This window comes from Corvus cornix, chromosome 4 (genome assembly GCF_000738735.6).
Source record: "Corvus cornix cornix isolate S_Up_H32 chromosome 4, ASM73873v5, whole genome shotgun sequence".
Taxonomy (NCBI): Eukaryota; Metazoa; Chordata; class Aves; order Passeriformes; family Corvidae; genus Corvus; species Corvus cornix.
In genome coordinates this window covers 49,199,045-49,402,418 of record NC_046334.1, presented here as the reverse complement: position 1 = coordinate 49,402,418, position 203,374 = coordinate 49,199,045, and the positions used below count along the sequence as shown (strand labels likewise).

General features: G+C 40.8%; 2 protein-coding genes across 8 annotated transcripts in view; one reads left to right on the top strand and one right to left on the bottom strand.

Annotated features, from left to right (window-relative positions):
• The first annotated feature begins 6,453 nt into the window (after positions 1-6,453).
• Positions 6,454-180,957, top strand: LIMCH1 (LIM and calponin homology domains 1). Of its 7 annotated transcripts, none has more exons than XM_039550350.1 (35): positions 6,454-6,940; positions 72,433-72,503; positions 83,650-83,719; positions 109,124-109,230; positions 112,258-112,288; positions 115,315-115,425; positions 119,965-120,160; positions 124,479-124,728; positions 125,388-125,660; positions 129,437-129,727; positions 130,978-131,232; positions 132,541-132,882; positions 133,563-133,889; positions 134,435-134,668; positions 135,654-135,902; positions 136,919-136,954; positions 141,557-141,683; positions 144,441-144,595; positions 144,785-145,184; positions 148,466-148,687; positions 158,104-158,197; positions 160,527-160,699; positions 161,367-161,481; positions 162,996-163,070; positions 163,778-163,806; positions 164,813-164,896; positions 166,512-166,604; positions 167,576-167,680; positions 169,038-169,174; positions 169,965-170,089; positions 171,910-172,033; positions 173,375-173,452; positions 175,982-176,090; positions 176,946-177,048; positions 179,548-180,957. In XM_039550350.1, the coding sequence occupies exons 1-35, from the start codon at positions 6,845-6,847 to the stop codon at positions 179,571-179,573; spliced, it is 5,313 nt and encodes a 1,770-aa protein (XP_039406284.1). In that variant the 5' UTR covers positions 6,454-6,844; the 3' UTR covers positions 179,574-180,957. The 7 variants fall into 7 exon arrangements, with proteins under 7 accessions (XP_039406284.1, XP_039406285.1, XP_039406287.1 ...); XM_039550351.1 differs by having other exon boundaries at positions 6,455-6,940; positions 161,376-161,481; XM_039550353.1 differs by lacking the exon at positions 162,996-163,070 and having other exon boundaries at positions 6,455-6,940; positions 161,376-161,481.
• A 21,752-nt stretch (positions 180,958-202,709) lies between these two features.
• The window catches only part of PHOX2B (paired like homeobox 2B), a 2,145-nt gene continuing 1,480 nt past the window's right edge, over positions 202,710-203,374 (bottom strand). The window contains 2 exon segments of the mRNA XM_039551384.1: positions 202,710-202,988; positions 202,990-203,246. Of these exon segments, the coding sequence (XP_039407318.1) occupies positions 202,793-202,988; positions 202,990-203,246 (453 nt within the window). The 3' untranslated portion in view covers positions 202,710-202,792.

Sequence of the window (203,374 nt, the reverse complement as noted above, 5' to 3'; positions counted from 1 at the left end):
GTTTGACAAAAGTTTCTAACTGCCTTCTTTGCATGCTGCCTCATACATGACACCCCCTCTATTCCCCCAAATACCACAACTCTGTAGCACTTGTTTGAAAGCCGCAGCTTGCTGCAACTGCTCTGGCTCCTTGTCTTTCCTTTTCTGACTGAGCCTAGTCAGACTCAGCTGCACTTATGGAACTTGAAGCTGGCATGTGCTCTCTGAGCATGTTAGCTGACTTAAAAGACCCCCTTCCTTGGTGGTGGCACTATGAAGGAAGTGTTGACCAACATCTCTCTGAGGGTACTAAAACCCATCTAACCATGTTCCTCACTGAGAAAAATTTGAGTAACTCCATGTACTTGCCAATTTACTCTGGATGGTAAAAGGGAATAGGTAATAGGTATACTGGGTGTGTGGCAGCAGGGGAAGACACTGCATTTAAATGAGCAGAGTGTGAAATCAGCTGGAAGGTTATTGCAGATACACATTAGAAGTGGACCACACTGTGTTTGGAAGAACACCCCACTTCCACTTCCAGTCTTGAATGAAGTAGATTTTAAGAAAGTAGCTGAAAAGCAGTCACACTTGAAAGAACGCTGGAGGAAAAATACTGTTTTGAGCTTCTGTGCCACTTCCAGTTCAGCAGAGGAGTGAAGGCTGTTTGTTGTCTTTACATTAAAGAAACAGGATGTCATATTGGCAGGTACACAAACCTACGAGCATCCGCTCCCCATCAATGCACTTTTGTTTTAATGGGCTAAAAAGATCCTTGATAACAGCTGGTGAAAGACCCATTGTCCTGCCACATCCTTTTCCAGGTTTGACCTGTCAAGAGGGTAGTTATGCAGCTCTGGGAGCAGAGAGGAAGAGCCAAACATTCCTTCAGAGTACCCTTTCAGTTGCTGGTCTGGGCATGTGGACATTTTCCTCTTGTAATCTGGCATATATTTTATGAGAGGATCTGGAAAGAACATATACGGACCTGGACCTTGTGATGCTTGGTAGCCATGAATGCAGAATAGAGGGATACTCTGGCCTGACAAGTTCACTGGTTCTGTACTCAGATTTATTCTTTTCTTTACTTTGGTACCTATTTATTTCTGATTTCTTCACTTCCCTTTCACCACTCCTCCACTTCTTTTTTATATTACTGCTCACTTGTCAATCCAATTTATGTCTTTTTAACCTTGTGTAACTTATCACTTATTTGTGATCTTTCTCCTTTCACTGGCCTTCTCTCTGCTTTTCTTCCCCAGTGGTTTCCATGGTTTATATGTGTTGGGTTTTCCATCCACATACTACATATGAACAAGAGGAAGTGAGAAGTACCAGAGGTACATACTGGAGGTGAAAGACACGAGATTATGGCAATCTGAGACAAAATAAAGCAGGCTGGTGGAGAAAAAAAAAAAGATGCTTGTTAAAGAGGAGGCTGGATACAGGAATTTCCTATACCAGAGGAAAGGCAGGTCTTGATGAGAACAATAAAAAGAAGGAAGGAAATGGTTGTTTGGGTGACTAGGAGAATTGACCATGGTCATGGATGAAAGGAGAAGCTAAGCCAGGCTCTGTGCCATTAGCAGAGCTATCAGCCTGGGATCTGGAGGCCTCCAGGAGAGGCAGAAGCGAGTCTCAAAGCAAGAAAGGAAGGCCAGGCAGGAAAACCTCACAACTAAAGGCACAGCAGCATTTAAAACAGAGATATTGATCAGATATTTGTTAGGCAGGGAACAGAGAGGATGGTGAACCCTCTCAAAATTATGCCTTGTAAATGACATTGAACATTTACATGCATTTATGGATGTGAGCGCTCATTTTGAATCACCTCCACTCTAACTCATTAGGCTTATAGCTCATTAAATAGCAACATGTGGTATATCCAACCCTGGATAGTCAACAGCTTTTAAAATCTAAAAATTTAATTAAATGCAAAGACAGAAAAATAGGAAAATATGCTACGGTGCTCAGCTACCACGTGACAATTGGCCATGCTCGCTTTCAAAAATCAACAAAAAAGTCAAAATAGAGAAAAACTGCTTCACAAAAGGGCTTCACACTCTTCCAGGACAGTGTGAGAAGGGATAATCCTGTTTTTCTCCCAGCAAGGAGCAAATTCAGATGATCCATCTACTCCTGTAATTCCCAGAATGACACAGAACATCAATGCCAAGCCTGACAATATGTTGCTGAATGAGTGGTACCAGAGAGAAAGTGACTGTGATAGAAGACAGCATGGCCGGGATAAACAAACAGATGCTGTCAGCCAAATGCTGAACACTGCAAATATACCACAGCAGATGCCCTGATTAAATGAAATGTGAAGTCACAACATTTGTCTGAGTGATTGAAAAAAATCAACATGCTCTCATGGTCACAGATTCATTGATTTTTCATGAGAATTAAAAATAACTAAAGTTCATTTAAAGAGAAATTTTCCAAAAGTAGGGATTTTCTATGTCTTGCTTTCAAGTGGATATTGTTACCAGCCTTCTCTCCAAGACAGCTTGCATGTCATTGAGAGTAGAAGTGTCTTTAAATCTAGTTTAATCAAGGAAGAGAATTCTAAACTCCTGGTAACCATCTCCTCCACCACCCTCTCCTGCCTTGGTATATGCTGCTTTAAGGGCTCTTCTCATCTGCCCACTCAGCTCACCTCTCAACTCACCCTTCCACACAGGACAGGCTGTGAAAATGCACAACCTGCCTTTGTCAGTAAAGGCAGTAAAGTCAGTAAAAAAATCTCCAAATACTCTCTGGTAGGACTAATACCTGTTGAGAAGTATTAATACCAATATCTTTATGCCAGAGCTGTCCAACTCCCGCAGCATCACCAGGCAGCTGTGCTGCTCTTTGCAACAGTGTGAGGCCTGTAGCACTTCACATGCTGCAGCTCTGAAATGATCTGGGGGTTAAACAGAGCTGTGCTGGGTGTGCCTACCCTTGGCTTATGCTTTGGAAAATGAAGGAATTCCAAGCAGATTTTTACAATAAATATCATACAACCTCAAGTTCTCTACGTGATATTCAGTGATTTGTTAAAGGCACAAAAAAAGACAAGCAAACCAAAGAAATGTGTAGAAGTCCTTGAGCAAACAACAGGGAAGATACTTAGCCAGAACAGTATGATCATGGTTCAGCTCAAATTTCTCTGAGATCTGGCCCAGGACTGGGAAGCATCCTGACATATCACCATTATGGTCTGGAGAAAAAAGAAGTGCTGTTCAGAGAATTTCAGCCGGAGTGGCAGATTGTGAAGGAGACAAGGAGGCAGAAAAGCCCTGATGCCAGCAGGACAACTTCCCTTCTTAAAAGCCTTGATGGTTTAAGGCACATTTGTAAAAGGTCACAAAAAAAGATTAATGAGCAAGGTAAAATAGAATAGAAATATATGATCTTTGCATGTTTCACTCATTTGTTCTCTGTGCCATGCTTTTCAGTCAAAGAAATGTTTTTCAAATGGAGGTTATGCATGCTACTTGGAAGCATTTGTAACAGATTGGCTTTGAAGAAAAAGGTTTATTGCCAGGCTAATACAACCAGAAAAAATAGCAAGAGCAAAAAGATGCCATCTAGGAGTAGTTTTGCTGAGAACTTGGTCTTGAACACCAGACCTCTTCATTCTGGGAGACAGATCATAGTAGCAGAAGCTGTTAAGGACACAGTTTCCTTGAAGCAAGCTGTTAATTGCTGCCAAGGGATAAGATCAGGCCTGCCACAACAGCAGTCAGGACTTATTAAACCTCTGCTCCTGCTACTCAAGAGGCTTAACAATTTTAGATGTTAGGTTGAAGACAAAAAGAAACAGGAGAATTCCTCTTCTCAGTAGAGAAAACCAAACAAGGTAGAAGACCAAACCAACTAATACAAGCTGAACCCTTCCTAAAAGCCTCTATTTTTCCATTTGTGCATAGTAGCAGAAAGATCCCTGCAAACCAGAGAAGACCCTGCTTCTGCTTTCTCCTATAACCACTATATTATGCATTTTTCCACAGTTACTTTACTTATGCATAGGCACAGTCTGCATTTGGGAAGGGCAACTGCACCTGGACAAAGATATGCAGCTTGGCACTGATACTTGCACCTCCATAGGTTTTCCCCTGTCTAATAAACACAGATACAAGTGTGTTGATAAGGATTGCTGAAGTGCTGGCTTCATTTTTTTCTGGAAAGAAAAAAGAAGAAATTAAACGCAAGCACTTGCTTTTAAACAAGAGAGTTTTGGAAAGAACTTCAAGAAAAAAAATATCTCCTATTCTGTTGCTGCTACAAATTCCACCACTAAGTTTCTAGCAATGTTTCTGGTTAGGAGCAACTGAGTGACCTTGGGAAAACCTTGCTGGAGTTTCTAACATGCTAGTTTTCACATTTTGTCTCCTGCAGTTGCCAGGGTGGTTGTAATATGGAAAAGAAAATCATTGAAAAATCTATGACTGGTATTCAAGGGGCTTAGAGCAAGCCCTGCAACTCCCCAGGCAGATGGAGATTTAAAAAAAAAAAAGCAAGCTGGGCTGATGCTAGAAGTGTGTTTCCATGGGAACAGGGAGGTAGGGATGCTGCCTCGTACTTGACCAAATGCGAAGCTGGCTCAGGATTAGGATTAAAAAAGAAGTGGCCAGATTCCTACTGCCAGTCAGAGTGTTTTTTACATTCCTAAATACTTAACAGGGCTCTTTAAAGTCTGCACTAACTCTACATCCATGTGCTGTTGTGAGGATTTAATAAATTTAAAAAGTTGTGTATGTTTGACTGTAAGCTTATAAATAGAAGTGTATATCAGAGCACATTTTCTTTAATGATCCATGAAAACTGACTGCATTAATGGGAAATGAATGTCCATCCCTCACTTCTAGACAAGGTCTAGGGTGGTGGTCTTTGTCTTGAATGCTGCTCTGTGTGGTATGATGCTTACCCCAGCCCAATCCAGCTCTTCTAGTTCTCCAAGAGGCAATGTTGAGATCACCAGACAGGAAAATCATGCATTTGCTATTGCGCAGCAATGAAAAAAAGAGGCAGGATAATTATTTTAAATTGTTAGTCTTCCACTGCCCCAGGAGAATGAATCTAATTGTTGTCTGATAAACATCAATGTTATTTAAATATTACAAGAATCAGAAAATAGTTTGTGTTAGCATAAGTATTTCAAAATACACTTATTATTTATCTTTGAATGTTTGAGATTAGATTACCCATTCATCTAGTTGTCTAGCTGCAGTTCTCAGAAAAATCCCTATAAAACTTATATCCTGTTTTTAGGCCCTTCATTACTCCAGCAAATTTGAAGCAATAAACAAAGACCAAAACAAAAGTAGAGAACAATAAAGACAAATTCCTAGAATGGAAGTAGAGTTAAATATACGCACTCCTGTGATATATTTATATTTTAAGAGTTAGTAATTTTTCATTGACTAAAACAATAAACAAGATTCAAAATCCCAGCTATTGAACAGAGGGGAATTGAGGCCCAAACTAAGGGCATGTTGAAAAGTAGATCCTACAGTTTGCTTCTTGTCATAGTTTGTTGACAAATGTCACAAGCTGAAGAAGTGGCCAGTTACGACCCCTTTCAAAAAAACCTTAGTAGTAGGGGTTAAGGTTCGCACACCTGCATTTCCAGCACACAGATACCTTCCTATGCTTGCATAAATATAAGCAAGTAACTTTGGCTCATCTTCTGAACACTTGTGAGAGGAGATTTTTAGAATTTGTCTTTTTAAAGGCCTGGTGAAAAAACATTTCCTTCTGTTTCTAGAAACTTCTATGCTTAACCTTAAGCTAAAAAGCATCTGCTTGAGCTAGGACTACTCACACCATGTAAGTTAGGCATGCAAGTCTCTGCAGGACAGAGTTGGATTTCTTCCTCTGCATAAAGAGAAAAATAAGAAGTATTCACCCATGATATATATATTTTTAAGCACACCTTGATGCCTGTTCTGCTTTTCAAGGAAGACTAACACAGTCCGGCCCTATGCCGACGTTCACACGTTTTTGCAAGGCCAGTCTCGCCCCCCAGCAGCCCGAGGAGATGTTCCGCAGTGCCGTCAGAGGCACCTGCCGTGCTCCACTGCTGGTGCAGAAGCCCCCGGCCCTCGGGCAGGTGGGCGAGGGTCGGGTGATGAGCAGCGCGCTTTCCCGCCGCGGGGACTGGACATTCTTGGGTGCTCCGCGTAGCAACATCGATGAATGAGGTGTTTAAGGCAGCGGCCGCAAACAGCAATTCACCGTGTGCGGCTCGGAGCCCTCCGGGAGCTGAGGGTGGGGGACTGGCTGCCCCCCAAAGCAGGGGGTGCCTTGCCATCGAGTGCCCCCCTCCCGAGAGCTGCGGGGTGAGGAGAGCCGCTCTTCCCCAAGCAGGGAGTGCCTTGCCATCACCGTCCCTGTCCCCCGCGCGGGTGCCCGAGTCCCCCGCCCACCCTCCCCCGCGGTCGCAGCGCCGCCCGCGATGCGATGCTCGCGGCGGGGAGGCGGCGGCGCGGGCATTTGCATGGGCTGAAGGCAAAGCGGCTTCGCCCGTCTGTTTTATTTTTAGCTGGCAGCTCAGGACAGCACAGCGCAGCTCCGCTCCGCCGGCGGGGCGGGCGGGGCGGCAGGCGAGGGAGGACCGAGCCGGCAGGGCGGGCGGACGGACGGGGCACCGGCGGAGAGAGGTTACCGCAGGCGAGCTGCAGCCAGCCGGGCTGCGGAGCGCCGCCGCCCCCGGCTCCCGCCCCGGCGGCTGCGAGCAGGGAGAGGCAGGGAGAGGCAGGGAGAGACAGGCAGCGGCCTCCGGTGTCCCCTCGCTGCGGCCGCGGTTCACCCCGGGCTGGCGACTTGGTGCCTGGCTTCTCCCCCACCGCAGCCGCGGCGCACTCGGGCCCTGCAGATGGCCAGTCCTGGACTGGAGCTGGGAGAGGTTCAGCCTCCTCCCGAGCCCCCCCAGCCTGAGCTGGCCTTCACCGAGGCTCAGAAGTGGATTGAGGTAAGCCCGCGGGATGGCAGGGATGCGGGCGTCCGACCCCATCGGGGACACCCCGCGGGACGACCCGGTGTCCTTCCCTCCCCCCACCCAGCCGCTGTCCCCCCGGGGATTGTAGGCGTTTTATTCCACGCTGAGCTCTGTCCCGGCCTCCCCGCCGCTCTCCCCAGCTTTCCTCGCTGCGGGGAAAGCAACCGGGGCCGACCGAGCCGCCACTCAGCCCCCGCGCAGAGTGCGCGCCTCTGGATGGGCCCCCGCCCCCCTTCCGTCTCTTCCAAACTTAATCTGTTAATCGCATCTCCCCTCCCCGCCCCCGGCGTTGGGATGAACGGGACGGCTGTAAACACGAGCGGGGCAGGTGCGCGGAGCTACGGAGCGGACGCGGATGCTTCCCCGTTCCCGCGGGGCTCCCGGGGGCGGCGAGGGGCCCCCGCCCTGCCGGGAAACGCGCGGCCCCGCGCCCCGCCGGCTCCCCGGGCCGCGGCTGGCGGCCGCGCAGGTAGCGCTCCGCAGTGCGCGGAGGGGCGGGCCGTCACGGCTGCGAGGCCGGGGACAGCCCTGCTGCCCCTGTTCCCATCCCTCGGCCGACCAAGGAGAGATACTTAGTCTCGCTGTTCAAGCAGGGCAGAAAAAATAGATGTGCTTGCTGTTTGCTCGCGCCGTAAAACGGAAAGATGGGCAGGTGGTGGGTCAAATTTAATAGTTAAATATTTTGGCATGTGCCAATAGAGACGCTTAAAATAGCTCTCTATCTGATTTCCGGCACAGAACGTGCGTGAAGGTGGCATAAACCCAGATACCAGGGTAGCTGCTCCCTTCAGCTGTGGGCTTTGAATTTAATCTGCAGCTTTTAGAAAGCCTCAGTGGATTCTGTTTTCTGAAAGTGATTAGGCAAAAGGTTGTAAAAATTGTTGTGACTTTAAGATTCTGTGAAGCCCTGGGAATTTTGGACTGTGATGTTTCACTGTATCAACTGGAAAAGTAATGCTGTGTCAGTCTTCAGGGAATTGGCCCTGACATGATGTGACTCTGGCTGGTGTAGGACCAGAGGCAGAGGAACAACGATGAATGTGAAAAGAAGGGCTTTTGTGCCAAGAAAAGGTGAGCATGCAGCTTGGAGAAGTGAAGTGCACATAAACACCGTTTGTTTTGGGAAGATGAATACAGCAGTTTCTATATAGCCTTCTTTATGACAGAGGACTGAGAGAGAGGCACATGACTCCATCATACATATGGTATAAAAATATCTTGTGACCGTCAGTCCTGCTGACTGCTAATGAAGCCAAGAACTCAATGGTGGAGCAGTTCTCTGTAGATAACGAAGCTGTCATCAGCAACTCCAGGCACAACAATAATTAAGGGGCTGTAAGTCTTCCTGTATTAGAACAGAGCCTTGGGGGTCAGGCAGAAACTTCTCTCTTGGGCAGTTTATTCCACAGTTCACTGTGGCAGGAAGTCTCATGCCTGTCTCTTGTGCTGTGCAGGACCTGGTGAGCAGAGCAGGAGGGCTGTTTAGCTTCTGTGTTCTCCATGCAAGCCCAAGAGTTCCATGTGTACCGAGGAAGCTGTCAATAACTTCTTGTGCGTCCTCCACTTTTTAAATCTGCTTGATGCATGAATGACAGAACTGTAATGTACTGCTAATTTTGCAGCCGTCCCCTTGCCTGAGGAGAGTGTGTCAGGAGCCTGGAGCATTGCCATGGCTGTGGTGTGAGAGGGAAGCATCTGCCTTTCCAGCAATGCCCAGAGCTGATGCTCCCACTAAGAGAAAGAAGGAAGAAGCTGCCAGTGAAGCAAATGTGGTTTAATTTGCCTAACACATTGTATTTCCTTTTAATCCCAGTTTGGCTTAAGCTCTGGAGCATGAGGGTTATTACCTCTTCCAAAAATCTGGTCAACATCCACTGTTCTAAATCTGGATGGTTTGAACTGATTGAATTATGGAGAATTTGATATGTTAGCGCAAAGTTATTGAAAAGCAATATCACTCTTAAAAAGAAATAAAATAAAAAAATAAGAAATTATCCAGGTATCAACATTCAGTGTGCCAAGCCCTATTGATTTGCATGAAAACCTGAAATGGGGGTCATGCTGTGTCTGGCTACTAGGTCCGTATGCTTCAGCTGGCTCTGTTCTTGTCTCTCACCAGTTTATTCTCGGGCCTAGAGATATTAGCAAATGTCCAGTGCATTGTATCTTCCAGCTGCCTTCTGACCATTTAAAATTACACCTCTCTCAAATGAAAATAAAAGAAATTGTTATGGTTGCGAGCAGGGCTGTTGAACCTGTAGTATGGAGCAGACAAGCTAGTGAGAATATTAGCAGTGTAAGCTTAAAACCTGTCTTAGGCTGTAAAATAGTGCCATGCAAGGAAATTAAAGTAGAAATGTACAGTCTGAAAACTCTCTGAGCTTATTGTGCATTTTTACTTCAAACGATTAAGTTGTGCGACTTGCTTGTTGGATTCTTGTCTGGTTTAAATCCTTGTGTGAGTGCTGTCACTATTGTTGTAGGGTTGACAGAAATCCACCCTGTGGTCTGCAGTACATTTCTCCTCTGATGGGACTGGAACGGGAGGCTTCTCCTCTGCTTGTGGATGGGCAGCCAAGACATTAAGTGATGAATGTTTAGATCTGCAAGGATCAAGGAACTTCCGTTCCATTGCTGCAGAGGTTTTAGGGGTCTTGTCTTCGCCCCTTTTACCAGAGCTGGTCTTTTGGGTGCCAGAAGCCTTCCTTTTTCTCTGCCAGCCTTACTTTAATCTGCATGCTGCAGTGTAGTTGTGGTCTAAATTGCACTGAATTTGGTGGATTCTTGTACTAATCCTTTTGTCTCTCTCTGGAGCTCTGACCCAGTAGCACTGAGGTGTTCACCTGAGCAGGGAAAAAGGCCAGAGCTCTGACTCTTACTGCCAAGGCTGCTTATATATTTAACAATCTGTGTTTTGTAAGAGAGTATTTTGCGTGGTGATAGATCTGGTTTCTTCTCTGTATTGCAGAAGGTGGGATTTTGGAATTCTGTGGGATTTTGGAATTCTGTGGAATTTTGACTGTGGTAGGAATCCAGAGTTCAGGCTTGCTTAATTTTGCATAAATATCATCTGTATCCATCTTGTACCAACAAAGCTATAAACTGTTAGTTTAGTTTAGCTTGGCATGTACTACTTAAGTGAAGAATGCCCTCTTAATGATAAAATGTACCTTGTTAGTAGCACTCAGAGGACTTAAAATAAAGCCACTGAATGAAAAACCCATGTGAGACAGCTACATCAGTCTGCATTATTAAAGGTGTGGTATCTCATTTCAATTAATGCATCTCAGTTTCACTGAAAGAATATATCTGTCTTGTAAAGCCTAGTGGCATACTACAGCAAAATAACACATCTAATTGAATCTACTGATCTGTAATCTTAAAATATCAAGGTTCTCTGTATGTGTTTAATCTAGAATAGCTGATGGTGGAAAGAACATCTGTATAAACAAGAGTTATTCTTACTGTAAAGACTCATAGGAGAATAATATGGTAATAAAGTCACATTTAATACCGGTGTAACTCCTAAGGGTATTGTTATCTCCTCATCGTGCCTCCTAGCCTTGCCTCATTAATATGCTCTCTCCTCATTGCTGAGACTTGGTTCAATTAGGGATGGCTTTTCCATAGATTTATATTCCTCAGAAACTTTGCCAGCTGGTAAGAATACTTCCTTTATAGTGGTATGGCAATAATAAACAGTGTTTTTCTGTCCCCTGTAACCAGTGCTTGACTTCATCATTCCCACTAGATGTGTGTAGGCTAAACCCCATCAACTTCTAATGAATCTGCTGCTTTTGTCCTATGTACATTCCCTGTGAGAATTCTCATGTTAAGGAGAAATTTTCCAGCCAGAGGAGTTTGTTGGGTGTTTTGTGGCTTCTTTTTGCCTTCTAGCAAAACACCTCTTAGATTTTTGTATTTAAGGTGATGTTTTCAGTTGGTAGCAGTGGTGCTGCTTCTAGGAGAAGCTGTAGGACCACGTGCATTCCCTAATGCTTCTGGATGTGTCACATCATACAGCAGAATAGGCAGGCCACTTCTGCACTACCTTCTCTATGGAATAGTTTGAGAGGCATAAATTGAGGGAAGTGACTCAGGCAAATAAACTTAATGTGATTTGCTTGAGCGGGGAGTCTGGAAACAAGGTTTCTATAGGGTGTCTCTCTCAGCCAGAGAGCTGAGGTTTCCACTGCAAAAATTTAGGAGTTAAAAGGAGTTGAAGGTAGTTCATTGACCAAATCTTTCCTGATGGTGAAGGACTTGTTTGGATTATCTGCAGTGGGGGCCTGAACTTGCGTAATATGCAAGTTTGTTTACATGGCCTTCAGAATGTGGTATGACCTTTGAGGGACATCAGAGATAAAGCTCTTTTGGTGAAATGTGTTGGGGAAGCTAACTGATTTCCAAATATGTGTAGACATCTACTCTTTCTTTGCTGCAAAGCTGATTCTAAGATCCTTGAACAGGGACTTCAGTCCCTTTGAATATTGATACAGTTTCTAGAATGGTGATGCCTATAGCCAAACTGGGACCTTTGGGTACCACTGCAGTCATGCCATTATTTGGATAGGAATGGATTAAGTCCAACAGACATCCTCTCCAGCAAGCATTTCTGGAGAATTCAGTTTAACTACTTTATGAGAATATGTCAGTACAACCACTTAAGTGTAGAATGTTGCACCAAGCTCTAAAACTGAATGGTTTTATTAATCAAATATTGTAGAATAGTTGCTGAATGAGCCTCCAAGCAGTGTTTGCCATTCAAATTTCTCAGACTTTAGCCTTTCTTTTTAGTTCTTTTTCTTCTGCTGGAAGAGTGTCTTACCTGTATACTTTATGTAATGTATTGGGAATGAATTTATTAATGTGAGAAAGTGTATTCTCAGACTAGAAGAAACCTATGCAAATTGTGTTTCAGACAAGTTGCCTGATACGTGGACAAGCTAAGATATAAGTCAGAAGAATCCTTCCCACAGTGTTGGTAAGGTAACCATGAAGAGTCAAAAGGTGTGTGGCTGGTGCCTGGCCCTAGATGTATGTGAATGCAGGATAACTTTACTGTGGTTACAGTGACTGGACTTGGAGAGGAATTCTTCATTGCTATCTCTACATCTCCTCCTGGGCAGCATTTAGGGACTGCAGGCAGGACAGATGGGATCTTCTTCATTCTGGCTCAGTTAGTAATTTGGTGGAATGAGAGCTAAATTGATTTAACGGGGGTGGAAGAACTCACCCAAACTCTCTGACCCTGTCAGACTACCACCTTCTAGAAATTTTTTCCTCTCCAGTTGCCTGACAGCCAACCTCCTGTGCTGTACACATGAACCCAGTTCCCTTGTCATGAGATCTGTTTAAGCCATGTTACAAGTAGCGCTTGGCACAGGGGTGAAAATAATCAGAACAACAATACTATTGATGAAGGGATAATGTCAGGAAATGCAGGACTGAGCTCTTAATTGTCTTAAACCTGAATTAATTTCTACTTTCAGTATTGAAATTTTAAAATAGGTAAAAGACCTGACTGTAGCACCAGTCTGAGATGCCATTATGCAGTTGGTGGTGGAGACCAGTTAGCACCTGGTAACCTCAAGTGTGTATGTTCTGCTAGTAACTACAGCAGAAAATGTAACCTCATTATGCTCGTTCTGCTAGTAACTACATTTTAAAATTATTTCTTTTTAAGGCAAACATTGGTCCTCTAGAAAGGAAGGTGAAATCTTTTCCAGGTATGGAGCTTAAATAGTAGGTTGATACGGCAGAATTTTCCAGCTTCTAAAATGTTTCGGCTTACCTGGGAAGTGGCGTTTCATGACAGGTTATAAAAACTGCATTATCTTTTGTTTGGAAAATCTACCAGTCTAGGAGCTTTTCATCCATGGATGAAAAATTCTGTGCATTCATTCTCTGCAAACATTCCAAGAAAACAGTTTTTTAATGAAAAAGCCATTTATGGGGTGAAAGTGTCACTTAAAAGGGCAGCTGCATGGGGAAGGTATGAACATTTTGGCATGTACTCCATGAAGATCTAGGCTTTCCTTCCTCCTTCTCCTCCTCCTTCTCCTCCTCCTTCTCCTCCTCCTTCTCCTCCTCCTCCTTCTCCTCCTCCTTCTCCTCCTCCTTCTCCTCCTCCTTCTCCTCCTCCTTCTCCTCCTCCTTCTCCTCTTCCTCCTCCTTCTCCTCCTCCTTCTCCTCCTCCACTAGTCTCACTTGGGCCCTTAGATCACAATGAGTACAACAGAAACTATGGCATCAGTAACATGAATTGAAAATTGATAGCTGAAACTTCTCCCAGCTATGTTAATTGCTGTCTTGGGCAGATGGGCTGTGGCTGTCCTTGAGACAGCCTTGTCAGAATGTAATGTACCATAGCTTGAAATGAAGAAATCCCTGCCTATTACTGCCTTTTATTTTATAAATGGCATAAATATACTTCCTGTACCTGGGACAGGGTGGGGACTGACTGCTGAGGCAGCAGCTCTGCTGGAGAGGACCGGGGGAACCTGTGGGAAAACAGGCTGGGACAGCCTGCGGTGTCCTGGCAGCAGGAGAGGCTACCCCTTCATGATCTTCTGGAGCTGGTAGTGATTGAAGTGGCTATTTGCTCCTGTTTGGCACTTGCTAGGCCCCTCTTGGAATACTGCATCCAGTTTTGGAGCCCAGAGTGTGGGAGGGACATTGATAAGGTGGAAGAAACTGAGAAGGAGCCCCCAGGCTGAATAGGGCTGGGATACTTGCCATGAGAGAAAAGGTGATGGAGCTGGGCTTCTTCGGGAGAGGTGGTTTTGTGTGGACATGGCACAGCATCCCTGTACCTCTGAGCAGGTTTTTGAGAAGACAGATTCAGGCACTTCACAGAGGTGTGTGGCAGGAAAATTACATACTTGTCATAAATTAAAATAGGAAAGGTTATGGCTTGATAATAGGGAGAAGTTTCTTCACCATGAACCAGTTGAATATGGGTGCAGGTTGCCCAGAGACGGTAGAAGAACACCATCCCTGGAATGTTTCATTCCTGTCTGGACAAAGCTGGGAATGGCTTGGTCAGACCCAAGAGCTGCACTTGAACACAGCAGGAGGACTAGAGGCCTTCTGAGGTCCCTACCAACCTGGTTATTCTGTGCATCTATGACTCCTTGACAGTGGGTGAGTGAATATCACTTAATTTTTTTTTTTTTTTTGATGCTACTTTATAGGTCACTTGTATTATTGTAGTGAAGAGCCTGTTTATATAAGCAAGATCCTTCTTTAGACAAAAGCAAAACTCCTATGGCTTATGGCAGGCATCTTCAGGGTATGCTACTGAGTTTCCTTTGCAGAAACTCCTCAAGGTAGTGTAAAATATGTTTGGTTTCCAATCTAACTATTTTTGCTAAACCTGTTTTATTATAGGAAACTGTAAAAATGACCAATTTCCTTGGCTTGGTTTGAATTTTTTTTGTTATTGCTATTTAATTCATTGTGCACCACTATAATTGACCATTAAGGAATTTAAATTATTTCCCTTCCTTTCCAGATCTTGAGAGGATGACATGCAGGCTTAATTCTTGAGAATTTAGATGCTAAATCCTTAAGAGGCTTTTTGTTTGTGGTAGTAGTTGTTTATAAGAATCCTTTACCTTGATAGTCACTCTGCTCAGTTCCAGTATAACTTGCTACTGTTAACTAGGGTTTTTCTTTAGTTGTATGCATATACGATGATTATTGCCAGCAATCCTTACTCTAGAAAAATGTGTAGCTTAACAATAGAATTAATAATAGAGCTTGCATCTGATGTTAAAATTGACTTAAAGTAGTCTAGTAAATTCTTGATTGATGAGGAAAAGAAGAAAATCCTCTTCATTTGCTCATTTGAAGAGAAACCCTATTTTGCTGGTTTCAGAGGTCTCATGCCTAGTATCAAAGACAGCTTGATTTTGAAATCAACTTTGACAAGCTAAGATTCTGAAAAATAATCCTGCTGTGGCTTCTTGGCTTTAGCATCATTGTCAGTGATTCACAGAGCACTTCACAGGCAAAGGAGCAGCATGGTGGAGGCAGGGGAAGCAATTCTTTAATTCTGCTCTGAACGGATGGATGAGTACAGAAAGAGAGAAATGCTCTTCATTAATTGCTCCTTCAGAGAGTATTCATGATCCCTGGTTCATGATGGAAATAAGACAGGGATTTTTGCAGTGTGTGATCCCACTGTGAGTTTAAGGAAGAACCTGAAAGGAAAAGTTCTCTGTGGTGGCTTTTCCTTATGCTGTTCCAACATCCAAATTCTCCTTACCTCCACTGGGCTTTTCCACAGTCTTTAGAAGAATCCCAGCCCTTCAGTTATTTACAAGATAGATGGAAAGTGGCTGCACATACTCTATGTAATGCACAAAGTCCAGGAGACCTCATCGTAATACTGTAAATACATTCCCTCTGGTTTCCTTTCCTGTAGGTGTTGGTAGATCTCTGTGGAGTGTTGCAATCGGAAGCAGTCAAATGTCTGGGTGGATTACAGTCTCATTTAAAAGATAAATTAAATTGTTACCTGCAGTTCCTCAAACATACATTGCTGTGTTTCAAGTTTTTCTCACCAAGAATGAGGAAGCAGAATCTATGGAAAGATTAATACACAAGAGTCTAAAAATTTATTTTTAGATAAATAAATCTTGATACATACATTCAGTAAAAAATTCAGGCCAAGTGCTTTACATCGGGTATTGATAATGCCTGATAGCTCTGCATCATCTGAGTTGCTTTACATGGGATGGGACTCTTGGAAGGAGAAGCTGTGAACTGAAGATGAAGAAAAGTATGGTCTTTCACTTTGGGATCTTTGCATTTCCAGAGTGGCAGGAAAAAGCTCCAAATGATCTTTCCACTAAAACCGGAAGGCCAAGAAACTCAAAGGAATTTGTAGTTCAGCATCTTGTCCAGGACTGGCACAAAGAGTTGTAACTGTTGCTCTCATTTTGGAAGCACAACCTTGCAAAAGCAGAGGCTGATGCCCATAAATAACTGATTTCAAGTGGGAGCAGAATGCTTGCATGGCTACAGAGGACAGGGGCTTGAGGTTAAAAGTTTCTTTGTGGGGCTTTGCCAGCACTGTTCTCCGTGAAATGCACAAGGTTGTGTTATGCTGTCATATCACAGCAGATTGTGGCTCTCGTGGAGTTTAGACATCTTGCTACGTGTACAAATGTAACTCCCAAATCCAAACCTCACACTTTAGTCTTCATCTGCCTGTAAATATTCAATGAAATTATGGAACTCATAATGATTTAATTTCTTGTGTAAATTTTGTATCTGATATGGCTGTATTGGACCCTCCCTTTCAACTCCATTTCCAACAAATACTGAAAGTCCGAATATCAACTTTACTAATCTAGAAAATTCTTAAGAGATTTTTTTTAAGTCTGCTGTCAGAGAAGGGAATCTTCTGTGTCTGAGGAAAAGCACTGAAGTCTTCCTCCCCTTTTTTTTCCCCTGAATTCCTGGTTTCGAATATTAACTTCATGCCTTTGATGGCAATTTTGCTTGTATTTTCCAGTTTCTTTTTTTCCAATTTAAGAAGAGTCATGGTGTGTTAGCTGAAGTCTGCTATTTGTCAGTGAGCATTTTCTGACTGTGTTTGGGAAAGGGGGAGGAATGAGAAGAGGCAGAAGTGACTGCCTTGTCTCTGTCAGACTGGTGCAGGCAGGGATGCCCAGTGTGCCAGGATGTTCAGCACTGAATCCCTTGGCTTTGTTGATGTGCTATTGTTGTGATTCATTTCAGTGGGCTAACTCACATATATTATTGCAACAGAAACAACTCTGGAAATTTTTTCAGTCCAGAGGCTTAAATGTAACTATGTACTCTAAACAGAAAAAAAAAAAAAAAAGAATAACCATGTAAGTATTTTTTTTCTGTTTGTCCTTTTCCTGATTCTGATGAGTTGTTTTTTAAAGTTGTGATTTGGAAACTGTCTTCTGTCAGTGTTTGAATCAATTAAAGATAGACAAGAAAATAATTTGTTTTCAAAAAAAAATTATGCTTGCAAGGAAAAGAAGGTGTCATAATCAGTGAGTCACAAAGGTGAGTCTTGCCTGAGTTCAGAGAAATGATATAAAACCGTAGCCTAATATCCTGCCTCTCCCAAAACCAATTTTTATTTCAACAAGGGGGCCTTCAGTTTTGGAATAACATGTTAAAAAACCAAAAATCAACAAAGTTTAAGCAACTCAAATGATCCTTTATTAGAAACAGCTTGCCTCTTCTAAAGGGAAGCAAAAATACCCTCTAAACATTTTAATTATGAACACGCAGATCTTCAGTCTTGCTGGGACTTTTGTTTTCTCCTTCCCTCAGGTCAGAGCCACTCTGCCCATGTCACTCCTCTGCTGAGGGTGCTGGGCTGAAGGGCACTTTCTGTCAAGGCAGGTACTTCTGCCTGCTGGTGGTGTGGGCTGTAGGCAGCATTACACTGATGTCTCAGGATGGCCCAGGTGTGTGGCCACTGCTCAAAGTGGAGGTGGTGGCTCTTGTGTGGTGGTTCCAGCTGGTGGTTCCAGCACAGGCAGCTGTTGCATTGCGGCTCCTGACATCCAGAGACTCTTGGACTGGCGCAGCACAGCTAAGGGTGAGATATGTCCTGTGAAGAGATGAGCATGCAGGGAGCATAGGGTGTTAAAAATAAAGCTGGTGAAGTTGCAAAGTAATTTTACCTCCCTTGCTTATCTTTCAATAATTATTTTCTCCCAGGAAGCAGTCCTCAGTTAGATTTGCAGATATTCATTTGCTGTGGGTGCCCTCCAAAGATAAACATCAAACTGCATCTATGAAGGATATGTGGTTTATGAAGAATGCACTGCACTTGGTGGGAGAACCTTCTTGAGTATCCTAAACAGGAAAAGATACCTATTTTTATTTAAAAACACATCTCAGTAATAAATGCTTCGTAACTTCATTCCTTTTGCTCATTTTTCTTCTTGTTAGTAGCTTCAGGGGAGAAAGGAAGCAAAGCTGTTATAGATAGCTATGGGGCAATTTAATGAAAATTCACAGGGGTAGCTCTGAGATGACATTCCAGTAAGATATAACAAAAAACTTGTCTACCAGTGCTTGTGGGATTTTATCCAATAATTTCCATTCATTGTAGTTCACTAGTGTCTCTGATGTTGCACTGCTGAACAATAGCTTTGATTCTGTACTTTTTATTTTTGGATTTCAACCAAGACTCTTGAGTGCATATTCTGGTTATAGGCAGATCTGCTATTTGTGGTTTTTACATCCACCCTCAATATTTGTTAGTTTTTCAGTGCAGTGCTTAGTTCTCCATTGCCATACTGGGTTTTCTTTTTTTTCTTTCTTTTCTCCTTTTCTCCTTTTCTCCTTTTTTCTTTTTTTCTTTTTCTTTTTTTTTCTTTCTCTTTCTCTTTTTCCTTTCTCTTTTTCTTTTCCTTTCTTTTTTTGGTAATAAATTGTGCGGAAAAAACTTGCATTTCAGCTTCCCTCATTAAGGGCCTTGAAATCAATAGATCAAAGCCAGAGCAGACTTGTTGGAAGTTGTGCAATCTCAAACTGTGTTGAAAGCTTTTGTTTTCTGCCTTTTTCCTGTCTCTTGGTGTCTCCCAAGAGGAGGAAGACCATAAGGGGGGGTCTCTGTGTAGGGAAAGGGAAGTATCCCATCATTGCATGCTTGGGGTACAGGGCTGTGTGATTAGAAGGTGCTGATTTTCAGAAGCAGCAGTGGGGGCAGGCTTTGCACCGGATGAGAAACTCTGATATGAAGCATCAAAGCAACAGCTTCCCGTGGCTGGACTTAGGCTCCAGTACACCCAGGAAATAGGTGCTGTTGGAAAAAGTGCTCGTGGAGATAGGACTGTCAGTGTTAACTATGAGCAGTGAACATTTTCCAGTGCATGCAACTTCAACCAGGTTGAAGTTTTCTTTTAAGACTCTTTTAAGAGAGGGAAAACATAAGCATCCTGTACACAAAAACATACGAAGAGGGCAAAACACAAGCTCCTATTTTTGTGTTTGGTGGGGAGGGAGAGTGCTTTGAACTTAGAACTGCAACAGCATGAGAACTGTAAATGGTTGGTGAAGCAGATGTGATAGAGTCAACAAAGTTGAGATGCTTCCACATGTCAAAAACTCTTGCTGGTACTCTATTGAGGATAAGCTTTTATTTCTTCAACAAAAAGTAAGGTTAGAGAAATGGCCCTTCTACAATGCAGCAAGCTGCTGGCAAGGGCAGAAGGTCACTTCAAATGTGCACACTTGTGTCCTTTGTTGTCCAGAGGTGTATCTTAGCAGAATTCCTCAGGACAATGGCATGAGATGAAAAGAGCTGCTATCTGACAATTCTTCCACAACTGCATTTATGGGTTGCCATGAAAATGTCTTGTGAACAACTGAGCTTGAAGCCACGCGTGTTGACCTGTGCACTTGTCCTACTCCTCCGAACCATGATTTCTTCCTGCCAGAGAAGTCTAATGAGGCTGTTGGAGGAAAAGAGCACACTTGGGAATTTCTAGAGTGTGGTAATTATAGCTCTTTTAACTCCCGGTGCAGTGACAGAATATTTGAACTAATACAAGTTAGGAGAACTACAACTTGGTTGTTACTATTAAAGCAAAATGCCTTTTTCTTGCTCATCAACAGCCCATCTAACTTAAATATGGCTTTTGACTGAAGGGCTTTGGACCATTTTACTTGGTGCTTGTGTGGGCAACATTGGGGGATTTTTTGTCTGTAAATGACTGCCCAGTAATCCATCTGTTAATGCACAGAAATATGGGTGCCAACTCACTTGATGCATTTTTGCATGGATTCTGCCAGCTTTTTGCATCCTATGTGCCTTAAGGGTTTAAAATATCTTTATATAGAATAGTGGTTACTGCGACCTTACTTGAGTAATTTATGTGCAGTTGGTCATCCATGCCTCTTGTATCTTCGTATCCTGGTGCATATAATTTCTAAACTTGCACAGAAATAAAGAAATTTAAGAAATTTAGTTGAGAAAACAGAAGAAGTGAGTAGTAGCAGAGTCCGGATAAAGAGCTTCAAGAGAACACACCCTGTAACAGGCACTTCAGAAAATATAAGCTAGATCAGTCATGTCTAATCCACTGTAAAATCTCCATTTCCCCTGGGAAGTCCTGGTTGGAGTGGGGATCTCAGGCCCTGGTCATGTTGCAGGCAAGATGTAGCTCTTTCTACTGGAAATATTTGATAGCAATTCTGACTTGAGTGAGTTGCTCAGCAGGGCTTAATAGAGATTCTCTGGTACATTGTTTCTGTGAAGCTGTTTCTTCAGTAGTTCTGTGCTAGCATTTAGTATTCCCTTCTATCACAGTAGAAAGTGAGAAGCATGAGTACAGACAGATACCAATTTGTCAGATCATCTCTTCAGAAGACACTTGGACTCTCAAATTAATTCCAAATTTACCCTGCTGTGTTTCTGAAGAGAATAGTTGCTTCTTTCCTTTACTGCTTCTGTCCTTATCCTGCATAAAACCCATTTTTAAGATAGAAGGTGGTGGAGGCAGATTTTAGCTAAACTGTGGTGTGAGCTCCTGCTTTTGCTTTGAGGTTGGGCTGAACATACCACTTTCCAGCTCTAGGCAGTTGTTCCTCTAGTCGACTTGAACAGAATTTCATCCTGACAGCTGTTTTGCTGACATTATTCCCAGTTAGTTATTCATTGGGATTAAGGGCTCTCTGCAGCCAGAACCCTTTGCTGGTAGTGTGCTGTCATTTGGCAGACCAAAATCAATAATTCTACAGTGCTTAAAAATTGTAATTTGCCCTACATCCTTCATAGTTGGAGTTCCAGCTTAATTGCCATGTGGGCAAAGAGTAAAAATTTACTATAAATACCCTAATTTTTCTACCTGTTCCCCTTCCCAGCAATATTTTTAAGCTAAAACCTTAAGAGCCAGATTTGGGTAAGAGTTGCTTTTTCCTGAGGTAGCACAGGTACCATATGTGGGCTTGAGACTCTGTATACGACTGTTCCTTCAACGCTGGGTGAAGTCCATAAGCAACAAGAAGGTCACTCAGAATTCATTTCCAGAGTTGGTCCCATGAATAGCGTGATCCTGGGAAGAGAGTACTTGTAGTGGTGGTGATGAGGACACTGATGCTATCTCCTTCTGCCAGTGCTGGTGGTGCAGGTGGTTTCCCTCCAACCTGACATCCTCATCTCTCAAGGAGGTGGTTCTTGCCAGCACAGTTGGGCTGGGTGTGGCTAGAGGAGAGGGCTTTGTGTTTTGGGGGTTACTTGGTGCTTGAATGGCATTGTTTTCACTTCTCTGCTGCTCGGCAGTCACCTGATAGTAACTTGTCCTGTGCTTTGGGAGTCACAGTTTTAAGTGAATGTGTAAGCATTCCTCCTGTAATTAAAATCAAGGATCAGTTCTCTTTTGGATCTGTAGCTCAGTTTATCCTGGCACTGGTCCAGGCTGGATGGAGAAGCTGTTTCCCTCTGCAGGCTGCTTTACTGCTGCTAAGCAGGTACAAGGAAGAACTCTGATTGGGTTGCATGCTCTCAGAACATCTGTTTCTTTACCAGTATGTTTCTTACTGGCCTTGGATCTATTGCAAAATGAAGAAATGTTGAGCTTATGTGTTACTCTCTCATGGTCTGCATCCAATTTCAGCTCTAGTGCCACCTACTCACACATTGTATCTATAATGTTTGGTGTAATTCTAGAAAGAATAGCGATAACCCCTTAGTTTTTATCATGTCAATACCTTTTCTCTTGGCTCATCTTATTTACCCTGCTGTCAGAGGACATTGAATGAATTTGGTATGCTTCCGGTGAGAGCACCCTTGTGGGCTAACCATGGGCATGAAAGAAGAAAAAAGAAGGTGGTTTTCATTATTAAAAAGAACAGTTTTGAATAAAAGGGCAAAAGGAGTAATGTCCCTTTCAACTGGAGATAAAGTTCCAGCACTCTGTTCAGCTGATGTGTGTTATATTTTTAGACTTAACTGACTTTGGTTTAAGGCACTACTAATTTCAAATACCAGCCCAATTTATATTTGAAAATATTTGGAAAAGCAGGGGTTTTCATGAGTATGAACTGGCACAGCAGAATTCTTTCTCTGGAAAGACACAGTAGTGTTAAATAGTATTGAAAAAGTATAAAATTCCTTATATCATGTCTGTAATCAGAGGGTTCATCTTCTTAAAACTCAAGACTGTGAAAAATGACCTGCTTACTTGAATATCATCAGCAGAAAGATTTACTACATAAGTACTGAGAAATACTTTTTTTTCTGAAATAATAGAATCAATGTATATATCCATCTTTCTCTCAAAGACCAAATAATTTAAATCCCATTCCTTCTTTATGTACTGTCTTGTACTTTGCCATCCCAAGGATAGGTTTAGGGCCACATTGCAGACCAAGCAGATGATCCAGCTAAGCTTGTTGGAAGTGGGAATGGAACAGAACTTTCTGGGCCTTTGTTGTTTTTGCGATTAAAAACTGGATAAAAACTGCCAGTCCTGCCCTACAAAGCCAAAGCCCGTTGGTGCCCAAAAGCCCATCAGCTGGCTTTCATTTTCATTTTTATTTTTATAAAGCAGCCTACAGAGATTCCTATGTAATACTTGTACTACAAATACTGCTTGGAATTTGATAGCCTTTGAAAGTGGCCCAGTCGAGTTGAGATTGTAGCTCAAGATGATCTTGTTATTTAGTTCCTGGTTGGGAGATCTCATAATTGTGTGTCTTGAAAGACCATATTTTGTATATTTTCACCCTTGGTGATAGTGTCTCATTTCCTTATTGAGTCCAGATGTTTACTAGTTCTGTTCTCTAGCACTCTGATTTTAGGGTAAGTTTTGCAACTTTAGATAGTGTGAGTCCTTCTGGCTTTTTGGTAGTTGTTGTTACTGGGAGATTATATACCTAAATTTTTACAGGAGACTTACAATTTTGCATTAGAAATTTAATGTGCTAAGAGTAGCTTGGCATTAGTCAGTTTGCTGTCTTTTGCTGTGGCTTCAAGTTAGGGTAGCAGAAGTAAATTTCATCATCCAAATGGGAAACAAAATTATTTGCATTTTAAGTACGCTGATGATTTTTTAAAAATCCATTATGATAGCTTCTGATACCACAGAGGTCAGTTGGTATCATATTGCAAAGAGCTGAGGAAGGCTCTGTGCATTCCTCCAAGAATACCTTACTTTCTACCACCAGTACAGCTTTCATGTACAAAGTACCAGAAAATCTAGCTTCACACCTCTATGAACAGCAGAGCTTGTAAGAAGACAAGTGAATACTAATGCAAATTATGGTTTCCTGTATATGTAGGATATTTCTGGGCTAATGCTGGAGCTTTAGCCTCCACTAAAGCATAGGCAAACTGTTTGACTTCAGGAGAGCTCAACAAACCTTCTTCCACTGGGCTTTTAAAATTTTTTCTTACTGCTACTTTTCATTTGAATGTGTACTTTGTCTGACTGTTGACTCTTTTGGCACTTCATCTCCTGACCTGTGCTTGCTGCATTTGTTAGACTGAACTGCATGTACAAACTTAAAAATGTTAAATTATCAAGAGGTGTGCTGTATTCTCCTTGGGAAAATAGACAGGCAGGTGTTTACTCTCCTCATACAGTACCCAGCATCTCAGAGCCTGATTTTGCTGAAGACTGCTAAATGCAAGTGAAATAAGAATTATCTGAGTAATATGTTTCTGTCTTCAGTCTTGGAGAACGTGATGAAATTTGCAAGGTCAGGCCTGCTAAAATAACACAATAGTGTTGTCTCTGCAAGCTCAGTTCTCCTTCATGGGCATGCATATTAAATACGTGGTCACTGCTGTGTTTCTTCTGAGTATCTCTTTAGTGCACAGAATGAATAGCGCAGCTCTCAATGAACAGCTATTCAGTGTTTCATTCTCTCCTCACTGTTCAACATGCAGTCCTATGCCACGTTCTTTGTGTGCAGTTCAAACCAAATTCCGAGGAGGGAATTATTTTCTCAGACTTTTGTGGTGCTCATCACTAAAGTATCTTTGCAAAAAAGTTCTATGCAAACATGAACCTTATTTCATGCCTTCACTGTGAGTACCGGAATTGTGGTACAGAGAAATTGATTCAAGGCTGTATGCTAATTTGAGACTCTTAAGACCTTGTATTCTTTGCCATGTACTTAGCATTCCATAGCATTGTGGAGGCACAGTTATGGCTCTCTTCCGTGTGCTGGGACGCCAGGCACTCACAGCAAATGAGCAGTGTGTGACTAGTAGTCAGCTGTCAAATCCTGGTATCACTGATTGGACTGGTGACTCCACTGAGTACAGTGGCATAAGCCAGGACACTATTCAGATCTCAGATCAAGCATGTAGCTGGCTGAAATATGAGATAATCTCTTCAGCTCCCTGCAATTCTTTCCTGCTTTTGCTGCCTACATACAAATTACACAGGCAAGGAAATATCATTGTCCTTGCCTGAAATGTTGGTCTCTAAGGCTTTCAGTCTCAGTCTTCTGTGATATGAGTGATATAATAAATTTGTCTTGTTTTAATACCAGTTCTTTACTCTTAATCATTCTCAGAAAGTCTCCTTTCTCCTGTCTTCTCACTTCCCTCACTCTCATACCTCACTGGACTGCGTGCTTTAAAGTTAGCACCAGCCTAAGTGAGGGGACAGTGTGGTGGGTGTTGGAGAATTCCAAAGTTTGGGACTGTTCTAAAGGGAAAGTGTGGCTGAAATGCCCCTAGCTAGGAAACCTTTTTTTATTCTATCAGGATACAGTTGTAGTGACTTATTTCCCTCGCTAAAAATGATAAACTGCTGTTATTATAAGTACTTTTCTGACTAGCATTGCAGATCTTCTGTCTTCACATCCCTTGATAATGACAATTAAAGACCTTGTCCACAAATTTTTGGGCTTGCTATATACATTTCAACTGGAATATAACATTTTTCATGCTTATGATCACTTTTTGGAAATAAGAAGTCATGATGAATTAGTAGTTCATATATTAGGAGTTTTGAAATGACATGTGGTAGGAGAGAGGGCTGGGGAGGCCAGCCCATAACATCTGTCCTACTGTGTAGCGTCATCTGTTCCTTGGTATTCAGGTTATCTGAATTTCTGGCTGAAATGCAACATGTGAGGGTTATTAGATCAAAATTTTTCTGTCACAAAGGCTGGGGAAGCTTATTTTTCCAGTTTGTCTTGGTAGTGAATCTGCTTGCTATCGCTGTGCTTTTCTAAATCTGCTTTATCTCAGTAAAAGCATAGGTAATTAGAACGAAAAGTCAAACTGAAATGATTAATTTAATACCCACTATGCCCATTATTATCATATAATAGTATTAATTTGGAACTCTCTGGCATCTGAAATGTGTGTCTTATGGCAGATTTAAAGTAGGGATCTTTACTTTTAAATTTTAAAATCAAAACATTTCATTTTCCTATTTTGATCAAGCTATGAGGTGTAAAAACTGCCTAAGGCTGTTTTGTGCTTTTATAAGTAGATGCATGTAATTTTTTATAGTGGTAAAGGGGAAATTAATGAATTTCTCTGTAATAATGGGGACTGCACTATAATAAGGATCCATAATAAATTTGACTAGGAGCCATAATAAATTTGACTTAATCTTGGTAATCAATAAATCAATTAGGTGGCATAGAAGTAGGATGATTTAGAGTCTAAGTGGTATGTCTGGTATAAGCCACAATACAATAATGTTTTGAGCTTAATGTGTTAAATGTTCATAGGTAGTGGGTACTTGGCAAAATAAAGGATCCCTAAAGGAATATAGTGCAAAATAATCCGAACAACTCTAGTTGGCTGTTTTGCTTTTCTGACCCCATAGGACTTCTTTGGGCATGTACGAGTCCTGTTACAACCCAGAAGGGTCAGTGCAGTTGTAGGGACAGCACTGTCTCAACATACAACCCTTCAGTTGTAAAATATGCCAACTGTTTTTGAGGCCAGCTGTCAATAAGCTCAGGTCCTACTAGCTGGTGATTCTTCATGAAACTGAGAGACTTAAAGAGAAAGTGTGTGCACACAGGCACACCAACCATGCAGTTAAAGTGATGTCACATTTCTCTGTAGCTTGGAAGGCTCTAGGGACAGCAAAGTGATAGTACCACACTCAGGTAGAAGGGAAATTTCTGTCTCATCTTGGTGAATCATTCATGCCCTGGAGACCCTTCAGATTAAAAAAAAAAATTGTCTATTTGCAAAGGATGCGGTGACCCTTTAAATGTTGAGATAAAAGCTTGGAGTTTGCATCTGGTTTTGTGCTGTCACTGTAACATGAGCTGGTTTATCTCATATAAAAGCTCCAGGGAATCAGAAAGCTATATATTTAAGTTAAGTTTTAGGATGCCATTTGTAAGGCTCCTATTATCATTTATACAAGATAAGTGTTGATCAGAAAGGAAACCTTATCTGTCTGTCTTCGAAGCACAGGGTCTACATCATACAAGTCTCTTTTGGTGTGTTGGCATGAAATCATCTCTCAGAACAATAGTTGCACTATGACAGTGGGTAGAAGTGGAGGATAGGCTCCCAAATGGGGACACAGGTAAGCAGAATAAAAGTTTTGGCTGGAACCCTGGGAAAATGCTTGCAGGTAGTGTCTTTTGTGGAAAAAGAGAAGAAACTTGAGATTTTAGCACAAGGTAGCTTTGTGCAGGTTTCTGTTGATGGCAAAGAGAACGTGGAAAGTTGCATGGCAGACACTTGATAACCAGGCACCAAGAAAAATGCCTTTTGATGTTAAATCCTGTAGGTCCAGGTGGCTTCTGAAAAACTGAAAATATACCCTTTTCCCCAAAGTAGCTGACCTTGAAGTAAGGGTAGAAGTTGGCAGAATGGATCCAAAAGAGGATTTTTGAAGCGTGAGTGTGCCCGTTGCACTAATTTGATCCAGACATTATCTTGTGGTTCTCTAGATAAAGCCCCCAAAAAAGTAAAGAAGGTACTTATATCCTACTGGCAAGAGCATGATCATCATATCTGGAGCTTGTTTTCTCTTCCTATTCCTTAATTATGTGTGGGCACCATCAGTTTGCCATCTTTGAAAATCAGGCTGTGTATTCTGCAAAGGGTGGAAGTGGACAGCTGGCTAACTCCCCAAGTGCTTTCTTGGGTGCCCTTGCAGAAAGCCTTATGGAAGACAGCCACAATTTACCATTTATCTAAAACCTGAGGGCTGAGGTTTTGGGCAGTGGGATATGTTTTTGCAGACTCATTCATAGCTTTTTTCCTTTGATTTCTCTGAATAGGGTCTTTCAGCATTTGCCTGAGAGTCTTATGACTCTTATAAGTCCTGTTGTGGTTTGGTTTAATGTGGTATTAGGACAACATCAAGCATTTTGAGTTAAAATCTGTATTTTGTTGATACTCAGTTCACTCATTAGATGCTACTGAGAATCCAAATTCTGAAAACAAACATAAATTGGGGTGGAAATAAACAAGCAGACCTATACACATGAAAAAAAAAGATTTTCTGGGGGGAAAGAAAACAAAGAAAGCTTGTAATAAGAGAATAATGACTTTCTAGTTATAAAAGAAAAGTCTATTCCATCAAGGCAGGAGAGAAATAACAAAGTTTCTAAAATGTAATAAATAGTAGGAGCACAGTAGTTGTGCAGAAGAAATTGTTAAACAAACACTTGTCTTAGGGAAAAAAACTTGATGTTACTATGAAAGATTTGATCATGTATATTATTAATTAACAGACATCTGAACATTTATACTATTGACTATCCAGGTTCATGTTATTCTAATCTGACAGTGAAAATATTATAAAAACTATATACACTTTTAATAAATGTTTTCAATTATACCACAACTAGAAACCGTGCATCATTCATTCGTTACAATTTGCTAAGAAACTCTTAGTGGTAGATTTGAGTAAACAAAGTTGATTCAGAACTTCGTCATATCTTACCACCTCATAAAGAACTTGATGGGTTTTTTTCCAGTACTTAAGTAAAGGCAATGAATGAAAATTCTAAAGCTAGAACTTTTCTTAATTGGCTTTGTCAAAAACTAGAATGTTGTCTCATATGAAATGAATATCTGAGCTTTATGTAAACTATTCTCTTGGCATATTAACTTTTGACTGGGCAAGATGGTGTTGAAGTTTAAATTTATTCCGTAAATTCAGTTCCGGTGGAGATTATTGTGACTGCCACCACAAGGAGCATCACCATCTCTATTTCAGGGGAAAATGAATTTCAACGTAACAATGTTACGACAAACTGAGTTGAAGTTCGTTTTACAGCTGTTGACATGCATTTATGAGTCAAAGCAGGATGACACACAGGGACTGACGTAGGATTTTGCTTGTCAGTCTTCAGCTGGGTTTTATTCCATCTAGCCATGGATACAGTGTTGAACATATGTAGGTGCAGGACAGCTGCCCATCTCATCCCTCCCCGTTAGATTCGGTTAAGGGCTTGCAGTTAGAGGAATGAAGAGGGTGACCAGCTTCACACAGCTGGAGGCAGCTCGTGTCACCTGATGTAGGCTGGCCCTCAGCTCTAGCCAAAAGACCACCTGTCTCTCTGAGGGCTGACCTCAGAGATGGCCTTTGCTATGAGGTGAGGCTGGCTGAGCACAGCCAGCATCCTTTTCCATTGTACTTGGCTGGCATCCTGGAAAATAGCCTGTTTGTGGATTTTCTTTTTTAACTCTCTGTAGCAGAGATCTCCTCATCACTGCTGAACCAGGGAACATGCTTAGCTTCTAACAGGGGCATCTGCCAGATTTCTGACCTAACTTGCCTTTCAAAAGGCCCCCAGGTGCTGTTGTTGCATAGCACATTTAAGAGCCTTGATGCTTCAGTAAGGCTAAGGATATCTGTTGCATGCAGCTCTTCCAGCCAAGCCACTGAGCCCCGGCAGCAGTATTTCCCTGCTTCCACGCTGTCAGTTTTGTGGGCTTGCAACCGTGACCCCTAAGAGTGTTATCAGGCAGGTTCCTCTGGGAGGTAACTTTCTCTGGTATGAGAATCACACCTCTTTCCCACCCTTTCCTTATCTCTTGCTTTGCAGATTTTAGCTCATATTAGAGTGGAAACAGGACCTAGTGTACAGCTGAGTCCTTTAATTCTTGGTAACTGTTACCCCATGGTGTATGTAAACAGAATCTAACCAGATAATCAAGATGAATCACTTGTACCTAGTTGATACTGTAAACAGCACTAATAGTATGGAAACAGCTGTACTTCTCCAGCATTCTGTGTAAAATCTGCCTCTAGGGCAGGCACACAGGTAAATGGGTATTGTCTCCAGCTGGACCTAGGAATGTGCCTTTTGAGCTAGGGCATCTGAGGTGAGACAGGGTATTGCTAGCCAGCTATGGTGCCCATAAAATGTTCTGTAATAAATGGGGACATTTGCGTGCCTGCAGAGAAGAGCCTGGCTTGTCAGTTTGGTGACAAGACTCATCCAGCTGTATCACTGATACAGCTGCTCAATGGGGAATACTCTGGAACGGGAAGGCTATATCAAGAGCACAGCTTGAGTGACGCCTGTGGCCATCTTCAAGCGTGCCATTCCTTTTCTAAAACATACACTGAAACCAAATATCCTGTCATGTCCAACTGTTCCTGGAATTCCCTCCTCCTCCTCCCTCTCCACCCAGATCCTGATTCTCTCCCTCCTCTTCTGTTTCATCCAAATGGTTTGCGGGCCTCAAAAAAGACTTGGTGTCATCCACTGTTCCTGGCTGTCGCGTTCCACTGTGGGGAACTGCGGAGAGTTCTTTTAAAAATGGATGATTGGGAACGAAATTAAGCCAAACGAGGCAAACATTGTATCTGAAAAACCATTTATTGATAATGAAAAGGAGAAGGAAAAGGAGTTGCCCAAATGAAAAAGGGCTAGAAGAGACAGAAAAGAAGAAATGAAAATGGAAAAGGAATGGGGGAGAGGGGAGAGAGAGAGAGAGAGAGGGGACAGAGAGAAAAAGAGGGCATTACCACCAGCGAGTCAGGGCAGTGAGGACAGGCCGGGCCTCAGCGAGCCTGCATGGCGCCCAGACGGGCGCGGGTCCCGCGGCGACGGCACCAGACACACGGTGAGTGGGAGCTCCGACAGGAGCACCGGGACTCTGAGCAGGGTTGTGGCAAAGGTCACGGCGACCGGCTGGATTGGGGCGGCAGAGAAGGAAGCAGGCAGCCCAGGCAAGGACGCGGGGCGAAGTGGCAGGGCAGTGGTCAGGGGCACAGGGAGGCTGGACAGGTGTGAGCGCAAACCAGCGAGGGCAGGAGAGCCAGAAGGCAGTCTGGGGCCAGGGCAGAGGAGGGAGCGAGCAGGAGTAGCGAACCCCAGTGGGCACCAACGCTGGCCCCTCCCAAAGTCTGCCCGCTGACAGGGAACCATTGGCCCAGTCCAACCTTTCTTTGCTGTCCACTGGTGGAGACCTTTTCGCAACGTGATGGGAGAAGCCCCTCCATGGTGTCTCCTACTGCCTGCCTCATGGGAGGTGTTGCCAGGCAAAGTCCTCCCAGGGACAAGGCTTCTTCTAGTTGCCTCCTGCACGTGGCACATGTGCACCCCTCCTCCACATGCCTCTGACAACCATTGTAGAGGCATAACAAAACTGAATTGGCTCCTCACAAGGCCATGAGACTTGCAGTGTTTCCCCTCTGTTTTTAAGTGCTGACCACATTCTGCCATCAGAATTGATACCATGGAGATGGCTTGCTCTCTTATGTACCTTTTTAGCCCAGCCAAAACCCATCCTAGACATGGGCTGATCCACTCAAATGCTAAGCAGGCCCTGCAACACCCTCTAGGCAGGGCTTTATCCTTGAAAGAATGTCAACTGGAAATGTAATAGGTCAGAATACACCAAAGTATGTATTTAATGCCTCATTCCATTGCAGCTGATACTTGGTTTGATTGTTTCCACTGCTGCAATGTCATCTATCAAGGAGGGAACACGGTGGACAGGATTATTGACCAAACCTCTGGGTTTCCCAGGAGCAGTGGGCTCAAATAAAGGGCACATAAATTTATATTTTTTGAGTGTTGTTGTGTTTAAGTTAAGCCAGAAAAATGTTGTGTTCTTGCTGTTCTCAGAGCTATGAGGTGAAGGCTGTGCTGCAGTGGCAGTCTAGTTAAAAGGAGAGTGGCTGCTCTCAAATGAGCTGTCAGGTGCTGCTTCAGCCCTGCCTCTCAGTGCCTGAGGTTCACCTCAGACCACTGCTGTGGTGCTCAGCTCTGTGCAGGGCTCCTGGGGCCACAAGTGGGCTCTCAGGATTTTTCTGTTTAGTTCAAAGATGAGAAAAAATTAGTTGTGTGAGAAAAATAAAACCCAAACCCAGAACTTAAAGGACTGTGGGATGATGATTGAGATACACAGATTTTAAGGAAAACATAGTTTGAAAACTACAGCTTTGTCTTCACAAAACAGCCCATGTTCTTTCAGGGAAGGTAGAGATGTCTCCATCCTTTTCTGCTGCACATCAGTAACTTAGAGGTAATGTATGTTCAGGGAATCAAATTTTGCAATGAAGTAAGCTCCTGTAAAGGGCTCAAGAGACGCTCTACTGGGTCAGCACATTTTGGAATTCTTGGGTTTGGTCTTGTATTTTTCTGCATTTTCTTAATCAACACCCTCCCCTCCCCATCCCTTCTGGAAGCTGTATTGTATGTGGCTTTTTCAAGTTGCGTTTGCATGTGGCTTTCTTTTTTTTATTTTCTTCTTCTCGTTTCATTTTCCCCCCTTCAAGGGGCAGTTATGAAATTCTTGACATTTCTGGGCATTCTTATTTGCAGTTGATGTGTGTGATTCATTTTCATCACTGAATTGCAAAGAGGAAGGATAGGTTAGTGTTCCTGTAGCAGTCTGCCTAAATTTACTGAAAAAACCCCAAGCTTTGCTTGTCTTTGAATTTCTCTGGGTAAAATAAAGGTATCTCAAATCTCTGATGCTTGTTGGCATACGTATATATGTTCATTAAACTATTTTGTCAGTGGCAGAGATGGCAGCTGAGGTAGTCCTGCCTTGCGCCAAGTCCAGTGGTGCACTCTTGTGACATTGCTTACAGTGGCTGGGCTGAACTGTCTCAATTAGTTGTGGAATTAATCTGGTAGCAAAGGGTGCTGTTTATGTTTTACCAGGGACGTCTTCAAAATAGTTCAGGTCTCAACTCTACTGTTTTGAGGGGTTTTTTCTGTCTTTTATCCTTAAGCTTTTCCAACAAGTCCAAATGGCTTCTTCTTTTCGGACAAATTTAGCAACTGCTATCATGTTGCTTGTAGCTTGCGGCATGCAGTAGAACTGGGAACAAATGGCTGCACAATGAAATATTTGATACCATTTGATCTACGGAATGCTACACTCCACCCCCATCCCCCAAGTTTTTTCTCTATTTTTCAACCCCCTCACTCCTATGGACCTGTCTAATGGTTTAATATTCTGCCAGTTCCTGAAACAACAAAATCATGCACGGACTGTACTGGAAGACTGAGATAGCAAAAGTTTCCTATTTGCAGAACATGATGCTAAAGTCTTTGTTACCAAAAAAAGAAAAAATCAAGCCCTTCAGAAATTCAAAAAGTCTGGCAGTAAATCAGGCTTTTGGAGCTAAGTGGCATTCTTAGTGAGCATGTGTATTGAGCCTGTGATGTGAAAAAGCACTCTTAAACTGCAGTTACTTAAACCTTCCTGCACTCTCCTGGCTTGCTTTCTTGTGGGATGTTGAAAGCTTTCATTGCTATGCAGTTTTTCTCTCTTGGCTGATGCTGTGATCCTTTTGCTTTCTAACTCCTGTTACTTAAGCAAGAGGGAAATAAAAGCTCTTGTTCACAGACTACTGACCCAAAGAATTATTTTGGGTTTTTTCTTTACTGTTCAGTGTTAGCAATTTATTGGAAGAGTGCTTCTAACTTTTAGCCATAGGAAATACAGGTGCCAGCTATCTCACACAAGGGTTGTCACTGATTAATTTAGAAATTGGTAATAGACTCATTTCAAAAGTGCAGGTTTTACTCAGCTTTACTCATCAATTAAGGGGTATTCCTAACAACCAAATTTTACTGTATTTTTTCAAACCATACTGTTAAAGCATTTGCATTATTAATGAAGGTTGGATGGGCTTTGGGACAGCCCTGTTGCTGATGAATTTTCTCCTTGTTTTAAAGCTGAAGGTTGCTGTATTTATTAAACAGAGTCTACCTAGCAACCTTGCTCTTGGCATTGAGTCCCACTGTACAGATGAGTGTTGCAGCATTCTCAGTGGTGAGCAGGCGATCCAGGTCACATGTGGCACCCCCAGGCACGGCTGAGCCCTGGCATTGCCGGTTGCCTCACGCAGATCATGGTGACTTCTATTCTGTATTACAGTAACCAAAGACAGAGCAGTAAGCCAGCAGCAGGTAGAGGGCGGTTGATTTGAGAAGCAGGTGTGTGCTAACACAAGGGCAGGCTTTGAGTGGCTTTTCAAAGTATTGTCCACAAAAATCAGATTTGTTACCTGGTGTGCAACAAGCCAGTAGTTACACACTTGAGAGAGGTATTGGTTATTTCTTTCAGAGTTGTGCAAGTCTGGGTATTCCACGAATCAAGAACACCAACTATCTAAACTTTATATTATTTATACATTTTAGCAAACAAAGGAATTAGTGTTCATTGGCTACTCGCTTCTCATGATATTTAGTTCCCATGCTCAGTCTTTCTCTTCTTTTGAGTCAGTGAGTTTCTTGGGTTGGTGGTCACATCTGTGGTGACAATCTCCCCCTGCCAGAATTATCTTTTACCGAGTCAGAGTTGATTTCAGCACAGTTGCTGAGTTGGCTTTATTAGTTTCTTCCTTATCTTGGGAGTTCTGCCAAATATCCTTGTGGCCTGTAAATTCTTTGTATTCACTATCTGTGGGCATCCTTCCCAAGCTTTGTTAACCTCCCACTAGGTCTGAAATCACTGAAACATCAAGGCTTAAACCTTAACAAGGCAATTCTACCAACAAGTAATTTTTCTTTTTAACACCTAGGCATCACTTAAGAGTTTGCTTGTTACCTGCTCTCTGTTTCAAGGGTTAAATCTCCCTTCCAGCTGATCAGACCCGAAAGCACACAAAGATCTAACATCAAAGAACATCATTTCCCAAGAAAATTTTACATATTCCAAATTTTGCAACAAAGTCACTAGACTTTAAGGGAAGGAGACATTGGAAATTCAATGGAAAGTAACCATTCTCTTTCAGAGCCATCTGCCCTGCCAAGAGCAAGGAGAAGACACAGTTTGAGAATGGATGTTCTGAAAAAAGTTCTTGCAAAATCTTATGGATCTGTCTCTCTTTTTCATTTTTAAAAATTTTTTTTGAAAATGCTCTGTTGCTCTTCATGGCCCTGCCATGAATGATCTCTAGCAGTGCACTGCACAATCTCCTGCTGGGGAAGGGGCGGCCAAATAATAAATGATAGATTTATGTTTGGCCTCTGACTATAAATTAAAACAAATTTTTTAATTTGGAGTAGTGCTGATGTTTGACTTTCCATAAATCTTATCTCATCAGTATCTTACCAGCATTTCTGATCAGCTGTAACACAATGGTTTAAATCCTCTGAAAAAGAATTTGGAGGCTTTATGTACTTGGATACTCCATCTTTTAATGACTGCTATGAAATGCCATCAGCAAATTTATGCTGGTGTATTAGTTTTGCTCAGCTCTGCAGGCCAGAGTACATGTTGGCAGGAAGGGTCCCAGGTTTACGGGAGAGACAGGAAATTACACTGGACAGGAAAAATAGCACTGCTGATAAAACTGTGATTTTGGCGTAAGTTGTGGTTGACAAGTGTCAGGATTGGAAAGGTAGCCTTTGTTTTGTGTTGAATGGTGTTATGGTGGAAGACCTGGACAAGAATATCCCATTTAGAGTAGTCAAACAAAATTACTTCCCTGTAGAGTTGAGTTATTTTGTGGGAGAACTTTTCAAGTGGTAGGTTAAAACTGCCCACTTATTTTTCTTTACTATAAAAATCGCTCTTATTTGCACACTTCTAAAATATCTGTAATACAGTAGATACATACACATGTATAGATATTTTTTCTCTCTTCCCTGTTTGTAATATTGATTAGCATCTTCAAAGAATAAATGGAAATAATGGTCAAAGGCATTTTTTTAATGATGCTAAACAAAACACGGTGATATGAAAAAATGTGACAGCTTCTTATTATCAGGATAACATTTTTTAGATGACATTATCTCTGTCTGTAACTACTAACAGTGTGTAACGAGGATATTAGGAAGTATCCAGTTTTTAGCAGCTTTACTATGTTTCTTCTTCAGTATTTTAAGTGTTTGAAAATGTGTCTCTGAATGACATGGAAAAGTGTTTGGAAAAATACAAAAGAAACCACAGTGGCAAATAACTAGAATAGTCACCTGACTCTTCGAATTTAATATACACTAATTATTTATAGTTGTTGTAGTTATTGTCCTGAAAGACTTGTATGAGACAGGAAAACATCTAGAGGAGGAGTGTTGTTCTGCCAGGAAAATTTTAATAATTAAAGCTATTTCACAAGAGCAAATGACTGAGAAGATGTTTGTATGAATATTGTTCTGTGCCTGTAGAATTCTAGTAGCTTTGAACATGTCTACTGTTTCTTACTTGGTTTCATTTAAAAAATCCCTCCCAAGTAGTTTATGATGTTAATCTTCAGACTGAATTGGCATAGAAGCCCTCCAAAAAGAACTGCAAATGTGAAATTTGGCAGTGCTAAATACACAGTTAACATAAGAAACAACCAGTAGAGACATGTGGATATCTATAGATACAAGCTACTATTTTGTAGAATCTTATTTTTCTTTTAAAACTTTTTTTTTCTCAATAAAATTATCTACAGTACCACTTGCATATGTTGTATTCTTCTTCAGACCCATGCGTGTTGCTTCAAAACCAGAACTGGGGCAGAAGTGCGAAAGTTTCTTAAGTGTACACAGAGCTAGAACAGCTCTCTGACCTTCTACTAACTACAAAATTAGAATTGTGGAGACTTAACAGCTAAGGAGGAGTCCCCCCTTTTATTTGACTTATAAAGAGATGGAAGTGGCTGTCTTTCAGTTTATCTACCCAAACTCTTCTGTAAGAACTGAAGGTGGGATGCTCTTGCCACCAAGGTTGGGACTGAAGTTAAAGACTGTCTCAGACCTGCAGGTTGCTTGTGATCAAAGTAGTTATTTCTTTTGCAGTGTGGTGTGAAAGACAACATTCGTAGGCACTGTTAGGGCCTTCTTCATTTAACAATTCTTTGAATTAGAATGACTTCGTGCCTCTGATGGGGCATCATGTAGAGCAGAGAGTCCTGCCAGGTGGATTGGAGCTGGAAACTACTGTCTTCATTAGGTCCTTGGGGTACCTGCCACTTGAAATTGAATTGGCCCATTACATGGCACAAGATTCACCAAATGGAGAGTGTAGAGAGTCCTTTGGAGCTTTTTCTAGGTCTTAACATTTTGAGCTATGTATTTGGCTTCTCCCACTCCCTTACACCTTCTGTTTGCTTGTTATAGTCATAGCTGAATATAGCAAATAGAATCTTCTTGCTTACTGCAATGGAACATAGCGTCACGTGTCACACTTTTCTTCACTGGAGACTTGTTTAACAGAACTGAGCTTCCTTTGCATTGTTTCTCAAGAAGCTGGTATGATAATAGTTACTAATTCCTACCAAAAAACCACTTATCTTTTGTATGCCTCATCCTAACATACTGCTTTCAATCCCTAAACCAAAATTTTACTGACACTTTAGTAGAAATGTGAAACAATCTTGGTATGCAGTGACTCATTTTTGCAGCTCAGTCCTCCTTTTGGGAGAAAAAAGTTCTCCCTCTCTTACATTCTTTCTGTCTCTTTCACACTTTGGTACAGGTTGTAAAGACATTTCATGTGTCTACTGTGTAGGATTTCCTCAGTGGAACGATTGAAAGCAGATGTGTGAATATGCACACGCACACTCTCCCATACTCACATATGGTCATATGGAGCTAATGAATTTTGACTGAGCCACAGATGATGCAATAAATCTATATGGCAGATTTGGGAGTGTTGCCACTTGTAGATATATGCATATGGTATGTCCACTTTCCTTTCTGCTCTCTCCTTCTCCAGTATTACTTGTATTTAAACAAAAGACATTTCAGGACGACCCTTGGGAATGCTAGAAGGAACATACTTTTTAAATTTTGTGACTCCTAAGAAAGTTTAGAGCAATTCTGTCTGGATTTTTAATATGTTTTCCCTCCAAAAATTTGAAAGATGCTGACTGATTTTCACCCCATTAGCATTGCCTCTCCACAGCATTTCATTGTGGTCTAGAATTAGACCAATGCCTAAGTTCTGGTGGGTGGCATTGTTTTGTTTCTAACATGGAAGACTTAACTAGAGAAATGCTTGGAATCAATGCTCTGAAAGAGTGGAGTGATTGAGGTTCTGTATGGAGACGAAATCAGGCTCCCTAGCAGTAAAGCTTAAAAATTACTTAATCTTCTGTATCATTTATTTCTATCAGATTCATCTTTTATGTAATGCTCTTCCTCTTGACAAAATAACTGAGGGCTGTGTTGGGATAGCAAATTGTGCTCTCCTGTTCAGCAGAGAGAGGAAAACCAAGCTTCTTTCTTGACTTTTAAGACATTTGATTTCTAACCTGCTCCTATAGTTCTTCATGAGTTCTCAAGTCCATGTCAGTTTTATGGTGAAGGCTTTGTTAGAAATGCACACCTGCACCTCCTGAAGAACCTTTATCCTTTAGAAAGCAAGTAGGCTTTGCCCTGCATTCCCACCTGCAGTACCTGTGCTACTCTCATGCTGTGTGGGTTGTGCTCTTTGCCATTATCAGTGCTTCTTTGAAGCAGAGGAAGAAAACTACAAGCCAAGAAAATACTGATTGAAAATCAACTTGGGACTTTGGTGTGGGTAATGACCATGATAAATGGTTTGGGTATTTGGACACCTTTGAATTTAATTAGTCATATCACGTAAGGTCTCCTTGCTAGCTCCCACCTACGAGATGACAGGAGAAAACCACTGCAATTAGGTATGACAAATCCAGCCATATTTAGCGCAAAGCTGCTGCCCATTCCCAGTCACCACTGACAGGGAGATATCAAGGGATAGAGGTGTCAGTAAATGCATTTATTGCTGCTGCTTCTATATTAATCCATGAACCCTGAGCTTTTGTTTTAACCCATTAGCTCCAGAGAGTTGTTTATTCTTGATTTTTAATAATCTTAGAATACAGTTCAATTTGTACCTTAAGGGAGACAAAGTACAATTAAGAGCATGAAAAAGTGTCATAGGTTTTACTCGAGTTTTTTGATCCTTACTGAAGCTGTTCCCTTAAAGATTACTGAACTCTTCAAACAAGCAAACAACAGACAAGAAATTTAAAGTGGATGTTTGCGCATTACAGACTACTCTATGTTCTCCAGCTGCACCTTACAAGCTGCAAAATTCTGGGAATTGCTTCTCTTGTTTTGAAGACAGCACTGCTGTAGTACTGGAGTTTGGTGCTACCTGAAAAATGGTTTGTATGTAGGGGTGAATAATCTGTAGCTGTTGGAATGTGACTTAGAGAGTACTTGAAATTTATTTTTCTGATAAATTTGAGGGTTTTTTCCTGTTGTTGTCGAATCCAGACTGCTTCAAGTTTAGAATAAACAGTTTTTCAGGGTTTATTTTTTAATGGTTGTCTCAAACTAAGCCATTTTCATAACTACTGTTTGTTGGACTTGGGTCATATCACATAAAATAGAGTATTCTTTTAGCCTTTAATAAAACACGGTTGGTGATGTTTAGTGTTATGAACACGGTTGAGAGGTTTTGTAATAAAATAAGACTATAAAGATCACCCTCCAGTGCAAATTTGGTCTCGAGCTGACTGAGCAAAAAAATGGTCAAAGGAACAATTTAGTCACAGAGCCAATAATGTCATAACATAACCTTTAGTATCTAAAATTGTTTCACCTTTTCCATTTCCTACATCATGACTGTGTATGTACATTTTTGGTGACTTCTAGAAACGGTGTTTGTGGTACAAGACTCAAATAAGTAACTAAGTATGTGGTTTCAAGTCTTACAATACACAAGTAGGCTAATATGAACAAATTAATATGCTTTTTGTCAAATTAATGTAAATGAATTAAGAAAGACTTGAAGAACTCCATCCAGATTTGCTCTCAGTGGTAGATGGCAGGAAAAATATGTCTGGCAAACTTTCTGTTGGAGGAGATTAAAGACAAGTATGCTGAAAAATGGTGCAAGAATTGCTACAGCTGTAGGTGAGAACACCTCTTTTCATTTTAAAGCCAAGTTTTTTAACTGAGAAAGCTGTGTAGGTCTTATGAATTATCTTGAGGTTGGTGGAGTGTCTGCTTCATGTCTAGTGCTAACTGGTGAAGCTTACAAAGAACAAAACCTTCAGTAGGAATTATTCTTGGGGCTGTTCCAGCCAGTGTTTGCTGATTACAGCGTGTGTAATACTGTAATCATGCTTTGAACAAATGCCTTTTCTAGTGATATAGCAAGGTAGCCCTCTGCCCTCGAGAACCCTGCCCTCACAATGCATGGTCTAGTTTTCCTGTTTCCCTACTGACCTGCAGTACTAAAACACTAAGCTTAATACAACAGGACAAGTCAGTAGTGAGAACAGTGCAAAAAGTCTTGCTAAACTGTCTCAACTCTAAATCTCATTAATAGTGTTGGCTGTACCATGTGAGCAGCAAATCCATGTCCATTGCTGAAGCTTTGTTGCTGATCACTGTGCCTTCTGCAGTGGGTGGCTTTGTACTTGGAGAAAGGAGGAAACCTGAATCTCGCTGAATTTCAGAAAGACTTAACATATGCATCCCTGGCTTGGAGCCTGCACCTGTGGTTTTGGAGCCTGTCTGGACTTTTAGATATGGCCAAGTTTTCTCCAGAACAGCTGTTCTTATAAGATTTAGAACAAGAAGAGGAAATCTCCCAAGAACTGCTGATTGTTGTGAAACTCCTTGCCATTTTGGCAGAAAACTTGCTTTAAAAACTGAGGACAGATCCTAAAGTGCTTAAGTGCATAAGAAACTTTACACACCCGAGTAGTTCTGCTGCACTCAGAGGACTTCTGTCTCTATGTGGAAAACTGCTGTTGCTCTTTAGTGCTTGCAGATTCAGGCTTGAGTAGTACTTTGCTGATGAGCCTCATGTTCTTTAAACTCGGATCCACAGATGGAAGACATGTAGGCAGGAGTTTTGAATCCATGGGAAAGGCAGAGGCTTAAATACAAATAACGTAAAACTAGATTATGAGCGTATTTATGCATGTAGAAATATGGACATCAGTAGTGTCAGGTCTTAAAACTGGGGAGAGAGGAATGAGAGCTAAGTAGTATTAGGTGCCTTAGGTTATATGGTGCATCAAGAAAAGGTAGTAATTAGTTTTCTTAGGAGCCTGCAAGTCAGTGGAGTTGGGCTCCTTAGGTTGATCTCCTGATGGAAAACCCTTTAAAGTTAGGTGGCAAAGTTAGTTGGTCAGAATCACCTCCCTTGCCAAGTGTCAAAACACAGCCAGTGTAGTCAACACTAAGAGGATGCAACTCCCAGGGATGGCAGAACCCAAGTTCCATAATTATTTTAAATGGCTTTATGAGAAAGTAACCAGTAATTGTTCATAAGCATGAGTAAAAATGGGGAAGTGACTTCTTGTGACAGATGATCATACTCAAATAAGTGTAAAAGGTAGAAGTTTTTGACAGTAGATAAAATGCAGTAGGAAAGGCTGCTAGGGTCAGGTATGTATGGCAGTGCTGAGAAAGGGACTTTCTTGTGTTGCTTTTGAAAATGGAAAAGCTAGCTAGCTTTATTCTTTGTGATGTATCCATAGCTGTGTGCAAGGAAAGCTGTCCATACTTGTGACAGGCTAAATAAAGACCCCAAAGGAAAGCAAAGAAATTAACAATATGCCAAAGATGTGTAATACACACTCTTTTCTTCAGGAGATATACCACATATGATCAAGTTGTAACTGTGCTACCAGTTACTCTGATGCCCAAGATCATATGTTTTGTGTAAAAGCTCATAAGGGGAAGTTCTATGATAATTTTTGGTGGTGCTGAGATGTTGGGATAGACCAGCTTGGGGCAATTTTTCTCTGTCTCTCTCTTTTTAAAAAAAAATGAAAGATCCTTCCTCCTCCCCACACAATGTATAGGCACATTTCCAAAACACTACTAATGAATGCACTAATTTAACAGCATGCAGTCTGTAGTGCTGGATTTGAGAACTTTCTATGCACAGATGGAATTTTCCCCCCTACAATGAACAGATGAAGTGAGAGACAAAACAGGCTTCTTGGATTTCCCAAGGGATTTCTTTGGTAAGACACTGAAGCCCTTCTTTTGTAGGGATAGACTGCGCTTTCCTGTCAAACTTCCATGTTTTGGTTCAGAGTAGTCTGTGGTCAAGTCTGTGACTTGCTTTCAGAGTTCAATTTCTGAATATGTGTGGCTTCCTATTGCAGGCTTGTGTTAAAAAAACCCAACACTTCTTAAAATGTGGAATGCTTGGAGCTAGAGCCAGCTTGTGGAATTGCTTTGAAATGAGACAGCTTAACTGCTCGGAGCTGGGAGATGGAGTCAGTTACACTTTTGTGCAACTCCTTGAAGTCATTGTGGAACTGCTTTAGTCCAAGATATTTAATTTTCCAAGCCAGTGAAATTTACTGCAAGAGTTACAGGTTATTCGTGATTCATTTGCCTGCCCAGTCTCATATGAGTTACTAAATTTTTTAGAGGTGTCAACAGAGAATCTCATGGGATATAGACTCTGGTGTGGTGGATGCAGTGGGAACGTTTAACCAGTTTCAGTAGGGTGTGGAGTAAACTAATTAGATGGTATCCAAGGCAGGAAGAGCCTTTTTCAGAGACAGTGCTGTGTTAAAACAAAGGGATAAACTTTTACATTAGTACAGAGGAACTATGAACGAGTGGGAATCACTTAATACCATTGCTGCAGTTATTCTGCAGATGTGGTTCATTGGGTTTTGCAAGCTTCGTTCCAAAATGAATCTGGCTGCTTTGGCCTTTAAAGAATTTTTTTCTTTTGTCTGTGAAAACATGTGGTATCAACTCACAAAAAAAAAAAAAGAAAAGAAAAAGGAAAACCTCAACAAAAAACCCTTTACTGCATATTGCCTTTAGCAGTAAATGGTTACCAACTGTATAAACAATGAAAAACTTTATGGAAGTCTCCGTTCACATATGTCTTGGTGTGTAGCATGTCTTCAAGTCTCTCAGCTTTGAGCTAGCATGAACTGAGACTGTTATATGGGCATCAGGAAGTCTTGGTCAAATTGAAACATTTTCATTTTGTTGTCTGAGTTAATTTTGTAAAGGTTACAACATCACTGAGGCAAACCTATTTTCTCTGCAGCTTGCTCATTGTTTCTGCATCGTAATAGGGGTAAGCCTTTGTCCACACTTGAATCCTGTGTTTTGGTGTCAGATGTTTTTTGAAAGGCATGGTTTGTTAATCCTAAATCAAGTTTTAAGATTGAGATAGCAGACATTCCTAGTACTTGTTTTAAATTGAGTAGGGCATCCCATTTTTGGGGCAATAAGGATATTGGAGGTTCATTAAAACCCCTTTCTTGAGTTTTTTAATCTGCAATGCACACTTGATGATTCTTGGGTATTTTACCTTAAACAACATGGAAGAAAAGCATGGAACACCTGTTTTGTCATCTGAGTACAGCTTGGGTAGCCAGATCAGTGAGACTGATTGTAGTGTTGGATCTGCTGGATGGAGCAAAAAACACAGGTGTTCTCTGGAGTCGTGTGCCAAGCAAGAGTTTTTGTTGGGTAGGGAGTGCTTGTCAGGAAAAGGAAATGATCACTAGCATGCCAAAAACTTTTCCTGGAAAAACTTTTTGAAGAGGTTAGTTTTCTGGGATCCATCAGGCTGCATGAATGATGTCGTGAAAGACTTTGCGCCTTGGGCATAGCAGGAGCAGAAAGGACGTGGGAGCAAAGACCTCATTGACAGCACTTTTAGTTTTGGGGTTTTTTTAGAGCCACCTTACATTTTCACAGTGGGTAAAAATAAGGAACTGTGTTTCACTGTAAAGTGGATATTTTAGTCTTGTCCTACTAAATCCAAATAAATATGTTCTATTTTGAGTTTCCATTGATTTGAACTTAGGCTGTTTGAAGTTGGGCAGATGTTGGCATAGCTTGTTTCTGCCATTTTATAGAAGTTGTGTCTATGAGACAGATACATTATTTATATTGCTAACTAGACATCAAAGTATTTTTAACAACATTTTCTTATATAGTTTACATAATTTAATGAGTAGAGCTCAGATAGTTCTCAGGTGCTGCATTCAAACTGTGTTTGAGCTTTGGTGTTTTATTTTTGTGCCCTGTACTAATGGCTTAGTAACTAGGAGATTTAGACTTTTCATTTCTGAATGGTATTGCATGAATTTTTAAACTACTAATTATTTTAATTTTCTTGCAGTCTTAATGCAGACACATGAAGCCTTCTCCTGTGCCATGTGTGCATTTTGGTAATGTGACAACCTCAAGACATTTTGGTTGGTTTTAACTAAATGAAAATAAACAGGCAGCTGGCTGTGTAATGACATCAGAACGCCTCTATAAGCCAGGAAAATGTTACAATCATAACTAAGTTGAAAAGATGCTCTCAGAAATTCTATTCTTTTTCCTAGTGAAGGAAACTGCAACATTATTGTTTCTTGTTTTTAAAATCTCAAGTCCTAGTAGGCTTTCCACAATAGTGGAAGGCGTTTTCAATATTGCGTAGTTTAAATAGAACTGGTTCTCTTTCTCAGGTTTGTGAAGACTTACTTTGACACAAACATACAATTGGTTTAATACTACAGGGCAAATTCAGATGAAGTTGAGTGGATAGAACATTTATAAGATGAAATACCATTAAATATGTTATTTATCTGACTTTCAGTAAGTCGTGATAACAGCTGTTGCAAAATCCTCCCTGTTTTTGCATGAAAGGATACTTTTTCCTTTATATTTGGTAGCCTTTCATCTTGTTTTGATGTCTTTGTTTCAATCCCTTCATACCATATTCTCTGTGAGTTTTATGACCACACATTTGTAACTATTTATTAAGAATATTTGTGCTTGTAAATGGATCTGGAAAGTTTCAAAAACTGTTTGCTAATACTGCATGCTAGAGGTGGTTGTGTGAGATAAGGGATGAAGGACAGTCACTGGACAGAAGCAAGCCCATGTCTTTCTGTCCCTCCTTGTGAAGGGATGCTACTGAGGAAAAATGTATGAGGGGTGTTGCATATTCTTGAACAGAATTGTGTCCTCATGATTATAGATGGATCTTCATAAATGTACAGAGCTTTATCTCTTATCATCTATGACTTTAATGGCCAAATGTGTGCAGTATAGGAGGGGAAAGGGGAAGAATAAATTGCAAACTTACTCTGTCCTTAAGGAAAGTGTTATTTGTTTCACAGAGCGAAGACCAAGGGCATGTGGAACTGTTATCACATGCTGGGGGCCAGGTAAGGTGTCTGTATGAAAAATATTGCCGGCTCTGCTCACTAATTATGGTGACGCAGAGCTCTGCTACAACCTAGCTGAATTATTGGGCATTATCATTAAGCTTTCCCATCCTTCCTTCTGTTCATTCAGTTTTTTCCTTCTTATACTTCTTTTCCTGAGCTGCACCCAAACTGTAGTGATTCCATGGGCCCAATACAGCTCTTACAATGCTGTAGTATGCATTGTGAGGACAGAACACAGGGACAACCCTGTTATTTCCACAGCAATTTTGCAAGTGCATGTCAGATGACTGAAGTTCCTTATTTATTTATTTTTAAGCCTCTTTGGCAAGGATTTCTAGGTCTTAGCATTAGCAACTATTTTGCCAGGTATCAGTAAAGATTATGCATTCTTGAAATTCTCAGTAATTGTCACTGATATCTGTGCAGTCTGCTTTGAACTTCCAACTTGGACCTTAAGTGTGGAGTGACTTTTAGCAGCAGGAAGGTAGCTTTGGAAATACTAAAGAGTATTTCTGTGCATAGCTGCTCAAGAAGTCCTCTTGGAGATTTGCATGTCTCTGTTGGGGCTACTTCTTCAAACTGGATGATTCAGTGTTTTCATATGATGTTTCATACTGAGTATGGTGTGAAGTTTCATTTCTCACCTTAGACTCTCATACAACTCTCTGGCTTTGGAAAGTAAGCTCAAAGTATGGTTAGGGTTGCCAGCATTTAGTTGGGAAAGGTATTGACTGAAAAATAATACTGGCAAACTTCTCTCTTCAGCTGAATGGTCTGTACTGTAGACTATCAAAAGAGCAGACATGAAGCCACTTTGGAAAAGGGGTGTGCATGTCTTCTGACAGTCTGCTCCTAGCTAATGATAAGACAGCTTTGAAGGGAGTAGAAGCCCTAAGAAGCTGAAACGTGTTGTCCACAAAGGCCAAAACCAGCTAACTGTGTAAAATGCTGCAGCCTTCTGTAGGATCTTTAAACATGATCCTGTGACCCATGGCAGCATGAGTGTCTGTCCAAGCAGAGAAGGCGGCCTACTAAGTGATTTCAGAACTCTGCCACTTGAAAAGCTTGAGGAAAGGATTCCTGATGAAGATCTTCCTATGGAAGATGACCTCCATATTTTATCCTTCCTTGATCTACACTTGACCTTAAAAAAAAAAGTACTTGAACATTAGTCTAGACAAAGTGTAGTTTTTAGCGGTCTCCAGTTTTTCAGAGTCCTTTCTGTTGTCAAAATCCAGACATTCATTGAGCTTTCTCATTAGACAATCATATTTTAGTGCTCAAACAGAACATAAATATACCAGACTTCTTTCACTGTGTCTCCCCAACAACTCTACACTGGCTCTGTTATTTGAGTAGTGGACATCTGGACCCTGTTTTCCTTTGTGAGAGTCAAATCCTTCTGGAAATTCTGTGTGTGCCAGAGACTGAGTTCTTCAAAAACATGAACAAAGACGGTGTTGTCAAATTGCATGATTGCCTCTTTCATTTCTTCTCTTTCCATTTTCTTAAGAATACTGAAAAGCTAGACTGACATAAGTGTGTGTTCCTGGTGCACTTAAATTAAGGTCTTCAGCCTCCAAAGAATTCAGATGGTTGCTAAAGGTATATTGGACCCTTATGGAAGTCATGCCTGAAGTTGTGTCCGGGAAATATTCTGTGTTGGATCCTCTGTATTCCACATAACTGGTTTCTCTGTGCATCATGAGAGAAGAGCAAAGCCAGAGCGCTGTGCTTTCTGACTGTCAGCTCACCAGATCTTACACAAAGCAAATGTAATCCTATGGTTTTCCATATGATGAAACTGTTGGCTGGAAGCTGCAGCCCATGCCCCTGGTGATTGTCCCTGAGTCTTTTGACACTGGTGCTGAACAAGCTGACTAGCAGAGCTGTTTCATCAGACCCACTACTCCTGAATAATTAAGAATGGATTTTGGGTTGATGACAGATTTGGCAGCTGCAGCTGTGAAATGATGACATTTAAAATTGTCGAAAGAAAGATAATAATAGAACCAATTGGACTTCAGGAGAGCAGACTTCAACTTGCTCAGGAAACTGGTAGGACTGATCCTGTAAGAGCCTGATCTGAGGGAGAGTGACACAGGAGGACTGACCTAACCTTTGTCTGCAGGAAGATTATGGCAGAAACAAATTATCTTGGAAGCTGTTTGAGGCTATATGAAGAACAAGGAGGTGATTAGGAATAGTCAGCTTGAATTTTCAAAGGTAAATTTTGGCTGACCAACTTGCTTGCCTTATGTGGTGAGATAACTGGCTCAGTGGCTGAGGGCAGTGCAGTGAATGTTCTTGTCCCTGATTTTTGATGTTGTCTTCCATAGTGTTCTTTATATAAGATAGAAAGCAATGGGCTGAAGTCTGCTGGATAGGTAGAAAACAGACTGGACAGAAAAGACCACTACTTAGTAACTGCTAAGTTCAGTTGGTGGCCATTTACTACTGGTGTTCTTCAGCAGATCCATATTGTGACCAAGTCTAGTCCTTCCATTCTTTGTGTCTTTCTGTAGGCATCTGCCTAGATTTATGGCTATGTAGCTCTCTGTTGGGAAGTTTGCGGACTTCCTGGCTGGTGCATCAGTATCCATCCAGCCTCGTGCAGATACACTTAACACTGGTTCTTCTGAGATCCCATGCTTGCTCCTCTTTCCTTACTACTGTTGGCAATCACCCAGCTTCTACATGAGCCATTCTAGTGCTTTGAATTTTGCTTTGTGCTTCAACTGTACATCTTGCAAGTGTCCATAGCCCTTTGCTTTGCAGTGGCATTTTAGTCCTTATACACAGTGACAGGACCTAGTGTGGTTTTCTGGGCTCAGTTTGGTTGTGTGGTATGATTTAAAAATTTTTTTTTGTTTAAATGCAGAGGAAGATGTACATAATGCATCTGATTGATTGTGCCGTGCTATGCAGAAAGCCAAAAGGAGTTGCATCCTGACTCACTTTCTTGATTCACTTTATGTAGTTGTCATTAGCTGGGCTTGTAGAGGTACACAGCTACTTTACACATCTTGGTTCTGTTAGGGACACCTGTTTTGTGAGGCAGAAAGAGATGATAAGAAAGACCATAAAGACTAGAACATGGTTTCTCTGGCTTCTGTCCACAAGCAGCCTTTAAGGAGGAATTGAGAATGAGGTGGCTGAAGATGCCAAGTGCCCATACCTGTCCATTAGGTATTTAATAAAACCCCAGGAAAAAGGAAATGGGAAGAGAATGCATTCCTTTTAAGGAGGATTATTGCTGCCTCATTGAAAAACCCAAATCAAACAAATAAACAAAAAAAATTCCCTAACTCTTTGTTTAGGGCTAGTATTGTTTTTGGATCTTGTTTTAGTCAGGACTGCAACACAGGTATGAGAAGTCTTACATGTGCAAAAGTGGGAAGTATTTCTCTGTTGAATATGTCTCTTAAGAGGCATAAATGCCAGAACTCAGGCTGGATTCTGTGCTTAGACTCCTTTGATGCCTGACATTTAAAACTATTATTGGTTCCATATCAGGTGAGCTGTGATGGCCAGTAATGGTTTTCATTGCACATCAAAAGAAATCTTTATGTTCAGTGCAAACCTCTGTTTATCCAGCTGCTGCACACGTTGGATGATGACTAGTGCAAAAGAATGAACTAGTGAAAGATGCAAGATTTTTTTAGCAGTCTTCAAGCAGCAGAGCAGGGCATTCAGTCTGTGAGCTTCAGAATCTGAGAGATAAGGCCAAGCATCCTTGTGTGAGCTGGATTGTAGAGTTTTGCAACAAAGACTTTGGACTGTCCAACTACATTGGCCTGCTTGGTCATTTTTACCATTTTTTGGTAATGTAACCATCTTCATGTAAAAATTTTCTAGAGGTTGTGATTCTCCACTCCTCTCTAATGTGAATCAGCACCAAAACATACGAAATCAGAGGGAATGTGGTGCCTACTATAATCTGTTTTGATAAAACATAAAAGTGATTTCACACTTTCGTGTGTAAACTAATCCACAACTGATCATTTATGATTTCATATACAACTGATCCACAGTGATGTCATATACTGATTTTTGTTTGCTACAGAATGGGACATAAACTGCATTGAAGGTATGTACTTTGTCAGCTGTTCTACTGCCATTTGCCTGAAGGACAGCTTTGTTTTGTGACTAGTAAAGCATTTGAAGTTCATTATTTGTGCACACCATTTCTTTTACCTAAAGCCTAAAATCAACTCTTAGAGTTGCCTGTAGCAGAATTTGTCTGAAACGCCTGTTCTAAGAAACATAGATATCTAAGATCTGGCAATCCAGCTTGTGTTTTCACATCATCTTTCAAGTAACACTTTTGTCCTTCAAGGAGCAAAACAGCTGTAGAATTGAGAATTTCTTTAGTAGCTCATACTTACTTTTCTAAATATCTAAACTACCTGTTCTAGACATGGGCTGTCCACTTGGCATTTCGGAGCAAGTCTTGGAAATGTGTGCTTATTTCAGACATTTTTTCTTATAATTACAAGCACTTCATACAGAAGTAATTTGGGAGGCCATGTGTTTGTATGTAGGAGCTGCTCTCAAAGGCCGTACAAAGAATTAATCATTTGCCTAATTTAGCTTGTGGGTTTTAGAGCTTATCAAATTTCTTGCAGTTGTTAGGGCTTATTGAATACTTCAGATTTCTGTGTGCAAATTCTGCCATGGTTCAAACAAGATCTACCAATATTAACTTCTAATGAACATTCTAATATGGGTGTTACATTCATAAGAGGCCTTTAAATTTAAATTTAATATTTCTACATAACTTGCATTGCAGTAGTAAAAAAATAGAGTGAATTTGAAGGTAAGCACTCATAAATTGGTGTTAGTATTTAGTCTGCCTCTCTGAACTCACTTCTAAGATGCAGCATAAGTTGTGATCTTTACCTATATAATCATAGGCTCTCTTTATCCAGCAGTCTTTTTCAATGTATAAGGTGCATAGAGCTAGGGCAGCTGGTCAGTACTGATCTTTATTTGGTGCGTGTATTCACTTCAGGATTATTGCATAATATCTAAACACGTTGCTGAAAACAGCTTTGTTAATTTATTGTTTTGAGTTTTCATCCTTGTCTTTTTTATTATATTTCAGTACCCCTGAGCAGTTATGTGAGTTCAGATAGGAGAAAAATAACTACTTACCTTGTATTGGTCCTATTCTTAGCTCATCTAACCTGTTAGACCTTCCTCTGCAGTGGGGTTGACTGTGCTTCACAACCTAAAGCCCGTGTCTTGTCTTCATTCACTTCTGGAGAACCTAATCCCAGCACAAGTGTATTCAGCCTTGAGATACTACCAACAAAAACCAGTGTGTTCCAGTTCAGAGTTTGCATAGGTGTACAGAAAGGCACTGCACAAATTCATGGGTCTACAGTGGTTGTGAAAGGAAACTTGCTATATATGGATGTGGCCAAAATATTGGCTGCTGTCAGCACTAGGATAGTTTTTGTGAAGAGACCTCATTATGCAGGACTAGAGAGGATGAAACACTCAACACATATTTTAAACACATATCAGTCACTGCATCTACAACTGTGCCTATTCCTGTGTCGGTGTCGTCCTTTGATTTAAAATAACACTCCTGGTTCCAAATGCACCTTGTTGTTTAAAAATCATGTAACTGGATTGTCTCAAGAGCAGGAGGTTGAATGAGTTAAGAGTGGAAACAATTTCTCTGGGTGAGGTGGTAGTTAGTCCTGCCTTGGGAATCTTTTGATAAGGAATGAGGGGGAAAAAAAAAAAAAGAGTACAAAACAGAACTCATGAGTGTATGTATAATTATTACAGTATAATGTATTCCATGGAGGAAGAGGTGGTGTCTCGGCCTCAGGCTCACTGAAGCATTATTAACACAGGTTGTAATGGGAAACCAGAAATGGGCCATCTCTGAAATATAATTGAAAATAGACTGCTATCAAAGACTTCATGTATATGTAAAAAATTGATTACATACCCAATTCCAATTCAGAATATATTTTCATTTCTTCTGAAGTTATCCTTCAAGAGTATTTGCTTTTCAGTTTATCTTGCTCATGGATACCAACCCCTTCCTTTCCTGGCTCTTCATACAGCAAGACTTTTCAACAGCCAGTGAACTGGCTTTTGAATTGTTGGGGGGTGAAGTTATCTTTGTCTTTATGTTTACTTGTAATCAGCATGAATTGTAAAGAACAGTATTTATTGCCTTGCAACTGTGCTTTTGTCTATTAATAGGCTGAAGCTCATATGTGTAGTTGGCAACTCGTTTCCCTAGTAGGCAGGCTGCTTCCTGAGGTGATGAGCCAATTTACTGTTAGTGTGGATAAGAAACACCTGTCTGAAGTTCTGTCCAGGGGAGCTGTGTGGAAGACCTGCTTCTTAAGAGGTTAATGATCTGGAATTTCACACATAATGCAAATTTCTTATGCTGTATGCATTCTCTGTGCATCTTCTCACTGATCACAAAAAATTTTTGTTTGGCGTGCTAGAATGGTCATAAATTAACATACCCCGTTCTTTTAATTGGATGGATAATAACGCTGCTAATTGGAGAAAAATGAATGAAGTAGTTGGTGCTACATGCAGAATTTATACAGGAAGTAATAATTTGTCCTTTATATGCATCAACAGAGTTGTAGTGTAAACATGTGATACAAAATGAGGCTGATAATACTCAGAATCAATTCCATTATTTTACAGAGACTACAAGTTTTAGATTACATCCTTACCTGAGATATGTTCAGTGTTTATCTTGCAAGCTAAAGCAGGTGTAGACAATTGACTTTGCCTGACAGAAAGATGGGACTGAGAGCTCGATGAGAATGATAGTGTTTCTTTAGCATTCTTCCAGCAGAACAGCCTGAATGCAGAAGAAAAGAGCAACACATTCCACCCTCCACCCCCAGTCTGTGTGGTGAAGGGAAGAGTTAGTCATTAGTAAAAGGGCATCCTCTTAGTGTGAAGTACCACAGATTTTTAAGATCAAGACACTAGTCTTTCCCATGTTGACAAGACCAGCTTACATTCACTAGTAAGTTATTATTAGGGGCAATTAATTTCATAAATAAAGGAAGCTCAGAAGGATGAAAACACACACAGACATACAAAGCATAGCTTTAGTCATTTTATACTGCTATTGCTGATTCCTAGGTAAACATCTCTGCATCCTGGTAAAATCCTCTAATCCTTTTACTGTTGCTCTGTAGTGTGAAAAGTAGGTTGAAGGTTCCAGAGTACATTTTACTACATTGCCTTCTAAATAAAACACTTTGGAGAATCCAGCCTAGGCAGGCTGAGGTACTGCCAGACAATATGAAATTCAGAAATCTTTTGTACTGACCCTCAAGTAACAGAACAAAAGGATGCTGGTGACATACCAGTTACGTAAAATTGTTCACAAAATATACAATCTACTAACCTGATAGTATGACAAGAGGGTGCAAAGATATTTCTTTTTGGCTTGGCATTGGAAATCTCCCTGTGACTTCCATGGTCTGCAGCTGAATACTCGGTGGGCCTTTGTTAAGGATCCCTGTCTGTTTAATCAGACAGCCACCTTCATGAATCTGGGAAAGCTAGCACTAAATGAATGGGAGTGAAGTAAATGCTGGTTTGGCTTCAGGTAATATTTAGGGTATCATAAGTAAGTGGAAAATATTGGTGAGAAAAAAAAATTAAATAAAAACCCTAAAACTCACCATTTAAGATGGAGAGAATAGGACTGAGAACACTTGAATGAATATGAATTATTTTGTCTTTAGGGCGGAGGAATTAGTTATCTATTTGGGATGAACAAAATAATAAGATTTTCATGAACAAAGGCAATGAAAACGTAGATATTTGTCTTTATGTGCTTGGATTTTGTCTGACCTGGAATAAACAGAATGCATTAGTGAACATGTTCTGAAGGATAAGTAAAAGAGAAAAGTGCATAGGTTTGCTTGTTGCGTTGTTGGGTTTTTGTTAATAATCTACTTTGGACCAAGGTTGTCATGTGAAAAACATGGATCTCTGATGTATTTGACAGCTAAACAGATATTCTTCCATTTTCATTTGTACTACATGGAGCAATTCTGCTATCTTACTATTCTTCCACTGGGACAAATAGCGAGTCATTCAGATATACATGGTAAACACTTCATATCTCCCAAAACTAAATATATCTGCTTTAGTAAATTGAAAGTTATGGGCTTGAATAGAGGGGTAAAGTAGCACCAGAACTTTTTGCAGAGTTCATTGGTCATATAAGACGTTGAGGGAGAGATAAGAATTGCATGAGATACAAAAAGAGTAACTTGGCCTTTTTTTCTTTTTTTTTTTTTTTAACCTATTTTTGTGTATCTTTTACAAGTAAACTGGCAAGAGTATATACAGCTGTAAGAACTGTTCTCCCTTACCATGGGAGTTTGCAGCACAAGGTTTTTGACTCCAGCTGGAAGCACAGACTAGCTAAGTTCAACTTCTAAAGGTGTATAAGGGATAGGTAGGAAGCTACAGCAATTTGTATGTACCTCGGTTTTTAAAATCTGCTTTCAGAAGGACCATTTTAGATGCCGTTCCTGAACAGGTAGGTCTCAAAGCTAAACTTCAGTTAACTCCAGTCCAGAGTTTTAGAGGAAGACACCCCTCCATGCTCCTGTGTGTGGTTCTGGATGGCTGGTGAGCTGGTCCTTTGTCCTTGGGGTGGCAGGGCTGGCAGGGGGAGAAGGGGTGGGGGAGCTTCTCTGAGTGCACAGGTGCGGAGGCAGGTCCTTGGGGCTGGTGGGAAAGCAGGAACTGGTGCCCAGCTCCAGCACTCCCATGACAACTCCTTCATGTCAGTCCCCTGCTTGCTGTGGAGATCTTGTCCTTTCATTAGATGTGGAGCCTGGAGATGGGTTTTGTCCTTTGGCCTGCAGACCCTGGCCTGTGTACTGTGTGATGTGGATGATGTTTCTTTCCTAGGCTGGATCAAGTGCCTTTTACTGTTCCTTGTCTTGCTGTCAGCTTAAAGTACTCTCTTCCAGGCTCTCAAGGTTGTTTTTCTTCATTGACCAACAACTGACCATCAGTAAATTGTGAACAGTCCTGGGGTGTCTGTGGTCAACCTGTGCCCACATTTCAGGGCTTCTGCTGTTTCCCTGTTGGTAACCAACCCAACAGGCCAGAACCGGGGTGCTGCAAAGGCAGCACAAGGCACGGTTAGCATCAGGCATGTGGCCTCTTATTAGTGATGGCAGCATGATTTTATGGCACCACTAGGAAATTCAAGGGTGTGCTGATCCTCTGGACCTCCTAAATTTTCATAGCATACTGTTTGGGGGTTTTTTGGTGGTTGGTTGGTTGGTGTTTTGTTGTTTTTTTTTTTTTAAACCTGTAAAGTCCTGTGTTATGCAAATGGACTTCCATAGATGATGCATTCTGCTGTATCATCTATTCATTTGTAGTGTTTCAAAGCTCAAGGAGTTTTGGGGGTGTTTTTTCATGCTATAGTAGAAATGTGAGAGTTTTGATCCCGTGGCTTAGTGGCCTTGGCATTTTGCTGATAGCTGTCTTTGCATGTAGCACTTGGTTTAGATGGCTGCTGGTTTTTCATTCACACATATAGCAGACTATATTACTGCATAACAGGAATTTTTTATAAAAAAGGTCATTTCATTCAGGGTGAGATTTTCAAGTAGAATAGAAGCCAGTTCTTAACAGAGTCCATAATAAATCCATATCTAATGTTCATACAGAAAGAGGCTGTTTATTGGTTTCCATTTCATTGAACAAGCAAGGAATCATGGTCTTCAGTGTGCTTGTGCTTGCAGTGCATCCTTCTGTGGTCTCCTTCAAAGACAGCATAAAGTGATTTCAGGCTATTCTGCATCAGTGTGGGGTTTTTAGGTTGATAAAACAAAGCATCGATATATGTCAGAGCTAGTTCCCTGAGAGTACAGAAGCTTAGAGCAGAATTACAGAAAAAGTTGCTTAACTTATTTCTTTATGTTTATTATTTTTGGAGTGCTTTTCTTTGGATTTACTAAGGGAAGAATGACCACTGCTGTTGAGGGGTGTTCTTGGCAATGGTTAATGTCAAAATATTTGAATATTATGGAATTTGATTTTAAATAAACTTCAAATATTTTGAATTTCAGATGTTTGATTCAGCTTTGAGAGAGAAATTATTTGGCCTCTAAGAGCCTTTCCAAACATCAGGGATTTTTTTCCTCTAAATGACACAAGTGGCCATCTGGGAATAATGCAAGATAAAGCAATATTGCCATGATAGTGGAGGAGGAAACGCTTATATTAATCTTCTTTTTAATCCTTGGAATAGAATTTACTTCAAAAGGTAATGTGCAGATTGCCATTATATCTCTTGGTTCCAGCTTAGTGCATCTTGAGTAACAGTTTAACCAGAATATTCTCTGTTTTCAGACACAGTAGGATAAATAAGATGCTGTAGTCAGCTGTGACTTGGTCTAAGAATCTACTGAATTGAATTCTGTATAGTTTTCTGAAGGAAAAGATGTATTGCAGAAGGTGAGAATTGTTCTGAGAGGAGAGAGGAAGAAAAATGTGAGGAAAAAAGCTGGTTAGTGGTGTCTCTGGTTTGAGAAGTAGAGAACAGCTCATCTCTAGAGAGAGTAACTGAGGTGGCAAATACAAATTGGTACATGACATGTTTTTCATGCTGTTTGCATGCCTGATTTTTAGCTGCACAACTAGTGGGAGCTCCAGGAACTGAGAGTAGTTTGTTTTAAACCATAGTTTGATTTCTTAAAACAAAATGATCACTGTAGTCTATGTACGGAAAGAAATTTTAGCTTTTAACTGTAGAGAAAGCTTTCTATTTGTTTCTGTAGTTTTAGGGAACTTCCAAATAAATACTCAATTTTCAGAAGTGACTTTATTTTTAATTAATAACACATTTGAGGAGATTTGGCATTTGTTTTTACAGAACTATTAGTCCAAGGTTCCTACATTCCTTTCTTTGTGTTTTCTGCTTAGTCTGACAGATTTGACAGGTTATTTTGTTGTCAAGAGTGCCTCCATCTCTATAACAAGTGCTTATACCTGCAGATTGGGTGGCCTGATTTGTGTAAAGTAACTGTACTACATGAGAGACTGGTCCAGAAAAAGAATTAGATTTTAAAAACTGGTGAGAGGTGAGTTGTTTTGTTAAACAATATGCTGATTAAATAGCTAACCTCAAATACAATAGTTAAAAAAAAAAACCAACAAAAAAAACCAACAAAAAGATGTCCCCATGCAAAGAGATTGAAACTCCTGGCCAAGCTGGGTTTGTGTAATGCAATAGATATATTGAGATTTTTGTCTAACCAAACCACTTGTGGCTGAGATGCTAACTGGACCTGGATACCCGTGTCTTAGGCATTGTAACTCCAGGGGAACTTGCTTGGCTGTAATGTTTGCCCTCCTCCTGCTGAATTCCAATTGTCTCTAGGATTCCTTGATTACCTCACAGTCAGGCTGGGAGTGGCTGCAAAGTTCCTTTTAGCATTTGGTGGTGGCATTGGGAAGGGGAGCACTGACAGGAGCTGATGGTGTGGGAGGTGGCGTAACAGGGGCTTAGGGAGATGTCCAGCAGAGCTCTGGGTGGTGCTGGGCTGACCTGGCAGTGGCTGAGGGAGCTGCTGGAATGTGGGTTTGGGCTTAGAGTGTCACAGGGAATTGCATTTCTGGACTTTTGGATCAGATAACTGTTTTTATCTCATGCCTTGGTCCTATGAGTAACAAGGGTATGGGAGGGGGGATGACCTCTCCAGAGCACACGTATATTTGGTGTGGCTTTGTGTAGTTCAGAAGTTGCACAGCTGGATGTTTCTAAACTTTTAGTTTTAGCAAAGAGTTCATTTTTGCTCTCTGTCCCAATAGCAAAAGGACTGAATTTTGAGCCCAGTAGGAAATGTGGCAAATGTTTTAATTGCTGGAAGCAGTGTTTTGATCTGAATTTCATAGATACATGTGTTCAACAAGCCTGACCTTTGGCTGAGTTTCGTTTTGGGGTTTTTTCTGAAGAAGAGTTAGATATTTAAAACCTATTAGCTCCTTTACAAAAATAAATTAAACTCTTACAGAGAATTTTGAGATGAAGCTTCGGCATCTGTTCATTGAATCAAATGAATATTAAAAAATTCCTAGGTAAACCACAAATAGTTACATGTGAAATACTAGAAAGAAAAGCAGCTGAAATGTTTCCAAACGCATTTTTAAAATTTAAATTTGTTTTTATTTTGCAGCTTCCTTCAAAAATCTTCAGTACAGGTTATGTTCAATGTTCAAAACCAGTTAAGTTCTTCAGACTTTTTAAATTTGTTATGTGGTTTTTAAAGATTTAGTGAATATAACAGTAGAATTAAACGTTTGTAATTTACTTAGCACAGCTTAGATGTGGCAACCACTGGTAGTGGTGAGACTGAAGTTTCTGATTCAAGTCAGCTGCCCACCGTGGTGCATCAGGGCCTGTTTAGTCACACATATGGCACACGTGGACACGAGCCGCACACGGTTGGTTTGTTAGCAGCATAACCTCGGGCTTTGCTAACACGTACAGATACTCTGCAGACAAAAATCTTGGAATGGGCTGGGAAACTGTCACCCTTTCGCTTTCCACTTCCTCTCCTTTCTCAAACCCTCAGCCTTCATGCTGGGAGGCTCTGCCAGTATTTCTCAGCTCTCTCTTAGTCTCTGGGGTTGCAGTCAGCCTAAGATCTGGCAGGTTTATTGCTGATGTTTCTTTTTTCCAAGCTAATTGCAAACAGCCTCATTAATATCTTGTTTGGTGAGTATGTCAAATTGCTGGTTTTTTTATTCTGAAAGGTACTGGTTCAGAGTCCTTTTTTAGGGGCTGATCTCCCAGCATTAAGGTGACTTTGAGCAGAGATTCAGGTTGTGGGGTGTTCCTGGGAATCTGGAAATAGTTCTGACTTCTAAAGTATGAGAAAAAAATGTTTTAGTGGTATTTGTTTGTGCTAATGCTGCAGTCAGCACACACCTTGTTTTGTTTACTAAGTATCTTCTGATGACTGCAGATGTTGTTTGTTTTGATTGTGAGACATGTAAGTGTTGGTCCCTGGGAGGTTGCTCTGTGAATTTGCAAACTGATAAAACCTGTAAAATGTGGTAGTTGTAGAGATCATCTTGTCTGCTGAATTGTTAGTTGTATTTAGCTGATGAATGAATGCAAATCAGCAATATGAAGACTTAAAAGCCTTTTATATACATAGATATAAAAATGATTGTTGATAGACTTTTGTTCATAAGACCATCGAGAAATTGTGTAAGATCTAACAATACTTGGAGAAAAACAGCTGTTTATAATAAAGTGGATATAATCAGGAAAGCCTTTGTTTGATTTTTCCCATCTGGTCACTTCTGTTACTACAAGGGGAAGGAACAAAGGGGTTTGTTTATTTTAGGGCATTTGAAAGAAGCAGCAAATCTCAACCTTCTTGCCCTGCGTGGGAGTTATTAGCTGCAGAAGTAGCACCTTCTCTAACAATGGGACAGAAATGGTCTGCAAATAGCTGAACTGGTCAAGGCACAGTTGAGAACAGAATGGCTTCGTTTTCACTAATCTTAATGGAAGTTGGGATAGTTGTTATTACCTTGGGATCAAATACCACATGCCTAACTCAAAATTAATGAGAAACCAAACTGGAAGCTCGAGGGATATTTATCTAGACATTAGTTTTCTCTCCTGAGTGGAAATACTTCTTTTCTATTCTTGGAGTAGAAAACTGGATAAAGTAGAGGAAATGCATTACTATGACTATAATAACAAGTGAAATGATTAAAAATGGTACATGAGTGGCAAAGCAAACTGGAGGGGTTTGAAGAGGGTCACAGCAATGTTGGTAAAGGGATCATGAGTTAGCATTAGGAATAGATTGAAATAAGCTTTGCATTTTCAGTTTTGGTTTTATCTCCTCCACACAGTGTTGTGACAGCTCATCTAAATGCATCAGTTTGGATTTCTGGTCTTTCTGTTTTCTGGGTCTTTCCTCATTATCCACATGGGGTTTATTTCATAAGAATAAATCACAAGAGTAATGGGTGCTACACAGCACCCATGATCATGTGGCTCACTGACTTTCCCTGGACAAGTCTGGAAAAAGACCTTGCCTTTCACCTTAGTAAGCACCTCTGCTCAGCTTTGCAAAGGTTATCTTGTCAAATGTTATAGAAGACACAAATGGCAGGTCTGTGCATCTAGACACAGTGGCCTGCTTCTACATACAAGGTCTGCAAAAGACATCACTGTCTGTTGATGATGTAGCAAGGGATAGTATATTTGTTATTTAATTTGCCTGTTTAATTTTACAGTGGCATTCCATCTTCCCCTGCTATCTGAAGCAGAAAAGCCACTAAACTGTGAAAATACAGGATCATTTAATCTGAAGTTTGTGTCTAGAGAATCCTGCTTCAATTGCTGTAACAAGTGGCCAAAATGGGTCTTGTTGGACGGAGTTAAACTGGAGAGGAAGTGGGACAAAATGGCATAACTGAATCATGGAGAGACTGTGCTTCTGTGAAATGGCTCAAGAGACAGCTCAGACCTAGGTAGAGGGGTGCTGAACAGTGTTCAAAACCCGCTTCAGATGTCTAAATGTTCATTTACATTTGCTGTCTGGTTTAAATTGTAAACCCAGCTACGTAAATACAGAGTTTTAAAGCAGCATATCTGGTTTTAACCCAGTAACCAAAGACCACAAAGTAATTTAACTTTTATTAGTCTTGGAAAAAATTCGAATACTTGCTGGCTTGTGGTTTGGATGTGAAACATACAAAAATAGTGTTATTTTTTCTGATGTCAAATCTGTTTTTTTCATATTAGTAGACATCCAATTTTGTTCCATTATATAATGATTCTTCAGACAGACAGTAAGAGACAATTAGCTCTCGAGACATAAGTTTATTTAACTTGAAAATTTTGTACTAACGCAAATGCCTTTGCATTGTGTGGTGTCAGCTCATCAAGATAAAAATGAAATCACTTGAATTGAGGCCTCTTCTTATGTTGCTAGAGTTTGTATGAACGTGGGATTTCTAACTTTTGGAGACAGCAGCTGTGCTTTTCTGTAGGAGTTAACCCGCATCAAGTGGACTTATGTGTAGCTCCTAATGCATAAAGTACTTTCTGTCTGCAGCTTTATTTTTATCCTCATGTGTCTTTTATTTTTGCCCAAGTTAAAGCTTTGAGAAACCAGAGAAATTCATCAGACTTAATCTGAAAGTGATATGTGCAAAATGTATGGGATGCAAAGCTATGCAATTAAGGCATCTAGCACTGGTTGCCCTTCTCTTCCTTCTGCTCCCTTGCCTCTGTCTTCCACCAAGTTTTGAGGCAGCAGGAAAATTAACTTTCTCTCTTTTAACATAAAAATATCTTGTTTTCTTGCAGAGCAGTAAAAATCAGTGGTGTTCTGGAAGGTATAGAATGACCAGTATAAACAAGTATCACTTCAAGGTAGTTGGGAGAAATTTTCTATCAGTTTTTTAAAATGTGGAGTCAGAGTGCAGAGTATGCAAAACACTACAAAAGCACTGGACTTAAAATTATTTGGCCAACTTTGCAGGGTATGGTAAAAACAGATGGTTGGAGAATGTGCTGATATTCCTGTGTTGGCTAAAATGAGCCAGCTCATACTCAGATACCTGGTACCTATCATCATGTACAAAACCAGCAATGGTAGGCTTGATACCAGAATACAAATTAGCTTTAAGACAGACTAACTGGCATAGTTAAATCATGTGGTGGTCGCAAATGTCTCAGCAGATCAGTCTTGGCAAAATAACACTGAGTTTCCAGCAGCGTCTCCAACTCCATATAAACCTTTTTATATTCTGCTGAGCCCCTAGTCATGGAGTGAAAAATGAGTAAACATTCAGAAATTGGATTGACTATTAAGGTGAAACTGTCCACATTTCAGGGAGGTGTCAATGATGCTTTCATAGCAAATAAACCTGTGTCAGTTTCTTTTTTGTGTTTTTCCTTTCCTTTTTCCCCCCTCTCATGGGAAGTCTTAAACGCTTGCCCTTAATTCCAGATGACAGGTTGTTATCAAACAGCTGTTCCTGGTAGCTTGCTGTAGGTGACTGCTTCTTTCAGCCTAAGCTGGGCAATATTTAGCACAAGAGGTTTAGAATTTGGACCTAATAAAGTCAGCTGATTGCAAGAGACACTTTTAATTTTAGCCAGAGAAAGAAGCTTTGGGTTCTTCCTGAGCTTTCCCTTTTAAAACATCACAGGGGTTATCTTAGGTTTTAATATGGCCTTGGTGCACTTGCAGACAGACAGTATGAGCATGTGAACTCAACAACAGAGCTCATGCTGTCATGCAGGTATGTCATCACATTAAAAAACAACAGGAGAGAAATACAATTCCTGTAAGTGAATGCCCTTTCAAAAGAGTGTTGTGGTTGATACACAGAATATCTGGATTATTTAAGTAAATTGTAGGGTTTGTTTGATTTTTCTGTTTCCCTTTGTGTGTAATTTTGTGTATAATTTTGCTTGTAGATTAGGCGGGTATTCTTGTTCTGACAGTTCTGGTTCATTTTCCAGTATGTATGACAGCAGTGTTCTTCCATGGTTGCCTGTACAATATTAGTGATGAGTGCTACATAACATTGTCAGTACTATATGCTTTTACAAAGGAACAGAGAAAGTTGATGATACATATTTGCCTTTAATTTAATCTATTTGCATAATGTGGGAAATTTGAAAACAACCTATTTAGGAAAGTAACTTAAAGAAAATATTTCCCTTTCTTATATAGTTGTATCATTAATTAATGATGAGTTTCAAGATCTGTGGATTTTTTTTATTTATTTCAAATCAGAAGGAGCTTTCTGAGTGTACACGAGTGTCAGCAGGTACATGGAAAACCAATGTGCTGATAAAGGACTTCGCTCAATCATACTTTTTCCTCTCATTTTGACATCTGAAAATTGTAAATTAACTAATTCTTAAAAGTGTTTTACAATCCAACACTGATGATATTTAAATATGCTTTTCAATGTTGATTCCTGCCAGTGCTCCATGTTTAATGTGGCATTTGAGTTGTCCTCTTGACATTAGTAGGGTAGTCTGGATTTGGTAAGGAAGAGTGAATATGTCCTTTGGACAGGTCTGATTCTGTCAGGGAAGTGGCTGACTGAAAAGATTTCTTGGAATTGTAGAAATGTAGCAAATGTTTTGAAACTTGCAGTTCTTATTGTTTAGATTGGAAATGTTAAGCATATTTTTAATAGTCTCCTTTTCTACTATTAAAGCATTATGGTGAAATAATTACTTTCCATCCATTTTAGACCTTATGTGATTTCCACTATGAGTAAAAATAAAAGTAACAGTAGTTAAAATAATTGTCAGCGTTTTTTTTCTTTTCAGGAATTTATTTTCTACAAGGCTAAATTGCTAAATTTTGTAGAAGGCAAATATCTTTTATTGCTCTGACTGTATTTGAACAAGATACTTAATCTAATTGTTCCTAGTATTTGTTTCACCCAGCAATAAACAGGGCAGAGAATGAGTGCCAGTGCAGCTCATTGATCTGATAATGAGAGGTGTTCATTCTGTGTCTTGTGTCCTGGTCAGGTCTGTCATGTCTTCAGAGCTGCTGCTTCTGGAACTGTCGGGGCTGGTGTGCTGCATAATGGATGAGCCTGAACTGATGGAGGCAGCAGGTGCTCTAGTAATAGAAAAGAGCAGTGTTTATTATTGTTGTATGCATCATCAATCCTCCTCCCTTTCTCCCTCTGCTTTCTGTGTCCTCCAAACAAAGGCTCCCTGTATCTGCAGCAGCAGGGGAGAAAAGAGCAACAACTTACCCCGAGTAACATTACTGGTTTTTGTCTCGGGGACAGCCTTGTAAATAGGTCTTGATATGATGCTCTGGATCTGTGAGTGGCATGTTTATCATTGCAGGGGACAACAGTATTGATTTATGGATTCTGTTTAGCAGAAAACTCTTACTGGTTACTATGAGTAACTGCCCTATTCCAGCTAAATCAGATGAATGAAAAATGGCTTTCAATCTAGAGCTCACAATGCATTGCAAGATCCCTAGCTCCTATGGGAGCAATCTGTTGAAAGATATGTCTAAACATTGTTTAATTGGGGAAAATTGTGATTTTTGGGAGAAGGAGAGAGAAGTAAACAGAGGTTCTTATTTCTGTTTAAGATGCTGACTGCTCTTGGAAGTGTCTTTTCAAGAGTAAGCTGTGGTTTGAAATCTTACAGAAGTACTTCCTTTTCTATTTATAGGCAGTGAAATCTATGAACATCTCATGTCCACTTGCTCTAAGACATCAGTTGATTCTTGATATTCTGCAGTGTTTCCCGTGTCTGCAGTATTAATGGCAGTCAGTATTCCCTTTTGCAGGGCTGTTGGTCATCCTTCAGGATCTGGGTCAAAGGAGTCATGGAGAAGAGTTGGGGAGAACAGAAAACCAGTTTAATCCAGTAGAGGCTGCAGTGGCCTTTCTATCTGCTTGTAATGTCATCATAATTTAGAGAGAAGTAGTTGTTCTCTTTCACCATACCTTCTTCTTTAGTTTCTGGTGGTTTTATTGCTTATGGCAGCGTTCTTTTTGTGGCTGTGTTGTGTTTTAATACCAGCTGGCAGCTAAGCACCGCACAGCTGCTCACTCACTCCTCCTCTCCAGGAGGATGAGGGGAAGAGAATTGGAAAGGTAAAAGTGAGAAAACTCATGGGCTGAGAAAAGAATACTTTAATAATGGAAATAAAATAATCCTGCATTGTAATGAATAGGAAAATAACAAAGAGTGATAAATAAAATCCAAGAAAGGCAAGTGTTGCAGTAGAAAACAATTTCTCACCAATGACTGACCAATGCCCAGCCAGTCCCCCAGCAGCAGCTCCCCCACCAGTTTTCCCTCTGGTTCTGTTGCTGAGCATGATCCATATGGTATGGGATATCCCTTGGGTCTGTTTGGATCAGCTGTCCTGACTGTGTGCCCTCCTAAATTCCCGTGAGTCTGGTTTTATCCATGCTTGGTAGCCAAATGTTGTTTAAAAACTGGCTTAGCTGGAAAAGCACTCAGAGTGTGAATGCTTTTCCTTAACTCTGTCTTTACAGAGGCAGGGACAAAGTAGATCTACTTCCAAAGAGTTATTAGTAAAGGTCTCAAAAGCATATGACTGAATTAAGGTTAGCCTCCTTTCTGCAGGAAAGTGGATCATTTTTCTTCAATCTGTGACTTTTGAAATGCACATTTTTTCCTGTTTAGAGCTACCTGCTGGTAGTTCTGTGGCGTGTTTGCAAGTGACTGCAAAACCATGGCATGCAGCCCTGTTCCTGCTGGAGAATGTGCCAGGGGAGCACCCAGAGTACAGAAGGAACATCCAAGAAGCTCAGATATTACTCTCAAAAGTGTTGTGGTTTACCTCTTTCCCTTTTATTTGAAAGGAGCAAAGTTTTACCGAGTTGTATTGATAGCAGATAGAATTATGCTTTTCAGCAGTGTTTGTATGACGTGTCTTTATTCCGCATGGAGAGTTTCCTGCTTTGCTTGCTCTGGGCTTCCAGGCCTTATTGTCTGGAAAATCAAGTCTTAAATGCCTTGCTGAGCTATACTTTTTATATATATATATATATATATATATGTATATATATATTTAAATTGCACAGACTGTAAATGGGACACTTTACATGTGGACTTGCCTCGAAATGACTTGATGATATTAAATTTAAAAGCTTCAAGGTAGACTGGTGCCTACTGATGCTCATCATTGGCATTTCAGAGGCTTCACAGAGACCTAAGACACTGAGTGTCATCTTTAAATGGCTGGTTAAATGTATCAATGTTTTGCTCAAGTGAACACTTAATTTCTTCAAAAAAGGAAGCTGGTGTCTCCTACCAGACGTTTTTCATTGCAAAATCTCAGTAATAGTACTGAGCTGTGGTAGTCTCTCTGACAGTGGTTAATGACAGGCTGAAGTGCTTCTAGTGCTGGGCCTCTCTAACTTGGAGCATCTCGTATTTTTGTATTCCTGTCTCTGTGCAGCTTTAAATGCGTGGAGTTTTAAAGTTGTCTGCCAAGATGCACATTCCTGGCAGAAAGCAACACACTGGTGTCAAAAACTGCTTGTCCAAGAAGTAGTGCAGTGGTCTTGTAAAACATAAATGCAGTGATTAACGTAAAGTAGGTTAAAGCAGTGTAAAGTGGGGATTAGCAAATCTAGATACTGCAGCGATCCTATCATCTCCTACAGAGCTGTTGATCTCTTCATTGCTTTGAGCGTGAGACAAGATGTTGAGTTCAACGAGGAGTCTGCTGCCTGTGTTGTGTTTTGCTCTGCCTCTGCAGCTGTAATTGACAGAGCTTTAAACACTTCTGGTTCAGGACTGTCTAAACTTTCTAAAGCTGGAGGAGAGAAAATAGAGGGTTTTGTTAGCAGATGCTTCAGTTTTAACATGTAGATGATACCACATAGCATAAATTTTGGAGGAGCAGATTTTCAAGAGTATGGGATACTAAAGCTAGAAAAGGAGTCAAAGGATAAAAAATAGTCTGTTTTAATTCTTTGTTCTTTTAGAGATGGCCAGAAACCCAGTTTCCTGTTCTGCTGGACAGTTGCTAATGTAATCAACCTGAGACAAAGGAAAAAATTTCTCCCGGCCTTTGCTAAAAAACATCTTTGACTTGGTGATAAAATGTGAGGCAAATAGGTATTGGTGGGACAGCTACTCTGTGTTCAGTAGCCAGAGCTTGAGTAATCTCCCTCCATCAGTACTGATTCCAGCTTCAAGAAGGATTAGTTAGGGAAAAAATAAGGGCTGAATCAACAGCTTCTGCTTTTGAGACTAGTTTCCTGTATACACTTTTCTTTCTGTATGTAACTGAAGAGGCACAGTCAAAGGCAGTATGAATGCTTGTCTGTCCATGGAAAGCCCCAGGGAATCACACAAAAAGAGGATGAAAAATTCATAATAACTTTAATCATCCTTTCATTTTTCTGTGAGCAGGCTGCTTGTTTAGCCTGGTTGGGTAGGAAAGTAAGACCTTGGGAAAGGGTGTTCATGATAGTTAGTAATTGCTAGTCCTCTGGTCCTCTTCCCTTCAAAGGTGCAGGAACTGCCACAGTGTAGTGGTTCACCCTGAAGTGGGATAGGTTATGCAGTAGTAAAAGGGACAACTGAACAGGGAATGTTCTCCAGGCAGTGTGGGGAGTAAGGCCAGACTCTCCACACAGACAGGACTAGATTAAATGAGGGCCTTGGACTGAGGAGGTGTCTTCTGCTCTGTTGTACCTGTTGACTTCACATCATCTATACTGATCCTGATCTCTGCTCCTCTGACCATCTGCATGGAGCCTTGTTTTTACAGAAAAGAGTACACAGCTAAAGAATGTGTCGTTATGGTAAGACATACCTTCCACCAAATACAACTTATTTTCCTGAAACAGTGCTTCATCCTCCTTATCCCCACTCAAGAAGAGGGATGGATACTTTACTGATAAATCTGTGGCTAAATCCCACAATTCCCCCCTTCTTTAATTCCTATTAAAACTAAGAAAGGGATGATGTATCCCACAGTATAGGAAATACGGGATTTAAAATTTTTTTTGCATTATTTTAGGGTTTTTTTAGCAATAAAAAGAACCCTAAATTGAACATGTGATTAAAAACACCCTAGGGTGGTCTGTCATGTCTGTTATGTGGTACCTCATTTCAATAACACCAGAGATAAGAATCTGGTTGTCCATAAGACAACAGTGCAATGCCAATCTACTGACTGTCAAATACAAATTGGATGTAACAGATGACCTGATGCTAGGTGAGGCTTTCAGGGCATGTGCTATAGCCAAGAGAAATCTGACAGAAGTCACTTTGAAGTTGCCTTCCTGCTCTTTGCTCTCTTTCTTCACAAAATGTTCAACCTTGAATAAAATGTTTTCTGCCCCACCCCACCCCAGAGGAAAGGCTGCAATGTCTGGCATTGCACCTGGAAATGTATACAAACAGCATTAGGGAGGGGAGATGGAAAGGAAGCTGATTTTACTCTATCGTGAAATTTTAACACTCTTTAGCAGCTTGCCAGCCAAACGGGATTATACTACCAGATGTCCTGGCAGAAATGTGCATGGCTCTGCAAGATCACAAATCCAAGCAACGTATGGCAACCCTGCATATTCAATACTACTGTTAGCAATGCAGAATTTCAGTGTGGAAAGCTCTGGTGGTGGGCAGGATTTAGCAAGGACAGAATCTTCCCAGACTTAGCTTTAAAGCCTTAGGTAGGGTAATAGCTGCTGCTGCTGCTGGTATGTACTACTCTTTCAATATTTCTTGTGCTGTGTTTCCTAAACAGAGTACTAACCGAGGCAGTTTAACCATATAGGTGTCCATTCATAGGATCATGTCCTCATTAATCTGTGCAAAGGATCAGGAAAAAACCCCAGCTGTTGCGGTTTTTTTTTAGTTGTTGCTTCCTTCATGGAAAACAAAAGGCAGTGACTAGCATCCCTTAGTAAATAAATTATTTCTTTAGTGAGGACTTAGAACTGGGCCCACCAAAGGGGTTGGGAGTGTGTTTGTATCAGTGGGTATGGTTTCCCGTGCTGTATGTTGACACCAAACAGTCAGCTGACCCAATCAGCAGTGTGGCAGAAGGGAATTTAAAGTAAATGGGGGAGAATATATTGTTTTATTCTATTGCTGCTAGGAAAAGTGAAGATTCTATGAAGTATAAAAAGAGTGAGTCAGCTTTCTGTCTCATTAAAGAATAATATGAGGGTGAATAGTCAGAGGAAAAGAACGAAGGGGACATCAGCACATGTAGTTAACTTTGCAAATTACAGTTAAATTTAAGTGACCAGCAAGTGGAAGACCTAAAAATAATGTTAAGTGCTTTCTTTGCAGATTAATCTTGGTATCCAAGCGTGAAATCTCCCCTCATCCTCCCATATATTCTTTAATTTTTCAAGTTCCGTACCACAGAATTTCAGGTGATTATTGCTGGCCACATTAGGCATTCTGAGCTCATGCTGGTTTTGTCCTTGAGAGTAGAATTACACACTACAGATATTTAAGTTGTTTGCTCTTTTATTGATTTCAGTAGTAAATTACCTCAGTACTGTAAAGCCTTGGAAGGCTTTGAGCAGAGTGCTTGTCACCATTCAGCTTTTCTGGAAGACAGGTGTGTTAGACCAGTGGTTGTTGCCCCTGGAAAAATCCATTCATGCAGTCTTCAAGTTTCTCTTTACTAAATGAGCTAGCTTCCTAATATTTGTAATAAAACTGTTAAAGGAGTGGTTTACATTGCTATGATTTTAGCAATTTAAATCCCTCTGTGACATAAGAGAGAGGGAACTCATACGTAAATGGTGTGTTGTGTCCGCTTTTGCAGACAGAGACATCTCATGATCCACACGTGGCTAAACCAGGAGCCAGTGAAGGGTGGCCAGGTTCCATTGCACTGTCATAGCAATGTGGTGCAATTCTGGGCTGCAAAGGTGAAGCTGGCTTTAACTGGTTAGGGTTGTTTAGTTCAGAAATCTCTTGCCTATGCTATAGGAAAATGGAATTTAACTTGCATATTCATCTTATTAGCTCAGATTACAACTCAGAAACAGGGAAGTAGGAATTCATTACTTTAGAGGAGCCAAATCCTGATGCCTTAAAACCTGTCATGCTTCTTTTGGTGGTTTGTGTTCCCTGTACAACCCTGTTTGTGTTGCTTGTACAATCCAATGCTTTCTATACACATACCTGATTATTGCAGTTTAAGCTGTACTTTTATAACTCCCTAGTTAAGTAACAGGGCATGATTTTTTCATTTAAGTAAAAAAATTATTTAGGGAAAAATAATAGTTGCACAAAATGGAGAGGCAGCATACTCACATACAAAGAAATGAACAGCTTATGAAACTCTTTGAAAATCTTTCTCTCTTTATTGTCATGCTTCATAAGCTCTCAAAAATGTGTAATGAGAAACAAAGACCTCTCTTTGCTGTGTCTCTAATTTTTTTCACTGCATAACATGGCATTTTCAGATGTGCACATAGAAAATGAAACTAAGTATTTTCATTGTGTTATCCCTGATGACCAAGTGTTTATTCAACTACTTATATCTTGTTGGCCTAGATAAATTTCACCTGAGGCCAGCATCTGTTCACTAATTTGTCACCTTTTCCTTTTCATGCCCTAAGCTGTTTTGACATGAGAGGCTTTGCAAGCTCCATCTCAGGAAGCACCAGCAGCAATATAAAATGCAAGGAAAACAATGTAAACTGAAGCTTTGTGAAAATAAAGTTGTATAATATGGCACTGGTTAGTGGCTGGATGGCAGCCATCCTTGATGACATAAATTTAGTAGCATGTGTAACTGCAAAGAAAAGAAGAGTTAATCAGCAACAATACCATATATACTAAGTGTTACTGTATGCAAATATGTATTAAAGTTGTTGCCATGAGGAAGTTTTATAACTCATTTTAGATTCATTTTCTGTTGTTAAGTGACAGGGAAACTGAGAAATGCACCCGGCACTCAAATAATTGCCCTGGTTGCGACGCTTGTAGCTTTTTACAGAGAAGAAAATATCATCCAGATGATGAATAAAAACAATGCCTCCTCACATAAATGAAGCACACAATAATAAATGATACTGTTTTGCTTCTGTTCTCTATTTTTAATTTAAAGTATGACAGGGAAATACAGCTTTTTTCCACTCAGCTTTATAGAACTTAAGAAAGACGTGGGAGGCTTTTCTACTAATCGTTAACAGGATACAGCTTGTGTTTTGTCTTTAAGGCACTTTGTTCTAACTTTGGCACTCTAGCACTGCAAGAATTACAGTGAATAGGGAGCTCTTCCATCTATCCTGCTTCCTCTTGCACTAAGTGTGCTGGTCTGTACCAGTGAGGCAGGGAGAGTGCAAGGCAGAAGACGGAGTTGTGTCTCCAAAGCATGTAAGATGTGGCACGTCTGGAAACCTGGCCTTGCAAAGAAAAGCTCTCTCAGTTAACATCTTGGGGTTTGGTATTACTTCTCTTTTCTCCTTTCCTGAAGACAGCAGTCCAGGCTGCAGACTGCCTTGCATCTGTTCATGACTGGTTTTGTGCAGATTCAGTTCTGAACACCATTTTTCTGTAATATGAAAGCTGATGGGCTAAAGATTTGTTCTTCCATTTTTCAGTTTTCTTTACCTGGTTGCAGATGAACAATTTTCTTTTTTCCAGTAAAGCCCAGCAGAAGCACTGCAAACAGTACCCTTTAGTCCTTGTGTGTCAGTGTTTTCAGAGATTCATCCAGCAAACTGGAGGCTTTTGTTTCCAGAGATGGAAGATAAGCTAGAAAGAACAGACCACTGCTTATATCAATAACATGAACACAGTCCTGTGATGCGTGCAGCATTTTTGTGATACCATGGCAAATGCACCTGCTTTCATTTTTACTGGGGTTTGGGTAAAGTATGCACTTTGCTGTGTGGGGTTCTGTGTTTGCAAATATGAGAGCTCCAATCCTTTTGCTTGAAGTTCCTTTGTATCCTCCCACTGTAGGTGTGCTGAGCAGAGGTTATCTCAGCAATGTGCACCGGGTTGGCCTGTGGGCCTGCAGTATTTGTTCATGAGGGTATGGCCCAAAGTGGCCCCTGCAGAGAGGGAGATGTAGGTGTGTGCGTACGCCAAGCAACTGAGCTCTTGTTTCCTCTGGAAAAGGTGGATCCAGCTTCTTGCTTGTCTCAGTCCCTTTTTGGGTTTATCTTTGTCATTTATAATGTCATCTTCAAGCTTATTTTTAGTTTCTAGCCTTTCTCTGTTGAACTGTTTTTACATTTTAATGGACTAAATCAGGAGACTTGTAGGTGATTAATGTTTTCCCTCTGCAGCTGCATCATCTAGAGTAGGCATAAACCTTGCCATGCCTCATTTACTTCCAGTTCCTTTTTAAACAGACATGCACTGTTCCTGGACCATCCTGTCTTTCCTCACCTCCTGTCAGTGTGTTGTACCTCTCACTGGACAAATTCATGTGCCAGCTGTGCATCTGTATTTCATGATTTTATTTGTGCAGTCAGAAGTTATGTATGAAACCTTCCTACATCATCAGTAATGACAGCAATACTCATGTGACAGCTTTTGGCAGGTAGATTCCTACCTGAATTGTGGTAGCAGTTTCAGTACTGCTCCCTGCTAAATAAGGGTCTTCAGCAAATGCATAAGAAGTCTGATTTCCATATCTGGGACATTTGGTGTTGAGGGGTGAAATAAGATGATTATAATTTTTCTTTAGTTTTTTCACAGAAAAAACCACTTGGAGTCAGGCTGCTATGAAGTAGCTCTTCCTATTCCTTTCTGTACTGTATTCTGTGGATGAAAAAAGTCGGTTTTGATATGCTCTGCCTATAATTCATCCTAAAAGCTAATGGTTTTATTGTCATGGTTTCCCCCTGTCCCAGCAGATCAAGATTAGAGATGATTTACTATGACTAGATATAGTTTAAATAGTTAAAGGTCATTTACTACTGGCAAATTACATGTGGTTTGTTCAGAGATAGGAGTGCAACCCAGTGCCTTGTGCTACTTTATGCGTTTACATAAATATGATTGTCCACTGATGCCCTTATGATACATTTTGCAGAGTATGGGACAACTTCCTTCACATTGAACAAAAAAATATGTTCATAATTTAGTGAAGGATTAGATTTTAAGCTTTGCATTTGCATTTCAATTTTTTAAAAAGTGGTTGCTCTCTGTCTAAGATTGCATAGCTACAACTAGCATTTCTGGAACTGATGCATTCACTAATCCTGTGGGAAATTTGTCAGTTTTTATAAATTGCTGTCTTTATGACAGGAAACTGGGAGGGGAAGGGTCTTACATCTGAATATAACAGCAAAGAGAAAGCAGGGACATAATGACAGATGTGTCCCCAAGTCCCTGTTCCCTATGGTTCCCTATGGTGGAAGCAACACCCAGAGCAAGGGTCTTGCTGAAGGTTTGGATGCAAGCCATGAGAGCTCTATAAGCATCCGGTAAATGTTTTGCCTGGGTAAGGAGAAGACCTCCTGCAGGACAATTAAAACCTTTTTTTGCTTTGTATTGTTTCTGTTCAGCGCTTTCTAAACATAGAAACTATCTCTTTTGTGATGATACTAAAAAGTATTCTTTACTTTTAACTGAACATGTCATCTGTTGAGAATGATATGAAGATGAATGGCAAGACATTGTCAACACAGTAGTAAGTCATAAATGGGGGTTCAGTCATGCTTGTAGCAGCTAGGAATCCCAATCAGGCAAGATTGGGATTCCTAGAAGGTTTCCAGATGGTCCATCCCTAAGCAGCACAGACTGGCTTAAGAGCTTGTGGGACAAAGTGTACCTCCTGGTTCAAGTGTAGTTGGGGGGACTGTGAGAAGGGGCCTAATCCTTAGCTTCCACTGAGTTTGTATTCTCTCAACACTCACGGTTGAACTGCTGATGTGAAGTATCTTTTAATATGACCAGGAGTGTTGAGGCATGTGTCTGAAGGGCTATAACTCATGCCAGTGCTTTCAAATGCCTTTGCTTATTCTGTAAAGATCATAAGTTAAGCACTAAAGCTCAAGTCCGGTACAAAATTTTTAATGTGGTGCAAAAAAAGCAATAAAAAATCATAGTTTGTCTGAATGCAATAGTTTTAAATTTCAAAGCACTATTAAGAAAACCTTTTAAAATATTCTGAAGATTACATTGTAGGTTTTGTTTTATCATTTTTTGTTTTTACTTTCAGAAAACAGTTCTTTTATAATCTGCAAATGCACTGGCAAGAGCAAATACTTTGTCCTATATGTTAAATAGCTTGATGAAATGGAAAGGAGAAATGGACATGACTTAGTCCTTTGCAAGCCTTTAAAGCTCAAGTGTTCCTTATGCAGCAGATGCTCTAACTGTATAATATTAATTGTTCTTGTAAAGCTCACTTTCTAATAGATGTCACTCTTTTGTTTCCCCCTACTCTTTTGCAGCAAGTGACAGGCAGAAGTTTTGGTGAGAAAGATTTTCGTTCCGGATTAGAAAACGGCATTCTTCTGTGTGAGTAAGTAATGCTTACAGTTTTGAGCCTTGAATACAATCTTGACTAAAGTAGAAAACAACTTTAGTTAGTATGTCAAATTTTTGATTTCCTTTTGAGAGTTTTGACATTGCACAATGGTATTTCACTGCACTATCATTTCAGTGCCAAAACTATTGTTATGGTGAGGGTTGAAATGTGGCTTAAAAAAAACAGGTTTTGCGAAGTGCTTCCCTTACTCCACCCCAGCTCCTTAGGTAAGTTATGTAAAAAAAAAATAAATTATGTTTGTTTTTTGGTTTCCTTTTATTTAATGTTGTTAACCACAGATTGGCAAACAGTGTTCCACACCTGCCTGTGGACGTCTCTTCTACAATGAGGCGTTTTGGACCAACTCCAAGACTGAATGCTGTCAGGAGTTAGCCATCTGAATACCATCAATACACAGCTGCTTTAATAGTTTCTGGAAAGGTTAGACATCCTCTAAATTTGCCCAAAGGTGTGTTTCAATGATGTGTTTTGTAATTTTTGGACGAGAGACACAAGTTAGCTTTTGCGCATTTCTCTCTGTGGTTCTAATAGCTAGTTTTTAGGAAGAGCCTTCCAAAACCTTGTTACAGGGTTACATGCCAAAGGTGGTGACTTCTAAGAGCAATATGGAAATGGGTCCTAATGCCCTTAGTCCTTTGAAAAACAGGTTGTCAGGCATTTGGGAGAACCTGCTGATCTGAATTGACTGTATGGACCAATTTTTTTCCCTGGATGTGCAGGGTTGTCTCTGAAGTTGATAAAATCTGTCTTTGCACACCAGAATGATGAAGCTTGTGCAGAACTGAATCCATTTTTTTAAAGGAGATCTCCTGAATGTGTAGCTGGACAATTGCAGCTATTGGTAAAGTTTTATACTATTCCAGGTACTGGAACTTGGAAGCTGTTTTCAGCAGTAGAGTTGAGCTAATATCCTGTAACTCAGCTCTAGGTAGTTTACCATAGATCCGAAACCTACTTGTCTAAATACTGTTATATGTCTCACTGGTGTCATTAATCAGACAGCTTGAACTTTAGCTTTTAAAGGTGAAAAATCACAAAGGAAATGATGTGATCTATTTTGATTGTAGTTGCGTGTCTTTGCTGAGGAGTGGCTTTGGGAGGAGGGAAGTAGTTGTTATTGTTGATCAAAAATTGTGTAACTCAGAAGGAGCATACCCTCTTTGTATTTAAGGGTTGCTTCTTGCACAGGATCTCTCTCCTCTGTGTGTTGAAGGGAAGTGCTGTGTGCTGAATCACTTCACAGTGCTCTTTAAATGTTAAGGTTGAATTGTGTTGCATGAAAAGCAAGGGCTGTGTATTTCAAGATTAGATTGTAATCTTATCTGCAAGTAAGCAGAGGTAGTCTGATTTAAATGTTGTAAATCTTTAAGATGGAAGGCTTAACTAACTAATGTTTTGCTATTGAGACTAATAAATATGTATTTCCTAGAAGTTTGCAAGCTCCAGTAATAACCACGTCAAGGGACAACACTTGGTTATCCTATGAAATTGTTCTGTGATACTGGGCAAATTGTGTGTCCTCATTTACCACCTATGGAGTAGTGCAAATCAGCCTGAGGGAACCCGTCTCCTCAGCCTGGAATCTTAGAAGCCATGATGTTTCTATTGCGTCCTGCTCTTGGCTGGTGTGTAAAACTCTATTGGGCTACAGAGCATTAATGAGAAAGCCACCAATTTGGCCTTCAAGTTTGGTTTCTTCATGATGAACAAACTATAGCATCAGCAGTAGAACTGTACTCCTCACTGGTTCCAAGTCCCCTGTAAAACAGAGAGCTCAAACAAAATTTTTGGGTCTAACACTGAGAACTCTTAGAGTATCTTCAAAAAGTACTTTGGGAAGTGAAGCACTGATAGTTAATTTTTTATCTGTTGCTCAGTGAAAAAGCACTGTAAAGCTGCCGCAAGCAATATTGTCTTTCTAGACAGGAGTTTTGTGATTCATCAGAAACCTACCAGAGTACCTAATGAAAAAAATGTAGTGGTACACAAGCTTTCTCTTAACTTCCTTCCTTCAATGTGCTTTCATTGCAGCTGACCTCAACAAGTAGATGAAAACCTGATCTAAGTATCTGACAACTTCAGAAGACAAGAAAGAAGTTATAGCTATCTTCATTTCTGAAGATGGAAGAACTCATTGCTTTTGGTCAGGTTTTATCTGATTTGTTGAAGTTTTAGGGAAAAGGAAACCTCTGTTTATATCCACAGCACAGTACTCACTGCAAGTGGCATTAACTGATAACTCATAGCCAGACACTTGTGTGGGTGATGTCCACGTGAGTGTGGAATGGTTGTGCTTAACTTCCACATGTGTCAGGGGTTTGCTTGCCTGTTGTATTTTGTGAGGAAGACTGAAAGTGAGCTTGGGTTCTGAGCGATCCCAGCAGCTAGAGGACTGGAAAATGCTGTCAGGAGTGCGGACACAATCAGCATGCCTTGAATGTCCCAAACATATCTCAAGCTACCTTCTGACTTTGCAGGTGTTTTGCAGAAGGGAGCAGGGAAGTTACCATGCTAGAGTCCATTCCCCAAAGGGACTGGTCTTGTGCAAAAGAATGCAGGGGGAATCTCTTTCTCTGTCTGTAGGAGAATTGTTTCACCCTTATACACAGTAATGCCAGGCCTGCCTCCACTTGATCCCTGTCTCTACGTCCTACACAGCCTACAGACACAAGCAGACATCACTACACTGGTTATAAATGTTTCATTCACATCTAGCAGCAATCCACATATTTTAATAAAGGAAAACGAATGCAACTGTGCAATGCCAAAAGCTCAGACTTTTGGGATGAATGCGTTGTGGAGCACCATCCTGACTAGCAGAGCAGTCCAGACACGTATGCTTGCCACAGGAACCCAAGAGCCTTGCATCTGCCTCTCTGATAGTGTTTGTGCTGTGGCTGGTGTCTTGATCTGGCCTCAGTACGAACTTTATAGCTTGACACACTTAGCTGAGGAGCTGAGGGGCGTATTTAAACAATGCAGGATGCCATAAAGCAACAAGTCGACAGATGAGAGCAACACAAACCCTTTCTTCTTTCTGGTTGTTCGAAAGCCCATTTGTGCAGTTGCCCAGACAGTGGTGGCTCTAATTGTTCACCCAGCTGTGCTGAGAAACCAGTGACTACGACTTCTGTTTGTCTGAAATGAGTTCATGTTTTTTTTAGCATAGCTGTGTGACATCAGTGCAGATGGTGATTTCAGCAAGGGATATAATAGCTATATAGGCAGAGGCAGTTCTTGATCTGTTCTTGCTTTGTGAATTAAATTATTGTGTGAAAAGACTGAGGAGTTCTGCATGGGTGGGCAAATGTGCCTTCTTGGGGTCATGGTTGAAAGCTATATGATGCAGGAATACAACACCAGTAGCAGGAAATATTGCTGGAAATCCCCTATTGGTGCTCCAGCACATGTTCAGGTTTTTTTTTCTCCCTTGTTACATAGCTTTGATGTTTAGGTTTGACCCAGATATCATAAGAAGCTAGAGGATTAATCAGAAATAAATTAGATCTGGTTGCTGCAATGCTTAGGTGTTCCTATTCTATGGATTCAGGCATCTGAATGAAGGTTGACTGCCAAAAAAAGTGCATATCCTGTCTCTCTGTCTGCCCTGCTGGTTTGGGTGGTTCTGTTGGGATTTTTGAAACAGCAGGTAAGGAAGTAAAGGTTGCTTTTATTTCTAATCATGCAACAATTGCTATTAATAATTTTTAAAATTATTACAGGGAAAAAAAATGCATACGTCCTGCTGCAACCTTGCCCAGTTGTTACTGCTCTAATATCCTTGCAAATGTGTTTTCAATTTTTTTCTTCTTCCCCTTGCTGCCCACCTCCCCTTGTCCAGCTCTGCTACTGCAGGATTCCTTCTTTCATGCTGGGCATTCGGTAGTTAGAGAGGTCTCTGTAGGGACGTGAGACTTCAAAAATCTGAGTTAATTACTTGTTCTGATATGATTATCCAAACAGGATATATATCCAATATATCTGTAAGAACTTCTGACGTGCAATTGGCATTGTATTTTCTCTCAAGCTTTCTCTGAAATCAAGCAATCCAGTTGCCCTGAAAGTTTGTATTCGTAGTAGTGAGACTCTAAGGTCAGGAACAGGACCAGACCATAAAGAAGAGTAACAACAATTGGGATATGAATCCTGGGCAAAAAACCTTAAACAATGAGCTAAAACTGAATCCAGTTTGGATATTAACAGAAGTTACTTGGCTTTACAGTAGAGTCCAACAACATCATGATTGTGTGTAATACCTTGAGTTCTGTATGTAGAACAGTTTAGCTGCATGTCTGGTTTATGTATGCATTAGAATCAGTTTATAGCAGTACATGAAGGCATAATAAATCTTTGATTTTCCTCAAGCATGAAAGTTCTAACAAATATTTAACTGCATACCCTGAAAAGCAATGGCATACACATATAAAAGTGAAAGAGGACTAACTGTATGTGGTTAGTGATGGATGTCACTTGCCTGTGCAGTTCTGGATACCAACTTACAAGCACTTTCCCAAGGTCTTCTTTGATTTTTAGAGACTGTTATTTTGTATTTGGTGTTACGTAGCTTAGTAAAATGTGCAGAAACAACGCTTATTCTTTGAAACCGGGGCTCTTCGACTCTGTAGCTTTTTTGTTGTTTTTTGAAAGAGGAGATACAAAGATGTTTCACTGCTTTTAAGTAGTCTTGGTAAAATTGTATATGTACAGTGAACTAAAAAAAAAGTTTTACACTTTTTCTCTTGCAGGACAATATATAGGAAAGACAGTTCTTTTCTGCTGTGCACACTTGGAATATATGCTCTTTAAAAGTAAAAGAAAGTTTTTAGGTTTTATAAAAAAGGTGAGAAGTTAGTCATGCACATAGATTATTTTAATAGTATTTAAAGAAAATGTAAAGTGTGGCTATAAATCTAGCAAACTGAAAGTGATTATGACCAAGAATTACTTGATGGAATTTATCATTTATTCTGTCATGAGAATGATTTTCTTCTGCAAATAAGAAATCTCCTTAGTTTGTGTTCGTCATGTCGCTAGTGATGAATAAGCTGCGTTTTCTCAGAGAGCAGTTTCTTTGGTTGTGCATCCTGGTTCTAGTGCATCTGACCAAGCTTTGGGCTGACATGAATGCAGTTTTCAACAAGGGCTGGCAATGTGCCAGATCAGTACAAGTGTAATGCTACGGAATAATAAAACTTTTGTGCTCCAAGTCAGTGATACTGGGAGGTATGAAGAACAGCCTTCGCTGTATATATGGCGTTTCAATCGTTCTTCTTGCAAGTTAATGTCACTTATGTTATCCTGTAGGGGAAAACAAATACTCTTTGTATACTATAGGATTTTTCAGATATGTCATTCTAATTGTCTGTCAGTTGTACGGGCCGGGCATCAGTTCAGCACTTGGCTGTGTAGTGAACAGTGGAGAAGTCAGTGGATGCCCAGCCCTTATGCTTAATTAGTATTTTGCTTGACTTTCCTATTCTTGGAAACTAAGAAGGTATTTGAGTTTCGTAGGCATATTTGAAGTCTTGAATGTGACCCATGCTTTGAGGTGAGAAGGAACTGGTGTTCTGCAGTTTTCAGGCTCTGTGCTGTAAAGCCAAAACATTATCAGCGTAGTGAATTTGGCATGTCTCCAGGTTTGAGAGATGGGCCCCAAGGCTCATTAGGCATTAGGATTAAGGTTCATGTGAGGACATTTGAAACAATTTTATATGAATACAGAGTTTTTAATCTTCAAGTTTTATTGCTGTTTTATAATGAAGAGCTATTTATTAATATGGTTTAGATCAGGGGTCAAAGGCAACATAAACCCTAATGCTAAGTCCATGATGAAAAGAGGGGAATAGCCAGTAAGGGGCGTGCTTGAGTACAGACAGAATGACCTGTCTTTGTATTTATGCTTTTTAAAAAAGTGAATTTCAGCAGACAAATAGAGCTTTTTCACTGATGCTTGGTTATTGACAGGGCAGGAGGCTGTGGAACGCTGACCCACTCAAAAGGAGTGTTGCTCAAGTGCAAGGCAAGGTAATCCTGTGAGAAGTTTCAGCTTTTCAAGAGTGTATGTTTAAGAAAACATATTTAGTATGGGAAATTATCCATGGCCATTGCTACTCAGTGTAAAAACTATGCATGAATTGTAAATTTATAGGTGCATGAGATGCTCTTTACATCACCAGTCCTTGTGATTGTAGGCTCTGGTTAAATAGCTTGTGAAGTTACTTACTCACACTCTTCCCTGTTGCCTTTCTTGAGTTGTTTGCAAGGCCTCTGTTTTGTTCACATTTTCAGTCTTTGGCGGAGCAAGACTCATGCAGTCCTGTGTTTGGAATATTGTTTTCTCAATTCTGCATATTTGCATAGGTCTTTATTCACTTTGTACATCTTAGACTGGACCGTGAGCCCTTTATGGGACAAAGTCAGTTCTGTCCTGCTTGTTAAAAAAGCACCTTGTTCATCTGATTCTAAATAAATGAGGTCAGGGGCATCATTAGCAATCACTCAAGAATGTTTTCCCAAAAATATTTTTGTGACCTCAGGAACATGTTTATATTTTGAAACTTCTTAACCGTGTCTTTTGCAACTAAATATTTTGACTTTTCATTGTTCACTGTTTCAATGTGATTTGTTCATCTTTAAGGCTAGTAGTGGATTTTTCTATCCTTTTCAAATATTTGGGGGCATTTTGGAGCTGCCACTAGAGCATGAGTTAAAAATATGTGGATACTGAAGCTGTCTAGGCTAATAATTATCAAGTGCTGAAAGGCTGCTTGTTTGAATCTAAGTCTGTAAAACTTAATTTGAAGAGAGAAATGTCTCTGTGAAGGTCTACTGTGGATAGAATTTCCTGAACTCTCAAATATGAAGTGCCCTTTTACTTTTAGATCAGATCATTAGTAAGCTTTTCTTTTTAAGAATATGATCTGTTACTTGAGCAAAGAACTCTGTTGGATACCTCTCCTCCAGCCTGGATTGATCTGTGGACACACATCACTTCAACCTTTCTTTTCTCCATTTCTGAAGTTTATTCTCTGAAAATGCTTCTCTTCCATTTCCTCCTAGAAACAAGGTCTTTTTGGAGGCTGGGTTGTGGCAGTCATCCTCTGAATATTTTTTTAACTGACGCTTTCTTGCAAGAATTTCACAGGCAGTTTATTGGTGCTTTTCGTTAGATCTTTTATCAACTGTTGCCTGAAACGCCTTCTCTTCCTGGCAGAAGTTTTTCAAATTCTTAACTAATGATAAAATCCCCAGGATGGTCTAATAGGTTAGTCACTCCGTGGCTAGTACTGATTTCAGCTTGTCTGTCCAGCTGTGGAGATACCTTATCTCCTGGAATGCCAAGCCTTGGGGACAGCACGAATAGAGCAATTGATTCTTCCCATACCTAAGAGAGCTGTTTTTTATCGGGGGAAGGAAGTGACCTAGCTTCTCCCTGTGAGTGGGGATAGAGGAGCTTTCCACTTCCACCGTGCTCTTTTGTTTCTATAAGGTAAGACAGGTCTAAGGTTTTAGCTTCTATGCAGTGTCTTACTGTGCTTCATTTAACAGGTAGCTACTGGAGAGTCCAAGCCAGCACCTGGCACAGGGGAGAGGGAGGATGAGTGTCTGGTTGCACTGGGGGAGATCACTGAAAGGGTTGTAAGGCATGGGAACAGGCTGCCCAGGAAAGTGGTCGAGTTGCCATCCCTGGACATATTTAAAAGATGTGTAGGTGTTTGTAGGGACATGGTTTAGTGGTGGACTTGGCAGTGCTGGATTAATGGTTGGACTTGGTGATCTTTGAGGTCTTTTCTGACCTTCATGATTCTATGCTGGACTGAAAGTGACAAGAGAACTTTGAGAAGTACAGCGGATTGTTCTGACTCAGGACAGGTACATAAATGCTAGGGGAAATCCCCACAGAGAGCTTGAAGGGTCTGAAAGTAGGTCACATGTGCATGTAGAGACTCAGGTTTTGTGGATGGAGCCTGAAAATTCTTAGTTGTATCCTGGTTTGGGTTATTGTCTTTTGGGTGTTTGGTGGGATTGTTGGGATCACTCAGAATGAGCCAAGGATTAGGATTAGAACTGGGGAAGGGGGCACAGGCTGGAGCTGCAGATGCAGTTGGGGCTGCCAGAGGAAGATATGTGCTGCAGGTTTTCTCTCCTGCAAACTCTTTAGACCAGAACATGGCTGGGGACAGGAGGCCCAGGGCAGCCAAGTCCTTTGGTTAGGATTGGTGGGGCAAGAAAGCGTGGGACTGCAGTTGTCAGGGGCTGCTAGGAGAAGGTGTGGGTTAGTGTTTTTTCTCACCTGCAGAGTCTTTCCCTTGGGCCACAGCCGAGGGTCTTGTGCCAGGTCGCCAATGCAAAATGGTGAAGGGTCTTGTTTGCCCCATGTTTCAACAGAAACCTACCAGAGCTGATAAAACTTTACATATCAAGACGTGCTCTATGCGAGTCTAAATTGGCACACAAAATTTAATTTGTATATACGGGCCTGTGTAAGAAGAGGTGTAGTTAGTGGATTTTTGAGAGGCAGGGATGGACAGTAACTGTGTGAGTGAAGGCGACCATTGGGACACTGCACAAACAGCACGACTTTTCAGCTGGGTTGGTAGCAGACCAAGCTTAAACCACTCAGTGTTTTGGCATCTGGATTGTTGCTCTAGATGAGGCAATAATTCAGAAGCAGACAGTCTGCTCTGGAAGAAACCTCCCTTTGACATGTTCTGCAGCAAGCAAGTCCTGGGGGGTTTGGTGCCAGACTGCTTAGAAATGTTTCCAACAGGAGACAAACATTTTAATAATCATTTTAATTTCTTCCTCAGGGTTTTCCATCTTGCCCCCATCCCATTTCCTCTCTCCTCAGCCTCCAAACGGTGACCTAAAATGTTGTTTGTTTCCTACTCCTTTCCTTCCTCTCAATTTATCCTGCTCCCATATTTCACAGGGAAGTCTGTACAAGCCATTTTGAAGATTTGTTTAGAATAGGTTTTGGCATTTGAGGTTTCCATTAAGAACTCTTTATTTTGCCTTCTATTATTGCCTGTGATTTTTAATCTGCACCTGCAATATTGGTTATGGTGCCTGATGTATTCACATTTGAGTAATAAAGAAAATGAGATGCTTTAGCTAATATATTCTCTTTTTTCCTGAGACAGAATAGGCCGACTGAGGATTGAAGTCACAAGAGAGCTCCAGTATTTGGAAAGAAGTCCTCGGGGGGGGGGGGGGGGGGGTGGTGGTGGAATCTTAACTTGCCTGGTGTAGCAGCTAAATGGAAAATAGTAGTTTTACAAGGTTGCTGCTGTGTGAGGTTAAAAAGTACCATAGTATCTTTTGGGGGGGGAAAAAAGTAATTTTTTTTTTCCATCTGTGAAGTAAAATAATGGTTCTAGAAGATACACAGTTCTTGTCTTGGCATTCTCTTCATCTAATGGGGAAAAGTGATTTTTTTGTAAATAAAAGTATATTAATTCATTTGTTTTTAGGACATTACTGTTAGATTCTACCTTAAGCAGAAGGGAGGAATAGTACAGCAGTCTGTATGAGCTTGGGTTACAGAGTTTTTAACTTCAAGAATATTTAAAAAATACCCCCAACTCCCAGAAGTATCATTCATACTGGTTTTGTCGCTACTCCCAATACATGATGGTGTTGGAGATGTGGGAACTTCAAGAACGTGATAGCATGAGTACAGTTTAGGACAAGTGGAACAGAAGCCTTACTAACTATGGTCATAGAAAACTGAGAATAGCATCTCCCAGTCTGCGCCGCTGCTCTCCAAGTGATCACAGAGACCCTACCTATATACTGTTTCAGGGAGACACAAAGGGAAAGAGGTGAGGAAAAGTGATCATTTCAATGTTCATAAAGCCAGGTGTTCACTCCAGGAGGGATGAACTCCGTCGTGCAAACTGCCACAGTCGTAAAGAATCAAGCAGCAAATAATGTGCCACTATGGTTCTTGGTGGAGCTTTGAGCAGTGGCACACCACCTGTTATCCTAGCTCAGAAGCAGGGAGGTAGAAACCATCCCAGACTGTTAGCTTTTAGTTGAAAGGAGTATTCTTTTAGTTTGGTAAACTTCTCAGCTAGCCCTCTCAAATATTAAATATGTAAGTGTACACACCATAGTAAGCTGCCAGAGGAGTCTGCTCTTGAATGGAGACCCTGTCAGCCCAAAATGAGGTTTCTGTCTTCCATAGTGGCTATTCTAATTTTCAGAGTTCTAAATTTAAGCAGACATCGTTGTTTCTCTTCAAAGATGTTGAATTTTAAGTCCATGTCTCGACCTGATGATTTTCTTCCAAATGAATGGAACTGGTTGAATTTTTCTTTGGATGAAAGGCATGATGCTTTTCTCTTGGGGGAAGGGTGGTGAAGACACAGTGTTTGTTGCAACAGGATTTTATAATTAAAATTCCCCACTTTTAGAGGCTTGGTCATTTTTTTGTGTATTCTAACAATGAGCCATGTCAGCACATCTCATAGCATGCTCATGGGTGGTGAGGAACTTGGATTTGGGGGGTTGCTAATCCTTGGACACTGAACAGTGTTCAACTGTGGTATCACTGACTTAATGGTGTTTTTTCATGATGAGATGGGGTTTTTTTTAAATCCCTTTTTATTTGTCTTCTCTCATTTATGATTTATGGGGCCCTCCATTCTACACAATATATGCAAGGATGGCATTTAATTTCAAGTCAAGATGAAGAAAAATAGACAGGCCACCCATAAAATGTACATCCTTTCTCACTTTCCTGCAGTGCAGAAACTGCCAGACCAGATGCCTTCTGGGTTTCTGCTCTCAGGCTCTTCCAGGCATGATCTACCTGGACACAGGGAAGGCAGACTAATGTGACAAAATTCACCCAGAATCTGTCTGGGTCACTGATGTGGTCTAGCTGAATTTAGAATATAAAATAAATATTGTTGAGTTACTGTGCCGTCGATATTCATCCTAGTCTTTCTTCATTTCAGTGATGAAATGTGGGTGTCCATGTGTGTTTTCAGAAGGGAGAAAGGGGAGATTCTTCTTTTCCAGCCACACTGAAATCCTTATGTGCTGGGGAAAAGGGTTTCATCATTCAGGTTTTGTGACTTACAACTCATAAAATACTCCTTTCTCCTAACAGGTTGCTGAATGCAATAAAGCCGGGATTGGTAAAAAAGATCAATAGACTACCGACCCCCATTGCAGGTTTGGTGAGTATATCAAATGGAGGAAAATATTTCAGTGCTGCTCTTTGCACCTTGATATTGACTATGTGATTGAGATAGCAATTATTTTTGTAATTTGAACTCTTCTGGCCTGGTGAACTCAGACAGTGCCTCTGAAATCTGAATGCTCTGTGTAGTCACCTTAAGACCTTTCAGTCTTTTTTTTCCAGAAGTAGGCAGTATTCAAGTGGCAGGGTGTATTTTTAGAGGAAGATGATCTTCTTGGTTATATATCACCTTCCAGTTGTGGCACTAGCTTTAGAAAAACTGGAATGCATGCATTAGAAGCCATCACCACAAGAAAACAGTTTTTGGAAAGGAAGAAAACTGTACTTGTATATTTTGTCTCAATTTCCCTTTCCCCAAAATACCACAGTCTGCAGATAACATTCATTGTGGGACTGTCTAGGGAACTGTTTCATGTTGACTTTAAGGACAGAGCAAAAGTTGGCCATACTCTGTTGTAAGCAAGGAAGACCGCAGAGGATGTGTTGACAGCTCATGGGCTGTCAAGAGCCCTGGGTGCTCAGGGGGTCACCTCAAGTGGTGGCACAGTCCTGTGCTTGCTGTTGGGGCAGAAGGTGGGGGTGTGAGTGGATGTTGGCTCTAACAGGATTAGCCCCATACAAATATGGCTGTATTGATTTTACCTGCAGTTGTAATTTGGAATAAAAAGGTCCTTGATCATGTGGAAGGTGGCCATCCTTGATTTAGACTCACCATATATACATGACTCCTTTGTGTTCTGGCACTGGTCACATTTTAGCTTAGTTATGCAAGATTCAGAACATATTACTTATTATGTTGATAGCTGAAGTTAACATTCCTTTGTATAAACAGCATTAAGATGTTTCAGTGTATCAGAAACCATGTTACATTTGCTGTTAAATTGGTTCTGTAATGTTGTTACATAGCCTTTGAGGCTGGGTCTTTCGACCTGTAGATATTTCTTCATGAATACTGCCTGCGTTTAGAATCAAATTTTTGATCCCCACAACCCTTTCTTTAAACATTCCTTGTGTGCCTTTCTTTTGCCTCTAAAATCCATCTAGTTTTATTCCTTTGCACTCCTTCTTGAAAGGAATATTTGATATAAACAACTGCAAAAAGTACCAGTAGTGCAGTTTTCTTTTCCTTGGCTTGCTTTCAGGAAAGACTCAATTTTTGTTATGACTGTTTTAAGAAGATGATATTGAATTACATTGGTTTCTTTCCTTATTCATATGTAAAATCCCAATGGTAAGGTGGTTGTAGTGGGAAGGACATAGAAAAAAGTCATTATGTGTGTGTATTTTTCTCATTCCTTGAGATAAATCTCTCTTGCAAGATGTGTGTCTTCAAAGCATTATGAAAAGCAGTTTTCAGGCTACTAATGATACAGCAGATCTTTTTTGTGTTGTAAAGTCTTTTTATTACCTGTACCTGTGTCCTCTGATTAACTTTAGTAACTACTTCTTTAAATCTTTTCCTAATAAATAATTAGGCTATTTTAAAAGTTCACTGTTTCTGAGTTCTTGTACATTACTAATGGATGTTTTAATCTACTCTTCTGTGAATAAATTGCTCCAAACAAAACAATCTATCAAAATTTCCCCTTGCTTTCCAAGATGTTTGGTTCCATACCTGCTGACTTTTGTTGCCATTTTTAGTTACAGTGGTGTGTAAGTGGCTGTTTTAAGGATTGCATGTGAATTTAAATGATCAAGTGTTCTATCTAGTCTGTTATGTTTATTTATGGTGTATTATTTAAAAGTACAGCCATCAGGGGTATGTTTGAGCAGAGGGTGTATCCTTTCCTTTTCAGTTGTACCATGCCTATGTGTCTGAAAAAAAAATTAAAATATTGACACTATGGTCCAGATGTAGTTATACCTCCTAGGTAGTTGACCATATGTGAGAGACATTCCTTTATTAATTGCCAGTTTTTCTTTATTATCTTAGTTTTGGTTGGCTTGACATACTAAATAGTTACTTCTTTCCAATTACTTCACCCCAGTGAGTGTGATTTCCTCAAGTACAAGTAGAAATACTGTGAAAGCTTCAGTACCTTTTCTGCCTTGCATGAGATATGTGCTTTTAACTCCTAGATACTGCTTGTGCCTAAAAAGGGTAACCTAATTATTGTAACAGAATTAATTTCTTTCCTGTAGCTGATAGAATAAGCATTTATTTCACTGGGAGAGACAATAGGTATGTTTTCTTTTTTACACAGTAGGAGCTAAAACTTATGAGTAATTGGAGAGTATTCAAAGTGCCATTTGTTTCATCTTTAACCTCCGGAGACACAAACAGTCATATACTATGTAGCTCTACAAAATGTCGACTTGAGTCTAATTCTCCAGATGATAGTCTGTTTTTCTTCTTTATTATGGTCAGAACTAAGAAGTGTCCTTTATTGAAGGAAAATAACAGTGAACTTGAAGCCCATATCAGCCACATGCTGAGGTATTCACTTGGGAGTATCATCAGGTGTAAAAATTTTGCCTATATTTCATGTTTGAGTGCCTTCTCACAACATTTCTGTGAAGTATTATGTATAACTTGTCTGTTGACAGACTGAATTCTTCAAACTTTTCCTGGCATTTAAAACTAGATGACTCTGCAGTTACTCTGAAATTCTCACCAATGACTTGCTCATATAGTTTAAGAGGGAATAGTTTATTTGCAGATCTTGTATACCAGAACACCAAACATTTAAATAAAATTTATTGGTTATAGTGCTGTGGTGTTAAGTAAGAACTCAAGGATCTGAACACCACCATACTAAGCACAGGCCATATAAATACACAAAGATGATCTTTGTCTAGTTGCAAGTCTAAGTCAGGATGTGGATTGTATGCAGCATTACATATAGAATTACATATGTTCAGCTTGGCAGGCTTGTTTGTAATTTGCTTTGATCTCCAGAAGTGCCGACTGCTTCTGTTATCACAGCAGAAATGATACATTGCTTTAATGAAAGAAAATGTAGGACCACTGGTTTGGTATTCATGCTTAGAGTATTAAATTTGATGAAATGTTTTCTCATTCTTGTTCAGTATTCATTAATCCTGAAAGCTAATGCTCCCACCAAAAAGCAAATTCACAAAACATTCAAAGAACATGTTAGGCCTAGGTAGGAGTAACAGGCTTTATTAAAATCGTTGTTGCTAGAAGAAATTTTCTCATGTGAGAAATTGATACTGAGCATCTTTTTTTTAAGACTGTCAGCTTTCCAGCATCATCATTTTGTGTATTTAATTGTAGAAGGCTGGAGAAGTATTTTGCCTGAGTTATTAATTAAAAAACCATCTGGAGCTGCAGAAGACTTACAAAGATGTATTAAAGTACAATGAATATAATTAAGTGATTTTTACAAAACCAGCAATTTTTTCAGTAAGTTACTGTTGGTTTCTTTCATTTTGTATGACATTCATAGTGAATACAACTAATTTTTGAGGTTTCTACTATTTGCAATACCTTATTATCTATTCTATAAAGATTTACCAGCATCACCACAGATAAGCTTTGCTCTATAATGCTAACCACTGTATATTGACTTTCTTTTTCCCTTAAAAAAATTCCAGCTTTTGCTTCCTGTCCCTGAATAATGTCACTCTGGGAGAAAAGGAAAGGTTTCTGCCTTATCTTTTGTTTGACAGGGTTTAGGGGAGTTTATAGCATTACTTCAGTTCCTAGAACAATCCCCACAGGAGCTGAGACACTTACTTCAGAGGCTGTGTGAACGATTCTCACATATAATACTAGGAAGTAGTCAAGACAAAGATGGAGAGATGAACTTTAGCTTGGATCTTGGCTCATGTTTCAGCACTACTGAATAAAAATCTGTTTACTGTGGCATCCAGTTTTAAGTTTGTTTATGGTCCTTAACTTTGTGACATATGTATGATTTAGCACTGGAAAAAATAGCTCTGCAGAAGTCACCTGGTTGCATGGTTATTGTACCAAGATGAGCAGAACCGTAATGGGCTGCTTGAGAAAGCTTGGTAAGAAAGCAAGGCTGGGGTTTTTACTCTCATTATTTTCCCAGGAAGTTTCTTTTGGCAAAGGACTCTCTGAGAACTTGCTATTACCCTTATTAAGAACAGCTACTGTCTGTTCCAGCTGGTGCTGGTAGTTTGTTCTTATGCTGTAATATTGCACAAATTGTAGATTTGGGGTTTTTCTATCTTATATGTTATTTCAAGGAAAAGTCGTCATTATGTTAGCTTTCAGGGGTTTGTGCTACTAACTAAATTCATCAAACGAGATCTCGTTTCTTCATGCAGGTATGAACCTCAAAATTACAAGACTCAAATAAAGTATAGTGTGTTTCACACAGTTAAAAATAATTAGCAAAGATAGAGAAATACACAGAAATTTAACAGATGCGCATTATTTTTATCACTCTTTTCATTCATACCTCCTTGTTGCTATTTTTTTTCTTAAAAGTTTATCTTCTTGTTTTTTCTTTTAAATTTGTCACTCTCCCTTTAATTCTAGTACTTTCTGGAAAGAGCCTGCTGCTATTGTAATATGTAGATTCATAATATAATTTCTGTTTCCTTGTTTTGCACTACTATTCTCTGCTGAACATACTCGTTTCCCAGCACAATTGTATTCATAAAAAAGTCTTGCTGGGTAAGTTGTGGTACATGTGAAGTAAACAGAAGCAAAATTTCCTGCCTGTCTAAAAACAGTAAGTTCTTGGCACTCACATTCGAAAAGCATTTTTGTGAATGTTGACGGAAAACAAAGTGTCAACAGCATAGCAAAATACAGTGCAAACATTCTGCCATGTTTTCTGTGGATCTTCCTTGCTAAATAGTAATTGGTTTCTCTACATCTCTTGTGCCTGCTTTCAGTTCCGAAATCTGAATGTTTGACTAGTGCAATATTTAGGGTCTGGCCAGTGGTTCAGAGCAGCACTGTGTGCTTTGGCTCATCACATACTGTAATATATAAGGAATCTCTTCACTAAAGCAAGAGTATCCTTAAAAAAAAAATTAATGGTTATTATTGTAACCTTGTGTGCTTTGTGTTGTTTGGGTTTTTTACTCCCCTAGCTTTCTAGACTGCCTTCAAATTGATTTTTCATTTAGGTTTTCCTGCCTATTTGTTTGGGTGTCACCCGAACTGGACAGAGTTACCTTATAAAATTCCTGTTTAATGAATTTAGTGGTATGTTGTATTAATAAACATTTCTAAGTTGCACAAAGAATATAAAAGCAAACTCACAGGTGTTTCTTAACCACACTGTTTGTAAACAGTCTGTCTGGAACAATCTGCAGTGAAGCTGTAGTTAATTCATTGCAGAAGAGGAAAACAGCCATCAGTTCAAATTTGGCAGGAAGCACAGAGAAAGCGGTATTGGGGGCAAAATGAGATGCAAACAAATAAAACCTAAAACTTTATATGGAAATTCAGCTGTTTTTCTTTTTTAAACTGAATTGAAGGTTTTTGTTGCTTCTAATTAACCATAGAAATGCTGTCCAGAAAGCACTGCTTTCCTGCCATTTAAACTAGTAATACAAATGCAAAATACAATGCTGGCATCTCATTTAGTATTTTAGTGATTGAAATGGGTGTGCTTACTCTGGTGTGTTAGGTTTGGTTCCAAAACTGTCAAACATTTGATGCTGGAAACTAATCATTGATCTGACAGCAAATGTGCTGGAGACGTATTCCACTGCTGCACTTGGGTTTAGCCTGTGTTGCCTTCCAAGCCTGTAAGGCTTCCAAGTTGTACTATAATCTGATGTATGCATGCAAGAGGGGCTGAAATAATAGGAAATTAATAAAAGGCATGAACTATAGAAAAATGAACCAACAAAACAAGGGGATGTAAATGACCCCACCTTATTTATTTGCTTGTGATGGTCTGAGCTTCATTTAGCTGTAATACACACTCTCAGAGATGTGAGTTCAGCCAACTCCTATTAGTCTTCATGTTTACCATCTGTATGGCTCATAAGTTGTCCCTAACATCCATGAGCAATCACTTCTTTCCTCAGCTACCAGCTGCATTGTTGTGTTTATGATGGCTGGAGGTGAAACCTGAAGGGAAGAACCATGTTTGTTTCCAAACTGCCCGTTTGATCCCTCAGCGATTTTTGTGTGCTTCCTGCACCATTGGCCCCAGCCAGAACTCAGCGAGGACTTTGGCAGACCAACCTCACTGCTGGCCCTAAAGTCCCTTCTTCTTGATGCTTCCTTGGCTGGAATGCTTACAGCGCACTCAATAAGCTAAACTGTTTGTTGGCTGGGACCACTCCTTGTCATGCTAAGGATACTGTCCTTTTCTGCCAGTGTCCAGGAGTTTGTCCCTTGTTGTAAGCTGAAGTCTCTCATTTAGTGCCCCGCGTGCCCTGAACAATTTCCTTGTTGGGTCAGAACAGCCCCAGCCAAGATGGGTAAATGTTTGCAGGGCACATGTGAAGGATAGCTGTGATCCATGGCTCCTGTGCATGTATGCAAACTTTGTCATGTTGTTGAGACCTCTTCCCAAACTAGACTGGTTAGGATTCAAAGGTGTGCAGCATTTTCACAGTCAGCTTAAGCTGTGCCCTGAGCCTGCTGACATGTGCTGCTGAGAATGTCAGGACTCGGTTTGGCCAAATGCTAATAATATATGTAAGCTCTTTGTGGCAAGGATCATCTGCTAGTCTGTTTTTGTCTAACACCTCACCCCATGAGTCCTGCTCCATGGCCAGGACTCCTAAACAGTATTTTAATACAAATAATAAATAACAGTTACAAAAATATCACAAGCATTCCTGTGTCATTCACAGTCTCATTTTAGACTGGCCTCCCAACAACTGTGAATTTAATCAGTCGGTTTATAATTAGCTTTATTCATATTGAATAATTTAGAATGTTAATATGCAAATTTGGAGGCAAGGGGAACCTTTTCTGTGTTAAAACCAATAGAGGATGGTCAATGCAGAGGATATCTGTTTCTGAATGTTTTTTTGCTGTATGATGACCCATTTTTCTTGCCCAGCCTTAGCATACTTTAGAAAAAAGTGTTTGATTAAAAACAAAGAGTCTACCTGTTTAGGGCTGTCAAGTGACTTCTCAAAGATGTTATTTATAAAATATTGTAATGATTGTTTGCTTTTTATTTTTTTGCATACAAAGTTTAATAAACTGAAGGGTTCCAGGGATAACATTTGAAAACAGCAAAAAGAAAAGCATTGCTACTGCTGAAGCAATAATGCTAGGCAGCTGAAGTGTAAACTTGCCCTTATCATGGCATTAACCTTTAATATAAATGACAGAGTCTTTCCTTGGGTTGTGGAGGGCAGCTGGCTTCCAGGAGGAGCTCATTTTTTACCCATGAAAAATGTAGGTTGCCCACTGGAATAATTGTTAGATTTGCTTTCAGATGCTAGAGTCCTTCTGCAAGGTCAGCCGTAACTTGCATTACATTGGTTTAATGACACTGAGTTGAGTGAGTATTTCAGAAATTGCAAACTTTTGAAGAATAATCTCTAAGTATCTGTAAGTATAAAAAAATAATAGTTTAAGAAACAAAATGCCATTTGCCACATAGCTTAAATTTGCACTTAATGAAGGATCAGTGTCTTCCTTCAGCTGCTGTGCTAGAAACAAAGAGCCTCCTGAGCAATGATTTATACTCTTCAAAACAAATCCCACTGTTGAAGCTTGTGACTTCTCTTAATAGTTGGGCAAATACCACGTGCTCTGGAGACGTGTACCATCTTCAGGAGTTTTCAGTGAAGGAGTTGGATGCCCTGAGTCTGTGAATGTGTCGCCTGTGTCCCGTGGGATGTGGCACTGTTGCAGTTGTATCCAGGCATCTGCAATTTTTGTGTATCTTCTGTTGCAAAATTGATTAGTTTGCAATGAGGATATAAAAAGAAGCACTGAGCTGGTATACTGCCAGCGTTTAGGCCAACACAAATAAAATATGCAGAGCTACAACTATCCATGTCTTGAAGCTAAGTATCAGCTTTTGTCCTTAGCAAACCTGATGTTACAGTTGCTTTCAGCTAGCCTGAATTTGGCTTTCCCACAAATGACAGCACTGGCCCTCATACTAGCTGGAGTGGGCAACTGATCTGGCTAAAAAGTTCCCTTCATCTTACAGCATGAACAGAAATGCAGGCAGGAGGGAAGGAGGAGGCTCACCAAAAAGAGGCGTCGTTCCATCAGTTTAAAATAGTTCTGAAACTGCAGCTACAGAGTTTAAACTTAGATGCACTCCTTAAGGTATTGGCGAAAAGCAAGGGACACAGGAACCCGGGAAAGTCTCAACCTTAAAGCCTTGGTTTAAAGGTTGTCTGTGTTTAAAATTATACTTAGTAGTATTCTCACTCCCTAATTCTGGAAAGCTTCTCACAGGTTGGAGTCTGTAGGTCTGCACTATAAATACCATCTCTGATCCTCAACTGTCTTTTTCAGTGACATGTAGCCTCTGCTGCAGGGAACAGCTAGATCAATGTTGATAACCAGGTAACCGCAGCACTGGAAGTGTGAAAAGGGAGCTTCCCAAAAGCTCTTAACACGAGAAGTCCTTGGGTGGCAAGCAGGAAGAGTTTTCACAGTGTGGTCAGACCAACAGATTGGCCACCTCAAAATGGTCCAGGGAAGCTCAAGCTTCCTTGACCTTCTCTTGTGAAAAGAGAGCAAGCAACAATCTGTTGTGACCCCGGCCCTTGGGCTGAAGATGGTGGCAGAAGAATGCTGTCTCTAATCCCCTCCCTGGCTGCAAATCAACTCAGTGAAGTCTGTTGCAGTTAATGTCTGCTAGCAACTGTTCACACTGTTTCTATGCTGAAAACCTTTCCGGGCACTCTTAAATGGATTTATTTTAGATGATGTGCATGTTGCTAGCAGGAGCCTACGTGCTGAATGCAGATGATGGAACATGTCTCGCTCCAAAGATCACATTGCAGTTGTTTCCCTGACTTAAAGCAAACAAGCAAAAAGGCAAACTAATGGAAAACTGGTGCCTTAAAGATCCGTGTACAGTGATTTCTTTAGTTTAAAAGCACAGTAAAATTCTGTAGTCTGGTGCTGTGGTCAAGAGTTCATAGAGGCTGAAATACCTGACACTGAATTCTCCTTGTCTCTGCATTCCTCAGTGCTCCTGGATTAAAGCCACTTGCTTCCTGTTTGGCATGGTACTTTCCAATTGTAATGCATTTCCTCTTAAATGTCCAGAGGTCTAATGATACTATTGTAAACCTGTTAAAATTAATGCTGCAGAGGAAACAGCTTAGTTAATTCCTTGTGGAAAATACAGTGATAGGCTGAACTATCTGACTGAGGGACATCAAAACCATTAACTATTAACGTTTTGAAGGCTGAAAAACCTTGTGCTATCATGTGAAAATCTGCTCCACAGCTTAGTAGGAGAATTGCACATTCATTTGTGGACAAGCAATATAACTAATGGTCTAGAAAATTAATATTGCAATACAGAGGCAACCCTCAGCTCTTCGGAGTGGTGTCCTTCTGTTAAAGTCCTCACTATTGCCATGTATTTGTTTGTGTCTGCCTCCTCATCTTCATGTGGGAAGCACCATTACTTAGATGGCGAATGTCTGTTTTTCTTTGGGGCAATAGTGCACACTGATTTATTACTGCATGATGTGTGAAAGGGAGTTTTCTTTTCAGCCTTTTCAATAAGGGGAGAGCATTGAACTTGCTAAATGTGTGTATGCATCCAAGTGTGTACTGAGTTCAGCTCAGCTTTTTTCAGTCCATTCTGTTGTGCTATTCCATTACCTCGGCTTTTGTGCTTTGAATTGTAGTAGTTCTCATGCACAATTTAGAACCAAACGTGTTACCCCATAAGGCCAATGGTAAACATGATGCTTTCCCCCCTTCCCCTTTCTTTTCATTTTAGTCATAGTGTTGGTATTATTTGGTCTCCTTTTACTGCTAGAGAGATATTACTTGACTTAATATGTTGCAAAGTTGTATTGGTGTGTTGGGAGGCATGTTGGACTGAGTGCCAGATTGCGACTCTCACCCTTGCACCTGTTGTAGAGCAACAAATTTCAGGCCTTAAACTGATAGGCTGGGCTGCTGATGCTCTTGCTGCTTGCCTTTTATAACTGTTGGGTTGGTTGGGTGCTGCGTAGCTTGGTTGCACAGCCAACAAATCCTATGGGTGTTACCACGTGTTCCTGGATATTTCTCATACCTTTTCTTAATGAAAGCTGCCTCGTTGCTGTTGTCCTTTAATACCATTTCTAGTTTGGTTGGAAAGAGGCTTGCTGGTTTTTCCAAAACCAATCCTAACTTTACCACTCCTGCCTAGCAACAGCATTAGGTAATGCCTGCTGTTGGCTAAATTACCTGAGTTGTCAGTAGGTCCTTGCACTGTCCTCTCTGCAGTCAAGCCCTGATATAATGCAATTATAGAGGTTCCTGTGAAACTGCTTGGTGAGTGCCTTCAGGGGGAAGCTGCAGGCCTGACTTGCTGGTGATGGGCACAAGAAGATGCAGCACAATAGCCACAACTGTAAAAGCTGAGGTGTCAGTGGGACATAGGCTTACCGTGCAGGCAGCACCCAGTCTTTGGCTAACTACAGGAGGGATCCAAGGTCATTTTGGCAACTAAGAGAGCTGAACTGTGAAGCAGATCTGTTTCCTTGGCCAGCAGTGCATGGATCAGGAATGCTGGTCAGTGGTTTTTTGGTTTTAACCTTCCTGTCCTTCCTATCTCCTCCTGTCCCTCAGCCCACAGCAGTGACTAGGACCATGCTATAAGTGCTCTCTGCCTCTCAAGCCTGGTTTTCAGACCAAAGCTGGCAGACCTGCTAGATAAGAAGTGTGACGTTTATGTATTAATTCCTGGAGTTACAGGGATCAGCCACAAAGTATTAGCACCACTATACAGTATGTCCTCTGTTATTTAAAAGGGAGGACAGTGGATAGCTTCAGTTATTTGAGGTTTCAAGTAATCCAGGGCAATTTTCAGTGTAATTAATACATGTCAGGAATTTGACCCTTGTGGGGATAACACGAAGTTCTAGATAACTGAGGTGATACTGTAAACAAGTTGTGAAAATTGTGCCAGAAGACTGTCTGCACAGGTGAGTAGCACCAGCTAATAAAATCTCCCAGCTTTTGATCTAGAAAAATATTTCATGCAACTTTCACTTGACATATGCAGAAGCAGAAAAAACCCCTTTATTTTTGTACAATTCCTGGATGTTTTCTTTCATTAAGTTTCTCCTGTTACCCCTAAGGAGGTCAGATAGTAGTTGCTTCTCAAACTATAGCAACTGCATGAGAAGGAAAACTTGAAATGTTCTGAGAGTGCCACATGGACCAAACACATATACACTGTTCTACTGTACTGCTTGTTTCTCTTAAAAAAAAATACAAGCAGATTTTAAAAAATTAATTTTTAAAATTAAAATTATTACTACTACAGGCTTGATACTATATATTGGAAACAATGTATTTTCTGATATTTCAGGAAACAAATTATGAACAAATGCAGGAATCGCATCAGTCATTGGCAAAACTAGTTGCAAACTGATAAATAAAACAGAATGGTTCCCATGGAGTGCTGTCAGAGCTCTTCCAAAAGCCTCTAAAGAAGTAAAGAGAAATAAGTACATAAATAAATGTTGTGGGCCAAAAGAACACATAAAATTTGTAACTATAGTCAGTGTTTAGTGACAGACTTACATAAAAACGTAACATGGCATAAAGATTGTCTCAGGAGGCTTGGTTTTGTTTTGCTCTGTATTTTTTGAGAAGTCAGGCTAGATTGATCTTCCCCCTTAGTGTACATGCCTGTATTTTATTTTTACACTGCTGAATAGTGACTGGATGGAATCTGATATGTCAGTGGGCTAGAATTTTAGACAAGGAAGAAGCAAATAATTACATCCTCTTGGATAACTGCTGCAGTCCTGCAACAGTTTGAGTAAGCAAGGTATTAGCAGAATTGTTTTAGAATGGGTGATGCTTTATCTTCAGCAATATTGCACCAGTTTTTCCTTATTCTTCATTCTGTCTGAAACAACCCAAAGGGCAAAATTCAATCCAATAGTATGATTAGTTTGAAGGGAGTTTAGGAGCTGGATCTTCAGACATGCCTGGGCTCCATTTTTGTGCATCTCAGATCTTTGAATGATACAGTCAGCACTGACCAAAATCCGTTTTCCTGCCAAGTATCAACTTGCTGATATGAATCTCCTCTTCCGTGTTATGCTATATGGACCCTCAAGTCTCTGCCTTCAGGAGTTTGTAATTAAGAAACAACACATAGATGCAGTTAAAGGGACAGAGAGAAACAAGGTATTTGTCAGCACGTGTTATCAGCAAACTCAGTACCTATCTGCCGTTGGCATTTCAAAGGCACAACTAACACAGAATTTTGGGGAGGATGATGGAATAGTTCTAATGAAATTTAGAGGAGGCTACTCATAAGCATGAGGACTGTGCGTGAGAAAATCCAAAATCTGCTGAGAGTCAGCACCCACAGTATTAGACTAAGTTGGCTAGTTCCCAGGGGCGTTTGAGACCTTAAATGCTCTTTAGTCCTTACCCTCTGGTTGATCAGAGATTTATCTCTTGCTTTTTAAATACTATTACCCAATCTCTTGAGCCACCCAATCCTGATTAAAATTTACTTTCTAAAATATGATCCTGGAGAACTGAAACTTCTTGAATTCCAGACCTTTACATATTTTCTTAAGAACTAAGAGTTCTTGGTGATCTCACACTTGCATCAAAAATTCTTGCAGATAGTTTATCTTCCCAAGAGTAGTTCAGCTTGCTTATTCTTTTTCATTTGGCTGAAATTTGATGAGCAATACTAGAAATCCAGCACTTAAACCTTAATACAAACTGTTATGTAAGCAAATTACACACCAAGAACTTCAAAGATTGTGGTCAGTATTCTCCATCACAGCTTCCAATATAATTTATTCTCTTTTTAAAGCAGCATAGAAATATTCTTGTCTTGTATAACTTTGCAAGTTAGAGAAAAAAAAAAAGCCAGACTGAGGATGGGAAGTAAATAAGAGGAAAAACAGTCAACTACTCTATTCAGGATAATGGAAGGTGGAGTTTAGGATATGCCAGAGAATGCAGAACCCTGGATAACCTCTGTGGTGTGGGTGTGGCAACTGACTGAACAGCCTACTTGGGTTTGACATCTCTCACCCTTGCTCAGGACAGCCACATCCGCTCTTGCAGAAGAGCGGCTTTATGCCAGTGCCTTTCCCATTTGGGGGCAAATGGCCCAAAGGCATGAGATCAGCTTAGCAGTCCAGCACAGCACGGTCTCTGCAGTCACAGGCATGCTGAAGCCCCTGTGCAGCTCTGGGCTGGTCTGGCATGTACACAAAGGGCATGCAGGGCATCTGTGACCAGGGTCTGGTGCCTCCTGGGTGGGTGGGCTCCTGTGCTGCAGTTTGGGCAGTGTTCCTGCATCACCTACAGTGGTTGCATAGCTCTGTAGCCCCTGTATTTGGATGGGGCTACATCTGTTGACCTTATAAACCCCAAGTAGCTCTTAGTGTCTCCAGATTTAAGGGTCGATTGGCTTCAGCACAGTGCTGAGCGTCAGCTGGGTCAGTGCACTCAAGCAAGGCAGTCCTGTGTCTGATGAATGTATTCCCCAGTTGCTAGGAAGGGCAGTGTAGAGGTGCTTGCCAAAGCCAGTAAGTCCTGCCAGCCTTGAGCTGATTTGGGGTAGCCATGTGTAACTTTTGCATTCTCCAGAAATCTGCGCCTATGGGAGTGGTTTGGAGACGTGAGCTGGCTGGGGACTGGGACTCTGCAGTGCTTTAAATCAGCTAATTTGCTGGGAGCTTCTTATTGGTGCTGGAGCTTGGCCTAATAATCTTGCCGGACGCCACTGGTTCTGCTATCTAGATATACCTCTCTCTGATCAACTCTGAGCCCTGTCTCTTTGCTGAGGAAAGGAAAGAATCATATTTAAATTTAGCATTTTTCTTTTCTACAGTCTCATTAGCTAAGTTTTTTACTAAGTTTTTTTATGTGGCTTTAAATTGAAACAGTTTTCGGAAGTATCAGGTGAGGAGTTGGAAGCTTGTTATTTGATGGTACATGAACATCTCTGCTGGCCTTATTTTTGACTGTTGTGAGCAGGAGCCACTGGTTATGCCTAGGTAAGCTGAACTATAAGCATGGTTGGCTCTTTTCCTCTAACAAACAAAAGTTTATCTTAAGTCTGGCAAGGACAGAAGGTAGGGTATTAACTGAAGTTTTAAGAATAAATTATCAGTGATAGCTGATTTTTTTTCCTTTTCTGTTCCCTTCACCAACAAATAAGACAAGCTATTTCTGCCATCTTCACTGCTTAGCTCCTGTTTCTAAAGACCTGGTGTGATCCATGTGATGAACTCATCTTCCTCCCCTTGTTGCTTTGTGTATTCTGAGAGGAGAGAGGGTGTTGTGGTAGTACACCTCTAATATGTTGAAGAAAACTGGACAACAGGGATATCAGTCCTGTAGGAGGAGAGATCCTTTCTTGTCCTCTGTTCTGCTGTCCAGAGGAACCAGACCCAAGACATTGCAAAAGAGCTGGGAAAAAGCTTTGCAACAGGAATGTACCATATTAAAGAAGTGTTCTGTTCTTTCTCCCTTGCTTTAATCATTGATTTTATTCAATTAATTTAAGGAAATTCTGCTTCTTAAATATAGTGTATTATTGTCCTATGCTTTATTCCTTCTGAAAGCTTAGTCTTCACAACTGCAAATTACACTAGTATCAAGATGTAATCCACGAATCCTGATGTCTAAATGGCTCTTCAGAGGCATGCTTGCATGACCAGTATAGACTTGATGAAGAGTAGAAATTTAAGTAATTTAAGTAAGCTATTCTGTGTAGTCAATCTAGGTTTGCAGCTACAATAGCTTCAGGAATAGTCATGCTGTTTCTTGAATTATATCTAGAGACTGATGGTTGAAAAGGAATGGAAAAGAAATCTCTGCCAGACTATTGGGTAGCTCATCTTGCCATGAATATATGCCATAAAAAACCCCACCAAAGCTGGAGATATTCAAGATCACTGACAATTATGGCCATGCCGTCTAGACACCTAATGTATGTTTTCAAATCTGGGAAAGAAACAACAGATACATGGATATAGTATTGGGGTATTCAATAATTCAAGCTGTTATACTTTATGTGGTCAAAATCACAAATGGGCACTGATTTACTTAGCATATTTTTGCACAGATAATTTGATTGTCTCTAAAATTCACTTGCAGAAAGTTGAAAATTATTCATTTTCTTCCCCTTCCTTTTCCTCACCAGAGTAGTTCTAGACTCCTAAATATGAAAGCTTTCAATTTATTTTTAGTGAAAGTAAAAACAATAAGGTAGGTTTTTCATGGGGAATGTGCTGGAACTTCATTCAGTAGAAATAGCCAATTAAAAAAAAAAAGGTGGTTTTTGGACTTGAACAACTTCTTTTAGAAGTGTTTTCAAGGAGACCCCAACCTGTGCATTAAAGAAGTCCAGTATGTTTTATGTAATGTTGGCATGAAAATGCAAAGTTGTGAGTGGGGGGAAAATGTATGTCAGGTATCATGTAACAGCAGCAAAAAGATTTCTGATGTTTATCAAACCTTGAACAGCACAGATTATTAAAACATATTCCTTGGAAATAAAGAGTAGATGTTTAGTTTGAAAGGAGAAGTGGAATTTGTTGCTTTTTTTTGCAGAGGTCACAAACTGAGCAGGAATGAGTCCTCCTTGGTGGTTCCACTATTTTGCTGTTTGCCTTGGGGGATAGAGATTTGGTCTGATTTTAACAGCTACTGCCAGGCCCCCAGCCCCCACAAGCAGCTTTCTTGCATCTTTTGAAGCCCACCTAAAGCAGTTGTACTTGGACAGAGGGGTGAAGAGGCCCTCCAACAGCTCGGGATGCACAGTGTCCTGATCCCTGTAGTGGATTGCTGTCTACTGAGAGAAGTCTGACTATTGACAAGTGTTACAATTTTCTGGCTTTAAATGGAAGACAGCTTTACTTAATATACAAAGCAAAAGGGAAAATACCATATAAAAGAAAAGGGGCAAGAAAGTGAAGTCATGCTAGAAGTGAGTAGTTACTGCAATTAGAAAAAGTGTTATGAGGCTGCCAGGTGGTGGTCATACATTCAGTTTTAGAAGTTTGATGTCATGCTGATTTTAATTTTAGGTACCAATTTCTTTTGTACCTTTACAGTTTCAAACCTTAAAAATAAACTTCAGAAAATTTCAGCTGTTCTCTGGCACTGAATGCTCAGCTGGTTCAATACAGCTGGAGGTCACAAAACCTCAGATTATGTTCATCATGCACATATTTTCATTAAAATCTTGTATTTTGGGGGATTATACAACTGTGATGAAATCTGCTTCTGTGCCTGAATGGGAAGACAGCTGATAAATTACATGGGGAAGGTAAGAATTGAGGCTATACCTCCAACACAGTTTAGTTTCAGGTTCTTGTGTATCAGAAAAGCATTATGTATAATTCTCACTATTGCTCATTTCTGTTTCCTTTATTTTTCTGTCCTTGTCCTCTGCTTTGGATGTAGTGGCAGAGACAAATAAAAGCAGTCAGTAGTGATCACAGGTTGAGAAGCATTTTTTCAGATAGTAATCTCTGAAGCTGTATGCCGATGCACTGATTATGCCTTGTGTTACCTGTACTGGCTTATAATAGACAATGCTGGTAAATTAATTAATTAATAATACACTCAGACACACCTTTTCAGGTGGACAGCCTTGTGATGCGCAGTTTTTCCTCATTTTCTTCTCTGCAAGACCCACTCCATCCCAAAGGTTATTTTGCAGGTTGAATCTGATGTTTTCCTGGAGCTGGGTCCCTTGAATAGTCAACACTGCTCTTCCTGGAAAACGAGGTTATTTTCTCTACAGTCAAGTCAAAATATAGAAAGCAGGCATTGGGTGTCAGTGCCCTGGGATATCAAATGTGCTCAAAGGGATCCCATGAAGCTTGGACTCTTCAGGCAGAGAAAATAAGGCAGGTTATGTGAAAAAAAGGTATTATCTTCTGTAGACCTGCTAGTATAATTAAGGAAAACATGGGATAAATCTTAGCACATAAATTTGCTTTGCATACGTAATCATCTTTACCACCAAAGTACCCCTCTTAGCAGGAACACGTAAATAGTTTTTAAAAGGTATCTGTTGTGCCATGGCTTAACACACAATTGCCCTGACACCAGTCTGGAAAGACACAGGTTTATTCAGTACTGCTTGGTTTAATTGACGACTATAAATAACTCATGAAGGACTTGTGTCGGAGATCAAGCTATTCATGGTGTTCCTTTGAACCACCCTAGGGCTGTGCCTTTTGGGTATATTGCTCATGAGGTAACTCAACTTTATTTATCTATGTTTGTTTGGTTTTTTTTTAAATTTTTATGCAGAGTGATAAGCTTTTAACACTATGTCTAGCAAAAAAAACTACTTTCCCCTATTTAATGCTCAGGTTAGTTTCTTTGGTGGTCTCCTTCACTTAAATTTTGTTTTCACAATATCTGATGTAGTGGTTCTTATGACTTAACAACTCTAGATTTAAAGTTTTTGTATTTTTGTTTTCTTTAAGCAGTTTGTTTGGGATGGCTGTCTTTTGAGTTCTTCTGAAGCCATAGTCAGACCCTGTACTTTCCTTAACATTCATTGGGTCTGGATAATAACACACAAATAAGCCAAACTTAGGAGACAGCATGTTGTCCTTAGTTGTGAATTTCTTGCCCATTTTTATATTTTGCTGTAGAGCTCATTTGTGGGGACAGCAGCTGCAGGGATGTGCTGAGAAAGGAAAGTGTCCAGTTTCCCCAGAAGATGTCCAGAGGGAACCATTGTGGCACTAGCTGTGGTTTCAGGGTTGAAACCCTTGAAATCTGTGTTTAGGTTAGTCATACTCCTGCACTCATAATGTGAGTGGAAATAAAGGTCAAATTTGTCTTCAGGACCTTTCTTCCTCTCCTTCAGACAGACAGCAAAACTGTTGCCAGCAGGATGGATAAGAAGTAGCTGCCACAGATGGGAGCTGAGGTTGTCCTCAGAGCATCATATTGTGATATTTCTTTCATTCTTGTCTCTTTTGTAGCTCTTCCCCCAACCCACTCTGGCATAACTCTTGTATTGATCCACTTCATAGCCCCACCAAGAAGGCAGAGTGAGATAAATAACATTCCTTTCCATCACAAAAGCCATGCCTTACTTTTTTTCTGGTTTTGTGTTTTTACCCATCTGGCTCTGGATTTGCAAGGTGAATTCCCAGTGGCTTCTAGGAGTGCTTGGATACAATTCACTGTATGAGAGCTGGTTTTTAACCCTGCTCATTGTGAGCTTTATTCACAAAAAAAAAAAAAAAAAAAGGTGAAAGGAGAAGTCATAAAACTGAGACCAAATCTCTCACAAACCAAGTGCTATCATCTGGTACTACAAAGCTGAGAGAGTGAGCTGCAGAGAAGGGGTGGAAAGGAAATGTTATCCTTCCTTGGCCATAGATGGCTGTTACCATAGAATATGGCATCAGATAGGCACCCCCTCCTCAAGACCTGGTGACTAACATCTGGTTGACAGCTGGCTGTGATTTCATCAGCACCAGAGCCAGTGAATAGCCTGGAAATGTTTTGGGTTTTTTTCCCTGTCTGCCTATGTTCTGAGTGCTGTAAGCAAAGCCATCTTAGGGTGTATCTTGGGTTTGGCAAATCTGAGGGAGTTTGCATCATCTGATCATCATCTGCTCTCTCCCCCAAAGACATGGATGTTGACTGGGCCCCCATTTGTTTAAATGTTTTATTTGTGCCTTCAGGGATAATGACCTGATGTAGCAAGGAGTAATATCAAGATCTACTTAACTAGTGAAGTCATGGGGTTAGCCTTGTGCTCCTGCTGTGTGCACCCCTCCCACCCTCCAGTGGTTTGCTTTTGCCTGTTGAGTTCAAGTCTGCTCTTGCTCACGTTTTCTCTTTTGCCCAGCTTCCATTCACATTATTGAAAAAAGGTAAGTTTTTATACAATCAAAGTTTTTATACAATCAATAGTAGCATCAAAGTTGTGCACTATCTTCTTGTTCTAGGCACTTGCAGGTTTTTGCCCTAGTGAGCCTGGTTGGGAGCAGCAGGATCTAAGCACCTGGGCACTACCAGCCAAGTTGTCTTTGAGGTCAGGTACTGAGACACCCAAAGGGTGTTTAGCCTGGAGAGGAGGAGGCTGAGGGTGGACCTCATTGCTCTCTACAAGTACCTGAAAAGAGGTTGTAGTGAGGTGGGGGCTGGTCTCTTCTGCTGTGCCTACAGTGAGAGGACTAAAGGAAATAACTTTAACGTGAGACAGGGGAGATTCAGATTGGGGATCAGAAAAAAAAAATCACTGTAGGATGATGAGGTATTGGAATAGGTTGCCCATGGATGTGGTGGAGTCACATCCCTGGAGGTGTTCAAGAGGCACTTGGATCTGGCACTGGGTGATGTGGTTTAGGGGTTACAGGGGCAGTGCTGGGTGGATGGTTGGACTGGATGATCTTAAAGGTCTCTTCCAACCGTGATGATTTTATGATTCTATGATTTTATCTTCACCAGACTTAGATATTACCTGAAGGTCACTTAGAGCCATGTTTGGGGTTTCTGGTGTGTTTTGTGTAGTTGAATGGTACCAACTGGCTTATTTCTCCACACCATTTTAAAGGTGGTTTTTTGCCTTTTTGACAAGAAAGCATGGCTGTTATTGGAGGAGATACATCTTTTCCTTCTTGACTGCCCAAAACGAAGCAGAAAAAAGCTGGGCTTTCTTGGCAAAGGCAGCCTTCACCAGCTTCCCAGGGGCACGCTGGAAGGCTCTACCTGTGGAGCTGGGCAGTGCCGTGCCCGCCCGGTGTGCCCTACTCCTCCTGGTTCAATCTGGTCATCGCGGTGGCAAGTACCTCTTGCCTTGGCGGCTCGCACGATCCGCGCCCGGTGCTCCCTCTCCTCGCGTGCCGTGCCCCGCCGGAGCCCGGCCGGCTGCGGGGCAGCGCAGTGGGTGGAGTCCGGCGGCTGCGGCTCCCGCCGGCCCCGCTGCCGCCCCCGCTGCCGCCCCCGCTGCCGCCCCCGCTGCCGCTCCGCCGCGGGGTCGCGGCCCTGCGGAGGCGAGCATCGGTCCGGCTGACGGGCTGGTAAGTCCTGCTTCCCCTCCCTGTTCCAGGGACCATCTCTTTCTGTTTTTTTTTTTTTTTTTTCCCACTAGCGTTTAATTTTCGTGGGTGAGGCTATTGTGTGCCGGAATCCTTTTGGGATGTAAGCAGCCCCGTCTCCCCTTGCTGTTCTGGGGGGTGCCTTCAGTTCTGGTGTGCTGTCAGCCTTCCTCTCCTGGAGGTTAACCATCCTCAGCTTCTAAGTGAATGTGTCCTAACTATGATCTATTTCCTTCCAAATCTACTGATTTGGAGTCTGCCACGGAAAACAACCTTTTGCGTAGTTTTGTTGTATATATACAGTAAATCATATTGGATGAATGGTAAAACACACACACACAAACACATATATATATTGTTAAACATATGTATATAGTTAAACACACACACAAAAGTATATTGGAGAAATAGTAACACATATATACATACTCGTATGTATGCATGTATGTATATACGTATATATATGTATGTACATATATATATATGTATATATATATGTATGTACACATATATATATATATATATATATATGAAGAGTTCCCAGACTTTCTTATAGAAGTTTTTTCCTGGTGGACTTGAACTGAATATTTCAGTATTTCTATGAACCTGTGAATCAGGCAAGACCCACTGCTTTTATAGAGGTAAATTATGACCACTAATTACTTACATAAAATGGAAAAATAAGGGAATTAGGAAGAAATGTTGAGAGAAAACAAAAGGCTTTTTAGAGTCTATTGGAAATGGCTCAGAAAAGCAGTTTGGAAATTTTCTTTTTTGTTTTTAATTTTTTATTTTAGAGATGTTCTAATTTATTCTGGAGCAGGGAAAATATCAGCATTCCAGAAATGAAAAGGGCCACCTGTTTGTTTGCAGCTGTCCTGCAAAACAGCAGTGCTACTGGCAGCTAATAATATCTCCAGCTTGCCGAAGTGGCATGTATTTGGCATTTTATTCAGTGTTCTGTGCAGACATACAGCTTGGCTTGCTTTTATTTTCCCCAAGTTTATCTGAATATCTTGTCCGGGCCATGCTGTAGCACATCTGACAAACGATGGCTCCACAGTGATAAGCTGTAGGACTGATTTGCAGTGCGAATACAGTGAGACTGTTTTGTATGTATTGTGGCGGATGAAAGGAATGGAAGTGGGCCAAATTCAAGCTGTTTGCCATTGCATCTGATCAGCAGATCCTATGGAGAGAATTTGCCTGCTGTGAATATTTAATTCTCGCTAGCTTGAACTATGTCGTGTGTTGGCAGTGCTACTGTGTGAATTTGCGGTGGCTTTCCAGGGTGTCTGTCCTACTCAACTGCCAATTTCTGGGGGTTTTTTTACAGGGTTCAGGGTTTTGTGCTCCACTTTGTGCATGAGGAAAATGACTTAATGCTATATGGTGAACATTTTTTCATATTTATAACACGCTGTTTAAAAAAAAAGTTACAAGTGAGCAGTGTGTTACCTTTTCCCCCCTTCCTCATTCCCTCCCTCCACCTTCACCTTCACCACCCACCCCTCCGCCGCCTACTCTCTCTGCATTATCTTCAGATGATTGTCCTGGCAAAGTGATTTTGTAGAGGTGAGTCTGTCAGATTACACACCAGAAAGGATGAAAAGGTGATGGTGTTGAAATGCAACTGTGAGAGCAGGAGTGTTTTTCCCTTCCTTCCCATGCATCGTTCTGACTAAGTTCTCAGGGAGTCAGTGCTCTGCACCCTTAGCTGCCCATGACCCTTCTTACTGTTTCATGGCTAGCTTTGCCTGGGAGTTTTAGTTTTGTGTGTTGGTTAATTTTTTGTTTCTGAAATTTAGTATAGTGAAACATTTACATTAATAGTTTTTGGTTTTCTATACTTACAAGTAAATGACATTGCTTATAGTGCTGATGTAACAGTAACTGTCAGGACTCTGCTGAGGCAAGCAGAAAAGGGTTGGGATTTAACCTATTAGTGTATCCTATGTTTGTGTCCTGTGTCTGTTACCACACTGAAGTGTTTGTCTTCTGTATGCAGCCTGTTTAGACTTTCTGTCATTTTATAGGTCAAGCATAGATAAAATTGTGTAGCTATCTGTGATATCTATAGGTTTCAGATTTATAATTTATAGATCTATATAAATGTAGATCTTTATGGACATAAAATTTTATATATTAAAATAATAGAGAAAATTTGCAAAATAAATTCAGGCTGTAGCCTATCAGCTTCTTCTTCCTCTGTGTGTATGGAGGACAAAAGCTGGAAGAAGATTTTTGATTGTACAGTGGTGTGGAATAAAACCAAGTGGAGCCAGCATGAGACAGTTGCAGGTCCTCTGGGGCTGTAGGAAATGATATGCTGACCAAGTCACCAATTCTCTGTCTACTCCAACACTGCAGCTGCAGAAAGTAATGGCTGAGAGAAAGGCAGTATCATCTCCGTTTAATGTACTGACAAAATTGTGTGATAGTGCCTCGTAGGATCTGCCAGAGGGACCAAGTTCTGGTTGTGTCTTCTGAGACCACTGTAAAAGATGTGTTAGCTGAGGCACGGCAGCTGGCCACCCCGAGATCCTTGCCACTGCAGTGTGACCCATTTGCATGACCTATTTAACTCTGCCAAGTTGTAAGGAGCTGGGCAGGCACATTAAATGTGTCTTTTCAGTCACCTATTTAAAGTAAGGTTGGTTTTTATATGTTGCTACTTGTAAACCTGGTTTTTCTGCTTTTTTTAGTTTCTTCAGCAATGATAAAGAGCGACATTTTAAGTGACTACAAAAAAAATGCGTAGGTGCAGCTAACAGATGCTGAACGATAAATCCTCTCAAAAGATAAAAGCAACATTTTCTGAGAACTGAAGAAATCAGGACCTGGTCAATACAAGGTGTAGTAATCCTGAGAGAAAGCTTTGCTGGGAGCTGGGTCTTAACTTTAAGACTCCTTTCTCCCTTTAATGGCTTAGGACTGCTTTTCTCCAGTGACTCAGTGGAACTTACAAATGCGAATTTCATCTGTCCTAGACCAAACTAGGAAAAGTGTAGTTTTGCAGTAGTATGAGATACATTTTTGGCTTGGGGTTAGGCAGCCTAGACAGGTGTCCTTGAGTAAATATATCACTTGAAAGAATTTTCTTTGTTGGATTTTTCTTCAGTCCTTTCAAACAAATTGCCATTTTTAGGACCATTGGGAAGTAAAAATTATGAGATTGTTAGCAAAAGCAGAAACTTCTTTCAGGGCTCACTCATTTCATCTTGTTGGCATGTGTGGTTATTTGTTCCCATACAAGATAGCGACTTTCTGAGGAATTTTGTTTGGGTGATAGTGTTAGTGACTGCTGGCAAGCGTTATTCGTATGATGACCATCAAAATAAAAGCATGTAGCCAAACAGGAGTAGGTGACGCTGTTTTTTTGGGAAGCAGGCAGAAGAACTAAGTTTCCAAACTACATGGCTGCCAATAACTGGTATTTTTGTTACTGCTTATCATAACTCAGATGTGAACTTCTGGCATGTATGTATGCACCAAAGATGGGTGCAATTAGTTATCTTCAGCATTCCTCCTCCTCTGATTGTTTTCTAAGTCTATTAGGTTACTATAACCTCTGTGTCCTGTATATTTTTAATAAATTTGGAAATACTGTTAGGAATTCTTTTTTAATGCTTTTTGCATTTTTATTAGATTTACTAGATTTATGCATCACTCCACCAACCATTTGAGAGTGACCAGAACCATCCTCCATCAAAGACTAAACATAAGAGTTATTCATGATGCAGTTGGAAAAATTATAATGCAAACAGTAAGCCAGATGGAAAATTTTACAGGCATCTTTTCATGTCATGAATGATGCTGTCTCTCGGGGTTATGGGCTCTCTTCTCTCTCAACTGCTGTTGCTTCCCCTCCTGGCTCCTCTCCAGAGCTGTTAAGTTTCAGCCAGGGAAGAAAGGGAGATTTGAACTCCTCTGAATTTCCAAGTCTGTGTTTTCTGTGGTGTGGCTGGCGAGCTTTGTGTGTGAGAGTGTTGGCATGCCAAGCGCCGCGGCGATTAGCATGCTGCTTACAGAACAAACAGGGCTGCTCTCCCCGAGCCTGAAGAAAGGCCTGGGAGCAGATGTGGGGAGAGCCCTGCTTACCAATCCTGCTCTGTCATGCAGAGTGGGTAAGAACTGAACACCACGAGGCTCCTCTGCTTCCCAGTTTTTATGAAAACAGGTCTCTACCACACGCTATGGTTCTGCTCCTCTATAACTCTTCATGTGGGAGCTTAGCTTTAGGTTTGAGATGAGAAGCCTCAAAAAATATCAAGCTGTACATTATATCTTTACTTTCCACAAATCTACCATTGCAGTTGCTGATCTAGAAACATATATATCTAAAAACTTATTCTCTACTGGCCTGCAAGATTATCCATGTAAAGCATATTCACTGGTTCTGTAAAAGGGGAGTGGTACATGCATATGTATAAGTATAAAGCCTGTATTAACTGTATATGCACACATGCAGATTTAATCTCCTTAGTGCAAACCAAAGAGTCATCGCTGGTACTTGGTTTGAAAGACACTTATAGCAGTTTTTATTTAGTCTCTCTTAGTTATTGACTTTTAATTTTTACACTTTGCGAAGAGTAAATCCTCCATAAGAAGTGTTAAGAAATTGGTGTTGTTTCTTCAGAGACAGTGGCCATGGGAGGTGTAGCTTCAAGGTTTTTACTTCAGGAGAAAGCACCTATCTCTTTTCTCAGTGGCTTCTGACTGGTTACAGTTGGAGAGGCAAGAGAATGATTGTGTTAACTGGTTGTTCATATCTGACATGCAAGGTGTTTTCTGAACAACTTGCTTGCTTAAATGGTGGTGGGCTTTTTCATATCTACTCTTCCTGCTCTGTTCAAAAATCCTGCCTTTTCTGCTCTGTAGTGTGCTGAGGTCATGTGGCAGCCTCCAGCGGCAGGTAGAGAAATTAGTGGACCTTTTTAAAAAAAGTTAAAAGTTAAAAAAGTGCCAACATCTGGGTTTGAAAAGAAGCAAGTCAACAAGCTTGTTGTAGTTACATATCTCGGAAAAAAAAAAAATAAAAAGTTTCATATGTATCTGGTTTTCAAACAAAATCTACACTGACTTCTTAAATTATGTGAGTGGAAATGACTTTGGTTCTTCATTTAGCTAATGGTATGACTGTTCATGAACAGTTACTGAGTTAGGCAGAAGTTGGTTTGGTAAGACTTCTTTTTCAATTAAAGAGAGTTTAAAGTGTTGAGGTTTTATGTTCTTTGTCTCTTTTCAGGATAATATCATATTATTCTTAAGAGGCTGCAAAGAACTGGGACTTAAAGAATCTCAGCTTTTTGATCCTGGTGATCTGCAGGACACATCAAACAGAGTAACCATCAAGTAAGTACAACAGCAATTTGTAGCAGCATGTTGCAGCCTCAGGTGCATGTGATGCAGTAATAAATATTTAAGAAAGAGCAAAAATGCTGTATTGAGAAATGTAATTAGCATAAGGCGGAGTAAGTAGGAAGCAGAGGTTTGGGGAACTTTCAGTGCTGGGACAAACAGATTGTTCTATTCAACAGATTTTATCCCAGAGACATCAACCACAGCTCTGTAAAAAAAGGACAAACACTTGGACAATCCTCTCAGGCCCGTGGTGTGACTCTTGGGGATGTCCTGTGCAGGGCTAGGAGTTGGACTTGATGATTCTTGTGAGTCCCTTCCAACTCAGCTTATTCTGTGATTTTGTGAAAATAATGTCTTAGTTAGGCAATGAGATTCTGAGGAATTTAGGGGTTTTCCTAACCTAAATTGATGGCATTCTTTTTTTGTCTGTCCAACTAATAAAATAGTGTAGTCTGGGGAAAAAAAATCACAGCTCTGTTATTTCAGATTAAACTGTTCTGATGGTGCAATACAGGACATTAAGAGGCCTCTCAGACTCTATGAGATGCAGACATAAGCATGGTCTCTTCATTTTCCTGCAAGAGCTATAGCTTGGGACACACAGTAATTGGGCTGAGGAAGTGTGTGTGGACTGGAAATGCCACAATTTAGATAGCTTTTCACCAAAGCCACACACCCACTACCACACAAATTGCACAGGCTCCCCACCATCTAAAAGCAAAAGCAACCCACACTTTCATAAAATTAACAAAATTTGTAATTGGTGTTATTCAGTTTTCCTGAAAGCTTTGGGTCTATTGTAATATTACAGTTACAACTAAATTTATTGCTCTACAGACAAGCAGATACCGCTGAGTTGATTGAATGGCCTCATTTCATTTGGCCAAAAAGATCACTAATGAAATCTTGGTCAGACATATCCATTTTAGAAAAGTATGTGGAAACAATTTACTAAATTTCAGTAGATTTTTTTTTTATTCTTTTCTGGCAATGGAACCTGGGCAAGTTTTCATGGTGTTCAGGCATTGTCTGGGAAAATTCAAAGGCTCTGAAAATCAAGTTGGCCAGTGTCCTTGCTTTAAGGAATACCATTTTTTGCTCCTTCCCAAGTTTCTGACTCTCACACGAGGTTCTTCTTGCCCTCTACATGGCAGTGACTGGGGGCTATGTGATGTATTTCTTCTAAATCTGATAATACTTCAATGAAATAGGTTCTTTATGTTGTCCTTTAAAATCATTACAATGAGTGACTGGAGAGAGTTGCAAAACAATCGGTAATCTCCATATAAAACCCTAATCTCCATATGAAACCAGATAGAAAGAGTCTTTCTGATAAAAACCTTCATCTTTTGGGGTTGAGGATGGATAGAGTACCTTGGTGGAGGCAGGTTGAGAGGCTTTGACTAGGGTGGAGCTCCAAGGAGAGCTGTTTGGTATGTCACCAAGTTAAACCTGGCATCATAAACCCCCTAGAGCTGGCCTGGCCTTCTGCTGCACATGAGGGCTTCAGAGAAAGCAGCTGAGGAAATGAGCCAAACGTTTCCCGAGCACTCTCCAAGTTCACGCTGAGTAACTGAGTTGAGATGTACAAGCCAAGTCCATGACTGTTATAGAGAAATATGTTGAAGGCTGTCTTCTGCTAGCTAGTTCTCAAAGAATGAAGGTGATTTTTTCCCTCTTTGTAGACTTTTGGGTGATATTTTTAAACATGGTGAAAATGTTCTTGTACCACTAGTTCTGTGGTAAAGGATGAGTATCACATTATTGCACATGATTAAGATAATGGCATTTTAACCATTTTTTTAATACAGATATTAATTGAGGCATGCATTAGATCTATTTTTTTGGATTATTGTGCTCATAAAAGTTATGAGCTAATGCTGTAAGGAATTTTTCTGTGACTTGTTAAACAAGACTCTTTTCACTGTTATTTTACTAGGAAAAAAGCCAGGACTATTCTATTTTTCTTATTGTGTGGGTATTGGTGGACAAAATTTTGGCTTAAAAACATGTTATCAAAAATACTTTGTTTACCACTGCCTATATTTAGGCTTTTGTTGTTCTAACAGATTTAAGTACCTTTCTTTTTGGTTTTGTCAGATAAACTTTAATGCTGGAGTGGTCTTACTGTTACAGTAGAAGACAATTCCACTGTAAATAATCAGGACACAATCTTTAGTAAATCTAAAATGGTCTTGTTTATTTTTCACCACCTAAATGTGATACATATTTCCTTCATTTCTTAATGCTTTCTTTGCTGGATTTTGAAATGTTGTTTATGTTTGCACAAACTTTGTACCCTGATGTCTTTAACATAAAACTCCCACTCTTCCATGAACATGAGATAAAAAAATGAATTGAGAAGGATGATGCCAATGTTCAGTCTGAGTGCTCAAGTATACATTTAAAAAAATAAATGTTTTCCACATCAGGTTCTGTTGTAAATGGCAGGGTCTTTGTTGCTTTGTCCATTCACTTTGTTCTTTGTAATATTTGTTTCCACAGAAGCACCCGCAATATTTCCTTAATGTTTGGTGATGCCTCTTATGCTTGTTCAGTTGCTTCCAGAATCTGTATGGGTTGCAGAGCAGAATCTGATAGTTGGATAACTGCAGAATGTATTTTAGCAGTGAGGACTTTTGTCTTCCTTTTTTAAGAAATCAGCAACTCTGTTTAAAGGAAATATTTTGGCATTGTCCTACTTTACTGTGGGACCATTATAAACACATTTTCTTTTTGTACTTCCAGAATTCTAATTTAATGATTGAAATAATGGTGACAAAATACTCCCATGTTATGAATAAATGAATGTGTGAACTACATCTTCTTAGCTTTCATGTGTTTCCAGACGGCAGAAGCAGTCAGCAGGCTTTTGTTAGGGAAAATGTGATCTGCTACATACAGCCTCTTGGAAAGTGTGTCTACTTCCTGATTTTTTTTTCTTTTTTTTTTTTTTCTTTTTCTTTTTTTTTTTTTTTTTCTTTTTTTTTTTGTGTATGTGCTTGTGTCTGCAACCAGGAACATTGACTATAGTAGGAAGCTGAAAAATGTAAGTACATCACTTGGAGTTTGTTTTTTTTGTCTGGTTAATCCTGTAATTGGCCTGAGCAAGAGTTATGTTCAGTAAAAACTGAGTACACCTGAGTATTGCATCCTCTGAAAAGTCCTTCTGAATACAAACCTAACTGGGTCCTGCTGGAAATTTAGGTGGAGCTGCTATGGCAAAGCAGCCTTACAATAGAAATAAATGGAGAACATTTGTCTCTTCTTAGATACTCTTAGGTAAGTGATAAACAATGTGATTTCTGTGCTGTCCAGTGTGGCGTTTCCTGGGAACAGTCTGACTCACCCATGAAGCCACACTTTTGTAGCCCTTCACAAATATATAGGCATAGAGTACAGTTGCACAAAGCATTTAAAATGAAGCAAAATGACCATTAGATTGGAATGCAAGGCCTTACTATCAGGTTTGCTATAGCTTTCTCATTGTTCTTCCAAATAAATTAGTGTTTCCCCAGAAAGACTATTTCCATTTAACTTCAATTTCCTGTTAATTTAAATTAAGGGCAATGGTATTGGATCCTGTAATTGTTAACTAGAAAAGAAAATGTCTAGATTTTGCTGGTCTCAGTTATGTTCTTGAAGCCTAGCAAACTGTCTGTCCTTAGTTAGCTGTAAACTGGTATAATTTTTATTTGGTCACACCCCTATTATCTGATAGGAAATGCCAGGATCTTTTCTAATAACTTTGAAAGACAGTAATCGTGACTGCCATGACTGCAGGTAAAAAAAACCGGACAAACAACACCAAAACCACTCCCTCCTCCAAATTATTTCATCCTCTCTTTCTCGTCATCAGTAGAGCAGTATCTTGTGCACCCAGCGCACAAAGTTTTAGGGGAAGAGTTCAGCTTTGGTATTTTAACACTCTTTGTGGGCACTGGCTGAATATCTTTGTACAGATGTATTGTTTTAAGGGTGAAGTTTCAAAAGTATCATCCATAATGTGCTTGTAGGCAATATGCACTTTCCAGGTGCATGATTCTGCAGCTTATGCTGGCAGCCAGCCAGAATTGCTTGCAAATATGAAATTATCTGCCTTTTATTTTTTTTTTTTTTTTAATAAGGAAAGGAAGAAGAGATAAAGTTATTAAATGCTAGCAGAAATAAATAAAAATACCATAACCTTCATCAATGAACTGAATGGCAAAATGAATTGGACAGTTTCCTGGTTGCTAGAAACACTATTATTTGCAAATATTTTCATTTAACTTGAGAACGTATACCGTAAGATTTTTTTGCATTAAATTCGTCAAGTGGTTCTGGTTGAAGGAAAACAGTTTAGATAAAAGTTGTTTCAAGACAAAAAAAAATCAGTACCAGCTACACCACCTCCTTTCACTCAGCACAGTAGTACTGATTTGGATACAATTTTAAAAACAGAGCAAACATTTTTGAACTTTATTAAAAATGTTACTCAGTTATTTAATTACATGTATACTATTTGTAAACTGAAAAAAATATAAACTGTGTTTATATATAAAATACATATTTTACCTTATGTACCACAGTTGTTTTTAAACAGAAGATCTGTATGACACTCTATCCTTTTCTGACAGGGCCTCAGCTGCAGTGCTGCATAATTTTGGACATTACACTTAAATGAAAAATGGGGATGCTAGAGCAAGTTGATAAGAAAAACCTAGCGTATGTTGCTGAGGAGGAGGCACTGAAGGAATGTGGATGCATGTTTTTGGGAAGAAGAGTCTGAGACATGTCTGTTCCCAGTGAAATCCCCCCTTGGGATTTCTGCTAGTCTTGTTTCCTTTAGTTCTCTATGTAGTATCAAGTATATGGCCCTACCCCATCAAAACATAAAATAGTATATTTCAGTTTATGTAACTTCTTTGATGCAGTTAATGGCAACTATTATTTATTATTGGTTGCATATCTTTTCCACATCAAAATATTTCCTGTTTGTTCTCCAGTTAAATACTTTGCAATGTCATGGAATATGCCAAAATAATGAGCATTAAATGAGAAAAAGCCCTAAGTTCTAAGGTGATAGTTTGTAATTTTTAACCAGTGCAAAACACTGAATTGAATTGCCTTTGATGAGCAGTTTCCAGTCCAAATAGTTGCTGCACAGGTATCATTAAAGACATTGCTCTAAGTAGAGACATATGTGGGTGCAGAGAAGGCCTTTCCCTGCATGGTATAAATGTCAGCGTTTTTGGAGGTATTGGATTTGACCATCCTAAGCAGCTTAATTTCTCATTTTCTAAAACAAGTGCAACATCAGCAGTGTCCGGTCAGATTTTTTTGCTACTTGCAAGAGCAATTCTTGGTCTTTTTCCCTCACTAGTTTTGAAGTGATTTTTGAGTTCCGGAGAGGTTATCAAGTCAGAACTTGAATGAAATCACTAACTTTTACTCTGTAGTCTGATAGAAACTACAAGGTGCTCATGGCTTTTGATTAATTTGGGCTAAGCATTTCTTAAACTAGCAGAAGCCTGGAAGTAAATGTTCCTCTGTCATCTGGTTACTTACATTAAGGTGATTAAAAATGGGACTCTGTTTTCTGTCCTTGAAATTGATACATATTCAAAATACTTTTAGGCAGGCAGACATTCTAGGTGTTTTGTTTATTTCCTTGCTCTTAATGGTTTTCATTAATGACTACTAATATTAGTATTCTTTTGGGATTTTTTTCATACTGATTTAGAAACAAATATACTTGTGTGTGTCTTCTAGAAGTTTCAAATATATTTGTCTAGTTTTTCTACTTAGATCCATTTTTTCTCTTTATTTTTCCAGGCAGATGTAACAGTTTTATTTTTTTATTAAAAATACCAGGGAGATAATATGTTAAGTTACATATTTTATAGGGTTGTTTAAATTTTCATAGTTGCCTGATGTATTTACGTGTAACCTTTGACAGACACTTCCCTTTCAGTTCTGATTTATAGCAAAATCTTGTGCCGCTGTGCAGTTTAGAATAAATGAGGGATGTTGCAGGGAAGTAAATTTAGCTACAGGACTGTGGCTTAAATTAATTCTTATTAACTTCTGCAGGTATTAGTCACCATTTATTGGCTAGGGAAAGCAGCAAACAGCTGCACGTCGTATAGTGGATCAACCCTGAACCTGAAGGAGTTTGAAGGCTTCCTGGCACAAATGAGAAAGGTATCTTTTTGTTATGTTTTGGGAATGGAAATTTACTTCAAATTATTACTCCAATAAATTAACTGTTTCTTGCTAAATATGAGAGAAGAGGGCTGCAGTGCAAATTACTTAATGAATCTCTACCTACATCAAAAATGTTTCTCATTCTACCAAACTGTGAAAACCCCTTTGGCAACCAGCTTGGTGGTGGTATCAGTGATGCAGCAAGTGATGTCAAACAGGGCTTTAGAATTGTCAGGTGGCTCTGTTATCTTAATTTCCATGTGTTTTGGTTTGAACTATTTTCATTTATGACACCAAGTTTCAGCTAGAAGAGATGAGACTCAAAAGTAAGGTGGCAGGACTCACAAGAGCATATTTTTTTCTTCTTTAAAACATTCAGTCTCATGGGCAGCTTTTTTTCTTTTATGTTGCAACACAAAGCCCCAAAGCAAAGGATCTAAATAAAGCTGAAGTGGAGGAGAAGGAGATTATGTTTCACCAAGGGCATAGTTACGATAAATCTGTTTTTGCCAAGTTCTGAATTCTGGCTGAAATCGTATTTGGTGGTTTGTGATGAGCTGATCTCTGTTGGAAAGGAAAAGCTGTGATTGCTGTAGGGTGGTTTGGGGACTTTTGGTTGAGCATTCCAGCATGCCCTGAACCTTGACATCAGACACTTAACCTCATGGTTAATGCTAATGGTTAGCGTTGATAACCAAACCTGCCTTTCTTTGGGATGGAACGGGGAAGGGGCAAGGAGCAGGCGTGGAAGGAGATGGCAGCACCATGTACTGGCACTGTGTGTGTTGCACATACTGTTCAAGAAAGGCTGTGCAGATACATTCTGCAGTCCACAAAGAGCTTCGTGTCTGCTATTCCGTCTCCACCTCAGGAAACATCCATGTCACCACAGGCAGTAGGGTCTGGGGGCCTTGGGAGACTCTCTGGACTTAATTCTCCTTGACCTCTGTGCTGCTCCAACTGTGCCAGCTGCAGCTCTTCATTCTGGGATCTCACAGGGCCAGCACTGCTGGAGAGGAAGAAATGCTTGTCTGACTGATAGCAGTTCCTACACCCTGGTGTGACCAGAGAACCTTAACTAGATGGGTAAAATTCCTGTTTGTGAGCCCAGTTCCTGTGAGCAAGTAGGTGAAAATGGAGAGGAAAAGAGAACATCCTGCTTCTCTGGAGAAGTTTATTTTAGTCTTCATTTTAATGACCTGTGCTTATCACTCGGGACTTTGGCACTCATGAGTTATATGACTGAGCCTAAGCAATAAAAAGATGAAGTTAGTACTTGAGTTGTTTAAGATGTGGGGAAGGAGCAGTTTGCACTCCAAAGAGTCTGGAAGGTGAAACAAACCCAAAACAAGGGAGGTATCACAGAAAAATTGCCAAAGTGCAGCTTGTCACAATGTTAATGCTGCATGGTATCATGATTTATTTTTTAATGTTTAATCTCACACCATGAGGCTCCTCTTTTTCCAGATGATATTTACCCATGAAACTAATCATCAGAGCATTTTGGAGGTCCTATCTTGAACCCTTTTGTGGGATGAAATAGGCTAGGGGCAAAAGGAAGTGTTCTCCAGGGAGCTGGTGGTCATGAAGGGCCTGGCTGGGCATTGCAGAGTGCTGCAAATTAAGGACAAAAGCGAGGCTGGTACTTGATTTGTTGGAAATATTGAAGCTGGGAGAAGACTAGAGGCCTCATAAAAGCTGAAAGCTATATATGTCTTTAATGCATAAACAGAGCACTTTGCAGTCCTGAAAAGTCTTACTTAGGATGATGCTGTTGTGAGGGCTGCTGGCGACTTCTTTTATCACCTCCCTACTCTTGCAGCCCTGTGGTATTTCCCTCTGGCAATTGTGGGCTCATATGTTACTGCATTTGAAGAGGATTTGGTTGTAAAATATAACATGTTAATCATGCTGTGCAATGCTCTGATGTTCTTTATAGCTGAACTTGAGTGATGAAAAGACACTTTATCACATTCTCTATTGGCATTTTTTCCACAGAATTTAATAACTAAATCGACCATAAATTCAGTCTGGTTTAGTTTTTCTATTGTAGATCCTCTCTATCCTCCTCTTTTAATAAGCAAATCAAAAGACAGCTCTGATGTAAGTTGTCTTGGGCTCATCTTTTTTGACTTCTCTTGCTGAAGGGGATATTAGTTTCTAATTTTATTCATACTACTCTGTTTTTAATTTCATTAACTATTTGAGTACTCATTCTTCTTTACTTTTAAACTAGAAATTCTCAGTGACAAAATATACATGGCTTTTTGATTATATGCAGTGGGTGGAACTTCCTGGACAAATGCATCTTGTATTTGGCAGTCACGCTTTAGCTGCTGCTCGGTGACATACTGTGTTTTTAATTAGATAATATGAGAGACTTATGTGCTGTTGTGTGTTATCGGTCCCACAGATAACCACATTCCCACTGATAGCATTTGGGAGATGACGTTTGTTCAAGGCAGGACAAGTACCCGTCTGTGTGATGGCATTGTGTTGCGAGAGTGTCTTTGCCAAGGGGAAGGCTGTAAAGAACATGTTTACAGAAGTCTGGGATCCTGTCCTGGTGCCTGCCTCCTAATTCCTAGTGAGCAGCATGCAAAATTAACATAAACAGGCCATTGAAAGTAGGTTCTGCAGAACTCATTAGTTCACAATTGGACTGTTTTCAAACTCCGGGAGATGGTGAATGCAGGATGGGGCTTTTTGCCCAGTTTAAGTCCCTGTAGCTGTTGAGCAGTTCTGTGTCATTCAAATACAGTAATTTAGGAAAATGGAAGTGTGCCTAAAGATTGAGAATAGCTGATTGGTATGAAAGGATGAGCGGATTTAGGGAATTTAGATTTTTAGATTTTTTTAAAGATTTTTGGATCGTGTCACAAACGGGATTTTGATAGGATTTGTAGATTTGTTCTTGGCTGTGTGTAATTAATGCAGATTTCAGGGAGACAGATTTTTGTTGTCTATTGTTTCTATCAGTATTTTAGCTCACTAAGCAGAACTGGGGAAGGAAATTACATTGGATTCATTACAACTTTTTTAGGTGCATTTTATCTGATTTTAGAAAATATTTTCACTTCTATTCACAGCGAGGTTACTTAATGGCATTATCACAGTTTAGCTTGGCCTTAGGTGACCCTTGCCGCTGCCCTTAATGTGGTATTTTGGCAGATTAGTAGTGAGTGGCACTAATAAGGCCCTCTTCCTGAAAAGTTTGCAGGGCGTTTGCTCTGATGTCTCAGTCCCACTTCAAGCCTCCCTCTTTTTCAGCAGGGGAATGTTGGGGTATTACTGTAGAGCTCTCCACTCTCCATCACTTTCCTGGCAAACACGCTTTTTTGTGGAGGTGGCCCACCATAGCATACTGTGATATTCCTGATTGATCTTCTCATTGGCAATACTAGTGACGGGTAAAACCTTAGCAGTCAGGGACAGTGGGAGCTCTGCTCAATATAGCCATTGTGCTTCAGCTGGTGGTAAGCAGGGGGTGCTTCTTAATTAGGAATTAATATTCAAATGCTTCTGGGAAAAAAAATCACATTCCAGCCTCTTTGGGTCACAAAATGTCAGTCTGATAATGGCACCCACATCTCTGACTTGACTTACTGTCGGGGGAGAAAAAACCAGATTTATCTCTGAACAAACTTAGTTATTTTTGTTTTTTCTCAGTCTGTGTGATTGTAATTAATGTTAAGACACTCTCTAAAACAAGGGATTTATTATAATGCAAGGGTGAGGATGGCTTCTATTGACCTTTCCCTCTGCTGGAGTTTCAGTGTTTTAGTATGTGCTGCTTGCACTGGAAAGAATTTATAATCACAGGGCTGTCAAAGACAACCATTGTTCTCCCTGCTCTGAACATGTGGGTCAGCTACAAGTGCTTTCATATCCCCCAGAGCCAAGAGCTGGCAAAGAGTAAAGAGCACAACTGAATTCTTCTGAGGCATCGGGAAAAGCATTTTGCATATTTTTCATTGCTGATTGCTTGAGAAAGACATCCCTCTTTCATAACAAGAATTTCTCTTCAAGGTAGACGGAGGCTGGGGCACACTGCTTTATTATTTTGCTGAGCTGAAGCAGCAACAACAAATGCTGTCTGCTGGGGTCCTGGCCAGATACAATAGATGGGCAAGGAGAGTGGGGGGATCTTTTGGAAAGCAGCAAACTTAAACCTGATGCAGGCACAATGTTAAAATTATAGTGCCTTTGGCTGTGCTATGGACTGTGGACGAAAAGTCAAGTTTCAGGTTACTTTCACTTTTGATCAGTTTATTAACTGGTCTATTGGAACTTTTTCTCAGTTCATTGTGCTAATCTAATGAGAGTGGTTTCTTCTTAAACAGCATAAAATTTTGGTTTATTGCAATCTTGCACTTTGTTTTGAAGGGAAGAAGGGGCAAAAACTGAGGAAACCTTTTTTTTGGGGAGGAGATTTTTAGTATTTGGGAAGATGCTTTGCTCTCTGATGTGCAGTGCATCTCACGGGTATGTCAGTGCCTTCTTTATAAAAGTGGTTCCTGCTGTATTTCCATGTAGGAAACAGAGGATATTGATAGCCCCAAACGCAGCATTCGTGACAGTGGCTATATAGACTGCTGGGACTCCGAGCGCAGCGATTCCCTCTCCCCGCCTCGCCACGGCAGAGATGATTCCTTTGACAGTCTGGACTCCTTTGGCTCCCGCTCGCAGCAGACACCGTCTCCAGATGTAGTGCTCAGAGGGAGCAGTGATGGTAAGTACCAGTCACAGTGCGGCACATGCATAACATTGTGACATAGAAGTAATGGTTCTGTAATAACTGTGCCATTCAGGAGCTGGACACAGCCTCTGAATAGGGCTAATCCGGTGGGAGAACTCTGTGAATGCTGATCTGTGCTCCCGAGGTGTAGATGACTTTGCCAACAGCTTACCTGAAGTTTGCCTCAAGATAGTGTAGCGTTGGGAAATGAGTTACATCACTGCAGTGTAATTTTATGATGGGAAGTGTGCTTTTCTGGGTTTTGGTGTAAGAGGATGTTTTGCAGACTCATTTTAACTTATAAACTAAGCTGAAGCAAGAAATAAAATTGCAGGAACAGAGCGTAGTGAATTGTAGTGAATAAAATGTTTGCTTAATTAAATGCAGGGCAGATAAATGACATAGAAATATCTTGAGAATGTCTGATACTTGACAGAGTTTTGAAGTCTGATGTACAGCACTTTACCAAATGTCATATTTGTTTTTATGGCATTTAGAAAACTGGGTATATTAGTATTTTCCAGCATCAGAGCTTTGTACACATTTGTGAGAGGACATGCAGCTCTAGGCATACAGAAGGGATGCTGCTTCTCTGCATTTCTTTCTGATTTCAAGAGGTTTTCAGAGGTTTGTAAACACAGCATGATGGATGAAGAAGGATTTGCTAGGGATAGGTGTGGAGCATGCACTTAGGTTACCTGTCATGAGCAGGATTCTGGTTTAGGACAGAAGGTTGTATGATTGAGGCTCTCTGCACGGTTACATTCCTGATGAACAGATGAGTAAGTCAAACTTCATCATCAGATGAAGTTATGTTGCACACATGAATCACTTCTCCTTGGTAAAGTTGTTTATTTAATTTAAAAAGGAAAGGCAGGAAGACTTTTTGGTAGGAACCAGATGTTCATACTGCTTTTGGCAGTGTGAAAGAAACTGGTGCTAATCATAACCGGACACATGAGAGATTTCCTGAGTTGATGGGGAGCTCCTTAGAACTGGAAAGCTGGCAGGGAGAGCTGGTATCACAGCAGAATTATGAAAGAGCTCTGGGAAAATCAGAGCTAAGATCTGCTCTGCTGCTCTGAATGGCCTGTGGTGTTTGGGCTGTTGCTGGTTGACCATCCAGAAACAGCTACTGGGGCTGATTCCCTGAAACAGCCTCATGACCCCTCAGATGCTGAGCAGAGCACAGGCTCCACATTATAAAATGTTTTTCTGCCTTCTCAAATGAGACAAGCATGGTGTTGGCAAATAGGAGCACCTCACATGTCCTAATGTAAAAGTGTTGCTCTGTCCTGAGTGCTCAAGGGATGTCCAGTGTCCCTGCTTACCTGGAACTGGTAGGCAGCCAGTTGCATATGTCCTGTAGCTGCTTCCTGTCAACTTCTGCTGTATTATCAGATTTTAGAAAGCTTTTGTGATTCTTTGCCACAGATTGTTTGCTAAGACATACTATCTTGTCGCATTCCTGAGTCTGTAACAGATACAAAATAAGATGAAAGCACACAAAGCTTGTTCTTAAAAATTAGTCTTCCACCAGGGTGCGTGCAAATGCTGTGTGCACATGTATGACTTGTCCAGCCAACACTTTCTAGTGTGTCCTTTTTTCCCTGCTTACTATTGCCATAACTTCCCAGCTGTCTCTTCCAACAGTTGCAGGTGAGGTGTAACTTGGCTGACCTCTTTTATGTTGAACCTCTTCCTGTGGTCCCAGCAGGCCAGTGTTTCACTCAGCTGTGAGTAGTTTTTGATAGAAATAGTATATATTGGACTCGATGATCTTAGAGGTCTTTTCCAATCTAAACAAATCTATGATTCTATATGCAAAGTTGGATGGAGGAAAACATTTTGCATTCATTACTTCTTTCTCCATTCAAATAGGAGCTTTGCAAACCAAATAATATTACTGTGAACTAAAACTATGATGCCTTCCACTCCTAGGAGGAAAAAAAAATGAATGGACGCTATTTAAGTGATCCTAAGGTGATTAGTTTAGGTGGAAGCAGTAAGTAATACTACCTTCACAAATGCTGTCTATGATTAGTCTTACTGTTGAGGAACTGCTCTGGTGTCCCATGTAGAGCCTGTCCCTTAGCAAAAATCAAACAAAACCAATGATAGAGTCGAACAGTTATTTAAAACACAGTAGAATTGCAGACTGAGCTGCCTTTAGAGTTGCCAGTGAATAAAATCCTCTGCTTGGCCAGCAGCTGGGCATAGATCCTTTTAAGAAGGATCTGTGGATGTCTGTAGTGTATAATTGCTTGTTACTAGTTGTGGAAACTGTCTGCTGCTGCTTCTACTTGGAAATGCAGAACAACAAACTTAAGGTTATAAATGTAGAGCACAGCTGCATCTTCCATTTGGTACTTTGGCTTCAAGTGCTTCTTTTTCAAATTTGAGCTGAAAATAATTTCACGAGTAAAATCTGAATAATTAAAGAAGCTGTTTTCCTTTGAAGTACTCAGCTTGAGGATGCTGGTAGGCACATCAGTAATGAGGGAGAGGAATGTGTTCCAATTCCTCTGCTGCTGTGGTTATCTATTCCAGCATTTCTCTCTGCCAGTTCAAGACTGGTTTTCATGTGTTACAAAAATAGAGCAAACTCAAAAGCAAACAGAATAGCAATTAACAGTAAGGGATCTTTTTCTTATCTTTTAGTTACTCTGTGCCCTTCCCTGTCTAATGACACTACAGTTCTTCAAACCCCAGCTATCCTCAGACACCTGTGATTCTGTGATCATATATCCACTTTTTGTTTAGACATAGACTCAGAGTACCAATTGTGATGCTAGTTGTCACAAGGTCTTAACAAAAACTGTCCAAGCAAAAGACTTCTGACAAAAAAGTGAATTGTGATTTTTGTCTAACATTGATTTCCATTGTGTCATGTCTTTTCTTACTGGTCCTTTTCACTCTTCTTCGTCTCTCTCCAAGCAAATCATGAATAACTCAATCTACTGCAAAAGCTCTTTGCAAATAACATTCCTAGCATATTTAGACCGCTTTTTCTTCCCCCACTTTGAATTATACACAAGCTACTTGTGATTTTTATGACTTCATTGTTTTCAGTTGTTCAGGACGTAGCACAGTGAATTAGCTATTAATTTACTAGTGTGTTGAATTGACACAACTCGGGTGGCTTCCCTTCACCCCAAAAAGGGGAACAGCTAATTGCATATGCAAATGATGCAAAGGGGCCAAGGACCAGAGACATTCAACTGTCCTAAGCTGGAAGAACACACAAATGTTGATGGGACAAATGACTGAACACACTCCATTTCACTCTTCAAACCAGGGCCCATGATGAGGTTACACTGCTGGGAGAAGACTGTTTGCAGAACTTCTTCGTGAAATTATTTTAAAAGCCTCATGATGGTGCAGGGAATCTAGTGAATGTCTATGAAGTGGCTTCCAAAATGGCTATGAGAGCAGTTCCACACTGCAAGTGCTCTTTAGGGTGTTTGTCCTACAATTTGGGAGTTTCAAGTCAGAAACTTGCCTAAGTTTCAGTGTTTTAAATGGGTTGTAAATACTAGGAAGCTTAGTTCATTTGAATGAAATCAAGTAATCACCCAGCTCTGTTAACCTCTTATCTTATTCTCTCCAACTCTCAATTTTTCTCTCCCACTTTATTTCTTCATTGTACTGATCTAGCCTCTAAATCCTGAGATCACTGCCCTCTCTCCTTGCACCTTTCCACCAGGGGATCAAGTCTCTGTTTATTTTGCAGTGTGCTAGACTGATTGACTAGGTAACCAATGAGACTGGAGAGAGACCATCGAGCTTTCTGGTTCATAGCAGCTGATGCTGTTCTCAGGTCTTGACTGATGCTGTCTATGTTCAAATTGCCATGTTAATGTGTGTGTGGAAACATCCACATATTCCTGCTATTCTGTAGCTGTACAAAACAGAGCCCTTTTTTGCTTTTGCTTGAGCTAGGCACATACAAGTCTAGGTTCAAGAGTGTGAATCACATCAGGCATGCCCTTATGTGCAACTAGGGGTTATCTGGGCTTTAGGCAGGTAAAATTCTATCCTATGTGATTGACAAGTCTGGCTTGGTTTGAACCTAAGGTTTTTTGATGTGACCTGTGGCTGAAGATGAGTTTTTCAGTGCATGATGGAAAAAAGTTTACTGTCTGTGTAGACGTTATGGCTACTACCTTCAGTGACTGATTCTAAAATACAAATGCAGGTAGAAGTGGCTAAATTTAATTTTTTGGTGGTGTCTTCTCTGATTTATAGTTCTAAGAAATGTAACTGGATGAAAGTGAAAATAAAAAGGATTTTTTTTCTCCTTCCTCACTAGGGAGAGGAAGTGACTCAGAAACTGACCTGCCACACAGAAAGATGCCAGATGTGAAAAAAGATGATATGTTGGCGAGGCGGACCTCACACGGTGAACCTAAATCAGCTGTGCCTTTTAACCAGTACCTCCCAAACAAGAGTAATCAGACTTTCTATGTACCTGCTCCGCTTCGGAAAAAGAAAGCTGAACAAGAGGAGTACCGAAAGAGCTGGAGCACAGCGACTTCACCACTAGGAGACAGACCTTTCAGGTAAGACTGGCCTGTCCACCTACTCCTTTCCTCAGTGATGATACTTTAACACTTGCCCAATTTTCGTTCTTTTCACAAAGTATATGATACTGTAATGAATCTCTGGCTGGTATGGTACTGACAAGTAGTTTTTAGCAATTGGTGAAGCTAGTAGAAAAGCAACAAGTGGAAAATCATTGTCGTGATGTCATTATTTTCCATACAATGCAATGTATAGCTTGTGTTTGACAAGGTGTTGGTTAATATAAGTAACATGGATGTTGACTCAAACCCCAAGGCTGGAAAAAACTGTTCTGGACAATCTGTTTCAGTTCTCAAGACAATTATGGACAAATGATACTTGAAAGTAATGTTTGATATATTCAATCAAAATAGATAATATTTTTGCTGTGTTTTTTGTAAAATCAATTTGTTTGTATGTTGTATTTTATACACCAGTATGGTTTGTATAGCTGTGACTCTGTGTTTCTGTATGTTGGTTTTGTCAACTAATACTTCACTTTTGATTTGGACTAAGAACTTCCACTAAAGAGCATAATTAACTTTCCTGATTATTCATCAGAATTCATCCTTTGGCACCATGATGTCAGCAAAATGTGCTTGTAAGTGTGTATGTTTTAGGCACAGCCTACATTAAACTGCCTTGTATAATTCAATAGCAAACCCCACCCTGAAACCATAGAAGAAGAACTGAATGAAGCGTCAGGACTGTGTGAAAAGGAGAAAGTGGCCTCCATGGCTCCTGAAGCAAGCTCCCTTAAAAATCAATTAGGTTTGAATCAAAGTGAAAAAAACTCCATAGACCAGTCTCCTTCACGTAGTGCAAAAGAAACGTCGGCACCCAAGGGGAAAGATGAAGAAGAGATCAGAAAGTTAAGAAGACTGGAACAAGCTGGTATTAAGGTCATGTCAGCAGCCCAGCGCTATGGCAGGTTAGCCCAATGGTGTGGGAAATCGTGCACGCTTCACAATTTTAGGATTGGCTGAAGTGTGGGCTTCCTTGATGCGCTGTGATTTCACATCTCCTAACAAAAATCCAGTCTGCTAAGCACTCACAATTGCTAGTGAAGGTCTTGGTCTGAAAAAGCTTGTGATGTGGCAGCTGTGGTTTGCAGAGTTGTGTGATGCTAACTGCAATTGTGTTGAGAAATTGTATTGTCTTACAGCATAATGTAAACAGGCTCCAGGAAAACTACTACACAGACTGTTTGTCGCCTTCCACTTAATGCTTTCTTGTATTAAATTCTTTTTTTTAATTAAAATTAAAATATAGAAAAATCTACATTAAAAATGCGTAGACTAGGTAAAAGTTTCAGGAATTTCCATTACTTGTTGCTGGTGGGATGGTTTAGTTTACTGAACCACACTTTTAGGTGGTTGATATTTTTAGCCATGTTAATAAATGATACATTTATTTTTATTGGCAGGAACTATAAAAGCACAGTGCTTGTTAACACATGTACCAGTTAAAGTATGGAGGCATAGTTCAGCAGACATAATTTGACCGACTTTAGAATGGAATATAGGTAGTTATTTGCTTATTACCTGTGTTATTTATTTTGGGATGTTGTTCAATTTGGATATTAAAGGAAGGATGTGTGAACAAATGTGTGGTTCTTTCTTTGAACAATCTGTTGTCCTGACAGGGCTTATGGAGAAGGGAAGAGAAATAACAAGTAATTTTTCTTCCTTGCTCTCAGTGGAAGCAACTTGTGGAATTTGGCAGCTGGACGAAGGAGTAGATTATAGTTTTCTGTCCCAGCTAAGGGTCAAAGAGCAGAAGTTTGTAACCCAAGCTTCACTGTAGTGAAGTAGGAGCCTGCTTCTGGGGATTGTAGGAAGACACAGCAGAAAAGGCATTGGGGGAGGAAGTCTGTAAGGAAAATTCTTTGTATGTGGAAGTGGAAGAATAGTGGGTGAGGAGAAGGGAAGAATTCAGTAGTTGCACTTTAGGATACAGGGGAGTGTTTAATCATATTTCTTAATGCCTTGTTATTCTTCTCTGTTTTTTGAACATCTCCGTTTTATCTCTCTTCTTGGTATCAAGTTCAATTTTCCATGCACTAATGGCACTCAGCAATTCTCAGTCCCTCTTGTTTCTGTATTCTAATTTTTTTTTCTTTCACCCCTCTTATTCTCTCATCTTACTCTGATACCAGCCTCTCTTTTTTTTTCACCTGAGGTTGTCAGTTGTATTTTAGTTTCTTTGAGTTGTTTACAGGCTGTTTCCTCTCAACTTATTGACCTCTGGAGATCACCCACTGTGACTTTTGAGTTCTGCAAGGCATCTAATTGTTCCTAAACCTTTAACTCAGTAGGGGACCTTTCTGAGTCCTGAACAGGAAGGATTTGAACTTGTATGCAAATGTATTTTTTGCTTGGAGTCTAAGTGCTTATCTCCATTGCTGTAGCATGTTCTAGGAACCTTCAGTTCCTAATCTTCAGTTAGCTGAATTAGATGCTATATAAATGCATGCCAAAAAGCAATTCCCCTTTCCAAAAGAGTGTATTGTCTGTCTTGCATGTTGTGTTATTGATATGTGATCCTCCTTGCTTGCTTTTTGCCTGCATATCTGTCTCTTATTTACTGTATTGTATATGAAAGGTAAGGGTCACATTCATGGAGACACCCTAAAAAGAGGATAATTGTGTTGAAAGAGTTGATGGAGAGGAGAATTTAAGATAGAAATGGGAGCAAGCGTTTATTATATGTTTGTTGCAAAAGGAATATGGATTCTTTCCTTGACAGAGCATAGTCATCCAAAACCCCTTCCATTGTCCTGAAATGCAATATAAGGGTCCACAAGCCTGTATGAGACCTTGCTTCAGAGCGTTCAAATGCTTGCAGTCACTTTGGAAGCACTTACTGTACCAGCATAGACCCATTTACTGTTTCTGCAACAGCTGGGGCTGGGTGTGCAAGACAAATTTGCAGCTAAATCTACTAGTTAGAGTCTTTGCTATCTATACCATGGTAAACTGGCCTAAAAAACCACTTTTGAGACCATCATAAACTGTTTCAGGAGAACCCAAAATGTCAGCTAATGTAAATGAATGGAAAATATTCTCAACCTAGAAGCTGATTACTGAAGTCCAGTTACATACTAAAAGCTGTAAATTTCTCATTGCAATGACTCACAGTTGTACTTTTGTGTACTATAACTCAATATTTCTTTGTTGCCAAAAACACTGCTCTCAGAAATGCTGCATTTGAGGCTCTCAAGCTTCAATAGCATTGGTGGACATGAGACTGAAAAATCCAGTAGTTTTCACTGAATAATCACTTGGTGAGCCAGCTGTTTCTGAAGCTGTTGTGAACACAAATGTTCATGAGGAAGAGGGACAGCAGTTCCCATTTGGAGTGCTATTGGCCAGTGTTGTTCTGTTGCCTTAAATGAAATCTTGATCCTTCAGAGAGATCTAAGGAAAAAGTTGATTTTAGCTAATTTGAGACCATACTCTCCACATCACTAACAGGGGATCCTGTGTTTTGCAGCATAAGAAGGCAAAGGCAGACAGTTTCGTTAGTCTTTTGAGCCTGAGAAAGGCTGGTCTGTCAGGGATGGTTTATGGCTTCCCCATAAGTTTCTCCAGAAACTTTGTGGAGCAGTACTTTGAAAGGGCAGCTGAGAACTTAAAATAAGTGGTGTCTTTCAGGGATTTAAAATGTTTTAAATGCTTTTAAAAAGCAGCTTATTATAGGACTCCTTATATTTAGAATAGTAGAGAAACTCGGAGAAACCCCTGAGCTATTCAGATTTCCTTTCTTAGTGGCAGTCTGTTTAATCCTTTGTGATCCCCTCTATTTCGCTTTGTATAACAAGGTGTGCTACATGAAAGAGCAAATGCCTACAAAAGTACTGCATGGAACAGTCCTTGCTGCCCAACTTCCTAAAATATCAATGCATACAATTAGATTTTTAAATGGGAGAGTTGCCTCGCTCCTGCCATCTGTCTTTTCAGTTTGCCTAAGAGTATTGACCCTTACAAGTTAAAAGCAGCTTAATCTTTATGGGTACCAGCTGTCAAGTGTCTTTATTGTCGTAATCTTCAGTAAGAGCAAGGCTGTGTTGATAGCAGTTGTGTTTCTGATGAGGGCAGGTGGCAATGTTTTCCAGCATGCCAGTATCACTGGTGTACTGGTGCTATCATCGTAGCTACTCTATGTCAGCACTGGCATAGAGAGCTTACTCTGTGGGAAAGGAAAGGTTAATTAGGAAAGGAATCAATCATAGATGCATGTGAGAAGAAAGAAGTTAAGAACAGTAGGGTAGACGGCCTCAGTGATTACTCAGATGGCGTTGTTTTGAATAGAGCTATTAAGAAAAATGCCAAATATCTGATATTTCAGGACTCAGCAACATTTGCCAGGGATTAGGTATTTGCATCACATTTCTTCCTTTGTTTGAAGTGTTCAAGAAGTACTATATTCACTGCATCTCGTGTGCTGAAATCTTTTCTTGCTGGTTCTTCCAGCTATAGCTAAAATAAGTAAAGGTCCAACATGCTGATTTTTTTATGTAAAGTCCTTGTGGATTTGCTACTTGTATATGATAAGTTTTATTTCTAGCGAGGCTTTGTGCAATCTAACAGCAACTCGGAGCATTTTTGATTAACTGTGCTTGTTTTTTGACCTGGAGATGAGTGCTGCACTGCCCTCTCCTCCCCTGGTGCATCAAGAGCTTTATTTAATTTTGCTCTGTGTCAGTAAAACGCCGGTACATGAAGACAACAGAAGAACCCCAGACATCATCCTTCGCAAGGACAATCCCTTCATGACACATTATCAAGGAAAAGATTCTGGTTCAGAAGATGAAGCAGCCAGCAGAGTTCCTGACTTAGAAAAGGATGACTTTGCCACCCGGAGAGCCAGAATGAATCAACCCAAACATATAGTTCCATTTAACTCCTTTTTAGTTGGACCCTATACAAGTAAAGAGAAGGGTAAACTGGAAGATGTTAAAAAGCCATTGCAGATGGAAAAAAAGGAACATGCAAGGTGTGCATTCGTGATCTTATTCTTTCAATTATAATGCTTAATTTCACCATGGCATATTGCTGTATAGGCCTAAAGCTATCTTGGCTACAAAAAAAACTTACAGGTTAAAGTACATGCAAATGTTTTATCATAAAGTGAACCAAACTAATTTTTTGTTAAGAGTATGAGGAGAGGTTTTAATTGGCTATGGGTGTAAATAAGATAAAGGCAGGACACTTTCGTTATCTAAGCTCATGAGACAGCTCATGAGCATGAGTAATGGAGAATAAACTTAGAAAATATGTTTTGCATCTCAGCCATTTTTCTGATCACTTTCAGTGCACGTTTTTGGGTGCATTTCTTTCATCTCATGCTCTTTTAATACCGTGCATAAAACACAGACCAGATGAGTCTTTAGTTAAGGCACTGCTTATATATGCCTGCTGTGCTGCACTGAATTATGTTGCACGTGGTCCTAATATGCCTTACGCAGCATTGCTTTGGGAAATGGATCATGGGTTACAAGGCTTCAGCCTAGAAAATCTCCTCTTTCTTCAGTTCAGTGATACAGACCTTTAAGAAGCTGCTGAACCTGCTAGGTAGAGATCTTTTTCAGGAAACAAATATTTTTGTTTTACTTGGGCAAACGGATGTGATTCTAGATAAAACCACTGTATACACATTACAGGGAACCTTGACTGTAACAAATTACATGTTCAGAAAAATTCTTTTAATATTTAGGAGCTCTTTTCAATAATATCAAATGTGTCATTCTGTTGCTGGTAATTTGATTATGTTAACATTTTCTAATGACTACTTTGGCAGGACATCTGAGGAGCACCTAACCACATTTTAATAGTCCAATGCTATTGGCATGACTCTTAAGATCAAAGAAATTCTGTAGTATGTTTGAGAGCAAACTTGAATTCACTGTGTGATTAATATGCAAATGAGATATTTGTGACTATTTAAGAGAAATCTTATTGCAGAAATGCTTAATACAGTAATAGCATAAAGATTTTTCTTACTTGAGCTGGGAATAGAAGCTCATGTGAAGAAGTGGTCTCAGTAGTGCCTGAGGAGGGTAGCATATCTGAGAGGTTTGAACTTCAAATGATTCATTCCATGTTTACTTCCTAAAATTAATGTGAAACTAATATTATAAAATCAGTTTTATCTTCTTGAGCTCTGAACCTCTTCTTTTGACACTGATTTATAATTGCTTCCCCAAAATATCTTTCCTTGCTGAACTTGAATGTGCATTAAATTAGAAGAAGACGGGTGCACATGACATCAGTAAGGCAAATAGTTACAAGCAAAGAGAACCCACTTCTGCAAAATGAGAAGACTGAGTCAGAGGAGGAACAACAGGTGAAAGAGCCTGATAATGAGAGAGATGATTTGGCGAAACAGAAATCTCAAAGCATCCTTCCTCAGCTACAAGATGATGTGATTTTTGTCAATGCCTCTATAACAAAAGCAGATCTGGAGACCTGGAAAAGACTGAAACTTTCAGGGGAGCCCAGGTATGGTTTCTGCTTGTGGGCAGGATTGGCACCCTGGGAAGCATGTTTAGCTTGCCACAATCTGCTTGTGTGCTTGTGATTTTAAACTTGAAGAATGCCTTGTTGACAACCAGTCCTTACCTATTTCAGTTTTCAGGAGGAATCCAGAAATCTCTACAGAGATGCTGTCTATCATGAAATGAAAGTGTGTCCATCATTTAGAGCACTATAGTAGTTTCACGGTCACTTTTCTTGTGGACGCTCTTGATACAATATCAGAAAGGTCCCTCTTGTCTTGTGGCTGAATTTGCTTTGAAGCTGCTTGAAGCTGAACAGCGCAGAGTTCCAAGTGGTACTGCTAATACAGTAGCAACTACGCTGCTCCTTACCAAGCTGTCTTCAGGACTTGGGGTGTTTTATACCTTGGGAGTATTACCTGAGGATCAGCATCTTTGCATTAATGTCTCTATACTATTTTGAGACCTGAGCTGATACATCAGCATAGCAGTGTATTCCAGTGCTGTGTAAATACACCAGCACTGTTTCTCACTGCAGCAGGGCTTTCAGGAGCCTCATGGTATAGTGTTTGTATGCTCTTGTTGTTAACAAAACCTCTACAAAGGGATCCAGTATAAAGCAGTTATTCTAATCTGTTTCCCTATGGAGATGGACTATAACATAGGCAGGTGATTTGTGGCTCCAGTAGGAAAGGATAACAACTCCTAGCCTTCCTGTTTAGGTGCATGCCGTTTTGCAATTAAAGATGGCTGTCTGTTCTGGCATTCTTCTAACAATGTGGTTATTGTATGTAATTCTAGCTCTAATAAATCAAAACTCAATCATTCTTTCATCCTAAAGATATTAGTAGTCTCTCCATTACTTTTGAGGTGACTTATTAAAATCAGGATTCATTCTGCTTGGTTTTGGGTATGTGAATTGCCCTTGCTAGTGCTCCCATGCCACTGTAACTCCCTCATGCCAAAGTGAGTTCTAGTTCCATACAGTTACATATAGTGCGTGGCCTGGGTTTATGTGAGCAGATAAGGAAACTGTGGCTTTGTTAGGGTGAACAACTGAATTTGGAACAGGCCATATGCTACATTCCTTGACCTCAGGAAGTGCTTCCAAGGATGTGCTCCAGACTTTTCCCCACAGATCTGCAGTATGTTTGGATTTTATATGTCATTGGGGACTCAGTATGCCACAGCTGTTTATACCTATGTCCTTGACTTTTAAAATAAAACCCCTTCAAAACCTTAGGAGCATTTAATTTGTTTTATTCTGAGGGTCTCATGTTGGGGACATTCTTTTATTCCTCATTATGACCAGTGAAGAAGATTTCAAGTGTTCCAGCAACACTCTGCCACCAACTGATACCATGGTAAAAGCAGCAGCCCAGGATGATTTTGCTGTCCGCAAAACCAGAGCAAACAAAAAGGCTGGTAGCCCCAAGCAGAAGTTTGTGCATTTTGGGCCAGTAACTGAGATTGATCAACAGAAATGGGACAAGCTCGTTATTGGCAGAGCTTCATCCAAGAGCAGAACAGAAGAGGAAAGCAAGAAAGACAGTGTGGAGAGTCAGTCTGGTGTTGAAAGCTCTCCTCCAACCACTGTTGTCAGTCTTGGGTTTGCTGAACACAGCGAAGTATCTGAGCCAGAAAATGAGTCCAGGTATTTGGTGTGGCTTAGGAAGTGCTACTAAGCTGTAAATGAGACCTGTTCTTGCCTGATGCTGACCTGCATGGGAGTGCACTGCAGCATAAACCTAAGAGCTGTTTATGCGCACAGCCTTGTTCAGAAGACATCTGATGTCTTCACAGTATCTTAACATGTTTAGGATTGCGCAAAACGCTGCACACAGGCCTTCTGAGCACTTGCTCAAAATTTCTGATGGGCAGTGAAGTCAGTGGTATCTCAGAGGGTGAGCTCTCATTCATGATCTTTCTGCTGCTTGAATTCCAGCAGCTTCGCTCTGCCTGCTTTCAGCACATTAGGAATTTGTCATTCAGCTTGCTGGCCTTACTGATCTTCAAAAAATGTTTTCAAACCTAATGGATTTACCTTCTTTTTGAAGATGGTGTACTGCTGCTCTGTGTTTCTGGCATTTGTCTGGAGAAGAATTATCTGGGTCGTTAACACATTAACAGTTCTTTCTTTGGCATTTCTTTAATCACTTAGTCTGTGGCTGCAGTAAGAATATGTAATGAATACTTCTAGCAAGCAATTCATTCAGCTACGTTTGTGTGTTTATAAAACATTGGTAAACTGAGTTAGACAACTCCTTTTCTTGCCTTTCATTTGACCTGAGAATGTTTTGTCTGTCTCATCCGTCCTCTCATTCTCATCACTAGTGAGGGTGGAGTCAAGTCAGGTACAGATGACTCTTGCAAGAGAATTCCATCACCTGTACCGGCTTCTGATGTCATCTCTGAGAAACAAACCCCATGGAGTTTGGGCAATCAGCAAGAAAGCACCAAGGAAGAATGTGACAGGAATGTACCAGATATTGAAAGAGATGATATGTTGGTTAGAAGAATGGGAACTTTCCCGAGGCGTACCGCTAGCTCCATTCCCACACATTGTCCTCCCCTGTCAGTACCTCCTCATCTGCTGCAGCAGCAGCAAGAGGAGGCTGTAGCTCATGAGAAGGATTTGAAGACTCTGCAGGAAGGAGAAAGGTCAGAGAACAGAAGCAGATCCCTCTGAGCCTGGTTTGTGTGTGGTGTTAGCTTGGATCAGTCAGCAATGTTGTCCCATTCTTCACATGGGCTTTAAAGATGTGTTTTACTCATTCATCATGGCATGTGTTCTGTTTTGTAAAATTACTTACAAGAATGTATCCTATGAACATGAAACAGCCTGTTTTCTTTCATAATATTTAAGTGCTTCAGTTGTTAATTACTGTTCAGCATGAAAATAGTCTTTCATCTTTTGGGGGTATTTCTTTTGCAAACCATGGTGCTTTGTCTAGATTTTTATGCCAGCTTCCAAGTGAATAATTTGTCGTGTAGATTTGTATGCAATTCCCAACTTCTAACGAATCACCTACATAAGTGTGGGGTTCAACAGATTTTCCTCTTACTCCCCGTGCTGTGGCTAAAGATGCCTAGTTTGCCTAGTTGTCCATCACTCTGAACTTTGTTTTGAGTAACATTGCCTGAGCAGCCACTTGCTATACAAGCGAGCATTATCATGGAACAGTGTCACTTGTCTCTCTGAGCAGTACTGTCACACAAGAAGTGAAACAAGAACAGCTTGAAATCCCTCAGCTGCAGAGTGATGGAACAGAAAGCAACATGAAATTTCCAGACCCACAAAGAGATGACATGTTAGCCAGAAGAACTGGAGCTTTTCTTAAACAACCTGGGCCCAGTGTTAAGCAGTTCCTTCCCATGCCATTTTCAAAGCAGCAGAATAAGCAGGGCACAGCTACAGAACTTGCGAAGAAAACCACGAGGTAAGAAAGTTTTTCTCTGTGCCTTTTAGCTAGCCCTGTGGGCTGTTTGTCAAGATCTCTTTATCAGGAAGATTTCTGGTGGCCCAGTAGTGGCTTTTTTCATGCTTGTTCTCAGTTCTGTGCTGATTCTTTCTGCTCAGTAGAAGGCAATAGAAGGTTTCTGTACCTTTTAGTAGAGCCATGTAGAGACTCAGACCAGAGTTCTACCAGAGGCAAAATTCTAACAGTGTGTGGAAACAGATCTACGTAGCAATTACATTTGCATTACATTTGCATTACATTTGCAAAGGTTTCTGGTTGAATATGAGGTAATCATTACAAATGTTTCCAGCTAGAAATGGATATGCTGGATGTAGTAGGTTAAATGATTTTCTATGGCTTAATTAGTGCCAGTGACTTCCTAACAGGAAATCTAGAGATCCCAAGATTCTTTCTGATAATGCTTAATGTCTTTCTAAGCACCTTTGTTCAGATGTTTGAGTCTGTGTGAGTGTTGAAGCCTTTGAAAAGAGTTATCGTTTGGTGGTTGAGCCACATGCAAGCAAGAGTGGAAAGGTTCTTACTCATCAGCCTCTTCAGAGTACATGAGGAGAAGGATATGCATGCACCTGTACAGACATGGATGAAAAACTAGCTTACAGCTCTGCCAAGGCAAAACAAACCTGTCATCTACCATAGAATTCAACAGTGGCTTAGTGTTGAAAAGACCTTAAGTTGAATATCTTGGTTAAATTATGGACTTAATACTTCAATTTTCTGTGGTGTCTTGGACAGTTTATTTTCTGACTTAAAAGAATGGTACAAGCATTTGACTCTTAAAATGATGGGTTTTGCTCCTGCCTCACTTAGCTTATCCCCTGTCAGCTATTTGGGTTTGTAGGGGTTGTTTTTTGTTAATTTATAGTTATGCTTTTCATTATGTATATGTGATTTTTGAAATGTTGCTTAATACATCCCTTTGCACTACTGCCTTTGGCTCACTCAGGCCTGAAAAATGTCCACAAGTCTACACTAACAGTTCTGGAAAACCTGCAATAGCACCACTGCAAGAACAGCAGCAAGGGCAGGAGAAGGACAGTCTCCCACCTACAGGACAAGATGAGATTATTAGTACTGCCCAAGTGGGTGAAGATGGTCACAGTGAAGTCCACCTTGGTCAAACATCTAAGCTTCCGGAGGTTCCTGAGGAAAATAAAATGGAAACACTTTCATCCAAGGATGAGCGTCTGCAAATGTGAGCTTTCTGGTGTGAATCACGCAGCTTGTAGAGCCCTGTGTGCACTCTTCAGAGTTCAGATTGTGCATTGCCTGGTGTGTTTTCAATCCAGACTAAAACACTGTATGTCAGTAATACACATTTTAGAAACAAAAAGAATAGCTGTGTAATGAATTTTATTTTGATTTTTAAAAAATATTTAATTGAAAGGTAAGTGAAAGGAATATCTAATTACAGTATACATGTTGAATTGCAAGAAAAGTTTATGAAGAGGAGAGGCTAAAATGGACTCTGCTCATCGAGAGATGTTTATTCTATTTCTCCCATGATTAGAAATGTTGTAGTATTGACTTTTGCACTTGATGCTCCTTTATGATAAATCCCAGATACAAATATGTGGTTTGCATAGCTCTAAACAAGACCATCATTTTAGTGGATGTCGCTGGTTTGTGTATTACCAGTAGCTTTTTTCAGCTATACTCCCCCACTCTGAGGAAAGAAAACCAAAACCAACTAACAAAAAAACCCAAAAAAACAACAAACAACAACAAAAAACCCAAACACAAAAACAAGACTTCCAAAATGAAAAAGGGCATTCTGTGACTCACTTTCTGACTGTGATATTTGTCTCTTTCATGCTTCAGTAACAGTGGTACTAAGCACTGCTGTGGAATGTAACTGTTAAGTTTTGTCTCCATTCATTGCATGTATGGCACAATGTAAATGCTAAGACATTGTCTATTTTCAGTAACTATTTTCTCCGCACATTTTAAATCTACTTCAGCAGATTTTTATAATGTGGGGCATAAGTATGTTTAAGTATGTTTGAGGAGGGATAGGTGCTGTTCTTATGTAGTTTGACCTCAGGATGCTCAGGTAAGTCTTGTTTGATGAATACACAGTCCCTGAACAGTACGGTTCTGTTTTGGTCAGCTTTACTAGTACAAGTGACAGTTGCACAAATTGTATGGGTCCAGTTGCAATTACTACTTAATGTATTTATCCACAATCTAATTTTATATTTGGTCTTGTAGATTCGGCCTCAGAACTCCTGTGTCTGATGACGCAGAGTAAGTTGTCTTGTGTTCACAAGATTCTGTTTTAAACAACTTACACTGCATGCTTTCCCATCTTTCTACTAATTTAAAATGCAGTTGATGCATCATTATTATTTTGCAGTGTTTCGGCAAATAAATTTTTCAGACAGCACTGAAAAATGGAATGCAATATGGCTTACATTGCAGTTAAAAATAATTTCTATATAAAAGCCCATAAAAACTAAGCATAATACTAATGTCCAGCTGTTGCTTAAAGTATTGTTTCCTCTTTTTTTCTTTTATTTTGCCTTGGTTTTCTTCTGAATTTCCATTGCCTCTAATCAGCTACAGGTAAAGAGAGCTGGGTTAAATCTGGGTGTTGAAGGAAAAAATGAAGTATGAGGAGGAACAGGAAGAAATAAAGAAATCCAAAAACAAAATAATGTCATCGTGATCTTCAGAATAATTACCATGAAAATGCATCTTTAGCTGAGCCTTTATTCTCCTTTAAAAACTTTATATTGAATCCCTTCCAGGTTAGGTTTAATTTAATAAGGTACTAAATTTCAATTTTTAAGCTCTTCACCTCAACACTTTACTTTTCATAGAAGGAGTAGAACTGACATTTATTACACTTAAAAATTTTAATTGTTCATGTATGCATACAAACTTCAGTAGAGAATAGTAGGCAATGTCATTTAGAGAGCTCTTTGGAAGTATTAGCTATTTAGAAGAGAAATAGTTGGGAATTACCCACATAGTAACACCCTTAATATCCTTCTGTTCACAGAAATGCACATGACCTTCTCTGCCTCCCAGATTAAATCCCAAAATAGAAACAGTATGGAGAGTTGTAGGGGTTTTATAATGAGTATACACAGAGACTAATATGCAATTTTTCACCCTTTGCTCTAATGATAAAGCTTAGAATCATGGAGTGAGTGTTCTTTACAAGTTCTGTAATAGCTTTATGCTGTATAGAGCCTGTGTCCTCTGACTACAGAGTAAACATGATCATTTTCAAGCAGCAGGAATCTGTCCAGTCAAAGGAAGGGATGAAGTAAAAAGAGCAATATAACATAGAAGTGCTATACTTAACAATGGGGATGTTCCTGCCATTTCAGAAGGCCTACATATAGGATTGATTTTTCATCTTTGCATGTCTGTATTAAATGCAAACATGAGAGAAGGTACATGGAGACACCTCCAAAGAGGCGTTGCAATGGGCTTGGTGGTATAACGTGAGAGTAGCAAGGATTGATAAATCATACTGCTTATTCCATATTGATTCTGATCTTGTTTTAAAAGGCAAAGCAATTAATGTTCAAACCTCACTGTCATCCTTTCCAGATGTGCCACAGTTTACAGAGCAACTATTTTCCTGAACTGTCTTTTAAGTTCTTATAAAAGTAAGATTGTGTTTTTCCTTTTGAAGACAAAGTATTTATGAAGACTCTAATAAAACTTGACTCTCAAGTAGGAAAAATAAATTGAACTAACATTCAAAATACTTCCAAAATGTTTGTCACATCTCCATTGAAAACCGTAACTTGAATTCAGTCTTAGACTAGATGCTCTTTATTCCAGCAGCAAAACTAGGAACTCTTTTATTAGACTGACAACGTTCCCTGGGCTGGTTAGGGGAAAACTAGATATTGTCATCAGTCCTGGTCTGTCTCAGCATCCAGAAAAGGCAATACTTAGTGTATTGCTGCTGATCAAGCCCATTCCTATCTCCTGAAGAGAGAGAATTCTGGTGGTAGCGTGGTAGTCCAGTGTGAGTTTAGGCTCATAGTGGGCTGAGATTTTTGAGTATTTCTTTACCAGAGTCTGATTCTTGAGCCAGTCTGTCCCTTTTTATATTTTGTTGGGGTTTCTTAAGTCTTAGTATGATTGTACAATGGTAATGCAGCCACATAAATAAATGCCTTACGTAAGGATTGTTAACATATTCTCATAAAAGGGTTTTTATTTTTTCTCTCACTTTTAAATTAATTAATCTAAACACTGAAGTCCTTGAGAGCTTTTTTTAATCCAAAATTTATCTAGACCTGTTAAAGAAATTTCTGCATGATATCGCTGACAAGAACAACTGTAATTTGTGGTAATAAAGCAGTGTAACTTGAAAATCCCAACATCCCAAATACGCTGTTTTTCTGCACAGTGCTTTTCCCCAGATGATTGTTAGAAGAGCAGGTCTGGTACACTGGTCAGCCAAAGGGCCCTCTTGCTTCAGGACAGAGTTTGTATGCAATCTCCAGAGCTGTGCTAATGGCAGAAAGTTAATGAACTTGAATTTGGTGCAGTTACATATTCCCTGTCTACTTGTGTGCTATTTGCCTGCTGGCCCAGCATGTGGTTGAAGGAGGGAGTAAATTTGGTTCTGGTCATGGAGATGTTAGTGATTGTCTGGAGCCATTTGTAGATTATAGAAGACAGAAATAGGATGAAATTATGTGGGACTCATGGTGAAAAGTCTCTTTTGATAGAAGCTCAGAGTTTTGGCCTCTTTGATTCTTTTCTAAGAATGAACTTGTCAGGCAGAGAAGATGATGTAGACCTTTCAGTTGGCCTTGTCTGTGTACTCAGGAAAGGAGGTTTTTCTCCTTAATGATTGCTCCATGCTGGTCAGAGCAGAGCACAGTGCTTTGAGATGGGACTCCTTCAGATTGCTGTCTCAGGAAGATACTGTTGTGGAATAACATGTTGCTGCAGAGTTGATGCTTGAACCTACCCAGTTGCTGATCCATGGCAATGAAGGCCCAGCAGCAGGAGATGACAGCTGGAGTAGGAGGTGCATCTGGGGTTGTAGTGTATAGTTTGACTCCTAGCCAAGGCTAAAGCCTTTTCCAGGGAACCTTTTTTACTGCATTGTTAATAGTCATAAAACCTGTTGCTGTCTTTGTGCACGCTGTGAGACCTGCATGAATTCAGGGAGCATACATTAGACTTACATTCAGAAATCCAGGTACTCCTGCTAGAAAGGCAAGATTCCTCCATCCCAAATGGCACAGAGTGAGTACTCATGCACTCTACTAGGACCAGTCACCACCATTTCAGGTCTTATGTTTTCTCCTACTGCGTGTGAATGAAAAATTGTTTGACATGAGGAAAGAGTACCAGAGAGGAGCTACACAATCAGTTTGACCCAGAAGGCACAAGGTGGCAAATAATGAACACTAAAGGCTTTCTTAGTGTGAGTTTCAAAAGCTCTGAAACTGGAATAAACCCTATAAGAGTGACTTTATTGCAAGTTATGCATCTCCCAACCTACCTCACCAGTCTGCCAAATATGACTCATATGTAAGTTTTTAAAAACAACAACGCTTCCCATCTCTTTAGATTCTTTTATTTAGGAGTGTTCCAATCCAATCCTGAACAATGCAACTGTTAAACTACCCACAGAAAAACCCAAATTAGTGTACCCTTCAGCACTTTGTTTAAGGGGTGAAGCACAGTATTATGTTAACTTCACTGTTCATGCTTAAAGGCAATAGGATGTTGATTCTGTCCTTCATTTCTGAGTAAATACCTACTTACCAAGATGGAATCTGTGCATGTCCTTTTCCATACACTGTCCAGACCTTTCAAGTTTTTCCTTGAGAGTGGCATTCCTGTCTTTGCTTGCCTGAATACAAATGCTGGCTCATAAATATATGCACGGCTTTCCGTGACCATTCACTTTGATTACTGTGGACACAGTTACCCACAATTTTATCTTCATTGGGTGCTTCTCCTGCTAGTTGGCTCATTGGCTCATGTAAAGCTGCAGGTGATCGTTCGAGGACTGCTGTGAAATCACTTCATGTGGAACTGCATGGCTTTCTTTTAAGTTTTTTTTTGCTTTGAATGGCAGAACTGAGGTCATGTTTCACTAATAATAGGTAGCAGAGGTGGAGTAGTAAGCACCTTATCTTTGTGTGAAGATCTTTATATAATATAAAGGGATGCATAATATCAAACCATAACCTTTTTTTTCCTTTAACTCTCCAAAGGTCAGAGACATAAATAGAAAAAAACTTCTTTTTGTCCTGGACGTCATCTTTTCCTTGTTATTAATAAGTTGGTGCTGGTAGCATTGGACTTCTTCAAGGCAGGAAGGGGAGGACAGGGGAGGGGAGGAAGTACCATGCAGTTTGAGCTGAGTGTACTTCTCTGGGCAGGCTCCCCGTGGCTTTGTAGCAATAGCATTTAGCTAGCCATGCTGCCCCTGATATACTTTTCAAGCCTTCTTTTACCCAGAAATGGAAACTTTCGTCTGTGGTGTTAATCAGAGTGATCTTGAAAACCCATTGGGCACAAATCTGCAGAAAGTAAAATGTTCTGAATGATAGAATGATTTTAATAAGAGCTGTTGATGGAAGTGTAAAGTTACTAGTGCTTCTTAGTGAGAGACAAAGTTGCAGTCAGCTAACAAAATCAAAAGTTGAGGAGTGTAATAATGCCTGAAGTACTATGTGGGAGTCATAGGGATCCTAACGAGCCCTTGTAGAGGACTGCTGCTTTTGGGAGCTTTGTAACAAAGCAGGTGTCTGATTCTGCTGTAGCACCCTCATGTGGCTTGAGCTCTTACAAGCTGAAGGAATATAAGCCTCTAAATAAGACTGGGCTTGTTGTTATTTCCCCCTTGTTTAGGAGTGTGAGTATGTTTGACATGAGATGTGAAGAAGAAGCTGTGGCTCAGCCTCATAGCAAAGCTCGCCATGAGAAGCTGCAGAACATACACAACCAGCTGAAAGAGGATGAGACCAGATGGCAAGATGTGAGTATATGACATTGTCTGCAATGCTGGCAGGCACTGAGGCCAGCCAGCTAGGCAAAAACAGGACAACCTGCTAAATCTGCAGTTGCTGTCACGTGCTTAAAATAATCAGGAGAGCTTTTTTTTCCTCAGTGGATTGTTGCTAAAAGAATAGAAGTTCATAATTTGATGTAAATCAAAGAATACAAGATCTTCCGGTCCCTCTGCCTCTTCACGAGGTATTTTGCTTTATTAAAAAAATGTAAAGAAACTGTGATTAGATAAAAAAATGGAAGAACAACTTCTAACTGCTGACTTCTCTAACTTTTCTAATTAGTCAATGTCCAAAGTGACAACATACAAGACTAAGTAGGACAGGGAATAAATGGGTTGAACTTGTCTTTAATAAATTCGTATAGATACAGAAAATGTTAATGTTTTCCATCTCCTCCAAGCAAACAAATGGCATTTCATGTTAGCTACACCCTGCTTGGTTTACAAGGCCTTTCCAAACCCTCTTTCCTTGATGTGTTTTGTTAAGCTGTCCAGGCATTTGCCATTGTCTGCAGCAAAGTAGCAAGGAGAGAAAAACATGATATGCAGGTAAATTAGTACCAGGAGTTTTAGTTTAAATTCTTTTCATTCCTAAAGACTGATTTTAAATGAGGAATTTGGGGCATTTTTTTAGTTTAAAAAACCCCAAAACACAGTAAAACACATCTCTTCAGGTATGGTAGTTTCTCATTACAAGGAAAGCTTCTGTGAAACACCTCAGAGAGGTTTTTGGTAGAAAATTCAAGGAAAAGTAAAAAAACCAATTGTATATACAGCTAAGAAGTGACTTTCTGTAGTAGAACAATGAAGGACTTTAGCTGAAAGGTCTTCATGTGTGGGAAGCCATAATTTCCCAGCAGAGATAAGAATAAATCCAAAGGTATTCAAGAAGTTTGAGAATTCTCTGCTGTTGAATTGAAAATCCTCTGAGCTAAAGTTAGTACATTTTCCAGGCCCTCAGCACCTTCTACCATGAACTAAAAGTTCTGAAGAGGTACTAAAAATTACCTTATTGGAATGTCCTTGGCATTCTGAAGGCTTTATAGAGATGTATTTCATGGTCCGATATTTTTATATGCCCATGCTGTAAATTTGCCAACAATTAACAGTTTCAAGGCTTTTTAAAACTGTTGTTATTCTAAAGCATCAGAACTGGAAAAGAGAAACATGTCTCTATTTTAATTATGAAAAGAGGAGGAGGGCTTATGTTAGAAAATTTGCTAATGAAAGACTAATTTTCAAACAATAAGCAATAGTGGAAGTAGGTGAATAAAGAAATGCTTTGGTACTTCAATGAGGATAATTAGTAGCTGAGGAAAATGAAAGGCCGATGTTTCATGAAGGGCATTATAGACTGATATATGTAGGTCATGTGAAGAAGTACTTTAATGAGCATTCCCTTAAGTGTAACATCAATAATTTGTGGGTTTAAACTAAATTAAAAGTGACAATGTTTTTTCCTGATTTTAATAAAATAAGTTATACTTGCAGTACCTTCTGCTGCTTACCAATAAAAATGCAATTAAAATATTTGGGAAACCGTGTAATTAATGAAATAGCCTTTGAATTGAGTATGTGTTATGAATATATGGGTTTTATTAAAACCAAAATTTATTAGAGTGCATGAAATATAATCTGTATACTAATCTCCTGATGTTGAAAAGTTAATGACAGATGTTCCCTTACAGTTTCCTACAAAGTTATTTTTCTTTGCAGAAGTTCTGTAGTGGTTACTTTTCTATGTGAAATTTTGTTCCTTTACTAGTTGGCTGCAAAGAAATTTTACAGTTTAGGAAACTTCTTTACTATAATTCTTATACTGTGAAAAAGATATTGCTTCTGTATCCTCCAGGATTTGTGAATTCATAAAAGATGCAAGAGAACACAGGGGCCCATAACAGGTACCTCCTGTGACTCTCTGGTTTAGTGTCAGGCTAATTTTTCAGGAAAGGCAGAGAACCGGATTCAGTCAATCTGCACAATTTCAGGCAGGCAGATTCCAGAAAGACTGAGATTGTTACTTCAGCAAGGGCATCTCTGTATAGCTTGGGTGTAAAGCTATGGGATACAAACCATAGGCTTTTTACTCAGTCATCGCTCACATCTGGATCCAAAATACTGTAGGGTAGCCATGACAAAGAATTTAAATTTGGATGCTGCACTGGATTCTTCTACCAAAAAAACCCAACATCATGGATCAACCATACTTGCATATAGCTGACTGATAGCATGGGCAAAGTATGGAACTATCAGCTCTCCAAGGCAAACTATCAGTGCAGCTGTAGCTCATGATAAAACAACATCCATTCTTCCCATGAACCCCTGCTTCCCATATATCTGATATATTCAAATTCTTCACCAAACATAATTTTTTTACTTAATCTTTCTGGGGAGTTGGATTTTGTCCCTAGTGTTAGCCCAAGTGAAAATGAGTGTCCTGACCGGTCCTTTTAGGCCAAATTTCCTGCCAAAAGGAAAGTAAGCAGTGAAGCTATGAAATCCTTACTGTATCCTGCTGGTAGCAGGAAATTCAGTCAGGGAACATCTTCATTTATGGCATGATCTCCTTTTGCCATTGAAATAAACAATGCTGCCTGCAGGTGATGGGAGCCTAGTCCACAGGCAAGAACAAGCATTGCAGCTGGCTCACTGGGTTCGTTGTTATCTGTGGCCACTTTTTAGTTATTTGCAACTCTGCATTCAGGTGCCTTCCTTCTCTCACAGGACCTGGCTCGGTGGAAGAGTCGTCGAAGGAGCGCTTCACAGGATCTGATAAAAAAGGAAGCTGAGAGAAAGAAAATGGAGAGGTTATTGGCTGGAGACGGAACGAACGAGCGCAGAAAAAGCATCAAAACCTACCGAGAAATTGTGGAGGAGAAGTACGTTGTTTTCCTGGAGTGTAGTGTCATGTCTGAAAGTGCTGTGTGCTCCATAGGTGATAAGTAACTGTGGGCAGCCATGCCTGCAAGCCTCAGAGAGGGAGAGGGGAGGATGTTGATGGAGCAGAAGAAATGGGTGTGATTTTCAGTGTTAATATGAGGGTCTCTCTTGTGTTGTCTTCCTTACAGAGAGAGGAGGGAGCGGGAGCTTCATGAGGCATACAAGAATGCAAAGACACAGGAGGAGGCTGAGAGCATCCTCCAGCAGTACATCGAAAGATTCACTATCAGTGAAGCTGTCCTTGAGCGTTTGCAGATGCCAAAAATTCTGGAAAGAAGCCATTCAGTGGAACCAAATTCCCCACTGAAAGACCCAAATCCTCTGAGATACTTAAGGCAACAGTCACTTCCTGCTCCAAAATTCACTGCCACAATTGAAGCAACCATTGTTCCCACCACTGAACTAGAGCCCAGCAGTTCAGCAGGACGCACATCTCCCAGCAAAAGTGTCTCCAAGGCTGTGCCTATGCTGACACCCAAGCCTTACTCACAACCCAAAAATACACAGGAAGTTTTAAAGAACTTTAAGGTAGGATACATCACATGCCCCAAAGTCAATCAGGAGGCAAAGAGATCTTGATTAGATCATCTGAACGTATGTTTAATGCAATTATGTAGAAAATGGTGGCAGCATTCTGATGTTACAAAATTCAGCTTCATGCTCTGTGCTGCCTGGGTTAATGGTTTCTTCGTGGTTACCGGTCTTAGAAACTTGACCTCTTCAGACTGAAATATTTGCACTGGTCATTTTTCCTCAGGCTAAATTTGTTTGGGGAAAGGGAGAATTTAAGAAAAAAGCAAGGCATTTCCTCAAAGTTTTTAGAAAAGAGTATGTGGTCGTGTTTTTTGTTTTTAAACAAAATGGAAGGTGCAGGGAGTGTGGAGGCTCTGACTTTTGAAGCAAGACCTGAACTGACCTTTGAGTCAGGGGTCTGATTTTTGCCATACCCAAACAAGTGTGTCCCTACTCCTTCAGAGTCAAGAGCCAGGTTGCCCGAAGATATTCTCTTTCTTAAACATGCTTCTCACCAGGGATGAATGGGGAAAGCTACTTCACTGGCATAAAGAGAGGATTTAGGTTGTGCATGGAGGTTTAGGGAAACAGGATGGTACTGGGGTAGCAGAATAACTGGAGATTGATGGTGAGAGAGGGAGAGTGGCTGGATTGGATTGCAAGAACTGTGCAAAGATTATGGGAGTAAAAGAAGTAAGAGAATTTGGATGAAAGCAGGGCTGCTGGGAATAAGGGTGAGATTTGTGGGAGAAAAGGATAGGAGAAGAACAGGAGAGATTATTCTGAAACCAGAATATTAAATGTGAGGAGTGAGTCTTTTGACTGGGTGGTTGTGGACAATGGGAGTAAGATACAGAACCAATGATGGAAAAAGCAAAGAACTGGGATGTGTTAAAAAGAACAGACCAGAATAAGTAGTTTGAAAACATCTGCTGTTCACAGTGCCTGTGCCAAAATGGGAGCTTACCAAAGTCTCATTGTAGTCATGTTGTGAGCAGTGTGAAGCCTACTGACATGCATGCCCCCAGCCTCTAGAGTTTGGGTTCCCTTCTGTCTGCCATTGCTCATACTTTGCTAGTGGCATTCAAGGGTCCCTGAAGCCCTGCTGATATCCTGGTAGCACTGCTACCATGTATATTTAGGTTGTTTGCTTTCTAAAAGGTAAGTCAGCTTTTTATAGCTAGTGAAAAAAGTATGTTGTGGTGTATAATTTATTGAAGTCTGTCCCAGCTCTTGTGGAAACCACACCCCACCTTGTTTCCTAGTTGAAATGTGAAACTAATAATTCCTGTTTTTTCTTATACCTCAGCTGATACGCCCCCAGAGTTTACCTTTTAGATATCAGTCAATCGTGGATCTCTGGGGTTTTTTTGATCCCTGACACTTTTTTCATCAGAGGACCAAGATGGGTGTGTGTATCACCATAATGTTATTGCATATATAATTCACATATGTGGGTAAAAACTAACCCATGAAGGCTCCTACCCCTCACAAGCCACTACAAAAAAAAAAAATCTGTCTGAATGTTGTTCACATGATGTGAAAAAATGTGCTTTGTCTCAGTAGGAATCATTCCCTAGCACATGTAGCTGTAGCATTATTTTCCCTTGAAACACCAGTCTGTTGGTGATTCTTGGCCCTGGTGACAATGTGTTGACTTCCTCCAGATCAGAAGGAAAGGAGTATGTTTGTTTAACTCTGCAGCCAGGGCATCTGTCCTGCTCATTCAAACATTTGGTTTTCCTCCTTAATATAAATAGAGAAATGTCTTAGTCTAAACAGAGACACTGAAATGGATGGTGTGGCCTGCCAGTGTTTTCCTGGCCTTTTAATTTTTGAGATCTTTCATAACCTGCCTCTCTAGTAGATAATCCAGCACACAGTCCCAGACGACTTGGGGCTCAGTGCCTGCTCACATCAAACCCTAAGAGAGATACTGTGTTTGTTAAGTGGATGAGGTCAGTGTAGAAAGGGAGGGAATATTTTCATCTGAAAACCAGCAGTGGAGCTGATTGTGCAAGGGCTAACTGCCTTCACCTTCCCACATCTGGCAGAGCTAAGGATGCCCAGCAGCTCAGAGATGGCCTCTAGTCAGTCATGCTCATGAAGAACAGGGCTCTGGATGCCTGTGTACGAGAAGTCAATGGGAGGAGTTTGCCCTCAGCTTGGTACTGATGGTATATACTAAGTTGGAGGGCCACTCTTGAGGTATCCAAGCTGTTCACTCAGTAAGTAAGGAAGGATCTCTGTGCACAGAGTAGCAAAGCCCTCCTTACTCCTCAGCCCTGCTGACAAGCCTGTTAACATCTGTGCTGTAGCCAGGCAGGAGCAATGTAATGGTACTGAGACCTAGTCGTCTCCTGGTTTCTCCCCACCTGGACCCTCTTATGGTGAACAGCCAGTTAGTTCTCTGTAGCAAGACTTCTCTTGTATGCTTCTACAAAGAGCCCTTCAAATTGAAAGGAGTCTTTACATGCCACCTCCATTCAGAAATTACAGTGTTACAGCACCGAGAAGTTGTATCAGTGCAGAGGAAGAAGCTAAAGCATATCTTGTACTTTCTTCTTTGCTTAAAGGTTCCTTAGCAGGAATATACGGCCACCAAGGAGCTAGCTTGACCCTGAGAAGAAAGGTAGTTAAACTCTTTCCACACTCTCTTTTCAAGGAGATTGCCTAAAGTAATTTTTTGGGAAAGCACCTAATCTATTTGATTGCCTTATGGAGAGGGTGGAATCACCAGTTTTATTTGCTGGTGCCTTGATTATGTGTTAAGAACAAAAAAGAAACAAGTGGATGAACTCAGCTGCTCTTGTCCCTTCAAAGTTCACATGACAGTGCTTCAAAAAATCAGACTGCTAATACTGTGGTGAGGTCATTGGGGTACATAAGCAGTTCATCAGCATAATTAGTCCTGGAGAATCTGCCTGGGTCTTGCATAAGGCAATGCAAAACCCAGCAATTTTGGTCTAAATTTTACACAAAAATTGATTTTTTTAAAACATCCTTTGGTCTGTGATGCACACAAAGGGTGTCTGTATGTTACTGGGAGAACGGAATGTGGGAAACCAGGAAATCCAGAAAAATTATTTCCTTGTGTCTGTATTTTGTTTATGAGCCCCCTAGGGTCATAGGGTCCTCTTCTGTTTTGGCCTGTGGAATGAAATATGTGCTTGGCTCCATCTTTCACTGATAACAAAGACTGTGTTAATGATTGTAGTATCATGTTGAACTCCTAATTTCCTAAATTCCTTTGAATGCCACTTGTCTCAGCGTATTTGTTTAACTGTATTCCACAGGTAGATGGAAAAGTCAGCATGAATGGAGAAAATGTCAACGGCATGGAAGAAAAGGATAAAGAATGTACAACAGTAATATTTACTCCTTCACCAGCCAGATCTCTGAAATTTGACGGAGTAGCCAGAGGGGACAGGCCTCCGGTAGAGTTGAAGAAGGACCCCCCAAGTGTTGAGCTCAGTTTACAGAGGCCTGCCACTCAGAGTGTGCACAAAGAGCCAACAGTAAGACCAACACGAACAAACCAGCCTTACTTTCTTTGCCAATTTTCTGTCTCATGATGTGTTTAATCACTAACTAATGATACCCAAGTGCCTATGTTTGCCTTATTTCAAAAGGGTGTGCCCAGACCAGGAAAAAGACTATAAACAAAGCCCAAAATCCTTTGTAAATTAAAGGCTTCTTCTTTTTGTATGTGGGTAGAGAAATAGGAGGGTAAGATTAAAAAAAGTTTTTGTAGCCAGTGGGGGTCTTGGGGGGTTTTTTGTTGTTGTTTTTGGGTTTTGTTTGTTTCTTTTGGGGTTTTTGTTTGGTTGGTTGTTGTTTTGTTTTGTTTTGTTGTTGTTTTGGGATTTTTTTCCAGATGTCGTGCAGCAGATAAGCATGCTTTAAATGTGCTGGGCCGGGGAGAAATTGATTCAGTGTTCCAGCCGTTGTGCTGGTTTATTCAGCGCTTCTCCTAATGTCAGCTGATTAGATCAGCAACATAATTGGACTGTGTGAGCCATTATAATTAGTCTCAGTTTTCAATTTTCAAAAGAGGATGTGGATGTGCTGGCAACTTTGAACATTTGGTTTTCATTCCCTTCTCAGAAATGTTAGAAGAGGGGATAAGCTATTGAAATGCTCAGAGGGGCCAACATGCTTCTTAACTGCCTTATCAGAGAAACAAATTAATTTTAGCCTTTCATCTTTCTCTCCCCCTCCTCCCCAGAGAAAAAGGCAGGAGTAAAACTAGAGCATATCACATCAGGCATCTAGATGCTACAAAACTGTAATAAAAGTAGATAGTAAAAGCAAAACAAGAAATAAGGAGAGGATTGCAAAGAGAGCATGTAAAAGGATTGCAAGCAAGTGACAGGAGAGGGAATTCTCACAATTTTTTTCTGTGTAACAACAAAGAGAATTGGAGATGTGGTGAGAGTTGGGGTATGATAATTTTTTCTTTCATCTTAGATTTCATCCCAGCATTGGCCAGAGGGATAACAGGGAGCAGACAGGGATCTATGCTGGGCCGTGATGGCTCATTCATGAGAAAGGGTTTGTGTTTTACTCCCCTGCTTAATGCCAGTCTCTAGCTATGGGCACAAACCATGGAGCCTGCAGCAATCATGGGAACTGGTATGTGCTGTGAGCACAGACTTGATCCTGTCTGAGGGAACTGGTATTGAGTCAAAAGTGAATGATTTGCAGGGAAGGCAGAGCTGAGGCTGCTCCTGTCAGAAAAATTTGGATGTGAGGGAAAAGCCAGGTAAGCATTAGATCTGATATGGAAGAGCAGGCAGTGGGAGTGTTTGGAGAATAGAGAAGAACCTCAGCTTGCTGGAGATTAGAAGCTCAATGGCAATCAGAAAAGTAGCCAGGTGAAAATATTACTCACTCCTTTTTTTAGGATTTTCAGGCCTAGTTAGAGTTATGAGGAAACTCAGCAGCAGAAGTTGCTGTTAGGTCTTGAGTGTGCTTGTATCTCTTTGATGTCCTCTCATCCTCCCCTTTCTACAGCTTTGAGGATGATATGGCCAGCTGAACACAAATTTTTCCGTGTCTGGTTTCTCCTTCCAATTCTTAGTTCTTGTGGTGATACTAGCAAAAGAGGCAGAAGAGTTTGACTCCTCAGACTCCTTGTGACTCTTGACATTTGCAGAATAGCTCTTGGTTTGTAAGCTTGAATGCACTTAATTATGAAGCCTCCAAGAGAGAATGCGTGTGCACCAAAATGGTGCTAGTGACAGAGTGTCTATGCTCTAACTACAGATTTTATATCACTAGCCTCACAATTCCATCAGTAATGTGACTGGGTAGTGCAAACCATCATAATTACTCCAGGCACTCCAGCTTCAAGCAAAGGTATTAAATGTATTAAACATGTCAAGGGCAGAGCAAGGAGCGCAGACTGCTTTGAGGAGATCTTCCATGATCAAATGGAGAGAAGAGAAGGAGATCTGCCTGTAGCTGGAAGGGAATTTGCCAGCCTAAAATAAGATTTCAGGTTCTGTTTCTTCTGGATGTTTACTTCTCTTTACCCAGATGCTTCTTTTTAATTTTCCAGGTCTCCATGCCTCAGACTAAGGCATGGGCAGTAAATTTAGCTGTTAAGCATGCAGGAAAGTCCTTGTTGATGGAAAGGGCTTAGCTGCCAGGTTACAGAGATGGGGCATGGTACTGATGCTTGGCTTCTTCACTGTGTGCGTTGGGACACAGACAAGCACTGCTATAGACAGCTTGATATGGTTGTAATTGGTCTGGGGCCTTATCTGCAAGAACTGGGCATCTATGCTGGACTCACTTCACTCAGCCTTCTCCCTGTACTTATTTTACTTCAGACTTTGGACAACTAACACAATGATGTCAGCCTCATCTGCAGAGCCTGAAAGGCTAAACTCCTCTCTGAAGGATATAACCACTCCTAGGAAGGTTGGGAATCCAAATTAGGAAAGCTAAGATCCTCCTAGGCTTGTCCCACTCCCCATAAAATGTGACCTCTTGCTCAGTAGGATACTGCATCTAGCACTCACTGTCGGCATTCCAGAAGGGAAAAAGAGGTTCGATTTTTGCTCCAGGGGTGGGACATTCTTAGAAGTAAGGAAGCCTTCTGAAAGCCTCCACTATCACCTCCCACAAAGCAAAAACAGGGCTTTAGGTTTTCTCTGATGCTTAACCCTTCTGACATTCCAGAAGAGGAGGAGAAAATGACGGAAACAGGCATAGAAAAGCAGCTGAGATGAAGAAGAAGAGCTGTCTAAAGGGAAGAAATAACTGAAGCTCTTATGCCTTGAGAAAACTTCTACAAATTAAGCATGTTTTCAAAGCCATTTCTAAACTTGCTTTCACTGTGTTTATTTGTATATTTTATTGATTCATTTCTTGTTAGCTATGTCCTTCCCAGGCTTTGAATAAGATTCACAGGTATAGTTCCTGTGTTGGGAAATGCTGGTTTAGGAGTTTGTTTTTTCCCCTCTAGTTGCTTGTAGATTTGGTTTGGTTTTGTGTTTTATTCATTAATTTTCTGCTCCAAGTCTCTTTTGTGAAATATATATTTCTTTTCATGCATACCTTACCTGTAATAGCACTCCTGTCCTTCCCTTGCGATTCTCTTCCTGTTCTTTACATGCCCCTTCCTCCTCCTCCTCCATCCCGCATAGGGCTGCTCTCCTGCTGTTTCAGTTCATTTGTCAAATGGACTAGTTCTGCCTTCTCTCAGCCTGGCTGGCTTCCCTTTGAAGCTGTGTAGTCCTAATTTGAATCTGTCTGGCTGCCCTTAGGCATTGTCTGCAACAGGGGAAGATGCTGTGCAACTGTAGTCCAACAGCGCTTTTGGCCTGAAGTTTATTTAAGTTGCACTGCTTAAAACACTAATACTATTGAGGCTTTTGGGGAGCTAGGGAAGTGCAGAGATCGTTTCCTGTGGGGGAGACCTCAGTGTCAGTTGTCTTTTTGACAAGAGAAGGACCCCATTATATATGTGAGTCAAATAATGTTTGGCAATCAGAGACTGACTGGGAAACATATGTACATCCTGCATAAATCGACTATGAAATGAGATGCAAAAAACTGCAGCAGGTGGGCAGGACAGTAAAGAAAAATATTATCAAAAAGTATACTTATATCTCTAGTGTATAGGTAGAGTATTAGGTAGAGTATAGGTAGTGTAAAAGGGATTTTACATGAGACTTACCTTTACTTAAAGTAGCTTATGAAATTTTGCCTATGATTAAAGGCTAAAAAGGATAAACTTGTCCTACAAACAGGAGGAAAATATCTCACTGGTGTTTGTGGAGCAATGTGGTGCTAAGAGGCATAGTAGGTAAAGCATACCTATACCTCTCAATGCAGTTGGAAAAACTGGGGCACAAGCCCAAAGACTGATCCATCAGTGGCAATACCAGCAATAATGTGAGAATCATCTCCTCATCCTGGTCCTACCTGTCAGCCATTTCGGCTGTGTAGTCTTCCCATTATACAGAATAGTGGTGGACACTACAAATGGTGAGAAGTTGTATCCACTAGCTCTTTGAATCAGAAGCTGGAAAAATAAATGTTTTGTTTTAAAACAGTGTTTGTGCAGATTTTAGTGTAGAGGAATTAAGTAAGTAAGTAACATCCCTTTATTTTAACCAATGTTTCTATGAGCATTTAGAAATTATTGGCTTCCTATAGTTCTAATTATAACTTCGCTCTGATCAACCAAAAAAAAAAACTATAGGCAGCAACCTAGAAAAGATCAGGGTGAGGTAGTGATGGTGGGGAGAGACAGTTTTCTTTTAATTTTTCTCTAGCTAGCTTAAACTTGTCCATTTCTACTCACTGCATGCTTGGCACAAAATACACTTGTTTTCTACATCCAAGTAACGCTCTCCTTCATGTTGAAAAATTCACTAATTGAACTGAGATTAAAGTATAGGCTTTCTTGTGGTTGAGGATTGTTGGCCAAGCTACACGAGAGCAGGGCTGACATCCTGGTTTGTACATATCCAGTAAGACAAGTCTTTGTTCTTTGATTCATTACAAGAAACACTCGTAGAGTAAGTATGTCTGTTCCAGATTGACAGCTTTGCCTTGAACCACACATGAAAAGGTGCATGGAGGGCTGGACTACCTGAAGGGTAAAAGGTGTAGGACGAGAAGCGAGAGCAGCAAAGCTTCAAAGCAGCTAGAAGGGAACTCTGCTCATCATTTGGTTATGAACATAACATGCCTGTCTCCTGTCCTTCAGACAGCCATGCACTTTTCACTGTCTGTCAGTGAAAGAAGCTAATTTCACACCCCAGTCAAGCAGTAATAACTCTAATGACTATCAGGAATCCTTCACACTTTCTTGCAACATTTTCAAGACTTCTCTGTCAGCTACTGATTACCCTGATCTTTCGTTGTAAATAGCTGGCCTGATTATAGTATTATATAGCTGGCAGATGACTTAACCTTCTGAAGCAGTGTTCTGGCTGTAGTACCATATGTTGCATAACATGCAAAAAACTGAGCTGTGGCAGCCCAGGGTTGTGCCATCATTACCACTCACATCATTAATTTTGATTAGGAAATCTTTGTACAAAAATTTTGAAGTCAATGATATGTGCAGAATTCGAATCACTGAAGTTTTGTGATTTGTCAGACAATTTCTACATGTAGCTATTGATGTTGCAACCAGTTTCATTCCTGAATGGTTTTACAACGTTTAAATTGCAGTTTCAACCTGATTCTTTCTGGTATGTCTGCATTCTCACTGATTCCAGACAGCTTGTTTTGTCATGTTTTCATAGAAAATACAGTAACATTATTTCACATGATTTTATGTGCAAGCAGTGTTAACTGAGCTGTGTTTCGATTTAATTTACAAGAAGGATTAATAAAGTTCTACTGTAACTTCCTTTGGAGTTTGTATTCTTGTAGAAGTTGTGACACTCTGTGTATAAGGTATTGGATATTGTATTTTTAGGGTTTTGTTAAGGGTGTAAAGTTCTGCCGTAGCAGTAGCCAATATGGCCATTTCTGGCTTGTATGATCTTAATTAAAGAAATACTTGGACTGATACCCTAGTTTATGTGATAAAAATCCTGCTGTCACAAACTGAACTAATTTATTTTCATGCCTAACAGGTGTTTGGTAACACTATATACTTGTGCTTGTGTCTTTGTTAAATGGATACCTTGTTTAGCAGAACATTGGTGTTGCTTTGTCCTCTGTTACTGACGTGCTCATAACCACAACTGCCATCGCAGTGTTTAACTTTCCATCATGAACTATGGCTAAGTCTTAAATGGGAAAGCTTACTTTAAGTCCTGGGTATCCAGATGCATGGGGTAATAAAACCACCCATCCAAGTAGACAGCATTCTTCACTTTTTAGAAGTTTTAATAGGACAGAGTCTCGACACCAGCCTGATCTGTGGGCAGAGATCCATGGGCACAGCCCCCATGCACTGAGGTTTTTCCTACTCCTCTTGAAGGCTGCATTGCCTGTGGTGGTGTTGTGTGACCTTCCCTCACAGGCATCTGCAGCAGAGCATGTATATGGAATGGCTCTGTTGCCCTGCAGAAAGAGACCTCTGCCCTCACAAACACATATGGCAGAGGGGTGCTGAGAGGCTACATCAGTCCTTCATCGCAAGGCACGAGAGCTCCTCATAGAACTGAAGCACCTCGGAAACATCACTCACTAGGTTACTCAGTCTTTCAGTGTCCATGTCAAAATACAGTCCTCTTAGGCGTAGCGAAATGCCTTAGGTGTAGTGAAATGTAGTTTGTGTGCCTGTTTTCATGGTCAGTGATAACATCATCATTTGATTACAAATATTTATGAAATGTGAAGGATGATAGTCTGTGGTAGAAAAGATATTTTATCAATATAAAGCACAAGAATTTTCTTAAGTGTATTATGCACCTGTTGATAAAATACTAGATAATACTACATTAACTTAGTATTATAAATAGAATTAAATTTAGTGGAAATAAGAGAGTTCCCCAGTGAAGTTGACTTAATTTTTTTATAAATTAGTTACTAATCAGTTTTATATTTTTAGCTGCATGTCACTAGCATTTAATTTCTCAGCAGAGGGAGAGAGAGTCAAGTCGCGTGAGCAGGAACAGAACTTCTGCAGCATGCCATTGGAAAGTCAATTTTCTTGCAGCACATAGTAGCTCTTTTTTCTATAAATAACATTTACGTCTATACCTGGTTCAGCCTCCTGAGTATAGGTTATGGGTAGGTTTAGTTATTGCACTTGTGCAGGATAGCTGCATGACAGCACCAGAGGTGATACAAGTGCATCATGTCTGTGCATCATGTATCGCTGCGGCATTCACTGAGCGTTTTAGCTCCTCTGAGAGGCCATTATGGCTGTGCTCTTTCTCCAGCACCAGCTCACATCAGCAATTGACTTTCCTGGGTATAACAGTTCAACACTTTTTGTATGGGCCCTGGGATTTTTACAGTTTATAGCTTTAAAGCCTCTGAGGTTGAAGTTAAAGTTGAATGTATTTATTTATTTTAATTTTTCAATTTGGACAATTGAGTTGCTTTTTGAGAGTGAAGGGTGAATTCCATTGCTTTACCAAAAATATCAATTGAAATATTAATAATTGAAATCTACAACCATTTCTTTGGCAGGGCTTATGGTTTGGAGCAGTGAGTTTGGAGCTTCTTGCTTTTGCATGTGAAAACGACGTTGTTTAGGGCAAATTCTGAGCTCTCAATAATAGTCATTTGTTTAGGTTTAACGAGTATTGTAGGTTGTAGAATGACACAGAGTAATTCAGGTTGTAGGTCTCTAGCTGGCTCTGCTGCTTAAAACAGGATCAGACTTGAGATCAGAACAGGTTGCTAGGGGCTTTATCATTCGAATCTTGAAAACCTCAGAGGACAGAAATGGCACGACCTATCTGGCTAGCCTGTTGGACTGGGCTGCCTGTCCTCATGCAGAAAAGAAATACTTGTTTCTTCTTTGAGCAAGGTTAGGAAGGATTTCCAGTAGCTTCTCCCCTGGCCACTGTTGGATCAGGAGCCAGAACTAAGGCTGAAGAGGAAATGTTCTTTAGTTGCAGTAGTGTTCTGCTGGGCCTTTTCTGATGAAGGCTCTCAGTGACACAGCAGGCTGGCATCCAGATGAACTGGGGGAGGGAGAGGTGGGTTATTTGAAAGAAAAGAGCGACTAAATGGCAAGCGATAAACCTCTGGGGCACAGGACTTGAAGTCTTTGGAGCATTTCTCTGGGGCTGTGCTTTAGCCTGTGCCTCAACTGCAGAGACCTCCCCTCCTGGGAGTGTGTGAGACATGGAGGGAGAGGTCTGTGCTTTCTTCGCTCTTGGTATAGATGCATTCACAGGTGGACATGGTAGAGAGGATGTCCTGAAGCTTTCCATCTTACCTTTTTAGAGGTAGCTTTCTGCCTCATCCAGTTCGAGAACTGCTTTTAGGCACGTGGGGGATGTATCTTCATGTCTTGCCTGGGGCAGAGGCTGAGGGTGGCAGAGGTGAAGGTGCACTGGGAAGTGGCGGCAGCGGGGAGGATGGCGGGCAGCCAGCCCCAGCAAGTGCTGCCGCTTCTAGAGACTCGTGGCTGTGATCTGGCGCCTGTCCTGCTGAGAGGTGGCAGCACAGCCCTTGGCAGGCCCCTTCTCTTGTTCCCAGCACTGCTGGCTGCCTGCTGGGCTTGCCTGGGTCACTGGCCCTGGCCATGGCCCCACACCAGTCTGCACTATTTCCTTGCAGGGCATCTTCCCAGACGTGTTCCCTGCCCCTCTTGAGAGCACGCCTCCCTCCAGAGAGGAGATGAGGCAGGGATTCACAAGCTTTGCCAGCATTAAAGTTCCCTGGAGCTTTATGGTGTGTCCATAGGTGTTGAGATCCTGTTGGCATTGTCAGCAGATGTCCCCAGTGACCAAGCTGTGAGAGCCCAGGTCTGTTTTTCATGGGGCATGTTCAGATAAGGGGCCACAGGTTCATGTGAGCCTGCAGGGGTAGGAAACAAGATCCATGCAGAAGGTGGAGGTCTGATTCCTGCCTGCAGAAAAGAGGAAATGTCATCAGATTTCCTCCTTTGCAGCTGTTAAGAAGATGGAGGAGTGGGAGGAGGACAGGAAAGAGAGTCTACAATAGACTAATTCTGAAATATGTTACTTCTTATTTCTAAAAGTAGTCTGCATTTTTTATTTTCCTCCGTTCAATGTGCCGTTTTCGAGATCTTGGATGCATTAGAAGCACTAGCTATGGGCAATGGCTGATAGCTTTGCTGGAGATTTTTCTTGACTTGCCTTCTGGAAAAGCAGATGTATGGTGGAGGCCGCTGAATAGATCAGCTGAAGTGTTACCCTTGTTTTGACAGTGTGGTTTTAACTCTGCAACAGCCCTGTCCAGGTCAGGAAGCTTGCTTTTCAAAGGCGTTTGAATTATTGCCTTGATATGGTCTTACCATATTTTTTCAGTCCTCTCTTAATAGCGTTTCAAGTATTTCATTACCTTTAATACAAACTCTGGCTTTTCCCCTCGGATAACAGATTGTTTAGACAACCGTGAAATAAAGGAAGTATTTAATTACTTTGCCGCTTTCCCAACACTAGTATGTGCTATCTGTTCACTAATGCATATGTTTTTGTGTTATTCTGGAAGGTGAAACTAGGGGGGAAATGTATGCTTATCTCCAGCTAACACAATCCAAGATATCCTACAGTTTTAAAGCTTGTAGGAGCTATTCCAAACCAACCACATTAATGGCTGATGATGAGCGATTTGAAAAGGAGATTAAAGCACAGCCATTCAATACCTGAACGGGCGCATATTGCTCTGAAACATTCTCCCCAATGCCCTGCTGAGCTCCAAGCTGATGTGGTTCAAACACACTACAAAGGAGCAGCAAGCACTGCCCTGAGGAATTAGCACATGCTTTTATTTCCACTGCACTCACTCCATGCTGTGTTCCTCTCTCCAGGCCCCCCCGGTGGAACTGGATGGAGCTGACAGCCTGCAAGCCGAGCCCAGCCCCAGCAGTGCGGCACCTGCCCCCGCAGCGTGCCCATCCCCAGGTGGGTGTGCTGCTGCCCTCACCCCTGCCCTTGCCCTTCCTCACTTATGGGCCTGGACTGAGGTACATCCTGTGGCAGGAATCTGATAGGAGCATCAGCAGCAGCACCAACAGGGCTCATTAGAAAATGCTGCAGATGTCAGTAATTTTGACATGAAATGAAATTGATTGCAGTCAGAACAGTCATTCAGTGCAGCAGCCTCCAAGGGATGTGGTAGAGCCCCTGTGGCAGGAGGTTTTTCTGGTGCGGCTGGACACAATGCTAGAGAATCTCCTCTAGTCTCTCTTTCCCACAAAATGCAGGACAAGGTAGTCTGTCGAGGTCCCTTCCAGCCTGGGCTGTTGTGTCATTCTGTGGTTGAAATGACACACCTGAGTTGTCCACTTGGCCATTTGTGCAAGTGCAAAGTCAGTGCCACAGCATGCTGTAACCAGAAAGCAACAAGGGCAGAAGCTGCCAGTCAGTAATAGCTTCTGTTTGACACATTTTTTTCCCCAAGACATTAAGGAATGGGGAGAAAGAGTAAGAAGGGGCACTTGAGTCCCCATAGGGGCTTTAAATGGACAGTATTATGTAGACTCCTAATTTTCTGCTTTAAAGCCTTTATGCATGATTCCTAATCCAGGGAAAGGAATTTGCTGGTAGAATTTTAAGCTGTTTTCCTCAAAAGTATGTTTCTGAAACATTGTCTTTGAGTAGGCACTTTATTTGCTGTATGCTATTATACTAAGTTCATGGTATTTTTTTGTTGTTCATTTTTTTTAATGGGTCTATCAAAGTTCAGCTTGGTATGAGTAAGTAAAAAGTACTGTATCAAATAGGTATTTAAATGAGATCTCTGGCTGCAGTTGGTGTGTAAGCATAATGCTCCTATTTGTTGGGGATAAATGTGACTTGAACAATTGAGCTTTGCCCTCGAACATCAGTGAGGTACCATTCCGCAAAGATTAGAAGCACATGGGCTGTTAGCAAGGGCTCATTAGCTGACTTAATTACTTTGGCTCCTAGATGCCAAAGTACATAGTTTAGCAATTTTGAATTGCATCTGGAAGGTAATGTAGAAGGTGCAATCTTGTAATGAAATGACCAAATTCTCAAGAGTCAACAGTGATGAGCTGGTGTTGTCTACAAATCACAAAGCCACTTTGGCTCCAGCTCCCCTGCTGTCAGAAATGCTAAAGATTAACAGCAAATTTTAGTATTGTCTGGCAAGGAAAACTGAGATAGCATTGCAAAGATCGAAATGGCAAAGTAACATGGGGTTTTCATTATGTCTGCTTTGGAGGGATAGATGGGGTCCAAAGTCTGTGAACATCTTGTAGAGTAAACAACCTCCTTTGCTGTTCAGTACAAGCCAAATACTTCCATGCTGTGGCTCCTATGCCTCTAATGGTGGGGGAACTGCCCCGAAGGAGGGTGCATCTGCCTTGGAAGCAGGAGCAGCTCTTGTCTCTGCTGGTGTGCACGTTCTTAGTGGAGTCTTAGGCTGCATCTCTTTCTTAGCTTGCTCTCCCAGCCTGTCAAAAGGGTATATTCAGGAGCCGCCACTGCTGCTGTGGTTGGAAAGGGAACAGGATCTGAAGTTTCTTCTTTAGGAGGTTGGAGAGATGTCTGGGTGCTTATTCAGTGCCTGAGATGCTGGCAACTGCTCTGCTTCCAGTGGTGGTATCAGCTGTCACAGTCCTCAGCTGTAGACCTGTGTGCTTATAGTCCCTTCTCCCAGGAATCAGCATCAACTTGTTGGATTTCTTTAAGAGTTAGATGACAGCTAGGTTATTCCAGTCCAAGGCTGCCTGTTAGCAGTTTGTTTGTTGTCTGATGCTTAACTGATGGTCAGTGGAAGTGGTAGGTTTAGTGAAAATAGGCAAGCTGAAATATCCTCCAGTGCTGAGAGTGAGACCGTGTCATATAGCTACTTGTCTTTGTAGCATCTTAGGATAGGATTCATCACATAACTTCAGTAAAGAGATCTTAACTCAATAGGCCCATTGTAGGTTACAGCTCGTCTCAGCCAGAGGAGTGTCTGAAAGAGTTTGTGTGACTCTTTTCCAAGGACTTCTTCTCTATTTTTGTTGACCGTGAAGGGTGTCCCATGAAGCCCAAGTCAAGTGTAACCACATAAATTTTGATAGGTGATTTCATTATTTGAGTCTTGTCTTCTCTGAGAGATTAGTTTTTCCTGTGTTGAAAAAAGTTTATTTTTTCAAAACATCTAGTAAATGGGCTCACAGTATATCCAGTAAGAAACTGGATTGTAAGAAATAGGCAAACATTTTATTTGAAAATGTATCTTAACCTTGCAACATTATCTCTTATATGTGTGGATTAGGTTTAGATCAAAAGCAATTCAAGTCAACTGCAGCTTGTGCCAGCCCTGTTGTGAAGAGATTAGAATTTCTTCCCAGTCCTGTCTCTTCAGAGGAAACTGCTTCGAGCGAGAAAGATGTGAAGAAAGCTGAAATAGAGCAGCAGAAGGAAGCAGAGCTCCCTCCTACACAGGAGGTATGTATGGACAAGAAAAGGAGGGAGCGGAAAACAAAACAAAACAAAAAAAAAAAAGAGAAAGATCTTACACAGAAATGTTTATTGTGCAAATTGGTATTTTTCTCCATATAATGTCACTTCAGGAGTTCATTCAAAGCATGACCCGGAAGGATGGTTTCAGCTGCCAGATCCTGTGGTCGTCAGAAAGTTCCCCCTCAAAAGGAACTCCACGTGTCTGCTTGTAGTGTTTGAACCTGTAAACTGGCGGGACTAGAAATGAGAACTTAACCTACAAACCCCAGTCCCACCACCTGTTGGGAGGGCAGAGTATCCAGAAGGTGTAGACCGTGGAGCTTAACCCCTTAGTCCTCCTGAAGTGCTGAACAAGTGCAGGTGGTGGTAGAGGTGACAAATGGCTGTGACCATACTGCTCTGTCAGGTGAATTAGATGTTGGTGAGCTAGATGTCGGTAGAGGATTGACTTTGGTGTGCAGGGCAGTGTGAATGTCAACAGGAAACAGCTGGCAGTTACTTACAGGACTTCAGTACTGCAACTCCATGTTGTAATTCTGGAGATAGAGGCTTCATCTTTGGTAATGTTGTTTCAGAAAATAAGTAGAAAGGGTTTAAACTAACCTTTGATTGAACCTGTTGCTTTTTAAATACCGTTTTCTGCTCCCAAATGTCTGAACAGGTGATGAAAGCAAAAGCCCTGGAAGAAAAGGGGAGTGTAGTGCTGCCGTTTTTAAAGAAACTACCGGAGACCAGCCAAGTTACTCTGCATAATTCTGGTCTACAAGGTGAGCAAGAAGCATTTGGAAAACTCAGCCAGACAGTAGCTGAATATGGGCATGTGACGTTCAGGGAGAAGTGCTTAATCGATAACTTGGAGGGTTTTGGAGCTAAAACATTTATTTTCTATTTTTATTGACTGATATTGGTAGTGTGGCTTCTCTGATGCAAAGGACTCTTCTGGCTATTCCTCTTAAACACAACAGCAGAAATTTGACACAGCAGAGGAAGAGCCCTATCTTGCATTTACTTGGCCTAGCAGTAAAGGGTTTATTATGTCAATGAGTATTACATACTGCTGCTCACAGATGAATATGACTTATCAATTGGTTTTATTTCATGATAAAATTTTCTGGCAATAAATTCTGCACTCAGTTGCTCTTGTGGAGCTCCTTTTCATAGATGAACAATACACATATCTGGCCACATCCTTGAATTTGACCACTGCCCAGCACAAGTTCTTGCAATGCAGAACCCTTTTTTCCCCGTGCCTTCATGACAAAGTTTTGCTTGAGACTGATAATGTTTAGTAGTTTGATTTAAAATTTATTTTAAAGCTGCATTTTATGTGGGTATTGTGGAAGAAAGAGAGAAAAATTTCCCTGAAGTTTTCTTTCCCATAAGAACTTCCTAGCTTGTTAAACTATAGGTAATATCCTGGTTAGCCTAACGTTTTCAAGATTAAAACTACTGAAGGTGCTCCACTGTGAAAAAACTGGAGAGGGACTTTTTACAAAGCCATGTAGTGATAGGAGAAGGAATAAAGACTTTAACCTGAAAGAATGCAGATTTAGATTAGATATTAGGAGAAATTCTTTATGATGAGTGTGGTGAGGCACTGGAACAGGTTGCACAGAGAAGTTGTGGATGCCCCATCCCTGGAAGTGTTCAAAGCTAGTCTGGATGGAACTTTGAGCAGTCTGATCCAGTGGAAAGTATCCCAGTCCATGGCAGGGGGAATTGAAACTAGATGATCTTTAAGGTTCATTCCAACCCAAACCACTCTGTGATTGTCTGAAAAGGAATGGAATTCTCACTTTTTTTTAGTGGGGAGGTGCTACCCAAGCAGACTGCGAGAACAATATCGTTTTATGTTAAGCAAATCAAACCCAGTATCAAGTAACAGGTCATAGGTCTCTTGCCTGTGTTCTGACTGGTGCTGAAACACTTGGCTGCACTCTAGTGTTCACACCATATAGAGCACTGAAAGGCTCGCAAAATCTGTTAAAACCTGTATCTGCAATAGGAATGAATGCAAGCACCGTGCAAAGACTTGAAGGAGTGGCTGCCCTTGCATTAGTGTGCTAGAGCTCTCGTGTAAGTTCAGGTGGCATGTTGCAAAAAGTAGCATTTAAATACAGACAGTCCGTGTGATCTTCGGGTCCACTGTAAATTAGCTGCCATGGGCCAAAGCGACTGTAGACAAAATCCCTCTCATGACCAAGGTGGCTGAGGTCTGAGAGTCTGTCATCGCCTTTTGACCGCGCTGTTTCTTGTTTTGTCTCCGTGCCGTTGCCTGCAGAGCTGCCCCGCGGGGCCATGGTTCCGCTTAGGGTTCGCAACAACTGGCGGCGCTCACAGTTTTTCTCCCAGTCAGGTAAATGCGGCGCTAAGAGCAGCTCCAGCCCTTCTGCCGCTCCAGCCATAGGTGTCTTCGGACGTGGGGCTGGGGCGAAAGCTGATGATCACGGGGACTTGTTCTACCTCTCGCTTTCGTAGAAAATTTCTATTCCTGCTGCACAGTTGACAAAGAGCTGTTGGGTTGCACATTGTTGTGTTGCTCTGGTTTCAGGCACCCAAAAGAAATCCCTTGCCTATAAATACCTTTTTCTTAATTTCTTTAAATCAGTCTAATTTTCAAAGACATTTGGATAGAAAATGGCAATGGTTCTCTTCGTAACTGTGGCTCTTGAATAGTGTAGTCCCATTCTTTTAGCATTGCTGTACTTTTTCCTTCCTTGCACTGAATCATGAAGGGAAAAGTAGATCAAGGTAGGTAACACTCGGTGTCTGAACACTGCTAACATCTGTGGCCAGCAGTAGATGGCATTAGCTAGTGGTAGAGTAGAATCTGATAGTTAATATTGTGCTCCTCTATACCCAGATAAAAAGTAGTTTTGTTGGTGATGGGTGTAATCTGGTTTCTGATTTATTTTCTTGCAATTAGTCCTTGCATTTGGTTGTGGGAGCAAATAGGAAACTAACATAAAGCTCTTTTATACAGATATAGTGTAGATTTGTTTACAGGCTAAGGATATTTTGCTGTGTTAAATTTAATCTTTCATTGTTCTGTTTTTTTAATAGCTGATTCTGATAGTGGTGACAAATCAAATGTGAGTACCTTTTTTGGGTTATTATTTGGTTTAGCAATTTGTGTTTAGCAGAAATTAATTTTTTATGCAAACTGTCTTGTAACATGCCTAAACCAGAATAAGAATTTTTTTCTCATGGACATGTGAGAGGAAAAGTACAACCCAAATGAAGGCACAGTCTGAATCTGGAATTCATGCATTCTCCTCTTATCTGGAGCTAGATATACAGTGTTTGGTTGCTGGAGCCACTAAAGCTTCACAATCTCAAAATAATATGTAATTCTAAATTAACCATTCTATTTTAAATGCGTAGAAATGAAAGGACTTCATTATTCTTTTGTTTCCTCAATGAAACAAAAAAAACCAACACACCACAAATGCTACTCTGAAGTACACAGTATTTCACATTCTGTTTGTCATATAGAAATAGACATAATCTTTTCCTATGAGATTCAAATAATACTTATAGTGGAAAGGAATATGACAGCAACTGTCTAAAATTGCCCTTGATTATAACAATTTTAAACGCATCATGTCTTAGGATCCTTAGTGAAGCCTGAGGATTTACTTCATTATGGATAAAAATTAAAAGCAAGACTATAGGCTGTTGTGCTAGCAGACATAAGATGAGAGAATATTTTTTTACAATCTAAAACTGCTTTTCATGTTGTGCAGAAGGTTATAGAGAAGCAAAATATGTATGTTCTTTAAATTTGAGTCCCTGGAGGTGGCTCTGTTCAGTGCTGCTTAGAGCTTTCTTTAGGTTCTTTTTCCCCACTTCAGTTGAAGTTTCCCAAGCCTTTCTTCACAAACCAAATTATTTTTTTATCATGTGGCTACCTATGGGCAATCCCAAGTGTCAGTGAAGCCAAGAATATTGTCTGCTCACTGAGAGAATCCTTATCTAGTTCTCAATTTCCCATTGTAACATCATTGGCCAGGCTTAATCAGGCAAAGTGCAGTTTTCTCTGGTAGCCGTGTGAAGTGCAGTGTCACAGTCTAATAACTTGGTTTTCCTTCACGTAAGCGTTTCAATTTTTGGTCCTGGGATCCAGAAGAAGAGCGAAAGCGCCAGGAAAGGTGGCAGCATGAGCAAGAACGCTTGCTTCAGGTAGGGAAGAAACTGTATGTCTTCCAGTGTGTGGTTCAGCTGTTGGATTGTCCCTTTGGACAAAAGCTGGGCATTTTGTGTCATGTTTTCCACATCCTCTGTGGATTCTTGAGTGAATTCTGTGGCAGTTGAGTGATAAATGAGCACACACACACACATGTTCTCTGTGGTTTAGGCACTCTCAGGTCTCCCTTCCCCACTCCATGGAAAGACCAAAAGGGCTTGGTTCTGCAATCCAGTGCAGGGTTAAACCAAATGTGTTGGTCCTCAATTACATTTAAATTATGTTGAGCACAGACTACAAAACACTTAATTACTTGGACACGCTTTGTCGAGACTGACAATTTGCTAACCCTGATGCCTGTGCAACTCTTCTTTAAAATGATGGTCTTAATAGATTTTTGTAGAATTCTGCTTTGTTCACAGGTTGTTCTTGGAAAATATCAAACTGAGTTTGGACATGAAAGGATTTGGGTTTGAGAGCGTTTTGTGAGAGAGGGAAGTATCTTCAAGACAACCATTAGTTTTGCCTAATGGTAGAGTAAACTCTAAAAGTTCTAGGTTTGTGTCCTAGCTGGAGGAAATACAATGGCCGTGAGAACCTGAATTTCCCAGGAGTGTCTTTTGAAACTGTGATTAGCTTTGATCCCAAAGAAATCATATCTTTCTTCCATGTAACAGAAGAGCAAACAACTGTCAAAGGATAGAGAGTAATAAAATGCTGTCTTTTAATCTTTTAAAAAGGACTTGTGTGTCTCTGTGCTTTCTTGATGTCACCAATTTTGCACCTCTTAAAATGGTGTAAAATTCTCATAATATTTCTGGCACATGTGGGTGCTCTCTCAATAATAAATGCTTCTCTTCTGGATTAAGCAGATGTGGTTTCCAATTTGAACAGACATTGGAACTGGTTAAGAGGAAAATGGAGGTCACCATTCTTCTCCATATTCAAACCAGTTCTGGCAAACAATTTTAAACACCTCTTTGAGATTTTTTTTTGTGCAAAATGCTGTGAAAACAATTCTTAAGAAATCATCCCATCAAGGAAGAAAATAGCCTACTTGGCTAATTATAAGCTTACTCTCTTCAAACCTTTACACGCTATTCGCTTATCTTTTAAACTTGCATAGTTATTCATCATTCTTAAATTATATTGGCATATCTCTTAAATTAGTACCAATATCTGCAAAACCTGCTCATTTGTATGCTACCTTGCTGAAGATTTTAGTGTACAACCGTTGTCTCAGTGTTTCAGGGTCTGTGAAACATTTTTGAAACTTAATACAGTAAGATAAACAAGGAATTACTAATATTTTTGAGCACAAACTTAATTTCTGACCAAAGATTTTAAAAATGTTAACAAATTAAACTTCTTCTAATGTGTCAAAAGTTCCTTGAAGTTTGAAGGTGTTAAATGCGAGTCCTAGAAAAAAGTGGGGAAAGTGAAAAATAAGCTTTTTTTGACACCCATGGATGTTTCCAATTTTTCATTTTTTTTTCATCCTATTTCTTATTAAACCACTTCTAGCAAGTTCATTTTTGGTATGGAGATACTACACAATTTATTCCTAATACTGAATGCTCTGAATTTACCTGCATTTCTACCCATGTACAGGAGAAGTATCAGAAGGAGCAGGACAAGCTGAAAGAGGAATGGGAAAAGGCCCAGAGGGAAGTTGAAGAGGAGGAGCGTAGATACTATGAGGAGGTATAATGCTCAAAGGAGGACCTTGTTTATTGACCTTTTTTTTGTATTTAAATGCACCCACTCATGTAAAACAAAAAAAAATAGTCCCATACCTAGATTAATTAATTAAAAGGCTCTTTAAGGCTGAATTCTCAGGAGGATTGTTTCTCTTAAACACTGCTGTAGATGTTGAGGAAAAATATTTAAATATTTGGACAGGTATCCTCAGCACCTCCGCAAAGGTGGAGGTGTCTAATTGCTATGCAGGTCTGGGTGAGTCAGTACAGCTGCGTCTGGGCACGCTCAGAGTTCCCTCCAGAGGCAGAGCCCTGTGTATTTTGGCATATACTCAGTGCCTAGACTTGGTGGAACTCCAGATGAAATTGTTGTCTGCCTTGGGCTTGATCATGTAGGTATTTTGTAACTGGCCTTTAAAAAAATTTTAAAATCCACAGGAGATGTTCAAAGCTTGCAGTTGTGGAATATTAACAATCTATAAGATAGTGGTTTTCTTCTGTTTTATGTGGGTCATTATTGCAGGAAACTGGAAAATATTTATATTTTAAGTTTGTCTATGCATTATGTCAATGAATGGTTTCTCATTGTGCTTGAGGGACATACTTGTGATCTAAAAAAGAAATTTTTTTTCAACTTTCAGAATAAGTTTTTCATGTACCAAGGGTAATTTCATATTTTTATATTAAACTTAATACACTGGTGCTGTGAGAAACAGTAGTTCCATGCCAAGTGAAATATTCTTTCCTGTTTTGTAAATTCCATCTCAATTATGGCAATGGTAAAAGAAATGGAAGTGCAAAACCTTGAAGCAAATTAAAAATTGAGGTGTTACCATTATTCTTAGTACCACAAGTCCTTATCTAGCCATCTAAATATGGCACATAGCCAAACCTTCATTTCCTTTTGTGTTTCATAAGCTCATAGATACATTCTGTATTTTTAACCCCCACTCTCTCCTGATCCTCTTTCTTTAGGAACGCAAGATAATTGAGGATACTGTAGTTCCATTCATTGTTTCTTCAAACTCTGCTGAGCTCCTCTCCTCTTCTTCCTCTACCACTGAAGGAAACAAGACAGTGGTGAGTTTCTCATGGAGTAGTAAGGCACTGAAGAGTAAGACATCTTTAGTGAAAAGTTTAATCCTTTGCTAAAGGCTATCAAAGTCTAGGAGCAGAAAGAGTAAGGGTATTCCCTGGGTCCCTTCTTTAACCTCAGAGTGCTGTAACTTACAGATTTTCACAACTGAGTAGCTGTATTCCCAAGCAAACTGCTACCATCCCATTTTCAACTAGAGCAGAGAGTGATAACTTTCTCTCTGCAGCTGCCTCTCTTCTTTAACTGGTGCTGTGAAAAGATCTGTTTCTTTTTATTATCTTCCAGAGCCAACAAAACCTTAAGTGGTTTCTCTGAATCCAAAATCTCGAATGTAATATAATGCTTTATATATATCTCAGATGAGACTGAATCCTACCTCCCCAGTTTTCCTCCTTTTCTCTCCCATCATCCCTCCTAGAAAGCAGCAAAACAAACAGAGAAATGTTTACTCTCTGGGTTTTTTTTTTTTTTTTTACTCATGCAGCACAGAATGTTTAATTCAGTGCATCTAGCATCTAATTAAATTAGTGTTTGCAGAGATCAGAGAATGACACCCCAGGCGAGATCACAGTAGAGTAAGTGTGGGATTCACAGACATAATTTTCTCCTGCGTAAGGCGCCTGCACCCAGTCATCTGCCTTCTTCCCTTCAACTTCAGGATTAGGAGTACTGTATCATTTGGTTCTCTTCTCACCCTTCCTGCCCCCTGTTCTCACTCACCCTGGTGCAGGGCCATCAGCCATGGCCAATTTTCCACTTGGCTGTGTAGCAGTAACTTCCTTGGTGGAGTTGCTTATGCAACAGTCAGAACACTGCCTGCACCCAGAAGTGAAGGATCTCATGCCATTGCTTACTCAAGTTCCACGAGTCTGGTATGAACCACTCCAGAACCACTTTGGAAGTAGTACTGGTGTTGCCCTTTGAGGATGCCCAGTGCATGTGAGTAATGCTTTGCTCCTAGGCAGAGACAACAAGCTGAGGCCACTCACAAAGTCCTCGCAAGTCCAATGGGAGAGTGTCTAGACTCTCAAAGTAATTCAAGGATTTCTGCCAAAGAGTATGTAATGGAAAGTTTTAATTTGCCATCCTTTACACCATAATTGGTCCCTAACTTATTTCATGCTCAGTTTAGTCCAACTAGTTGCTGTTTCAGCTAGAGCCTTAATTAAATCCAAAGTTAGCCTTACCAGGATCAAATGGTTCTACTATATAAATGTGAGATGTCCTTTTTGATAATGTGTGTCAACACAATGTATCTAGGGACAGCCTGTACTTTTCCCACGTGTGTGCCAATGCCAAATTCAAAGGGAGCTCCTTGTTCCCTCTTCATCTGTCTTCTAGAATTCAAGTGATTCAAACAGCTTTCCAGAGGAAGGCAAACAAAAAGAAGGTACAAAGCAGAAAAAGCTGCTCTGGGAGCAGGACAGTATGCCATCTCTGAAGAGCAAGGAAAACGAGCTCTGGCAAGAAAAGAGGAGGTATGTATTAACCCTAAGCATTTCATAACCCTGTGGAGCTTTGTGTTCTGTTGGCTTCTGGGATATCACATGTGCCCACGATTGATGCTGGAGTGCCAGCACCCGGTGGCCTGGATACAATATATCCTGATCAATATTCACTGGCCACGCAGGCTGGCACACGTGTGGCACTGCACAGGGCTAGTTGTGCATATTGGAAGGCTTGTCTTTTCCTTGTATGGCTTTGCCAAGAGGCTGTCACAGCGATCAGATCAGACCTTAGACAGCTCAGACATCTCTGTACATCACTGCTCTGTGTCTTGTGTACATTTCACAAGTCATCTGAAGGAATAAAGGAGCAGTAGCTGTTTTCACTCAGAACCTGTGTGAAATTGCCTGGCTATCTCAGAAGTGCCATACCCAAAATTGCCAGATGCTGTTTAAAGTCCTGGACTTTGCTTAACTGATAATTAACAGGTTTCACAAAAGAGGGGAGGCATCTAATGATGCTGAGCACTGTATAGAGAACACGGATAAAAGCTTTTTTTCTGTCAAAGAAGCCACAAATCCATTTTCCACAAATCCAAAATAATCTTCAGCACATCTGAGTGGCAGTTAAGGTAAGCAGGAAAACTTGGGCTACTGGGAGACAAACTTGTTAATTCACTGAAGTTATTGTCGTTGCTGACACAATAACAAAAATCTTTTTGTAAAAAATAGGCTGATAGTCAAAAGTCTGATTTTGCCATTACATTCTAGGTGAATTTTTTCCTGGCTTTATTTATACAATGTGACTTATTTTTATTGGCAGTGGAAATAAAGTGCTCTCAGGATACCCAGAGACTGGTATCTTGAAAGGAGGAAGTGAACAGGAGCACCACATGCCGGTGATGGAGCGGAGCTCACCTGCCAGGCTGAATCTGCCACTGACTCAGGGTGAGAGTAAGACTTCCTATGCATGTGTTCTCCTTCAGATAGAAATCAGGCAGAAATCTAACTCAAAAATTTTGGAAATTGACAGTACACATATATCTTCAAAATTGGAATGTTTCAGACTAAAAATCTATTTTATGTTAGCAAAGATGAATATGTTAAGGTGAAATTTAAACTCTTCTTGTTTTCATCAGAGATGAGAGTTTCTGCAGCAGGTATCTCGTTTATAGGCCTGCATGTTCACAGTAGCAGTTAAAATGGTTATCTTTAATCTTTTACATAATCGTACATACATATAGGATTTATCTTGATACAGGGAGCATATTTCCAACACTTATTTTGTGTTTTGATACCTAATTAGATTCTTTATGTCTGTTTCAGTCCAGGAAAAATCACTACATGTGATATGTAACATTTTCAAGCCAAGCCTAAAGTGACACCTGCCTCAGTTTCATCATTAGAAATGTCTAATGACATTTAAAGTTAATTTATTTTTTTAGCTCCCATAAGTATTGATGTTTTTGAAGGAAGGAATTTCCCCAAAGCATTGCTGTCATGAGGGTCTCTCTTTAAAAAAAGGTCAATTCACGAATTTAACATCATTATCTACCTAATATAAGTGAACACTGGAAAGTAAATAAGTAGGACTAAAGACAGAAAGTGAATGCAAATTTTGAAATCAAGTTTTAGATTTTTGTTTTCAGTCCTGCATAAAAGTTCATTATTCTAAAAAATGAAGTGTCTGTGGATGGAAGAGTTTTCAGTGTTATTACTTGCTCCAAATGCAAATTCAGTCTATTAAACTTGGTAGGTCTGCTTTCCTTGTCTCAATTTTATTGTATTGTTAGTGCTTTGATAAAAGTTGCACACAGAAAGAAAGCTGAATATATATCACCCAGCAACACATCCTTGGGGATCTGTAGTAGTGATTAAGCAAACTTAACGGGTTTGACAATTTTCAACTACTTCTGCTAATGACCCTGCTTCAGGGTTTTTCTAGGTTCTTTTCAACAATTTGGTCCCCTGCAAGTATTCTTACAGCTCCTTTCTTGCCTCTTAAAGCACCCCATCCATCCTTGCTCCCTTCTTAAGCCCTTAAATAATCAGGCATGTGGGTTTATTGCCTTGACATCAAAAATAGGTGACAAGCCTTTCATAGGCCCCAGCAAAGTTTTCATTCTCTAAACCACGTGGTTGGCACATGGCAGGGTAAGGCTTCTCCCCATCCTGTGAGCCACCAAATTCACATTGCAGGGTCCAGGTAATGCACTGTTTCTCAAAGATAGGATGGTTGGCTGCCTGGACATCACACAGATCATTGCTTATTGCTAGGAGGCTGTTATTGTGACTGAGCCATCTGAAGCACAGAAGAAAATTACGAAGGATTTACTGTTTATCAGTAGGTTTATGGAGAGCAATTACTATACCATCCCTTTAACTCTTGCTGTTGAGAAGTTTGGATCCCCTGGCACCACAGAAGTTTCAGTCTCTTGGGTGTTTCCTTCATTATGACAACAATACTTCATTTTCCCAAGTGTTATTTGTGGATGGCTGTTTGACTTTGCCCTTTCCCCCTTCAGAAATAGATTCAGCAGCAGGGTAGGTCACGTTTATGTGAAGGTAATGCAAAGGAACGATGTTCCACAGAGATCTGCTGATGTACCAAAGCCTGTCTCTGACTTTGTGGGGGATTTCTGAGGAGTTTGTTTTACGGAACAGTACACCGCTCTCCTTTATGGTGTGCCCACACGCCATGATGGTCTAAAAATTTTGACAAAAGCATTTTGCCTCAAATGTTGAGTTTTCCCTACCTCTTGTTGTAGATATCTCCTGGAATCAGCAGCTGCTGACAAAGCAATCTCCACAGTGCACAGAGGACGGTCGGCAGAGACCATTCCTGGGCCAGACTGTGGGACAGCAACCGAGCTCCGCAGGGGAAGCAAGGAGGTGAGGACATAAAGGTTACTGAAAAGATAGAGAAGTCCTACTTGCTCTGTTCTCCCTTACACTCCTGCTCAGCGTTCTCTATTGGTTGGGTTTGATTAGTCCTGCAGTGTGAAGACACCCTTCATGTCTGGCTTTCCCATCGAGACTGCTAACATTTATCCACTTTGTTGTTCATTACAGGCACCACAGTTACTAATTTCATGAGGGAGCACACCTCCTACATGCCTCTCTCCTCTTTCTTCATAGCTCTTTTAGCATATATCTGCATAACTTTTCATATGCTTAATTTGTTTTAAGTTCCTGAGACAAACGTTTATAGCTAAAAAGTAGCTAAATATGAGAGTGGGAATGTCAGGTTATGTCTGCCTCTTTGAAGCTGATATCCAATAGCTTCATTCCCCATCTTCCAAACGCACATCGATTGCTACTTTCTAGTCCTTTAAAGATTATACCTTTTAAAAGAAGATACATGTAGAGTAGTATTTTCTTTCTGCTGTAAATTTTGGTGAGGTCTTCTTTCTTTGCTGCTTTGCCTTGTGCTTTTGAGTAAGCCTTACTGAGCAGTAACACCAATTCTTTTGGTAAATGTGGGAGCTGTTTGCCTAATATTTACAAAAAGTAGCTGTGTAATGAGAAAGGAACATCTGTTTTCATTAGCATATAAATGAACACAGTCTTCTGCAGAACCTGTTACCTCTATGAAGGTTATATCCAGTCAAAACTAATGTAGATTGAGGTTTGATTACCTATTCTTCGTAATAAACTGCTTGTGTGTGTGAGAAAATTGTTATTTAATCTGTAAACTGTTTTAAGCAGTTAGAGTTTGAATCAATCCTATGATTTCTGATAACAAAAACCATGGTTTTTCTCACCAAACTTTTGCAGGGTAGCTTGGATACAAATTAACCATTAACAAAATAAAGGACTTTTCACTGTTGGTAGCTTCCTTTTTACTCAGTGAAGGGCCAACAGAGAGTGTGGTGTGGTGTGGTGTGGTGTGTGTGGTGTGGTGTGGTGTGGTGTGGTGTGGTGTGGTGTGGTGTGGTGTGTGTGGTGTGGTGTGGTGTGGTGTGGTGTGGTGTGGTGTGGTGTGGTGTGGTGTGGTGTGGTGTGACTTGGCTTAACCCTCCTTCATCATGGTGGGAGCTGTGATGGATTGGTGGGGTGGGCAGGAATCTCCACATGGCTGATTACCTTGTGAGTTCCCTGACTGAGCAGCAGCGAGCAGACTAAGACTCAGAACCAAAAATCCTGAAATTCACTAGCTCGAATTTCTCCATACAAAACCTGTTTTTATTTGTTGTTCAGCTGTAGTAATGCATCTTCTCTTCTGTATTTTAGGGCAGGCTATCATGAGAACTTCCGATCTGGGCCATCATCTCCCTGCTCACCTGCTGCTCTGAGTCAGTCACCCAACAGGTACTAAAGGTCAATAAGGAATTTTGCAGACCAAACACTTCTTGTAGTTGCTGGTGAACTGCCAGAGTGAAAATCACATTAGTATTATGTGGATGCACTATTAAATCTGCTAAATGTTGCAATTCATAACTGTCCATGGGATAAACATGTAGCTCCCTCTCCCATATTTCTTGCCTGCTTCAATGGTATTATGTTTTCAAATAACACAGTTCAGAAAGCAGCTTTAGAACTCTGCTTGACCATTGAAATTTCAATAAAATTGAAATGGGACAGTATAAACTTCAGTCAAAGTGTGAGATCAGGGCACTTAAGCCAAAGGATGTCTTCATTGTCACATGCTCAGGAGTAAGGTCTACTTGAGACATTGTCACTTGCTGATTTAAAAAGAAATTCTTTCTTTAATTTCCAAATTAGAAGTGCACTTTGCTTTTTTGCTGATTTTTAATTTGCCCACAATCATGCTAATCTCTTAGAGATTTGATTCTCTCAAGCAATCTGTACATCTTTCAGTGAGTTACGTGTACCAACTCTAAATAAATGTTAACTGTAGCCTGATTAAATCACTGATAATTTGGGGTATGTTAAAATCAGTTTGCTTATTAAATAGGGTGAAGTAATACAACACAGAACACAGCAGGTTTTTCTTTCTATTTAAATTACATTTTTCTTCACGTTGCAGAGCAAAGCCCTCTTTCTGATGTCGCTTGCATTGACATGAAGCTATTGGGAATTTTTTACATGAACAATTTATTATGTTTTTGTAACTGTAGCTGCAGTTTTGGTAGGATTGCAGATCATTTCCTTGCTAAAGGTCGCTAGTTGTGATAGCTGCTTCATATTTTTTAGCAGCTATGTTCTGATCTGAGAATCTTTTCCATGATCTTTTCCTGAAATAAATCTTAGTTTTGTAAACAATGGATGGGATGTAATTCATTTTCCCTCTAAAACATTAGAAAACTCTTAAAAATTTCTCAAGATGCTCTTATAGTAACTCTGATAGTGGAGAAGAAGAAAAAACAAAGGTGAACTCAGGAATAACACAGAAGCAGAAGGGTTAAGGTTGTAGGAGTGGAGAAAAAAACAACAGCGAAGTTATTCTAAAAGGAATAATGATAATGAAGCGACAAGACAGTCATGTGTCTGTGCTATCTGTGTACATCGTGGGCTCAAGAGTAGAAGCAAGGACAATTTTCTAATTGTGATGAGCTTTTCTGCTGCTTCTGTCTCTCTTTCTCTCTCTCCTTCTTTTTTTGGTTTTTGGGTTTTTTTCTTTTTCCAAAATGGCTCTTTTGTTATGCTGCAGTCCAGATCTGTCTCCGTTGGTGGCTTATTATAATATTGCTGCCTCAAAACCTTAAAGCAAGAGATTGTAAACTTGCTTATCTGGGTAGGATTTCGTCAAATTGTCTTCTCAAAACTCATGAAGTATCGCAAAGTTTCTCTCCTAGTTTCAGCCCTGGCTGAAAAAAGCACGGATGACACATAATGGCAGGGGATCCCTTTTGGTCTCAGATTCATCTCACTAGGCCAGGCATCAGTTCTGTCAGGCTGACAGGCAGGTGGGAAGGGAAGAGTGTGAGACCCATAGAAGTGGGCACCTGCACTGCTATTAAAACCATTATGAAAAAGGGCGCCAGTTATTCCTGAGGCTCTGAACCTCAGGCTCTGAACCTGACACCCAGCTGTCATCCAACTGCAGACCTATGAGAGAGGTCTAGACAGGACTGCTGAAGGAGTGAGTTGAAGTATTTTTTGCATTGCAGATGGAGATGCAATTTCAGGTTTTGTCTAACTAGTTGTAGTACTAAGGGGCTGCAGCAGCCCAAGCTGAAATGAGTCAGCCACTGCCTGGTCTGTATGCTGTCACTATTGACTTCACCAGCTTGTTTGGGTGCAAGAATAGCATCCCTGTGTTCTGATTTGCAGTGAGCAAGTCCATTTGTAAACAAATTTAAAAATTCCCAGGCTGAGAGTCTGACTCAGGTAATTTGTGTGAATTGCTGTGGCATTGACTAGGTCTAAGTAACCTTTTGTTGTAAGGGTGGTGAGGCACTGGAGCAGATTGCCCGGAGAGGCTGTGGACTGCCCATCCCTAGAGGTGTTGGACGGGGCTCTGAATAACCTGGTCTAGTGGAAGGCTCCCTGCCTGTGGCAGTCGGCTTGGAACTACATGATCTTTAAGGTCCCTTCCAACCCTAACCATTCTGTGATTCTAGGAATCCACAGGCATGGTTCCCTGCCACCCAGGCTTGTTTAGAGGCTTGCATCTCCCTTGATCTAGCACAGCAGACTGGCAGGGAAATGTGTTTGAGCTGCTGTGCATTCAAGCATTTTAAGTCCTTCGCTTGCCTGTCTGGAAGGCAGACGTGCAGGCTGATTCAGTAACATGGCTGAAGGGTCAATGTGTATTTATGTAAACCCCTCCAGTGCTCCTTCCTCTCATCCTGTCCCTGGTGATAAACCTATCTAAACATTTGGCTCCATTTTAGCATCAGTTGCTGTGTTCTTACAGCCGTGTTTGTCTCCTAGGTCTGTCAGTGGGAAGAAGCTTTGCTCTACCTGTGGTCTCCCTCTTGGAAAAGGAGCTGCCATGATTATTGAAACACTCGGGCTTTATTTCCATATTCAGTGCTTCAGGGTATGTCTCTTGCTTTATTAAGAAACATCTCGAGTCATGCACAGTGCAAGTAGAGTGGAAGTGAAACTGAAAATGAGGGGGCCAAGGGGTTTGCATGGTTGTTGTGTCTGAGTGTGTTTGTAAAGAAGTGGAAATAACATAACTAATATGTTATTTTGCAGTCAGACATGTTAATTGGACTAAAACCTGTGATCAAGCAAGCAAACTCAGCTTCTTTACTTACAGGGGGAAGCATCATATAATTTCTCTATTGTGCTCATTGTTTTTTAAATATAACATTATTTACCTTGTTATTTTTTTAGGTGGTCTTTTCTTCCTTCCAAAAACACAGTCAGTCCCAAAGCCATCTTTGATCTGTCTCATGGTTGGAAAGCTTTGACTAGAAATATTTCTTGACTGGTTTGGGGTGTTTCAGTTTGGAAATAACCTGAAGTGTTTTTTAGAGAACTTAGAAAGTATCCATTTCCATTATCTCTGGCCCAGCTGATATTAGACATTTGTGAAGACTTTTTTGATTTTAGACATTTACCCTGACTATATCTCTGGCGTCTTTAAGCTTTATCCATCACAACTGGCCTGGCTCCAGAATGCAACCTCAAAGTCAGATGTCCCATATAATCATTAGACTTCACTTCTGTGTAAATGGAGGCTGCTCAAATCCAGTCCTAAGCACTTTTGACTTTACAAAAACCCTCTTACAGATTTGCAGTGTTCCCCAGGAGTATGGGCTGAGTTCTAGGGGTGTATTTTTCTCACTGTTCCAAGAACTGCTGAAACAAAAGTAAAAATTTGGGAAGAGTTGTGACAGGTAGTAGGGTGTGGTCTGTCTTACTTTCTCTGTTCTTCAACTGACAGTGTGGCATTTGCAAGGGACAGTTGGGAGATGCAGCGAGTGGCACAGATGTCAGGATTAGAAATGGTCTTCTTAACTGCAACGATTGTTATATCCGATCCAGAAGTAAGTACCAAGTACTGGGAGCTCTAACAATACTGTTGCCATGGTTTTAACTGGTGGGTTTGTCTGGATCTGACACTCAGGCTCTTCGCCATGGGAAGAGGAGTCTTCCCATGCCATTTTAATTATTTTCTCATATCAGAAAAGATTTCCAAGCCCATTAAACTTTGCCCAGAGGATCTCTGCTCAGCACTATTAGACTTAAAGGCTATTTCTGTGCATAAACATAAACACCTATACTATGCATGCATATTGTGTGACCTGGAGGCTTGGATCTCTCACATCGCAGGAGACAATGTAGATAATTCTACCTGATCTAGGACCCTGTGTTTGGAGAAGTTCCCATTTTTTGTCTCTAGGACTCCCTTTTGTGGACAAAATGGTCATGTAAAATATTAAGAACATTCTGTAACTCGTAGAGAATCCTTGTGTTGGTATCCCCAGATATGTGCTAAATAGTGTTGCTTACCATTAATTTTGAAGAGTGAGCCAGACAATTGCACGTCAGAAAGAAAACTTCATGCATTTTGCTGCCTTAGAGCAGGTCACCTAAATGTCTTTCCGAGTCCTGGATTTCTGTGACTGCTGCCAAATTACTGGAACATTTTAGCTTCACCCCAATGTCACCAGTGCTGGTCAGCTGGCTTCCACTGTGTGGAAAACAGTTAAGATGTGAAAACAATAGAAGCAATTGTTGTCTTGCTGTTAAATATTATTTGGTATATTCACTGCCTACAATTCCAACTGATAAGTGGACATCTAGAGCTCTTTTCACTTACTATTTCCCTTCTTCTCTCTCAAAAGCACTGGCTGTAGAAATCCAGGAGTAGGAAAGGTACCTCCCTATCTTTTCCAGAAGAAGATTGGGTACTTTTTCTCTGATGCTTCAGGAAAGAGATACTTCTCAATCAGCAGAGCTAGAGGGTGCTATTGTATAATCGGTTTTTTGGCTTTTTTTTTTTTTTTTAATTCTGCTCAGAAATGTTATCAACTTTTCATTATTTATATAACCCAAAATATTTATAAATAGCTTTTTCCCTTCATGCTTGATACTATAAACCTTCCTCATGTGGATGAGGTCCTGACCCTTAAAATGCAGATGTGCACGTCCATCTTTACACAAAAAAGAGAGGAAGGTATAAAAGCTATAATTTCCTTTTCTTCTTAGTCCTTTTTGCTTAAATAAAAAGTGATGTCCCTTGAGGATTGATAAAGGCTCTAATAAATTATCAGCTTATATGCTGTAGAAATCACTCTCTCCATCATCATTTCTACAGCAGTATTACTAGAAAATGCGTTACAGAACTGTATGCAGTATTTCATGTAACAATGTTTTGCATTTGTACATACCCAGCAGAATGGTAACCAAGTCCATGACAGAGGAAATAGATTTTGAGAAAATGTATGGCTCCTGAAGAATAATAATGGCAAAGGGTTTGTAATTTTTACTACAGATTGCCTCTTCCTGCTGTGTCCACCAGTCATATGGAATCTCAAAATCCAGTTAGTTGAATTTCAGCTACAGTAACTGTTGTTGACAATTCAAAGGGACTGATTTTGATAGAACTGCAAATATTGCTAGTTGCCAATTTTTAACAAAATTTGATGCACTGCACACCTGAAATTAAGAATAAACTGGTGCAATGTCAGTGTCTTGCCTTTCAGTTCTGGGAATAATGCTGCAAAATATGAAAACAGTTGTTTGATTGCATGGCTTGTGCCTTCCTGCCCCCATGGCTGCATCTGAAACCTGTGCAGCAGTGGGCAGAAGTGACGGTCTCTAACTAACCTCGGATTAATCAGTATTGTTTTGAGATGCTTATGGACATCTGGATTAAATATTTTGGCTCCCAGAAGCTTATCTGAAAAAATGAATAATTCTGGTTCAAAATGAATCATCAAAAAAGAACAAGAAAAGCATTAAGGCTTACGTAGTGGTCCAGGGTTCAAAATATTTCTGGTTTTCAGATAAAAGTGGATGGGGTTTTTACTGGAAGGTTGTTTCTGTTCAGCGAAAACTCACAAGGAAGGAAATTCTGTATTCAATGTCAAACACAGGGAATGGTTACAGGTTGATGAGTGTCAAAGTCAAAGGTGAGAGCTACATTAATGAGATTCCCTATATGGCCAAATAACACAAGGAGTCACACAAACTAGGCACAGCTGAAGATGAGTCAGCAGTCCTTTGCTTTATTATTTTGCCGCTGTAGAGCCTGAAATAAATACACACACAAGTACTTGGGGCGTAAAATAAGATCAGACTTCATGCAGAATGCATTCAATGTGTGGTAAGGAAAATACATTTCCATTGGAGTTATGCTGAATCCTTCTTTGTAGTAGTTAGTGCCCCAGCTTTGCAGGAGGAAGGAAAAACAGGGCACAAATATATGTAACTCCAGATGCTTTTGGTTTTTTTTAAATCATAGAGATCATGTGAGGAAAATCTATGTTTGTTTATTAAAATTTGTAACCAGTTACTTGTTCTGGTTTTTTTTTACCCAGCTGCTGGACAGCCAACTACATTGTGACATGACTTTGAGTCCTAATAACTTTCAAGAAGGAACTCTCTTCTCATATGTATCGGCTGCCTCCAGACAATCACTTGTAAAAGCTTGAATCCATGGACATGATGGCTCTCATCTCGTTTTTAAAAACTCACAACAAAGCTGCACCTGCTCCTTTGAAATGCAATACGTTGGTTTTTGCTTCCTTAAGAAATTTGCAAAATATGTATGACCGTGTTTGGGATGGCAAAGCCTAAGTACTATAAAAACAAAACAAAACCACCTTTCAGGTATGCTTATGATACCCAGTCTGTTACATTGTTCTTTTGAAAGTAATAAGAGAATAAACATGCAATAAAGCTGTTTTGTTTTAATATTTCTAGCAATTAAAAAGTTTAAGTTTACAGAACCTTTATAGAATATGCCAACTTGAGCTGAGAAGTAATTTTAAGATAGCATCTAATCAGTGCATTTGAAAAACTAAACATCACAGTACGACCTCTCTGTTATAACTGAAGCTATAACTTTTTTTATACAGAGACTAGTTTGATAATACATCCTGTAATTCTGAAGCATTCTGTGTTTATATTACCTTCAATGGAGGGTAGAAGTCAAACAAATAAATTATTGCACCTTTAGTCATAGGATTTTTTTGTTTGTGTACCTCAGTAATGTTCATGCCTATAGCTTAATATTCTCTGAAATAAAGATTACTTCATTAAACCTAAAGACTGCATACCATTAACAATGGAAAAATTCCCATCAGGAGCAATCCTTCTTAGTAAGTTCAGCAGCCTGTATTGTTATTAAACTCGATGAAAGGTGACGTGGGGGAGAGGCGGCCGAGCAGGCAGACCCGGCTGAGTTGTGAGTCTCCGAGTTGCAGTTTGATGCTGTGGTGAAGCTTTTCTCTTTGGCATGTAACTTGCCAATCAGTGATTCAAGTGGGTTGGACATCTGCTTGTTCACTTGAAAACATTACACTTGGTTGAAATCTCATGCAGAGGAACACGTGTGGTTTGGGTACCCCCTGGGGCAGAGAGTTAGATGACCTTGAGCCTGTGTTCCTCCATCCACTACCCAAAAATAGTCAGCAAAACCCAGAAGTATGGAAGATGGGCAGGGAGGAGGCTGGCAGAAAAACTACCTTGCCTGTGTTTGGTACAGTGTTCCTTTGTGCTCTTTGATTAAGCATGTGCTCCTTACTAAAGTGATCCAGCAGCTCATTGAAACAGGGGTTCAGCAGGTATCTACAATACACAGACAAAGTTAGGGAATGTGTTGTAACTGTAAAATATCCTAGCTCTTTTTGGTAAACTGTTACTGAAAATATCTTCAAATGGAGGGAAAAAAGTTCTTTTTCTGCCTTAAAACCACAATAAAACTAAATGAGTAGAGATTTCTTCTATCTATGTGCATATCTGTTGTCTTTTGATGTGTGGGTAAATAGAAATGAAGTGGTTATTAGGGAAGCAATAATTCTGAGTTGTTCTCTAGATAGCAATTATTTATTGAAATGCTAGACAATTGCTTGCAAGTGAGTTGCATAACCATGCAAAACTGCGTGTCATCAAACACACACGTGTGATGTCATTGGAGGACATTGTGACTATCTCCTGGAAAGTTACATGTTACTTCCTTAATACTGTGCCTTATAAAATGCAAAGCTGTTGCACACAGTCAGCAATGACTTATGGATGCAATAAATCCAAAAAGCTGAAGTCCTTTATGGACTTCACCTGGGGAATATTTTTAAGTAAAAAAAAAAATAAATCAGACAAATGTTTTGAAACTAAAAGTGATATCTTGTATTTTGATCAACCACCTGCATGATTTACTGTTAAAGGGTTTTGATAACAAGGATGCTTACTCTTTGTTTGTGGTTGTTATAACATTTTTCCACAAAGAATGCGTAACATGGAAATTCAAGAAGCAGATTTCGTAACTGATGCAGTACATCTGTGTAACTCCATGCGCTGCATTAAGGATATGTGAATATATAATGTCTGGACCTAATTTTTAAATGAGACTGTGCATGCTTGTGCATCTGTTGGATATGAACCTCTAGCACTGCTTCACCCACATGATAGAGTTAGATGTGCAAATCAGTTCCCAAGTGTATCAAAGGGTTGGTTGTCTCAGAGGTCAAGTTCGCTTCTCATTCCTGTAGGGATAAGTGCCCAAAGGGCTTAGGAGCATGGCTGGGATAAAGTGCATGAACGAGGGGGGAGGGATATTGCATCGCACTGCAGACACATCACTGGGTCTCTGGAGCTGCTTAGGAATTGATCCCAGTGTCTATCAGGTAGTTTTGTATATGCATGTTTTAGCAAAGTTGGTTGTACGTAAAGCGAAATGATGCAGCGCTCAACGATGACGATTTTTTTCCCCAATGAACGTCTATTCACCAGCACAGAATAATTTTCAACAGTTTCCTGAATCATACATGCCAACTTCTTATGTTTGATTTTATATTCCGTCTGGAATCTTACATGGCAAATTCATTCAGGCTGAGACTTTTTTTCGTTTTTCTTCCAGTTTAAACACATTAATATGATACATTTCTAATCAGGAACTTTGGCAACAGAAAAAAATAACACTTTCCTACATTTGAACTGCAATGTAAATGTATTTGTTGCAAAAAATGATTTATTATTACTGAGCAAGTACGATGTATGTAATGGGTTTTAGGCGTTTTGGAATTTATTTAGCCTCTTACTACTTCAGAGAATCTGAACAGGTGTCATAACCCATCTGTATTTTACAAGCCCATTTTCATGGTGTATTTTTTCCCTACTCTTGCTATGTAGTGTTATTGATGCAGTACACCTGTAGTTTTCAGTGAATGTCGTAAAGGTTGGTGAACCGGAAGAGGACCATCCTTATCTGCATGTCCATTCAGGGACAAGGATTGCTGTCCTAGCTGGGGCTAATGTTGAATACCAATTATGCTAATCTTCCCTTTATTTTATTTATTCTAAAATGCCTCTGGAAATTAGGAAAACTTGTCTAAAACTCAACAGCTTTTATAGTAAATGTATGTTTATAAATAAAATGTTGATTACCTTTGGTGGTGTTGATTTTACTTATTATAACTAACTTCTGTTGCATGAACCTGGATTGCAGAGTAGAGGCTACTGCTTGGTTGGGGTAGGCTGAGCCAAGCTGTGCTCCCCAGGACTTAGTATATGAGATGAGACAATGAAAAGGACGTAGCTGAGATGGCAAAATGCACTGTGGATTGCCACTGTAAGCTGTAGCCCTCTATTCATAAGAGCACGTGTGCCTGTTGTGGTAAAAGATGAGCAGAGAAGGCTTACTGTAGAGAGGTAACCCCAAAGTCCTCAGAAGATCTTTCATCAGTGTTGGTGGACTGTGGCTCAGACTTTCACTCAACAAAGCACTTTCTATATGGCAATGCTAAATATGTACTTGGTTAATTCCATTTCCACGTAGCAAAGATCCTGGAGTCTGTGCTCACTTTTGCATGTACTGAGGTATCTCACTAATTCTTGAATCGCAACAAGTGTGTGACTTGTCCAGTCACCAGAAGAAAGTTCACACAAAATTTTAAGCTAATAACTGCCCCTTTTTCTACTTTTTAATCGGGTATTAAGTGGATGACGTGTTTGGGTTTGTGCCAGTAGAGCATCTCGGCTGTTAGATGAGTCATGGGGATGTACTGAAAATTTAATTTTTTTTAGTTCATTCATTCCTTTATTTTTATCCTGGTGCCTTAATGGCAGTGCTGCTGGTCATACATTATTCCTGCGTGTCTGTGAGGGCCAGCATTCTCTGTGGTGGCAGAGGCATGCTGGGATTCCCAGCAGTGCCATCGGTGCCCCGTCTGCGGGACCAGCTCGCTGCCGCTGGAGGTTGCTCTGAGGCTGCATTTGGAGGCAGTCAGGCAGCAATTTCTGCTCCAGCAGCTCTGCACCAAGGCTGCTGGGCACACAGACAAACACTGTTTGTGACCCTTATGAGCCAGGGTAAATGGTGGCAATCCTGGTAGGATTTTTTGTAATATTATCGTTATTATTATTACTATTTTGTAATGAATGTGACCTGCACAGTCATTTATGATCCTAAAAGGGAACCACTGGGGGTGCACTCACCTGGCAAAATAATTTTGAATACCTTGTAAAAGGGGAGTTGTATCACCTGCTCATCTCCCCAGGACCTTCAGCTGCAGGTAGCAAAGGCTGCCTGGAGGGCCCCGAGAGAAACCACTGTGCTAACAGGGCCTTGGCATGCCCCAGGAGAGGACAGTGGCTTGCTGAGCAGTGGGATGAAGCTGAGGGCATATGGAAGAAATAGGAGGTGATGGGAGAGAGGAGTGGGCTGTTACAGCTAAGGTTCGAACATCAGAGCAGAGGATACCCCATGCAAAATGGGATGTGTCTCCTCTACATCCTGTCCAGGTGTGATGCCTCCATCCCTCCCTTTCCCCCCACTGTGGACTGTCAGGACAAGGGCTCAGTTTCCTCCATTCAACCCACTTTGTTTTGCTTACTTTTCTTCTCTCCTTAGCAGGTGTTTTGGTCATCAGTGAGCACAGCCAGGTGCTGGTAGCTGTGGGAGGCTCTAGGCACAGGTGATGAACATCAGTAACTTGCTTACCTTGTGAGTAATCCTTATCCAGAAAACTCTTCTGGAGCATAGTTAAAAGCAGGCAGCTACCACTTTTTTTAGAAAATTAGCTTTAGGTACAGTTCTTGCTGCCCAGTTTAGCAAAGATGTGGTTTCAGATGGGTCCCCTTCCTGGTAATGGGAGGCTGGTTAAGTAGTTACTTAATAAACTTTGCAAAGTGGAGGCTTGTCCTTTTCTCCCCTTTACCAGGTTGGGTAACTGGGGAACAAGATGACAGAGACACATCTGCAGTGAAAATCAGAAGGGGTTATGGGCACTCAAAGAGTGCAGATGACCACCACTTGGATGGGAAAACAAAAATGTCAGTAAAATATCTCCTGTAAAGGCAAACAGGTCCTATATAGTTTTAAAAGCCTCCGGTGGGAATGTAATTTCATCTGAATTTCCTGATAAGGGGAAATGACTAAACTGGAAGCTGCTCAAGTTTTTCAAGTAATAAGAGCCCAAGAAAAAGAGATAGAAGGTACAGGACAGGATGTGACTCGTCCTATGGTATGGGGGGGGTGGTATTTGAGAGGTTGGGGGAGTGTCTCTTTTCTAGTTCATGTTTTTTATAAAATGTAGCATCAGTTAAACATGCAAGAGGGAGCTGCTGCTCTGTAGATCTTACGGAAAAACCCATGCTCTGCAAGAGTAGCTAGTGAAGCTAGCTAAACCCCAAAGCATATGGGGTTTTAAGCCATTTAGGAAGAAAACCTCTCCCTTATTTAAGATAATCTTATAAGTCACTGTTAACTCATCCATGGAGTCCATCTGCTTCACTGCATGTGATGTGCTGTAAATTCTCTTAGCTAATGCCACATCCATAGTTCACAGATGTATTTTTTTCTAAGCAGATGACCTGCTGGTTAAAACCTGCACAAGCCAGTCATGGATCTAGAAACTAAATCAAAACTAACCAGACTGCAAATCTTTCCTTGAAATAACAGAATTTATCAAACAGGAAAAGAAAGCAAGATTTTAAAAATTCCTTTTTATCTATTACGTCTGATTAAAGACAAAACCACTCCAACTGCAAGCACAGAAACAGAGACGTGCTATCCTCATCTCTGGAAACTCCTTGTTGTAATGCTGGAACAGCTGTTCCAGAGACCTGGACTTGGGGGGTTTGCAATGGCTATCCCCTATTTTCCAGTGGCCAGGTGCTCTTTGGTTGTCTTTGGGGTGGTTTATAGAACTTTGTGAGTGTGCACAACTCCAAGGAGGTGTTGCCATAATCCCCCATATAGCAATATGTCCCTATCATTCAGATTGAAGGTGTCACCTCCAAATGCAGTTTTCTGGGACCACATCTAAACATTGCCAGGTGAGAACAAAGTGGCTATTTTACCAAAAGATGTTAAATGTAGGGGTGGGGGGCGGGGGTTAGTCTAATTACAAACTTTTCTTAGGAAAAATGAATTCCAGTGATTTGGCATCTGCGTGGTCAATTAATTAATACTCATGTGTTGAAGTAGACTAGATTGCAGGATGGGCTTTCTGTGTTGGACTTTGTGCTGTTACCAAGTCTCAGTTTGAAGTTGTTCTTGATGGATACACAATGATAACACTCAGATCATTTCCAGCCTGAGGGTGAAACTCTCTGAACTGTTTCGTGAACTGGTGTTCTGGAGGTTTTTTAGAAGACATTTGGCCTGGCTCATATTTGATGCTTTTTGGTGCCCTTCCTGGTTCCATGGGTTTATACTGAAACCGTTCTTGGGCAGAGGGAAGTGCTCATGGTTTGTCATGGTCTCTGGGGAGTGGAAGACACTGCTTACAGAGTCTGGAGGGGGAAAGCCTTGCACTGAAGCCAGACATGACCCTGCAAACCCTCTGTGCCCAGCCATGTTCCAGTTAGGCTTTACATAGGTTTAATATCAAGACAGCAGTGTTAGATAGACCTGTGAAATGCATTCTGTCTTGTTGTTCTACATATTCACAGGCCTTCAGCTGAGTTTAAAACATTGGATAAAAGGACAGCACTCTATGTAAAAAAGAAGCCCGTTAACACATATCTTACCCATACTCCTAAATGCATTTTGTATCTTATTATTTTGAAACAGGTAGGATGACATTAAGAAGGGATCTATGGCAAAGTAGGGGATCTATGCCACTAACTGATATAATTACAGATCTGTTCCAGTGGACTAAAGCTGAATTTTAAAATTAATTTGCAGCCTCACAAACCCACTTTCAACCACGTATGTTAGAATGCCACCTACATGTCCAGCGTGCATCCATGTGACGATGGCAGTGCTGGCAAGCAGTGGCAGAGGCCAATCAACCAGCCTGAACTCTCATCCTCTCCATTTTGCTTCTGCCAAAGCTGTCATCTCTCAGAGCTTTTGTCACAGATACACCGGGGTACACAGCAGTTGAAAAGCCATTATCTCTTTCAAGAGTAGTGACTAATGTGCTTTTGCCCACAGCAATGTGGAAAGTCATAGGAAGATTTTGCTGTAGAATCAGCTGTGTTTACCTTGTGGAGAAGCAGCTGCATTTTCCAAATATTTTTTTAGAGAAATAGAGGTCTTTATTTCTTGCAAATCTTTGCTGGTAAGTTTCTTCTTATATTTCTCCTGGAACCTGTGATTGGTATTTTTATATCCTTCTGTCCTTAGCAAACAGGCAATTTTAAGGCTTTTTTTCTCTGAGTAAAACAGTATTTCACTTGACTGGATGATACTGTCCAGTGTAATTACCTGTGGTTTGATAATCAAAACTAAAAGCACTTTTCAAAACCAATCATGACAGTTGACTTTTCTGCCTGTGATGGCAGCCCATCTACCACAATATTGTGCAGCATGAGGGCCAGTGTGTCCCTCGCAGCAATGCACAGTGGTGAATCAAAATCATCACAGCTAACTGATGCCTTCACTGCGCTACATTTTTTACAGAAAAGGACGGTGCTTGTAGTTCATGAGGCAAGGCTTGCCTCATTAAATCATCTTTTCAGACAATGGACTTCTGAGAAACCTTTGGAAAAACCAAACTCCAAGGAGCTCAGGTGGTGGCACTGCCTTTGCAGTAATTCCTTTCAGTGGTGGGGGGTGAAGGGGAAGGAGAAAGCTGTTCACTTGCACAAGCTGCAAGTCATCCATGCAGGTGGGTTTATATCTGGGGAAAAAAGCCTGCATGATTATGTCCAGCGACATTTGCAGCCATTGCATTTCTTCAAAGTGATGTAGGTGGTGCAATATCTCCAAAGCTGTATTTTTTCACATGGGGCTGTGTGTTGATAAATAACTGAACAAGGTATAGGTGCAAATAAACAGTTTATGATGGAATATAATCACCTGATACTTGGTTTTCTCAGTATCTCTGTCTTGAATGCTTAGAATCTGCTTATAGCACGAATATAATTAAACATGTAGATATGTTTTTCTTTACTGTGTCAAGGCTCTTCAAGCATGTGGCTGTTTTCACACACTTCCAGCTGACAATAACCCTCATGTGTTGTTACCCCAGGAGCTGAAGACTTGCATTGTACTTGGTAAACTTTGATGCAAAAAGTGATCAACTTGAGTTCCTACCAGCTATAGGCAAGGTAAAATGGAAAGGCGAGTGAATCATTGGATGCAGAAGAGGCATGCATCCCAACTTCCAGGAACTGTTTGCCTATCTTGGAAAAACTACTTCAATGAGGATCAAGCTCTCAGAAGGTAAATGGTGGAGCTGTAGCACTTCTCCCCTCTTGTTATCAGCCTAGGACATAACCAGTTTCTCAGCCTTGTTCTGAGTCCAGTTAAATCCAGCTGTGCCCCCATGGCACATCCCAGCTTGCCAGGAGGCTCATTTGGCTGGAGCTGGCTCTGCCTGGCTGCCCGTTCAGCTTGGCCTGGCTCGTGGCACCGCTGCTCTCTCTGCACCTTTGCTGTGCATCTGATACAGACAGTTTCAGTTTTTTCCCTCAGATGCTGGAGATTTTAATTTTTAAGCTAGAAATTCTTCTCAGTTAATCAATACAGCATTTCCCAGCTGCTTCCTGTGCATGTTCAGTTAGAACAAAGGGCTGTAAAATAACCAATGTTGCTGCTTGGTGGGCTTTGGCAAGACTTCAGCAAACAGGGCAGCACTGCCTGCTGGGGGAATGCTCTAGCAGAACTAGGTGCGCAAGAAGATGGTTGGAGCAGCCCAAGTGTGGCAAAGGTGCGCATGCTGCACTGAGACTTTTTATTAAAACCTTGTGGCTAGCAAGGCAAATGTAAGAGGACATGTCTCTCCACAGGCTGCCATAGTACTTGTCATCCAGGAAAGGGAATAAGTACGGTTTTATTTATTTACGGTTTTATGACAATATGTATCTCTTTTGACAGTACTGAGCTGAAGCTTGAATACAAATATCAATTACTTCCTTATTATTGCAGTAATATAAAATAACTTGGGCTAGATTTTGAATCATTTTGAATGCCACAATACATGAGTACAAAATGTCAGAGACTTGGAAACACCTGGATTTTCAAGGATACCTGATGCACACTCCCAGATACGCAGACATCATTAGCAGGCCTCAGGTACAGAGCCACTGGTCTTATATGAAAGTGTAGGTAGCTCAATGTGGTTTTCAGGTTTTTAGAGCTCATCATCACCAGAAAACACTGAAGCCCATTTCCGTGGTTAGTTGAATCAGATTTAAAAACACCACTGTGAGACAGAAAAATACTGTTTACCTGTATTTACAAATGAATACATGGGTCACAGATCCATTTAATTTGTGCAAAGAATGTCTCACTTGTGATTTTGATTTAGCCTATAACCTGACAATAAATGCGCTTGAAACTCAGAGGAAAACCAAACCAAAGCATTTTGCATGCATTTACCAGCTACTGTGACTACAGCATAATGACTGTGGAGTTCAGAAGGACCAGGCTGTCTGAGTACTGCAGCAAAAATCGCCAGAGCAAGAAGCCCATCAGTGTGGAGTCAGCCTGTCTAGAAGCACGGCACACAAAGCAGCAGCAGCAGCGGAGTTCGCCCTGCCTACACCAGACCGCCGGGAGCAGCCGGCTGGGCTGGAGCCAGCGCAGCATCGCCCTGCAGTCGGCTGGTGTTGGGCACACAGACCTGTCGGCGTTGGCAGGTCATTTCCTGTGCTCCGAGCTCAGTGAGGCAAGCTGAACCCTTCTGGGGAAACGCCCTTTAGAGAGAAAAGATGGCAAAAGGTGTTCCTTTTCTGAGAGAAAGGAGATTTAAAAGTGTAAGCACATTGTTTTCATGAGTGATGCCTGCCACAGTGGGGCAGGAACTGTGGTTTATTTTCTGTTCTTCTTTATAGGATTGACTTCTGAGCTAGATGATGTTACCTTGGCTTCAATGTCTCATCTATGGAGAAGGAGAGATGGAAACATCCACACTGCTGTTTCCACCACCTTCTGCCTGGAGAATAACAGACATTTTATTTTAATAAATAATTTTAAAAATATCTAAAAATTTATTTGCTGGAGGAAAGGTGAAGAAAAGGTTTTTCACTAAGTTGTGGTGCCAAATCAGCTTCTCCAGTTAATTATAGAAAGACTCAAAGGAATAGTCCATATGGTGTTTATCCTTTGGAGGTGGTTATGCTATGTAACATACCTGCCAGGATGCTGGGATGTGACAGGATATGCTCCATCCATACAAGCCACGTGCATGTGGCAGACTACCCCTGCCAAGAGCAGGCCACAGCCTGGGGGGCTGCCTCTGAGAGCAAATGTTTGTGGTTATCTACTGGTTTTGTTGCCTGTTCTGCATGGACTTGTGTTATGAAGTGCCACTTCATGTACTCCTCACATGTCAAAAACCTGATTTCTCAGGAAAATGATGGCCCACAGAAGGCTGGGGGTGGTCTATAGCTGAATAAGCGGTCCTGCTGGCTCAGCAGTGACCTGCAGCTGTATGTAGGATAAGCACCTGGAAAGTAAGCTGAGCTTACTCCTGGAGAGGACCAGCCAAAGCTAGGTTGGGCTGGAAGGAAAACATGGAATCCAAAAGATTTGTGCATTAACTGTTAGATCAATACATCCAAAACAAATATGGTACAAAAAAACTGCATAGATGCTACCTGTGTTCTGCACCAGGAGTTTAATATATGCCTCAAAACAAAAAAATCCACCCTTTCCTTTGGCCTTTGCCAGACATTGCACAGCAGTATTTTCTGGACTGAGGTTATTGATGGATGAGAACATTAAATAGTTAAAAGGATTCTTTCATCTCCGTGAATCCTTCACTAGGAGAAAATAAACAAACAAGGAAAAGCTGCCCAGATCGTGCTCCTAGTTTAAGTCATGACAAGTGTAGCACCAGTGACTGCTGTCACACAGCTAAAGGACTAAGGCACTTTGTAAATCAAATTTCAAGTAAAGAGATTGGTTTGCGAAACCTCCTCAGCGTGGAGTCACAAGCTGTCAGAGTGTATTAGCATTATGTTACTGGAGTAAAAAGCAAAACAAATTAAGATGTTTAACAGCTGAAATCTGAAACAAAATTGTCTTTAATGCTGAAAATCTTGTTAACATATTTTCAGGCTTCCCTTTCCCCAGATATTAAATCTCAGTGTGTTTGCAAGCATCTTTTTATCACACATAAGAACCTACTGTGGGAGAACGAGAATGATACACGACATATGGTAAGGACGGGTGTTTCACCCTGCATGCAAAAGCCTCTTCAGCATTGCTGAAGCATCCAGTAGCACGTGGGGCGATTGTAAGGACCAGGAGAGACACACAGCAGGAATTCCCTGTGTGTCTGGGGTGACAGAAAGCATTGCATCAACAGCAACAGGCCCAAACTGAAGATTGCACATGTTGTAGCATTTAATGTGAGGGGTAATTTGAACTCCCAAACTGGTTTTTCTTTCATATTGGCTCCCACAATGAAAGAACCATTAAGGGTTTTAGTGATCTTCCAAGACTCTGCTTCCAGCAGAAAATTGGCTCCTTCTCTTTGGACACAAGACCAATTTTTAATTTAATTTCAAGAGATGATGGATGTTGTACTTTATTCCAAGTCTATATGCTAAATTAACAAGGCTGTCTGCTTAGTTTCCTCTTTTGAAACCACACTGAGATGAGTTTCTGCTAATTCTCTTACACAGGGCATTAGACATGTGAACGGAGTCCTTATTCAAGAATTGAAATAATAGGCTTTTTTGCCAAGCTTATTACTTTGGGTAATAACTTGAGCTGTGCGGCAGCAACAATAATTTTCTTTCTGAAAAAGGATTGCCAGTTGAATTATTTCAAATAGAATAAAACTAAGCATATATTTTCATCAAAGTATTTTAAAAATATTAATTAACTATTAAAAGTATATCCTAGAGCAGGGACCATTCCATTAGGTGGGCTGATTTCGTGTTTGTTTTTTTCTCATGCTCCCCCTGGTCACTTTTAAAGATAACAGAAAGTCCCTCAGGAGTACTCTGGATTGCAGAATATGTTTCGCCTGCATTAGGTTTATTTATCCAGTTATTAGCATGTTAACAGAGGCTGTTGAATAGTTAAATATTTGATTTGGCGAAACACAGAAAAAATAGCATAGAAGTAAATGTTTTTCTTAACTCTGGCCACTGCAGTAATATTTACATAGTACTGTACCTGAAGAAGATGCCTCACAGAGGTAAGCCATTGGGAAGGCAATTTAGAATGAAATTTTGGTCTGAACATAGAAAATTTGAAGGAAAAACCCTGACCAACTGGGCAAAACCAGGAACCAGCCCTATTAAGTCTATGTATACTGTTCTACCAGTAGAAGCTGAGTTGTTTCCTGAAAATACTGGGGTGGCCAAAAAGGAGGCCACCTGCTTCAAGGACTGTGGTTGGGGTTGCTTGAATAGCAATGAGCCTACAGCTAGGAACACTTTTGCATATATTCTTTCTAAATTGGAAGTTTAAAGGCAATTTTGTTTGTAATTGTAAAGTGGCCAAGGATGGCAATAAACAGCCTTAATGCTTTCCTTTTGGCAGCACAGACCTAGCAGGTCTTCTTATTTCACAAGGAGCTTTTGAGATGGTTTGAACAAACTGGCCACGTGGAATGGGGTTCACACTTCATTTATCACAAAATTATGCTTCTCAATTGGAAAAAAGAAACCAATCCAAAAATAGGGCTGTCAGTGTCTCCATCAAGAGGAGGTCAAATACAGAAATGACATATATCAACTAATTAAAGCAACAGGATGAAAGATGTGGTTGAAACAGCTGACTAATTTAAGCATGGAATAAATAGAATAATGTAACACATTTAGCATAATTGAATAATGGCCTTCCCACAGGTGATACAAGGTGGAAAAGCATGTTCAGGTCTTTATTCGGCTGTGATTATGCTTCCGAACAGTAGCTTATTAAATAAAATGACAATTCTTTCTTATCGCTTTATATTTCAAAAACATTTCAGTCCTACCTGTGTCAGACACCAGTCTCATCCTAGTTCTCCCTTGCATGGAGGTTGCCAAAGATTTCCTTTTTGTTAATGTTTTCTGCTGCAAAAGAATGACTCAGAACCAGTTTTAATTATGGCTGTAGCCTGAATGATCCAGCAGAGCTCATCATTAGGTCGTGGGAGAAGCTAATGGCTTATCTGTTCTGTATAATTGTTCAAATCTTCTTTTCCATCAGTTTTCCATCAGTGATATCTCATTTGTTTGAGTTGTATGCTAGTGAGTCAACTACTCAGCCCAGGACTTTAAAAATTAAAAAATATGCTCTGGCAACTGAATAAAAAAGCATTTTGAAGTTATTTTCTCAGAACAGGAACTTGGTGTGAGTTTTGAAATACTGTATCCTCATGGATAAGATGGAGCTGCACTGATTAGCAGTATCTGATATGTTTTTATAACTATTGTTATAAATTACACAAGTGATTAAGCAATTTGTGCCTCCTGACGCAGTAACAGAAAACTTATTTCTCAGCAGTTTTGCCATTGATAGTAAGCAATAATTTTAATATCTCTGTACAGCAGCCAGCAGCATGGTTAATACCCAGTTTGTTAAAGTCACAAATCCCCTTTAATGATACACGAATAGAAACCCTTCTGCTAAAAGCAAATTTTTCTTCCACAGCTCCTTGAAGCATGAGGTGACAGTTTTGTCAGCAGCACAGGCTTGTCGGCAGTGATGGCAACACGTGGGCATTTTGAGACCTGTCATTGCAACTCCCTAATCTGTGTGGCAGTTTGGTGCCTGGGGGGGAAGGGAGGGTCCAGGTGCTCACAGAAAACTGAATGACTTTCATGAAGAAAAACTGTTTGGGGACAATTCATAACCTCAATGAGCAAAACAAGTGACATATAAAAGCAGGTTTGGTGTACTGTGTGGCAATGGGTTGGACAATCCCCTGAAGCCCTGCTGCCATTTGTGGGCGGATGGAGACTGTGATTGCTGTGACGGAAGAAATAGTTATTATGGAGGAGAATAAATTGCAATTTCTAGTGTACCTGTCCCCTGTAAGAAAAATTCAGCACAACTCAGAAGACACGTCTCAACTTTTACCTTTGTGCAGAAAATTCTGGCAGACATGACTCCCCCCTGGATAGCAGGATACTCTCAGCTGAAACCTGAGTTCTTCTCTGCCTGAAACTGCCATGCCAAAGGAGCCTCTTCAGAGAGCATGTCCCTTGTGGCTCATTTATCATCGGGGGGAAAAGGAGATCGCAGAACCTAGATTGATCTGGGAAATACAAAAGAAACACACAGAGGAGTTTCTGAGCCCACACTTGCAGGCTATGGAGAGACTGGCACACCTGAGTTTCAGTGGGATCACAGCCCTCTAGACACACATAGCAGCATGTCTCCCCCTTACCTTCTCCTCTGCCTGAGGACTCAGAAAGGAGAGTTTTTAAAGGTCTCTCACCTGTTCTGCCCACAACAGGTATAATTTTGCTGGGGACTTTTGGGGCATCAATCTGTTGTATCCATCTCTCTTCCCTACTACCCCAATGAAATGCCTGTAAGAGGGCTTTTCTTCTCCCACTTCATTTCAGCTTCAGGCTAAAACTAAGTGATCCCCAATATGTGGTTTTACTCTTAAAAGTTAGGCTGAGTAGATCCCATCAAAGCCAGTATCAGCTGAAACGTCTCAACAGCTGTAGGTCCAGAAAAATCTCACGCATTCAGGTATGTTACAAGGCTCTTCATGCTGTTCTAGGACTACTTTCATTTCAAAGCACTGTTGTGGCTTTGGTTCAGTTGACCCTTAATCCTCATATACTGACAGGACTGCTGTGTATTGCCCTTTTGGGGTATTTGCCCCCCAAATCTTAATAGATTTTTCTTCTTTAAAATTATAAATTAAGATGATTTACCCACTACAGCTATTTTTATTCCTTCATGGGACTGCTAATGTCAACACAGAGCTCCTCTTGCCTTTCAGTATCTCTGCCTGCTCAAGAAAACTCTTCAACTGTACCAGCAGCTTTCACACAGACAAGCCTGAGAGTGAAAGCACTGTGACCTCAGCACTGGCAGGGAATTAAGCCTATAATCTAATGGGGTTTCTTTTTCCATTTCTAAATAATGGGATTCTATTAGACCAAAGTGTAGTCGCACCATAATGATAATATATTGTATAGCATATCTGAATTTTGCCTTTTATAAATCATAGAGAATTACAATACACAGTTATAAAATTGAATTTTCTCTTGTATCATTAATATTTTTCATTGTTTAGAGAAACCCCTTTTTGTTCAGGATTCACATGTAACTGGGTTTAGAATTTACAGGGGGTTTAATATGCCTATTTTTATGTGATTAAATATTTTCATTTTTATTCCTTTTAACTATTTTATAAAAATTATTTTAAAGCATTTTATACTTATGAGGTTTTGTACATATCATTCTGGACAATTTTAAAGACAAATGTAGTCATAAGTTTGTGTGTATATATCCAAAAATCTCAGCAACAACAAAATGTCATGATCTTTGAAAGGAAATAATTGAAGTTAATTGATTCCCACATTGACATTTAAATGTATTAGTGGTATACACCAGTGAAAGTATTGATCACTGAAAGTAATCAGCAATAATAGGAAAAATTAATCACTTTTGAAGATTTATTTGACTTCAGCTGTGGAATGTACTGTGGCCAGGATTGAAGTTGACCTTGTGAATATAACAGGGACTATTACCAAACAAAAAGACAATAAAGCCATGTAAACGAGGGAAATCTGAGAGGGTATGCTTTAACTTGCTATTAGAATATTGAAATAAGGGGTGGTGTACAGCCTAAGACTTGTGATCTACTGTTTGTAAACTCATTTCTAGAATTGAACAGCAGCAGCTGATATAGAAGAACACACAAGAAATTTGTTGGTGAAAAGTTTTTACTAAAGGTCTCACCTTCAATAAGTGGAGATTGGCTTACACCCTGAAATGGGTGGGTTTATGTCAGAAATCTTTCAGAATATTTTATTAGCTGAAGCTGTACCTCCTGGATATTCTTACTTAAGAGCTCGGGATTTTCAGAATTCAGTTAAAAACTTCACATCAACCCAATCTTGTGGCAATGAGTCTCAGTTTGACTATCTAGTGACTGGGAGTATCCCCTTTTTCTGGTTCTAGGATAAGTCAAGTCAGGAATCAAATGATCACACTGTTACGTATTATCCTACTTTTTTTTTCTCTAACCAGCTTGGGAAGGAGGTCGAGTGATGTGGTCACTGAAAGGTGAGATTAAATAGGTAAAAACCTGAGGTGCCTGGTCTAATTTCTCCAGTCTTTACAGTGTTTTAGTATTCATACTTAGTATTATACAGTACAGCACTATATAATACAAGTAACTTTTCCACTTCTCTTGAATGATATGTGCCCTTGCTCCTTCTTACTGCTTTTCTGTGAATGGCACCAGATTTGATAGTCAGTGAATCAGCCCAGAAATTCTTCGGGAGTGCTACATTCCCAGTGGGAATTGATTATGATGGGAGCGAAGGGCTTAGACATCCATCTAGAGCATCCTCTTTTCCTACAGCAGGACAAAACTACCCACACCATGTTTATCTAACTTCTTGTCTCCATAGAGATAGTCCTAGTGATAATTAGATCTGCATGTTTAAAGCATCACTGTTCTAAGATAGGCTGTCACATAACGCATTACAAGTGCATGCAGCAGCAGCTGATAGAGTTTTAACTACCTCTTCTTCCAGATGTAGGAAGATTTTGTTATTAAAAATGAAGAGACACACAGTTTTTAAATAAAGTGTATAACTTTAGCATTAAAGTGAGTTCCTCAGATATGTGCATGCTATTTGTGGCAGCATTTTGTTTGCAATATTATCTATGGAGATTCCTGAACTGCTTATTTCCAGAGTTCACCCCTTTTGGTAACCTTTTTAAGATAATACAGCACAAACATTTTGGTAGCTCTTTCTAGATACACTTTGATATTGTGAAATAAATACAGGGCCAAGAGCTTCTGAATTCTCTTGACAATAATGTTTTGAGATTATTTCAAACTGTGATGTCAGACTCTCTAAGTTAAAAAAAAGTGGAAATAACCTGCAGCCTGTGACAGCCTGTGGAGTGTATCTGTGTAACTATACTTTGCACTGAACTCCACTAACACAGTTATGATAAACCCCAATGAGAATTAAAATTTCTACCTTGTAGCAGCTCTGCTGTCACTCCCCATCTGCAAAGCTGAGGCAAACGCCCACTGAAGCTGAATTCTCTTCTTGGTTCTCTGGAAGAGAGTCATACAAACCCCAGGTAGCCACAGTGGTAGAAAGCTGCACAGAGCATCACAAAAGGAAGGCAAGCCAATGCTGAGCCAAATCCAGCCTCTTCATGGTTATTCACAAGGAAACATGTGGAAGGAAGAGGTTGTTCCTGGCTCCTCTTGGAAACGAGCCCCAGAACTTAAGTTACTGCTGGGTGCCACAGCTGGCTGTAGGTGACTTGGCTCTCTTGTCATCAGGAAAGAAAGGCAGTGGGCTGGGAAAATGTAGACTACTGCTGCTGCATGAAATCCCTGGCATGGCCGATGGATAGGAGATGGATGAACCTCCACCCTTTACTCTTCAAACCATAGGTGGGTTTTTAACAGCCCTGAAATCACAGGTGTTTGTGGCTATGTCGTTAGGCAGGGACTGCTGCAGGCACTCTCAGGAGGTTTCAAGAAGTGAATTAACTTTCAAAGGCATTGAGTATCAAAGCTCTGGGCGATGCATGCCTCTGAAAAGAGCAACCCAAGCTTTCCCAAATACCATGTCCATGCCAGATTACCAATTCTCTTAGGCACAGGTTTCACAATCTCCACTTCTTTCCTGTAATGAAATAACCACAGGAATTCATAAAATGTGTGCTTTGTTCCCCAGGTAGGCTTTCCTCTTAGGGGAAATTACCATATTGATTCTATTTCTATAAACATCTTTCTGTGAAACAATACTGTAGTGGATGCTTCTGAAGACCCCATCCATATGCTAAGCCTGATGATAGAGGCCTCAGTGCTGACATTAGATTTCAGACTGCTGGAAAGGCATAGTTTTGCTCACTTGTACTTCCCAAGACCGCTTTGAAGTTTTATCTAATACTGTTGTCAGACTTCATATGTAATTTAAACACTCTTTGAAGCAGCAAGAGATGTCACTGGCATTCCCTTACTACCTCTCTTTCCGAAAGAAATGGCAAGAAGTAGGCCTTAGCCTGTCATAATAGTATGAAATAATATTTCTTTTTAAGTGCAACTATTTTTATTTCCTGTTGATATGATAGTCATGACAAGGATCGGCCCAAAAGAGGATTTCCTCTCTCCAAAGAAAATTTTCAGCCTAAAATATGAAAGCATGAGCTTTATTTTCACGGCTAAAATTTCTTGAGCTGTTTCTGGATGAAGTTCCCACAAATCAAGAAGATGGTTTTCCTTTCAAATCATTCCTTGGCCTACTTGATGAGCTGTTGTGCGAAGCACAAGGCACAAAGGTGTTTTTCTAAGATGGAGCCAGATTTTAGTAGCACCTGGGATGAAGCCACCAGCTTTTTTCATAGCAGTTGTTGGGTGATAGCTTGTAAAAGAACAAATTGAATTGGTGGCAGAAATAGAAGGCTTCATCTCCCATTGATATACAGCCTTCATAGTGCTGATCTGCTTTACTGATGATGAGAGTAATCTATACATTAATGTTTTTTGACTCTTAGCAATTCAGGCTAAATGTGCATCAAGAGTTACAGACAGGTACTAGTTTCACAGGTGTCTAGGAATTAACACTGAGTTTTGTGTCCCATTCCCCCTCTGTACTGTGGGGATCCTATCCATGTAAAGAAACCCCAGATTTTGACTTCAGAAAGAGCTTATGCTTCAGACCACAGCAGTGAGCTGACAGCCTTGACTGGAGTCAGGCTTGTTTAGGGGATTCCTGCCAGGTACACTTCAACAGTGCGGAAGGAAAAGAGTGTTTAAAATATATATTCTGATGGACCACAGGCACTTTTCATGACATCTCCTTTTCCCATTGGTGGTAAAAGTTTGATAACTCAAATAAGTGCAAATATATAAAGATTAAACTATTTAGACACACTTACTTATCATTGAAAGGGAGTGTTTTTATTAATTGTAGTTTTCCTGTATGCTGGCCTTGTATTCCTTAGTAGCAAAATTAATGTTTGCATTAATGCATCCATCAAAGAGAGTCATACTGCAATCAGGAATTAATTTTTCTGTTCATGTATTGGAGAAAAGGAAGTGAGGCTGTGTGCAAGAGCCAAATTCAACATTAGACCTGAATTCTAACTCTTGGTATTTAGAAGAGCAAACAATGAAACACTCAAATTGTTCCAAACACACAATGTGAATTTACATCCGACCCCTTCAAAATACAACATGCTCATATTGAATTTGAGTTGGATTGTATAACAAATTATTCTTTATTTGAACAATGTGAGGGGGTAAACCCAAGGGGAAAAAAAACCCCATACTACATTCATTTTTTACTGGAGCATCTTTAGCTTCTTGGGTCCTTTTGTCCAGACCTCCTTACCTTGTGAGCCCCAGAGCACCTCTTAGTGTTAAGGATCACCTTGCCTGTTCAGCTCTCACTGGTACCACTGGTAAGCAGCCTTTTGGCATCCTCTTCCTACCTGGGCTCCTGCTGGGTACCCCATGGCCTTGCTCTAGCTTCTGTGCTTGTAAAGATCAGCACCAACCTTAGGTTATTCATTTAACTAATACTCCTTTTCCAACTCCTGCATTTGCAGACAGGCAGGAGAAGTTAACTTTGTGTATTTTCAAACCATCCATTTCTACCTGACTGAGCAATCATGAAGGTTGATGAATTAACCATTCCAACTGGTCTGCCACAGGCACACTGGTCCTTAGGAATCATGAGTGCCATATCCCTCAGGCCTCCCATGGTCCCCCTTGCTGTGGGGGTGACCAGAACATGGAAAACAGTGGCTTGGGAAAGGATTTATGGGTCAGTGACAGAACAGAAATCTCCAAAAATGACTAATGAGAAGTTTAGATACCTAAGTGGGAAATTGTGATCAGAAATACAGTGATCTTAGCTCTGCATGAACCATTATTGAGAGACACTGCACTGTTTGGTACTATCCTAGTATCCCTTCTGCAAGGCATCTTCAGAAACAGGAGAGAGTGGTTCCACATCTGGAAAAATTGTAGAAGTTTGAGCCTTAGGGATAGTTGGACACATAAAGAACACAGCCTATTTAACTTACCAGGAAGAAGATAGATCAAAATGCAAATCAGTTTACAGTGTGAGAAAAGAGAGGTCTAGCAGACAGGTAGCTAGATTCACTGTAGGAAGCTGAAACCTTTGTATTAGAAATAAAGCCCAAGTTTTAGTAGACAAAATAGTGAACTTGGCCAAAAAATAGTAGTGTGTTGTCATCTCTCGATGTTTTCAAATCACAACAGCATGCCATAAAATGTAACCTCATCATCTTCACGCAGCAAGGCCTGACCAGGAGAGATACCTTTAAAGCACCCTTGGCTGGTTGGTTGCTTTACTTGTAATACAGGTCTCACCTTCTCTAAAAGCTCAGGGGTCAATTCAGCCATGGTAAAGCAGATTGAGCACTGCAGCTTCTCCAGCAGGAAAATCTTTACCTGTGGATTACTATCAGCAGAACTGCTCTGCAATCCACAGCTGGGTAATTCCTAGAGGCAGTCCATTCACTTCCAACAAAGATGTTCTTAGATCATGGAATCACTTTCAGAAGAAAAAGTAAAATGGCAAAATCTGCCCGCATTAAAACAAAACACATATTTTAAAAATGCATTCCAGAAAATACACTGCATATTTTTATCATAGCATTTTAAACCTGACGATTCAAGTACTTTATTAGTGAAACAGCACCGATCCATTTGCCACATTTTCAATCGTGCTCTCCCCAGCCCCTCCAGCCGTGCAGATGTTGCACGCTGCAGATAACAAGGCCCTTGCAAAGTTTGCTTCTCTGCCAAACCGACTACAGACTTCTTTCCCTTTTTTTTTTTTTTTCCACGGACTGTGCCAGAGTCAGACAGAGTTCATCACCCCGACGTCCCTGCAGCGAACCCGCGAATGCCCGGCTGCAGGAGCTGCCCTGGCAGGGGCATCGGGATGAGCGGCGACCCCGGCTCTTCTCGGGGAGGGAACCTGTCCTCACCTGAGGGTTTTCGGACGGAGCGGGTTGCCTGCTCGACTTGGCGAGGCCGGGTGTCTTCAGCTACCCCGTGCTCCGCAGGGACCCGGCACATCGGCCGGGGGATTCAACTCCCCCCACCACGCCGGGGCGGGGCAGGGGCCGGCCGGGGTGCGGAGGAGCCGCCGGGGCCGCGCCGCCGGGGCCAGGGCCACAGCCGGGCAGGGTCGGACCGGGCCGGGCGCTGCCCGTCCCGCTGCCTCCCCCTGCCCCGTCCCGCTGCCTCCCCCTGCCCCGTCCCGCTGCCTCCCCCTGCCCCGTCCCGCTGCCTCCCCCTGCCCCGTCCCGCTGCCTCCCGCTGCCCGCCGCTAATCACAGCCCGGTCCCAGCGTGTGGGGCCGCCGGGTGGCTCCTGGCCCGGGTGGGAGCCGAGCCCGTGGCCGCGCAGTCCCCGCGGGGCGGCCCCGCTCTCTGCCCTCGGTATCGGCAGAGGGATTCAGCAGAAGTGCCGGTGTAAGGGCTGGCGAAGGCTCTCCGCCGGCCGGCGGGACGCTGTGCCCGCTGGCAAACCGGGCCTGTGGGTTTTGCCCTTTTTGTTTTCCTTTTAACGGATATCGCTTAATATTGTCCATCTCCAGTTTCCGAGGAAGTGACAAAAGGCCAAATCTGATACATCTCCCTCCCCCCAAACAGCCTGTTTGGAAATAAGTAATAAGGGCACAATTAGGCAGTAATGATGGGACGCGCAGTTATGGTCTTCCTGATGGTAACGGAGATTGATGATGCTGAGCAACTCTTTTGGTGACACAGTTCAGGTTCTGTGACATGCGCCTTGGATCTCTATCAGAAATAACCCCTAGACCTCCCCCCAAATAGAGCCCTTACAAGAAGTCAGAAGAGCACCGTAACTATGTTTGCTTTTGGTTTTTATTATCAACAATCAATTAATGGTACACTCTTGGAAAACTATATGCACATGTAGAAATATTTCCCCTTTTAAATAGAAGCATTCATTTTAACCACATATAAATAAATCTGGAAACCCTGAACATAATTTATGACGATTATGCTCACAAACATATTCCAACAGGTAAGGAAAAGAAAAAAACGAGACGACATGCAACCAATAATAAAAATATATATAATTGGCTGAACCTGGTCTCTCTAAACGCAAAGGGAACCGAACCCGTGAGAACCTTATTTCTCCATAAAGACACGCCATAGAGACTACGAGAAGGGAAAACATTATTTATACGGTCAACTAGACAAGTCTGTACTGATATTAACACTATACAGTTGAGTCACAGAACACAGTTGTAGAAAGACACGGAAAAAGAGAAAGCATACCTGGCGACATTCAACTAAGAGCTATAGTTTGTGCCTTTTAAAATAAAATTAGAAAATCCTAACGGAGATGCCTAAAAACTGCGTAGACCGTGTAATAATAATAATTAATAATAATTCATTAATAATAAATACAGGCCGCCCACCGTGAGGAGCGCGGGCCCTGCAGGGGCCGGATCCGCGGTAAGGAAGCGGCGGCGGCCGCCGGGTCAGAGCCGGACCCGGCGGGGAGCCGGCGGCGGCGGCAACGGAGTGACCCAAGACCCAACGGAGGGACGGTGACACCGGACGGTGGAGGAAGGACCACCCCCAGGCGCGGGGCCGGGGTCGGCGAGAGGGTGGGCGGGGAGGAGGGGAGGAGGGGAAGAAGACACTTTGTCCCTCCGGCTGACCGTGAAAAGGAACTTAAAAAACCCCACGGGCGAGAAGGGTCCCCCCCCCCTCGCTGCCGGGCCGCCCACGGGCACAGTCCCGCGGCCCGCCGCTGCCCCCGCGCCCGCGCAGCGCTCCCCGCCCGGCCGCCCCCTGCCCCGCCCCGCGGAGGCGCTGCGGGGCCGGCCCCGCCGCCGGGCCGGAGGCGAGGGGAGCCGGCGCGGCCCCCGTGAGGGCGCGGGGTCCCTGCCCCGCGGAGCCCGGCGCAGCCCGGGCCCCTGGTCATTGCTATGGGCGGGCGGCGGATACTAATGAGCGGGAGGGGCCGCCGCCGCCGCCGCCGCCGCTCAGAACATGCCGCTCTTGACGAGGCTGCCTTTGGTGCCTCCGGGTCGCTGCAGCGAGGAGAGGACGCTGGCGAAAGGGCCGCCTAACGAGTCGGGGGATAGAGGTGATGGGCCCCGGCCCTGGCGCCAGCCCTGCCCCGGCCCCGCCGCCGCCAGCCCGCCAGGCCCCGCCGCTCCCTGCCCGGCTCGCCCCCCGGCCCCCGGGTCCTGCCGCGCCCTGCCCGGCGGCGGGGCTGGGTCCGCCGCCACCGCCTCCGCCGCAGCTGGGAGCGGGGTTGGGGTTGGGGCCGGGGCCGCCGGTGCTGTCGGGGTCGGTGCTCTTGGCCTCCTTGCTCTCGTCGTCGCGGGAGGCGTCGGACTTCTTGCCGGCCGCCCCGTTCTTGGCGGCTGCTGCCGCCGCCGCCGCCGCCCTCTCCTGCTTGCGGAATTTGGCGCGGCGGTTCTGGAACCAGACCTGGGAGGGGAGCAAGGGGCGGGCAGCGCGGTGGCAATCGCCGCCGCCGCCTCCCGCCGGGCGACCCCCGCCCCGGCCCCCGCTGCCGGCCCAAAGCCGGTGCCTTCCGCAGCGGCGCGTCCCTTGGC

Excerpts from the sequence above, each read along its gene's own strand:
- LIMCH1 (XM_039550350.1), top strand. The coding sequence starts at position 6,845 with ATGGCCAGTCCTGGACTGGAGCTGGGAGAGGTTCAGCCTCCTCCCGAG. Across the intron at positions 109,231-112,257 it reads TCAAACAGAGTAACCATCAA|GAACATTGACTATAGTAGGA; the intron begins GTAAGTACAACA and ends GTCTGCAACCAG. Across the intron at positions 161,482-162,995 it reads GCATAATTCTGGTCTACAAG|AGCTGCCCCGCGGGGCCATG; the intron begins GTGAGCAAGAAG and ends CGTTGCCTGCAG.